General features: G+C 41.8%; 4 protein-coding genes, 1 long non-coding RNA gene and 1 other non-coding gene across 10 annotated transcripts; 4 read left to right on the top strand and 2 right to left on the bottom strand.

The window, feature by feature from the left end:
* Positions 1 to 27,861: 27,861 nt before the first annotated feature.
* Positions 27,862 to 115,048, top strand: ADGRL4 (adhesion G protein-coupled receptor L4). Of its 2 annotated transcripts, none has more exons than XM_035122068.2 (16): positions 27,862 to 28,592; positions 30,287 to 30,451; positions 70,068 to 70,220; positions 74,902 to 75,057; positions 77,882 to 77,955; positions 79,220 to 79,399; positions 79,507 to 79,690; positions 81,575 to 81,691; positions 83,667 to 83,860; positions 86,818 to 86,994; positions 89,652 to 89,855; positions 90,573 to 90,793; positions 92,739 to 92,805; positions 110,286 to 110,377; positions 113,546 to 113,714; positions 114,546 to 115,048. In XM_035122068.2, exons 1-16 carry the CDS (start codon positions 28,472 to 28,474, stop codon positions 114,606 to 114,608), a joined length of 2,337 nt encoding a protein of 778 aa, XP_034977959.1. In that variant the 5' UTR covers positions 27,862 to 28,471; the 3' UTR covers positions 114,609 to 115,048. The 2 variants fall into 2 exon arrangements, with proteins under 2 accessions (XP_034977959.1, XP_034977962.1); XM_035122071.2 differs by having other exon boundaries at positions 77,885 to 77,955.
* Positions 31,086 to 31,159, top strand: TRNAK-UUU (transfer RNA lysine (anticodon UUU)). The gene has a single exon. It is a non-coding gene; the product is annotated as a tRNA-Lys (tRNA).
* A 34,708-nt stretch (positions 115,049 to 149,756) lies between the features above and the next one.
* LOC118088835 (vitellogenin-1-like) lies at positions 149,757 to 184,841 on the top strand. Its single transcript, XM_035122949.2, has 34 exons — positions 149,757 to 149,814; positions 150,474 to 150,491; positions 150,610 to 150,752; positions 152,347 to 152,598; positions 155,008 to 155,169; positions 156,344 to 156,504; positions 157,931 to 158,078; positions 158,203 to 158,363; positions 158,471 to 158,636; positions 159,997 to 160,122; positions 161,275 to 161,484; positions 162,201 to 162,418; positions 162,524 to 162,621; positions 165,592 to 165,716; positions 166,378 to 166,449; positions 167,222 to 167,338; positions 167,561 to 167,747; positions 168,340 to 168,433; positions 168,557 to 168,742; positions 171,977 to 172,112; positions 173,366 to 173,558; positions 174,294 to 174,409; positions 175,226 to 175,693; positions 175,865 to 175,939; positions 176,382 to 176,513; positions 177,982 to 178,182; positions 178,897 to 179,039; positions 179,141 to 179,279; positions 180,342 to 180,474; positions 181,747 to 181,945; positions 182,413 to 182,516; positions 182,991 to 183,085; positions 183,203 to 183,359; positions 184,590 to 184,841. The coding sequence occupies exons 1-34, from the start codon at positions 149,772 to 149,774 to the stop codon at positions 184,628 to 184,630; spliced, it is 5,019 nt and encodes a 1,672-aa protein (XP_034978840.2). The 5' UTR covers positions 149,757 to 149,771; the 3' UTR covers positions 184,631 to 184,841.
* An 11,196-nt stretch (positions 184,842 to 196,037) lies between these two features.
* On the bottom strand, positions 196,038 to 205,149 carry IFI44L (interferon induced protein 44 like). The gene is made up of 8 exons (XM_035122859.2): positions 204,385 to 205,149; positions 202,853 to 203,348; positions 202,705 to 202,756; positions 200,643 to 200,838; positions 199,402 to 199,554; positions 197,933 to 198,104; positions 197,168 to 197,268; positions 196,038 to 196,303 (listed from the first exon to the last, which is right to left on the bottom strand). The coding sequence occupies exons 2-8, from the start codon at positions 203,223 to 203,225 to the stop codon at positions 196,091 to 196,093; spliced, it is 1,260 nt and encodes a 419-aa protein (XP_034978750.2). The 5' UTR covers positions 203,226 to 203,348; positions 204,385 to 205,149; the 3' UTR covers positions 196,038 to 196,090.
* Positions 205,150 to 230,708: 25,559 nt separating this feature from the next.
* On the top strand, positions 230,709 to 241,994 carry LOC132592432 (uncharacterized). The gene is made up of 3 exons (XR_009557885.1): positions 230,709 to 230,840; positions 232,160 to 232,235; positions 241,045 to 241,994. It is a non-coding gene; the product is annotated as an uncharacterized LOC132592432 (long non-coding RNA).
* A 3,856-nt stretch (positions 241,995 to 245,850) lies between these two features.
* Positions 245,851 to 270,847, bottom strand: PTGFR (prostaglandin F receptor). 4 transcript variants are annotated; one of them, XM_060276793.1, is made up of 4 exons: positions 270,733 to 270,847; positions 265,568 to 265,717; positions 262,985 to 263,825; positions 245,851 to 248,757 (listed from the first exon to the last, which is right to left on the bottom strand). In XM_060276793.1, exons 3-4 carry the CDS (start codon positions 263,771 to 263,773, stop codon positions 248,452 to 248,454), a joined length of 1,095 nt encoding a protein of 364 aa, XP_060132776.1. In that variant the 5' UTR covers positions 263,774 to 263,825; positions 265,568 to 265,717; positions 270,733 to 270,847; the 3' UTR covers positions 245,851 to 248,451. The 4 variants fall into 4 exon arrangements, 3 of the variants coding, with proteins under 3 accessions (XP_060132776.1, XP_060132777.1, XP_034980071.2); XR_004693119.2 differs by lacking the exon at positions 265,568 to 265,717 and adding an exon at positions 251,567 to 251,627 and having other exon boundaries at positions 248,648 to 248,757; XM_060276794.1 differs by lacking the exon at positions 265,568 to 265,717 and having other exon boundaries at positions 263,306 to 263,825.
* Between the last annotated feature and the right edge of the window lie 17,511 nt (positions 270,848 to 288,358).

A 288,358-nucleotide genomic window follows, 5' to 3' on the forward strand; every position in this document is an offset into this window, starting at 1 on the left:
AAATGAAAAGGAATAAAGATCAATTTGCATTATGGAAAACACATTAGGAAGGCCTGATCTGTGCGCCTTTTTTCTATTGTGTTGAATACAGCAGTTAAAGAGGAACGCATGGATAGTTTATGAATTAGAGATGATCTAAGCTGCTGGCTGAATGCAGTACTACAAACAGTTTTTCATCATATCTGTAGATAAAGTAGACCTTTTTTCCCATATGCTCAAGAACTGGATCACCTGTCACTGTGTCAGCAGTATGGGCAGGAGTCAGGCTCTGGGGCCTGTAGTGCTTTGCAGGACTGGGGCCTGCCTCAGCTTGTGCTGGAGAAGCAGGGAGTGGCCACTCAGGTGAGGCCTCAGCTTGTGCTGGAGAGGCAAGGAGTGACCACTCAGGTGAGACCACTTGATATCTCACTGCACCTGGTGGCAGGAGCTGGGAGGGATAAAAGCTCAGCATTTCCCTTCAGCTCTTTGCCACAGCAACGCTATCCCTGCCTGGTTGCATCTGGCCTCTTGCTCCTTGGACCCTTGGCTTGCCGATGCCTTGCTCCTTGGACCCTTGCCTTGCCGACGCCTTGCTGCTTGGACCCTTGCCTTGCCGACGCCTTGCTCCTTGGGCCTTTGCCGACTCCTTGATCCTCGACCCTTGGACCTTTGCCTTGCCGACGCCTTGCTCCTTGACTCCCAGACCTTCACCTCTGCCTTGCTCCTTGACCCTGCAACTGCCTGCTGCTGGACCCTCAACCCTGCACCTGTTCCTGCTTCTACACCACCATCTTGCCTCTGGTCCTGATGTCCTCAGCCAGGGCTTCAACCGCCCGCCGACCGGACCGTGACACACTGTTGACCAACACCTAAATGCCACTTTCCATCTTTCTGATGTGGGCAACTGTCAGAATGGGGCTGGCACTGGCCTTGAGACCTACCTCAAGAAATTTCCTTTTTCTTCTCTTTAGCATCCCACCAGCCCACCCTGGGGCGTGAAATATAAACAACCACTATCAACACAATGTTGGAGGGGCAGCATTGTTTTCCCAGCTCCAGAACACCACATATTGCTGTCAGTTACCAGGAAGGGGAGAGGAAAGTCAGCAGGGAGCATGGCAGGTTCTGGGGTGGTGGTGAAGCTAACCCCACGCTCCTACTGCCATGCCCACACCATGCCAAGCTTTCCACTTTCCATCCTCCCCAAGGAGGAGGCGCCTGCCTGTGCAAACGTCATCCCAATGGGGTGGTGCCCGTCCACTCGAGCATCCCAAGGGCAGGGGCGTAGCCAGGATCAAAACTAGGGGGGGCAAGCCATGGTCATTCAGGGGCGAGGCCAAGGCACGGGAGGGGAGGGGCCACGAAGTGGGAATGTGGGCGGGGCTACAGGCCAGCGGGCCTGATGACATTGTGGCGGCGGCAGCGGCCACCTTGTGCTTCTGGGGCTGGCAGCGTTGGCGGCTACCCTGCTTGGCTGGAGAGGACAGGAGGGTCGGGCAGGTGAGAGGGGGTGGCAGGGTGGGCGAGGCAAGGCATGGCCGCAGCCACGGCGGCTCCAAGGCGTAGCTGCATATCAGCATAATATTTCAACCATGGTTCAAGCCCCACCTTATGAAAAAATTCCTGCATTGCAGGGGGTTGGACTAGATGACCCTTGTGGTCCCTTCCGACTACAATTCTATTGATATATTACCATAGCATATGCATCATTCTGCTTTCTTGAATTGTCCTACTCCTAGGCATAGCAGCCAACTCCTAGAGGCCTAGGTGCCTCCCCCCCCCAAATTACTGGTAAATACCATATTTGAAAGAGTCATCCCCCCATGTTGATGGGCTTTCTATGTGGGGCTTATCTGCCCCCCCCCCGTATTTTATTAAGGATGGAAGAGGGAGGGAAGGAAGGAAGGAAGAAATAGAGAGAGGGATAACGCATATTTGTGGGTGTCTCTGGATGACGCTGTGATGCTGGAACTCTGCAGCAAGAGGACGGGAGGGTCGGGCAGGCGAGAGGGGGTGGCAGGGCGGGTGAGGGCGAGGCAAGGCATGGCCGCAGCCACGACGGCTCTGAGGCGTTGCTGCATATCAGCATAATATTTCAACCATGGTTCAAGCCCCACCTTAGGAAGAAATTCCTGCATTGCAGGGGGTTGGACTAGATGACCCTTGTGGTCCCTTCCAACTACAATTCTATGATTCTATTGATATATTACCATAGCATATGCATCATTCTGCTTTCTTGAATTGTCCTACTCCTAGGCATAGCAGCCAACTCCTAGAGGCCTAGGTGCCTCTCCCCCCCCCAATTACTGGTAAATACCGTATTTGAAAGAGTCACCCCCCCATGTTGATGGGCTTTCTATGTGGGGCTTATCTGCCCCCCCCCCCGTATTTTATTAAGGATGGAAGAGGGAGGGAAGGAAGGAAGGAAGAAATAGAGAAATAGAGAGAGGGATAACTCATATTTGTGGGTGCCTCTGGGTGACGCTGTGATGCTGGAACTCTGCATGTACAGGAGCCTTGTAAGCAGCTTTCTCTCTGCTTGATTTACAGCAGGCACGTCCAACAGGTAGATTGTGATCTACCAGTAGATCACTGGATGTCTGTGGTAGATCACTGGTAGGTCACTGGCACCCCTAAAAAAAGCTCACCCAAAATTTTCCTCCTCCCTCAAAAAAGTTGAACTATGACCTGAAGCCCTAAACAAAAATGGGCCTCCCTCCCTCCTAAAAGAAGCTCAACAAGTTTGACCTAAACCCCAAAAAACAGGGCTTCCCTTCCTTAAAAAAACTCAACAGCTTTGACCTGAACCCCCCCGAAAGGGCGTAGATCACCCCCAGTTTTAAACTCTGTGAGTAGATCAGAGTCTCTTGGGAGGTGGCCACCCCGATTTACAGTATACAGATGCAGGAGGAGGGGCAGACTGGAACACCACTGCTTTTCATAAACATCACTGTGTCTGTCAAAGCTACAGCCCCCCCTTTCTTATTCACTTCCTTTTAGCCTTGCAGAGCCACCTTAGTCAAATTGAATCCTCTGAGTCTGCACCCTCATTAAATCGCCAATAGAACTCTTAATGCTCCTGAATGCTCATTAACAACTCCCACTTAAGAACAATAGGGTGAAATGGTCAGCTATCGAATCTTGCCTGGGGATATATGCTCCATTGTCTTAACTGCTTAACTACTGGTAGCCACTTTGCTTTATTTATTTGATGTGTTTTTGTTACAGCTGTGTCCCCCCCCCCCCCAGCAAGCGGAGACTTAGCTGCTCTTGCTAAAGCAAAGCCCTTTCCACTTCAGTTTTTGGAGGGGAAAAGTGCTGGTTATGGTCTGTAAAATACAGTAATTTTTTGCTTCTGGGGGGGCAGCTGCCCCCTTCTGCCCCCCTTGCCTACGCCCATGCCCAAGGGAGAGGCGCCCACACATGCAAGCTGTCATCCCAATGGGGTGGTGCCCGCCTCCCCGAGCATTCCAAGGGAGAGGCGCCCGCCTGTGCAAGTCTTCATCCCAATGGGACGGCATCCGCCCGTGGCAATGTCACACACACCCCCAGGCTGGCACCCATGGCAACCCACCCCCCACCCCCTTCCTCCGCCACTGGAGAGAGGATTAGCACACATCCTTTCTCTTTGGTCCTTCCAAACAAAGAGCTCCCTCGTACAAAATGGGTGCCTATGGATTAACATATGCCTAGAGCTGTAGTGGGACCCAGGTGGCGCTGTGGGTTAAACCACAGAGTCTAGGGCTTGCTGATCAGAAGGTTGGCAGTTCGAATCCTTGCAATGGGGTGAGCTCCCGTTGCTTGATCCCAGCTCCTGTCCACCTAGCAGTTCGAAAGCACATTAAAGTGCAAGTAGATAAATAGGGACCGCTCTGGCGGGAAGGTAAACAGCGTTTCCGTGCGCTGCTCTGGTTCGCCAGAAGCAGCTTTGTCATGCTGGCCACATGACCCAGAAGCTGTCTGCGCACAAACGCTGGCTCCCTCGGCCTATGGAGCGAGATGAGTGCCGCAACCCCAGAGTCGGACACGACTGGACCTGATGGTCAGGGGCCCCTTTACCCCTTTACCTTTTTAGAGCTGTAGTACAATCCTTTTCACATGATGTAAGTTAAACATGTGTCAGAGCTAACAGAGACACATTCCCACTAATCATTAACTTGTTCGGCTCCCTGTAGCTCTACCTTAGCACAATGGAAGTTGCCATGCTATGCTTTTAGCAGTGCACATACAGACAGAGTTACCGTATTCCCCATTTCAACATACAACTAAACAATAATACTTAACAGGGTCAACCTATTTCTGTCCCATGCTGGTTTGTATGCGCAAAAAAAGCGCATCCTGTTTGTGGGTGGATATTTTAGGGAAAATCCTAAAGATTCACCCTTTTTAAAAAAAAGTTCTTATCATATGATCTGAGGGTTGCCTTTAACATTTACAGCTGTTGAGAGCAAGCCTCCATGACCATTTAATAAAGTATTTTTTCAAAAAATGTCCCCAGAAGGTGACCATACATCACAAGGTGCAAATCCTTCCTGGGGAATTATACTTAGGGGGGCAGCCCTGTTTTCTTTTTACCATACAATGTGCTTATAAGGCTAACCAGGGCAGGGTAGTAACAACAACAACAACAACAACAACAACAACAACAACAACAACTTATTATTTATATCCCGCCCATCTGACTGGGTTTTCACAGACACTCTGGGTGGCTCCCAACAGAATATTAAAACCATGATAAAACATCAAACTTCCCGAAACAGGGCTGCCTTCAGATGTCTTCTAAAAATCAGATAGTTGTTTATTTCCTTGATATCTGATGGGAGGGCGTTCCACAGGGCGGGCGCCACTACCGAGAAGGCCCTCTGCCTGGTTCCCTGTAACCTCACATCTTCAGTGAGGGAACTGCCAGAAGGCCCTTGGAGCTGAACGATGGTGGTGGAGATGCTCCTTCAGGTATACTGGGCTGAGGCCATTTAGGGTATGGGAAAGTACTATACATACCTACTTTCTAATGCACACTTGGGTCCATAGTTGGCATAGGGGGGTAGATCCACTCCAAGGTGAGGAGCACTCCAGAGTTCTCTCCCCATCGCTACTGTACTTGCAGAAAACAATAACAAATTCACTGATCTTCTCTCTGTGCATGCAAAATGCATGCAAAGTACCAAAGTAATTTCATGGATATTGGCAGAGCACATGCAGGAGGCAGGTACCAGGGAAAGGTTAGTGCTATAGTAGTCAGCCTGTGTTGTCTGTACTTCAGTGCAGAAATGACTCCATTAAAACAACTGAATTCAAAGATGAATTCACATCAAAATGCATCATGCAGTGCCAACACCTTGGGGATACCTCTGAATCAACTCTAAAATCTTTTACAGAGCGTTTTACAAATGTAATGTAGGTTTGAATGAAGTTGTGTGTTAAACAAGGATAGGCTACTGAGTGTTCTAAAATGCATAGTCTGGAGGGAAGGTGTCCTCCAAAAGCCCTTAGCAGTTTGGAAACTGGCCAGATTATCCGTCACAGTCACATTCTCCTAGTTTGTTCCTTAAGACAATTGAACCCAGACTGTATTTTTTCCTCTTTCAGGTTCTTAGACACAGCAGCCTAGCTTCCAAAATGTGTCAGATATTACTGCTAATGGTTCTGCTAGTTCGTCAAGCAATTCTTTCAACTCCCTAGGTAGGAGACACGCTGAACCTGGAGTCTTCTTTTGTTGACTTCTTTGAAGAATTTACTGACACTTCCCTTACTACAAATTAGTTCTATTCTGCCCTGCTTTGGTTTCCTGAGTTTTCCTCCCAATGCATGTCTGCTTCCATTCCCCCCCCCAATTAAACATATACCAGAAGTATTTATCTGAGCTTTCTGTGTCAGAATTCTTGCTATTTGTTCCACCTTATATTATGTGGAGATTGTATTTTATCCTTTGGGTTTTCTTTTTTCCCCTGTCCTTTGATATAGTTGAAAACTTTCCTTTCTTTACAACAGCTAACATGAATTGATTGCATTTTAAAGTTTTTCTTTTCTTTTCTTACAGTGCTTGACCGCTATCCAATTTATTTTTTTCTTTGTTTCCCTTGAACAATATTTTATGCAAATCTTCCTAGCATTTTTTAAACTGCTTATTTCCCCCTCAGTAGGGAACATTTAAGGTTTGGATTGAAATTATTCTGATGCAAAAACTAGAGAAAGTAACGTGGTGTATTATGAAAGTAGCAGCTTCACTATTAATCAGAGCTGGGGTTTCAAGAGAAGAGAAGGAAGGGATGAATGTCAAGTTCAGTTTATTTTACTATTAGTAGTAGTAGTAGTAGTATACCGCTATATACCCACAGGTCTCAGGGTGCTTCACTGTTATCTCAGTTGTCCAATCTTCAGTTTGGTTCCTCGCACTTGCAAATCAGTTTGTGATTTTTTAATTTGTCACGATAATTTGCCAGCATTTTAGTGTTTGTTTCTCCTAATAAACATTTCTGTGCAAAATCCCATAATATACACATTTTGCAAGCAATTACCCCTAATAAACAATAATCCAAACTACCCAAGCATGTCTATTTGAAATTTATCACAGTATGATACACTGTTATGAGACACACAGAGAAACTGACTCCATAGCTCTGTCACCACAATCAGGTTTCACTGCTTCTGGCCTATGTAATAACTGCTTGCAATGCAAAACCAGCCGAGCCTCAGAGACAGCTTAGTAATGCATTGCAGAAAATGTGATTCACTGCTAACTATAAGCAGTGCCACCCCATCCAATGTGTTGTGACCCCCTTTCTATGTCTCTCTCCATATGTGTGCATAGTAGCACATTTCCTTTTTCTCCACCCCCATCGTTCTGCCCAGACACTGAGGTCCAGTGCCAAGGGCCTTCTGGCGGTTCCCCCACTGCGAGAAGCAAGGTTACAGGGCCTTCTCAGTAGAGGCGCCCACCCTGTGGAATGCCCTCCCATCAGATGTCAAAGAAATAAACAACTATCTGACTTTTAGAAGACATCTGAAGGCAGTCTTGTTTAGGGAAGTTTTTAATATTTGATGAATTGTTGTATTTTAATCTTTTGTTGGGAGCTGCCCAGAGTGGCTGGGGAAACCCAGCCAGATGGGTGGAGTATTATTATTATTATTATTATTATTATTTACAAGCAGGTTTCCTGACTCCCTTCCCATGGCTTTGCACACTACCACCAACCACCCTGGCAAGCTAATCTTATGAATTTAAGGACACAGGCCATTGATAGGAACTAGCTGTTAGATAGCTAAAAGCAGCAAAGAAATGCACTTTGATGGGAGAGTATTGGACAACCCTTTGCAAGCAGTCGTCATACCTAAAATAAATGGACACAACAGCTATTCAAGAGCTAATGTGAATTAACTCTAAATTCCATATGAGATAAAACGTCCGTAAAATTGACAAAGGACACGGGAACCTTGATCATCTGTATCATCCAGCCACGGTTTACAAAGGGCAATGGCCCACATGAGGTACAGAAGAGATATGACAGTTTTTAAACACAATCATGTGTGAGATTAAGGAAAGTGGTTTGGTAAACCCACCCTTAATCTCATGCATAATTGTGCTCAAAAGCTGTGTCATATATCTAGCTCACTGTCATTCTCAAGACGGACCTTTGCCAATCATGAAGGTGGTGTTTGTTCTATAAATGGGGAAGCAAGAAAATAAGTCCGGTCTCCGTGCCCTTCCCATAAGTAGCCCACCAGCCTTAGGATTCCCAGAAAAGATCACTAAGGCACAAACAAACAAGCCACCCTGAAACTACACAGACTGCATGCCATATACTAATCAACAACAGAGACTCAATCCCAAGACTTCCAATTAGATTAAATAACAAAGAAAGAGTGTCATAACCTTTGTTCTGCCTGATGCAATTTCAGTTGCGGTCCCCAGGATTAGGCATGGTTTGTACGGCATGGTGTTTAATGTCTCACGCATTAGCTCTTTAAACACTACCTTTCATCTTGAGCCTATCGATTTCAGCAAGTACAAACACACAGTTTCTGAGTCGTCTGCCTACTAGTTCCTGATGAAAAGAGGATGCTGGAATACTCAACAAGAGTGGAGCCGACACAGTATGAAAATAATGCCTCCAGCTTACTGGGTCTCATGTTTTCTCCTACTGCCTTTCAGACCTGCCCCTTTCCTTTTCTTTGAGTATGCAAGTGAGGCTACAACTGCCAAAGGGAATTCTTATTACAGAAGCCTGTATTTCAGAACTCATTAAAAATAAATTCTCCATGCCCTTCTAAAACTTATTCCACAGAGGGCCTTGTTTTGTGTCCATGCAAGTAAGAGGATCTGGTACCCGGTAGTTAATTTGATTCACCTAAGTCTTACCTCAGCAGAGTTAAAACAAATCATAATAAGGTTTTCATTATATTGCATGCTTTAGCCATTTTTGTAAGTTTCATCGGGGACAAGCTACAAGGAGCACAGCTTTGAAGAGTTCCAACATCCCAACCCCTTCCCTCCTTCTTAAGTAAATCTGAAAGATCTTGGAACAGTTATGAGGAAGCTTATCTTTTTAACTGCTTTGTTACATTCAGTGTTTTGTCTCATTCTCCAATGGAAAAAATGCTGAGGAGTATTACAGAGTTTTCAAATTCTAGCTGTCCACGTGGGAGTAGATCCTAGTAACCGGGGGGGGGGGGGGGGAATGAAAGTTGGCAGAATTTCCATGTGGAAATTCATTTCATCTGTTTTCATTTTAAGACATCTGTCATGTTGTCTTATCAGTAAATGAAAAAAGAAAAGTGAAATTCTGCCATATGCATTCTATAAATTTCAATTTTGCTCTCAGGTGTCACACTTGCCATAACTCTGCTATTTGCTGCATTTCAGACAACAGACATAATCATTCGCTTGTGGTTCTGCATTGTTGTCTAGTGGGACATCATTTATGGAGGCATTTGCGATAAAACTCACTAGCTTCTATATACATAATACGCCGAGTGCTTGAAATATAGACAGTGGCATCAACCTCTCTATGGGAAACATATTGTATCAAGTTAATTAATTGGCAAAATTTATGCCCTCTGTGCTTCAGCTGACATGTTTTGTGCCTTTAAAATTGATTGCTAAGACGTTTCATAAGAACCCCCACAATACAGTTTATTGTCATTTTACTTTACATTCCATTGTGCACAGGAATCCTAGACTCTATACTTCATGGTCTTATGAGGACCTCTCTTGATAGTTAAGCACATTGTTTCAATCAAGGACATTGTAAATGAGTGGCTTGCAGAGGGCAAGGCAATGCCCAAGGGTTTTGCTGTGAGACCCAAATCACTTCTACCTCCCCCTGCCTTTTAGTTTTAAAAAAGGAAAAGGAAAACACTTTGCTCGTGGCAGTGGTAGGGAACCTTTTTCAGCCAGAGGGCACATTTCCTTCTGAGCACCTTCACCTGGGCCACATACATACGGTAGTTGTGGATGCTGCCAGAAGCAAAGGTGTGTGGAGCAATAGGTAAAGGTGGATCATTAGGTCCAGTCACGGACAGCTCTGGGGTTCCGGTGCTCATCTCGCTTTACTGGCCGAGGGAGCCGGCGTACAGCTTCCGGGTCATGTGCCCAGCATGACTAAGCCATTTCCGGCAAAGCAGAGCAGTGCACGGAAACGCTGTTTACCTTTCCACTGGAGCGGTACCTAATTATCTACTTACACTTTGAGGTGCTTTTGAACTGCAAGGTTGGCAGGAGCAGGAACTGAGCAATGGGAGCTCACCCCGTCATGGGGATTTGAACCGCCAACCTTCCAATCGGCAAGCCCTAGGCTCTGTGGTTTAACCACAGCAATAGGTACAATAAGCTATTCTTCTCTTTCCATGCTTCATTTTGTATATCATAAATTCATAAATTTTTGCATATTTTACAAAAACTAAACCATTCATTATTCCATTATTACATCCATCAAAACTTATTTATTTACTTATTTACACTGTTGAATTCATCTTAGTGCTGCCAACGTTTTCAAGTGTACATAATTCCCCCCATGTATTCAATAAACGTTTTCCAATCTTCTCTAAACATATGTTCTTCTTGTTTTCATATTCTATATGTTAAGTCTGCAAGCTGCACATATTCTGTCAGCTTAAGTTGCCATTTTTCTTTAGTTGGGACCTTGCTTGTTTTCCATTTGGGGGCTAAAGAAACACGGGCCACAGTAGTAGCTTACATAAATAACTTTTTTGACACCTGGGTGTTCAAAGTTCTTTTCTAGCCAGGCAAAAGCCCTGGTGTGGAACACAACCTCTCATGGCCTGGGGCCTGGGGTGGGGCCTGGTATAGACAGGCCCTCCAGGGAGGATTGCTACAGCTGGGCCACCTGGACAGCCTCCCCACACAGCCACTGTGGAACAAATAGTTCTACAAATGTGGTAAAAACCTACTGGAAACTAAAGAGGAATATCTAGTTTACCCAAAAGGAACCAGAAGTCTGTGTGACCACTTATGGTTAGATGCTGTTCGGAAAGATCCTTCGTCCAGGATCTCTAAAACTGTTTTTGATACTAAGATATTAACATTTTTCTACTCTTCCCTCTGTTAGGAAAAAAAATCTGCTTGTTCAAAGCATGAGAGCAATATGAATAATGGAGCTATTTATGAAAACTTCCTGTGGTCTGTAAGCAAAAGAAGAATTGAAGATCAATGCGGACTTTTCACCATTAGCTTTCTGCGTGTATTAGGCTTTATATGGCTTTAATTGAGTGTCATTGGTTTTATATTTGGATAATGGTTTTATATGTATCCCAAATAATCTATTTTCTGTTTTATTGTTCTATGCAAGCCAGTTTTGGGGGGCTCTGCCTTAAAAGATGGCATACAAATGTCAAAATGGAATGAATAAGCAAACAAAGAAATGCTGTTGTTTAGTCATTTAGTCGTGTCCGACTCTTCGTGACCCCATGGACCATAGCACGCCAGGCACTCCTGTCTTGCACTGCCTCCTACAGTTTGGTCAAATTCATGTTTGTAGCTTCGAGAACACTGTCCAACCATCTCGTCCTCTGTCGTCCCCTTCTCCTAGTGCCCTCAATCTTTCCCAACATCAGGATCTTTTCCAAGGATTCTTCTCTTCTCATGAGGTGGCCAAAGTATTGGAGCCTCAGCTTCACAATCTGTCCTTCCAGTGAGTACTCAGGGCTGATTTCCTTCAGAATGAATAGGTTTGATCTTCTTGCAGTCCATGGGACTCTCAAGAGTCTCCTCCAGCACCATAATTCAAAAGCATCAATTCTTCGGCGACCAGCCTTCTTGATGGTCCAGCTCTCACCTCCATACATCACTACTGGGAAAACCATAGCTTTAACTATATGGACCTTTGTTGGCAAGGTGATGTCTCTGCTTTTTAAGATGCTATCTAGGTTTGTCATTGCTTTTCTCCCAAGAAGCAGGCGTCTTTTAATTTCGTGACTGCTGTCACCATCTGCAGTGATCAAGGAGCCTAAGAAAGTAAAATCTCTCACTGCCTCCATTTCTTCCCCTTCTATTTGCCAGGAGGTGATGGGACCAGTGGCCATGTTCATGGATCAATGCCTTGTCGTGGTGAAGGGGCTTGAATAACTCAGAGAAGCTATGAGCTATGCCATGCAGGGCCACCCAAGATGGACAGGTCGTAGTGGAGAGTTTTGACTAAATGTGATCCACCTGGAGAAGGAACTGGCAAGCCACTCCAGTATCCCTGCCAAGAAAACTCCATAGACAAGGACAACAAAGAAATACCACACAGATAAATATGTGGTAGAATTCTTCTCAAGCCTTGACAATATTGACCAGGCTTCTAAGTGGCTATGTGTTCACTTACAGTGAATAGTTTTTTGCCAATTTTGTATATACAGGAAAATATTCAGAAAGAGCCATAAGAGTTTTTTTGCATAATAGTTACAAAATCTAAGCACTGGGTCTCCATCCCTCCATCCCTCTGTGAAATCTTGCCGTTTCCAATAGAATCTGTAAGAAGCACGCAAATGAACATCTGTAGGCTTTTGTGTCATAATTTGTATAGCATGGAAAGAATACATAAAGTGCGGTTGAGAGAAGGCTGGAGTCCTTAGCCACTATATATATATATTACCTCATATCACTTCATTTCATTTCTCCCCATTTCAAATAGCATGCACTTGGTTACCTCATGCCTGACAAAGATAACAACTTTTAAAAGAAAAGTTGCCAAGATAGGACATATTAGCACTTGTGTGTGAGAGTGCGTGTGTCGGTGTGTGCAGTATAAATGTTAAATGGTGGAAGAAGCATAAGCCTTAAGAAATGAATAAATATAAGGACAATGTTAAGTGCCAGCAACCTCTGTTTTTAGTAGATAAAGGGCTCAATCTGGAAATACCGCTGCATGAAACGGGCATGCCAGATGTCTATGGCCATGTGTGGTCTTTTGATATGGACACACATTTGCATCTGCATTAAGATGCACGCAGTTATACAGATCCACCTGCACAATAAGATATACGCATGCAACAGTGATATCCATACAATACAACGGTGTCCATTTTATTTCTCAGTGTGGAAAAGAACTGCAAATTCACCCCGCCTGTTTCCATGAAATGCTTCAAAGATCTTCGTGCAGTGGCATTCTGTGTGGGTTTCTATGTGCAAAAAGCAGGACAGCCCTTCTTTTCTTCATGTGCTGGGATCTGGTAAAAGGTCTTAGTTCACAAAAGAGATTGCCTCCCCCAAACAACAACAACAGCAACAGAGTTTGGGATTTGTGAATTTATTATTCCTGGTGTGTGGAGGAACAAGTCTACATCAAAGGATTCCATCTCCACATGTGAGTTTGCAAGGGAAGTACTTTTATTGAAAGGTAAGAGGTTCTGAAGGGATACAGATATTGTTTCACCCTGTTCTCTTTTTCTCACCTAGGAAGCAACCGGCCTTATAACAAGATAATGGATCTGGTTGGTCTTTAAGAAAGGATTGAAGCAGGCCACCTGGCTGAAGCTTTGGTCTTACGTAGGGTCTCCTTGGCCTTCTTTTCCTCAGAGCTCTCCATGCCTCTGTAGCAAATCCCAACAAATTGCCTCATCCCACCAAGCATGCCAAAGCTTAGTGCTTTCCCTCATCTGAAATCTGCAATGACCACACAATTTATGTATTTATTTAAGCTGTACAGTCCTTGCTACTATGGAAACCCATTTTACAGCCCTTGTCCCTGTGTTATGTGGGTGATCTGTGAAGGTAGGTTTCAAAAATGTTACCCTGGAATTCAACCTAATTCTACTAAGCTATGCCACGAGGCTTTGTTTCTCCTTGTCTGCTCACAGGCACACTTGCCATTTTAGACTTATGAGCTTTATGTACTACCCTTCCTTTGTTTTTTTAAAAAATGTCTACTTCACGGAGCTATTGTATACATACAGTATAATGTATGGGATTCCCAGAATATCTACTGCATAGCTCTTAAAATCTTTTTTGTTCTGCTGATGGCAAGCTTAAAAAGAAAAAGAAAAAAGCACCATATGGCCTATCATTTGCATATAAAATTAAATACTGCCTATTTGTGCTATATATCCAGCAAAGCCTAAGTGCCATGTGTCTATTAATAAAGTTGTCATACCAGTCAAGCATTTGTTAAAAGTATATCAGTTACACCCTTAAAAACCAATAAATGTTGTCTGTTAAACCTCATAGCACCTTTCAGTGGGCAGTGCTTAAAAACAGTACTCAACATCCATTATAGAAAGCATTTCCAGCCACACTCTTAGAGAAGCCTGATTGCTAGTGTATTCTTCTGACTATCCTTCGGCTGCTTAGGTGCGAGCTTTATTACTTTATGGAGTACAGCAGGCATCTTGCAGGCTTCTTTGGTAATCTTAAGGACTTTTTATGTTTGGGTCATTCTTCTTAAATGTGTGCAAACTTCGGTGGCCTAAAAGTAAAATTAAAAATTTACCAGTATGTTTCCACGTCTCTGGAACCAAAGCACACTCTTTCTTCAATGAAATTATTCCATCTGATTTCATATTCTACAAAAGCAAGGAACGAACAATGGTTAAGAGCCAGTTGCCATAGGTGTTATAGGGACCCGCGTAGCGCTGTGGTCTAAACCACTGAGCCACTTGGGCTTGCTGATCGGAAGGTTGGCAGTTCTAATCCCCATGATGGAGTGAGCTCCCATTGCTCTGTCCCAGCTCCTGCCAACCTAGCAGTTCAAAAACATACCAGTGCAAGTAGATAAATAGGTACTGCTGTGGTGGGAAAGTAAACAGCATTTCTGCGCACTCTGGCTTCTGTCATGGTGATCTGTTGCGCCAGAAGCGGTTTAGTCATGCTGGCCACATGATCCAGAAAGCTGTCTGTGGACAAACGCCAGCTCCATTGGCCTGAAAGTGAGATGAGCACCACACCCCATAGTTGCCTCTGACTGAATTTAACCGTCCAGGGGTCCTTTACCTTTACCTTACCATAGGTGTGCACAGCACATCTCATTAGGGTGTGCACCTAGATTTTTTTAAAAAAATGTTATTACAGTGGTACCTCGACTTACGAAGGTGATCCATTCCGCGGCACTCTTCGTAAGTCGAATCCTTCGTAAGTCGAAGCATCCATTTTTTTTAAGTTTAAAAAAGTACTTTATTGAAACTTTAAAATGAACATATATCATTAAAAGACAGATAAATCATAATTTTTAAATCCACTCACTCCTCAAAAAAATAATTTATATACATATAAATCATATAACTCTTATAAATCATAAATCATATATAAATCCATTCCATTCATACAACTTAATATAACGCATCAAGAAAAACAACAACAACAACAAAGAAATTTAAAAAAGAAGAAAACAAGAAAAAGAAAAAAGAACAAGAAGCGGATTAAACAGAAAAAAAAAGAGAAAACAGAAAAGAACAAAAAATAATATTGACTAATCTTCCTACTATTTACTACACGCTTTCCTTCTTCTAAGCCTAATAACTGCCATTTCTCATTTCCCCAATTTTTATAGTTTTCTATTTGTCTAAATATTCTTTCTCACCTTTTATAGCTTCAATTTATGCACGTTACTAGTCTGTTTTCTAAGTTTTCTTTTTCCAGAAACTCTTGCACATATTTCCATTCTTCTATTATTTTACGTCTAGGAATCTCTCTTACTATCGCATCCATTTTGTGCATGCGCAAAGCATGATTTTGCGCTTTGTGCATGCACAGATTGCGTGCACAGTGAAAATACTTCCGGGTTTGTGGACTTCGGAAGTCGAAACCTTCGGAAGTCAAGGCATTTGTAAGTCGAGGTACCGCTGTATTTAAATGAAGGAAGAAGGAAGAGGGGGGTGACAAGACAAGGAAGGAAGGAAGGAAGGAAGGAAGGAAGGAAGGAAGGAAGGAAGGAAGGAAGGAAGGAAGGAAGGAAGATGTAAAAGAGACAAAATAATTCACAAAACAACCACAACAGAAGTGATTAAGAAGCCAAAATGGGAGAGATTTTCTGCAGAGAAAAAGAATCATGCCAAGCTGACTGGGGGGGCCGAAAGCAGGACGCTTCCTCCATTTCCATCCTTGCCACAAAAGAAGCCTCCTCATCTATCACCACAAATCTTTGTCTACAAAATCATATGATTCTATTATTAAAGGCCAGTTTAGCTGTGTGGACTATATTGGCTCCACAGAGGGGCATCAGCCTCACCACCGTGCTGCCCTGAGTCGTCATGTAACAATATTGGTGCTGGGAGGGCAACTCTGTGCCCCTGCCCCACTGCAGGCTGCTACTGGGGGCAAGACTGCTGCCAGCATCCACACTGGCAAAATGTGGGGGAAATGTAATAGCCTGGACAAACTCTTTGGGACAGTTGTTTTAAACCATTTCATTTAGAATTTTGAAGAGATGTTGTTTTGTCTGGCAAGAGATACCCACAGCATAATAATTTATTTCAAATCTATATTTGGAGCTTGTTTTCCTCAAAGGTTTGCAGCAGCATGTCCAAACACTTAAGACAATTTAAATTACGATGACACAGAACCTCTCATTTCCAAGCCATTTTATAACTTTGCACAAAGATCCATGTCAAGGGGATAATAAAAACCCAGTAGCTTTGATTTCTTCTTCTTTGCGGTTTAAGTCAAATAATTCCCATTATTTTAACATTATTGTATATGCATGTGGTAAAGAATAACAGCCTTTCTAGATGGCAATTTTTACACAACGATTTGCTTGGGCAGCACTTGAGGAAAATTAAGCAATATTCCCCATTTCAGCTACACTGACAAAACTTGCATTTTGCAAACAATTTTCTCCCAGTTTCAATGTGTAGGGTCTCTGAACCCATTGATAGGTTCAAGGTTAAAACTGTTAATCACATGCCACGATTTGTCATTATCTTGTGTCAAATGTCAAATCGCAGCTTGTGTTCATGATCCAGCCAACCCACTCTCCTATGTGATCTAACCTAGCAGTTCAAAAGCACACCAGCACAAGTAGATAAATAGGAACTGCCGTGGCAGGAAGGTAAACAGCGTTTCCGTGTGCTCTGGCATTCGTCACCGGTCCTGTTGCACGCAGTTTTGTGTTTGAAGACCTTTAACCCCCCCCCCCTTTAAATAAATTCAGACAAGACTCAAATTTTTATTTGGTTTTTGGCAGAATTTAGGCAACAACTTTATTGATTACAGCAAGTGAGTGGTTGCATAGGCTCTGGTTTGACTAGCTCCCTGCATCGTGGCAGGTAGCGCTGACACAGAGCTGCATCATAGGTCAGCCTAGGGTGAACACCTGGAATGGCAGAAAGCTGGGGACATGCTATGTCCACCACCCAGATGCCCCCCTGGACTCAGGCATGGGAACAACCCCTCGCAGGATTGACCAAACAATTGAGTCCCTGGATTCCTTTAACGGAATACCCCTTCTCATAGGGATGGTGAGAGCGTTCCCCCATCTCTATCACCTGAACCAGAGCCTATCCGCAACCTTACAAGTTGTGACGATTTGCTACGCAGCAGGTGAAACCCAAATGGCACAAGCCAATCAGCCAAGTGGGGGAAATTCCTGCCGCGCCCCTGTCCCAATGACAGATGACACACAACAGCATAGCAAGGTCAAGCACAAGCCCTAAATATAGGGAGAGGTGGGCAGGTGTGCTGATGCACTGACCAAGAAAGAAAGCTGAGGGTCACGTGCGTTGGCATATATAGGTCCCTTGATCCATTTTGGCTAGTGTCCCCATCATAGCTGTCAAGTTCTCCCTTTTTTAAAGGGAAATTCCCTTATGCTGAAGAGGCTTCCTCACGAGAAAAGGAAAAACTTGACAGCTATGGTCCCCATTGGTCTGAATAAACCCAGCATCAAGGCACCTACCTACCAATAGGGTGTTGTGGCTGACCAATCGTACCCACCCACAACACAAGGGTTTGGTTGTCAGTTCTCGCCGCAAGATGTGCCCTCTTTAAGGGAGGACCCGATTAGTCATGCTGTCCACATGACCCAGAAAGCTGTCTATGGAAAAAAGCCGGCTCCCTTGGCCTGAAAAGTGAGATGAGTGGCACACTCCGTAGTTGTTTTGACTGGACCTAACTGTCCGGGGGTCCTTTACCTTTACCCTATGTAATAAAGGTGTGGGAAGGTGTCCAGCCAAATGCAGAGTGTTAACCTGAACTGATTTCAATGGATAAAAACTTTATCACTCCACCTTCCATTGTAGCCAATAGGGAAATTTCCACTGTTAGTAATGGAGCTTGATAAATTGTGCCCATTGACAATATCAATCCACCAGGTGGGTGAATAGTCCCCTTAGAATGACATTTGAAGCTGAAGTTTCTAATACATTATTTTTCTCCCTATTCTTTCTTGATTATATGAGGCATTGAGGGAAGACCATGAAATTATAATTTAAATATCCTGATAAGAATGGATTAGTTGTGTGCCATTTTTAGCTCTTATTACATTTTTGTCACCGGCCTAAGGCTGCAGATTGCGTATAAAGTATATTGGGCTTTAAATTCAATGATAAGTCATTCTTAGGAGAAAGAATTTTGTGATAACACAGGCACAAGATTAATCCACTCTGATGACAGCCTTACAAGTCTATCAGAAACAGAATAAGGTGTGAGATTTATCCATCCTATTGACAAGGACAGAGAAGGGAAGGGGAAATGGAACAAAATTAGCCTATTTGCATGACAACCTAAGACTATAATCATATGGTTCCACTCAAATCCTACAGTAATGGCCCACAAGGAAGCAGCATAAACAAGGCACATCACTTAAATCTGCAACGTACCCATCAACCTTTCCAGTCTTTCTACAGAAAGTTATCACCAGTGAATAAAAATTAATTGCAACTTCCCCAAATACATGATAAACACAGATGAATGTGTCCTACAACAACATTCTGTCTAGACTTCGCTTTACAAGTTTCAGAAAGGCAAGATCCTTACAATGTCGGGTGGGGGGGAGATGTCACCCTCTTTTCAATGGGCATAAATGACCTCAAATTAGGAGAGGTTTGTCACTCTAACTAGCTTTTGGGCGTAGCCCTGAATCTCCAGTAAGAGACGCTTGAGCTACATGGAAATAAAACAAAGAACTGAGTTTATGAGGAGTATGAGAGAATCTTTCATATATGAACTAAACAGGTCACAGAGATGCAAACAACTTGAGGAAGTGAGTCTGACAATATTCTCTGCTCTCCAAATCCCACCAAGCTATCAACAAGGTTCTTGAATAAGGATAGAAGGGAAATTTGATTTGGTTCATGTTTAAAGACAAACCTATCCAACTCACACTTTCTGAAACAGATGAACCAAAGTACAGCAGGCCTTAGAAATCTGCACTTCTCCGAATTTTGCAATGCAGTTCTCCAGCAAAGTAATGTTTACAGAAATGCATAGACAAGGGTAAAGTAGAATATGTTATATACTTGAAGGAGCATCTCCACCCCCATTGTTCTGTCCGGACACTGAGGTCCAGCGCCGAGGGCCTTCTGGCGGTTCCCTCACTGCGAGAAGCCAAGTTACAGGGAACCAGGCAGAGGGCCTTCTTGGTAGTGGCACCCACCCTGTGGAATGCCCTCCCACCAGAGGTCAAAGAGAACAACAATTACCAGACCTTTAGAAGGCATCTCAAGGCAGCCCTGTTTAGGGAAGCTTTTAATGTTTGATTAATTTCTGTATTTTAATATTTTGTTGGAAGCCGCCCAGAGTGGCTGGGGGAACCCAGATGGGCAGGGTATAAATAATAAATTATTATTATTATGTTCATGAAAATAACATAGGAAAATGCATTACATTGGGGGGAAATTGCTTTACAAAAATGATTATATTAAGAAAAAATGCATAAAGTTGCTGATGAATTTTCATTAAGCTTTTTGCTTTTTGTAAAATAAATAAGTCACAAACTGACATGGAAGTGTGGAGATCTAAATTTAAGATTGGAAAAATGAGAAGCTGAGGGAAATGAAAACTGACAGATTGCTCATCCCTAATCTTAAACACTTGGATAGTTCAGCTAATAATAATATCATTACTACTAAAAATATGATATAATTGCATTTATAATGCTTTCCTTGCAAGTTAGCATTTGTGATACTTTAAATAATATGTGAACTTGACACTTGGTCCTCACTAGAGTTACTTGATATCACAAAGAGGCCTCTTAAATGGCTGAAACGAGAAGAGGCAGGAATAAATTAAAGCAGCATGAACAGTGCTCAGTACTAAATTCAAAAATGAAAAAAACTCAACTCTTATCAGCCAGGACAAATCTAGATGAACATAATTTTGGAAGCAGTGGTGCAGTTAGGTAATAACAGTCTCCGGACTTAATGGTCTCATGGGGGTGGAGATGTTCTCAGATAATAACTTGCATTACTTCACACACTTCAAAATGTGGTAATCCAGCCCAGCTGCATTTGACAGCCCTCCTGCTAATTCTCGTGTACGCTGCTCCATACCTCTGCCCTGAAAGTCCTGCTGCCACAATGCACACCTGCATGTTGGGGCAGCAGTTTTCCATCCTTGGCTATGGTTGGGCTGGGACCATCTTGTTTTCCCTTAAAGCAATGGGAAGGAAACAGGAATATCCGGAGAAAGCGCATTCCACATAAAATTGTTTGCCACACCATCTTAAAGTGTGGTGGCTGATAAAGAATTTTGTACACTATACAAATATGAGTTGTTGTTAATCAATAACAATGGCAACAACATATTCAAATGTAATATCACAGTGCAAATAGCTATCAGGGCAAGACTTCAGGAACTGTAAAATCAAAATATGTATTTTTCAGGATCTTTATAAACAGCAGTGCAAGATTGAATCCAGTCTGTCCAGAGACTATCCCTTGAGTGACTATAGGCTTTAAACTACAATCCTATGCAGTGCTACTTGGGAGTAAGCTTTTGCTGCATATTCTTCAGGTCTGTCTCCCGAGAGGATACATTATTTAATAAATAAAATTTAATAGCACCTAACACTATTTCTACATGGTTCTGTACGTCTGTTTGACATTTCCTGTGTTCTTTTGTTGGGAGCTATAGCAACAGGTATGAAAAAGAAATTATTAAAATCACAACTTTTTTCAAAAATAGATGCTTATTTAATTTAAAACAGATCTTCTAGCTGAATGTCTACAAGATTTTACAACTTGAGTTATAACTTTCTGAAACCTGGAGTTTCTTCTGGAAATGATGGCAGGTGCAACAATGCCAAAATTGTGGGTAATTGTTGTGTTGTTTGAGAGGTCAGAATGGCACAGTTCATAGGGGTAAAGGTAAATATTCCTGACACCTTTTCACCTAACCAGTGAGGGGAAAATGGTAAGGTAGATGATGCTTTAAATAGAAAAGTAGTATGTTTGTTGAGAGGCTCTTTATGTGGGCAAGGAGCAATAAAACACAAAAGGGACCTTTAAAAAGTGCAAAAAACACTGAGGCCTCTTGGATAGTTCACAGAAAAACATCAGCTCAATAAGCTGTAGAAGTCGATATGGCAAATGGAATATAACAAACTATTAGAAAAGGGGGGGAAATACAGAAGGGATTTTGCAGCTGTGCAAACTGCAAATCCAGTACCAAGTTAGGTTGTGGTTGTCTAAATTTAAAGGTATGTGACCCAAGCAAGCTGATTTGCATGTGTATAGTCTCAACAGGAGTGGATGTACTTGGGGGGGGGGCTCTTGTCACAAATCAATCCCATGCCAACATCTTGTACACAAAAAAAGCTAATACATCAAAGAGTAGAAGCTTATTTTTAATAACTAAGTACCACCACTTTTATGCTACATCCTTATGTACACTTGCCATAGCTGCCAAGTTATCCCTTTTTTTAAGGGATTTCCCCTTATGCTGAATAGGCTTCCTCGCGAGAAAAGGGAAAACTTGGCAGCTATGACACTTGCTTGAAGAGTAAGCCCATCGAAACAACTAAAGTACTATGAAAGGTACAAGAGTCATATTTCTATGGTACAAATGCCAAATAGGATAGGTTTGTAGATGTAAACGAGTCATAATTATGGATCACAGAACAGTCAATAGGAAAGTGTGGCAGGCAATTTTCAGCAATTCCTCTTCACTCCTGCAACACTCTATTTAAAAATGATTTCATCAAAGGTTCTTCTCAGAGGCAAGTGACATTAAATCCAGTACAGTCTTTAAACTAAGATCTATTGCACTGCTTTGTCCAAAGTAAACACAGGCACTGCACATATAATTTCCTGCTTGTTCTTCTAAAGATGCATATCCATGAAAAATGTTATCAAGCCTACAGTTCCAATTTCTATAATTCAGCAGTACTAACTATGCCTTATCCAATAAATACTTGTTTCTCTTATTTTCGCATGAGTCCCTTTGCTCAGTAACGTGTTGTTGAAATGTGGTTCATTTAATATGCAGTTTCCTACACTGCAAAGTTAACAACAACAGCTACCAATGCTCATTCCTGTGTGAACAAAATTAAGGATGTACAAATGTCATTGCAAACTGATGTTTAATTGGTATTTAATAGTGCTTGGTTGTAAAGGTGATGTGTAAGTCCCCCTTGAATAAAATCAATAGTAGAGACTAACTTTATTCAAATGTCCAGGCACTCGTTAAGAATTTGCTGTATAGTTTTCAGTAGTAAGCCTCTTCGTGATTAATAGGGCTTGCTCCCCGCTAAATAGGTACAGGATAGAAGCTTTTTCTTCTTTTTAGGATTGGTATTAGTGAAAAGAAGGCTTTTGTGCCTTTAAAAGCTCTATTTCCACAATCAGGACCACCAGGACATAGCTCTCATACCATAGTAAATATGAAGTTGTATGGGGGCAGCGGGTGAAAAACTGGCAATAACTATACAGTATCTGAAACTTTAAGTTATGTCATTATCCCCGGCAGCCACTTTGTTATGCCATGCTGGGGTTGCCATATGTCAGAGAAATCCCAGACATGGCCTCTTTTGGGAGGGCAACCTGGTTACCCAGGTTTTTTTTTCATTTTTAACCAAAAGGGGTCTGTTTTTTGTTTGTTTTAAAAAAAATGTGTATGTAGGGTTGCCAGACTCAATAGTGGACAGGACTTCTGTGCCTTTAATTGCCCTGCTCTCTTTTGAGTCTGGAAACCTTAAAGAGAAACCAGCAGACCCTTGGTTCAATTTCCAAGCAAAGGGTCTGCTGGTTTCTCTTTATGGTTTCCAGACTCAAAAGAGAGCAGGGCAATTAAAGGCACAGAAGTCTTGTCCTCTATTGAGTCTGGCAACCCTATGTGTATGGGCAGCTCAGGTTTGAGAGCAGTGGCTGGGCTCTAATTCTGCATCAGGCTCTGGTTTTTTTGTGTTTTTTTTTGTTTTACTTTTTTGTGTACTAGGCTCTGGTAACTCCAGTTTTTTGGGGGGGGGAGTTGTGTGTGGGCAACTTGGGTTCAGGCTGTGGCTCAGGAGCGGGCGTTTGGGCTTTGACTCCATATTGCGGCCTGGCATAGGCGGGCAATCATGCAAAAAAAAATCTCAACAAGTTAGGGGCTCAACAACTGTCTGTATTTTTACTTCTTGAAATATGGCAACCCTATCTTGCCTCCATGACAGCCATTTTGTGACTGACTCCTTTTCTCACAATGTACCCCCTGGTCCAAAAAGGTTGGAAACCCCGGCGATAAACATATAAATCAATAGAAAGCATAATTGAATGCTATACTACAAGCGATAACATTAACAACAACAATAACTGATGACAACCCAAAACAGATTGCTATGCTACATAGAGGGATGGACAGCTCTTTTTCTGGTCTATATTTTCACTCACGATTCCATTATTTGCTACTTCCAGATTAATTTGCATTAAAACAACAACAACAACCCTCAAACTACTTTGAAACCCGAATTAAAAGGAATTGTGAAGTGTGCATTCTTTCCAAATGCATATTCAAATGTGTGTTATCTCTAAAAATAAAGTTTTAAATTCATATTTTGATACATTTAGACTGCTGACAACATTTTTCAACATTAGCTCAATTAGCTAAGTGCCAATTGACACATTATTCTGAGATGTGTAAATCAGGTAATTTCATATGGGAATTTGCAAAGGCCAGATTCCCCATGTGTTGTGAGCTAAGTGAGTATCTCTCATTGTTTGATAAATGGGATATAAACTCTCCCGTGAGATTGTGAGATTTAGTTTATAGAAGCCTGGGCTTATTGGACAATCACCATCAAACATTTTCTCCGAGCTGGCCTTACTTTCTGAAGAATCTATACAGAGTCTCAAATTAAAGATAGCAATGGAGTGGGCAAGAGACTAATGTGAATAGATGTTACTTTTGTTTTTCACAGAATTTCTACTGTCTCTGGCAATACAGTTGTCCCTTCAATTTCCTAATATATAATTAACCTTGAGACCATTTTGCAAAAAATTACACAACTCTTGGAAATGACTCTCTTTCTTTCTCTCTATACCAAAGTCTAAAGTTTTGCAGATTTTGACTGCATCAGGGATTCCCCCCCCCCCCCATCAGTGGCTACTGAGATTTCACAGCAATAAGAAAGTCTTGGCAACATTGCAGATTTCGAAGGCATTTTCTCACATGGTCTACTGTTCCTTCTCATGTGTCACTCCACTCTTTATCCCTATATACTGGTAGATATTATCACTAAATCCAGGTGGTTTTATCTCCCAAATGTCTCTAAAATCTTCCATTTCCTCTTCATTCTCACCACAAAAAATATAAAACTTGTCAAGTCCATCATCCTCTTCATCCTTGATTACTGCGACCTCATTTTCTTCAGGCTCCAGCTGATACCCTCAACATTCAGTTTTACCACTAATCTGTTGTGAAAATAATCCTCCATTAAGATAGTGCTCTGACATTCCCAAAATTGTCATCTCTGCTGGCTCCCCGTTGCCTGCTAACATCTGATGTAAGCTTCTCATATTATCCTTAATGGTTTTATGAGCTGACCCCTTTCCAGCTCCTCTCCGCTTTTCACCTTTCATTCCTACCTTCTCAGCTCATCTAAGCTCCTCATCAAGATCTTCTCTTTTTCTCTCTCTCCTTTTCACCTATGAGCTTCTTATGTGCTTTCCTCCTCTTTGTCGGTCCTCAAAAAATACTGTTGAAATACTACTGAAAACACACAAGGAACAGTTCCTGTGCATGTGTATATCTAACCAATATGGTAAGTTTCCCATTGCAAAAGAGATTAGAAATATGTCTGTCATGGAGCACAAGAATATAACGGGGTTCCTTGGGGAAATCTTTTTGTGGCGAGACACAAGTGAATTCTTAAATCCAATTCTTAGAAGGCTCGGAACAAGTGGGGTCAAAATTGATACAGTCTATTGAAACGGCACATCAGGCTAGTGATAGTGGAGCTGCATGTAGATTGGATATTAGGGCAACACCCACCCAGACAGGAAGCACCTATCAGAAAGTGTTATTGTCATAGCCAGGAGTCGGCTTCACCTGCTGAGCAGCAGCCTGAAGGAGCAGAAGGTGAAGTGCCTCCACCTGCTGCTAATCAGTCTTCTTGCTCTTGATGAGAACCAGCTGGCTCCAGCTTTCTTAAGCAGGGTTTCCAGCCTCAGTCAGTTGCTGGAAACCACATTTGTCATTCCAGGCCAGACCTTGCTGCTTCTTGCTAGGGTTGCCAGACTCAATAGTGGACAGGACTTCTGTGCCTTTAATTGCCCTGCTCTCTTTTGAGTCTGGAAACTTTAAAGAGAAACCAGCAGACCCTTTGCTTGGAAATTGAACAAAGGGTCTGCTGGTTTCTCTTTAAGGTTTCCAGACTCAAAAGAGAGCAGGGCAATTAAAGGCACAGAAGTCCTGTCCACTATTGAGTCTGGCAACCCTACTTCTTGCTTCTCGTGATCTTGGCTCCTCAGCTTTTTTTTTACCCCTGGCTACGTGAACCAAGATGTTCCTGACCTTAGGACTGGACTGAACCTTGTATACCAGGCGTAGGCAAACTCGGCCCTCCAAATGTTTTGAGACTACAATTCCCATCTTCCCTGACCACTGGTCCTGTTAGCTAGGGATGATGGGAGTTGTAGTCCCAAAGCATCTGGAGGGCTGAGTTTGTCTATGTGTGTTGTATACAGACTCTGCCTCCAGGCGAATGCCCCCTGAGACTCGGCTGGTTGGCTGGCTTCTCCCTCCATTGAGCTCTGCTATGGCTGGCTGCACAGGACTATAACAGCTTTCATCCCAGAAGTAGAACTTATTACAAAGAACATCTTCATGTCCTCTAATCTCCCTGGTAAAGGTCATTTCACTTCACATTTATTTGCTTCTGCAAGTTCCAGACAATCAAGCAAAGCAGAAACAGGAAAACTTGGTGCAGAATGATGTCATGTCACATGAGTCACTACAGTCCCATCCTAGATCCCTCACTTGATGAGGAAGAATTGGGATGAGCATGCTAACTTCATCCTCCCAGGCTGTCTTCATCACCCATCATGAGGTGGGGGGGGGGGTTATGTTCTGTAGTTGGGAGGCTGCTTACCTGTCATAGGTTCCATTTTCAATTTAGGACCATGGAGGATTCTGGTTCTAAAATGTGAAGGGAGCTTACTAGGGTTGCCAGACTCAATAGAGGGCAGGACTTCTGTGCCTTTAATTGCCCTGCTCTCTTTTGAGTCTGGAAACCTTAAAGAGAAACCAGCAGACCCTTTGCTTGAAAATTAAACAAAGGGTCTGCTGGTTTCTTTTTAAGGTTTCCAGACTCAAAAGAGAGCAGGGCAATTAAAGGCACAGAAGTCCTGTCCTCTATTGAGTCTGGCAACCCTAATGGCAGGTGTTGCAACCTCAGCAAATGGAAGTAGAAATGGCTTCTCTCCACTCTATTCCTGCAGACTACACTGTAGTCTGATGCAGGCAATGAGAGTTTTGCCTTCATAGAAAGAAAGCTGAATTTAAACATGGAGGGAAATGTGCTTGCAGCCTCCAGCCTACCAAGTAGGTGTGGAAAGAGGAAACACTGTTTTCATATTACTTTCTAATTTTCCCCCACAAAGAGAGATTTCCTGTCACTCTGGCTCTTGCCTGCTGTTACAGAGTTGGCAGACTTCCATGTGTAGTGACAGAATGGCTGCAGTTGTGAGATGTGTTTTGTCTCACTTAGCCTTTCAGAGCATCTTTTTTCAGAAGAACAGTAGTGCCCTCCCAAATGGGCTCCTGTCTTCCATAAACGTAGGAGAGAAGGTCATGTAGATGGATCTGAGAGGCCTGAATTCTGTGGTGACCAGATGGATATGGCTCTCAGAGATCCAGAAGGAAGAACTCTTTCACCTCAGCAGGGAAAACTAACTAGGGATAAGTCAGGATTAGAAAAGCTATGGATGTTCCATGAGAAAGTGGCCCAGTGGATGGAGCCAAGCTTACCAAGACAAGCTGTTAGGTGAAGAGAGCACAGGTGTGGTATTTCGGGGTCTGCCTACCCCACCTCACGTTCTGCTGCCTGAGGTACAGATAGCACTGGCAAGCTGTTAGAAGACAGAGCTGTATGTACCTGTTGCCCATAGATGCCCCACAAGCTAGCCTCCTGCCTTCAGGTGCAATGGAAGGTGAGGTCCAGTAAACAGTGTTGAAGGCCTACAAAGTCTAAAGCCTGACCTGCCATTGGGATGGGAGCTTCCAGCAGTACTCCTTTTGGAGTTATAACTAGTGTGGTATTTCACAATGCAAAGTCACCCATGACTGTGAAGCTGGTCCACACCTAGCACCACACCCAGTTGCTGCCTATCCTCAAAAGAAAAGGTTGTATGGTTCTATTCTTGGGAACTGTGCACTTCCTGATAATATCATTTATTGACTTTATACACTGTTTTCACTTTGGTTTTTTAAAAATCCAGCACCGTACAGAAGAATTCTTCATATAGGAAAAAAAATAGTATATATATTTTTAAATAGATTGAGACAGTCAAGTAATCTTAAAAGTTCTAAGCATTTCTTTTCCATGCATCATCTTAACTTGAGCACTGCATGGCTTTGCAGCTGAGTTCCAGTGGAATCAAAGGTGCAGAGGTAATATTATAAGATAGCAGCAACAGCAGCAGCAAGATCCTTTTCCCACCATAAACAAGTGGGATAGAAATATATTTTCAATGATAGTAATAATAGAATACAAAATTTAAAAGTGGTGTATAGCAGGAAGCAAATATATATCCAAGTGAAAGGGAGACTGGATGTGTGCTTGTCTGTATTACGTTGTCATATGCCCATTCTCTGTTAGGTGTAGCAAAATTCATCTTCTCCCCACCCCCAATATTACCCACCCCCTTCTCCCCACCCCCAATATTCTTTGTCACTTATCCTCTAATTATGATTACATCACCCCTTTAGGGCCTTAACATGTACCTCCCTGTTTAAGAACTCCCTGCTGGTTGTGAAATTCCTTGCTGCACATTTGGTTTCCTGCCTCCTTCCTCCCATGGCTTTATATCTTTGTTTTCCACACAAAAGAAATCTCAGTGGATTTCCTGTGCCTCCTTCTCATGCTGCTGCTCTTAAAGTGACTGAATTTCAGACTGCAATTGGGACACCTCTGGATAGCCAAGGAAAGCACTCAACACGGAAGCAAACTACAGATTTCACCAACTCTTTTGGGGTGCTAGAATTCTGATTTGCTCAACCTACTTCAGGCAAGGCTAGTGGGAATCTGGTAACTGCCTCACCATTTCTTACTGCTCGTTTTTCATTCCTGGCCTACTCCCCACAGCTTTCCAACTCCATTGTGATCTCCATCCACTGTGCTATCCTCAGTCTTTGGTTCTATCCCCGTATCTATCTTAAATCTTCTTGCTGATCCCTAACACTCCATCTCCTCAAACTCTTGTGCTCATGCCTGTCTCCTGCTCAAACACCTATCCTCACTCATATTCATTCATCTGTTTGATCAAACTTTCTACACAGTTCCTTTCCTGTGCTCTCCAGCTGATTTGCTGTTCAGCATTTTAGCTCACTTCATCCTTCCCTCAAAATATTTGAAGAAGCATACGGACAGGCAAATGGCAGAATAAAGAGCTTTGGCATTTTGCTGCGATCCCCTCTTCTAAGGGCATGTACACCCCTTTTGCACACGATCATACATTTTCCAGCAGGACCAGACATTTTGTTACAAAGGGATTCAAGACTGAGCACTTCCTAGAAACACCGCCCATGAAACTTCTACTGGTCCTAGGTAGGTAATTTTGTTTCATGAATGGTTAAGCTGTATGTAGGAGACAAAACTGGTGGGCAGGGTGTGGGAAAAGGGAAGAGAAAGTTTGGGAGATCCATGTGGGACAGCCAAAGCACAGTAACAGAGTGTCCCCGGCATCTGCAAGTAGGACTGGGATGGACCAATGGTCTGGATCTCAAGCAGTATCACAGGTCCAGCTTTGGAAGTTGCTACATCTGTTAAACCCATCTTGGCAAAGAAACTCCAATGACTGCAAGAAGACTGCCATTCATAGAAGTTGAATAATCCCCTGAGCTCAAATGAATTCTGACCTTGAGAAGGCAGAAATGCTATTGCAGTGGTGGCAGCGTGAATCTGAATATTATCCAGTTTGTTAAACCAAGGCCACATCTCACAGATGGCCAGATTCGGAAATAATAATAAGAGGTTTTCTGTAGGGAAGGAGCACATAAATAATGCATAATGTAATAGAGGAAGGGAACAGAATTATATATTTACAAAGTTGTATAATCATGACCTTTAAAAAAAAAAATTGGGGACATTATTATTCATAGAAAGCTACTTCTTGTTTTTCCTGCAGTAATTAATCTTGGACATAAAGCACTAAGATGGTGATTCAAATATTAGAAAGTAATATTAGGGTTAGGAGTGTATTGTCCAACACATAGCTGCCAAGTTATCCCTTTTTTTAAGGGAAATTCCCTTATGCTGAATAGGCTTCCTCATGAGAAAAGGGAAAACTTGGCAGCTATGGTCCAACAACTGAAGTTTAGACTGCAATCCTAAGCACCCTTAAAAGATAGTAAGCTCCCCTGAAGTTACAGGGATTTCTCCTGAGTAAATGACTTGGTCTGCGTTGGTTGCATTCTGTATCCTTTTCCTTTGTGCTAATGCATTTATTTATTTATTCAGAAAATAGATTTGCCACTCTTCAGGGGGAGAAAGGAAAGCTCAGAGTGGCTTATGTGAAATAGTAATAAAGGTTGCTATTATGGGAAAATGAATTTATACTTAATGTTTTCAAAAGCAAACTTTCATACTGCCGAAACTCGTTGCAATCACCAGACGTAAGGAGAATTTGAAAATCGGCCTGGGCTCCATTATCACACTCAAGATGAAACAAATAGCTCAGATACTCCTACTGTAGCCTTGAAAAAACAGGGAAAGTGTTCTGAAATGATACTGCTATTGTGTGTAAATGTAATCTTCTATGAAGTTACATTGTTGGACTAGTGCTATGAAAAAATAATGTTAAAATGTTTGTTGAGGGGAGGGGAGGTGTCCTACAGATGTACAATGTTTTTTGTCTCCTCTGTTGTGTTCGTTGGACTAAGAACTATTTGCCACTTTTGCCCTGTGCAGGGAAACATGTTAGCATTAAACACTTACGGTTTATTCAAAAATATTGTGGAGCTTTGTTTGATGTGCAGTATTTTTATGTTTACTGAACGCACTTTAAGGCTGACGCTTTTCAAGACAAATCCACATACTTGAAAGCCTAGATATTTGAGCTTAAATCATTCATTTAGGAGTTATAATTTTGTTTTAGAGCCTTGTTCAGCAGGACTCTTTAGCAATAAGATTTTTCAACTTAATTCCAATTTTATTTTGTCCCAAATGTGTTTGCCTAAAACTGATTTCAGAACTCAACAACTACAAAGACAAAACTCACATTTCTTTTAAATTCCATTTAGTGTTCACGTCCACACTGCTGGACAGTAGCTACTCCTCCCAGAACTGTACCATCCCATGCGATGAGCGTGCAAAATGTGAAGTTCGTAATGGACGCCAAGGCTGTTTTTGTAGCCCAGGATTCAGTGGGCCCGGCATAGAGAAGCCAGACAGAAATGGATGTTATGGTAAGGAAGCTAATATTCACGGAGCTTCTAACAAATCATTGTTTATTTTATTTCCTTGGGTTATCTTTAGCAATCTCTTCTTCTGACAACCTTGTCATTCCAGCATGATATGTGACACTGGAAGGTCACATGATTATTTTAGACTTTGTTCCTGGAATTCCTGCATTTTTGTATGACTTGTGGAAAATTAAATTTGTCACCAAAGTGTCTCCCTTTGCTAGTGAGCTCAGGTAGTGAGTGCTGACAGGATTGGGACCCAGGTGGGGCCTGTGAAAGATACAAACTGGGGTGGAATGAGCACCCTCTGGGAAACCCTATTGTTTGCAGAGTATGAGAAATATTTTCAAATATAATTAAGAGATTCATGTTCCCACACACATACACCCAAACAAATCAATGAGGAATTAGCATGCTCAGTGGCCATGGTGGGGTAGAGTCACTTGGAAAGGAGAAGCAGAAAAGATAGGTTGGGAACGGAATAGAGTATTCTGGTGTAGGCTCTGGCTAGCTGGCTGGATCCCTGAGGCTAAATGGGGAGGTAGCACCAAAAGTCATGAGGAGAAAAAGAAAGTGTGTGTGTGTGGGGGGGTTGCACAGCCTCAAAACTGTGCTTTTAAAAACTTTAACAAATGAAGCCTGGGATAGCTCAGTTGGTAGAGCATGAGACTTTTCATCTCAAAGTCATGGGTTCAAGCCCCACATTGGGCAAAAGATTTCTGCGTTGCAATGGATGGCCCTTGTGGTCCCTTCCAATTCTGATTCTATATACAATCGTACCTTGGAAGTCTAACAGAATGTGTTCCGGAAGCTCCTGCAGCCAATCGGAAGCTGCGGAAGCCCCATTGGACATTTGGGCTCCCAAAGAACGTTTGCAAAACGGAACACTCACTTCTGGGTTTGTGGCGTTTGGGAGCCAAAACGTCTGAGTGCCAAGGTGTTCGGGATCCAAGGTATGACTGTAGTTTGTACAAAACACTGAAAGGCTTGATTTATTTCAGTTGAAGACTGCTTCGGATATCCTACCGAGCCGACATCTCTTAAAAGAAATGCGGGGCTTTTTCAGTCTTCTATAATGGCTATTATTTGATGAAGTTTTTGATTGTTAGCATCATTTTGATGCATCTCCTCTTTCTTTGCTTCTTTCAAATAGTGCCCTGCATAGGAGGACTCAGGTTAGGAAGTCAGGATGGTCTCCAACAGCTGGTGTTGATCCCTCTCTCTAAAGCATTAATTTTTGAGAGTTTGCCTTCATGTAGAATACCTGAGGGGATTTTTCACAGGAAGATCAAATGCAATGGATGAAAGTAGCTCACTTTCTTAGAGGGGGTCCCACCAGGTTCTCACTGGATTTCACCTAAATAAAAATGGAAAGTGAAACCAAAGAGAGCTCTAATGATGAGAGAAAGTCCTCAGTGGGGGGGTTCCATTCATACCTGCTCCACTGTTGTTTCCCTGCCAGAGCAAGCCTAAGCTTTCTTACTCAGACAAAAGCCACACCTTGTTCAATGAGGCCTGCTCCCAGGAAAGTGCCCATAGGATTGCCCATGACTCATGGAACCATATTGACCCCTTTGTTTTTAAATGTCAGATGTTTTAGTTCTTCAGTATCTGTGAATAATAAATATATGGGGAGCTACATATATGGGAGTAAATCCCATTGAACTGTTTCTGTTTGCCTAGCCTTGGTCTCTTTTATTGTTGGATATACTGTGTTTTGTTGTTGTTTGGTCACTGCTTTATTGTGGTTTATGGTCAAGAACATCTTCACTGGCTTTGCCAAGGTAAATTGTCTCCTGCATTAGTGAATTCCAGGACACCATTTTAAATTCCCCCACAGTACCCCATAGTGAGTTATATAGGTTGGTGGCTCCTAGGGTCAGCATCAATTGTGGTCCCTGGCAGAGTTCATGACCCCAGCAGCTGCCCAGGCTTTCTGGGTGAAGGTGGGTAAGATAGTAGGGAATTTCTTTAAATGGTTTTTACTGAAAGATTTTCATGAATAACAAAGCTACATATAGCATCTCTGTTTTCAATTCATAGTCTTTTCCATAGTTTGGTTACATTTGGTGTGAGACATTGCTATCGTAGGCATTGTGAGTTTGTGGAGGGAGAGGCAGCGGAGAGAAGGGAGTAATGTTATTTCCTCTTTTTGCATAGTGTATGTGTGAAGTTTTGTGTCAGCATCACGTGGCTGGGCTCTTTATTCATTCCTTGGTTTTTATCAGTGGTGCAGGAAATATTCTTGGGAAGCAAAAAAAGGGTGTTTTTTGAATGCAGTGGATCGCACAACTCTTGGCTAGTCTTCCTTGTAGTCTTCTAAGAACATATTTACCATCTGCTTTTAATTGGATAAGATCTTAAAAGGATTAAAAGATAGTCAAGTTAGTTATTAGCTTTAAGCTAAAATAAGTGGAGCAATGCTGTGGCTTAATGATATGTTAGACCTTGGAGTGTGAGTGTGTGTTTTTCTCCTCTCATTTTTTCCTAGGAAGGGCTTCTGGAGATAAATGCCTGTTACTCTTCAAGTTATAATGTTTTCTTGATAGTACAACAGTCCTTCTGTTAGTTATCATCAATGCAGATTCTCTTTCATGTACGCCGCAGCTCGCCAAATGACACACACAGTGCAAGCATGTTAGTTAGATAGGTGGCAACGCTCACTGTTGCTGTCATTAGCAGCAATTTAACAATTTTGCACCTGTTCAGTAATAGCTGGCTTTTAATGATATCCTTAATGATGTTATTTAAATACCTCCCTTCTCTACTCTTAACTGTGGAGCTTTGTGTTGATATAATCAAGGAAGCTGTAGTAGCTATTGGTTTCAGAAGTAACATTCAACCTTTTTTAAACAAAGGATCTGTATGATTTTTTTTGAAAGCAAAAACAGGTTGAACTGACAGTTGTCAGTTTAATTCATTTAATGTGTATATGGCTATGAAACTCTTTAAAGAGACAGTAATTCAATAACGCAGTCTGTCTTATCCAGATTGTCCATGAAAGGAACTTTGTCGAGTAAGATAACTCAAGCAGGGAATGGGATCTAAAGATCAATGTGTTGTGTCCCATGTTAATCTCATTCAGAGCAGACTCAGTGAAATGAAAGGGCATGACTAACATAGGCCCATTCATTGCAACAAGTCTCCTCTGAGTAGGGATGGAAGGATCTGTCATTTTTGTTTCTCCGAGATTCTCATTTTTCCGATCTTAAAAACAGATCTCAACATTTTTGCAGCTAATAGCAAATTTTATTTTAAAAATTCCCGTGCAGGTTCTGCGGCACCATGCTGCAAATTTTTAAAAAAACCTTTTTTAAAGGCAGTTATCAAAAATATAAAAAGAGCAGATGAAGCCAAAGGCACCAGCAAAGGTCACATTTAAACAAATGTTGCAAGATGAGCCATGAATACATATATCCTAATCTTATCGTTATTCTTGTCATGTGGTGATTGCTAAAGTTGCCACATGCACCAGGGAGCTATGGTTCAGTTTTCAGGATGGAAAGACTCCTGTTCAATACTCTAGACCAGGCATCCCCAAACTTCGACCCTCCAGATGTTTTGGACTACAATTCCCACCTTCCCCGACCACTGGTCCTGTTAGCTAGGGATCATGGGAGTTGTAGGCCAAAACATCTGGAGGGCCGCAGTTTGGGGATGCCTGCTCTAAAAAGCCAACACTGCTCACAATATTGGGATAAATCAGGGTTGGAAAACCTTTGTCTTTCCAGATGTTGTTGGACTACAACTCTCATCATCCCTTGCCACTGGCTGTGCTGACTGGGGTTTAATAATCTGGAGGGCCAAAGGTTCCCCATCTCTGTCATACACAGTGGGGGAAACAAGACCACCCAAATCTCATAGGTGCACATTTTTAGGAGGATTGCTGTGGATAATGTGTGTGCGCGTGCGTGTGCTAAAATCATGAAGAAAACTGATGGTGATGAAAAAAGGAGTTTATGTTGGATGTGAAAGAGGATGATAAGGAGTCAGGTGACGGATTCCGATTAGAGGACTGAGCTGCTTCTTTAAATTGCAATTACAGCTTTAGTATGAATATAAACCACATCTAAATTACAGAGAAATGGAACTTCCGTGCAGCAGATAACCCAGATCCAGAAAAATAATTCAGACTCTGCTGAATAACAGCAGGTGACAAAGAAGGCAATTGAAAGGCAATGTTTGGGAATTTCCCCTCCTATATTAGGGATAAAATGGGCTGACATACTTGCAGCTCTCCCGTACTGTTGTATACTTTTACTGCTGGCTGCCTGATGACTGCTGGCTGCCAATTTGCTGTTTCGCTGGCACAACATTGAAGTAAACAGCGTGATCACAGTGTTTACTTTAACTTTCTAAAATATGGCAGGACAATGAAGCTGAGCTGTTTGTTCTGCACAGGCCGGCAGGCAGGAAGGGGAAGAGACAATAGCCACAAGAATCCCTTGTAAACGTCAGTCGCAATTTACCCTCTGAGAGATGAATCAAACTAACAGCTCATCCAGCTATCGTGAGGCTGCATAGTGCCATATGAAGTTGGGGCTCTGAAAAGCCATCATGTCTCTCCTTTCCAACTGCACAGCAATTATATTTGCCAGAGTTTCTGAAGTAATTGTACAGCCTGTGTATATGTAACCACAGCTGTCCTGCTGCAATGATTTTCCAGACACAGCAAAGATATTTTGAAAAGCACAGGCTGCACATAATACATGAAAACTCAGAAGTCCCCTACTTCCAAATACCAATCAAGTCAGTTTATCTAACTTTAAGATCTCTCAAAACTCAGCACTGGGTTTAGGGCAGTGTAGGCAGTTCGCACGTACGGGGTGCCTAGCTATGAGAGAACAAAAGTAGTAGGAATAATAATTATAATAATACATTTATACAGGTACCTACTGAAAAGATCCATTAAAAAACAACTGCACCCATAGGAATTATTGTGAAAATAAGAAATATTTAGGAGGGGAGCCACAAAATTTTGTCCTCACTCACGGTGCCATATTACCAAAGTCCACCCCTGCAAATCTTAATGTGTTAACTGATTCCACTGGAAGAGAATGTGTTTTCAGCAGGTATTAAGACAAAGGTAAAGATAAAGGTACCCCTGACCATTAGGTCCAGTCGCGGAGGACTCTGGGGTTGCGGCGCTCATATCGCTCTATAGGCCGAGGGAGCTGGCATTTGTCCGCCGACATCTTCCGGGTCATGTGGCCAGCATGACTAATCCGCTTCTGGCGAACCAGAGCAGTGCACGAAAACGCCATTTACCTTCCCGCCGGAGCGGTACCTATTTATGTACTTGCACTTGATGTGCTTTTGAACTGCTAGGTGGGCAGGAGCTGGGACCAAACAATGGGAGCTCACCCTGTTGTGGGGATTCGAACCACCAACATTCTGGTCGGTAAGCCCTAGGCTCTGTGCTCTTCAAATTCCTGGAGGACTGTTGCCTTGTAAAAAGGCAAGGACTTGTTCTTTCCTGCTCCAGAATGGGCCCTAAGTTACAGGAAGGTAGATTTCAATTGAGCATTAGGCTAAATTTGTTGAGAGTTTACATTACAATTAGTTGTAGGGGTGATGGCTTTGCCCTAGCTGGATCTTCCAAAAGCTGGATCTCTTTGCCCTAGCCTAGATCTTCAAGCAGGGATAGATAGCCACCTGTTGGGGGTGCTCTGCATTGAGGAGGATGGCCTACAAGGCCCCACCCAACACTATTACCATATATGCATCATATATTTTAAGCACCTGGCTTCCCCCAAATAATCCTGGGAACTGTAGTCTGTTAAGTGTGCTGGGAGTTGTGGGGGAAACTATAGTTTACAGTAAGGTTTACAAAAAAAAAATACCAATGAATCCGGGGACACTTTTCAACTTCAATGGGTTTTGTCAGGGGACTGACTTGTAAATCCGGGGACTATTATGGGAAACGGGGACATCTGGTAACCTTACAAGATTCTTTGGGGGCATGCCATGTATTGCATGGATGTGATCTATGTCAAAGTTATACATTTAATATACATAAAATGTATGTTTGAACACATTGTATTTGGAATGCTCTAAAGAGGTTACCTTTGAAAAGTTTCACTCTGGCAAAAGCTGATCTGAGTTAAGCTAGCTGATGACTCATCACTGGAAACAGGAGCTGCAGAGCTCTCACAGGAGGAAGCTGAAACTTGAGAAGTCAGTGTGTGCTAGTTGGTGATGGCTAGTGGTAGCAGCAGCAGTTGCAGACAAGCTCTGCAATCCTGAACAAGCTTAGACTGCAACAAAATGGAGAATGGAAGAAGCTGAGAGCCAGAAAACAACAACACATATACAGGAAAGAAACCCAATAAATTCAAGCAGATATTTTGCTGTTGTACCTGGCATAACTATTTTGAATACAGTGGTACCTCGGTTTACAAACACAATTGGTTCCGGAGGTCTGTACTTAACCTGAAGCGTACTTAACCTGAAGCGAACTTTCCCATTGAAAGTAATGGAAAGTGGATTAATCCGTTCCAGACGGTCTGTGGAGTACTTAAACCAGGCATCCCCAAACTTCGGCCCTCCAGATGTTTTGGACTACAATTCCCATCTTCCCCGACCACTGGTCCTGTTAGCTAGGGATCATGGGAGTTGTAGGCCAAAACATCTGGAGGGCCGCAGTTTAGGGATGCCTGACTTAAACTGAAGCGTACTTAACCTGAAGCGAACTTTCCCATTGAAAGTAATGGAAAGTGGATTAATCTGTTCCAGACGGGTCTGCGGAGTACTCAACCTGAAGCGTACTTAACCCGAGGTATGAGTGTAATTGGTTCCGGAAGTCCGTACTTAACCTGAAGTGAACTTTCCCATTGAAAGTAATGGAAAGTGGATTAATCCGTTCTAGACAGGTCCATGGAGTACTTAAACTGAAAGTACTCAAACCGAGGCGTACTTAAACTGAGGTATGACTGTATTAGGACCCAACTGAATCAATAAAAAATAAGTATTTCAATAAGTTGACTAGTTCTGATAAAAAAATAGTAGGATTCAAATATCTTTGTTCTTTAATTTGTATGTGTAACCAGAACTCAGTGATATACATACAAAGTATATATTCTTAGAGCACATAAAGAATATGTTCGAAGATCTTGAAGGATCTAAAGATTGTAAGGTGGGAAAGCATTCTCTCTCTTCATGTCTTTCCTGGGAGAGCCTCTACCACTCAGTGTAGATGATGCTATGGCATAGCTGCCAAGTTTTCCCTTTTCTCGCGAGGAAGCCTATTCAGCATAATGGAAAATCCCTTAAAAAAAGGGATAACTTGGCAGCTATGGCTATGGTAGAAGGACCACACTGGTGTGGCTTAGTATCAAGCATGTGGCTTAGTATCAAGCATTTCTATGATGTGTCTGGTCTTTCTCTTATGAGAAACATGTGGGCTGAATGTCTAGCCTAGCTCATATCACCTTAGCCTGGGGTTACAAGCTGGTTCTTGCAAAGTCTGGCCCGAGGCATAGCTCCACAGCATGGAACTGTAAAAGCATTCCGAAAGCTAGTGATTATGGAAGCTCTTCACACTAATTCTCTTCTCAACCTGAGTTCAGATAGACTCTTGTAAGGGTCCCCTGCATGCTTGGAATTTTATCAGCATCTACAAAAAGAGTTGCAGTTGAGAAGGCGGCCCTCAATGGGTCAATTAGGACATTCCTTTCTTAGAACACAAAAAGGAGACAGTTTGATTTTATAGCAATCTTCTGATTTTGACTCAATAACTGCTTACCAGTTAAGCAACACACAAACACACAGCAAAGTGGTTTATTAAATATGAGGGAATAAGTCCTGCAAGATAACCAAGCGATACAAAGTCTCTCTCTCTCTCTCTCTCTCTCTCTCTCTCTCTCTCTCTCTCTCTCTCTCTCTCTGTGTGTGTGTGTGTGTGTGTGTGTTCATTTTATTTTATTTTTAAAAAAACCACATCTTCAAGAAGTTTAGTAGCAATGGTTCTTTTAGATAACATTGCAATAAAAAGAGTCCTGAACTAAAGGCCTCTTATGATTTTTATCATGATAAAACACCAAAGTGCCAAAGTATAGTCGTTCCCACTCTCCATCGCTTAATTCAGCAGCCTGGTTAAGCCATAATTCTGTGTTTAAGAAAAGCAAATTCTTAAGGTTTGGAGCGAGTTACTTTGTCCCAAGTTCTTCTAGTTCTCACAGTTCTTTACCCAGGAAATGTTTTCAAGACGAGGCCTAGGAATGGGGAAGAAATTCAATTCAGTTTGCATTCAAAAGTGAACTTACCTGATTTGCACTGTCTGAAACAAAACACAGCCATTTTTCGAATTCACACATATCCAAATTTTGCAATGCAGTTCTCCAGTATGTACAAAAACACATATGCTAGGGTAAAGATTGCATTAAAATGCATATATACATGGTAAGAACATACAAAAATGCACTGTATGAGGGGGAAAAACAGCTTAGTGAAAACATGTATGTTAGGCAAAAATCGCATACAAAAATTTGTATAGTTGGAGAGATTTGCACTAAAATGCTGGTTGATTTCCATGATGACTTTTTAAAACAAATGGCACAAACTGATGTGGAAAAGTGGTGAACAGAGAGAAATCATAATTGAGTGTCACTTATCCCTAAGAAGAGCACAGGAGTATCCTTTCAGGTTTAAGAATTTGGATGATGTTTACTTTGGCAGAATAGGTGGACCAATCCAGTTTCCCTCATAGGATGGTAGACAGGCTGAAAAAGTCAAGAGTTTATTTTTTGCACTCACATTATTTATGAAAGGAAGCTTGCAGGAAATTAGAAGGAAATGATCACTCCACAGCAAAAGTTGGTTCATTAGCCTTGCAACACAAAGGAAAAACATAAGGTATGTGAGTACAGAACCTCAGGCCTGAATGTAGGGGAGCTGAATGTACCCCCACAAGCCTCTCCATCTGCCCTGGGTATTTGCCTCAGACCACACTCCCTCCCCAATCACTTCTTCTACTGGCCTGGCTTCACACTCTCTTTGAATGTTTCTGCTTGGCTTGAATGTGTCCTTGAACTCTGATAATGCCTCTTGCTTCCAGATAGAAGGCAGTCCATGTAGAAACTAGTCTACCGAATAAAAGGTAACATGTGGATTTATGGTTCTGCCCACTTTTGTCTCTGCTCCACCCACTTCTGGCATGTGGCCCATGAAAGGTTTTCCATAAAAGAATGTGGCCCTCAGACTGAAAAAAAAACTTTCCCTATTCCTTCGAATCCCTGCAACGGGGTGAGCTCCCGTTGCTCGGTCCCAGCTCCTGCCAACCTAGCAGTTTGAAAGCACGTCAAAGTGCAAGTAGATAAATAGGTACCACTCCAGCGGGAAGGTAAACGGTGTTTCCATGCGCTGCTCTGGCTCGCCAGAAGCGGCTTTGTCATGCTGGCCACATGACCTGGAAGCTGTACGCAGGCTCCCTCGGCCAATAACGCTAGATGAGCGCCACAACCCTAGAGTTGGTCACGACTGGACCTAACGGTCAGGGGTACCTTCACCTTTATTCCTTATCAAATACTGCAGTTGTTTCTTGAAGATAAGTTATTTCTATTGAACTAAGAAAGAACAACACTAAAAATGGTTGGGTCTGCCTATTTTTGGCTATGGCTCCACCTACTGTTGGCTTTCCTGCCTCCTACCCTACCAGACCCAATGGACACTAACTACCACTGCCTAAATGATAAGCAATGTCTGAGTACAGGCTGCAATTTAGACTCAGTAGCCGCCATTAAATGTAGGATTGGCACAGTTCATACACCTACAGTAGATGCTAGTGTTGGTAAAGCATTCTTCAGCTACACACTGCTTTTTCAGTTTGAGTATAGAGTGAAGTTGAAAAAGAGGCTTCCCTAAATTTGCCCTTTTAAGCTGCGGTCCTAAATACATTAACTAGGACAGGGGTAGCTACTAAGCTGCCCCATTCAGATGTTTTTGGACTCCAATTCCCATGAACACCAGTCAATATGTTCAGTGACCAGGATTGCTGAGAGCCATAGAACAACAACATCTGGATTCTGAAAGGCATCAGTGCTGATTTCCCCTGAACTAAGAAGTGAGTCATATCGAACATGGTCGGACTTCAAAACACAGGGATGCTCTGCTCATTATTCTGCTGCCATAGGAGCCTTCTAAATTGTATAACAAGACATGATACAGAAAAGCCAGTTCCTGTTTCTTTTAAAAGAACCCACAATTTTCTATAATCGTTCTGCTATTCGTATAGATTCAGGCACATCTCTGTAATTCAACATCTTTAACCTTTTGCCAATTGCTGTTCTATTTCCGAAGGGAAGTGTCTGTTTTCTACTTCTTGAGTCAATCAGATTAAGTTTAAAGAGGATGTTCTAGGATTTGCTTAAGAAATCATAAATGTATTAACTGAACATCTGGTTTATCTTGTACCTACCTGTGAAACATGTTGTTCCATTCACAAATAGCAGTGTAAAGAAGAGACATTTCAATGTCCATATGCAGCAAGTAGTACTATTTCCCTAGTTTCCAGATCTGAAATGAAGTCAATGGGTGTGTAAGCAGAAGGTGTTGTGCATGCTCATTTGATTGTATGTGCAATAATACAGTTTTCAAAATATCTATGAGCAATGAACTCATTATCCAAGGTCCTGCTGCAGCCAAAATAGTAAAAAAAAAATTCCCCTGATGCCATTTTTACACCTGAAAACCAGGGCATGTCAGGAATTTTCCTGATGTATGGCAAGCCTAACCATCCACATACAAAGAGAAGGCATCAGCATGCTCAGGGGAATCTTGATGTTGTAGAAATGCAAAATAAAATACAGGTAAAATAAAAACTGAGGAAAATATGGGGGGTGGGGTTAAAAACCCCAAAATCCTAATGATGACTAAGAATGCTGAGTGGCTACAGATTGCTAACTGTTTGTCAGGGAGAGAAAGGAGGAAATTGAGGGGCAGAAGGAATGGAATTGAGCATTCTCAGAAAAGTGTGTGCTTGTCTGGAACCCTGAACAGGACCACTTTTCCACTCTGAAACATATTCTTGACGGTGCCACTTTTTTCATAAAGCAACTTTTGATCTTGAAATATGATTGCCAGTTTCAAAAGGAGAATATAAATTTCTAAGCTAGCTGTACTCCACACTATACCACCCGAAGGCATTTTTCAAACTTGGCTGCACTAGGTTATTATGCTTTAAACAATTATCTAACACAGTGTTATTGGAAACAAAATATAAAAAAAATTCCTTCCAGTAGCACCTTAGAGACCAACTAAGTTTGCCATTGGTCTGAGCTTTTATGTGCATGCACACTTCTTCCCTTATATATAGTGGGAGGATGGGGAGGGGTATTACTCAGAAGGGTGGTGGGAATGGTGGGAAATGGCTGATAGGTGTGGTAAACCTGTTGATGACTGTTAACGACTGCAATTGGTCTTACAGGAAAAAGCAAGGGGTGAGATGGCTAAAAATAGCTTTATCATGTATAATGAGATAAGAATCCAATGTCTCTATTCCGACCAGGTCTCTCCATGGTTTTAAGCTTGGTAATAAGTTGCAATTCAGCAACTTCTCTTTCCAGTCTATTTCTAAAATTCTTTTGTAATAAGACAGCTACTTTGAGATCTTGTATAGAATGTCCTGGGAGATTGAAGTGTTCTCCTACTGGTTTCTCTGTCTTGTGATTCCTGATGTCAGATTTATGTCCATTTATCCTTTGGTGTAGGGTTTGGCCTGTTTGTCCAATATAGAGAGCTGAAGGGCACCATTGGCATTTGATGGCATACACAATGTTAGAAGATGAGCAATTAAATAGTCCTGAGATGGTATGTTGGATGTTGTTGGGGCCAGCAACGGTGTTGTCCGGGTGTATGTGGCAGCAAAGTTGGCATCTGGGTTTATTGCAGGCTCTGGTACCAGTGTCCATGTTAAGTCTGATGGTTGTATTATTGTGGGTGAGGAGTTGTTTAAGATTGGGTGGCTGTCTGTAGGCAATGGAAGGTCTTCCTCCCAGAGCTTGAGAAAGAGAACTGTCATTGTCTAGGAGAGGTGTAGATCTCTGATGATGCATTTAACTGTTTTAACTTGGGAGCTGTATGTGATTACTAGTGGTGTTCTGTTATTTTCTTTTTTTGGTCTGTCTTGTAGCAAGTTCTCTCTGGGTATCAGTCTGGCTCTGTTGTTTAACTTCATCGGGTGGATATTTTAGTTCTAAAAAGGTTTGCTGTAGATCTCTTAGGTGAGAGTCTCTGTATGTAGAGTTAGAACAGATGTGGCTGTAATGTAGGGCCTGGCTATATACAATGGCTGTATACAATGTTATTGGGCAACTGTACCGAGTACCACCATCTCTTTCTTTGATGCTCATGGTAGTCATTTTGTGCTGGCACCCACATTACATTTATCAAGGTATGTGTACTAGCACACCATTTCCCCCCTCCATAATGCACAGCCTATGCATGAGAGGTAATTGGAGTTTGCCCAAAACTTTTCCTAACTAATCCACTTAATGGTACTCCTTTTTCTTGTTTTGAGATGGGGCTTAATTTGGGGTATGCATAGATTCTTCTAAAAGCTCATTTCCAATCCCCTTTCTCTTTGCCACATCCTCTAGCCATCTCCCACGACAGCTTGAGCATGCCACCTATCAGAACTTTGGAGAATTATAGCCTACGGTTTGAAAAGAGAGTACACAACTTGTGGAGTAGGCAGTGTCTAATACAAACTGATTGCTGTGGCAATAGGAGCTGCAGTAACGGGTTCTATGTATATTGGAAGGTCAAAGGAAACAATAGATGTTTGGAACAAATTTGTTCTTTCACCTTGAACTCTTCCCATAGTGTGGGAAGGAAACTGCTGGTTTTGTTTTGCTTGGAGGGTGAGGAAACTTAATAATCTGCCTTCACGTTCGAAAGAGTGGGATATTATGGGAATCACTTCAGCTGCATGATAGCCTATGTAAGAGTTTGGGGTATTCATGTCATCACTGACTATAAACATAGAAAAACAGAAGCTCAGGGCTGTACTGTACTTATTTTCAATAGATTCAGTACAGATTTCCTTATATTGATATTAATGAAAATACACAAGTCTTTACTGCATCCAGAATGCTTTATAGTTCTTAATGGACTGAGTCATGCAACCATTGAGTCAAAAAGGTCTAAAACTACCTCATCTTTTCATTGTGACAGGGCAGCAGGTATATCACCTGTCCTCCATATCACCTGTCCCCATCCATCCTGGTTTAGCTCCCTTCTTAAATTGGGTTTATATTGGCTGTAGTTTCCTCCTCGGGAAGACTAACTGTCATGAATAAGGTTTATTGTGGCCATGCTGCTTTCAATTTGGTCACATTTACCCCCCCCCCCCGGCAGTATGGCAATAGCAGGAGAATAATTGGCTGTAACTTGTTTGATCCTCTCACTTTTTTGAGTACTTTAGTGACTCTTTATGATAGCCACTGTAGATCCATGCAGACTTCTGGAAAGAGATGCAAACAGCGGCTTGTTTGATTTATGCAAGGTTTTAATTAATTATATATTTTTTTAAAAAAAAACCACCTTTGCCGCCTCCATGTGTGTCGTTTCACCACTGCGGAGATGATTAATGGGTTCCTTTCCTTTTATGCTTGGAGTGGGTGTAATGTTGTCTGCATTTGGTGTAGGGCATAGATCACATGAAGACAGCATACACACAACTTGCACACACACACACACACACACAAATTGTACACAAATAGTTCATGGAGGTCAAGGATGGAGCATGCTATCCCAAGCCCCATCCGCTCATTGATTGCATCAGGATTTTAGCCCTCTCTACAGGACTATATCCATTGCAAGATACATATGGTCAGTATTTGAGCGGCCTGTTAAAAGCAATGTAACTCAAGCTTAAATCCACATGTACAGAACAGTTTTGTGCAAGGCAAAGTGAGAACTCAATTCTTTTTGTTATGATTTAATGTTGCACATTTGTTACCTAGACACAAATATCTTGTTTTTGCAAGAAGGAAAATGAAACTTGCCCCCAAAACACACACCACAATAAATGGCTATTTTCTCCCAAACAGTTGAATCCAATCTTTGCTTATTTTAAAGGCAGCTATGTAATGGGTGCTGCAATTTGAAAGAATAGCTCGAGTGGATATGCAGCGGTTTTGATGCTTTATTCATAATGAAGGCTGTTCACATGGCCAGCCATCTAAACAAGTTATTTTGAGAGTGGACATAAGCTTCAGCAGTGACTAGCATATATCTTTATTTAATATATGTTTCTTGCAAGGAGCCTGGAAAGAAAATGTCTCATACAAGCTTTGCTCAGAGAAGGGAAGAGAAATGACTCAGACAGCAAGGTCACATTGTTGCCCGCTCAAAAAAGTAGCAAGGGGAAGATTATTTCTGAAATCACATCCTGCACACTTAAGTGGAAGAACAGATGCTTTGCTATTCCACTGGCCCTGGCACATAACACTCATACAAAAAGGACAATTGTGCTGACATTGATCTATTCAAAAAGGAGTTCACCAAAACAGAATAATATAGCCTAGGTAATGTAATCTCTGGTTGCCTATAGCTCCTTCCATTCACTTCTATTACTAATGATATTTATAGTACTTTTTAATGTGCAGTGTTTTGCAGCTTTGGAGGGAGAGCTGCATCTCATTGGTAGAACATCTGCCTTGAACACAGGTCCACCCCCCAAAATATCCAGATAGAGCTGAGAGAAAACCCTGTCTGAAATCTGGAGTGCTACTACAAGTCAGTATAGACAATACTGAGATAGTATTAGGTAGTTTCCTATGTTATGTCAAAGGCCCCAGTTTCTTATTGCTAAGCACTGGACACTTTGGCTATGGCGACATCTGGACCATGACTAGAGATTCAGTGCACATTTAAAGCTGAACCTATCCAATTCAGACTTTCTGGAACAATATGGGAACCAAAACACAGCCATCCTTCAAAACACTCTTCTGTTTTGACTGGCTTGGCCAACTTGGTTTGCCAGGTTTGTGTTCTTCTGCTTATATAGTGGTACCTCGGTTTACAAACACAATTGGTTCCGGAAGTCTGTACTTAACCTGAAGTGTACTTAACCTGAAGTGAACTTTCCCATTGAAAGTAATGGAAAGTGGATTAATCCATTTCAGACGGTCCGTGGAGTACTTAAACTGAAGCGTACTTAACCTGAAGTGAACTTTCCCATTGAAAGTAATGGAAAGTTGATTAATCCATTCCAGATGGTCCGTGGAGTACTTAAACTGAAGCAGGGCCGGCTCTAGGTAGACCCCCGGTGGTGCGGTGCGCCAGGGCGCTGGGCCGGTACACGGCTTTGCCGTGTGGAAACCATGCTGCGCCCTTTGAGGGCTGGGGCGGCGGAGCGATCTCTGCCCCTCAGCACCAGGGCATGCAACCTGCTCAAGACTGCCCTGAACTGAAGCGTACTTAACCTGAAGTGAACTTTCCCATTGAAAGTAATGGAAAGTGGATTAATGTGTTCCAGATGGGTCCGCGGAGTACACAACCTGAAGCGTACTTAACACGAGGTATGAGTGTAATTGGTTCCGGAAGTCTGTACTTACCCTGAAGCGTACTTAACCTGAAGTGAACTTTCCCATTGAAAGTAATGGAAAGTGGATTAATCCATTCCAGATGGGTCCGCGGAGTACTTAAACTGAAAATACTCAAACCAAGGCGTAATTAAACCGAGGTATGACTGTAGATTTGTTTGGATTTTTAGTGCTGTTTATGAATTTGGTGAGTGATATTCCTGGTGTGTCTTTCTTTTTTAATGGATTATTGTGTACAGTATTTTTTTTATTATTTTGTCACACTGATGATTTTTATTTTTCAGCCTTGAGCAATATTCCACTGGAAAGATAGGATGCAAATATTCTTAACAAATAAAACTTAACTAATAGTGATGTTGTTTCCTTGCTCTCAATGTGCATTCAGATGCAGTCTTTGGTGTTTGTAGGATGATATGCTGAAGTGATCATTTAGGTATCTACATGAAGAAAAGCTAGAGGGGCAATGCATATATATAATGTCACTATAGACAACTAAGGATCTCATTATTCTAGCAGGACAATCCTCACACATCTTACGCAAGAGGTTTTGAATTGAAATTTGTATCCATCTCTCCATTATTCTGATGGGAATAACTGAGTGATCAACACTGGCTATGCATATTTAGCTTTATATTTATCATGCCAAATGTACTTTCCGGGGACATTTTTATTTAGTACTGAACTTGGGATACAGAAAGCTACAGTCTAGGTATGAGCAGATATGTATACCCTTCCCTCCTTTCATTCTATTATTTTTCCATAGATTCATTCTAGATTAATTTCATTTATTATTATTTACTAAATTTGTATCCTTCCCTTCATCTGAAGATCACAAGGCGGTTCACAACAAGAATATACAAAATGTGAACACAAAATACATAAGAAAACAAAACCAAAAACTTCTTATAACCCAGTTTCCACAAATATTAGATGCCCGACATTCAGCTTTTCCTCTTTCTGGTATATCTTGGACAATTTCTTAAAATAAATTTCAGTGCTTGCAACATGAACAGCCTCTCATAGTTTTCAGTTCGCGTCCTTTCCCTGTTACTTATTATACCAGTGTGCACAACTACCAATGCACCCTGATTGCAAACCAGTGCACAAAAGAAATATTCAATGTGATGGAATGATTACATCAGCATTCCTCTTTCTGCAGTGTGTTAACCAAGGCCCAGATGTGCTTCTGCACATCAACCATAAGCAAGAGAGAAAAAGACATAACCCAAAACTGCCGCAAAGCTTGCATGCCCAAAAGACCTGAACAAAACCTGCTAATGCATGGGAAACAACTTCAAAAAAAATAATTTCAGATCATTCAGAATCCTAACAACTGGGGAGAAATTCAGATGAGGAGAATTTCAGTGTGATTCCTTCCTACAGTGCAGATGTTCATTATATGTTTGCTAGAGTCATACTCAGTATAAAATCAAGGGGTTGTGGTTTTTTGTTCCATGTACACCACGAACCTAATATTTTAATGATTGAAATTTAGATATTTATCCTTATTGCAGAGGCAAGAGCAATGTGGTATAAATGTTTAACATAAAGTTTAGTCAAATATGTGATATCGGTTCTGCAGTCTTATTGCGGAAGCAGTCCACAGTGCATGCAGAAAGAATCGTATTTCCATAACAACCACAGTGAAAGTAGGAAAACAAATAGCTTCAAATGTGTATTGAAAGTCTATTCACAGGAACACTTTTCAAAGTTAATATGACATTCCATCTAGAGTAGTCGGAGGCATGAACACAGGCAGTATCTGTTAAGTGAAAAGGAAGCTCAGTTCTATTTCTTTCTAAAGTGGACATCAAATTGAGTTTTGAAAGATTTTGGGCAGTAATTGTGAAATAGTTTTAATTGACATGATTTCTTATTATGGTAAGTAAGAACTGGCCTCCCACAGTGAACTCCACCCCAGCTTTTTCAAAGCAGAGCCAAATAATTGTGCAATATTTGTACCAAGAGTTCAGTCTTCATAGCATGATAGAAGTTTAGCATAGGAGTACAATACTACTACTACTACTACTACTAATAATAATAATAATAATAATAATAATAATAATAATAATTTATTATTTATACCCCGCTCATCTGGCCGGGTTCCCCCAGCCACTCTGGGCGGCTTCCAACAAAACATTAAAATACAAAAGGGATACAAAAGCCATATCCTGATTGGGGGTCTCAGTGTGCCCAGTCTAGGAAATAGATATGAAGGGGGGTGGAACATGTAAACTGAAACTATTTATACAGCTGTGTAGCATAAAGGAAAGTCTCATTAGCTGAACACTGAGTACCTCCTATTGTATAAACAGGTAGTTGGCTCATGCAAGCATGTCTTGTGCTTACATTGCCCTGGCAGATTCATATTGCCATTCTAAGTGTGCGAGCAGAAGAGATTATGTCCTCTTTTGGGCATGTATTCTGACCTGCCTTTGGGAATAAAGTGGCAGAAATGTAAACAAACCTATAAACAGTCAAACAAAGCTTGACAGTCATGTAGACTGCTCCAAGAAGTGCATGACAGCTCCCTTACCCCACAGGTTTAGCAGCCCTGCCCTCCACAAACCAGAGACTCTACTGAGATATTTTACATGCCTGGAGGACTATCTTGGGCTTGGTGTATCTGCCAAAGCTCACATTCCATTAATGGACCACTAATGACCTCCCCCAAGAGCCTTCTGGCTCTGCTTCTCCATTGTTTCTTTCTCTACATCTTCCCACCTTTAGGTGAGCCCAACTACAAGCAGCTGATCTGGTTGAGTGGAACCACAATACTAGCTTCCTGGCAGTGGTTTTCCTACTGCTTTCCATGAGGGGTGGAGCAGCATGGAGGGAGGTGTGCTGCTCGTGGATTGGCTCCACCAGTGCGCCCACACATAACCTTACCCGATATTTTGGTGTCCCCAAATATGGGCCCCAGCGCTGCCAGGCAAAAGTGACCCATGCTTATTGGCATGATGTGAGGCATATACTCCTTGATTGTAGGGGAAAACCTCAAATGAGAAGCAGCAGGAGCCACCCACTTGCCTTACGTTCTACTTCTTGGCAATGGTGTGGACTTGACTCAGAAAGTGACCAGGTGAAAGTGCAGTTTCCAGTAGAAAGGAGAGGGCTCTACTCAGGGGAGGGGTCCAGTAACAGTGTCTTGTAATCCAAGGGTTGCAAAAAATCTGGAACTCATACTAGACCACAAATTGTGTAAAAAGGTAAAGGTAAAGGGACCCCTGACCATTAGGTCCAGTCGTGACCGACTCTGGGGTTGCGCGCTCATCTCGCATTATTGGCTGAGGGATCCGGCATACAGCTTCCAGGTCATGTGGCCAGCATGACAAAGCCGCTTCTGGCAAACCAGAGCAGCACATGGAAACGCCGTTTACCTTCCCGCTGTAGCGGTTCCTATTTATCTACTTGCACTTGATGTGCTTTTGAACTGCTAGGTGGGCAGGAGCTGGGACCAAACAATGGGAGCTCACCCTGTTGTGGGGATTCGAACCACCAACATTCTGGTCGGCAAGCCCTAGGCCAGGCATCCCCAAACTGCGGCCCTCCAGATGTTTTGGCCTACAACTCCCATGATCCCTAGCTAACAGGACCTTCCCGCTGTAGCGGTTCCTGTTTATCTACTTGCATTTTGACATGCTTTCGAACTGCTAGGTGGGCAGGAGCTGGGACCAAACAATGGGAGCTCACCCCGTCACAGGGATACGAACCGCCGACCTTCTGATCAGCAAGCCCTAGGCTCAGTGGTTTAACCACAGCGCCACCTGGGTCCCCACAAATTGTGTAGTTCTGCTAAATAAATACCAAATAACACCTGCCCCTTATCAATCCCAACTTTCTGCCAGTATTTGCCATTGCTTTTCTATTGTCAAGTGGGTCTTACAGCTATTATTAAGCAAAAGCACTTTAATGAGAAAGGGAAAATAATTCAGTAGACTTAGATCTGCTACGAGTAAAGCTTCCTCTGTCACAGGAGATTCAATAATTAAATAAGTAGGTAATATCCTCCTTATTGAGGAGATTTAGGAAATCGTAAGGACATTATATTATTGCAGTGTTTAACATCAGTGAAGGGAGAAGAAAAGCATTATGGCTGGTTTTATTGGTTGTAATACCCATGGAGCTTTTTCTTATTTTGAGCAGCACAGCACTTAAACAGTTTCTGTGTCGGCCTTTGTTGCTGAGGTTCATTTCTTTGGTGGTTAAAATGAACATGAAACTTGCTGTTAAAATGCAAGCAGTAAAGGGAATCCAAAACATTGTTCTAAATATCATCGTTCCGCTATTATTCATCTATGCTGTTTTGGTGGTGTTAATATTTTTTTAAAAAAAGTACTTATTTTTAAAATAGTCTCCTTGTTGTTCAGTTACATTCCATATATGGTACATAGTCTCTACCTTAACACAATTTGATTATTAAGAGAAAATGATATATATTATCCATAGTAGCTAACAAAGAAACTTTATTAAATTCATCGTTCCATTCAGCTAAATTGCAAAATTACGATAAACTGTGCACTTTGAGCGGGATTTATTACCCAAGACCACTTGCTTTTATTCTAGCCTTAAGAAACTACCCTCTGATTCCTAGTCCAATCATAGGCACACATTTGAAAAAGTTGGACATATCCCTCTCTTTAAAATGATACTGTGATCTTAAATTTAAAGGAGTGATCAATGTACATTAAGGAAAGTACTCCTTTATATGTGTGTGTCATTATGGGCCTTCTCAGCATCCTCAAGTGAATCATTCATTGCACAACTGCTGTGTAAAGTAGGTGTCTAGGGCCATGTGTGCCAACTCTAGGAGGTCAAGGTGTCTTTGGCATATTGGTTGGAAGGGGACTGGTCCCCTCAACGTTGAGGGAGTGAAGGAGGCCAAGAGCTGAGTTGTGGCGCAGCTTTGGTGGCCAGCTCCTCCAGAGCACTTGACCTCCTTCAGACAACGAGACACAAATGCACAACATGTGCTGGGCCCCCTCAGTCTTGGGGGCAACTTGTTGCCTCTGTCTAGGGCTGTGATAGTCATCCTGAATTTCTCGTCTATACTCATCTTCAGGATAGGGCTGTATTCACAGCAGCTCCCTTGGAGGCCTTTGGCTCCTCAGAGATATTTTCTGAATTTTTAGCTGTCTTTTTAAGAAGTAAATTTCCACTCTCACAGAGCTGCAATTCCCAGTGGTTTAACAATCAATCCCTCTTCCTAGGGAGCTCTGGGAATTGTAGCTCTCTGGGGGCAATAAGGATCTTATAACAACTCCCAGCACACCCAACAAACTATGGTTCCCCTATTCTTTTTTTGGTGGGGGGAGCCATGACTGTTTACAGTGGCATGATATGGCTTTAAATGTCTAGTGCAGATGGCGCCTTAGATTACTTACAGTCATTTTAAGAAGACCACAGGATTTGATTTGATTTCACTAAGCATGCTTCTAGACATTCATTTTGATTTGTTTGCAAATATTTTGCTGACATTGCCTCAAAGCAAGCATTATTCCACACTTTCTGGTGCATTTTATTGACACTTCCCTTATATAGTCCAATCTTTGGGGGAAGTGGAATTTTTTTTTGCCAGATATTTCCCAGTCAACTATAATTGTGTAGCCTGGATTTGCTGGTATGTGATTCAGTCCCACCAGAAAATCATGACAGTCTGGAAGGGCCCCAAATGACAACAACACAGGAGAGATTTGAGTCTCTGCCACAGATGACTGCTATTTGCGTTTCCTTCAGATTCAATAGCATTGCCGTGTGTTCTAAAAAACTGAAAGTCAGGGCAGCGGGCAAAGGGCAATCTATTCACTGGAAGTGGATGCACTGAAAGAGCTTTATGAAGCAAAACGTATTTTCCTTGCAAACTCATCCTTCTGCATATTAGGCATGAAAGGCCTTGTGCGACCTGTTTCTCTGACAAAGGAATAGAAGAAAATAGAGTCAAGAGCTCAAAAGCCAACTTTTTCTGAAAATGTTGCGGCACACACAACAAGCATTGAAAATGGCCTCACATGCTGATCACCATGTATACAACTACTTATCATTTGGATTCCTGCAGTCATGTTTTGAGCCTCTAGTGGCTGCTGTTATCAGGGGCCTTGAAATAGCTGAGATACCACATGGGATGCAGTTCTATAAGTTTAGTCTGAGGAGGCTGGTCATCTGTCACAGGGGAGCCATTTTTCAGCAGCACTCCAGGCTAACTGTAATGTGTGTTACGTGAGAATAAAGAAATTACTGCTTAGCATGAGAAAATGTTGCAGGAAGCAGGGAGCTGAGAAGAGGCAGGAAATATTTTAAGTGTTTGCACTTCTGTACATTGGGTTCTGAATGGACAAATTAGTCTGTTTCAGCCTTCTCCAACCTGGTGCCCTCCAGATGTTTTTGACTACAAATTCCACTAGCTGGGGCTAGTGGGAATTGGAAGTCCAAAACACCTGGAGGGCACCAGGTAGGAGAAAGCTGGTCTATTTCCAGGTCATCAATGCATGTATTTATTCCTGACTGTGTTTCAGTGTGGAGGGATCTTGAAATTTATTGGTTGGCTTCTTCTCTGTTATGGAACTGTCTTGATTGAAGATTGACCTGAAGAAAAGTAAAATCAACTTGAGGAAGTGTTGGGAGATCTGTTGTTGGAAAGGACTTTTAAGATCCAGGCTGTCAGTCGTGGGTGGAATCTCTGATATGTTGTAGTTTGCTTGGTGCCATTTTTTCCTGGAGTTCTTTTGTTGCTCTAAGCCTTGGTGGAGGGAAAGCTTCAAGAAGAGAGAGATCGAGAGAGATGAAGAGCAATCTCAAGTTTACTTAATACAATGGTATGATCAACTTTGTGTTGAATTGAGAACAACTGTTTGACACATTCAATGACCCACTTCAGCATATTCTGAATCCACATTATGTGAATTAGGGAGTGGTTTACTGATACAATATTTGGAGGAACTTGAAGTAGAAAATTGCAGTTGTGTAAAAAAAAAAGGTCAATCTTTGTACGTTGGTCATAAAACCCCATGAGAATGGGAAGCAAAGGCAAGCTTAGCACATAATCATAATTTATTTGTTTCCACTTCTGACAACCATTCATACCGCTATATTTGTCATTGTCTAATAACTCCTTCCCCTTCTCCTGAAACAGGTCTACATTTTGTGAAATTGCCCCCCCCCTCTTGAATGCAGCATTGATATTCAGAGATGGCCAAGTAGAACTTGTCACATTTTATGCAACTATGTAACTATGTAACTTTTAGTTACAGGTAGGTAGCCGTGTTGGTCAGCCATAGTAGAAACAAAATAAAAAAAATCCTTCCAGTAGCATCTTAGAGACCAACTAAGTTTGTCATAGGTATGAGCTTTCGTGTGCATGCACACTTCTTCAGATACCAAAGTTGGTCTCTAAGGTGCTACTGGAAGGATTTTTTATTTTTATTATTATGTAACTTTTAGATGCACAGGAATCTTTTCTGATAAACAAGGGTAGCAACTCTTGCAATGTCCCAGGGGCTTATGAACATGTTTCTAGCAGGCCTCAAACTTTCGGGGGGGGGGTGTAAATCTGTGTGTGTTTGGAGGGGATTAACTACAGGAAATAACATGCAGAATTGGAATCCAAACATTGGCTTGCTCAGTACCAACTTTGGCATTTCAACCAATTTTTTTCTCCCCTATTTTTTTTTAAGGAAACATGTTGAAAATACACTATCTTAACCCTCCCTGATCCTGAATGCTCTCCTTTCTTTAGTTTCTAGCTTTAGTTTCTGGATTACATGCATCATAAGAGAGGCAGCAGCAACAGGTTTTTACTTTGAATAGAAGTGCCTGTGAAAACAGTGATGTTGAAAAATATGGTTGACGTGAAAGGGCAATTTGATCACGTTACATAAATTCTGTTTTAGGTCCCGGAACAAAACATGAGCTCACACAGGAGGACCCTGTTTCTTCTAGTGATAGATGCCTTACATTTTTAAAAAGAAAAAGAAGACAATGTTTCCTATGGGAAGCAGATAATCAAAAGTGTTGATGTTGTCACTTCCACCCACTGGAATTAAGCTGTTCAATTAATTAAGATCATCTGTTTATATTATCAGCAAGAGATCTCACAGTAATTGTACAATTAGTAACTGTAAACGTCTCCTACGTAGACTTCTGTGTTCACTATGTTTGTGGTGTTCAGATTTATCTTTTCTTAGTGACAGACTTCTGTTTTTCGCATTGTTTGAGACCATATTCCTTGGGGAAATATGACTTAACACGTCATGATCCTTTGCATTGTTTTAGTGAGTTACACTATGTCCCAGCATACCACATAATCCCCACTCATAGAGAGACGTCATGTTACTTTGTCCATCAAGCCCTCAAACTTTGAATTGGGAGCATAGAAAACTAATGCAAATGTGCTCATGGGAATGTAATCATGCTGTCAGTTCAGTTCATCTGGATTTCAGAATACAGATAAAAATACTGCGTTGCTCACATCCTGCATCTGAAAAACTAGCATGTCAGGGTAAAAACACAGGCAGGAATGGATTGAGTTGCTTCCCCCCCCCCCCAATGTGGTAGCTTTCAAACATTTTATTCCTCATCCACACCACAGGCTATAGTGGTACAGGAGGGTTTAACCATATATGCTCTTGACTTTAACCAGAATTACCTGAGAGAAAACAAAAAGCTTTTCACTCCATGAATCATTCCAATATATTAGTCTCTTCCTGCCAGTAGCATGTATCTATCCCTAATAACCAATACAATAGTGTGGAGATCACACCCATTTGGGCCCATGATCAGTTCATCCACACCACAGTACTAGTTACAGGTAGGTAGCCGTGTTGGTCTGACGTATTCGATACAAAAAGTAGCACCTTAGAGACCAACTAAGTTTGTCATACTTTGCTGCCACATACACCCGGACAACACCATTACTGGCCCCAACAACATCAAACATACCATCTCAGGACTATTTAATTGCTCATCTTCTAACATTGTGTATGCCATCAAATGCCAATGGTGCCCTTCAGATCTCTATATTGGACAACAGGCCAAACCACTACACCAAAGGATAAATGGACATAAATCTGACATCAGGAATCACAAGACAGAGAAACCAGTAGGAGAACACTTCAATCTCCCAGGACATTCTATACAAGATCTCAAAGTAGCTGTCTTATTAGAGAAAAAAATTCCGAAGCAGACTGGAAAGAGAAGTTGCTGAATTGCAACTCATTACCAAGCTTAAAACCATGGACAGACCCATAGCTGCCAAGTTATCCCTTTTTAAAGGGATTTTCCCTTATGCTGAATAGGCTTCCTCGCGAGAAAAGGGAAAACTTGGCAGCTATGGACCGACCTGGTCTGAATAAGGACATTGGATTCTTATCTCATTATACAGTACATGATAAAGCTATTTTTAGCCATCTCACCCCTTGCTTTTTCCTGTAAGACCAATTGCAGTCGTTAACAGTCATCAACAGGTTTACCACTCCTTTCAGCCAATCACCCATTCCCACCACCATTCTGAGTAATACCCCTCCCCACCCTCTCACTATATATAAGGGTCTGGTGACTTCTGTTTCAGTGTATCTGAAGAAGTGTGCATGCACATGAAAGCTCAAACCAATGGCAAACTTAGTTGGTCTCTAAGGTGCTACTGGAAGGATTTTTTTATTTTGTTTCCAATAACACTGTGTTAGATAATTGTTTAAAGCATAAGAACCTAGTGCAGCCAAGTTTGAAAAATGCCTTCGGGTGGTATAGTGTGGAGTACAGCTAGCTTAGAAATTTATATTCTCCTTTTGAAACTAGAAATCATATTTCAAGATCAAAAGTTGCTTTATGAAAAAAGTGGCACCGTCAAGAATATGTTTCAGAGTGGAAAAGTGGTCCTGTTCAGGGTTCCAGACAAGCACACGGAAGCTCATACCAATGTCAAACTTAGTTGGTCTCTAAGGAATTTTTTTTATTTTTTGCATCCACATTTGGACAGATTCCTCTTTTTTTCCTATGAGCAAGAAGACTACCATACTATGTACACAAAGAGAGATCAGCCCATTGGAAAATGGTGTAGCTCAGCAGTACAGCACATTGCTGGAGCCTTGGCTAGTTCCCTTGGAATCCATTGTACCAGATGGAGGAAAGGCCTTTGACTGATACCTTGCAAAGTCACTGTAATTTGGACTAAATAATTTAGAGGGGAAATGCCATGGTAAACCTGCACCTATACAACGGGTGCCTTCTTCTGCCCCAGCTGCAACAAAATACACATCTCCCATATTAGTGTCTATAGCCACAGCAGGCAGTATAACTCTCCTACAGTTTGACTTAACCCCTGAAGGCGCACTCTTCCATTGTCTCCCGAGACAGACAAATGCCAACCAATTTAGTATAAGGTGGCTGCTTACAATCATTGCACGTGCAGAAAATTAGCCTATTTGTGCAAAAGAGGAAGGAATTCTCTGCTATGGATCTTTAGAACTAATTGTGACCTCTGCATAGGTGCTGTTGGCCTGGCTTTCAGAGATTCCTTATCCGTTGCACAAAGCAAACAAATCACTATTAATATTAGTTCAGGGTGAGTGACATGGATGCTTTGACATCACCTGAGTTCTTGTCGGTCCATTCCACACTCCACCGAAAGAATCGTAACCCATTTCTAAATTGTTATTCCTCCATGACACTGACATGGAAGCTTGTATGACAATTCATCCCCAGCCAGTTTTTGCAAGCATCAGATTAAACAAAAAAGTGCTGAGCTTATCAACTTATATCCAAGGTGATATTGTAGTAAGATACCGATAGAACAGTAATAAATTGACTGTTTTGGAATTCAGGAGGTATCCACCATGTCAGAACAGAATTTCAATGGAAAATTAAATGGGCTTTCATACTATTATTATTATACTAGTTGTTTCATACCGCAGAAATGGTTTTCTTTATTAGCTTTCAGTTTTTATACGATCTAGCCAGGCATGTGGAAATAAGATACATACTTGTGAAAGGTGAATAATTCATTGTGAAGAACAATGAATGTAGAAGGTAGTTGTTGCCTATCTCTGCAATTGCATTATATATATATATATATATATATATATATATATATATATATATATATATATATATATATATATATATATATAACTGCATTGGTTTTTAGAATTGGGTTTTTAAAAAGTGGCTTGCATTTCTCAATTAAATGTTTTCTCTGAAGGAACTCCTCTCTCCCTCCTTCTCTCTCCCTCTCTTTATCTACTTCCTCCACCCCACCCCCACACAGACAAACAAAATGACTCTACAATTATGTCTTGACAGGAAGAAACTGCAACATAAACCATGTGCCATTTTTCTCAAATAAAAGTATGATTATTACACTGGTTGTCATTGCCTGCAAACCACATAAACTGTTCCTGCATCCATTCCCAATTACGTTGTTGATAGTTCTGGTCCAGGAACGGAAAAGCCCAGAGCTGTAAAAGCAGGGGGGGGGCACAATATAATTTTATCTGATGAGGACAACAACACACCAGCTAATAAAATGGATGTCATTGCCAGCCACTGTCTAGGCAAAGAAGCTGGGAACTTGAGGATGCCCTTGGTGGGTCTGGCAACTTGCAATTATCTTGCAGCTAAGCACTTCTTTGTTGTGATTGATGGACAAAAGAATTTGAAAGAATCTTTCTGGCTGGAAAATATACTGTAACACTCTGATTAGGAACCAAGAACAGTAGTTTTCAGGGAACAAGGAAGGAAAAGGTATCCGATTTGTTTATGCTGCCTTGGGTGTCCTTGCTCTGTAGCTTCTGTGTGTCGCATGTGGGAGCGTAAACAACTTAATTCTAAGGTTCATGCGTTGACCTTTTCCTTGCTTTGATCTAAGTAGTGTCTGAAATACAGATGAGAAACCTGGAATGCTGGCAGTACCCTTTCGCAGAGGAAGAGATTTAAATGTGAAAGTGCACAATGACGAAGGCTCCAGTCGCAGTAGGCTTCGAACGGCGTGTAGGAGAAATGTACAGAAGAAGAATGATTATCTTGTGGGTTATGAATAAGGCCTACAACTAAATATATTTTTGGCCTTCGGATTGTCCTGCTTTCCTGAAGGTAGAAAGTAAGTTTTCCCATATCGCAGCGGAGCATGGAGCTTTTTGATCTGCTCTTCTGGGTCAAGAGATTAATTCATGAGAACCCACTCTACATTTCACATAAGAACTAGAAATCTTTTGCTGCTGCTATGTATCAAATAATGAGGTGATAAAGGGAAGGGAAATGTAGGTGACACTGTATTTAAAAATATGTGTCAAATAACACCTTTAAAATGTGTTAATCTAAAATATATGTCGCCTGTTTAAATCTGACCAATAGGATACTAATCAAAATGGTTATACATTTGCTTTAGTGATGACGTTCTGAGATTTTAAGCCCAAAGACAAATTGATCCATCTGCAAGAATTTTCACTGCAGTGTCTAAGAAATGATCTGTTCTGAATGAGTCTTAGCAAGTGAGCCAATAGCCAACCAAAGACCAGCTGGCTGAAGGGGTGTTAGAAGTAGTGCAAGAGTTTCTTCACAGATGCAGAAGGAATCCATGCATTAAGGGCATCCATGCATTACTGGCCTATATCAAGAGGCATTTTATTCTTTTTCTGATGTTTTGCATAACTGCACAAAAAAATGGAGGGCTTGTTAGCAAAGTGCAACAAATACATTTCCTATATTTACTGACAGAATTTTGGTTCAGACAAATATCTGTATTTTTCCTATTAAATCTTGGGAAAATATGTCCTATGAAACAATTAAATTGTGCTTTCTTCATAGCCTTTTATGTGCCTTTCTTTGCTGCGTTCTGTGGGGCTCTCCGAGTTCTTTTTATTGGTAGCTGCAGAGCAGGAACAGCTGTATGCAATATGTAGCAGTGTAAATGGGATTTCTATGGGGATCATATAGAAAGGTCTCCCTGAAACAGTTTTCTAGAGAATTAATCAAGAAACGTAACCATCCCTCTTATGCACAGGCAGGCAAATGATTAAGAGAATTTGCTGTATCTCTAGATGTGTGAAAATTTCACGTGTAGTTAGTGTGATAGTACCAGGTTCTAATATCATGTTGGGAGCCTGAAGGAGTAGAAGGGGCTCCTCACTTCAGACTTTTACCCTTCGACTTGTGGAGGCCTCTAAAATGTGTATGGTTTACATCATGGGTAGACAAACTAAGGCCCGGGGCCCGGATCTTGCCCAATCTCCGTCTACATCTAGCCTGCGGACGGTCCGGGAATCAGTGTGTTTTCACATGAGTAGAATGTGTCCTTTTATTTAAAATACATCTCTGGGTTATTTGTGAGGCATAGGAATTTGTTCTTCCCCCCAAAAAAACAATATAGTCCAGCCCCCCACAAGGTCTGAGGGACAGTGGACTGCCTCCCACTGAAAAAATTTGCTGACCCCTGGTTTACGTGCTGCAAGAGGGCAGGGATTGGCAATGTGCCTGTGATTCTCCTACAGCCACAGGGTTCAGTGTGTGGAGGGGATGCAAGACCTTTCCTGCTGGCCCCACCTCCAATTTCACATACGGTGTCACATGTGATGTGCTCATGCTGAGCAAATACCTCTATCTGCAAAGAGAGAGGCTTCCTTACTTATAATAAGCTGAATGCACATAAGCCCTCCATATAAACCTCCCCAATAATAGAAGGGTCTCATCTGCATGTCTAAACCCATTTTTGCGAAACACAAGCAGGCTCCCTTTTGCAGACATCCATGTTCAACGCCTCGACCCTGAGAGCAGGTTCCTTCAGTGGCCATCAATCAAGATGGCTCAATAGAACCTCCAGGCTCAAAAGCAGTACAGTGGTACCTCGGGTTACAGACGCTTCAGGTTACAGACGCTTCAGCTTACAGACTCCGCTAACCCAGAAATAGTACCTCAGGTCAGGTTAAGAACTTTGCTTCAGGATGAGAACAGAAATCGTGTGGCAGCGGTGCGCCAGCAGCAGGAGGCCCCATTAGCTAAAGTGGTACCTCAGGTTAAGAACAGTTTCAGGTTAAGAACGGACCTCCGGAATGGATTAAGTTCTTAACCAGAGGTACCACTGTATACCAGTTGCAACAAGGCAGCCACAGTGGGGGAGAGCTGTTGCCTTAATGTGCCGGTTGTTGGCTTCACAGAAGCATCCAGTTGGTCTCTGTGGAAAAGAGGATACAGGGCTGGGGCCGGCCCCCTTAAGTTCTCCCCCACCCCTCAAAAATATTACTTAAGAAAAATGAATGAAAGATAAAGAGTATAAAGAAATGCCCCCCTTAAGTTATTATATTTTCTAATTATATATTCATTGTATTAAATACCACTGGATAAGCTTATCAGCAATTTTAAATGTCAGCCACATTAACGTTTGTATTCATCCAATGATTTGTTTCTTTGTTTCTGTGACTGGTTAGGGCTGAGAACAATGTTGATTTCATGATTATTGTGGCTTCCTTAGTTGGGAACATTTGGTAGAGAACATCTCAAATGTGACATCCCATTGTGAGGTCTTGCTCGACATGCTTTTTTCTGGGGGAGAGCAGTCGCTTCTTGTAGCGTACAGAAAATGCTTCTGCTTTACACTGAATCCATGGAATGGATTCTGTAATCGACACATACTTCAAATTACTCTTAGACATAAGAGTGAAATGAAGGAGGAGTTGTTAGCAAAGGCACTCCTGTGAGACTTAGACAAACTTTGGAGCTTGATCCTTGATTCGGCAACAGTTGATCACAGGAAGATGAATTTGTGAACTGACTCCACAGGAAAAGAGTTGGGCCTGCTATGTGAAACTGTTATCATTGATGTTTGAGATCTTGACCAACTCATTCACACTTGTAAGTCATTACCTGATGATGTCATAATCCTGCTGAAGTTATCTAGGGATGAGTATGCAAGTGTGTCCATGCTGTTCCTTCTCCAGTGCAGCAACGAGAAGACTGGAATCATCTGCTTTCATTTTTTATTATGTCCAAAGATGAAACTGTGGTTGTTTTTAATTTTGGTTTGTTAAAACAAGTTCCTAAACCATGGTTTGAAATTGGATTGCTCGAGTAAAGCATAGTTCAGACTAACCACAGTGATTTTGTGTGTGGTTAAGCTCATAACAGTCTGCTTTTTCCTCTCCAGGTATTTGATGTGTTAAAGCAGGCATGTCAAACCTGCGGCCCTCCAGATGTTTTGGACTACAATTCCCATCTTCCCCAACCACTGGTACTGCTAGCTAGGGATCATGGGAGTTGTAGGCCAAAACATCTGGAGGGCCGCAGGTTTGACATGCCTGTGTTAAAGGATCCTTTTCAAATATAAAAGGATTCTGTGGGCAATAAAGAATTTATTCCCAAGCGAATTTTTATTACAATGTTCACATGCTTGAAGATTTGAACAAATATGTCTATGTCTATGTGAATATTCATGTCCTGATACAAATGATTATTCTGGTCTTCTACTTTTTTTTAAAGAGCTAGCCTCATTCTTATCCATATAGATTTAAAACTTTTATCCAAGGCACCACCTGAAAGAAAGTCAAGGTGAGGATTAATCCAGGCATTGCGGCCGTGAACTTGTTTTGTCTTCTGTATAACTGGAGACCCGGCACAGCAGCACAAGGGGTAATATATGTCAGACTGCCCACTGTGCTGAGACCTCTACACAAGCTGAGCACAGCAGGGTGAATGTCGCTGGGATTTGTTTTACAGGAAGCCTTCATTTCCTTGCTTTGGAGGGGTTAAGTGAGCCACTTCAACCACTGCTTCCCTTTGGGGGTTACACTACGTAAAGGCAGCTCCAGTTTCCCCCAGAGGCTATGCCAGCAGAGAGCCGCTGTCAGAGGAGAACAGCAGGATGCAATGAATCAATGTATTCCCCAGCTGCCTTGGCTCTGCTTACTTCCGAGGCAGGGCTGTCCAGTTTCATGCTGTGACGGCCCCTCAGTGGCCTCCAGCCTGAAGCTGTCAAATTCGCCCCCGACAGGTTTTGGCCACAGGGGACCTGGTGTCCAGGTTTATTCTGGAAGGAATCAGGCTGAATTTCATCCTTTTGCCTTAACCGTCTCTCTTGTGATCGTGGAGGAAAACTGACTATAGAAACTTTGGACGGAGTCTATCAAGAACTACTCCAGTAGAAGCTCCATTTAAGTGAATATGGGCATTCAGTGAAATGAGTGTAATGTTTATTACCAGCTAGCTGATAAGTTGGCTATAAGGTAAAGGGTAAAGGGACCCCTGACCATTAGGTCCAGTCGTGACCGACTCTGGGGTTGCGCGCTCATCTCACATTATTGGCCGAGGGAGCCGGCGTATAGCTTCCAGGTCATGTGGCCAGCATGACAAAGCCGCTTCTGGCAAACCAGAGCAGCCCATGGAAACGCCGTTTACCTTCCCGCTATAGCGGTTCCTATTTATCTACTTGCATTTTGATGTGCTTTCGAACTGCTAGGTTGGCAGGAGCTGGGACCAAGCAACGGGAGCTCACCCCATCACAGGGATTCGAACCGCCGACCTTCTGATCAGCAAGCCCTAGGCTCAGTGGTTTAGCCCACAGCGCCACCTGGGTCCCTTAACTTGGCTATAGGGGGTGACAAATGAAAGATTGGGCCGTCTCAGCGGCAGCCTAACAGAGGATACAGGCTGTGTTGTGGGTGACTAGAAGCCAGCAGTCCATCATCATCCCCATACCTCCTCAACAGCAGTTATGAACCACGTATCCCCATCCTTCCCGGTATGGCAGTGGCAACAACAGGCCAATGCCGTGATAGCATGAGACTAGGAATTGCAAAAGAGGTGGGTCTGGAGACTGAGCAAGGAGCATTGGTGAGAAAGAAGACTCAAGTCATCTATTGTAGGGCTGAGAGTAACCAAGGCCATGTCCTCGATTGTATTGCTGACCACTCAGCTGAGACAGATTGTTTTAATGAAAAATTACTTATAGAATTGCACTGTAAATGTTATTTTATTTCATAAATGACGGTGGCAGGGTTTGAGTCTGCAACATTTGGAACTGCAAAACCTAATGTATAACTATGGGTTGTAGCCAGTGCTAAATGAGTAGAGTTCTGCTGGCATAACATGGCTTCCCCTTATCCTCTTTCTGCATGCCCCCAAACTCTGCTCTGGAGGGTTTCCCAAATCTATGAAGCAGGTGTTGAATATGTGTAAGGGGCTGCAGGAGAGAGGAGAGGAAGGCAGAGTTCCATTGAGCAATGCTATATAGTTCCAATCAGCACGTTTGTCCAGAGTGCACAGATAACTTTGGGCCATATTGGAATTCACAAATATTGAATTTTTCAAACATCTCTAGGGTATGCATAACTCATCTTATGATCATTTAACCCTTTGGATCAAACCATCAGATTATTGCACCTTTTAAACACTTGCCCTTGAAGTTTTGGCTTTTGTTTAACCACTCATGGCCACAATCAATCAATTTCATAGGCTTCCACATACCTTTAGAAGAATAATTCTTATAAATCTATACATATGTCACCCTTAAGGGCAACCTGTGCCCTGTCGCCCCTCAGTCATATTCTCTGAAGAGCATCTAACCATGATGAATCCAATGGGCTTAAACTTGACTGCCTTGATTTAGGCTTTTAGTCTACTTAATATACAGGTTCAGTGAATGAAAAATAGATATACAGTGGTATGCCATATGATGGCAAACACATTATTTAACAGGGAGTTCTTCAAATGATGGAAAAGCTCTATCCATGATAGGTAGCAAGTGCCCAAGCCGTCCCTTGATAACTTCTGACATCATGTAGAAAACTGTATTTGTATTAATCCATATGGAATATTTCATGATTTCCTGGCATTGAGACATTTAGTGGGAACAAGGAGGATGCAAACAATACACCATTGCCATCAAATAAAAATATGATGTTAATAATTTGCTGTACACTGTTAAAATTGTATCTGAATTCCATTAGTCCCATTAACGCCTTAAGTCCAATGGCATTTGGCTGTAATGGCTTTACCATCCCTTTGAATGGAGGGAGCCAATCAATGTGTTTGCATGAATGTGTTTCATGTGTCTCAGGCAGAGCATCTGAGCAGCACAGAACTCCTGAAAGAACAAAAATGTAGAACTGATTTGAACATAGCTTTTTTTCACTGGCAAGTCAATATTTACCAATCATTGCTTGTCCAGTAAAGTTTTCTTTCTTCCTATTTAAAATAATAGTAGTAACAACAGCATTTCAGTTATATCTGGACCTTTCACAAACTTCCAGTGCATTCCTCAAACATTGTTTTGCAATGCTTGAGAGGTATCTTTGCTGGTGGTTATTTGGTTGTGCATAATTAACCCAGGTAGTAATGCAACCACAGAATGAATGCCTGATTGCTTTCAAGAATATCTGTTCTGGCCAAGATGAGAAAAACAAACTTGTTTACAAAGGTTCCAAAATTCCCAATCTATAAACCCTGCAGTTTACTGCTTCCCTCAAACCATGCAGCATTCAATAGCATTGTAAATTATGATAAAAAATGAAGAATAAATTTAAGCCCTTGGGTCCCAGAATTGATTTGTGTTATGCGTTTCAAGACTTTGATTTATTAAGAAGCATGTTGTTGATTAATATGCTCTGAATATATTGTAAGAAGTGAAGAGGACTATTTTAGGATAGATATTCACTGTCCTTATATAATTTTTTCGTCCTTTAAAAAAATTAAATTTGGCTTAGAAAGGTCAGATTTGCTTATGCCAATAACAGCAATGGTTATAAGAGTAATGTTTTAAAAAAAATATATGCTCAAACATCCCATTCATGGAATGACTTCTGCTTCACAATGGAACACTTCCTCTCTGTCCTCTCATGCACCCCATATTTTCTCTAGATTGGAGGAAAAGCCAGAATATATTTGGGGTGGGAAAAGTAGAGGCAGTGGCGAACGGTGCCGCTTGGCTGCCCGGGGCGGCACCCTCTGGGGGCGGAGCGTCGCTCTGCAGTGCGCATGTGTCCTGACGCATGCGTCCTGACGTCACGACGCACGCGCCAGGATGAGCCACGACGGACTGCGCATATCCGCACATCCAGGTTGGCATTGCTGCTCTGCTCGGCCGGTGCACTCCGAAGCAGAGTGTGCTAGAGAGAAGGTTGCTGGGTGGTGGCAGTGCCGGCAAACCGCGAGCAAGCCGCAAGCCCAGCAACCCGCTCCGTAACGCACTCTGCTTCTTCCTGCTCAGGCGAAGGAGGCGAGGGGCGGGCCAGGGGGTGGGGGTGGGCCAGGGGCTGCTGCCCCTGCGCTTCCCCCGCCAGAGTGGAGCTAGGGGTGGCCTGCCCCCTTCACCCCTCCCTTGCTACATGCCTGAGTAGAGGGAGAGACAGTCCCACTCCTCCTGACTTTAGTACAACCATTCACACATGGCTGGTGGATGCTAAACCTAGTGGCAGTGCCTAGGAAGTCACATGAGTGATACCCAGGAGGTCACATGGGCAGTGCATGAGAGGTTCCCATTCTCCTCCTTCGAAAAAGAAACAATGTACACAAGCAGTATAGTTGTATCAGTACTTAGTACCTAAAGTGTTGCCTTAGTTAAGAAGGGGTCCCTGCTGTCACAGCTATTTCTAGGCCAGGGAAACTTGTTTGTGGCCTCTGCCTCTTCTGTCTCTCACCCTATCCTTCTTTTCACTTGTAAAGAAGACAAGCACAAGAGTAGAATTGCTTGACTACACTGAAAATTGTCATACCTTGATTCCATAGAGGTTTAATCCCATGTACATATGTGACAATAATGTTTATTAATTAAAGCTTTATTAATTATTATAATTGTAATAAAGTTCATTATTATTGTTATACTCTGTAGAGGCTTGACTTGCTCTGAAAGTTTTTCTTTTGCATTCTGTACATCTGGCAGAAGAATAAATGATTTTATTAAAGAATAATTTTTAGGGTTAGGATTAGCATTATGCCCCAGTCTTCAGCCTTAAATAATTCCCAGAGTTGCTTACAATGATCAGTAATATCCAAATAAGAGTAGGCAAAGCCTAGCCTGTTTTCCTACCTGTGGGATGACCCTCCAGCCAGATGAGAGGGAAAAGGTCTACCAGCTCCTTCTGAACATCACTAGCTACTAGTTGTTTCTATGGCAATTCGATCAGTGCTTTAGACTTGTAAATGTGGCAGTCATTTTTTTGCAAGCAATTTCTCCTAATGTAATGCAACTGTGTATGATAATTTCACTAATTTATGCCCTAATAGTAATTATTATTATTATTTGTGCACACGTTTACCAATTTACTCATTTTTGTATGCATTTTTGGCAGGCAGCTGCCTCACAAAATTTGGATACAGTGGTACCTCGGTTTAAGTACACAATTGGTTCTGGAAGTCTGTACTTAACCTGAAGTGAACCTTCCCATTGAAAGTAATGGAAAGTGGATTAATCCGTTCTGGATGGTCCGTGGAGTACTTAAACTGAAGTGTACTTAACCTGAAGCGAACTTTCCCATTGAAAGTAATGGAAAGTGGATTAATCCATTCCAGACGGGTCCGTGGAGTACTTAAACTGAAAGTACTCAAACCGAAGCATACTTAAACTGAGGCATGACTGTAAATGTGGATTTCTAGGATACTTACATTTAGGGTCATTTATTATTTCAGGAAGTGCAAATAGCAGAGGTATATATCAAAATGTATAGCAAACTAAAAATTTCCACACACACCATTTTTATAGACCCACTTATTTCCTGTGAAAATAAATGGATATTTGGAGACTGGGGGAAGGTGGGTGGATTCTAATATTTTGAGGAGGGGGCAGATAGCTTATTAGGATGGACAAAGCAGCAGAGGGCTACATTTTGCTCAGCCTAAGATTGCTGCCATTTCAACGGGTGGTGGAGTTGAAATAAATGGCAGCTTGACAATGTTTGTTATTAACACCAGAATAGTTTAGTAGAAATGATACTGCATTATAGTATAAAGAAAACAGGCATAATAATACTAATCCACCTTACAGGTTCAATATATATAAAGCACTTTGAGCACCATGCAAATGCTAAGTATTATTGCTGCCTACATCCTTTGGTTTAGAATGTGAGTGTAAATTAAACTAAAAGGAAGAGATCATGATAAAGCATAGTTTTTTGGGGGGGGACTGCTTTAACTTTTTTCAGGCACTTGATTACATAAATCCTTTTCTAGCCTATTTATACAAGGGCCTGAGGCTGATGCTGAAATAAATAAGGAGTAATATTGCTGGCGCAACTTCATTGGCTTCCTAGTATTAAATAAGAATGCGCCTCTTAGAGCATGTCCATTTAAGTCCGTCATTCCTGCAGATGGCCATTGAGTGCAACTTAATTCCACAGGAATTTAGTCAGTCAGGCCCAGTGACTAAACACAAGCCAGCCTTGTAAGGAAACAATAAAAGGAGCTTGTTTCCTTTTAGAAAATGGAGGGAAATGGCAGCCCAGGTCTAAAACGAATTTGCGAACAGGAGTGTGACCACTATATATGAGTCTCCATTAAAATCTTTACAACCACCTAGTTGAGGGAGTAATGCCAACACCATGATAAAGTTAATTAGCCAAAACTGTAAAAGTTTTTAATAGTGAACACCATATGAGACAATTTATACCACTTGGGAGTTTTCCTTGCACCCCTTGAGGGTTGTAATAAAAACATGTTTTCTACACTGTGGCACTTATATATGAAGTTGAAGGTAGGGGGAAAGCATGTTGCAACTTTTACACTTGAATCTTAGCAGAGGAGAGGGTTTGGAGGAGGTGGATACAATAATAAGCAGAGGGTTGAAAGCAGCCATGTATTCTTGAAATGAAATAAAGGCTCACATTTGCACTGTTCTTGCTCATTCACTTAAGAATTGAAGCCCATCGTTTTCTTAAACAAAATGTCAATTGTCCTTCACATAAAGAACGATTAAGAGTCTATCTTCTACTGTTTGATAAACCTCTCACATTCAGTGAGTGACTGAATGCTTCTCCCTTCAGTCTGCACAGTGCCAGGAATAGTTCCTTGCTTGAATAGGCTGACAGAAACTGTCTGTAACATGACAGTAAATGGGGGAAAACCTGGCATTTCTGTAGGCATTTCAATGCTTCTGTATATGCAAACAGCCTTGAATAAGCAAGCTGGTATTAATATTGTTGATTAATTGTCCCGTGGGCAACACTTTAAGTTTCTGGACTAATATTCAAAGGTGTAAAGGTAAAGGTAATATTCAAAGGTGTAAAGGTAAAGGGACCCCTGACCATTAGGTCCCGTCATGACCGACTCTGGGGTTGCGGCACTCATCTCGCGTTATTGGCCGAGGGAGCCAGCGTACAGCTTCCAGGTCATGTGGCCAGCATGACAAAGACACTTCTGGCAAACTAGAGCAGCACACGGAAATGCCGTTTACCTTCCTGCTGTAGTAGTACCTATTTAACTACTTGCACTTTGACGTGCTTTCGAACTGCTAGGTTAGCAGGAGCAGGGACTGAGCAACAGGAGCTCACCCCATTGTGGGGATTCAAACCGCTGACCTTCTGATCAGCAAGCCCTAGGCTCTGTGGTTTAACCCACAGTGCCACCCGTGTCCCACAAAGGTGTTCTCTCCCCCCCCCAAAAAAACCTTTTGGTACCCCAAAACTCTACCATGTCCTTTGATTGCAATCTGAGGGTTGCAATGAAGGCAAACAAGACCAATGAGAATATCAGCATATTGCTGAAATATACAAACTATTTAGCGAGGGGACTAAGGGGCTGTAACTCATCTGGAGCAACCCATTAGGAAATGGGTACACTAAGTAGCCAAACATGCACCTATAAGGTTCATCCACCAATTGCTAGAAACATATGTATGTTCATACCAGAAACTATATACTTTCATTCATTGTCCTCTTGCTATCTCACCATGTTGCTGTTTAATTGTCTTAGTCGTGTTCGACTCTCCATGACCCCATGAACCAGAGCATGCCTTGGAAACTCTCACTTTCTTCTCAAAGCTTCTCCTTTTTTATGTCCATGGAGTTTTCTTGGCAAAATACTGGAGTGGTTTGCCAGTTCCTTCTCCAGGTGGATCACAACTAGTCTAAACTCTCGGCTATGACCTGTCGGTCTTGGGTGGCCCTGCATGGCATAGCTCATAGCTTCTTGGAGTTATTCAAGCCCCTTCACCATGACAAGTCAGTTATCCATGAAAGGGTATTTCACCATACTCAACTAGCAAATACCTCCTTTCTGTACCTTGCATAGTCCTGCTCTCTGCACATGTTCATCATCTCTATTACGTTCCAGATTTTCAATTTATAATTTTCCTGATAATTCAATAATTCTGAGTCTTCCATGAAAAGAAATGTGAACTGCATTATTTTCTTAAAACCTGTTATAAAAACCAATGAATCATTTACACACACACACACACACACACACACACAATGAGTAATGGCAAGCAAATTAAGGTTGCAGTCCTATACGCGTGTCAGTGAGACTAAGTTCCATTGAACACAACAGGGCTTACTTCTTTGTAGACATGTGTAGGATTGCAATGCAAAGATCTGAATATGTAAAAGGGGGGAAATGATATATATTGACATAATGTAGATTCATATTATCTAGCTTAGTATCTAGAGACCTGTGCAAATGCGAAAGTGCTCAATTCTATTTTATTTTTAAAAGAAGGTGGCAGACTCTTGTTCCTTGGAGGTTTTAAAGCAGTGATTGGATGGCCATGTATGATCTAGTTGTGATTCCTGCATTGCATTGGGTTACAGGAGGTTGGACTAGATGACCCTCTGGGCTCCTTCCAACTATACAATTCTATGATTCTTTCTTAGAAAGCTGGCCACTGTGCGTGTTCTCCATTCTCACTCATGGCTATAGAGCAGCTGTAATAAAAAATTACAAGTAATGGGTATTTGCCATAAACCCACAAACAAATCAATGTTTATTGAAGGATTCTAGTCTGGGTAAATATTGAATCTGTTATTTGGAAATGGATTCATCCTTTCTTCAAGCATTTCCATTAGTAGAAGACAGAGTCCTTTCCACGATATAATTTCCTGGAATTCTGCAGAAGAGGCGAGAGATTTGAATAGAGAGCTTGTGAATGATTTGATTTTGTTTCTTTGCAGATGATAATGAATGTACAAATGTCACACAACTTTGTGGAGAAAATGCCAACTGCACAAATACAGTAGGAAGTTACTACTGCATGTGTATACCTGGATTCCGGTCTAGTAATCGTAATACCACCTTTGTGACCAATGATGGGACTTCTTGTGTAGGTAAGATACCAGAAGATATGCTTCTCTTTCTTGCTGCGTGTTTTCTCTGATTCGATATAAACCACCAAAAATTGTATGGAACCGTAGAGCTTGAGTCTCTTGTTGCCAGTCATGAAACTTCTACTTAAATATTCCAGCCTACGTTAATTCAGCTTCTGAAAAATAAACTTGTAAATTCTGATATCCTCCCATAAACATGATTCGGTTAGCCTCAGGAAAACCTTTCCCAGTCATCCCACAAAGAACACAGGACATTTCAAGCATAATAGTTTCACAATTGGAGCTCTAGCAAAGAGAAGGAAAAAGTGGGGTTCGGGTATCTGATAAGGTTGAAGGGCAATATCTCTTACATTGCCCCATACCCGGAATTCACACATAGCAGCGGGTGTAGCAGCAGGGCAGGGCCCATTCCTGAGCCTTTGGAAATGGCCCTCGCAGTCCAAGCTTCTCAGAAGAACTGTGTTCACCAAGTTAACGTCATACGTCTTCATATTCACCTGCTGTGCCTTCTCACCAGCTGAAGGATCCAGGAGCCCAGGAGAAGTGCATTGAAATAGGAAGATGGGAAGCTGCCTTATACCAAATCAAACAATTGGTCCATGCATATCAGGATTGTCTACACTGACTAGGTGTGGCTCTCCAGGGTTTGGGACGAGGTTCTCTTCCAGCCTCACCTTAGGAGGCTGAGGACTGAACCTGGAACCTACAGTAGTGCATGCAAGGCAGGTGCTCTAACACTGAGCTATGGCTATTGTGTTTCAAAGGACTCCCCATTCACTGCTATATCAGGAACAGCTCTGTGCTCTTATTACAATTACAGACAAGTAAAATAAACATACCGTAATATACTGTAGTCTACCCCTCTACAATATGTTACATATCTCTTTGGAATTTACATATCTGAAATAGAATATATTTAGGATATATATTGAATAAAAATCTACTAGAAAAATGTATTCTTTAACCTTTTTATAAACCCAATGGATTCCTCTTTTCTGAAAAAACTACTATATTGTGGGTGTTTTTTTTTCTTCTGGCATTTTTTCTCATGATGCTGGGCTGTCCCCTCTGGGACTAGGGAAAACATCAATAAATCCACATTCTCTTGGCAAGTATATTATGCCTGTGTTGATTGCAGCTTGTTTGAGTTACATCTCTCACACTTTCTCATATTTGTTAATTAATTCTTCTCATTGTACACCCAATATAAGATAAATGCCTGCATTTTAGTCTATGGAGGTGACTGTTTAACTTTCTATCTTTTTAGATTACTTCATACTTCTATGAAACTCTTTTTTATTAACACTGTTGACTCCAATGCCATAAGCATTTTGTTCTTGATTTTGAGAATTTGAGACCCTGTTGTCCATAAATGGTATTCATGGCTTGATAGGAGACCACACAGAAAAAGTGGTCGTTATTTTTATTAGTTACAGGTAGGTAGCCGTGTTGGTCTGCCGTAGTCGAAACAAAATAAAAAAAATTCCTTCCAGTAGCACCTTAGAGACCAACTAAGTTTGTCATTGGTATGAGCTTTCATGTGCATGCACACTTCTTCAGATACACTGAAACGGAAGTCACCACAGAATAACAATAACAATAATTTATTATTTATACCCAACAGAAGTATTAAAATACAATAATTTATTAAACATTAAAAGCTTCCCTAAACAGGGCTGCCTTCAGATGTCCTCTAAAAGTCTGGTAGTTGTTTTTCTCTTTGACATCTGGTGGGAGGGCATTCCACAAGGCGGGTGCCACTACCGAAAAGGCCCTCTGCCTGGTTCCCTGTAACTTGACTTCTCACAGCGTTCTCACATCAGGAATCACAAGACAGAGAAACCAGTAGAAGAACACTTCAATCTCCCAGGACATTCTATACAAGATCTTAAAGTAGCTGTCTTATTACAAAAGAATTTCAGAAATAGACTTGAAAGAGAAGTTGCTGAATTGCAACTTATTACCAAACCAACTTGCAACTTATTACAAAACCATGGAGAGACTTGGTCTGAATAAGGACATTGGATTCTTATCTCATTATACATGATAAAGCTATTTTTAGCCATCTCACCCCTTGCTTTTTCCTGTAAGACCAATTGCAGTCGTCAACAAGTTTGCCACACCTATCAGCCAATCACCCATTCCCACCACCCTTCTGAGTACCATGATACCCCTCCCCATCCTCTGGTTGCTTGTCAGACAGGGCCTGACTTGCTTGTCAGACAGGGCAAGCAGGGAGTGGTATCTACTGCCCTTCGTTTTCTTCCCTGTATAGTATGGGCTAGAGTGAGGAGCAGATGAACAAGCAGGATCCAATGGTGAAGGCAAAGAGTAGATCCAGGAGGTTCCTGACAGTGGTCCCCCTGCTGGATGATGGGCACTTTGGCAGATGGCCAGCATGGGCATCCTTGAAGCTTGCCTTAGGTTTTCAAAGACAATCCGATGTATTTTCTCATTGGCCTCAAATGGCCAGTCCTTGTGTAAGCAGTCCTTGAACTACAGCCTGAGTTTATTAAAATTACAAATTATATGTTGGGGTGGGGAAGGAACTTATAATGAATGATTTATGGTGGTGATTAACTTCTTCCTTTTGTGCTTATAATTTCGAACTACGCTGAATTATGTATAACTATCTTTGCACAGTGTTTATCGCATTTGGGGAGAAAGTGCTGTTAGTATTAATTTATGCATTAATTTTTAATACTCTATTTATAAGTGCACTTCTAAACCTGATCGATATGCAGTATATTATTTTGTCACTCAGCTTAAAAGGCATTGCGGGCTGTTCCGAAGTTTCTTTGTCCCTTGGTAGAAAGCCATTTATTTGTATTTAGGAATCCAGCTCCCTTTTTTTTGCCACTGACATGAAGAGAAAAACCCTAGTAATAATAAACTGATCTCTGACTGATCTATTCAACCATTATGAAAAGGGATGTTTTGCCACTGTTTCCTTGTACTTGACACTTGCATTTTTTTGACAAGTGAATCTATGTTGTAGCAGTGTGCTCTGCATTATCCTGCTTATCAAACTAGTCTTGTTTACAGTTTCCAACTATGCAGAGGTTACTGGGAGCCTATTCTTTTATCATGTCAAAAAAGGAAAGGGTGATGCTGCCTGTGGGAAATTTTAACAATGGTATTCCATGCAGCATGATAAATGGAATGGCATTGAGCTTTATATTGTATCTATCCTGGGATAGGTAAAGGGTGCTGGCTAGAGATCAGGATTTCAAGTGAGGGCAAGGCTGGGTTTGAAGGGTTTTGCATCCTTCTCACGTCGCCCTGCCAGCCCTGAGCCGATTTGCGAGGCTGGGCTCATTCAGCGCTCCCTGTGCACCAGCATACCACATTACACTACTGCAATAAATAAAATACACAAAAGACCCCCCCCCCCCCGACACCAGTATTTCTGCCACACAGGGAAACCACAGCTAGTTCTCACACAATCAAGATTTGGGGCCAAGATTTCCTGTCATGTAGGTCCAGGGACGGATTTAGTTTTGATGAGGCCCTAAGCTACTGAAGGTAATGGGGCCCTTTTATATGTCCAGCTGTCCTTTGTCAACAACAAAATTATTGCTGTTCTTTGTGTTGAATATACGCTATATGGTAATTTATTGACCTAATAGGTATCTAAAGCCATTTGCACATAAGAAGATATGTATTTTATCAAAGTAATTGTTGAACTGAAATACAATTAAGAAAAGGTATATTAATAGTGAAATAACTATTAAGCTCTAACTTAAAATGATTTTTTATTTGTAACAAACTTAATAATGCAAACACATTGGCATTTGGCAATAACAAAAGTTCCTTTAGAATCACAGTTTACAAAGATTCATAATCTAGTCTCTAGAAACTTGCTATAACATGAAATAATAATAGGTGTAAATATATGGTGCAAACTACTAATAATGTAGCAGAATGTAGTTACAGGTAGGTAGCCGTGTTGGTCTGAGTTGAAGCAAAATAAGAAAATTCCTTCAGTAGCACCTTAAAGACCAACTAAGTTTATATTTTGGTATCTGAAGAAGTGTGCATGCACACGAAAGCTCATACCAAAATATAAACTTAGTTGGTCTTTAAGGTGCTACTGAAGGAATTTTCTAATGTAGCAGAATGTAGGCACCCTATATATAGAAATGAGCAAACCAGTGATATTTTAGGGAGCAGGCAAGCAGGCGGGGCCCATTACATACATCATAGGAACCTACACAACATAAAACACTGTTGCTGCATGTAGGTTTTATTTTTATTTTTTTATCTTATATTTTGGAAATGTACATCCAGTTTTTTTTCCTTTAATTTTTTGGGGGGTCCCCAAGAGAGTGGGGCCCTAAGCTATAGCTTGTTTAGCTTATATGTAAATCCGGCACTGGGTAGGTCTACTTTTCAGTCTCACTTAAGCCACACTGCTATCTCCAGTTTTTGAAATTTAGCCCTGCTCTCATTCCCTGGACTTTTATCCTGCAAGGCACTATAATTGCCTAATTGCCACACATGTTTCTGTTCCATTTGATCAATAGCTTAGCTTTCTTCTGCTGCTGCTTAAAAAAAAAAGATGTAGATGTGAAATTTCAATATGTGGTTGCTTGAAGCACATCAGGCTACTACCAACAAAGCGGCAAGGTGTTAGTATGTAAAACCTTTTTAAAAATTCAATTTCTCACAATATTTGCAGATATAGATGAGTGCGCTGAACCAGTAACAGCTGCCTGTGGAGATCATGCGAAATGTGAAAATGTGTATGGAGGATATAACTGCTCCTGTAAGGAAGGTTATCAACCATCCACAGGAAAATTACAGTTTAAGCCAAATGATGGCACTTCCTGCCAAGGTAAATGATATTATAGAGCTTTATGTGTTATTATAAAACTATATCTTCTGAGAGGCCCACCGGTAACTCTTTATCTTCAGTTAGATTAATCAGCTGGATATGAAAAAGTGGCAAGATGTGAATACCTACATTATTATTATGCTTTTTTAAAGGAGAGATAGGAGACTTATAGGTGAGTTTGCTGAAAAATAGAAGTAGCCTATCATATATTATAAAATTCAGAACTGATTTTCTTCTATTACTTACCAACCAAAGTCCATTAACCATTAAGCAGTCAAATACACTATATGACTGTAGCTTTGCTATTATCAATAGAGCCTTAGATATATTCCAGAGTTGTGCTACATTTGAGTAAAGATTGGGCAAAACTTGTAAACAGAAATGATAGCTTGGTGCAATGAAATCACCTTTGCTTACCATATATGCCAGCGTATAAAGTGACTAGGCGTATAAGACGACCCCCTACTTTCCCAGTCAAAATATAGAGTTTGGGATATACTCACTGTAACGAGTATATCCCAAACTTCCAACGCACACCAAATAAAAAATTTCTGTATCTCTTCCTCTCCCCACTTTTTAAATACCGGTAAATGAAGCCAAAAGAGAGACAACAGTGCTTAAATGCACAGATGTTTAAATGCACTTACTTGCAGGCATGCTAAGAACTACGGTAGCATTTTGAACTACCGTAGATTTCATTCAGAGGGAGGGAAGGAGCTGAAGCATAAAAACTGCAGTTAGCTGAAGAAGAAGAAGAAGGAGGAGGAGGAGGAGGAGGAGGAGGAGGGAATAAGGGGAGGTGGGCGGGGTAGGGTAGGGGGAGTCGCTTGCATCCTCCACCCTTCCCGGTCACTTGCGCCCCTCCCTCCTTGCCTCCCCCCCGCGTCCGCCCACCCGCCACCCACCCCTCAGGGTCAGCCCCAGGCAAGGAACGGCAGTGGGGGTGGAAGGGTAAAACCTAACACCCATGCCGGGGCTGCGCACTGAGGGGGAGAACAAGGCAGCGGTGAGAGGAGGCTCCAGCGGGCATGGAACCAGCTCCTCCGGCCTCTGGCTCAGGGTGGGCAGGCGGGAGGGGGGGGAGGAGAGGTGGGCAGAGGGAGAAGGGGAGGGAGCGCAGCCCAGAGCCGGCTCCACTCACACTTTATTGTTCCAGGCACCGAGGCGAGTGGGGGGAGAGAGAGAGAGTAAGAGGCTGTCGCTTTCTTTCCATGCAGGGAGGAGGGAGGAAAGCCCCGCACGCCCCCTCTTCCTGCATGGAAAGAAAGCGGCAGCCGCTTACACGGTCACCACATATGGCGGGGATGCAGCCGCTACCGTTTTTGAGTTCCCTCCACTGTATGCTGCGACCGCAGATCTTATACCCGGTGTATAAGACGACCCCCAACTTTTGAAAAGATTTTCCTGGGTTCAAAAGTCGTGTTCTATGCCAGAATATACGGTACATGCACGTGTCTTTTTGGTTAAGATTGAACTTATCGTCCAAGTCAGTTTAAATACAAGTGGCTTTAAAAAAAAAAAAGCATTGACAAGTATCAATGCATTACAGTGAGTATGTGGCTGTCACACATTTAACTGCATCTGCCATAACATGCAGTATTGCTTACCTTCATGCTGAGGAATCATCATGATATACAGTTGGCTGCCACTGATTGGGGCAGAGGAATGCAGAATGTTGTGATGTCACAGCATGGATAGCATGGAGTTGTGGTGCTGTTGCCTCATAGGGTAGCCACACTTTTCGGTTTCGACATCTATCCCTAAAAGGTTCAAGACACCATACAATCAAATTTACAAAACCACAAAAGAGAAAGAACGAACCCAGGCATATCACTGATTTTTTAAAGAAGCTTCATAATTAATCAGATGAGCTCCCATCTATTATTATAGCTACATAAATCTTCACTTTCATAAAACATTCCTGAATATATAAGAGCAGGGGTCCCCAGACTATGGCCCGCGGGCCAGATGCGGCCCAATTGGCCTCTCAATCCGGCCCGCGACGACCCCCGCCTCCCACTGCTGCCACCTACTCTTACGGCGCGCAGCGCAGCGGCGCTCTTCCAGGTCGGAAAAAAGCGCCGAAAATCATTTGTGCGCATGCGTATGGGCCTCTCCCGACCCAGAAGAGGTCATTTCCGGTGCACTTCTGGGACGGGGGAGGCACATACGCATGCGCACAAACGATTTCCGGCGCTTTTTCCGACCTGGAAGCGTGCCACCACGCCAGTAAGTGTGTGTGTGCATGCGCACGTGCGCACACTCCCCCGCCCTCCGGCCCAAAGCCGGGTAAGTCTGGGGACCCCTGTATAAGAGCATCATTAAAAATAAAAAGCTCCTAAAAGTCACAACAGCAACAGCAGCTTAGAAAGGGCATTCTGCCCTGTGTGTGAGAGGAGGAGAGATGCATCTTCTGGGAAGGTAGCTGTTATCCATGGCTTTGCAAATGCATTTAAAATAGGAATGGGTGGTATTAGTCTATTTTGAGTCCAATTCAATTTTATATACATGCTGAGCATATGTGGTTTGGTACATATCCCTCCCCAACGAGATTACCCTGTGTTCAATCCTGCACCTCACGGTTAGCTATGAATGAATATATGTCGAGCCATTCACAATACCACATGCACATCCAACCCAATTTAAGAACAAAAAAAGTATCTCTGGCTTTTAAAACACACCAAATGGGGAAGTCTGAAGCTTTAGAATCATAGAGTTGGAAGAGACCACAGGGGCCATCCAGTCCAACCCCCTGCCAAGCAGGAGTTATCAGCCAGACTGAAATGACATATGCCAAGACCTTAAGATTCCCTTTTAATTTCAGCAGCAATCCCAGCCCCAAAGTGTGAACTGAACTATGACTGCATAGCTGAAAATATTAACAGAACCTTAGCTAAAGTAAGTAAGACTTGCATATTTACCTATTTTCAAATCTTATTTTTACTTTACGTCTGTCTTGAAATGATACTTGGAATATTTATGGTACTACAATCTTAAGAAGATGGCCGCTCCAATGGCATACATTACTCAGGCTGCGGGGCTGCCTGACAGTTGCGGTGAAATTATGGCCGCTTATTGCAGCATTCCAGACCAGCACCAGCCCACCTATGGTGCCACAATTGCCTCGGGCGGAAGGATCCACGGGTCAGTAGATCTGGCATTGCCCGCTGCTGCTGCCACCCTTGTTTCCGATGTAGATCCTTAACCACCACCACCACCACCATGTTCCTGATGTAGATCTTCACTCACCCCTTCTTTTCTGGTGGAGAGAGGCGCCATTTTGCCATTCATCTCAGGTACCAAAATGTCAGCATAGTGTCAACAAGTGAGCACTCACAGCTGACTGATTTGGACGGTGGCCCAGAGTTGGGGAATGCAGAGGGGGGGGCAGAGTGACCAGTTTAGAGAGAGATCAGGAAACAGCTCTCCCGAAGCTCTTCATGAGCCACTCGGCGTGAAGCAGAGGCGGAGGGGTGGGTTACAAGAGAGGGGGAGGCTGACGTCACTTAATAGAAGAAAGAAGGCGTGGTTCCAACAGGGGGATAAAGGGAGGTGGAACAACGCCGAACACTCAGATGAGTCATCAGACTAGTTGTAAGTCAGTGAGAGCAGTGGCTCGAGACTGTAGCTTGTTGTATTTTGTTACTGTAAATAAAACTTCTCTTCAACGTTGAAACGTGTGGGCGTCTTGAGGTCGAGACTTAACACAAAATGTCTTGGACCATCCCTGTATCTGGGACAGCTTGTATTAGACACACCTGCTTGTACACTGGGTTTTCCAGATTTATTTTTACAGCTACCCTATACAGGTACAGTCTATATAGAAAGACAGGTACCTACAAAAGGCTACCTAGTAAGCCAGGTCTGGGGAACCTGTGTGCTTCCAGATATTATTTGACTACAGCTCTCATCATTCCTTGGCCATGCTGTCTGGGTCTCCTAGGAGCTGGTATCCAGTGACAATGGGAGAGTCACAGATTCCCTACCCCTGCAGTAATCCATTGATAGACTGAGACTTGAGCCTTCCAAGTCGACATCCAATATTCTATTCACTCTCTCACATCGGCTCATCTTGTTAACTAATGTTGATAAATGAATATGAATCTTCATTTGACTGTAAATGTTAGGAATGTCATGCCTAATGGTTTCAACTTTCTTTCAGATTAGAAAAATAAAAGAACCCCTGGCTGTATTACAAGAAATCAATCAAAACACTGTAGGGCAAATTTCACCAGTGGATGTGATTTCCTACATAGAAGCATTATCTGTATCTTCTCCCTTGCTAACCATCGTGAATAACACGATTTCTGACAACGAAATGCTCTATAATCTGACTCTTAATGTAAGTGAATCGAGCCGTGCAGCAGATTTGATCTATTTTTGCAGGGTGGGGAGCACATAAGATATAGTACATAACCTAAAGTACTTTCTTTTTTATTAATCTAACAGGAATTCATTAACACTGTGAACAATTTTGTTCAGAAGGATAAAACTGCAGCATGGGAAGCTATCCCAGAAGTTAACAGAAGAAGAAGCCTCACTAAACTGATGCATGCTGCAGAACAAACCACAGCACTCTTGTCACAGAGCTTTCAAAAGAGAACAGAAGTGGAAGTTAATGCCAGTGATTTAGGTATGCAAAAGGGAGCAAATGATTTTGAAAACTGTTCCTGTTTTCCTTCCAGGACAGACTGTTGATATTGGAAGCAATGTTGTACGAAGGCCTTGCAGAGGCTGTTGCTGTAGAGTCTCAATTAAGACATCTCTCTTCACACTACTCTTCTGTCCAGCTCTCTGTGTGTTTGGAAATCTAAAGGGTCTCTTCTCTGTGCCTTCTGCATGTCTTCCAGGAGCCAGATCATGGCATCACAGAAACTCATATGAGAGAGGTCGGCACCAGACACAAAACTGAGACAGAGAGTTTGCAGTTTCCCATGGCTAGTTAGTGAGTAGTAACCACAGCTATGCCGTGCCATTGCAGAACCCAGTCTATTAGCATACAGATAAACAACCCCTGGATGGTTAAGCCCAGTCGAATTTGACTATGAGGTGTGGCACTCATCTCCGCTTTCAGGCTGAGGGAGCCGGTGTTTGTCCACAGACAGCTCTCCAGGTCATGTGGCCAGCATGACTAAACTGCTTCTGGTGCAATGGGACACCAGGAAGCCTCTTTAGCTACCCACGCTGGTATGCTTTCGAACTGTTAGGTTGGTGGGAGCTGGAATAGAGCAATGGGAGCTCACCCCATTGTGTGGATTTGAACTGCCGATCATGCGATCAGCAAGCCCAAGACGCTCAGTGGTTCAGACTACAGCTCATTAGCATACATCACCTAGCTCTGTCTCTTCACCTCAAAACTTCATCATAAAACTGCAACACTTCATCATATAAGTGCATAAGCTGCAACCCTTATGAAAGGGTTGCACACCTTTTCCCAGGTGGGTGAGGGTTTTGACCCCCCCCCCCAATCCTAGCCACCATCCCTGGAAGGTCAGAGTTCATGTTGCCAGCTGGCTACTTGGGAATTTCTCTGGCTGGCCGATCTGCTGGGCGTGATTGCCCTCGCAAACCTGAAGTTTAAATGGGCCAGTCCAATCAGAGGCTCTTATGGTTGGCCAGGCATTGTCTGCTTTCATGTTTGGCTGGCCAGTGGTGCATATAAGCCAGATGTGCGGGACACCCTTGGCAAGAGGACTTTTTTTTAATGCTCTCAAAAACATTTGCTGATATTTGGCTCGCTGGAAACTTCAGATCACAAGTGTGTGTGTGCTTTCTGTGCTGTAAGTAACAGACAGTCCAGCTAAGTAATTCCACCCCATTAGTCAAATGTTTGTTTTGCTTTGCTTTTAACTGTCTGATTGACCTTTCTGCTGCCTTATGGGTGACTGAAGCACTACATTGATCAGAACAAAGCAACAAAAAGGACTCTATGTCCTCTAATGTCATTTTCTTTGTCCAGGGTGGTTCATATTAGGTGGCGTTCTTTGGTTTCGGCAACAGACATCATTACAGCGCAGTGCAGCTTCACTTTGTGTAGCTGTATCTTTGTGTAATAATAATAAAATATTCATTTCTCCCTCCAAATATTATAAAATAAAAACTGTTCAATGGTACTATGCTTTTAAAGATGGCAATTGATATTCCATTTCAGAAATGCATTCTTAATAAAAAGGTTGTTCCTTTGAAAGTAGTTTCCATTATTCTTTAGGAAATGCATTGAACGCAAAGCAAATTAGGGACTGCATTTTTTCCAAGGAAAGGTACAAAATGGAAATAAAAGATTTGTGCCTACTAGAACTAACGAACTCCTGAACAAATATGAACCACACAATGCTATGTGCGTGCGTATGTGTGCATGCGTCTTCGCTCTTAAATTACCTGGCTGGACTTTGTGCTGACATCTGTAATAAATGTTCAGCTGAGTGTAAACCTAATTGCAGAAGTGTGAGGTTTAGTAGGCTGGGATGTAATTGTGATTTCCAAAGGAGTTTTCCCCCTTTCTTCTTTTCTTTTGCAGCTTTCAAAGTTCTTGCCTTTGATATACAGCGCATGGAGCACATTCACCAGCATGTGCAGTTGGGAGGAGAGATTATAAAGGTCTCTGCAAAGAAAAAGGAAGCAACTACTTCTAAAGGTTAGGGAGAGAAATGTGACTCGAGGAATTAGGCTATAGAAATGAAGTTCAATGGGGTTTTCCAGAAGCCTCCTCCTTTGCAAAATTCAGGAAAGTAAATCCTTCAGGAGTGTTTCGGACAGCCAATTCCAATGGTGCAATTTCAATGATTTCTCAAAGGTATTTCACTAGAGATGCACCCTTGGCAAGGATCAAATGCCTATTCAAAGCATAATTGCAAAGCAGCAACAAAACAAACTACTGGAATAGATCCAGTTAACTTCTATGAATGGATCTGTACACAGAAGGAGGTCCAGCAGATGTTCCCTGCTGGAAAAAGTGGGGAGGTGATTTTCACTCATTTCCTCCTTCTCCCACCGTCCCCTGAGCCACCTCTTTTTCTAGATTGCAAACTTCTCCTAAACTCTTCAGAACAGATTTTGACTGGCACAGGGTTGGAATTCAGAGTTCGCATGAGCAGATTTATTTATTTAGAAAAAACACAACTTTATTTCTCAAACCAAAGTAATAAATAGATTTTAAAAAAAAACTCACAAGTTTTCAAGGGAGAATTCCACTCAAGGAAGGTTTGGCAGGGGAACGCTCCAGTAAGGCAGTATGTGGCATCGGAAGCAGAGGTTGGCTGTTCCTCCCTGCTCCTGGGTGTGCAGTTCTGCATGGCCACTGACTATGGTCATGGGTGGGAAAGTGCTGGTCTTCAAGGGATGCCATAGGTGCAAGGTTAACAAGTGGCTCATCTGGAGTGCGGCACACGTGCTCAGTCACTGGAAGCCTGCATCTGCTTGTAGAAGGTGTCAAACTGCTGCTCCTCCAGCTCAGTCGTCACCTTGTTGAGGGCGTAGATCTCGGCCCGTTCATAGCTGCCAAGTCTCCCATTTTCCCCGGGAAACCCCCGTTTTTCCACCTGTCCCCAGCCGAAAAAACGGATTTTTTTGTTTTTTCCCGGTTTATTCTGGCGCGGTGGCCATTTTGGAACTGGGCAGAGCATGCTCAGAAGCGACTTTTGATGCTGCTCTGCCCAGTTCCAAAATGGCTGCAGCGCGACTTCTGGTGCGGTGGCCATTTTGGAACTGGGCACAGCAGCATCAAAAGTCACTTCTGAGCATGCTCCGGCCAGTTCCAAAATGGCCGTCATGCTACTTCTGGTATGCTACTTTCAGTCCGGTCCCTTATTTTTCAGAGAGGAACTTGGCAGGTATGGGCCCATTGCTGTTGCTTGAGCTCCTGCTGGGCGCTGCTTGGCCTTCTCCAGGCAGTGGCTGGGACCATCCTTGCCCTTGGGAGGTGTTCCCTCGCATGAGCAGATTTCCACTCACAGTACACACGCAGAAACATGGCAGCTCAGTCTGAAGAGCATGATATTCTCAATCTCAGGGATGTGGGTTCAAGCCTTACATTGGACAAAAAGATTCCTGCATTGAAGAAGGTTGGAAAGATGATCCCCATGGTCACTTCCAACTCAACGATTCTATGACATCACAGGAAAGGAGGGGCAGGTTTTGCTAGTTTCCTCCTCCCTGCAGCTTCCTGTTCCTCCTGAATATCTGCTCTGGAAGTTTGGGGGAGAGAACAGTGTGGGAGGTGGCACTGGGAGCTGCAGGAGCAAGGGAGGAAATTGGCAACAGCAACAACAAAATATTCCTCCATTTCAGCAGGAGCCTCTGCTTGACTTCAATGCCTTCTCTGAATCAAAGGAGCCCTTCCAGTCATAGAAGGGAAAGTTTGGACCCATCTGCTTAATTTTGCCTCACAAACACTCATTTTTAATACTGGTGGGTTATATTGTCTTGAAAAGCAGACATTCTTCACTGTCTCTTAACCTTTTCAATAACTGTGTTGCAAAAAAATAAAAATCTGTTATGCATATTTCATGCAAAATAAATACAGATATCTATTGTTTGTCATTTCCTCATTATCTTCAGGGTTGTTAGGAAACAAGCTACAACCCACTAAGCACAGTTTGTTTGATTGATAGGCACCGTTGCAGTTGTGTTTCTGCGGTACAGCAATATTGGCTCTCTCTTCTCATCATCGCAGAACTTCTCACTGGAAGAAAATTCAGAGCATGGAGAGACAGTAGGGTCATCAGTTATAGCTGTCGCAATTCACTCCATGCCACCTATGCTGTACCCGGTAGAGAAAATAACATTGACTTTCAAACATGCACAGGTAGGTTTTCTTTCTAATTATCACCTGATTAAAAGTAAGCCTACAATTATGTTGTAGCAAGGAGCGACTCTGTTTTCATTTGGTTGTTCACTCACACCTATGTCATTTGCTGATATGTGTATATAATATGATTAGAGGGGAAATTACAATTCTGATTTCGCTCAGCAAGTGCCAGGAAGGGAGTGTGTTAGCACTGCAAAGTGTTGATAGGAATTGACAAGACTAATAACTGCATGTTGGCTCTACTACACAATTGTCAATAATTGGTTAGCCTAATCCGAATCTCCTCCTCACCTCTCAACATTCTCCATTTACAAGCTGTGCATCTGTTGCATTTTCCATGTTTGCCCAGAGAGGCAAAAGCAGATGAGCAAAATTTAGCAGGGCACTGAAGTTAATGGTGCTGGTGCTGTATCTCACAAACAGGTAACGTGGTGAGCAATCAGCAGCAGATTGCTGTAATGTGCTGTACGTGGACTGCCATTAAAGGCTATTTGGAAACTTCAGCTGGTACAGTATGTGGCAGTATGAATGCCTGAGGGGGACAAAGAATCAGATCACATCCCACCTATTGTGTACCAGTCACTCTGGCTGCCTATTGTTTGTGGGTCCTATTTAAAGTGTTATTTATGACCCTAAAGGTAAAGGGACCCCTGACCATTAGTTGTGACCGACTCTGGTGTTGCAGCGCTCATCTCACGTTATTGGCCGAGAGAGCCGGCGTACAGCTTCCAGGTCATATAGCCAGCATGACCCTAGATGGTAATAAATAACACTTTAATGGGATATTGGGATAGCTTGCTCGGTAGAGCATGAGACTCTTAATCTTAGGGTTGTGGGTTTGAGCCCCAAGTTGGGCAAGAGATTCCTTTACTGCAGGGTTGAACTAAATGGCCCTCACAGTCCCTTCCAACTCTACAATTCTCTGCTTGAGCTTGAAGATCAGCTTCTGGGGCTCTGCTCTCTAGCCTGATGATCAGAGGTTGCTGGATTCAAAAGATGTGGCCTTTCAGAAGCAGCCTCATATCTGTGGAATATCCTCACCCAGGTGGTATTTATAGTCCCATCACTGGAAATTTCTAAAAAACATTCTTAAAATCTTTTATTTCAGTCTGCTTTTCGTTAGCTGCTGTGACTATGCCTGGGTAGCTCAGCTGACTAGAGCCCTGTACTGATAATGCCAAGGGTGCAACTTCAATACCTTTATGGCACAGCTGCATATTCCTGCATTGCAGGGGGTTGGACTAGATTGTCCTTCCAACCCTGCAATTCAATAACAATAACAATAATAAATAATATTATTCTTTATACCCCACCCATCCGGCTGGGTCTCCCCAGCCACTCTATGATGAAGTTACTTGTCATTTTCAGGAGCATAATTTGCTGAGTTTCTTGTACTGTATTGCTATTTTTATTGTGCTTGTAATTCATTAACTATCTTGTATCTCTTCTTGGGAGGGCAATGGACCTGAAAGGTGACTCAAAAGTCTTTTAGTCGTGGGGGGAGGGGGGACAGAAAAAGAACAGTTTCACTGAAAATTTAGAGAAATTCATATAATGACTTTCTTTCCTCCTGTGCTAAAAGACATGATTATTACATAGTGTATGACAGACAGCAGTTGATAGGAAGTAGAATGGCATTAAATCCTGTGATTAAATCCTGACTCAGCCATAAATCCCACTCAGTATTCTTGGCGAAGTAACGATGTATTGACCTTCTCTACCTCCCTGGGCTTTTGTGAAGAAGTCATCATGATTTTGGGGGGGGGGGGAAGGTGGCCAGGATATAAATAAATAAATAAATAAATAAATAAATAATAGAGTATTAAATGGGTATGATTCAGTATGCACCTTTAGCAGGTAAACCGGGGAAAGGTTTTTGGTTTTGATGGTTTTTTTGCAGGAGGATAAAGGGAATAATATGGACGGTGAAAGTCCAGGCTAGGCAAGCAGTATCGTGGTACTTTAAACAGTCATGACTTACCCTGAAGAATCCTAGAAATCAAAGAATAATAGAATGGTAGAATTGGAAAAGGGACTCTGAGGATCATCTCCTAGTCCAGCCCCCTGGAATGCAAGAATATGCAGCTGTCCCAAATGGGAATCAAAACTGCAACCTTGCCGCTATCAGCACCATGCTCTAACCAACTGAGCTATCCAGGCTGAGCTTAGTACAGTTGGTTAAAGATGCTGAGAGTTCTAAGACCCTCAAAGAGCTACAATTCCCAAAGTGGTTTAACAATCAACTCTCTTAATGAACTACAGTTCCTAGAATTCTCTGGCGGAAGCCATGATTGTAAAAGTGGCATGATACTGATTTGAATGTATGGTGCAGATGGGGCCTAAAACAAGAAAGATGGGACTAATATTTATTGTTGTTGTTGTTGTTGTTGTTGTTGTTGTTGTTGTTGTTGTTGTTATATATCACCCTTCATCACAAGATCTCAGGGTGGTTCACAGGATAAAAATACTAAGTAAAAACACAAGCAGTTAAAAAAAACAAAAAACCTCTCCTCCCACAAACCCATTTCAAAGACTAGAAGGTGAGGTGGTGCAAAAAGTCCAAGGCATGTAGTAGAGTCAAAGACACTCTCTAGAAAGAGAAGAATTAGCAAGCCCTGGTCAAAATAAGGCCACTAGAAATGGACAGGAACAAACATACTGATTGTACAGACATTTTAAAATCAATTATTTGGACTGTTGATTTCTAAAACTCAGGAACAAAGTTTGAAAAGAATGAGAAAGCAGGTGTAGTTTTCCTTCCTCTCTTTAGTCTACCTTCTTTTACCTTTCTTGTTTCATCTTTCTGTTCTGATTTTCTTTTTTTTATTCCTGTGTTTCTCCTGAACCTGAATTATGAACAGTTCAGATTCTGGGTTTTGTGGAATAATGACCTTGTGATGAATTGAGTGGCTTTGTGCCTCTTGCCACCCATTAAACATTTTCCTTCTGTTCAGACTGTAGACAAAAAAGATGTTAAGTGTGCGTTTTGGAATTATTCAGAAGAAACATTGGAAGGAAACTGGTCTACAGAAGGATGTGAACGAGCACATTCCAATAGCACCCATACCACATGCAGATGCAATCATCTTACCCCTTTTGCTGTCTTGATGTCCTCAAACAACTCTGAAGTTGTAAGTGCTCTTTTTAAATATAGTGTTTATTAATTTATTTAGATAGTTTGTGTGTAGAACCTATTGGTCTCTGCAGTTAGATCGTTACTTCCTTCCTCGCTTGGTCTATCACTTTATTCTCACTGAGCAAATACACAATGGGATAATTCTTTAGCAGTAGATATTTTCATGGTTAGGATGTCCCTGAACTTTACACTCTGAATATTCCATTATAACAATACAATGCACATGCTATCTCTTATATGGGTGCTGGCTACTCTACTCCCCCTGCCCTGTCTTATTATATGTTTTTAACTGCCACTGAGCATTTTTAATGCCCATAATATTTATTATCTGTATATTATTCATGCTTATCAATAACCCCAAGACTTAAGTCACTACTATCTTCATTTTACAAACAAAAAACGACGGGGCAGAGAGACCATTTGTGGTCACTGAGCAGCTGTAAAAGTATTATTTATACAACTAACAATCACGGTTTTCCCCCTGATTCCCAGGCACTGTTGCTTGTTAAAGGTGCTGAGAGTTTTTAGGCGACCCCTATTCTGCTCAAAGAGATACCTATTCCCAGAACCCTTTAACAATCAGTCTTCCCGGGAAACCCTGGAATTGTGAGGGGAATAGGCAGCTCCTAATAATTCTCAGCACCTATAACAATCTACAGTTCCAAGGATTTCGGGAAAGCTAGGTTGGTTAAAGTGGCATAAACTATGCTTTAAATGTAAGATGTGGATATGACCACAGAATATGCAATAGGCCTATTTTTCCCAGAAGTAAACCTGGCTTTAAAAATAGTATGAACAGACAGAACTTCAGACTTTTGAAAACCATCGTGCTTTTTATTTAAAGAAAAAGCAAATGTACAATGATACAAAAAAGGGGAAATATTTTATTGCAATGGCTGTGTGTACCCATTTCCAACCCCCCCCCCCCCAAATAAATTCACACTTGACTCAAATTTTGGTTTTGGTTTTTGGCAGAATTTAGGCCACAACTTTATTGATGACAGAAAGCGAGTGGTCGCATAGGCTCTGGTTCGACTAGCTCCCTGCTAGGCAGGTAGTGCTGACCCAGGGCCCCACCTTAGGTCAGCCAAGGATGAACACCTGGGAAGGTGGAAACTCAGGGATGGACTATGTCCACCACCCAAATGTCCCCCTGGACTCAGGCATGGGCACAGACCCCTCTCATGGGTTGACCATACCATTAGAGTCCCTGGATTCCTTTAACAGAATACCCTTCACCTAGGGATGGCGAGAGCGTTCCCCCATCCCTATAATCTGAACCAGAGCCTATCCGCAACCTTACAAGTTGTGACCTTACAAGCAGGCGAAACCCAAATGGCAACAGCCAATCAGCCAAGTGGGGAAAATTCCTGCCGTGCCCCTGTCCCAACGACAAATGACAAACGACAGCATAGCAAGGTCAAGCACAAAAGCCCTAAAAATAAGGAGAGGTGGGTGGGTGTTTTCGAATGCACATGCCAAAAGAGGAAGCTCTGGGTCAAGTGCATGGGTATATATAGGTTCCTCGATCCGTTTGGACTGCGCCCCATTGCCTAGATTAAACCCAGCAACGAGGGACCTACCAATCGGGTGTTGTGGCTGACCATACGAACCCACCCACAACACAGGGGATCGGGTTCCAGGTCTCACCGCAACACGTGCCCTCTTTAAGGGGGGACCCGATAAAGTCTAAACATTTCACTTCCCCCCCAAAAAAACCCTCACATTTGAACTGAAACTGTAAGTTACTTTTAGCACTAAGAAGCAGAATCTGTCAGTATGAAGAGCCCAGCATGTGTCAATGCGATGTGCTTGTGCTAAGACTCTCAAGTCGGCTAAATCCTCTGCCCAAAAATAAAAAGCTCCCTCCCTAGAGTTATACTTAGACTCCTTCACAGCTCAAATATAAGAATGTCCTCAAATATAAGAATGTGTTTTGCATCTGTGGAGTGTTTACTTAATGTGGGTTTAAAATATTAATCTCAAAGCAAGTGAGGCGCAAGTTACAAGACAAGTCAAGAGTGAATTGTTCCCCCCCCCCTAAAAAACAACAACCAAAAAACCTCCAGGTTTATACTCCATCTCTTCGGGATAATTTTCAAAGCGCTTTATATGATATCCATTACATTATTCTGTCATAAGGTATTAATGGGCAGTTAAATTAACGACAGCTACTTGGAAAAGAAATATGCTGGGCTCTATGGCTATTGGTGACAGATAATTGACAATTCAATCTGACGATCTCTACAGTCCCTGAAGAAATCGATATCTATATTTATCCAGGCATACCAGTGCAAAACCAGATAATATATCGCCTACACCCCCACTGCACCCCCCCCAAACCTGTTCTGGGTTTCCTCCCAATCCTCCAGAGCAAATTTAGAAGGCACAGGCAGAGGAGGAGATAAGTCCTATCATCCAAGTTCTATGATTTTTCCCTGCACACTTCCGTGTTCCAACTAGTACCTTAATAAAATTAATTAAAAAATGTGTAAAGCATTTCAACCACCAACTTGGCTGGGCATTTTAACAAGGAGTATGGAGGGGGGAAATGAAGTAAAATCAGAACTCCATTATCAAATGAGGTTTTAAAGAAGCTATTCTTTAGCCACATTCTCTCCAATATGTTACCTTATTATTTCCCCCTCCCAGGATGACAAGAATTATTATATTCTCACAAGAATTACTCAGCTTGGAATAATTATCTCCTTGATCTGCCTCTCCATGTGCATTTTCACTTTCTGGTTCTTCAGTGAAATTCAAAGTACGAGGACAACAATTCACAAAAATCTCTGTTGCAGCCTTTTTCTGGCTGAGCTAATTTTTCTTGTTGGAATTAACATGAACAGTAATAAGGTACGTGGCCTTTCCTCATGCCATTTCATGGTGGGTAGGAAAGCAAATGTGTGCTCTAAAGTGCCTTTTTCAGAGGTGCAAGTAGCATTTCCCAGTTTCCCCGTGAATGTTTTACCCATAACTAGCTGTGGATATAAAACATTCATTTAAAGATTCCAGGAAATCCCATTCGGAAAGTATAAGCCTCACTGAAAAGAACGAAGGGTCTTCTGCCAGTGGTCCACTCTGAGAATGGGACCCTTAACTAAGACAAAATGGAAGCAGATTTTTAACTGAGTTTGAATTGACCATGTTCCAATAATATCAGAAGGTGTTAATGCCGATTTACTTTGGCAGGGGTTGTCCTGGTCTTGTTTCTGTGTAAAAAGGGGCTGCTTGTATACATGCCCTTGGGTAGCAGGGGGTATATATAAAGTTGAATACATTCGGCGGAAAATATATATCATCTGCTTCATCAGTTTGTGTATTTCATGTGATTGTAGACACACAGACAAAAAGAATTGAGCATGAGGTCCGAGTTTTAAAATGAAATGGGCTTGGTGGTTTCCTGTGTACTTACAGAAAAGTAATGACAGGGCCTGGGCCGTTTTCCTATCGAGACAAATTTCCAGTGGAAGAGGTTTTGCTGGCACTATGACAACATTTTTAACCTGCATCGCAAGATATGGAGTCTTTTATGTTATTCACTTACGCTTTTTTTTCTGTTTTCCCTTCTAGCTATTCTGTTCAATCACTGCTGGATTGCTCCATTACTTCCTCTTAGCTGCCTTCGCGTGGATGTGTATCGAAGGCATTCACCTGTACCTTATAGTTGTTGGAGTAATCTACAATAAAGGATTCTTACACAAGAATTTCTATATCTTTGGCTACGTGAGCCCAGCAGTGGTGGTTGGCATTTCTGCTGCACTGGGATCCAAATACTACGAAAGAACTGATGTGTAATTCATTGTTTATATTTTGACTTTAGTTATAGATAGTTCTGACATGACTTCTTCCTGCATCAGCCCACTGAGATGTGATCGCCTAAGCATGTTTCTGCTAGGAAACTATGTTCACATAACAGTGAGTTGCCTGCACATTCCTGTGTACATTATATTGGACTGTGACTACCCATCGAAGAAACGGTTGGCCCAGCCAGCTTTGACTATGGTGGTTATTTTTCAGAAAGAGATGTGTGGCCTCTCTGCAACTAAGAAAGGTGTATGCAATCTACTCTCCCCTCAAACAGATTATCGCCATCCCTACCATTTTGTCACTGCTATCAATCCAGTCTCTGGATGCTCTGAGGCAGTTCTGACTACTAGATGAAGGAATCTAGCCTCAGACAAATGCACGTTTGTGCATGAAAGCCACACCCAACAGGGTATGAATGCACGGAAACTTGATTGCACACATCTGCTTCTTGGGTTGCAGGGAATACATACTGTGATAAGTATGGAAATTTCCATTGTTAAGTTCTAGACGCAAATGCATATGCCCTGATCCAGATGGGTTTTTATGCTTGTGCTCGCTCAGATGCCCAAGCTGCCATATCTATAAGGAGGTGGGCATATTATGCCTGTACAGAACTGCCCCCTTCCATGAAATGAATGGTCCTCTTTTCCTTCTGTTGAAACCACAACAAAAAGGTTTCCCAGCATTGATAAAAAGAATCTCGCAACACTAGGAGGTTGGGGTGGTGTGCATCATTATTTTATGATGACTACTATTTTGGGTTTAACATGATACGTTGGGGGCAAAACATATCACACAGGGTCACTAGTCTGGTAATTCAGACAATCAGGCTTGAGGCTTCCCTCAGCAATAGGCTTCCCACAATGAGGAATGCCACATGTCTAGTGGCCATAATGTAAGAACACAAAATGAGCCCAGTAGACTAAAAGCCTATCTAAGCCAGCATTTGGTTCCCTCAGAGGGCAACCCGATACTTATGCGAAGCCCACAAGCAGTGCCGGATTTACATATAAGCTAAACAAGCTATAGCTTAGGGCCCCACTCTCTTGGGGGCCCCCCAAAAAAATTAAAGGAAAAAAACCTGGATGTACATTTCCAAAATATAAGATAAAAAAAACAAATCAAATAAAACCTACATACCTATTAGGTCCATAAATTACCATATAGCATATATTCAACACATACACACAAAAAAACCCAGCAACCATTTGTTGTTGACAAAGGATAGCTGGACATATAAAGAGGCCAATTACCTTCAGTAGATCAAGTTCAAGTTCAATTTTTATTACAGCAAAAGCCAGCAATACAGAATATCATAATTCCAAACAAAAGAAAATCAGCAGTAACATCACCAGAAATAGAACTATTACACAAAAGGAATTTGCAATGTGTCATTCAATAGAAGGGATTTGCGTTTCTTAATAGCTAATGTGCGGAATTTGGCCACGTCATATGACACTGGGCTTGAGGAATCTTCCAGAAGGAATTTTCGTAAGATTTCGGGGGGAAATTCCAAATAATATTGTAAGGGTGTAAATTTTGATAAAAGGGGTAAAATAAGTTGAGCTCGTTCTTCACTATAGAATTCACAAAATAAAAGAATGTGAGTGACAGGTTCTACCTTGTTAGACATACAAGGGCAAAGGCGCTCATGAATTGGTACCCGCATAAATTTGCCTTCAGTAGCTTAGGGCCTCATCAAACCTAAATCCGGCCCTGCCCACAAGCAGGGCATGAACTCAATGACACTCTTCCATTCATGTTCTCCAGCAACTGGTACCCAGAGGCACACTGATTCTGATACTGGAGGTAATATATAGTCATCCCAACTAGCAGTCTTTTCCAGTCTTCAAAAAGACCTGATTCCAAAGACAGGAGTGATTCATCTGTAAGCAAATTTGTAAACATTATGCACTGTTTACTTTTCAGATGTTGGCTCAGCACAAAGAACAACTTTATATGGAGTTTTATAGGACCAGCATGTCTAATCATTCTTGTAAGTATTTTTATTCTTATTATTGGGGTACATAAAATTGATAATAAAGGGTGTATAATAATCACTAACCCATCGCTGTCCCACCTGTGAGTGCTAATTATATGGTAAAATGAACTCTTTTAGCTGTTTTTAAATAGCCACGCTAAAATATGTTTATCTATTACGCGCCCAAGTACTTTGCCTGTCTCACAGACATATGTTTGATTAACTAATATTTCAGTTGAGGGCCTGTTTCTTTCAACCTGACGGCCTGAGGGAACGGCATTCTCTGTAGCAATTCTGGTATGTAAGATGTAGCATCTTTACATGTCAGTGATATCTCTGCAGAACTCAGCAGGAGGCATACACAGACACTATGCCAGGAGACAGATAATCTGGTATTTCAAATGCTGAGTTACTTAATCTTTTATCTGTGATCGGTCATCTTTGAAGATTAGGCTGTCATCTTTATGATTTTATCATTCGCGTGTACCCTGCCATCATCAAGGCTATTTTAAACAAAATTGCGACATCAGAGACAAGAACCCACTATTTCACATGGGCAGGCAAGTCAAGAATTGATAGCCTCTATTTCTGCTGGGGGAAAAGGAGCCTTTTTAATTCCTACTGGAAATGTTTTCAGGTTTGATCTTTCTGAAACTTTTGGTGTCCCATTACAAACAACAGCAGCAAAAACATGGTGTGTGTTTTTTTAAACAACAACAACACACTTGAGTGCATGAAGATATTTTCAAAGTGCCGCTAAGTTACACATGTAAAAATGGATTGAGATCAAGTAAGAAATGTTAGAATGCACTGCGATAGAGCAGATGCTATGAGTAGGCAATTAAGCTGTAGCTTCTGGCCCTCATTTATTTGGTAATAAAATGTGATTAAAGTAGCACACAATACTGTAACTATCAATCTATAAAGTAGTTTGATAGATAAATAAATAAACAAACAAACAAATAAAGGGCTGTTTCTAATAGGGATATGCCAGTTTCAGTTTCTCTCAGTTTCTCATTTTTCCAGTCTTAAAAACTTCTCCTTTTAACCTTGGTTTTTGGGCCTTAATTTGAAGAATTTCAGGTATTTGTAGCCTGCTTTAGTGGCGTGGGGTCTGTAAGACCTGTCTTTTATCAGTATCATTGCATTGTGAGGTTTTAATGGTTATAGCAATTTGCTTTTTACTGGAATATTGTTTTCATAAGATGCTTTGAGCCACTTTTGTGAGGAAAGCAACTAATAAATAATCATAAGCATGATTGCATTTACCCACAATTTGCATTTTTAAAATAAAAAACCCTCATTAAAAATCCGTCAACAATTCAGTGTGAATTTCTCCTAATAAACACAATGTTGTGTAGTTTTTGACTGTCACTGACATTTCCCCAAGCAATTCCCCCTAATATAATGCATACAATATAATATGTCATTTTCACAAATATATGCATGTTGAAGCACATATTTTTCCCAGTATATGCATTTTTGTACATCTGGTTGGATAACTGCACTGCAAAGTTTAGAAAAGTGTGAATTTTAAAAGATATACCGGTATGTGTTTCAGTTTGTGTGTTGGTTCAAGAAGTGTGAATTAAGTAGTTTCTCATGAAAAGGCAAGCAAAATAACCCCCTCCCCCCATCCCTTGTATCCAATGGCATCCCGTACACAGACAGAAGGTTGTCTTTGATCCGACAAAGGCTTCCATCAGTGGAAAGGGAAGTTAATTTTTTTACTGATTCCCTCTCCATACTTCAGCTACTCTGTTCCTATGTGTCAACCTTTCAGAGTGGATTGTGGTGGGGTCTTCATCAGGAAAGAAGAATCAAATCCTTATTTCACTAACAGAAGCTTTGGTGAACCAATGTGCTGAACACCATTAGGACCAACCTACTTACAAGCTCTTTCAGATTATAAGGATTTGTGGCCAATGGATAAACTGATTTTTCCTGATCCAGGGACCCATAAGTACTGCCCCACACATGCCCAGATGCCTGGAGTTCATGCACACATTCCTGAACACATAAGCAATGATGTCAACCTGACTATCAAAACATCTTGAAATATTCACAAGTAAATGTGGCTTAGTACCCAATTGCAAATGAGCATTTCAGGTTGAGGAAGTGAAATACAATCCAAAATATAATGACAGCTGTTGTTCATTGAGAGGCATTGAGTTATGGGTAACCCCTGCTTATAGATTCCATATAGCAACATTACAAATTTTGTTAACATAAATATTTGCAGTGTTCCGTTTCAGTAAGTTGCATTCCATTTTTAGTTTTATTTATTTTTTTGCCTGCATGGAGTGGAGAAGCTATTTTGAACAAGATGGCAGGAGTTTTCAGAAATAGCACACTGTGTTGTTTTATGGAGCAGGAATTAGAAGAAGAACTGAAACCGCCAGAATGAAGCTGTACATGATTGAGGCTTTCAAGCACTAATGGGTAGATGGCAACAATTTCATGGTCTTTTCAAAGCAGGCTTTTCTGGACTTCAGCTCTCAAGTAAAGCACACACAAATATGCCACAGCTTTACTTCTTTCTTAGAAACGTTATACCTTTAGTGAGCAGGAAAACATCTCAGCCAAGATCCAAAGAACTCATTGGGGTGCACCAAAGGGCTTGGACAATAGACATGGCCCTAGTGGGACTTTTCATCTTACCCCATTTAGAGGCTGACCACCTATGCCAAAACCGAACTGTTTTTGAACTATCTTTCCATTGCAAAAGAGAAGTGTTGAAAAAACACAAGTCCAAAGTTCTCTTGGGCAGACAGAACTATTCACACAGTCCTGTGGATACAAGGCGTATATTTTCAACAGATCTATTTTGCTATCGCAAAGGCCTGTGTTGGGGGAGTTTAGTGAGTTAGACTATACTGTGATATTATTTGAAGGTTGCATATAACTTATTGAGTGCATGACTGTAGATTGATTTGGGTACTTCAGATACTTCTTTTGAGGCAGATCTGACATGTCTTCATAGAAAAGCCTAGGCATTTCTCTAAAAGCACTTGTTCTTCTCTGAGCATATCAACAACACCTTTTTCCCCTCTAACATACGTACTCATTAATACCAATCAGCCATTAGGATTCTGAAGTGCATGCCATTAGCCTCATTGATCATATCAAGCATTTTTTATTGTTATTCTCTGGGTAAGTATACATGAAAAGGACTGGGTCAGACATTTGATAGATTGAACTACAGGGGGAAGGGAGTACTTTAAACCTGCATAAAACAAGCTGCAAGCTAAAGATAATTTCCCCAACTTGTTTCTCTTAACAGCCTTTCCAGCACTGCAACCAATATATCTAAGGTTGTGTTTCAGATTAGATCAATGCACACAAGTCATGTAGGATTGGGGGGGGGGGTTGCAATTATCTAATTTTAAAACAGAGTAACAAAGGTGGTGCAAGAGATTGGGAAGTAGAGAAAAGCTGCCAGCATAAGCAGGCAAGAATAATTATGATCCATGGACAAAAAGTGATATAAAATGATAGGGTGAAATCATTATAATATTTATTTAGGGGTTAAGCCAAACCTTTTCCAGCAACAACGGGGCTTGAGAGACATCGCCATTTTCACAGCCAGTGCAGAAAGTGGGAGCAGAGACAAATACACTTGAAGTTGAACAGACTTCAATGCTGGTATGGTGAAGAGGCCTGGATCAGGCCCATAGACATAATGCAACAGCAGCAAAGGGTGCTGATCCTTCTCTGCCCTGCCCCCATAAAAAAATGCCCCATTTGTGGGTTTCTTAAATAACTTCCACTGTGGGGGGAGTGGATTTCATCAGGACCATACACAGGGGAAAGGGTTAAACATGAAACTTTCCCCTGCACACAGTGCTGATGCTGAGTGCCAACTATTTAAACTTTTAAAACTAGACACGTTACTTGCAGTCATGCAATTAATGTCATGTCTGTTTTGACCCTGAAGCATATGCATGTCTTACTCAAAAGCAAGTCCCATTGAGTTCAGTGGGATTTATTACTGGTACCTGTGTCCAGTTTTTCTACAATATATTTTTTTTTTAATAAAAAAAATTAGGCATACCCTTGGCACAGAACCCTTAATCTCTTATCCCCTCTTTTCTTTCCCCCTCCCAGTATTTCTTCTTGTTGTTGTTCTTAAATATTTTCCAGCGCTGTGTCAAACTAGAGGAAATAACTAAAGCATTTGGGCAGGTGTATTCATCAGGGAGATGATAATGAGAGAAATCAGACAGCAAGACATACCTTTCATTGTTTGACTGCCAGCTTGTGTGCAATTTCAGGCAATTAATATGGCATACATTTTCGTTTTCCGGCTTAAGCCGTTGCATTGTTATCAGCTTAACTCTCTTCCATCCTGACTGAACAGCACCGAAGTAGCATTTTCACCCATCCGTTAGCCAGAAGACAGAAATCTGTCCTCATTCATGCCAGATTGCACATCAGAATTCCAGCTTGTTAATTCTAACATTGATAATAAGGGTCATTGGGGAGAATGATGCCTATGCAGCTGCTCCTGAACATCAGACATTTTTGAAGGAGCCATATCTAATATGATATTTTTAAATAAAGCAAGTATATAACTAAAAGAACAGCAGGAGACATCTCTCTCCCCACCACCACCATCCCCGTTTTTCTGAGATTTGACATCAGCATATAGATGGTTTCATCAATTATTGAGCGAGAGTCTGAGAAAGTAGAAAAGATACGATTTGGGAGCTTCATTTTTGAAGTTTTGAATGTGAAGCACTCAACAGACTCAGAAGTAGTGTGTCAAAATATTTGGAATTAGCTTTGCCTTTTCTAGGTTGGCTCTTTTTTTGTAGAAACAGAGAGCCGCAAAAGGTCTAATCCATGAGAAGCTTTGATACCAGACAATTTTCAGTAGTCTTCTATCAGAAGGGGGCGGGTTACAAAGGGGGATTGTCTCCCTTTGAATTTGCTTATATTCAGAATAGTTGCTTTTTGAATTGTTCAGCTACAGAACAGTTTGTAAAGGATTGTTTTGATTTCACTTGCCCCCAAGCAGTTTAACCTTAATTATTTTTATAATGCTCTCCTTCCCCCACCCCCACCCCTTCTGCGCTGTTCTTTGTGGCAGCTTCATATTTTTTTCATGCAGGTGCAAAAGTGTGTTGTTGCACATGGCGGGAAAGTAAGAATGGAGCTGAGTAAAATTGGAATGCTTTTGCCAATTAAGATCTGTATAAATTGTAATAATAATAATAATAACAGTCACAAAACGTATAGGGCATCACAGGGATGCAAAAAAAATTATAGCTTGCCTCGGTGACAGGAGCAATTAAGACTTGCCCTAACAATGGGCGTCAAAGTAATTCCTTTGGTCTCAATGGGACATAGCTGCCAAGTTTTCCCTTTTCTCACGAGGAAGCCTATTCAGCATAAGGGAATTTCCCTTAAAAAAAGGGATAACTTGGCAGCTATGCAATGGGATATTTAAATTCATACATGATCCACTAACATCCTATGTGTATCAGAAGTCATACTGAGTTCAATAGGGCTTACTTCCAGGTAAATGAATATAAAATCGCAGGCTAAATCAAGCAAATGTTGGGCAACATCTAATTGCATGCTGGGGCTCCTGCAAGTCCCCAAACCAGTCATTTGAGATTGCTGCCTACATCTCCAGTTGCAAACATGCCACCCACAGTATCCTTTCTGAAATTGTTGGGACTGCACAAGGAAAAACAGCAGGAACAACAGCACCTTGTAAGAGCAAGCACTCTTCTTACTGTATGAAGAAGAAGAATTGGGGGGGAGGGGACACCCCAATCTATGATGAATTGATTGGATGGGTTCCACTGTGACTATGACTCCAAGTCAACACAGAACTGTTGCATATGCATTAACAGGTTTTTGTGTATTTTAAAACCCTTAGCACTCAATTAAAAATTATGGTTGGTTATGCTAACTCTAGAATTATTTTACATAATATCAAGCACTAATATATGTACTCATAAGACAACGTCAGGGTATTCTCCTCCTCTGAGAAAAGCATTGTGAAGACCTATCGTATCAATGACCAGCATTTTAACTGTACAAACAAGTGAAGGCTTTCTTCTGGGTTAATGGCGCATTATGTGCAAATTAGAACCATGTTATAATTCCCCCCCTTCTTTTTCTTTCTTTTTAAAAAGCAGCTTCAGAGCAGGCAATTGAAAATGGAGAAGTTGTGCATTGTGTGGAGATAATTTCCCACCAACTACCCTTCTGCTCCAAGTCCTGCCTTGCATCCTCCAAGCTATGTTTTCCCCTTGCGAGATTTTAAAACGTATATTGTAAAGATGCATTTGAAAATGTGCAGGGAGAAAAGCCATTGTGTGAGGCAATTTAGGAGGAGGCAAATGAGACTTACCCATTTTGAGAAGAGGCAGCAGGAGATTCTCCAGTTTCTTTCCCATAACCAAACAAAGTTGAAGTACTGTCAGAGTTTCAGCCAGCAGCTTCACGGCACTGAAATGACCCACAGAATGGCCCAATAGAATTTACACGCATTGTTCCAAGTGACTTTGCTGGTGGACTTCCAGCATGGATAGGATGGTGTTCTTAGTGAGTCATCTCTGAATTTAAATATCTCATTGTTTTTCCCAACAATGGCCAAGGGAACAATGTTACATCATGATATAGAATCATTCTCATTGGGTCTTTTTTAGGACATTACAGCACTACTAATTGCAGTTTCCCTGCTGCTTGAAGTGATGGTTAATGGAGAGAAACTGGAAGCCTTTTGTCATTGCTAAAGGAAATAAACTATAAAGTAATGCCATGCACCTGCCTTTCATTGAATGGGCTTCTGTTGGGTTGTTAGTAACTTAAAGCAGAACATGTCATGTTTCCCGTCCTGTTCCCAGCCATATTTTAGAAAGCTGCCATTCATTTGTTTCAGTGTAATTATAGGCAGGTAAAAGTAACAACTATTTTCTATCACAAACATTCACAATTACTATGCAGGCTGAATGAGAAAACAAGGGAAGGGGATCAAAAACATTAGTACGTATACGCCATAGCTGCCAAGTTTTCCCTTTTCTCACGAGGAAGCCTATTCAGCATAAGGGAATTTCCCTTTAAAAAAGGGAGAACTTGGCAGCTATGGAAGCAGTACAAAGTTCTGCCTTAGTGGGTTTGTTCTTGTGCAGTAACTTTTAGACAATAAAAGAGTTACTGTTAATCTTCTGCAGTCTCTGGCATTCATTAAATTAAGGCTGGGATAGCCGAAGCGTATGCCAGCTATGACTGCTTCCATCTTAGTTCATATGTAATTTTCCATTCCAATACTATATAGGGCATTGCCTATCTGCTAAAGACCACATTTCACCTAGTACAACAATGCCTACCATATTGGGACAGGGAAGAAATCTAATCTACATTTATAGATGAAGTTAGGGCTTGCCGATTAGAAGGTCGGCAGTTCAAATCCCCACAACAGGGTGAGCTCCCATTGCTCGGTCCCAGCTCCTGCCAACCTAGCAGTTTGAAAGCATGTCAAAGTGCAAGTAGATAAATAGGTACCGCTTCAAGCGGGAAGGTAAGCAGTATTTTCACGCACTGCTCTGGTTTGCCAGAAGCGGCTTAGTCATGCTGGCCACATGACTTGGAAGCTGTATGTCGGCTCCCTCGGCCAATAATGCGAGATGATTACCACAACCCCAGGTCCCTTTACCGTTACCTTATTTTTGAAACAATGTGTGAACCAAAACCCAGTCATCTTTTCACATTCACACTTCTCTGAATTTTTCCATACAGTTGTCCGGCAAAATAATGGGTACAAAAAAATGCATATATAAGGATAAAATCTGCCTGGAAAGGCATATGTTTGTGAAAATAACATTCGGAACTGCATTATATAGCGGAATATTGCTTTGCAAAGGTGTGTGTATTAAAAGATGTCTATCAGGAGAAATTCACAGTAAAAATGCTGCCGAATTTTCATGAGAACTTGTTCAAAATATTTGAAACTGATGTGGAAATTGGAATGTTCAACTTAAGAGTGGAAAACGAGAATATGAGAGAAAGCAGAATTGATTCTGCCATCCTTATCTACCAGTCAGCCAAGACAGTGTATTGTGCCTATCTTAACACTATCCTTTCTTCTCCCTCATTCTTTAAACTGTGGTTTCCATCATCAAAATTTGTCTTTCTCTGCTAAATGCCACCCATTACCACAAAATTACAGCTGGTGGGTTTAATTACTCTCCTCACAGCAATTTAACACGCTTCATCCTTCTCCTGCCAACACCATCAGATTTCCCATAACCTACTATGAATAGGCAGGAGAAATTATTCTCCTTTGAAGCTGAGGTGACAAAATCTAAGTGAAGCATTCATATGTATGTACACCAAAAATTGCTCTGGAAAACTATTAGATGCCCGTGGCCTTTCTTTGGATAATTCTGCAACAAAGTCTATGGCTAGGCAAATCAAAATTCAGCTCTTCTTCCTGTATGCCAGCATAAGGCAAGAAACACATTCAAAGCCAGCTGTTTAAGCAAACTGCCAACAGAAGATGAAATAACTTGTATTCCTCAGATGTGTGCTCAATATGGAGCTGTCTGGATGTCTTACAACTCTGTCATGGATCCTAATGCAAAATCTAACACGCTAGGATATCATATGGCCTTGTAATTCTCTCTGAAGGAACTTAGAATTACAATGATTCATACTTGCTGTTTTTTTCCATCTGTAAACAGGCACAATAGTGTTAGTACATTGGTGGGTTTCTTTGTATACTGTAGTGTTCAATAGCTTTTCATTTAAAAGATGTTTTACTTTTTTGTTGTTTACACAGAAAGCTGTGGAATCAGATATTGCTAAGAATATAAATAAGCTATGGGCAGTTATGCCTTGTCAAATACCATTGGGATCAAGCAGTTTGAAATGGTTCTAGGGACAAATACAAACCCCTACCCCACAGCAGGCTTGGCTGTACCTGGGGACCACAAGAATGATCCAATACCTTTGTACCTGGAAATAATCCAGATTCAAGTTCTCATAACTCGAGAATTTCGATTCAGTCCATTCACTGTTCCTGTAATGCTACCACTTCAACTCTCTCTATGACAGTAGAAAGAAATCATGTTGCGTGTCGAGACCCCAAGATCACCCCCTTGTTGATGAATAAAACACAAGGATATGGATATTAGGTTAATGATATTGGGCAAATTTAAGCCACAACTTCATTGGTTTCAGAATGTGAGCGGGGTTGGCTTAGACATTGGAATTGACCCAACTATATCTGACTCCTGCCCAACAAGCAGGGAGTCCAGTAATGGTCAACCACTGGTAGGGGGAGCCCTGTTGATGCAAACCAACTTTAGCTCCCCCTGGGTTCCCGACGGGGTGGTGGCATGGCCCTAGCCCCACCCCAGGCTTCAGACAAGATCCACATCCCCGGATTCCTTTAACGGAATACCCTTAAGCTTGGAGGGGCAGGCAATGGCCACACCTCCCCTCCCCATCATAAGATCAGCCAATGCCTAATGATCAAGGAAGCAAGCCAAGAGGAAGCTCTCTGGCTCGTGCCTCAGTTTAAATGGGGCCCATCCACGCCCCCCCCCCAGCCAGCAGATTGGCTGGCTGGTGAATGACGTAGCCAGGAACCTCTGGGTGACGTGGTACTTTGTCCCCCGCTCCCAGAGGGGTGGGTGTCCATGTGGTCCACCACAACTCCTCCCCACTGGGAAGTGGAGCAGATTTGTAGGCTACCATATTATGTATGCATTCCCTCAAAAGCCCAGAAGCCTTTTCTTTCTGAATCTCCTTCCAGGAAGCATTCTCACAGCTGGACACTGAAAATGGGTTTCCCTGCTGTTTGAGAGAAGCCCTAATTTAATAAGTGTGCTTGGCTCTCATGGATATCTGTGCAAGACAAGCTTCCCAGCTTGTTAACCCGAAAGGATCATACCACCACAGCATTACCCGTTGAGCTACTAAACAATACTCAGCCATACCCCCTCCCCTTAATTCTTTGGCTATGCACACACTCCCATTTCATCTGCATCCAATGTGCTCCCACCACTGGTTTGGGAAGCAGTGTACACATGGCATTAGCCACAGTCCACATATATTTTGTCATTTCCTATGAAACACTGTGTTTTGGTGTGTTTGCCTCCAAACCAACTTCAATGGGAACTGAGAAAAAGAACAAACTAGTTGCACTTTAAGCTGGTCATATGTTCACAGCCTTTATCATGACATAACCCTTCTCTCTTCTTACCTCTCTCCTTCCTGTTGTTGTTTTTTTAAATAATATGATGGATTCATATGACCTCAGTTGGTAGAGCATGAGACTCTACTAATCTCAGGGTCATGGGTTTGATCCCCATGTTGTGCAAAAAAGATTCCTGCACTGCAGACAGTTGGACTAGATGACTCTTCTGATCCATTCCAGCTCTATGATTCTCTGATTCTGTGACCTTTCTTCCAATATAGTTTTGTTTTGCGTTTTTTCCCATTTTGGAAAATGCAGTGGAGAGTTTTGCACTTGATTTTGAGACTCACACATATCTGAGCCATCCAACCAGTTATATGTGATGGATTCATTCAATCCTTTCTCCCAACTCAAAGGGGAGGGGGGCTTTGTTTGGGAAGTGCATTTTGGGGGATGTAGTGGAGAGTTGTGCTACCTAAACATAAAAAATAAGGCTAATTTCATTGTTGCCAATTACTGTTGAGGAAAAAACCTTTTAGTGTTGATTTAAGAATGCGAAAATTGCAGATTTAAGTCTCCTGCATAGCCTGTCTTTTTACAGCAGCTCACTTTAGACATCTGTTACCACAGATACTGATGTAAAGAGGTAATGAGAGCTATTATACAGGACATTGAAATGACAGCAGGGCACATTTGAGCATGCTCTTGCACATCTTCCATCCATCATTTAATGTGTTCTTGAGGAATATGCATTGTTTCAATGGGACTTGTGCAGGAGACCTTTCCAGTGAATTATGCCCCATGGGTCACATCTCTGAACCTCCCGCTATTAACATCATCCCATTATTAACAGCATTATTTGGACCCGATATGTCATCTAACCAAATGAAAAAAAGAAAACAATAAATACTAGTAGCCATTAATGTTAAACAGTCCCAATCATGAACAGCACATCATGAAAGTGAATGATTATGCTAGTAGATCTCTCACAAGCAGAAAATTACACCATTAGGACCAGAGTCCTGTGCATGGTTTTGGGTTGAAAGCTACATTCTTTTGTATATGAGAAGCCATGTATTGTTTATTTAATTGTACAGGAAAGTCCAAGGCTTTTCCTTTGTCAAGCAATAGGAATTATAGTTGGCTCTTGTCCAAAATCATCTTGCTTTTATGCGTGTTCTTGGTGTATTTAAAACGCAGGCGATAGTTTCCAACTTTAATTCTCCCTCTAGTACACTTCAACTTCTCACCCACTTACAGCAGATGGTGTAAGACCACAAAATAAAAACAGGTGGGAAGGGGGACACACCTTTATAAGAACATATTCAAAACTGTTACTTAAACGCTTAAGAACTTTCAAAGGACATCTGTAAATTCCATACGAGCTTAGAAACTTTGATAAATAGTGTATCTCAAGCACCAGGACTTTGGTGTGGCACAAAATATGGAGAAAAATGTGAGCATTACAATACTGTCTCCAGATCTATGGAGAGATAGCAGCATCCATTGTTACAGAAATGTATCTTGAGAAAGCACTTAAAATGACATAATCACATTTTCAAAACAGAGGGAAGCAAAGGAAGATGCATGGCAGAAGACAGAAAGAGAGGGATAGGACATGGAAATTAGGGGAGATGGTGATAGGTATGTTTAGCCAAATGGAGCAAAGAAGAATTAAACATAGAACAGGAGGCACATTGGGTTAGATCCAATGGTGCCCTTCCATCTTTGGAAGCTCCTACCCATGAGTCGGGAAGCAATTTTCTGGATTTCCATTTCCTCTGGTAACCTCTCACACCACATTTCACACTATGCTGGAGGGATCCTTACACTAAAAAGTAGATGAGAGGATGCATCGTGATGTGGGGTAAATAGGGAATCAGTGAAATTCACCTCTTCTCTTCCATGAGTGGGAACCTGGAATGACCATTCCATGAGCAGAACTACACTCCAAAACCAACCCATAATGAGGACAGAGATGCATGAAGTTGAAATTAAATTCCTAGTTTGCCACTTAGATGCCACCTAGATGTCAAAGAGTGTGAGATGATTAGGCTGATGCCACTTATATTAGCTATTTAGTTTCCTAAAACTTCATGCATTCTCCAAGTATTAGCCTTTTGTGTTCCAACTACATTTTGCCCCACTTTTAATAAGAGCATTCTAAACTCACATTATGCTAGCTAGAGATAAAGTGAATTATTTCCTCTGTTATTCACCAGAATATGTATATTATATAAAAGCCTGCATATAATTATTATAAAGGTCAAATTAATTGTATAATTAACTTCAAGAACTGCTGGTTTCAGAAGTATTATGTATATCAGAATTTTAAATATTGGTGCTAATAGCAGATTCCCTCCAAACAGCATCTTTGGGGGTTGGTGTTAGGAATGCAGTATGCATGGGAAAGGCCTTAGCCCCACTTTTCTATCTCCCACATTCATATTGACCTTCACATCTATTGTACATTGGCAAACATGTATTTAACAAAGTGAATATGTTAAATATGTTAAATGCATGACATAAACTTCCTGGCCTGGACTTCTCTTCTTCCGTCTCCCTGCCCCCCAAGACTTTCTTCAGGTCTTTTAAGTAGCCCCTGAAAAGATGGACTATCTCAGTTAGTTAATTGTTTCTTCACTAACTACCTAGTAGTTATTACTAAGCATCAGGATTGCGAACTTTTAAGTGTGATAATGCATCATAGAGGTGTTTTGCCCCCTCTTTGGGCATTATGCCTGAATTGGAAACATCAGTCCATGTTGGGGGTCACTGTTCCAAACATCCTTATGCCTGCCCACTTAGCCCCAGACCTTTCGATGTTGAACATAGAAGGTCTGAAGGAGATTTTATCCACATCCATTTGAAGGTGAGGAGAAATCACCATGCAGTCACGAGCTCTGATAAACTAGCCTCCCTGCTCTGTGGATACAACCAAAAATGCAGGTAGATGCCCTGGATACAACCAAAAAGTGCAGGTAGATGCCCTGGATACAACCAAAAAGTGCAGGTAGATGCCTCCATCAGATCTTCCTTGCTCAACACAGGAAGGTATGGAATAGAGAGATTGTACAGTCTGCACACAGAGAGATGTTGGAGGCAGGGCTGGCACACATGCAAGATTTTCTGTTCAGAAATAAAGAATACGTGTTTCTCAAATAATGCCTTTGCAGGGGTGCATGTGATCAAACTCAGACTGTGGTTAAGACAAATTCTTAATTGTCCACCCCACCAAAATCTCCCATCTTGGCTTCCCATCATGGACCCTACACTGGGCTTCCAATTACTGTTTTAAATATGAGTTGGTTTTTTTTCCTCCTCTTGAAGCATATAGCTGAGGAAACAAGTGGATGTTTCATTAATATTACTCAGTCAGCAGATGCAAATCCATAAGACCCAACTGGCACAATTGCAATCAAGAATTCATAGACAGAATGCAAAAAGCAAGCCAGCTGAAATGTGGCTCATTCATTATATTTTTTTAGAATTTCACAAATCCAAGTGAAAAGGTGAGGGGAAGGGGAAGGACACCAGCAATGGCCCACAACAGGAGGAGTCCTCAGGCATTGCTCCACAGCAGGCTCCCTCTATGTGTCCACCTACCTGCACTTTTGGTCTGGTACAAACCCACTCACTGTGTAAACTGAGGTTTTGTGCTGTTGGGCAAATGAAAAAGCAGGTAGGACTAAACTCAAAGGATGTTTTTCTTGGGAAAGTAGAATCAGGGTGGGGTAGGAAGTCAGGAAGCAGCTAGGCAAGGCTTGGAAATGCATGTGCCTCCAACAGTTCCTGTTTTATGCTAATTATCGTGTTCAAACACAATTTTCTCTTGGGGTTACTTACTTAATGGAAAGATATTTATTCCACTTTTCCACTATAAAAGCATTCAATGTAGTGTACAACACCAACAAATGAAAACAACACATTTAAAACTAATTGAATCGTTTTATCGATAAAAATGTGTTCCAACCAGTTAATATCAATAGATATTATTCGCCACCATTTTCACCAGCAGCACCTCCAATTAAAGCTGACAGTTCTCAAGTAAAAGCTTTTGGCTTGGCCTTCAGTTATGCCAGATGGATTTCTTTATCTGAGGAACCAATTCCATGCATGCTGGGGAAATAAGGTGTGAACAAGTTTGTGGGCACATACAAACTCTATTTGTGTGGGCTTTGCCTATACCCGTTGTGGGCCCCTGAATAAGCAAACAAATCAAGCAAACAAAGTCTATTTGTATACCATTTAGATCAGGAGTCCCCAAACTACGGCCCCCGGGCCGGATGCGGCCCAATTGGCCTCCCAATCCAGCCCGCGACGACCCCCACCGCCCGCTGCCACCGCCCGCTCTTACGGCGCGCGGCGCGGCGGCGATCTTCAAAAGAGGTCATTTCCGATGCACTTCCGGGTCGGGAGAGGCCCATACGCATGCGCACAAGTGATTTTCGGCGATTTTTTTCCGACCAAGTGCATGTGCGCATGCGCACGGGCGCGCACTCCCCTGCCCTCCGGCCCGAAGCCCGGTAAGTCTGGGGACCCCTGATTTAGATTGTGCAGCCATAGTTTCCCCAACTTCCCCTCCCCAACCATTTGCTTAGGGTCTTGCTGGAGCACTTACCTCTTTCTGCACATTGTAGCACTTGAAATACACTAGGCTAGTGCTGTGTGATTTTCAGATGTAGTTTTTATTGTGTCTATTATTTCTTATATTTTATTTTATTGCACTGCAGTCTGAATACCATAGAACTCTATAAAATTCAAATATTAAGTGTCCTTCACAGATATGTCCATGGGCATACCCAGGATCAAAACTAGGGGGGGGCAGGGGGAGGGGCCAAGGCACGGAAGGGGAGGGGGCACAAAGTGGGCGGGAACGGCGAACTCGCGCTCCGCCGGACTGTGCCCCTCCCTAGAAGCAGGGCTGGTGGGCGGAGGCGGAGCCCAGGCCAGCAGAGCACGAGTTCAGCGTTCCTGCCCGCTGCGCCGCGCTCTCTGGTTCCCCGCCGCGCTTGGCCTTGCCAGAGGGCGTGACGGGGAGCTGGAGGGAGGGCGCAGCGCGGCGGGCGGGAACGGCGAACTCGCGCTCCACCGGGCTGTGCCCCTCCCTAGAAGCAGGGCTGGTGGGCGGAGGCGGAGCCCAGCCCAGCGGAGCGCGAGTTCGGCGTTCCTGCCCACCGCGCCGCGCTCCCTGGTTCCCCGCCGCGCTTGGCCTTGCCAGAGGGCGCGACGGGGAGCTGGAGGGAGGGTGCGGCGCGGCGCGGCGGGAATGACGAACTCGCGCTCCGCCGGGCTGTGCTCCGCCTCTGCCCACCAGCCCTGCTTCTAGAGTAGGGCAGCTGCCCTAACTTGCCCCGTGGTGGGTACGCCCTTGGATATGTCACAGACCACCTGAAGGAAAGTCAATGGCCACTGATTGTCCATGGACCACAGATTAGGAACACCTGGTGTAGGATCTTTCAGATAAACAAGGCAGGGGGGCGGTGAAGCCCTGTGCACACAAAGGACCATAGAAGTACTGGCTGGGGGATACTCAGGCAGTGATTCTTCAACTTGAGAGAATTGTACATATCCAAGTGTCCCTATTTTTCTTTGTGGAGTATTGCACAGCTTTTATAAAGCACCAAAGACTACTTCAGAAGCTTTCTTCAGGCAAACTTTGTCCAAGGAATGTGCTGTTGTTGTTGACAGAGGTGCGGGTGGACTCCGCAATATAATTCTTTTAATACTGATATGCTGTTACTCGTGAATATTTTTGGTGAATAACTGCTGCTTGTGAATAGCTGATCAGACGCTTCCACTTACTTCAAACACCAGCATAACTTTATTGAACAAACCTCACAGGTACCTAACCTAGTGCTTCCCTGCTACTTTCTAAGGAGCACTTCCTGTGTGGGAGAGCTGCTTTCTATCAAAGTGAAAAGCACCTGGTCTCTAAGATATATTGGATGCTATATTACGTTATGCTGGGTATTGCACGGTCATTTTCTTTTCTTATTCCACGTGATAAATGCACTCAGCAAACATCAGTGAGGTTCACAGCTACATTTTTCGTGGCTCATAGCATTCACGTCAAAGAAGATGTGAGCATTGCAGGCCCTGAATTTTTCTGGCTTAATTAAAAATCCAAGCCATGGAGGAATTCCTGGTTTACGCCCCCTCCCACCCATTCCACAACACCCTTTGTCTCCCTTTGGTTTACCTACAACTCTGAGTTGCCACCAATGGCATCAGCAGCAATAATGACATTAAAGCCATAGGGAGCCTCCAGAGCAGGCATCCCCAGACTCGGCCCTCCATATGTTTTGGGACTACAATTCCCATCATCCCTGACCACTGGTCCTGTTAGCTAGGGATGATGGGAGTTGTAGTCCCAAAACATCTGGAGGGCTGAGTTTGGGGCTGCCTGCTCCAGAGCCTAGAGAAGGAAAGCCTAGAGGAGGAGAAAAGGCCCTGGAGGCTTTGGGGAAATGTACTTCACCTGGGGGCCATCAGCACCTTTTTTCCTGCTGTGCTTCTATATATTGCACCGGACAAGGGAAGGTGTAAGCTGCGGGCTTACTATATGCTACTACTGTTGCCGCCACCAGAAAATGGGACAGGAGGATTGTGGGATCAAAGGGCTGGGTAGCTATCGGTAGGAGAAAGAGGGCTTTGACCCAGAGATAAAGCAGGCTACTGCTCATTTTTGTGGTGGTGGCTCAGATTATTTCCAAGACAAAGCCATCACTGCTCAGTAGTATCATTTGTGGTTGGCTCGTATGTGGTTGGCTCTCTGATTTATTTACTGTTTATTTGTTCCATGCCTCGTTTCCATATTTTTCTGACTTTTTCTTAGTCAGACAAATGCAAAGTTTAATACCAAGTCCATAGTATGTTACCCTTTTTACCAAAAGTACCTTTGAAATTCAAAACTTTTCACTTGTATCTTTTACACCCAAAGATTTCAACGCACCCATGATGTTTCTAATGTTACTTAGTAGGTAACAGTAGGTTTGTATTTTCAAATGAAATATCCATATAATGCCTAACCGAGAATACATATTCCATACATCTACTTCGGGGGAGAATTCTGATCCAGAACCTAAAGAGATTTTCCAATAAATTCAATAAACATTTGCAGACTGTTGTTAATTATACACTTGGAAGGATATAGAGTTACATTCGTTTTTGACCTAGGTTACTGTAGTACTCTTTGTTCTATTAAAAGGATCAGAATAGCTCTTTCCTTTCAAAAGAAAAAAAGGGTTTGATTTGTTTGCGTTAAATATGAAATACAGCTATAATTCCAACGTTCATCTTGTTAAACTGAATACATATATGTATATATTTCCAGGTTAATTTGATTGCTTTTGGTGTCATTATCTATAAAGTATTTCGACAAACAGCCATGCTAAAGCCAGAAGTTAGCTGCTATGAAAATATAAGGTAAATTTCAACTTTGACTCTTTTAAAAAAAAAAAACTAAAACCAGTTGATTTGAAAACAGCTACCCACTGATGTAATTCTATATTAACATCACTCCCGAAGGAAAGTGTACTTTACATTGCATTAAGGCTTTTTTTCTTGCTGACAAAAGCCTGTGACTATACTTGTGTGTCCATTTACCTGTGAGAACTCAATAGGATATGTAGCAGAACTTCCCCATCTTCTCCTCTCCCCCCACAACACATAAATCTGTTCTGGGAATTCACAGAGCGTGCACAGTGTGTTTAGGGAAATCTGAGGGTGGGGGATATCTGCTGGTTAAAGTCCTTGCACCAGCTAAACTGTTTAGTTCAGGCATCCCCAAACTGCGGCCCTCCAGATGTTTTGGCCTACAACTCCCATGATCCCTAGCTAACAGGACCAGTGGTCGGGGAAGATGGGAATTGTAGTCCAAAACATCTGGAGGGCCGAAGTTTGGGGATGCCTGGTTTAGTTGGTAAGATTCCGTGGACTCTAAGTTCTGCAGTTTTAAGAATCTGGGTCTGAAAACTGTGCTTCAAATAGAAATAGAAATCTGGTTAATGAATGAGGATTGCCATATGGTGGGGATGAGCAACAGTGGTGGTGGGGCATGGCCGTCGCTGCCTCCGCAGGGTGCTTTGGCAGGGGTGATCTTGATGTCTCCTGGGCACAGGATGATGGGCCTGATAGGGCCAGGCCACTTGGCCATCCTGTACCACGACTCACCTTTCCACACGATGCGATCCGTTGCCCCACCGCCACTGCTCTCGGCACTTCTTCGGTGCCTGGAGGAGACACCTCAGGTGCACATGACAGAACTTTCCCCTCAGGGCTGCCAACAACCACCAGCCGTGGCCGCAGCTGATTCCCACACACAATTTATCACCCCAAAGCGGCCACAACCCTGACCATCACTGCCGCAACCCTGGCCTATGAATGTTTTTGGATGGGGCAAAGTTGTTGAGCTTTTTTTGGAGGGGCAAAGTTCCCCGCAAAAATTAAGTTTTTAGGCTTTGGGGGGATTTTAAAAAGCATTTTTTAAAACAAAATACCATACAGTGGTGCCTCGCTTTACGAATGCCTCGCACAACGAAAAACTCGCTAGACGAAAGAGTTTTGCGTTGCGCGAGGCATTCGTAAGACGACAAAATTTTCTATTTCTATGACCGCCGCTTCGTCTTACGAAGCGTGGCCATAGAAAGCGGCAAAGGAAGATCAGCTGTCAGTTCGGGAAGCTGACAGCTAATCTTCCTTTGCCAGGGGGGACGGAGCCAAAACGTCACCCGGAGCCACCACACCGCCCTGCACCACCGGGGAAGACAGGTGGGAGGCGGCGGCGGGAGAAGCTCTTCCCCCGCCGTCGCCTCTCGCCGCGCACAGCCGGCACGGAGCGCAACTTCGGAGGTCTCCGAAGTTGCACTCCATGTTGGGGGAGGCAGGCAAGGCGGTGGCTGGGAGAAGAGAGCTTCTCCCCCCGCCGCCTTGCACACAGCCGGCATCGGACGGGGCTTCGGAGACCTTCTCCGAAGCCCCGTTGCATGCCGCCGCCAGTCCCCCAGAGCCTATAGGAACGCATTGATTAAGTTTCAATGCATTCCTATGGGGAACTGGGACTCCCTAGACGAAACATTCGTTACACGAATTGACCCGTGGAACGAATTAATTTCGTCTAGCGAGGAACCACTGTACTTGTTGCCATTCCCCCCCCCCAAGACATTTTGCCAACACAGAAATAAGTTCTACTGAGTTCACAGAGACTTACTCCCCAGTAAGTGAGTATAGGATTGCAGCCAGGATGCCCATTTTTTTTCACTAAGGAAGAGCTCAGAATTTGCTTCAGTCTCCCATTGAAATCAATAAGGTTGAAAAAATACTTCTCATTGCTTTCTGGGTGATGCACTCTGTTGGTGGAGAAGAGAGAAATAGGGGGAGGGTACAACAAACCTGCCTTTTCATTTGTTTGTCTCCCAGGATTGTTTAATTATTATTTTGTGTACTGCTATGATTTCCCGATCAACTCATTTTCTTTAAAACTGATTTATAGAGACCTTGAAATGAAAACCGTTTGTGCTGGCAAGGCTGGAGTGTGTGTGTGTGCGTGCGCGCGCGCACGTGTGTGTGTGTGCGTGCTACAGGGACCACTGAAAACAACTTACTGTTTTTGTTGCTTAGAAACACTCCTGCAGTTTCAACTCGCTGTGTTAGATTTATAGTTAGGATTTAGCAATTGTTTGATTGATCACTTTTCTCCTGTTCCTCGCCCTATCAGCTTCACACAGTGCACTGCTTCTAATGAAGTCAAAAAATTATTCATTTTTCTGGAAGCAGCACCAAAAAAGAAAAAGAAGGGGGGGGGAGAGAGAAAAGGCTTTCTTGTGGAATGGAAGTCCAGCAACTGCTGGACTGAAAATGAAAAAGAAAAACTAATCAAGGAGCTCATTTGTGAGACAACATGGTGTAATTTGTCAGAGTCCATGAGCAGGGCTGAGTGTACTTAGACTACAGTGTGTTAACAAAAAAAAGAGGGTGGGGGAACCAGAGGCAATTGATTTGTATGCTATTAGGACATCAGTATTCTGACCCTGCCACAATTTAAAGTTCCCTTGCATTGTAAAAGCGAAATCCTTTTAATATAAAGAGAAAGTCTGGTTTTACAGCCAGCACTATCTCCGAGGCTGAAACTGAGAAACAGCCAAGAGATCCCTTTGATGTCATGCACATGTGCTGACCTAAGAGCATACAATACATTTTTTTCCAAGGTTTCTTAGGGGGTATACTTCATAACAGACATATGTTTTACCTTGGGGAATTACACTAACAGTAGATTTAAAATCAAATCATATGGCTCTGCAATACACCAGAGAAAACAGATTTGAAGATTAAGACAGGCAGTGTTTTTTTTTAAAAAAAGCCGTCCACTTTTTACTCTTTCTTCTGCGATTTTTGTTGCTGTTGTTTTTCCCCGATTCCTTGTGAGAGCAAGAGAATATCATTTTGGCAACAGCACCGCAGCACACCCTAAAGGAGGGACCATGTAACTGCAATTCAGTGTTCAGGGATTTTTTCAACTGCAAAAATTATTTCCTGCATTTGGTGGGAAAGGGAGGGTGGGAGAGAGAGAATTCTAACCCTTTTGCTTCTGCCTAGATCTTGTGCACGGGGGGCTCTTTCCCTCCTCTTCCTCCTTGGGGCGACGTGGATCTTTGGCGTGCTTCACGTCATCCAGGGATCAGTGGTGACTGCATACCTTTTTACAATCTTCAATGCATTTCAAGGACTGTTCATCTTCATATTTCTTTGTGTTTTGTCACGAAAAGTGAGTGTACTTCTTCTACCCAGAAATGCTTCACGTGGCACACCTGTGCCAAAGCCACCCTTGAAATTTGTAAACCAAAAAGTCCTCTCCTTTTTAAACATCCCTCTCAGATGTTTTTCTGCCCCTTCAACCTCACGAGATTGCTCTCACACAGGAGTCTGTAGTGGCTAAGCCATCCCAAAAGGTACAGGCATGGGAAAGCTCTCCAGGTAGGGTATTTAAAGGGAAGTTGATTCAGCTGACCCCATTTTTTACCCCAGCTGGGGGATTGTACTGCCTCTTAGCAGAAGGCAGCATGATGTGCTATGTGTCTGAGAAGCATCAACAGAGAGAAAAGGGTAAAAGATTGCCAGAGGCAGAGAAGCTAGAAGATTTACATTACTGTCCTATCCATATTAACTGGGCAGTCCCATTTGTTTAAATGGGCCACACTTAACAAGTAAGTGTATTAAGGATTGCAGCCGTAGATGAATAAAATAATTTGTGCACATACATAATTCACAATCATGTCCTAAGACTCTGAAATCTGATTTATGTCTCACAGTTCTAGAATTTAAGAAGCAATGCATTTCAGATTGTACAGCAATAATCCTATGAAATAATTAAAGAGGTTTACTAACTATAGTCATCTGATTCTGGATTGAAGCCTTTATGTAAGATTCTGCAGTCTGCATTCTGAAAAGCCCTTCAGCATCGCCCCTAATCCTCTCTGAGGCCAAATTATGTAAAAAACCTCTATAACAGAATAAGCCACACTCTCTGGAAGATGCTTAAAATACATATATTTACCTGTTAATAAGCCACTGTGTTCATTCCATCTTTTCATTTCAGATCCAGGATGAATACTCTAGGTTGTTCAGAAACGTCCCTTGCTGTTTTGGATGCTTAAGGTAAATTGATGGAAAGCTAAGATGAGCAGCACCGTGGAAGAAAGGAGAAAACGAGAGGCTTTAGAAAAATTGCTATATTGTGAAAGTATGAAATGAGCTACTGAGATGTCATCTCTCTTAAATCAATTACTTTCTCTCCAGTATAGATATTGTACTTAAATGTGCATTCAGGCACACTATATTGTGTACAAACAGCATATCTATACAAGGCAGACTGGTTTATTGTGTAACAAATAAGGCTTCTAAAGGATCTCAGGACTCTTCAGGGCTAATGGCTGTAGCTCAGAAGGGAGGCAAACCCAGTGTGCAAGGCTGTTTCTGAGAGTGGCTTTGCTATTAATGTCACACCTGCTGACTTGGAAATGAAAATAATTTAGCTTATTGCTGTTTAAAGAGAGTAAATTCCATTAGAGTGTTAATAAAAAGATTTTACTTTTATCAGAACTCAGTGTCCACTGCTGAAAACAGCTAGATTAAAAATAAGGTTTCTCTCTCTTTCTTTAGATATAATTGTGTGGTTCTGTGTGTGCATCAATGCCTCATTTACATGGAAACAATTAAGGGGCTCGCATGACATTCCCATTTATTCCAGTTCCAGTGCGCTCCCACCACTGCTGTTTGAAGCTGAGTACACAAGACGTTAGCCACAATCCATACACACCCTATAGTACAACACATGAACTTTGTACTTAAGCTGAGTTCTGGGGCAGACGGTCTCATTGATTAACCTGTGAATGTAGCCCATCTAAGATAAGGAAAAGTCTTATCCTTAACCTCCGCTGCCTTGCAAAACATCTTCAGTAGAAGAAAAGGCTAAGGAGTCCCTAAGATGGTTGGATGGAATCTTGTAACCTCCTTCTGGCAACCCCTGCAGCCAAGCTGGTGCCAAATGTATTGCTCTGCTTTCTTTTGGACTGCATCAGCGAGGCTGAGAAGGGGATCTTGATGTCTGGGCAGCCCGGCCTGCCAGGTTTATGTCCTGGGGAGGTCACTTCAGTGCTGATAATGCAGCCTTCAGTCCCAGAATCACATTCCATCAACTCTCAAGACAAATGGGCTTCTTCTCTGAAAAGCTGGAGCATAACTGCTAGTTTGTGTAGACAATACTGAAGTTGATGGACCAATGGTCTGACTCAGTGTAACATAATTTCCTGTGTCTGAGCAAAGTGTCTTGCATAAAACAATCAAATTTGATTCCAGTAAGAACTCTGCATCTCCAATTTAATCACTGACGGACTGATTTCAAGGAGTCAAAACTTATTTGAGATCTACAGATAGAGAGTCCTTCAGAAGCGCATAGTCCCTCCAGGAGGGTTGGGTAGAAAACTAAATTTAGAGGACCATTCAAATGGCAGGTGGACTTAAATGCTTAGATTTACACCCATTTGACTGGGTGGTCCCAGCCACTCTGGACAGCTTCCAACAGGTATAAAACATTTTTTAACAAAACCTTCCCTATACAGGGCTGCTTTCAGATGACTCTGGGTCCCATCTAACATTCCTTCATTGAAAATAAGGACATCCTAAGGAAAAGCAGGGCATTCTGGGATCAATTCAGAACCCGGGACAGTTTCTGCAAATTGCATAATTGAATGCTCTTCAATATAAAAACAAACAAACAAAACCGCACATAGAGAAGGAGCATATTGGTTAAGAAATGAGGCTGGAACTCTTTTCTCCAAAACCTACAGTTGCAGTATTTTTATGATTATTATTAATGAGCAGCATACAGTCCCCCACCTGCAGTGTGAAGTTGGGTAAACACTGAATGCTGTTTTTTCTTGACTCTTCCATTTTCTGCTGAACAACCGCTTCCCATTGTGGCCATTCTAGCATTCGAACCACTTGGCAACCAGAGGATTATATTTATATTGTAATACTAATGTCAAATGGGTTTTTGTTTTTATTTTGCTTTAAAAAAACAAAAAAACTCTGGACACACTAATTATGTATTCACCTTGTAGAAATTGCTCCTACTTTCCAATTCCAAGAACCATATCTTATTTTAAACACATGTATTGTATCTTCTTCATGGCACCCCACACATGGTCCTTCACATACCCCCCCGCAACAACACCTACCCTGGCGAAGCGTGGGGAGCTCTTCAGGTGTCCAGAGGCCTTTCTTGACAGAGCTCTCCTTCTATGTGAGGGCTATTATTTTTATGTCACACGTTAGTTTGCTAATTTGATGGAGGGCTGAAATCCCTTCTAGATTTCATGGTTTCAAAGCCGGAGAAAGAAATACAGTGGTACCTCGCAAGACGAATGCCCCACACAACGAAAAACTCGCAAGACGAAAGGGATTCGGGATTTGTAATCAAGAGCCTAGGATTCTGTTACACAGTTAAGCAAGAAACCAAAACAATCCAGAAGGAGTGGATGGGAGTCAACCGCTGGACCTCTATCCAACCTGCTACACAAAGTCTGCAGTACTGTATATGCTTTCAGCTCGTATGCGCATAGGTTCTGTGTAAAGACTTGGATCAACATACTGAGGACAATAGAGGGTCTGGCAGGTAGGATAACAACCACTTCTCGCATGTTCATTTCCCAAAGATTAGAGGTTCAGTTCTGAGCCAATAACACCAGCTGAGTTGGGGCGATTTAACCATTTTGGGGACAAAGGGAAATCCCTTGTGAAAATTGGGGAGAGATGGGATATTTGGCTTGTCTTTTGTTGTTGCTGTTGGTTTGGGCACTTAGCTTAGTCATCAATGGGTGCTAGTGCTATCCCTGACAGCATTGACAGTAACGAGGAGGAGGAACTGCTTCCACTTGCCTCATCTACTGTTTGGACTTGCCTGAGCAAACAAATGCACAGGGGTCAGTGACAGTGACAAGGTGTTGGCACGCTTCAGGAAGGCTTGCCACTGACATCTTGCCCCAAATCCCTACAGAACTTTGAGAAGGCACTGCCTGTTCTGTACAGAAAGTTCCTGTGTGGTTCATTAATTCTCAGCTATCCTAATTAATATATAGATGTGGCCCATGCGAACTTGTCCCACCTGATGTATGCATTGCACAAGGTCCCGAATATACCGTGTAAGAAACACGGAGAGCTGCAAATGCACACATCTGGGGGAGATAAAATGTTAACCAACCTGTCAACTGCTAGACTTTTAGATTAGATCTACGTTAAGTCAAGACATAGCCACAGCCTGGGCCTGTCTCGAAAAGCTATTTATAAACAAAATGAATAGAAGGGGAAGCATAACATGTTCAGTACATTGACACTCCATTTAGCCTTGGCTAAAGTGTCAGATGCCAGCATAATAAAGTTGTTCGCAACATTCGGCTTTCTTCATGTTTCTCTGCCAAAAGGATATAAGCCACGCTGGTCTTATTTAGTCACTTACTGTAGCAGACTTCACCTAATCCACCTTGTACAAAACAATTTAGCCGTGGTAAAGTTACACACTCAATTTTCTAGTGAAATACAATGCTATCTCTTTTGAGAAGAGTATGCTCCATTCTGCTTCTAATCCAGTGATAATTCTTTGGAGCAGGAAATGTTTCATGTAGCTTTTGAGTAATAAGAAATATGTACGAGGGGGAATCAGGTACACCTCCAAGCCGGCAAGAGCTGTTGAAATCAGTTAGGGATGTCGGCAACACTGATTTTTCCCGGCTTGAAAATATGGACTTTGTCACTTTTAATGCATGCCTAAAGTGCAAGGTGGGCCCAATGGCCACAAAAATAAAATAAAATTCATCTTTGTTTTAATTTGGAGAAGACTGCAACTCCTTTGGTCTTCCCTTCCTTCCATCCACACATGATCCTCCCAGATCCTCCCCTTCCAGAAGGGAGGTCTTTTCACTTTTCTTATGCACTGGGTCTAAGGTAAACCTGTAAAATGAAATTTTCTGCAAGGGTTCCTGATATTAACCAAATCAGGTTTTGCCTTGCATGCTTTTGGGCACAGTACAATATCCAAGGCATTTCCCCCCAGCCAGAATTCACCAGAACTCAGTTCTGGCACCTCTCAGGCAGGTGCCATTGCCATTATAAGAGAACAAGGGAGGTGTTTGTGGTGGGTTCCGGCACCTCTTTTTCTAGAAAAATAGTACTATGGTGGTATTCACCTAAGCTTTACTCAGAAAAGACCTGTTGAAATTAATGGCCCTATTGAGGTCATATGCATTCATTTGAATGGGTCTAAAAGCTTAATACCCCCCTTGGGCACTAAAATTGGGGGAGAGATTGAAAATATAAATTATGAGTAATGATTTAATAGCCAATGTTTTTTTTAAAAAAACGAAAATGCATGAAACATACCTAATACTAAAAACCCTAAATGTCTACTCTTCATGAGACAAATATACTTCATTCATTCATTCATTCATTCATTCATTCATATCCTACCTTTCATATTATTCATATGATGTTTTGTGAAGCCTGTTTATTTTTAAAGAAGTGAGTGCAGAAATATTTTTAAGGTAAAAGGAAGAGCTACCCTTAAAAACAAAATCAATGGGAGCTGTGCTCTCAGGTACTCAATAGTCCCCAACTGCCTTTCTTCCAACTCTTCAATTAAATACCAGGGTAAGATGTGCGATGAAGGATCTTTCATGGGTGAACACAACTTTTTAAGAAATTGAATGAAAGGTTTTGGTTAAACACAAGTTTATTTGCAATCACATCACAAAATTTAAAGTGAGGAGGCCAACACAGATTCTGGTTGCTATCCCTCACGGAATCCTGATAACCTGAATTAAATTTTATTTATTTTTTCAAAGACCAGCTTCTAGCTTCCACATGGGCAGGCTGTGCAAAATGCTTTTAAACTATAAAATATCCCTTAGCCAGAGTGTAGGACCTTTGCTCGGCATGGATCCCCGTTCCTTCCCCTGCCTTCTGTTCTCTATTCCCGCTGTCCCTAAACACTGTGGTTAACATTCACAGAGGCTTAAATGCATGCTAATTCCATGATGCAAAGTTTAACAGTGCAACGTAACTTGAATTTTCCAAGTCACAAAAAGAAGTTAACCTAACAGGAATTTGCTGGGTCATATTGTGCTTTGAAAACGTAATGTTGACCTTTCCCTCCACAGACACTGTGCGATGCACCCTTTGTCCCACTTCCCAAGAAGAAAGGCATGGCACATTGTTGGCCACAGGAAAAGTCATGGTTAGACTCTAAGTCAGGGGTAGTCAATCTTTTTATACCTACCATCCACTAATGCATCTTTCTTGATGGTGAAATTCCCTTACCGCCCACCAGTGCTCAATGGAAGGAGGATTCAGCTTGTGCCATAGAACCCCCCCTACTGCCCACCTAGAATCCTGATATGCCCACTAGTGGGCAGTAGGGACCAGGTTGACAACCCCTGCTCTAGGTGCTTCTCCATGGGGATAGCTCCTTTCCTGAACATTACAGTGCAGGTAAGGGACCGAAGTAGGCTAGGGATATTGGCGAGTCCCAAATTCTTCTACCCTAACCCTGCTTACCTCTCAGTCTCACTGAATTCAATAGGAATTACTTGTGAGCAGATATGCTTAGGACTGTGCTGTAAAGTATTGTGGAAAAGAGAGCATTACCCAAATCAGTGCAAGGGAAAGAGGGATGGCTACTTCGCTGATCTCAAAGACTGCATAAGCATAGGTTCTCTCTGTGCAATCAAAGTCCATGCATCACAGATGGGCTTTCTTCCAGCCATAGGAACAAGGTCAGGAGCAAAGCCAGAGGATACAGTCCCACCTCTCCACAAAACACATTAACACTAGGTCTCCTCAATCAAGTGCTCATTCAGTCACATTCTAACTAGTTTTAATTCCTACACACACACACACACACACACACGCACGCACACACACGCACACACCCCTAGTGTCTTGGTGAGGGGGCTGGGATCTGGAATTATATCCAAAATCAAAGACTGCAGAATTATCTCATTTAGAAACACATGGTCTTTATTTGCACATGACAACACAAAAAGAAAAGCAGTGGTGGTAGTGGAGAAAAGCAGATTTATGAATTATTGGGGAAATGAGAGATGCATTACATGATTGCAGTTTGAAGGGATATATCCCCTGAAGCTAAGCAAAATTGAAAAGTCATAGGACTGAAGCTTAAAAGAAACTCCAGTGATATCACATATTCTACCTTTTTAATAGATGATTTGTATGCAACACTTCCAAGAGAGATGAGGGTATTAGAAGCTACTGAATCGGACACAATTGCCTTGTAGACACAGCATGAAAATGTTTTGCCATAATGGGGAAAGTCTATGAGCCTAGATTCCAGCAAGCGGTCTTTAAAGCCACCATCTTTCCAAAGCTCTGGACTAATGAGATCTTCAACACATCTTCTAGTTGAGACCTTTGACCCCATTCCCTTTGCCACTGATTTGTGAATATTGTCAACAAAATGTTGGTCTGAGATGCCGTCCTTCGAGGCATAAACATCACATGCTTTCACTACTATATGGCTAGTGACTTTGTAGTGAAGAAACTAGCATGATTTTTAAGACTTGATCCTGCTATGCCAGTTGTTAGGGTATTGGAGTTGGCAAAGCAAAAATGATCTGTGGTTTTGGATGTTATTGTTGCAAGCCAACACAAGACACCACCACCAAGGGATTTGGGTGGATTAAGACAGTGCCAGATTTAAAATATGTGCAGAGTCCATGGCCTCATAATCTAGTCAGGGGGGTGGGCTCTTTGACCTCTTGCAATTTGTTTTTTTTAACAGGCAGGTTATACTATCTAGGCCCAGTTGGTTAGTAACAGTAAAGAAGAGAGTAAGGTTTTGTTTCTCATGATCAGATGCTATTAAGTTTGGGCCTCCCACATTCTCCTAGCTCAAAAAGAGACCAAACTGATGACCACCTTGCTATTTCTTCACAATTCCACATGCAAAATGAAACTCCATAAAGAACAATATAGTCATGATGTTTTTGCTTTCCAGTTTTTAAAACTCATAAACATAATAATGTTTTCCCCTCATTTGCCAAATCTGTTTTGTGGCATTGCCTCGACGGTCAATTCTGTTTCAAAATTCTTATAAACAGTTTGAAGTAGGTTCAAAAGCAGAGGAAGTTATAGGAAAGGATAATTTGGTTTCCTTCATTCTGTTGAGGTTCCTTGTTTCAATATTAAAAGAAAGGCTTTGTAATTCTTTACCGCTGTCTCATGATAACTAGCAATTTAGTTTACTGGGATTTCACCATGACTAACGTTATTGGACCTAAAAGCCAAATTACAGCTCCCACATCTGTCATTTATCACGGCAGCAAATCTTCTGAGAATTCTGAAGGCCATCTGGAACCACGGTAACCATAGTCTCTGGAGACAAGTGTCCTATTAGAGCTGATGATAAAGCTAACTAAAAGGGAGGCTTTGCATCAGAACCTCTGTAAATGAAGGATTTTATTTCAAGTAACATATTTTTTCCTTTACAGAGTTTCTGCTTTTAAAATCACTAAAATATTATAAGCATAATGATTGAATCACAGAATCATTGGGTGGGATAGGATCTTTCATATACCTTCTGGCTTCAGTGGACCACGACGCTAAGCCAGCAAAAAGGAAATATTGATGTAGCAATACCTTTGCACTGACAGGAGACTACCACTGGCATGGCTGAGGAAAAGTAGATGCTCTACAGAAAGTTTATTCAGAAGTCAACCCCACCCCTAATAGCAGCATAATGGTAAACAGGTGGGTGTATGCAGTGGCATAGCATGGGTTGCCAGCATCCGGGGCAGCACTGAGGGAAGGAAACAGATGGAATATGCATGCACATTCAACTGCCCAGGGCATTACAGCTGCAGAGGTAAGAAACGAAAATTCATTCCCTTGTCTGGAGCGGTCACTTCCTAGTTCACGTGGAGAAGCTCTTTTCAACGGAGCCAGGTGACTGAAGTGTGCAGCTGTATTGAGGCAACACCAGGTGTTGAAATTTTGTGCTCCTAACAAATTTTGCGGCTCGGGCAACATTCCCGTTGCCACGCCATGCCACGCCACACCACACCACACACCACACACCACACACCACACCACACCACTGGGTGTATGTTAAAATATTTCCAAATAAACCAATGGAGACCCCCCCCCGGTTGAACCTCCCCCAAATTTTCTTTCTCTGCCACACAGGCACAACAGAGGATAAGATTGTGATTTGCTGTGCACTCAATCGTGGCACTCCAGTAAGGGTACATAAGAACCATCCAAGAGATACAGCCACACAGTAGTAGCTGGTGGGGGAGAGTGGGGTGGGACAGTGCTGCTTACCTGGCTTCCCAACATGGAGGTCACTTCTAGTAACCAAGAGGGTAGGAACAAGGAGGCAGGGGAGTTGGTGTGGTGTCATCACAGTGGTAGGAGCATTGGGTGGCTTCTGCTACTGCAGCTATACCATACCAACCTCCCCAGTGTCTTGCCTTGCTCCCCGTCATCTATTGGCCATGACCTCTGCATTGGGAAGCCAAGTGAACAAGCCCACTCCACCCCATTCTGCCACACTGATCACTACTGCAATCACTACAACCGGCATATGGATGACGCAATCCTACATCACGCAGGGTCCAAGTCTAGACTAGGAGTGCATAAATCAGCACAGGGATGATAGGTGACTGAGTACTTTGCTAGAAGGGAATGCTTTCCACAAGTGTCAAAACACCAAAAAGTGACAAAGACAAAAGAAAATGAAAGGTAGATGAATAATGATTGAGTTTTCAGAACCTTATTATGAAATCAAGTGAATTCTGATTCATTTTGACAAGGGTAGCCTGCATCAGTTGAATGAGGTTTCATTCCAGTAATAAATGGCGGAGGAGAGGCAGCTCTGCCATTACCTCAAGGCAGATCTCGTCTCAAGCAATAACCCCTGGCAGGTCTATTGTTCTCCACAACTTGCTCCCTAATGTCCTGTGCTCCTCTGGAAAAATCACCTTCTAAATTGAGAAATCATGCCTTAAGGCTCCTTCCTGCCTAGAAATTCCCCAGGAGTGTTGCTTCAGCTGAATGTTAATTTTTACCCTCTGTTGCTATCTCAGGAATAGGTAGGATTACTGGACATTTCAGGTAACTTACTCTCATTTATCAGGATCCTGATGGCTAGGAAGATAAGGTTTTCACTTTGTCTTTAAATTTTAAACCCAGTTTGAGCATAAAAGAGGTGATTGTCACATTACCAACTAGGATCCCAAAGAGACACCATTTCACTCCAGAGGAACTTTCTGGTGGTCTTCCTCCTCCTCCATCACTTTCTGTTGGCTAAAGAGGTCCCACACCAATGGAAATGGCAAGTACAAAACAGGTTTAAAAACTCTCTCAAGGCAAATCTTTAAAAAATGTAGTATGAACACTGACAACAGGGAAAAACTGCCCCGCAAGCACTCCAATTGGAGAACAGCCTTTACCAAAAGTGTCATGGACTTTGCAGACACTCGAACTCAGGAGGAAAGGGAGAAATGTGCTAAGAGGAAGGCACGCTTGGCAAATCCACACCGTGATCAACTACCGCTCAGGAGTCCACACTGTGGAAGGATGTGTGGATCCAGAATTGGCCTCCACAGTCACTTACGGACTCACTGTTAAAACCATATTTATGGAAGACAATCTTACTCAGCCTCAAGTGATCGCCCAAGAAGAAGAAAGAAGAAAGTATAGGAACATGACTGTTTATGTTGGATTAGCCTGGTGTAGCAATAACCCAGCATACGGACACAATGGGATCCTCCTCTCTGAGTGCACCACTGGAGCAATCAAAGAAAACTGGATGTAGGTCTTTATCCACAGTAGTTGAAAGGACACTGCCTGTCTATTGTTTTGGGAAAGGCAGGGCCGTTGTGCTTCAAAGATCAATTCTCACAGCAGACGAGTGCTGGATGCCTCTGTTTAGTTATTAGCGTCTAGATGTTTTGGCTTGGCACTAGCAAAATCTATTCTTGTAAGAAAGATATGTCTCTATTACATATTTGTTTAAATGAGTTCAGAAGTTCTTTGCTTCCTGATGTTCCCCCCCCCCCTCTTTTGTCTCATGTCAATCGGTGGCAATTTTCTAGCATCAGCCTCACTATCTTATCGTCAGATTTATACTGCCTGGTTCCCCAGTGCCTTTATCATCAGATCACAGTCAACTAAAACATGAAATGGAAGTGGTGGATGTTGGGTCATATAAGATACAATGGAGGGTTAGACAGGAACAATTTGAGAGCAGGCAGGCAGTCCATAGCTCTATCAGGTAGTTACATAATAAAACAAAGAGAAGCAAACCTATTATCTGGGCTACCTAACTATTCTTCTTTGACTCTAGTTCAGCATGCTTGCCATATATACTTGGATCCGGGGCTTTTTTTCCCAGCCAGAACTCATCAGAACACCGTTCTGGCACCTCTCAGGTAGGCGCCATTGCCATTCTAAAGGAACGAGGGAGGTGTTCTTGGTGAGTTCCGGCACCTGTTTTTTTCTAGAAAAAGAGCATTGCTTGGATCCATCCCAAATGGGTGGAGGTGCCACTCCTGAACCTGATTTATGTTAAGATGAACCCCACTATTCTAACATTAGCTCTGGTTTTGTAAGCACCCTAGTTAGAGAAATTTGGGAGCTCCTGTTATAGCTTGTGCAGGACGTGTGGATGAACAGATCACTTCTGGTCTATGCCACTTTCATATGTGTCCATTCATTAGCCGGTTTCATCTTTCAAAGGTTTTTGAAAAACACAGCCTTTAAAAAAATGCATTTTTATATGCATATTAACCTGCATTTCTTGGTAGTTGCACTACTCAAAGTGATATACAACTGGCTGTACAGTGAGCAGACTGCTGCACTGGAGGAAGACAGCCTAGTCAAAAGTTTGAATCCAGGTAACTGGATTATTTTTTGAGTAAGCATGAATAGAATAGGAAATGGAATGGCTGGCCCATCCCCTTTGCAGATACGTTGGTTTTGTTTTGTTTATTGCTTTAGGATTTTGTTCCAATCTGTGCCGGGACTTACTTTAAATGAAAAGCAGAATACACATTTTAAAATAAATAAATTGCAATGCAATTAACTATCAAGGCAAATCTGCAAGTCAAATTAACAAGGTATTCTTGTTGTTGCCAACAAGAATATAATAGAATGGCCTTCCAATCTGAAGACAATTTTTCTAATAATAAAATTGCTGCATTTGTGTTATTGAATCCGGTTTTCAGCTTCTGCCAACCACTGTCAACAAACTCCTTGATCCCCTTGGCAAAACAAATTATTGCAGCAATGCTGCAACAGCTTTTCACGGAGTTTTAAAGAAGAAGAGAAATGTATTCTGTTTCAAAGTTTCATCTGGACTTCAGAAAAGGGGAGAAATATCCTATACTCAATCATAGATCTCATTGAATTCAAAGGCACTTACTTCCAGGTAAGTGTGTTTAGGATTCAGGACTCAGTTCCTGCTTCAAGAAGAATAGTGTGGTGGGGGGTAGTTGTTTGGGGGGAACAGCCAAAGCAATGCAGTACTTGAGGAACTGCTCATGATGTGAAGCCACAAGATGCAGATCAGTAACAAAGAGGCATAAAGAAGTCTAATAAGAAGCACAAAACTAACTTGGTTACTACTTCATTTTCATCTATTAGCAACCAATGGATACCTGCAACTGTCTGGGCTGGCGCCTTCATGAGTTGGAATGAGTCAAACCATCTCAACCATCTCTCACTGCAATGAACAACAGCTTGCCACACACTTACCAGAATGCCCATTTATACCATGCCACCTGCAACTGTTGTGGCTCTGGCATGGCCATGGTGGGGGCTGGACTTTGGCATGGTGGGAAAAGGCACTTCCACCTCCTCTTGCTGTGCCATGCGATGTGGCAGGGCTTGGGAGCAGACCTCAGGGGGACCCTTTTATCTCTGCTCTGCTCCCTGGCCATATAAAGATGGCCATGCCAGTAATCCGTCTATACTAGATTCTCCACCCTCAATTTCAGGATTATGGACCACCTGATACTTAGGAGGCGACTTTGCTATGGATTACATTCAGGCCCAGGGAGGAATTTTCCTGTCTGCGAGTTTTGCTTGCCCCTTAGCAACCGTCACATCTTTTTTGTCAGAAAAGGCATTGAGGTGGGCCCTTGGGCCACACAGGCAGAGTGTGTGGCCACCCTGCTCTGCTGTCATGGAGTATCCCAATGAGGAAGCCTGGATGGATGCTTCATGGCCAAATATCCAGCTGAGGGGTGCATGGGCCTTAGAAAATGCCCCTTCAGGGATCTTGGTGAGTCAGCCGGATGTGATGCATAGCTGACCCTTAACCTTGGTCAAGCCTGTTTAACACTCAACCAGGGATGGCTGATATTGTGATATACGCCCAATGCCTGTGTCAAACCACCTGACATCTATAATCAACAAAGTTGTGGCCATATAGCCAGCCAACTGACCCATCTGCCAGCCACTTATCTGCCGCTTGTCTGCAACTCACCTGTTCCCTCCCTCCCTCCTACCCACCCACTGCTGCTACTCTTCCCTTCTTGCCTACCCACCCATACACCCTCTCTACTGCAGTCCAGACATTCCTAGCATTGCTGAGAAAGCCATTGTGAGGTTGCCCAGTCAGTATCTGCAGCGCTGCATCTGTAAACCACAACTTTATAGCACAATCTCCTTAAAAACTTTGAAATTGCAAGGAATGTTCAAAGTGTTTTTTAAAGCTGTAGTTTAAGGTGGAACAAAGTGCTGGAGCAGGGCACCAGTGCTCTCAGGGTGACCTCACCCATAATGGCTTGCTCTGAGCAAAGACCCTTTTTTCTGAACAATGTGCAAAGTGCAGAGGTGGCAGTAGCAGGGGTGAGAGAGATTGAGTAAATGGGAGGTGGGGAGTTAAGGAGGAAGGAGACAGTGGACGAGGTGGTAGTTGGTAGGAAGAGGGTCGGAAGGAGGATTGGTAGCTGCTTGGTCTGTCTAAGTAACCTAATGTCTTGCACTGACTCTGACTTAAGCAATTAACAATCACAGGCCTGCAAATAAGGATTGTCCGGGGATTAAATCTACAACATCTGACCAAGAATCAACCAGAATATTTAAGAAGAGGAAGGATATCACTTTTCATTGAAGAACTCCCTCTGGTTTCTCATCAGAGAAGTGAATTCATGGAGAGGGGGAGACCAGAGGGAGATTTGGGGTCACATGACTGGTATTTTTATTTCCCTTCAAAAGAGGCTTGTCAGCTACGCAGATGTTTGTATAGCTCAGTCTATTTTCATCTCTCTACTTTTCTGTAAAACTTTCCTGCCTCGGGCAGTTAGCAAAGCAGATTCTCCTCTCCCCTTCATAAAGTATCAAGAAAATCAGCTACAGATGTAATCCTTAGAAGGCCTGCTTCACTCACATAGTCCTTCATGTGGCAATCTTTTCATGAAAAGAATGGATCTTTTCGTCTGATTAGTTTAAGTGAGTTTGTGCTGGGAAGAATTTGTTGCCTTGCCTCGGTGGCAGGAGTTATCTCATGAGATTCAGGGATTTGCACATATAATTTGCATTAACACTAATAGGCCATGGAGTATGTGTATAATTCCTTCCTCCCCTTGTTTGAGGAGGAGAGATTCTCTTGCCCTGGGGATGTTAATAAATATACTGTTTTATTTCTGGTTCCATGCAGATTTTCTTTTAAATCACATTCACCCAGACATAACAAAGGACTCTTTGCAGAAAGCACACATTTACTCTCACCTCAACACATCCCTATGACACACCTTCTCTCTCCTCTCCCCATCTCTGTTGCATTTCTTTTCTTTCAAATAGGAAGGCCAGCTCAAGATAGTTACTGAAAAATCTTTAAAATACCTATAGTGAAGGAGCCTTTGTTTGCAAGTACACCTTTCCCCCATCTTTACAGCCTTGTGACATTTGAGATGTCATGCCATATCATTTTACTGCCATCTGCTGGATAATCCTTGTGAAACAACCTAAATAGCAGAAATGGCTGTAGGTGGAGAGTTCTAAACCAAACATGGACCAAATATTGTCCCCCAGTTTTCAGGGAGGTGGTCTTGCCTTTAAATACGAGAAGACCAATGGTCTTTTTTAGTTGCTTTCATAACACAATAACAAAAATTTGAAATGACCCAGAGAAGACAACTTGTTTTCCCCCCCATAATCTACAGAATGGGATTTTGTCTAATATACAGTATATGCTATTCTAAGCAATTTCCCACTAGCAAAGAGAGCAATTTTTTAAAACATTCTTTTCACTAATATATGTGCCTTTATGCCCACTTTATTTTAATATATGCATTTTTGTACACAACTCTTGGCATTGCAAAATTCAGAAAAGTGTAAGTTTTGAAGGATGGCTGCATTTCAAAGAATCATTGAATCATAGAGTTGGAAGAGACCGCAAGGGCCATCCAGTCCAACCCCCTTCCAAGCAGGAAACAAGCATTCCTGACATATGGCTATCAAGCCTCCGCTTAAAGACCTCCAAAGAAGGAGACTCCACCACACTCCTTGGCAGCAAATTCCACTGCCGACCAGCTCTTACTGTCAGGAAGTTCTTCCTAATGTTTAGGTGGCATCTTCTTTCTTGTAGTTTGAATCCATTGCTCCATGTCCGCTTCTCTGGAGCAGCAGAAAACAACCTTTCACCCTCCTCTATATGACATCCTTTTATATATTTGAACATGGCTATCATATCACCCCTTAATCTTCTCTTCTCCAGGCTAAACATACCCAGCTCCTTAAGCCGTTCCCCATAAGGCATCGTTTCCAGGCCTTTGACCATTTTGGTTGCCCTCCTCCGGACACGTTCAGTTCATGTACTGTTTTAGGAAGCATGAATTCTGTATGTTTGTCTCTAAATGCAATTTGATATGAATTTCTCCTTTGTTTCTATTCTTATCCCACCCAGCACCCAACAATTCTGCACTGTACATGCTTCCTCAATGCCACTTTTCCTCACTGCTGTATTTCTTGCAGGCCCAGCTGGAGTGAGGGCAGCAAAAAATATTGGAAAAGAATCTGTGAATATAAGAGGGGCAAGTGCCCCTTGCCGACTTTCTCCAGAAAAGGTAATCCATAGGTACACAGGATGAAGCCACAGGATCAGGCCAATGGCCCATCTAGTCCAGCATCCAATTGTCGCAATGTTCTACAAGGTGCCTTTGAGAAGCCTGCATGTTGGACATGGGTTCAAAAGCACTCTGCCCACCTGTGATTCCCAGAAACTGGTATTCAGAGACATAACGCATCTGACAGTGGAGGCAGAACACAGCCATCATGACTAGTACCCATTGATAGCCTCACCCCCCCCCCGCCCGCCAATGAATGTGTCAGATAAATAAATAATTGTCTGTTAGAGCTATCCAAACTGATGGCCTTCATTGCCTCCTGCAGGAGCAAGCTCCACAATGGATGTACTGAGTGAAGAAATATACACCCAAATTAGAATTATGAGGCAAACACGAGGCAGAGAATCCAGTATGTGCTTCAGAGTGTGTTAGGAACTAACTTGTACCTATGTACTTGGAAGTAAGCCCTGTTGAACTCAATGGGGCCTACTTCTGAGCAGTCATGTATAAGACAATGCTATTCATGTGTTTGGGGAGTGTGGTGCTTTGTCATAAACACTTACATACCAGCCTTAGGAGCCATTGAGCTGACACGGCTTTAAAGGAAAAGATGGCCCAGAAAGGAAATGCGGCTGTTTCAGTAGAAAATAAACACTCTTGAGTTCTAGAAAAGACTCTCATATAAAGCGTCCCCTGAGGTCAATAAAAGAAGAAGCTTAGAATCTGAGCTAAGCACCTTCAATCAAATCATATCTCAACAAAAGCATTATTTTAAGTGGTGCCTCTTGGGGGAAAGAAGGCCCGGAATCTATCAGTGTGGAGAAATAAAAAGCCAGCTTTCAGTAAATTCAGACACAATATTTCTGATCTTTGAAACCACAGCATGGAGGGTCAGGAATGGACTTGTATTTTTCCAGCTTCCAACCATGGCTTTCCACCCTGCGTGGAGTGCATGTTCAGACCACAGTTTGCTGGTTCAGTTGTAATATAAAGGTATATCCCTATACAGGCATTGGTTAAGTATATCTGTGGAGGGGCTGCCTCTCCACCTTTGACTTTTTTTGTATTGCTTGAGAAGATCTGAAGGGCAGCTGTACATTCAGTCGAACATTTCTGCAGTCTTTCCATGATAGAGAACCCCACACAATTGTAGGAATGTCCGAGGTGGAGGGGTTGGGTTCTGTGCCATAGCCCCTTCGTTGATACAATTAACAATGGCTGATCTGGATTTGCCTGAATTCAGAGAATACAAGCGTGGGAAGGGGAGGACACATGGGCACAAATTTTCTTTTTGGTATTCATTTAAAATGCTGGTAACATAATGTGTGAGAGAATGACAAAGAGAATTCAGTGTTTATTATGGTAACACACATACACACAAAGAGCTTTGTCATGGAAAAAGGAAACACTAAGTTCAAAGCTTAGGGAAGAATAGTTCACTGTTTTCTGGGCTTTGTTGGATTCCCAAACAACCCCCCCCCCCGGGTAATCCCATTCTGGGGCACGGAGGCAGATTCTGGTGGTGGGAAAGATTCTGAGCCTTAGGCTGTGGAATGCTCTCCCCAAAGAATTTGGTGTGACTACTTCATTGCTGATTTCCGTACATGTGGCTTTTTATGAAAAGATTTAGGACTGGTTTGGTCAGCCCAATGAGTTAATATTTGGCTGCTCTTGGACTGCTCTTTAGTCCTTTTCTTTGAAAATTGTGTTTTTTAATGGTTATATGGTTTTATGTTATATGGTTGTTGTGAATTGTTCTGAGCACTTTATGGAAAGGTGGGATATAAATATTGCCATAACAAAAGGAATAAAGGGGAGTTCCAGGGAATTACAATGACACTTCAAGGGAATTTAGATGACATTTTAAGGCACAGCCATAAATGCCATGTGCTGCATATGCAAACAGAATTCTGTCCACCTGCTCTAAAATGCAAGGAAAGTACTTCTTTCAGCAAAATGACACCTGTACTGGAGAAACCAGGAATTATGTCTGCGAATGAAGTCAGTGATTGCTTTAGCTATGTACCTGTAAATGCTGTTGGGTCACCCTGAATTCCTTTAAAATAAAATAAAATGGTATGTTGGCAAACTCTGCTTTTAAGCAAACTTTCATCAGACCACTTTGACCTGTTCTCTGTCTCCCTGTCAGAATTATTTGTTCTTTCATGGTGCCCAGAACAATTGCAGGGTAAAGGTTTGTTTACTCTTTTGCATCCTATTCAAATCATTTACTTTTATTGCCGTGCAAAGCTGTTCAAGGGGAATATGAGGTGAAGATATAACTACAGACCAGAAATAAAAAGCTGCACATTTAAAATAACCAGAAACCGAATTTTAACCATTTTGGTGGCAATGAGATTGGGGGGGGGGAAGTGTCATAATATCTACCATACTTGCATTTTGGTCACAAAATTAGTTCCATTTAGTAACAGAATGGTTGCCGGCAGGGATAGGATACTGCATTGTCCACTTAATTTTTAAATGCATTATTATAACAACAGAAGGTTTCTTATTCAGCTTATGTTTTGGATCTCATGTATACCAGCTATTAAGAACCTGTTGTATTGTATTTTCTAGTTATTGCTCCCCAAAATACAAGGTGGTTGTTGTTTAATCGTCTTAGTCGTGTTTGACTCTCTGAGACCCCATGAACCAGAGCATGCCTTGGAAACTCTCACTTTCTTCCCAAAGCTTCTCCTTTTTTATGTCCATTGAGTTTTCTTGGCAAAATACCAGAGTGGTTTGCCAGTGTGGATCACATTTAGTCTAAACTCTCGACTATGACCTGTCCGTCTCGGGTGGCCTTGCATGGCATAGCTCATAGCTTCTCTGAGTTATTCAAGCCCCTTTGCCACAACAAGGCAGTGATCCATGTAGGGGAAAATACAAGGTATGTGATGTCAAATGTTCATCCCAAATAGCCCATAGCCTGTGGAATGCCTGGTGTTGGTGTTCCAGCACTAAATCCACTTGAAGTAGGAACAGAGAAGGAGGAGAGTTTTGCCACATGATCTAAAACAGCTTGCTCAAAGTGCTTATAAAGGAGACCTGAGAAAGCACCATGTCCTTTTGCTGCAGTTCATCCCTCTCCCTTTCAAGACTCTTGCACTTTTGTGTCTTTTGAGAAACTACAGGCAAAAGAGGCCATCTCTTTTGCTGAGCTACTGTATATATCAGCTCTGACAGGCTACTTAGATGTTCCAGTGGAAGCTTTCCCAAATAGGGGAGAAGAAGGCAGTTTCTCTTATTTCCCCCATTTCCTATGCAGCCCCTTGCACTCCCCCACCAAAAAAAAACACCATTGCTCCAGAGGGATGGAGGATCCCTTGGAACAGTTTGGGAGGTGAAGAGAGATAGGGAAATTTGCACAAACCTCTCTTTCTTCCCCCTGATTACAGAAGCCTCCTCTAGAGCAAAGAGCCTTCCATGAATGAAGAAAACAACTGGGTGAAAGCCAAAGTATATAGCTTCTTCACCTCTTTTTATTATCTGTCAATCTATCCAGTAACCAGTCTCCTGGTCGGTCCTCGGTATGACAAGCACGGCACATACACATTGTTCTCTCAATTTGGGACAGCTCATGGGACAAAGATCTTCTTAAAGAAGTGATGGCATCTCACAGTGTGTACCGCTCTCTGTCAGGCTGGTTTCTTTTTATAGCAAAATTGTAGTTTGGAGATTTCATACAGTAGAGCACAACGGGAAATGTTATGAGGTTTGTAATTTCCATTGGCTCTCCTGCCTGAAGTCAAAAGAGCAGCAGAGAGCATAAGACAAAATTGTATGTGTACTTGTTCCAGTCCAGGAAAATAATTGACGGATGGAGTATGAGCAGCCCTCCAGGAGGCAAGTGGAGTTATTGGTGATCATGTCAGTGATTGTGTTGATGCTAAAGATTCACCAGTCATGCATTATTTAAAATGATATTAATTCTCCATCAAGCAATCACCTGCTTAAAAATTGCTCTGACTGTGGGTAATAACAGCAAGAGCCCTTTCAGTCTCAGACACATGTGCTTGGGACGCACTTTACAGTAGGCAAATAATCAAGTGTATTGCTCATAACTATTGCATAAAGCACTGGATTGTATCCTACGTTGAAGTCATTTAGTGGTATACTTGTTCCGCTGGTGAACTGTTTTGAGCCAGTGTGACATTGTTGTGCAAGAGAATACATAAGCAGGTTTCTGATAATTTTACTGCATCGAGTTTCCACCACCAGTGCAACTGCTGCATTGGATTCTTCTGTTGTACAACATTAAAATTCACCCTTCTGCTAATGCAAAAGACCTTGCAAAAAAAAAAACCCTTCAAAACTACCATGTAATAGGAACTGTTTTCTTCCTTTGGCAGAATCCTTTCAACAGAAATGGCAGGGAGATACCGTAGCAGCAAAGAGCTACAGTTCATCATCCTAGAATATCTATGCTTCATGATCCACCGGAATTACAACCTTCCCCACATCACATCAAGCTCCCAACTGGTCAGATTTCATTCAGTAACAGCGCACAGCCCAGAGAGCCTGCAACAGCTCTCCTTTCGAATGCAATCTATACAGTGGTACCTCGGGTTACAAACACCTCAGGTTACAAACACTTTGGGTTACAGACTCCGCTAACCCGGAAGTAGTACCTCAAGTTCAGAACTTTACCTCAGGATGAGAACAGAAATCACGCAGCGGTGACGCGGCAGCAACGGGAGGCCCCATTAGCTAAAGTGGTACCCCAGGTTAAGAACAGTTTCAGCTTAAGAATGAATTAAGTTTGTAACCAGAGGTACCACTGTGTAGGCAAAATGCATCATCTTGGCTGTTTTAACCTCTTTCCAGCCACCTTCTACCATCCCATTGCTCTGCTATCTCTCATCCAGTCACAGTCCTTTCAATGCAACTTCATTCAACTCATTTTTTTCCACACATACAGAGTCCTTCTTGTATCTTGTCTGGAGTTGTTTTTCACTCTATCAGCATGGGGTTCCTCCTAAACTGGTTTTTACTAGCTTTGTGGGTTGTTTTCTTGCATAAGTGGCACTGGCCTCGCTGATAATGGGTTTTACAGAATTCCTACATCATCAACCCATGTACTGACTGGCGAGGCTGACCTCTGTACACAAAGAGGGGCAGGGGAAAGTGGTACATTAAAACAAGGTAGCACGGTCAATTTAACTATAGCATTTTTTAATCAACTGGCAGCCTTAACTGTGTTTATGATTATTGGCAAGCAGATGTTTTGGAACATTTGGTTTTGTATTTAGTGCACTTAAACAGGTGCAGAAAGGTGTTAACTAGGTATAGGAAAAGCTTGCAATGTGAATGCTAAAATGAAATCGGGATGCATCCCCGACTATCAGAGGTATTCTCAATGATACCATTCTTTCCAAACCGTATCATTCCAGCAGTTACAACCGAAACAAGCACTACTTTCCCTCAGCAGTGTGCACTCTGCCCAGTCCTATGTGAAATTTAGCACTTAACACATCTCACTTTCTCCTCCACCTTTCCCTCTTGCCTTATTTCTTGTCATTTTCCAACAGCTTTACTTGCCTGAGATCAAGGGTTCATGCAGATCATTGGAGGCTGTCATGTGGACTGGCAAAAGGGACGTTGCTATGTATTAAGTAGGGCGGCATAAACCAGGTCAGCAGAAATGTACAGAATTTAGTTCACCCGAATTACCTACAGAAATTGACACTGTGCAGGTTTTGAATGTTATGGCAAGAACCTGTAACCACAGGACACTTTGTGGGAAATGGAAACACATTTTCTCAGTAATGTGCCAGCCTTTCTAGGTTTCAGCATGAATACCATACTTTTCTAGCATAGAGTTTCTGTGTTACTATATAAAGGAAACTGCCAAGCCATTGGTTCTCTCACAGCCAGAGCCGTAGCTGGGTGATCTTGCGCCCCTGGCAGAACCAACCAGATTGCGTCCCCCTACCCATGGACAAATTAGTTCTTCTTTCTGCCTCTCATCCAACCTCCGCCCTCCACCCATTCAATTCATCCTCCATTTAAAACATTTTCTTATGAGGCAATAATCAATATTTGTATTTACAGACATATTTATGGACATATTTTAAAGCTGATTTTGCATGTCCCCCTCTCTTCTGCGCCCCTGGCAGGGGCTCACCTCACCATCTGCTAGCTATGGCCCTGCTCCCAGCCCTACCCAGAGATTGATGGAGATTGAATCTGGGACCTTCTGCATGCAAGGCGAATGATTTCCCAATATGCCATGGGCTTTCCCCATGGGCTCCAGAAATAGCTAGAAAGCTGTTTGTTTGTTTGTTTGTTTGTTTGTTTGATGGTTGGTTGGTTGGTTGGTTGGTTGGTTGGTTAAACTGATTTCAACCAAAGATAACAGGGCAGTTTACATTATTACAAATGTGAATACTTTTATACTGAGCTTCTTCAACAAGCAAGATCAGGGTAGGGTGCAATAAAAACACAATAAAACCCAACGATATGCAAGGCCGTATAAAAAACAACAAAACCAAAGCAGCAATTGTTCAACAACAAAGCAACAAGAGACTCTGACCAAACGCTGAGCAAATTTCTCACTGAAAGCCCACATGCCTTCCACTGCAACTCTGCATTAAGCTAAACTGGAGAGCCAGTGTGGTGTAGTGGTTAAGAGCGGTAGACTTGTAATCTGGGGAACCGGGTTCGCGTCTCCGCTCCTCCACATGCAGCTGCTGGGTGACATTGGGCTAGTCACACTTCTTTGAAGTCTCTCAGCCCCACTCACCTCACAGAGTGTTTGTTGTGGGGGAGGAAGGGAAAACAGAATGTTAGCTGCTTTGAGACTCCTTAGGGTAGTGATAAAGCGGGATATCAAATCCAAACTCTTCCTCCTCTTCTTCTTCTTCTTCTTCTTCTTCTTCTTCTTCTTCTTCTTCTTCTTCTTCCTACAAAACGATATGTGCTGCAGAAGGGTGGAGTTAAGTTTCAGATTTGTCTCTTCCCTGGAATAGACATATGGCATCTGTATTCTGTACAACTCTGTGCTGTATTCTCAGGGCAGACCTGCCTCTGACATCTCATGATAAGGCCTTCTCTACAGTCATCCATATGCAGTGCAAAGATGTCATTGGCTGTGGAAGCCCAAGCATGCAGTATCGGTAAGAGAACCAGCAGCATGGCTCTAGTTTTACTTCAATTTGTCAGTGCCTTATACTGTGGCATTCTTCTCTACCCACAGGCCTCATATGTGTTACCCACCCTTTCGCAGACTATTTCTATGCCCCATTACAAAGGCCATAATGCACAAATGTCCTACATGCATCTAACAGACTGGAGGTGATATCTAACCAAGCTAAGACTTCGAAGTTACAGGTAGGTAGCCATGTTGGTCTGCCGTAGTCGAAACAAGCAGCACCTTAGAGACCAACTAAGTTTATCATTGGTATGAGCTTCTGTGTGCATGCACACTTCTTCAGATGCTAAGACTTCCTAGTTCAGGTGTGGAAAACGTTTTCAGCCCAAGGGCCACATTCCCTTCTGGGAAACTTTCTGAGGGCCACATTCCAGTGACATACCTGTAAGCAACAGCAATGACCAGTACACAGTCTTTTGTGAATAGTGAGATTTATTCCAAATTGAAAACAAAGGCAAACAACCACTCGTAATACTGCCGCTTCATGCTCAAGGCCACTGGTTAATCGGATGATGACTCATCTAGCTCTCTAGCGTGATTCCGTCTCCTTTTAACCCTACGCTCAAACACCTCCCTCTGCTTCTGTCTCTGTACTTGCAATTTCCTCTTATCCTGTAACCCTCCCCTCCTGCGTTCTTGTAACCTTAAAGACCTAGGAACAGGCTCAGACAAACTCTCTTCTGAGGTTTGATGTATTTCTGCCATTTGCTCACCCCTCCCAGCCAGTTCCTCAGCCCTTGTCAAAACAAGCCTCCCTTCCAGTCCCGGGCTATCAGCCAAGTCCGACAGCTGAGCCTCCTCACTTATCGGCTCTAACCTAACAATACCCTCCAAGATTCTTTAGATGAAAATAGGGACATTCTATTCTACATCAGTACCCACCTGCACCCCCTATATACACACACTGCTGATTGAATATGGGGAATATGGGGCTGGCTGAGCTGCCCTAATGGCTGTTACCAAGAGGAGCATGTAACAATACTCTGCCAGCAAATGGCTTGGTTATATGCGGGAGCCTTGGATGATAAATGGTAAAAATCGTGAAGCTTCCATCAGCCAGCCTTCAGCAGCAGAGGAGGCACCCACACCAGATGTTTACAAGGCTGCAATTCCACACCAGCAATGCAGTCTCTATGGTCAGTGAAGGGTGTTTGTGTGCCTGCATGAGTGAGGAGCTGGTGCCCTACCCTCTCCTCCTCCTTACGGGTCCCGTTGCACCACTGTGAGCCGCCAGGCCGCCACCATCTCTGCCTTCCTCTGCACTTCTGCATTTCCTTTCAAGATTCTGCATGGCATAAGTGGCATAAGTGTTTTTGTGATGGCCCCGCCATTTGGGGGCAGTTGGAGACTCTGCAATAGTGAGACAGAGGTGGCAAAACCAGCAAAAGTGGGCAAAGCAGTGAATGCAAATGTTACCTCTGCACAGCTTCCTCACAAGCTCATATACTTTTCTCTGCATCCAGACAGGCAAGAGGCATGATCAGAATTCCAGAGCACATTCCAGGCAGACCAAAGCTCTTGGGTGCAAATCAGGGCTTGCAAGGCCTGTGGCCTGGGGAGAGAGCCATACGACAGATAGAGAATCCTGCATGGGTAACTTGGGTCCCTGCGTCTGAGGTCCTCCATCCATGCTCTAATTCAGGTACCCCCAAACTCGGCCCTCCAGCTGTTTTAGGACTACAATTCTCATCATTCCTGACCACTTGTCCTGTTAGCTACGGATGATGGGAGTTGTAGTCCCAAAACATCTGGAGGGCTGAGTTCGGGGATGCTTGCTCTAATGCAAGGAAGAGGCCTTTGACATATGGTACATTAACCATCTGTTAATTTGCTGCTTTGCTACAAGACTCCAAAATATTGCTATGCTTTATTTTAGCATTATTGCATTTGTGATTTTAGTGTGTTTGGTTATCAAAGTTAAGGCTATTTTGCCATTAGTTTGTAGTGAAGCTGTGTTAAGTGTCTACTCACTAGCAGCTCCAGGTGTCACTTATTTTAAAGCACACTTCTTGTTTTACTGACACCGGCTCTTTCACTCCTTGCCTTAAGTACCCCCGTTTCCTAGCATTGTACTAACTCAGCCTGCTCTATTGAATTGCAATCACACACCCTTGTCCATTGTATTAGGTTAGCACCTCCTTGGCTATAATAAGTCTGAAAGAGGGAAAAATCCTAGGCTCGCCTCATCAAATGGAACTTTTCGGCGACTTATTAAAAGAACCCCTGTGGTATTACAAAATGCAGGTTTGCTGTCATCTAGCTAAAAGATCCTTTTAAAAACCCATCATTTTTATGTGCGCAAAGGCAATTTCTCTGCTTAAACTCTTTGAATTCAGACTAAATGAAATCAAGTGTTTCGGAACTTTTTTTTTTTTAAGGTGCCCCAAAGGCACACTCGTGTACTGTTGAATGTAAAGAACTATGAAGCTCTCACATAGCTCCCCTTCAATGAGCTCATAGAAAATGATTCCTTCATTACTCACTGCCAGATTTTTGTGAAATTGAATAAAATCAGGTTTGGATGGAAAGTAAGAGCTCCATCCTTCTTGATCATGAACACAGCCCTCTAGAGAAACCTCTCTTCATGATTACCTGTTCCGTAATGAGGTTAATACCCACTGTAGCGGGAGAGTTCCCAATTAATGTGCTAAGGACAGGGGAGGGAGCAGAGCTTTAAAATTATTCCCGGAGTTAATTGGTTTCCTAACATGTGCCTGCTGCTGCTGTTGTTTGTTGCTGTTGCCAAGCAAAATGTTAGAAAGATGCACATCTTTCCTGGCATTAAATCCTGAAACCTAGTAGCCCCTGCTTGCCCATTCTGGGACTTGCCAGGCTCCTTTAACGCTTCTTTCACCTGCTCTGATTCCTGCAACTGTTGACATCCGATGAGCAGTGTGTAGCATGATAGACAACATCTTCTTCTCTCCTCTCATTACTAAACCCTGTGCCAAATTCTCCTACTTTAATCACATGAGGAAAAATATAACATGCCTTGTTACCACTGAATTACAGACCCATCTAACCTGTGACTATCTCCTGACCTCTCATTGCATGCTAGAATCACAATCTTGGGAAGCCCATTTTACTTCAAAAGTGCCCTACATTTGATTGAGATGTGAATGGGCCTATTGCTTTGCATACTTCACCCAATCATTATTCCAGCGTATGTGATAGTTCCTGCTGGCCTGTTTAAATAATATCAGAATAGGGATATTTACTTAAGAGATGGCCTGCATTAGTCCACCAGTGCAGCTACCATAATCAGCTCCTTGTGCATATCTCCTGTGTGCACAGAGCTCCTGCAAATACACTTCCATGGAGAGGTCATCTCTATTCACAAATGCATAGTGGAGTATCTTGACTGAAAACTCTCACAGTGCAGCCAGTAGCCCCATTGCAAATCTGTATGTAAAAATATCAGCATATTCTAAATACATGGATTTGTGCCTTCTTAGCGAATATTAATATTAAGGTTGCCATATCTTGAAGAGCAAAAAAGAGGACAGCCAAGACAGACACTACCAGCCTGAGCCAGAGAAAGGGGTGCGGGGGCGCAGGTGCGTGGGGCCACCATGCCTGTGCCCTTCTTTCCCTGGCTCAGGCTGGCAGCGGCCACGGCGTGAAGAGTAGCTCAAGCCACCCAAGCCCTTTAAAATGTAAATATCCACCCAGATGGGCATGTTGGCCCCTCAAAAGAGAACATATCCAGGTTTTCCCAGACTTATGGCAACCATAGTGGATATAACCTTAGCTCCTCTGTGTAATTTTGTCACATTGGGACCATTTTTTAAAAGAAAAAAATTAATTACTCTTAAAACTAATGTGCAACTTGAAATTGGTAAATATTCTTTGGTTCTCTTGAACTGGCCCAAAAGTGAATTGGTTTGTGTCTTTAAAAAATCAGAAACAAATCAGTTTATTTTCCATGTTCCAGCCTCCTAGGAAGACTGACTACATAGGATTACACTGAGAGTCAATTATCATCTACATGCTTATTTCTGAGTAAGTTTGGTTGAACACAGCTGGGCTTACTTCCATGTGAAAGTGCAGAGCATGCTGTTTCTTGATACTCTACGATGTTTCTGTCCTATTGCTTGTGACCTGCAGTCACTGTGTCCATGACAATTATTTGTACTGGCAAAGGCACAAAGGCCTGATCCAGCCAGTAAGCCAGAACAAAACTGGCCAATTATGCCTTGGCCAAGAGAAATTGATGGGCTCACAGCCTGAAGCACACCTGGGGTTAGGAGCCGCACTAAAATGCCAGTCAAAAGAATGCCTGGGCTATGTACCCAAAGCAGGTCACTTAAGGTACTGGACCTACAATGCAAACCTAGTAAGTGGGGTCCTAGGATTATAATAGACTGCCTGGATTTATAATTGATTCCCAGGGCAGGTTGCTAAAGAGCAGGCCACGTAACTAATGTTCCTCCCTAGCAGGGGGCTGTGCATTGTAGCTCCTGTAACAAAGTTTGATCCAATGTGGGTGGGGGGGAGCCCAGAGATGGAGAAAAGGAAGGTGTGGAAGCCGCTTGCTATACACAGCTAAAATTCGAACCAATGCCCAAGAAACAGGCTGTGAATTGCTGTTTTCACATTGCCATTGTAGTCTGTATCAGCAGACCAGCCCTTCCCCTGGCTGCTGTGCACTCAGCTCTCCCTCCTCTGTGCTGCTAACAGCTGTCCTTGGCTGCAAGACAGAATATCTCCCTACATTATCTCTCTGCAATGCAACCACTGAAAAGAGGAGAAGGGGTGGGAACAGCTCGTGCCTATGTGCCCTCAGCTGCTCCACTCCTCACGTTGCCACGTACTGCATGCTGTGCTTGAGGGTGCCCATTCACCTACAAGCAAGATGGAGGCTGGGGCTTCTTCACCAGACTGCAAGCACACCCTGTGGCCTGATACACGATTTGGCATGAAGTCCAAATTAAAACATTGTGGAACACAATCTGAATGCTTTTTTTAAAAAAAGAGAGAGAATCAGCAGTAAACATGACATAATGCTATTGTGTAAATGTAACATATTTTGTTACTTATTTATACTTTCCCAAATCCCATGGATTGGCTCAGAATAGATTTCTGGTGATTCTGGGTTAACCTAACACAAGAGTTGGCCCATCTCTAATACACACACAATGTGAACTTGAGAGTGCAACAAGAATAGGGATCCTCAGAATACAATTATCATGCATATATTCCATGTGTGGGAAGGACATCAGGACCATGCCCACTGAACACAGAGGGTTCCCTTCACACTGGCATCCTCCTTGATAATTTCCCACTCAATTTCTGGACATTGAAGGGTAGGGCTAGTAGATGCATGGAGGTTATGGACCAGGCCAGCAAGCAAAGTCCTGCAGTCCTAGCAGATGTTGACTATAAGCTTGAAAGGGGTTCTTCTGAACACTAATAATAACAGTCATCATTTGAGCTTAGTCACACAGGAAGAGAATATGGCTGCAGCAACTAACCAACGATTGATACTGTAATTGTAAAGAGTGCAGAAGTGAGAAATTGTACTCTGTATTTTGTGCTTTCTATAGCTTTTGTATTATAGCTATAGAACGGCATTATCGTATTTGTATTATCTTATTATCATATTTGTATCTGCATATTATCTGTATAACACACTGTGCATTTAAAAAAACTGAACTCTATCTACACTGCTTTCTAGTTCTTCCATGGTTAGATTAAAAAGGCTCCAGTCTTAACCTGGGAATAAACTTCAAACACAGTGGGACATACTTCTAACAAGGCATAACATTGTGATGTACATAGCATGGTTGGAGATAGTAAGACTTACTACAAAGGAAATGTGGAAAGGATTACACTGGGAGTCTATAATCATCTGCATGCTTATTTTTAAGTGTGACTGGTAGAACACAGCAGGACTTACTTCCATGTAAAGGTGCACAGTGTGCTGTTTTTGATACCCTGCAATGATTCTGCTGTCTTACTTGCAGTCACCGGGTCTATGCCAATTATTTGTACTGGTAAATAAACATGTGCAGCTGTCTTAATATGTTACACTGATTCTCTTATCAGTTGAGTCACTCTGACCTGGTACACTACTGAAAAATCCAAAGTCTCACATTTACCATCTTGCCCATTCATAAGCAAATTAAAATTGAGCACGCAACCTGCTATTACAAAATTATTTTTGGCTTTCAAAGAGAAGGGGGGGTTGCTAAGTACACAAGTACACCTGCTGAGGGGTATACTGGCTCTGTGTGATCCACAACATTAAAGCCCTCGCAGAGCTTGTCTGAGGCCTGGGGCAAGAATATTGATGGAATAAAGTTAAAAACTCAAACAAAAAAGCAGGCCAGTCCCTGGTGGGGCCCACTGGCCAGCTTAGTCCTCTGAGGCCTCTGAGCTCTTGTCCTAACTTGTCCACTCTCTTTCTTTAGCACAGGTCTGTGACTTCTTGGCAGTTTATATGTTAAAATACAATGTATTTTAATTTATTTATTGAAGGCTTTTTAAAAAAAAAAAGAAGAGAAACAAATCATGAGTAAACATAGCATAAAACTATTGCGTAAATGTAACATATTCTTTCCTTATCTGTTAAAATATAGCATTGTAGCATATTCATGCTATCCATATTTTACAATATATATTTAAAGCTAAACTCTGCCTTCAGTACCTTTTGATTTTCATATGTTTAGATTACTAAGCCTTCAGTCCTATATACACTTACTTGTAGTATGTCTGATTGGACCCAGAAAAGACCTTGACCCTCCAGGTAAATATGTACAGAATCACACTCTGGGTAACTGGAAGCCCCGGTTGTTGCTGAAATCCTGGGAGATGGTTTTTTCATTGCTTTTAGATTAATGTTAATACCTATTATTTGTACTGGCACAAAAATGTGTGTTGCTGTGCACATTTTGTCAGTGGAGTCTGGGTGACCTGGTTCTTTGTGATACAAAGTGACATAGTTCTTTTTATTTAAAACATGTATACTGCCTAATAATATTTTTAAATATTAAGCTTAATTCTATTGGCCCTCACTCATGCCTTACTGCATTTAGGCACAGGTAGAGCATGTCTGCAGTGTCACCCAAGGACAATGTGGTGCACATCTGGATGTCATCAACACACTGGTGACACTTCACCCGAATCCCCAGATACCATTTCTCAGAATCTTTATATATGAATGAGCATGTGGAATAAAATGAATCCTTGTGCAATTCTTTAAAGTGACCCTGTCAGTAGGAGCAGAACCAGTCTAGCATCATGCCATGAACTCCTAACTCACAGTGCCAGTCCCGAAGGTTACAGTGGTCCCTGGTATCAAAAGCTGCTAAGAGGTCAAGGAGAATCCGAGTGTCACACTCCCCTTGTCTCTCTCCTAGCAGAGGCCATCTATCATGATGGTCAAAGTTGCTTTGGTACCAAAACCAGGTTTTACAATAGACTAAAATTGGTCTCAATAATCCATCTCATCCCACAGAGTCTGGAGGAAGATGGCCAGCATCCACTTGAGCACCTTAATAAAAAAAGGGGGGGATATTTGTGATTGGCAAGGCTTGTTGCAATCACCTTGTTCAAAGGAGGCCTTTTTTCAGAAGCAAGTATGATGGGTGAGAATTTAGTTGATACACTATCCTTTCCAGAGAGATTTAGATCCATCTAAATTTCACCAGAAAATGATCTAAGAATGGGGGCATTCCTACCTCCACAACTACTAACAACTCCTTGTTCAGCACCAGGGATACCATATGACCTGCTTTGTGTGTCAGAATAATATGCTGGCATAGCCCCATGGTTATCGTGGTGATTCCTCTTCAGTTTATTGGCCCCCATACAGTCCATCGCTGTCTCTCGACACCTGCCCAACACCTTCACAGCATCTCCTGATTCAGATGGAATGGCCAGATGGGAATGCATGCTCTCAACGTACTGCTGACACTGTACTCCAAACCCCTGAATGAGAGCTCCCAGTGGTTTCATATAGATGTTAAACTGCATAGGAGACAGAATGGACCCTTTTGGGACCACACAGCCCAAAAGCCATGTAACTGAGCAACAATCTCCTAATACTATTTTCTGGTAGCAACCCTGCAGGTAGGAGAAGAACCACAGTAGCTCCAACTCCACCTCCTTCAGTCCTCCCAGAAGAACCCCATGGCCAATAGTGTCCAAAACCACTGGAAGGTCGAGGAGAAGCAACAGGGTAGGATTCCCCATCTGTCTCCTAATAAAGGGAGAGAGAATCTTAGAGGGTTCAGGGAAGCCTATGTAGCACGCAACAACAACAACAACAACAACAACAACAACAACAACAACAACATATTATTATTATTATTATTATTATTATTATTATTATTATTATTTATACCCCGCCCATCTGGCCGGGTTCCCCCAGCCACTCTGGGCAGCTTCCAACAAAATATTAAAATACAGAAATCCATCAAACATTAAAAGCTTCCCTAAACAGGGCTGCCTTGAGATGCCTTCTAAAGGTCTGGTAATTGTTGTTCTCTTTGACCTCTGGTGGGAGGGCATTCCACAGGGTGGGTGCCACTACCGAGAAGGCCCTCTGCCTGGTTCCCTGTAACTTGGCTTCTCGTAGCAAGGGAACCACCAGAAGGCCCTCGGCGCTGGACCTCAGTGTCTGGGCAGAACGATGGGGCAGGAGACGCTCCTTCAGGTATACTGGACCAAGGCCGTTTAGGGCTTTAAAGGTCAGCACCAACACTTTGAATTGTGCTCGGAAACGTACTGGGAGCCAATGTAGTGGGCAATGGTCTGCCCACTTCCCATCTCTCAGCACCTGCTGCCTGAGGTGCTGCTTCACATTGCCTCATGGTAGGGCCGATCCTACTCCACAAAAGCAGTGATATTAGAATTTTCTAAGCCCTGGGAACACTGAATGAAAAACAGACAATATTTTAACTCTTCTTTAGAAACAGGATAAATAAACTCTCAGTGCTTAACTATCTGCATCCATGCAAGCATTTTGTTTTTTTGTTTGGGAGTTATTTTCCTAATCCCTGCATTGTTGTTTGGCATTATATGAACAGTATGAAAATGGTCTCACTGCACCATAATTTAACAATGTGAATATAAGACTTGGAGACTTCGGGGCTCTTGGTGCCAATCCAGCAACAGATAATAAGACTCCTGTTACGAGAGAAGAATATGCTATGGAAGGACAACAATAGTAGAAGGGATCATTCTCATCAGGTTTATTCATGTTTCATTTATGGAGAAAGCATTTTGTAAATCCAAATCATCCACCTGTATTGCACCACAACCCTCATAAGCATATACAGGCATCTTGTATTATTTTATTCTCACCTTCATGTGTTGAAATTATGGGCAATTGTGTTCACATATTGGGTGCATTGCAGGTGAGCTGTTTTTTTAAAACAGTAGCACCATAAAGTTCTACATTCTTTCTTCAATTAATTCACGAGCAACCATGCTTCATTTTTGTACTCCAAGCATTTTAAAATAAATAAATAAATTGTGAATTACTCATGCATCATCATTATAATAGTTCCTTTGACTGAGCAGTTCTATACTTATTATTACATAATGAGATATATAGCCCTGCTGCAGGGTTGGAGAAGCCATCATATCCAATGGAGAAGCTACCATATTTGAGAACATTCCAAAATGGCGGGGAAATGACAAGATGCACAGTCCCTGGAAACTCTGCCAGTGCCCACCAATCAGGGACTGTGCTGACAGTGAAACTTCAGACAGAAGCAGCCAATGAGCTCGTGCAAGTGAGGACATCCTCCCTTGCATCACCACACACATAACATGCAAGGCAATGCTAAACCTCCATCAGTCCCAGTGGTACATCCAGGAACATCTGCTCTACTGCAAGTCCCCAGGCGTACTGATTAGACAAATGGTTCAAATCCCCTCATGCTACTCCCAAGGGTTGTTTTTGAGGCACATAGCAGAGCCCCCAGCTCCATGTGCAAGGCACACACAGCCCTCTAAGGACAAGGGTTCAAGTCCTACCCAGGGAGGAACACTCCTCTGACAACTAGCCAAAGGGTGCAGCAAGAACATGGAAAGAGAAGCACTGCATTAACAACATCATAGGGCATGGAGGTGGTAGGCGCTCACATTTTGCATATCTTGGTGTTGGGAGAATCCTGTCGGGAGCAAAACAGAGGGAGTGCCTGGAACGCCAACCCACACTGCAAACACCACACAGAGCAGTACTCAATCACAGTAGCAGAGAGGAATGAGACACATCATGGGACATTTGTCTACCCCTGTCCCCATCCCCAATTGAAGGGAATCTTGTCAAAGAGAGGATTGCACCATAAAGCTAAGAGGTGTATCACAGAGTTAGCTACTTTTAGATGCTTCCCAAAGTTGGTCCTAAAGCTTTTACTCTGTGTTTTCACATCTCCCCCTCGTGTTCTTTATACTTCCTTCCTTCCTTCACTGTCCACTCATTCAACTCCACTCCAGCAACAAGGCACTCTAGTAGCTCCATCTTTGAACAATCTGTGCAATTTCCATGCTTTCAGAGCATAGCTGTTGTGAAGCTGAATGGCACTCTTGATAATACACTGCAAATTTGCTTCCTTTTTATTTTGCATAGCTGACTGGTTCACACACTCAGCAGAATTCAGGTGAACTTGCACGGCAATAATCGCCTTCATTATTCCTGTAGATAGGTGACACAACTCCGAGTAAATGTAATAATATCGTTACAGAATAGAGGCAGCTGCTGGATAGGCCCTCCAAAAAATAGAAGCTCAAGTTCAGACTCAAGGGCTTCAGAAACCCAGTGGGCTTCCATTCATATTCTAAATGAGTCAGCAGGTGGAGAAACTTTCTTCTTTCTCTACATCTCTGCTCAATAAGCAGCTGTTACATTTTGAAGTCTAAGGGGAAATGTGCTAGACCCCACCACCACCATAAGGCAGGAAGGAAACCAAGAGTCACAATGGTGTTTCTGGATTTTCTTTTTTTTATGGGAGTCTATCAATGACTACCTGTCATAAATGGAGTAGCTTTTCCTCTCCCCACCCCCCAGGTCTTAAAAAATAGTCCTTCTCACCATAAGCGTAGCCAGGGGGTGCAGCTTATTCCCCCCCCCCAAATCAAGTAAATCAATAAAAATACAGTGGTACCTCGGTTTACAAACACAATTGGTTCCGGAAGTTTGTACTTAACATGAAGCGTACTTAACATGAAGCGAACTTTCCCATTGAAAGTAATGGAAAGTGGATTAATCTGTTCCAGACGGGTCTGCGGAGTACTTAAACTGAAAATATTCAAACCAAGGCGTACTTAAACCGAGGTATGACTGTACTTAACTAACTGATCAATTGTGTCGCAGATAATTTGGTTCTGCCACCCCAAGAAGTGTGCATGCACACGAAAGCTCATACCAAAATAAAAACTTAGTTGGTCTTTAAGGTGCTACTGAAGGAATTTTTTTTATTTTACTTCGACCCAGACCAACACGGCTACCTACCTGTAACCATAAAGCCTTTATGTAACATAAAACCTTTATTTTAGGAAGGAAACCCTTCCTAAAATAAATCCTAGCTACATCCATACTTCTTACTGAGCCCAGTAGGGGGGAGAAATTATTTATTATTATTTTATTGCATTTATATCCCACCTTCTTCTCCAAGGAGCACAATGTTCTCTCCCCCCTCCCATTTAATCCCCACAACAACCCAGTGAGGTAGGCTAGGCTTAGAGATAGTGACTGCCCCAAGGTCAACCAGTGAGCTTCATGCCCGAGTGGGGATTTGAACCCTGATTTCCCAGGTCCCACTCTAACCACACCACCACATTGGCATAGTTACTGGCCCCTTAGTGGGATATGATAGGGGAATAAGGCAGCTTAGAATCCTGCAGTTCCATAGTTTCCCCAGCACCTTGTTCCTTGCCCTACCACCAGTAGAGCACTGCCAGCAGAACAATGGCAGCAATGGACCTTTCTGCCATCACACTGAGGTAGAGGCCTCTGGTGACAGAACCTCCATCACCTCTGGTGGGGAGAGAGATCCACAGAATCTAATGAGCCCTCGGCTGCTCTCCCAGAGAACATAGCCTTGGTTCCATTTTCAATTCCTGGCATCCCCGGGTAGGAAGGGGCATGTCCCCAGTCTGAAACACTGAACTTGATATTCCGTCCAAGTGTTTGATTTATAGTGGTGACCTGATGAACCAAGTGTTGTTCCTACCTTGTAAATGAAATTTATAATATAGGGATAGGATTTATATGAATGGAATTAATTCAATTTATTTTATTTTGTCCTATTTTATTCTGCTGTGTGACGTATATTATTCTGTGTTGGTATCTAAATATGGGCCTGTGGCTGTAATAAAGTATTTGATTTGAAACACTGAAGAATCACAGCTGGTCAGTGTAGATCGCACTGAGGCAGTAGGATTGATCGTCTACATACATATAATGAATAATAACTCTCAGAATTATTTGAAGTTCCGACATATACAAAAGGCATCCAGAACTGCCACACACAGTATTACACTTTATTTAAGTTACTGAACTTTAAACCTGGAGTGTTTACAGGAATAATAATAATAATAATAATAAATAAATAAATAAATAATAATAATAATTAATAATAAAAAATAAATAAATATCTTATTCCTTACCCATCTTACTGGGTTGCCCCAGCTACTCTGGGCATCTTCCAAGGAACATATTGGATGATATGCACTAACATCAGTCTAGCAAAACAGATAGCTTTGAACTCATCGCTCTCCTTTTTAAAGTTTAGATGTGACTGTTTTTATTAAACCTGTACCATTTTATTTCCTATAACTGTAATTTACTAGAATTTTGCTTTCTCAGTTTGCATAAAACATACGTTTGAGCAAAGTCCTGCCATTATTTTGTAATACCACTTTCTGCCCCAAGCAATGTTTGTTTGCTCGGTCAATCAATAACGTACCCAAAATATGCTGGTTCATCAAAAAAGATGTCCAAGATAAATCATGTGACCAAATATCCCTCACTATAAAAGTGGCAGCAACCCATTCAGCTGTACCTTCCTCATCCATGATGAAGGCCTTAATTCTAGCACTGGCATTGACCCTTGTGGGTAAGTATAGATGTACTATCTATCAGAAATGCTGGGGGGAAAGTTACAGAAATTTCAAATGTAAAACAGTACCATGCTTGTTTCATAGTTCTTTATTATAGCAAATAATGGGGTATGGTTCACTTTGCCTCATTCCAACTCAGACCCATTGAAATCAGTGGGTGGTATTCAGTTAAGTTTGTCTCAGAGCAGACCTATTAAAATCAATGGATATACCATATTTTTCAGTGTATAAGACCGCCCCGTGTATAAGACTCCAAATTTGGGGGACTCCAAATTAAGAAAATGGGAGGAAATTCCCCCATGTATAAGATGACCCCCCTTTTCTTAACATAATTTTTAAATAAAAAATCCTAGTCTTATACACAGAAAAGTACGGTACCTTAGTCACATCCACTAATTTCATTGTGTCTGGTCTTCTCTGAGTATGACTGAGTGTGAACTTAAAATTCTTATCAGTAAATGGAAAATACCTAAAAGGTTTGCATGAATAAAACAACATTTAAAAAAAAGAAACTTTTTTTATTTGGCACAATTTGTAAATAAAACCTCTAAGCAGTTTACAAAGATTTCATGCCTATGGATTCCCCCCAAAAAACATGAAGTACAAATATTCATGGAACATTTTCCCTGCTTTAACTTTATTTTTTATCTTTCAGGTTGTGAGCAACAAAAACGTAAGTATCAAAAAAAGAAGTATGCAATTTTGAAAGCTTTTTGGCAGTTTTAGAAATATTTGACATTATATTTTTCACATGTTGCCTATAATGTTTCTTTGGATTTCCCTCCCTCCAGAAACTGAAGGTGATGTTGCTACATATGCAGTCGAATTTCAAAATAAGATTAGACTCCCAGGAAAAGGTGCAGGAAGCTCTGGACTGAAAATAAAATGTAAAATGACCGTTGGCCCAATTGCACCTGACCGTAAAGTTCTACAGGTAAGGGAACTTTTCCAGTCTGAAAGTTAACTTTCTCTGTGAGTTTTTAAAGTTGAGGGGGAAATAATTAAATTTTATCATACAACTTGCATAGACTTTAACTAACAGTATTATTATTTATGTGCTGACCTAAATTCATTTTCACACATTACCAGGCAATTCTCAGTCAGCTCAAGCCAAACTCAGGCTTGGAGGATTTATTCTGCTTAGTGCTCAAAAAGACAATAGGATGTAATTTCAGATGCACAATAATTTTATTGTGGCATCAATTCAATTGTTCTCAAACTGTGATGCTTTGAAAATTACTTAATCAAATGATGGTTGCAACTAATAAGCAAAGACTAATGCATTTTCTAACAAAGTGGGGTGTCATCGAATATTGACAATTCTTAATTTCATGTGGCTACTTCAGTACCTGCAGAGTGCAAATGATATTCTATGCAACACTCTGCATATTTTGAGCAATCTGGTGACATTTATATATCTTTTAACAATAACGAATGCAGCATGAAAACCTTTGCTGCCTTTTCCTACTGAAATTTCAGGGGGGAAAGTGAGAAAGGGTTTCCCTATAGGTTTGTAGCAGAACCCGTTGTTCCCTGTCATCCTGTCCTGGTGCCAGACGTAACTCAGTGTGGTGTAGTGGTTAAAAGTGGTAGACTCATAATCTGATGAACCGAGTTCGCATCTCTGCTCCTCCACATGCAGCTGCTGGATGACCTTGCGCTAGTTACACTTCTCTGAAGTCTCTCAGCCCCACTCACCTCACAGAGTGTTTGTTGTGGGGGAGGAAGGGAAAGGAGAATGTTAGCCGCTTTGAGACTCTTTCGGGTAGTGATAAAGCGGGATATCAAATCCAAACTCTTCTCGTTCTTCTTCTACCCTAAATTCACTTCAGATCATAGCCTGGCTACACAAAGAGAAAGCTTTGTAAACCCTACTGGGTCAGAAATTATGTGGGCTTGCTCTAGGCTGAAGATAAGACATAATACAAGAGTAGGGTCCAAAGTGTGTTCACGTATTCAAAGCTCTCCTTCACAGTAATAATAACAACACACCAGACTTGGCCCACACTGCTCACTCGCTCACTCGCTTGCACTGCATCCACTTCCTCCTTCCTTTCCAATGGAAGAAGTTAACATAACGTCTGTAGCAAAGGGTCTGAGGCAACGGCATTTCCATTCCAGAGACCTGAATGTCTGTACCATTGCTAACTTTCCCCAGATGGTAGAGATGCAAGAAGCGGCAATAGGAGTGGTGGCAAGTGAGAGAACTAAGGAACAGGAGGAAGCAGCTAGACTGCTTTGGTTAGCTGATCAGCCTGTCAGCCTGTGACAAAACTGGCCTCTTGGCAAAGGGGAAGGATCCTATTATCATACTACATTTGTCTTCACTTGTAGTGTTCTTGAAAACTCTTAAAGGTCAAGTCAGTGAAACTATAATGGCTTGTACATGGGGTGAAATAGATGCTAGGCAGAAAACATTTAAGCTCTAATTTGTGTGGTTTTGAGAAGGTGTGGTTTCGAAGACTGCCGTTTAAATAACCTACATGGAAAATAACATGAACTTTCCTCTTTGTGTGTGCACTTGACAGCTTCATAGCGTTGAAGTGCTTGAGCTCAATGGCATCCAGCCACAGCAGGACTTCAAGCAGTCATCCAAGCTGACCAAGATGTTTGAGGAAGAATTACCTGGCATAGTTACATTTCGCCACAGGAAAGGGTTTGTTGATGACATCATGGCTTCAGGACACTTCTCAGAATATAAACTTGGAGTCTTCAAAGGACTTCTGAACAACCTGCAATATTCCATGAAGCTAGACCAGAAAAGCTACAACTTAAGAGAGGTGAACTTTTAATTTCAGTTGCATTTGTAGTACTGTGGCTTTCATTTTATTTTATTTTGTTTTGTTTTCCACACTAGGCACTTACGATTATATGTTATTTTTATTTGTATTCTCTTATTCCTGAGAATTTCAAAGATCTTCACGTACATTTTATCAGCAGTCCTTTCAATAGATGTAAGACTGGCCAGTTTATTTCAATATAATAGTTTGTGGGTGGGTGGGGAGCAGCTGTAAACTGAAATAATGTGTCTTACTTAAGGCTACTTGCTGAGTTTGTAGCTCATATTTGAACCAGCACATCGCTGTTGACATTAACTACATCATATCCTCCAGTACCACAACAAAGTTAATAGACCAATATGGATAATAAATATATAGAAATAAGCAGGAGTCAAACTTCCACCCTTAAAATGAGGCTCATGCACTTGAATTCAAAGAATGAATTGGAGTCAACAGACAAACTTCTTAGCTCTGGTTTAGATCGAATGATCAAATGACGTGGTCATTCCACACACAAACAACATAATTTCTATTTGTAGTTGCAGATGATCAAATTACCTTTAGAATACCTAATCTCCTACAAAATAAATCTGGCCAAGTTAAAACTGCCTTAGGGATAAGCTTGCAATAGAGTGGTGTCAGGGCTACACTGTGTTAAATTGTAATTTGGCTCATATTGAAATCCTGACTACAGACTACAGTTAATTTCACTTTCACAGTCCCATATTTACATTAATCAAGTCAATTTTGATTCAGATGTTGATATTTGAAAATGTTTGAAGTTATTTTTTGGTATGAAATTTAGAATAGGGTTGCTTTAATTTAGAAAACAAATAGTTTAATACAGTAATATTTAATTTAGGAAATTGGTTTGGAGACTACGGCCAATATTCTGTCCCTGTATCACATTGTGCCTAGCTTTATAGCCATCCTATTTTTCTTCCAAACTTTCCATTGCCCTAAGCAGGCATCAGGCAATGGAAAGTGAGATCTGTTACCTGATTCTATGTACTGTGGAAAAAAAGTTATTCCTTTTGTGTCTCCTGAATCTCTCGCCATTCAGCTTTGCCTCAGATTCTCTTATTATGAAAGTGGGAGAACAAATTCTCTCTTTCCATGTCAATGCATAATGGTATACACCTCTTTCATTGCCGCCCACCCCACCCCCATTACTTGCCTTTTTCTTAACTAAAAAGCCCCAAATGTTGTAGCCTTTTTCTCAGAGTGGTTTGATCCAGGTCCTTTGTTATTTTGGTTGCCAATTTTGAATTCCTTCCAGTTAAATCCCTTTGACTTAACGCAGACAAGCCAGGTGATACCAGGGTTAGCTGTACAGTTTGGAGTTTATTTATTTTATTTTATTTTTGCATGATATCAGCATTAAGTAGCTTATTATCATTGATATCACCTGATAAACAGTTCATGGAGGAGTAGGCAATGAGATTTTAATGATCAAGTCTAATGACTTAAATGACTGTGATCACAGCTTGCCAAGGTGTTCTGTGTGGCCTGTGCAATGTCCCTATTTAAGTTTACTCACCTACAAGAAGCTTGTTTTGGGAAGGGGCAAGGGTAGGGAATCCTTCAAGGGTCAAATGTCACAATTTTTGAACTGCATGAAGTGCCAACATGTTCATCCAGTGCAAACTCTTCCCCCATCCTTTCATTTAATGTTGGGTTCCTAGTTTGTGAGACTGATCTGATTTGCAGGGTGCAAATTTGCTCATTAGCTAATGGCCAAGCATAAGGCATATGGAAGGCACTCCAGACTTGAAACACTTTGAAAAACAGTATTCAAACTTGGTAAAAAAAAAAAAACCTCTGTGCATATACTGATATTGCACTTCTGATGAATACAAAATCATGTCGTGATGTTATAGATCTGAGTGAAACCTGCTAATGTAAGGAAAGAGAGTTAAGGTTCCTCAGTTCTTCAGTGGTGCCTAATTATTGCTGATTTTATGGCACGTCTGCTTCTAAGGATTCTAACAGAGGATTGTGTGAGTTGTAGATTAGGTGTAATGGGATTTTTAGGGGCAAAGAGCCAGCCCCGACTCTGAAATCTCTGCTTTTGAGGTTTCATTCTGTCTGATCAAATTATTTCACCACATTTTTTATTAAAATTTTCAAATTATCCTTCATATACAATAAGCCTTAATTGGAACTGAATAAAGAACTTCCCAGTGGGACAAGCCATGGCTTCACTGAAGTCCGTCGGGGTTTGCCAGTGATCTTTCAGTAGGAAACCTGTGTTGGAATTTTTGATGAGAAATGTGTGTAAGGGGGGGGGGGAGAGTATAAGAAAAACTGAGAGGTTCATTAAAGGAGTCAGAGTAAGGTTATTTAAGGCAATTTCACAAGAAGACCAATATTCTCCCAATGAACCTGATTTCTTTATTCGTTTTACAGAATAGCATTTGGGGGAGGTGCAACACAACATACCTTGTTCAAAATGCTGTAAAAGCCGATGAGATCTTCATGACCAAGTCCATGGACTTAAATGACTGTGACAATGCTGCTTTCAAGATCTTTGGTGCATCACATGTTACTTCATGTGAAGCCTGTCAACAGGTTAGTATGGTGGTTGTGTGTATATAACTATATCATCTGCGGTCCTGTTCACATGTGCAAGAAGATCCACGATTGGCTGTTCATTTGCACACAGTTGCATGGATGCTGACCTCTGTTGCAATCTGCAGGATTTGCCATTCTGTTCAAGCTGTTTTAACATGCGATCACAAGCTGCTAGGTGGGTGGGGTGGGGGCAATGATGTGGTAAAATTGCTAGTACCATGTAGTTAGGCACACATGGGTTCCCATGTATATCAGTCGCAATGTTGCATTGCACTGCAACCAATCTATGCAGCTGTTTGCATGTGATTCATGCCTGAGTTGGAAACCACAGAGGGAGACAGTCAAGTTGGTTGCAAAGGTGAAGAGGAGAAAGAGGTCCAGAGGACCTTTGCCAGTGACCCAGCCCCCATGCTGGGTTCTAGACCCAGATGGCCATGTTACATATAATTTACAATGCACCATTTTTTTCCTCTCCACCTTTTTTCTTCTAAATCAGGCATCCCCAAACTTTGGCCCTCCAGATGTTTTGGACTACAATTCCCATCTTCCCCGACCACTGGTCCTGTTAGCTAGGGATCATGGGAGTTGTAGGCCAAAACATCTGGAGGGCCACAGTTTGGTGATGCCTGTTCTAAATGGCTGGAGAACAGGGGCAGAAGGGGTGGGGGGAGCTCAGAAACAATATCATTTTCTGACAGGACAATCCATTTGTTCTTTTCTTTCTCCTGATTGGGTTGATTGGGTTGTATCCAGTGCTTTTCTTCTAGAAAATACATGCTGGTACTCACCATGAAGTTGTTACTATAAGTGCCACACTTATTACCCAAAAAGAGACAGGTGCCGGCAATACACATCCTTGACATAGCTGTCAAGTTTTCCCTTTTCTCGCGAGGAAGCCTATTCAGCTTAAGGGAATTTCCCTTAAAAAGGGGGAGAACTAGACAGCTATGATCCTTGAATGCACTGGTTGTATCCAAACAAGTTCTCCTACGATTGTACCAGTTGAAATGAATGGGCATAAATTAGCCGTGTGCCCATTACGTTCCATGTATGTGCTCTGAATGGACCCAGCATCGGGTGCAACCCTATGTGTGATGATTTCTGGACTTGCTATGATTATGTTAAACATTCTAATACTGTATATGACTTGCCATTGCCTGTTTTCATACAGAAAGTCAAACCTTTCCAAGGCTCAGCTACATTCAAGTACAGATTTAGGGATGCACAAAAGGGAGACAACGAGAGAACAATTATGCAGGTCGAAGGTGTGGAAATCCGCGAGTTCTCACCATTCAATGAGCTTAGTGGAGCAACAGGCATCATGGAGGCCAGGTACCGCACCTTTGTATAACTGCTCCCTTTTCACAAATGCTTTTCAACTTATCAGTTCATTCGGCTTGCCATACATCAGGAAAATTCCTGACATGTACTGGTTTTCGGGTTTTCACTATTTTTGAGTGAGGTTCCTAAACAAAAAAGCTTGACCATTTTGTTGGTTTCCTAATAATAAAAAAATTGCCATCCCAAATTACCTAGTCAAACTCCTTGAGAGTAGTCTCAATATCTACTGTACTTCTGTTTCTAGTGTATCTGAAGAAGTGTGCATGCACACGAAAGCTCATACCAAAATATAAACTTAGTTGGTCTTTAAGGTGCTACTGAAGGAATTTTTTTATTTTGCTTCGACTCAGACCAACACGGCTACCTACCTGTAACTATCTACTGTACTGTATTTGCCAGCATTCCATTTCATAAACCCATGGATTTCCCTGGAGTGTCATGGTTAGCTATAAATCTGAAACATATGCACACATATAAGAACCATAACCAATATAATTTGATTTTTTTTAAAAAAAAGTATACAGTAATTTAAAGTGTGGAAGCCCAGTGAATAGAAGAATCCTGGAAAATCACAGTCGTGAAAAAATCTCTTCAGGCCAAAGTACATGTAATAGCAGTCCCATGTTTAAAACATGTGCTTGGCTTGCCTGGTTTTATTTTGGAGAAAAAGGAGCCCTAATCTGAAGCTGAGGCTCCAATACTTTGGCCACCTCATGAGAAGAGAAGACTCCCTGGAAAAGACCCTGATGTTGGGAAAGATTGAGGGCACAAGGAGAAGGGAAAGACAGAGGACGAGATGGTTGGACAGTGTTCTTGAAGCTACCAACATGAGTTTGACCAAACTGCGGGAGGCAGTGGAAGACAGGAGTGCCTGGCGTGCTCTGGTCCATGGGGTCACACAGAGTCGGACACGACTAAATGACTAAACAACAACAACAATCTGGATTGGTGGCGCTGCACTGATTTTCTCCTGAATGTCTTCTTTTGGAGGGGGAGGAGCAGTTCTCTTGTACTTGATATGCCTGCTTCCCTTTTCTAGGACTGTGTTTCATATTAATAAATAAACAAGGGTTTCTTTAAAAGAACAGTTCACCCATTGAAATGAATGGGCTTAAGCAGCAAAAGTTTGTAGAAATCAACAGATAGGCAATATGACTAAGATTGGGTATTACCCATTATGTCTTTAGATTCAGCAAATCTTCATAACCCTAAGGTCAGATCCACCTTCATTTTAAATTTACATACTATATTTCCTAGTTTAGTCCTGCTTTTTCTGCTGCAAAAGGAAAATTATTATTATTATTATTATTATTATTATTATTATTATCATCATCATCATTACAAAGCCAAGAGACAAAAAACAGCTTTCTGTATTAACTATTTGCTCACTAAATTTCATCGGGTCTTTCCACACTAGGCATAAAATGGTATTCATCGATATGCACGGCCACTTGCCACATGTCCCTTCTGACTTGAAGAGATGGGGCTCACTTTCCTACAAGTTTAATTATGAACTTCCTCCTCTTCCTATTCCACTGATAAAGAGCAACAACGTAGAGAGAGAGGTAAGTTTTAAAATTAGTAGTGGAAATGGAACCTTGCAACATACCTGTGTTCTTTGCCTGAGGCATTAAACAACACCTGACAATGCTCTCTCTCTCTCTTTTTTTTTTTAAATCTATCCTACAGATTGAGGAAAGATTGCAGTATTTGGCAGGACACCCAAATGCAAAGTTTCCAAGAGATGGTGCAATTAAATTCCTGCAGGCTATCGAACTTGTGCGTGAGATGAACGATACTAAATATTTAGATTCGCTCTTTAGAAAACATGCCAATGAGCCAACACTCAGGTAAGATAACAGAGGAAGTGTGTTATGCTTTTCATGCTTCATAATTGAATAAGATCTAAATTAAAGTGATCAGAGCTCAGACTTGATTGCTGCTTCTTTTCTTGTAGACACCTCATTGTGCAACTAGCTGCCGCTGCTGGTACTCCAGATGCACTTAGATTCTTGAAACATAGGTTTGATCAGAGAGAAATCAGCAGGAGTGAAGCAACACTGGCATTTGTTACCTTCTTTCATACCTGCACTCCATCTCCAGAAATCCTAGAAACAGCTATGGTAAAATACATCTTGCATTACGGGTTTTTTGTTTGCTGATGTCAGCTTTACCTGAATAGATTTTTTTGGGGGGGGGGTGCAAGAATAAGTGCATATGACTTTAACATTTGACAGTTCCTACAACCTAGGCATCCTGAAGACTTCAAAGTAGCATTGTTCCATCATTGTGTCCTCCAGATGTTGCTGGACTGACTCCCACCATCCCTAACCACCAGTCATGCTGGCTAGGACTTAAAGGAGTTGGAGTCCATCAACATATGGAGGGCTCTTCTTGATCTAAGTTCTTGTTTTCCATGCCTTTGAGCAGCTCTGCCCAAGTCCCAAGAGAAGAGAATTCCCACGAGGTCAACAGTTTTTAAAACCCTGAAACATACCAGTTTGGTAACCACTTCAGACACCCATCTTCTCCCCAAGTGCCACTTAAACCTGAACAAATCCTGAATCATAAGTGATATCCAAAGCTACTGATACACAATGTAGACCCACTGAAGTCAGACAGAAGTAATTTTGGTCCACACGGAGTTCAGTGGGTCTATTCTAAGTATGATTTCATTGGCTATCCCTCAATATCAGGTAACAGAGCTGTGTAACCACACATCTGCCGGACAAAGAAAAACTATTAATATTTAACTTTGAATTCATAGCGGAGGAAATACAGGCTAGGTCAATATACAAAGGTGTGTGTCAGAGAGTATGAAGCAAATAAAATTTAACATATGGATACCAGATGTATAGCATTGGAGGTCCATCTTATAGGTTCCTCTTAACTCGGTCTCTGAAATGCTGTGGGCATCAAGGATGCTATTTGTACTTAAGTAAATTTTATTGTCATACCCAGATAGATCCACTGTCATACCCAGATAGATCCACTGAAATCACTGGGCAAGTGCATCATGATGAAATGAAGTGCATTTAATGGTTCTACTCTGAGTTTGACTTAGGTGAACACAACCCATTTAGTTGAGTCTCTGGGAAATTGTTGGCCTCCTGAAGGCTAGTGTTCTTATGGGCTAAGAAACTGAGCTGGAGTTCCCCTAGTTCAAATTTTACCTCTGCTGTGATGAGCCATTACCTCTCCCTTGGCAAGCCCATTATGTATCAGCCACACATTTATAATATAGGAGGAATAATGCTGTCTTACTTGAATAAACAGTTGTAAAAATTACTGAGATGATATACATTTGAAACTCTTGGAACACTATCCATCACTTTATATACTCCCAGCAATTGTTACGCTTTGGGCTATTTTCTCTCCTTTAGTCTGAAATGCATTCAGACCTGATCTAATTGATGCATATGTTAAAATGAGATAAATAATTTGTTTTCTGTATGTTTCAATGACCAACTTTTCTCTCAATAGGCAATTGTGACAGATGCCCTCAAAGGCCCCAGAAGTTTCTATCGCAGCTTTACCTGCCTTGCCTATGGAACTGTTGTTAAAAAATACTGTTCTTCCTCAGAAACCTGCCCTGACAAATACATCAAGGTATTGTGCCAATGTTTCAATGGCATTTCATCATTTAAAGAGTAAAAATATAAGGTGCTTAAGCTGGCCTATTATTATCAGCCTACAAGTTAAGATGCATGTGTTGAGTGCAGCCTTTAGAGGAAATTGCAACACATTGAAAACAATGAGATTTTTTGCTGCTGGTTTCAGTGAGTTCAGGATTACTGTCTCCAATTTGAAATAAAAATAAGGTGGGGGGGGATTATTCTTAGCACTACACTACCATGGTATACTTGTCTCAGTAGTTCTCAGAATCTTTACCTATTATTTGCTTAACTGATCATTCAAATAATCATATGATACTGCTATAAAGTAATTATTACTGTAAATTCTTTGAAAATGTTTAAACTGAGTATCGTTCACTCCTCACTGAAAGCAATAGCAACATTTGTTCCAGGTTATCTAACATTAGGCATGGGCAGGTTAGTCTATTTCTGCTTGCGTTAATTTCTATGTCCTTTCCATCCTGTTTCCATGTTATTATTTGATTAAAAAATATCCACACAAATAATATTTAAATTTTTAATGCATTTTTAAATATGCATTTCATCTTAATGTACGTATTCCAACCTAAAATCTGCACTTTATTTTCTACGTTTTTTGAGCCAAAATTTGTAAAGAAATATTTTGAGAAATGTGATATCCAAAGGATAATTATTATGATTTTTGTATTAGTCAAAAATCTGGGTGGGCTTGTACTTCCTCTGAAAGAGCTTGGGGGGGGGGTGCTCCTGCATCCATCTTTTTCACTAGAGCTGGTGCAATATTTCTGGCAGTTCCTGCTTTGGGATGGCTTTGATATGGTAGTCCAGGCATTCATAACATCCATGTGAGGTGCTTTCTTTAGGTTGGTCCAGAACCTACAGCTAATGCAGAATGCTTCAGAAAGACTATTGAAGTGGGTGCCCTATTGACAGTGCATAAGACCTCCTATGCATATGGTACTTGGCCAAGTTTATTGTGACCTGCACCGTAGGAGGTGCTGGTGGGCAACCCCTGTCAAACCTTATCATGTCTAACCTGAGATCACAGGCTGTTCATAAAGCTGTCCCCAAGATCAATTCAAGATTCAAATCATTTTTTTAATGATTTTGCAACTAATTTTGAAACCACTTTTCCCCCCTAAAATAGCCTTTGAATGATTTTGCAATTAAAGCAAAACGTACATCCGACGTAGATGGACAAATCCTGGTACTGAAGGCCTTAGGAAATGTGGGACATGTCATCGTTGAGAAGCCCATCATGAAGACCTTTGCAACTCTAATTTCTTCTCCTGACTCCCTGCATCCTTGTGCTGCCATGTTAGCTCTAAGAGGCCTTGTCGAGAGGTATCCTGCACGGGTAAGAAGGCATGGCATTTTTGTGGGAATCTTGTGGGGGGTTTTCAACAACATTATAGAGATATTAGGAATATCTTTTTTTTCTAATGCTAATTGATCACGGCGATACATTATTTCTCAAAGACCAGTTGCATTAGGGACAGCCCCTGTCTGTGTAGATACGTATACCATTATGCACAGAATTGAAACTCATGGGTTTTTACAGTGAGAGAGCAGTGTGTGATAAATTGCTTTAAACAGTTGATGGGGCAGATGATGTGCAGGTCACTCACGTCGCCAATGGGTGCTTTATCCAGTCCAAATGTGTCTTTCTTCTGTACAAGCAAAAACACACCAACAGAAAATATCGCTTTGCCTTTTCTCAAGTGGCAGATATTTCTAGGAGCAGGCTTTTAGAGGGTCTGTTCTCAAAACGCGGAGAAGGAGAAGGGCCTAAATCTTGGCTGGGCATGTCGTTCTGAAAAGCGGGAATCGGAAAATTTACATTGCAGATAATTGCTTTGAAAAGTTCAGTGCTGTTTTAATAGAAGTCCCTTACATAATATTGCCAGCCACTGAATTTGATTATTGTATGCTGTGGAAGCTGGGGCTGGCTGCCGTGGTTCAAAGAAGAAAAATCAAAATGCCTTCTTAGCTTTTTGAGCTGTGAGCCAAAGTCATTGTGGGAAGGAGAAAAATAAGAGTGCAAAATTTGTATTTTCAATCTATGTTGCACAGGTGGAAGCACTTACTCTTCCAATCATCATGGACAACAAGATAGATCCCATAACTCGAAAATGTGCTGCCATTGTTTATATGGAAACCCTACCAGCTCTCCCTTCATTGATGGCAATAACTAATTATGCATCAGAGACACCCATGTCAGAAGTTAAACATTTCTTGTTAACTCTTATACGTGAAGCGGCCACTTGCAGAGCTCCTGACTGCCAAGAGATGTAAGCATAATTTTTTTAAAAAAATGGTTTCCTTTTAAAAGGAGCAGGCGCACAACAAACAGCAGTAGTAAATGTGAACATTGTTGGTCAATTTGCTTTATTCAGGGCTTCTGCCTGCAGAGTGGCACTTAAAGTACTGAGCATCAAGATTCAGCGGCCAAGCTATCGCCACCACATTGCTTACTTCTTTGGACTTCACAGTGGTAAGAGACATGTGTGCTTCCCCCCACCCCCGATACTATTAATCCCTCCCAGAATAATAGTGATTGCTTTAAGATGAACCTGCTGCTTCAAGAGTAAAAGCCATTTGCTTCAAGAACCAGAAAGAAATCAGCCATGTCTTGTCATGTGACTAGCTCAGAAAGCACAAGGAAAGACCTGCGAAGGAAAGTATGCATTCTAGGGAAGGGGGTGATATTTGCAAAACCAAAATGTTCTCTCGTCTCTAAACGAGAACCTATAACCATTTTGACTCATATTTTAAGGAAGGGGGGGGAATGATACATTTGCTTTTTATGCCACAAAACTATGTTATACTGTGGTACCTCGGTTTTCGAACGTCTCCATTGACGAACGCTTCAGTTTTCGAACACCGTAAACCCAGAAGTAAATGCTTCGGTTTTGGAACGCATCTCGGAAGTCGAACATGAAACACGACTTCTGTATTGAGTTTTCCGTATTGAATTTTCGGTTTTGAGTTTTCGGTTTTCAAACGTTTTGGAACTCGGACGGTCTTGCGGAACGGATTACATTCGAAAACTGAGGTACCACTGTATTATTACCACTGTATTATTTTTTTACTTCACCCTTCTATTAATAATGTAATACAAATGATACATTTACTGGTTGTTGGGAGGGGGAATAAGATAACACATCTTGTGTATTCTAGGCCAAATGTCATGTTATTTTCAAGCAAAGTTAAAGTTTTACATTATATGATTTAAGTGGCTCCATTCTTAAAGAACCATGAAAATCCTAGAGATTTTCTGCATATTCCTGGGAAAACAACAACAAACACCCTACAAACAAACTCAATATATAACAATAAAAATAATATAGGCTCATTTAATAGCTGTGTAACTTATTAGTCCACTTGAAAAGCTAATGACAAATATTTCATGAAAATTACAGAAAATGCGAAGTTAGAATTTTGCACAGTGCCTTAGGTTACTGCTGTGCCTCATGACTTTTACATGACCATGAAATCAGTTTCATAATAAAAATAAGTACCATGAACATGACTAGGATATACAGACCTACCAGTTCACAGAGATATGTAGGGAGCTCTTGAAGAGATAAAATAATTTCATGGTATATGAAATTTTATTCCCTCCAAAGCATCTTTATTGTCATATACTATTTTTAAAGTTAAAGGAATGAGATTTATCTCCTTAGTCCTTGCTCAGTTTTTTTCACACACTATAAATTTAAGCAGAATAACTTGCAAATACTTCCAAGATTCAATAGTGTGAGCGCTTAAAGTGGCATAAACTGCTGGTAACTGTTGGTAACCATATTTGGATATTAGCTAAATTGATATCATAGCATGAAAAATCTCTTAGAAATTACTATTATTCTATGATAAGTATCTTCAGAGCAGAAGTAGCCAATGTAGTACCCAGCAGGTGCCACTGGAGCACAACTCCTATCCCTCACATATAACGTACTGAAAATGGTAAGAAACCAAAAGACATTTGCCGCCTTTGCTAACACTTTCAGAGAGGTGGCATGGTGTCCTGTTAAAGACAGATGATAAGATACAGATTGCTGTGCCAAATTACTTTTAGGAAGCTTAACATGTCTAGCAATAAATGTTGAAATGCCAAATCAAATGGCACTCCTTGTTCAGTAACAGTTAATTATCAAGTAAGCTCCAGCGAGGGTGAAATGCTATATAAAATATATTCTTTCCCTTTCATCGTGTCCTAGCGCTGTTTTGTGACAGCCTACATACAGAGCAGGACGTAGATGGCGCTGTGGGTTAAACCACAGAGCCTAGGGCTTGCTGATCAGAAGGTCGGCGGTTTGAATCCCTGCGACGGGGTGAGCTCCCATTGCTCGGTCCCAGCTCCTGCCAACCTAGCAGTTCGAAAGCACGTCAAAGTGCAAGTAGATAAATAGGTACCGCTACAGCGAGAAGGTAAACCGGCGTTTCTGTGTGCTGCTCTGGTTCGCCAGAAGTGGCTTTATCATGCTGGCCAAATGACCTGGAATTTGTATGCCGGCTCCCTCGGCCAATAACATGAGATGAGCGCTGCAACCCCAGAGTCGGTCATGAATGGACCTAATGGTCAGGGGTCCCTTTACCTTTACATATACAGCAAGTAGTTCAGCAACAGAATGGCTTGCATTAGTTTTCCCTTTTCTCACGAGGAAGCCTATTCAGCATAAGGGAATTGCCCTTAAAAAGGGGGAGAACTTGACAGCTATGATTGAAACTCCCTGCTTGATGTCATGCAGTCATATAGACGGAAATATATCTCACACACAAAAAGTCACAGTAGACATTATAAGAGAAGGGTGGAGAGTGCTAGGCATGGGTCTACCATTTTGACAGCCCGATGTCTGTCATAACATCTTTCTCATGTGTCTATTCACACTACACAAAGAGTCACTTTTCTGTGTTTATTTAGGTGAGGCATAGGCAACATAGCTTCCTCCAGATATTGTTGGCCAATGAGCTGTGGACATTGCAGGGGGTGGAACTAGATGACCCTTGGGGTCTCTTCCAACTCTACAATCTACAATTCTAAGATTCCATGAAACATCTAGAATCTGCCCATTGACTTAAACCAGGGATGGGGATATTTCCCAGTCATGATAACAACATTTTTTTAAAAACCAACTGGAAATAACAGAGAATCGGTGACCTTCCATATGCAAAGGAAGTGCTCTGTGATAGAGCTGTAACTCTCTCCTACAACATCTTCTATAAAGTCTTGCTCCCTCTCTCCCTTCCAGAAGAACTGGTCAAATGTAGAGAGAGTGCCAAGCCCAAATCACTGAGACACAGTAGCCTCTTTTTCTTATGCTGCTGGTTTTGTACATGGAGTTTCTTCGTTTTTTCATAAGATGCTGTTTTCACATTAAACAATTAGGAAATTAAATTTGTTTTATTATGCATTTTGAAGAACTGGCCAGGCTTATTGCTTGTTGTTTTATCTCCCTTTCAGAACGACTTATGGCTGGTTTGAGAGCTGAGGTTATCTCCATAGGCAAAGAAGGAAATATCCTCCCATACCTCACCATGTTCAAAACCAGGGTGAACATGCTTGGCGTCTCCTCTGATCTCTTTGAGGTAACAGAGGCTGTCCATTATAAATTGCATTAGGCCTGTGCCGTTAGATCTTGAATTAATTTTCTTACAAAATTCATTTGAGTCTGGTTTGTTTCTATAGCATGAGCTTTTCATACACTAAGCTCTGATAAAAGGGGGCAAGATCATCCTTACATGGTGCCTCCACCCCCATCATTCAGCCCAGACACTGAGGTCCAGCTCCGAAGGCCTTCTGGAAGTTCCCTCACTGCAAGAAGTGAGGTTACAGGGAACCAGGCAGAGAGCCTTCTCAGTAGTGACGCCTGCCCTGTGGAACGCCCTCCCAGCAGATGTCAATGCAATAAGCAACTATCTTACTTTTAAAAGACGTCTGTATTGTGTTTTTAATATTTGGTTGAGAGCCACCCAGAGTGGCTGGAGAAACCCAGTCAGATGGGTGGGGCATAAATAATGTATTATTATTGTTGTTGTTGTTGTTGTTGATGATGATGTTGTAATTAACAACAAATTACAACTTTTGCCTATAATGGTTTAAGTTAACTCATGCTCAACCAGCCTTCATAAATGTATTAAATGCAAATGACTGAAACATAGTTCTTAATTGTTTAAAATATTCTGAAACTGCTCTGATTTAAAGCATAGGAAGCCCTTCTAACTGTTTCATACACCCCTTTCAACACAGGTCGGCGTTAAGAGTCTAGGAGTATCTCACCTTTTTGAAAGGGCATATGCAGAAGGAAGGTTCCATGACTTGGTAAGTGGGTGGCATAATAAACCTCGTAATGCGTTATTCCTACAAATGCTGTATCTGCTTAAGGCCCAAAATTGTTTGGGCGCATGATACCTGCCATACCAGCATGCCCAGTCCATAAAATTTGATAGAGAGGCTCTTCTCTGTGTCCCATTGGTACCCATATCCAAGCAAGGCGTGGCTGGTTGGGATGTGCTACATGCTTGGGATGTGATGGGCTTTTCTAAATCTATTTATTGATTCATTTATTGGATTTATATACCGCCCTTCGTCGAAAGATCTCAGGGCAGTTCGCAATATAAAAATAGAAGATAAGAGCACAAATAAAGAGTTAAAACAGAAACAAAGCAGTAATTCCTCCAAACACATTTTAAAGCCTGCAGAATGTTAATCAGCCAAAGGCCTGGTTGAAGTTCCACCTAGATGGTGAAATTCCCTAACTCAGGGTGTGTGTTGGGGCCCTTCTCTCATTCCTTTTCACAACCTAGCTTATTTATTTAGTTCATTCAAGAAGACATTTGACCTGCCAGAATGAGGATTCTTTTGCAGCTGATTTCCCCCCCCCCAATCATTTTGGTTTCACCTTCTATTTAATTCTGTTGCTGTTGGTTGTTTAATTGCCATTAGATTCCCTCATTGTTTTGTTCAGTGTTTTAAGCCACCCTGAGCATTGCAAATGTATGTGTTGCAAAAAGTGGGTATACCGTCATTTCTTAAAATAATAAACAAGCAAAACCTGAAATATTTCAATAAGTTTCTACTTCTTATCCCACAGCCCCTCGATCAGAAAAAAGGACATGACCCAACTTTTGGAGGACTTGCTCTCAGATTTGCACGCCAAGACATTGGATATCTGGAGCTCACTCCTGATATGATGCAGGATGCATTGCAGGTGCCTCTTTTGACATGCATATTGTTTAGATATAAATTATATTTTCTTCTTCTTTAGGCTTTTGAGCATGATTGCTTTCAGGATTCGATTGGGTGCAATTATAACGTTTCAGCATTAGTTAGTATTGCACTGGCAACCTCTTTTTCCTATGAAAGGAACAGTGATGTGAAGCATGTGATATTCTTGTTCTCTTTGTTTAACCAGCGCAAATTTTCTTTGCAGACATTCCATGGCAAAATGCCTCTCCCCTGGATAAAAGATTCTGCAGATGCCCTTAAAAATCACCCAAATATGCAGTGGGAGAACAATTTCGTATCTGCGGAAATCTACGGTGTTGTGCCTACATGCACTGGACTTCCACTTCAAATAAGCTTGGTTCATTTTACTCACGCATCAGTCAATGGAAATGGTAAGGCAATAGAAATTTATCATCTACCAAGCACAGTGACTAACCATGGTAGTATCTACACAAGTATAAAAAATGCTGTGAAAATGCTTTTTTTAAAAAAAAAAGTTTTGAAAAATGCATGAAATTTGCCATAGCTCACTGCCGCCATCTAGAGTCATATTTGTATATTGCACTTCACAACACACTTAAAACGTTTCATTTGCAGCTGTATAGCTGACTCCGGTCTTGGGTTTTACCATGAGAATGGTAGCACCTCATTAAAGTGGTACAGGAAAAAATATATAAGGACAAAAAATGTAACATGACGTATTCCTAAGACTGTGTTCCTGAGCACATTTAGTTGGAAATGACTGAGTTTCAAATATATTTAGGATAAAAGATGCTGGGGGGGGGGAATTAAATAAGCATTCCAGGGTTTCAGTTCCCCCCCCCCATTATTAACTGTGAAACAAATAGCCGTGCTCAGGGCAAATTTATCCCTTTATCAAAATAATATCAAAAGAGTAACAAAAAATTGCATTTTTATAGATCACATTTTGCATAATAATTATTTTATAGCATGCATTTGTTTTATTTGCTTGCTTTTAAACAGTTCAATTATCCATGAGCCCTGAGCCGACATCACATTTGACTTTGCCTGACTTGCTTAACATCGATATGAAACTGAAAACCAGATTGTCTGTCAGGTAAATAGAATCATTGATACATAAAATGACGAAATGCAATTCAAGTGGTACAAATGTGCCCTCGGCATTCGTTAACTCTTTAACGTAGAGTTGCCATAACGTTTGTTTGTTTTTCATTTTTAGCATGGACAAAAATATGCTCGTGACGATGGGAATCGTTGTCCCTGAATTCCAGGCTATAATACAAGAGAATGTCAAAATGGTCACCAATATCCCTGTGAACGTTGATGTATCTGTGAACATTAAGGAAAAGATCTTCAAACTTGAACTTCCACCATGCAGAGAGGAAACTGAACTCATGTCTTTCAGGTAGGGCTAAATTAGCTGCCATTTCGATATAAAGCAAAAATTGGTAGAACACCCTTCCCCCCACTTCTCCCACAATACATTTTATAATTAGTACTTGATCTCTTGAGTTAATTATTTTATATTATCTAGTGCAGTGGACTTATTTTAAAGTTAAACACTCCAATCAAATTTATGGAGGTGTCAAGTTGAGATTGACAGAGTTGAAAGAGTGTTTTAAATTAAAAATCAGCTTTAAATGCTTGAAGATCACGAAATATGTTTAAAATGTTTGACATAAGCTTTTTCATAGATAATTAGATTGCACAGAATAATCCTATAATTGGATTTTTGAATCCGTATTGTAAGATTTAAATACTATACATTTTTTCCCCTCATCTCTAACGACATTATAAACTGTTACTTTAACATGTGAATATGCTGGGGCTTTCTTTTACAGTCAATACAACAGTGTTGCAAGGTAGATCAATATTGGTATCTGTTGTCTGTTTATCCCAGTGACAAACTTCTCGTTAGAATTCATAATGGCCTTTGGCATTTAAACAAAAAAACCACAAAAATCTGAGTACTAGTAAAGTTAAAGTGAATGGCATAAACTGTGTAAATAGACAGTATTTCAAAACCTTACCAGGCAATGTATTTTTGCATTATTTGGTGAGCCAACAAATGAATAACATCAAGAGGAAGAATGAGCATATAAAACTTGTGGGAAACCTAAATCTGAAGATTAAAGCAGAAATATTGGAAAGCTGCCAGAGAAGGCACTGCCCAAAATATAGCCTACAATTCAGTGACAAGCTGTTGAAAAATGTACATAGTACTACCAGAATTCCAGTTTTTTTAAAATACAGTACTTATGAGCAAGGCCAATAAAAATAGCTTCACTTCACATATGTAAATTATTTGCATGGCTGATCACAAATGTGATTGATTATGCATCCTTAGAGGATTAATTGTTTTTCTTTTTTTCTCTTTGGTGAAAGCTGGTAAAAGTTTTTCTTTTTCTTTTTCTTTGGTGCTACATTGTATAGAATGACACAAATAAAAAACGTTAGGAAGGACACTTCCGTTTTGAAGGGCATTACTCTTTTTTTCTTGTCTGCACAGTCCTTATACTTTCTACTTATCCTCACATGTTTTCTACCAGGAAAGATTCTACCTAATTCCCCCCCCCCCCCGTCAAACCTTCCTACTTGCTCCAGTATTATCCAACATTGCCCAATCCCTCCTAACATTTTTTTTTCCATGTTGACATATGGAATTTGTATGGATGCATTAAGTCTGGCAGAATCAGTTAGAAGACTGGCCCCCTTAGCCTTGATTACTCAGTAGTTAATTAAGAAGTGATGCAAGTATCCTAGCAAGTATTCCTTGAGTGGAAGGTGTTTAGTATTACATCATTTGATCACTCTGATCTGATGGTGGGAGTGGCCATCACTTTAAAAAAATGGGTTTTAAGATGTTCTCATGGTATTTGATCTCTGATTGCTCTTCTCAGTCAAGAACCTCATATGCTGATGTTGCAGTCTTTGAACAATGACCAGATACTTATGAGTAAGGAGCCTTCTGCCCAGTTACATGATTTGCTGTGGCTCCCTGTACTCACCAGGGACCCATCTGGAACCTTTAGGAAGTTCCTTGTAACTTTCCTCCACCCATTCTTATTAAAGCGGTAGAGCTGATTTCTGCAGAAAACAATATGTGACACCAGTGTTGCCACTAAATTTATTGGTTCTCTCTTACATTCAGTGGAGAAGAACGGATCATTCAGTTCAGTGGCAAATGTAGACTATTGGGTTAAAAAAAAAACCAGTACTGAGAGAAAGATTAGGGTGGGGGAGTGATGCCGACTATTTCTGCCTGGAGATGCAAACTGTAGTTTGGTGACGGTTTAAATTATTAAATGTGAATCAAGTTAAAGCCACTTCCTTTTAATCTATTCTTCCCAGATGAGCCATCTTAAAATGCAAGTTGATTTGTAATTTCTTTCATCCCCTCAGCTTGTCTGAGAGAATATTTTTTGTCCCTTAAAAAAAAAAATCCTGGAGCTTGGTGTGGGGTGCAGCTGTCATGCCCTTTATCTGAAACAGAGAACTTGAACAGAAAACAAAGCCTGTGGGTGATAAGGTGTCATTTATTTATTTTGACTTGACTGAAGTGCTCCATGTGAAGCATAGCTTGCATGTTCTCTGCAGTACCCTCAGCACTGCAGGCATGGACAAGAGGAAGAGAGAGAAAGATAAAAGGAATGCAAATTCGCCTTTCAAATAAAGTAGATTAGGTGTTCTTAGGCTTCCCTCCCAGAATGTGAAGCCCATTCTTCTCAACATGGGAACACCGACTACCTCTCAGCTCACAGCCAGGCAGGTCACTTCCACCCATCCATGTTCGCAAAACAACCCCCAGGCGACAATATCAGTTGCTTCCATGAAATACTAACAATGGAACGGGTGTGTGTGTGTTTAATGCATTTTGAAGCCATGTAGTTAGAAATTTAATGCCTGCATCATAAATATGATTGGACTACCAGCAGTTTAGAGATAAGAGTTTGTTAAAATGCTGTTGAGTAAATATACTGCTAGTGTTTTACAGCACAGGATGCAATCTTCATGCCCACTTCCCTTGGAATCAAACTCACTGAATTTAGTAAGACTTGCTTCTGAGTTAATGTGCATACAATCTGTGGGATGTGGGAAAGCAGTAGTTTGCTTGGAAGCAAATTTCTCCTGTCAGGTGACTGACTCAAAGGAATGATATTGTATTGTACCAGAGCTTTTGACTTCCTTATATTTTGAAGTCTATCCCTTCTGCAGCAGTGTCCCAGACAGAACAGAAACCCATCACTTTCGCAGCTAGGATATTGATTAAATCCCAATGCTGGGATTGAAACTATGTCAGTGGCTTGTGCATTGTTTGTTTGTTTTGTTTTTAACTTTAGTAGAAAATTAGGAGCAGTGAGCATGAAATACTGCCTTTAAGTTGAAGTCTGAAAATGGCCACCCAAAATAGATGAGACTAACTTTGATTTTGTTTTAAAATATGACTAGCCACAGCTGCCTAGTCATTTTTGCCTAGTCAAAATTGTACCTGGGCATTTGGGTTGCCTAGGTACAATTTATAGAGCAATTTGCAAGGAACTCCATGTGTGCTCAAGTCCATACTACAAGGCACAACCCAGATCTTTTTAAACGTATTTGTGCTTCTAACACAGTTTTTCTCCCTCTGTTTATCCGGCAGTGCTGTGACATCTGTTATCACTCGCAATATTGAAGAGGCACCTGCTACCAAGTCAACTCCACTTTTCATCCCTCAAACTGTGTCTAAAATAATAAGAGGCTCCTTTGAGTCAGCAGAACAAGAGAATGAAAGAAGGGTAACCCATATTAGATTTTTGTGTGCACTTGTTTTTTGCTTGAGAAATGTTACTTTTACATAAAAAAATAAGTTGTGTGAGCTATTTTTAATGTGTTTCCTCCTCCCCAAATAAAACATTTACAGTCCAGTCCTATACACATATACTGAGAAGTAAGTCACATTGCGGTCAATGAGACCTACTCCCAGGGAAGTGTAAAAACTGGCCTACTGGTACGAGTATAGAGTTAGAAGTCATAAAAGCACTATAGCTACCATAAAGGATTTATTTGTTATTAATTAAAGCCATTTCCCGTTCCCGGAGAGATGACTTTGCAGGCTGGGAGCACACCCTCCCCACGCTCACGGGGCAGGATAGCCCCTACACCACTGGATTGTCCTCGGCCACATCATCCTTAGGCCATCCAATCCAGATGGTCCAGCAGCATGGTCCATGGTCCAGGGCTATTTAAACTGCCCATGACCAAGGACTCGCCCCTGTTTTCTCCCTGCTCGGTCATTTATCCCACCCTCCCGCCCTTAGGTTAGGCTCTTTATTCTTGACCTTGGTTGTCCAAGGGGCCTGGTAGGAATTTTTCCCCACTTGGCAAATTGGCACCGGCCATTTGTGTTTTTTGCCTACCTCGTAGCAAATCGTCACAACTTTGTAGGGTTTGGCGGTTAGGCATTGGAGTATTAGGTTGAAGGGGAGGGGAAGTAGTGGCCATCAGAATTTTAATTATGTATTTTATTTCAGGATTCTGGGGGGATTTAAAACTGGGGTGTGATACGTAGAGAACAGGTATCTTATTGTTTCAGTGAAGAACATAATTGCGGTTCTCAAGGTCAAGTAAATAAGTAGTGGCCTTAATCTAAATAAACTTAGCTATGAATAAATCCTACTGTGCATGACAGTTCTGGGATGTAGTTTTAATGGTGTAGTGGATGTAACTTACACTCTTGAAGCAGGATGTAAATTGATGCAACTAAAGATGTTAAGTCCTGAAAGGCTGAGCACAAAACCCTAACGTAAATTAGAGCAGACCTGTTGAAATCAGTGGACTTACATTACTTGGAACTGGAAATAATCCTGTATTTCCCCTCTATTAAATATGAGGGCTTCCCTTAACCATTGGTCGAGATGCCGTGTTTTATATAAGCAGCATTTCAGCTGAATTACTGATCTTTACCAAAATGATGATGATGATGATGATGATGAGGCAGAAGTCTGAGATTGCAACCGCTCATGCTGGACTATGTTCATCATCCATCCAGGACCAAATTTCTGCAGAAAGTGAACAGTCAGAACGTCACACGCCTGCCCCTCGTCACACTCAGTGTGTTGAAGCATGCACATTTGGATGTAAGGCTTGTGTTGAATGGTCAAACATTTATGCCGGGTGCTCCATAGATGACTCTCTGTACAACTTGGCTGGCGAACATACTTTCAGAGTAACACTCAAGCAAGGTAACTCTTATTTATTCTCTGGTGTTTGTTGGGCTTTGTTTTCTTTTTGGACAAAATGCAAAGGGGTTCAGGGAAAAGAACAGGAGCAATATTTCCCCGGACAATTGGCAGTCCTCCTGGATAGTGTGGGTTGTGTCGTATGGGACTGGTGGTGGTGGGGAGCAGCTCACAAAAGGCTGTTGTCATGCTGTAGTTCACAGTGTCATCCGTCAGCAAATGGCACTGTGAACCACAGTGGATGAAAACCTAGGAAAAAATACAGAAGGAGATGTGCACACAGAGACATAACATAAAGACTTAGGCATGGTTCGAACAGACTCATTGAAATAACCTTAATGAGGAAGATATTATTATTATTATTATTATTATTATTATTATTATTATTAGCCCGCCCACCATTTGGTTTCCTACTCAAAGAATGACTAATTTTGGATCTCATCCTCTGAATTTTATTCCTGTATCCTCCAGTGTTGTCCATGTCTGAAATGTGAACTGGTGACAAAACAATCTTAGGTTTAAAGTTTTACTACCATAGTTCTCAAGCTGGTCTTTCGCTGGGCCTGCCAGTGAAGCCACAGATTATGCATGGTGGTCACATAGCACATTCATATTCCATACAAATCAATGGACCCAACTGGTGGCTGCATGTATCAAAAGCACCCATTGACTATGTTTCAGAAACCATGATTTATTGCATAGATAAACCATGCAGTAACACTAACTCTATTATTTCAGGTGATAGAAGAGCACCCATTGAGAAGTTACGATTGACTGTTCAAGGAGGCGCTCATTCTAGTTTACCGATGGTGCGTTTGACAAGAGATGAAGAAAGACATTTAAGAAGAATTCAGGTATTTCTGATAGCAATACGTACATATCACCATGTGGGAGGGTCTACTATCCATATGTTTTATATTCTACAACTTGTTCTAGCTTTTGGAAAGCGTGTATTACATTTAAGGCATTAAACTCTAGGGTGGGGAACCTTTGACCTTCCAGATGTTGCCTGAGTCCCATCAGCCTCGGCTAGCATGGCCAGTTGCCCAGGGTGTTAGGATTTTGAGTCCAACATGGGGCTGCCATACGCCTGGAATTTCCTGGACATATCCGGGATTTGTTTGACGAAAATAGCATCCAGGCAGGATTTCCAGAAATCGGTTAAAATAAAAATGGCTCAAAAATAGCTCTTTTTTAAAAATAATAATAATAATTAACTTTTTTGCAAAAGAAAAGCTTGATGACTTTTGTGTCTGGATTTTCACTTATTGAAGTATGGCAACCCTAGTCCAGCAGGGTCCAATATTGTGAACCAAGGAAGCAGTTAGTTGAAGACTGATATTGATTGTATATGTGAGCTATGTGTTTGTGTGAAACATTTTCTTGTGCCCTGCAGAGGTCACTTTGGTGCTACAACAATGTAGGAGGCAGCAGTTAAAAGCTACCGGTCTTTGCACCCACAGCAGGCGCAGTGATTCTTTGCTCCCGGAGGCGCACTCCATTCTCTCTTGAGACAGACGGGTGCCAAGAATTCTGTGCCGATGAGAATCTGCAAATTAGCTTCCCCCCTCTAGCCAAACGAGAAGTACATTGTCTACAGAATGTTCTTTTCGAGCTTAGAAAACTTAATATGACCGTGTTTGTCTTTCTCCGGGTACTTCCCCCATTAGCCCATCAGCAGCTCCGGCGAAAGCTCTAGTGATAGCTCTGACAGTTCAAGCGATGATTGGGATGAAGAGGAAATGATAGATATGAAGCAACAAGAACGTTATCAGAAGCACCCCAGGAAGACTTCTTTGAAGAGCAGCAGCAGCAGCAGCAGCAGCAGCAGCGACAGCAGCAGCAGAAGCAGCGACAGCAGTAGCAGTAGCAGAAGCAGCGACAGCAGCAGCAGCAGCAGCAGCAGTGACAGCAGCAGCAGCAGCAGTAGTAGCAGTGGCAGCAGCAGTAGCAGCAGTGGCAGCAGCAGCAGTGGCAGCAGCAGCAGTAGTAGCAGCAGCAGCGACAGCAGCAGCAGCGACAGCAGCAGCAGCAGCAGCAGTGACAGCAGCAGCAACAAGAAACATTCCAAGGGCCGCCCAAGCAAACAGAAGCAGCACATTAAGGACAGCCACACCGGCAGCAGCAAGAGACCTTCAGTAAGTGCTTTCTATGAAACAACTGCCGAATTGTTCCTCTATTTACCAGAGTGCATTTGATTTACCTTACCTTCCCCCCTTCTTCTTCTTCTTCTTCTTCTTCTTCTTCTTCTTCTTCTTCTTCTTCTTCTTCTTCTTCTTCTTCTTCTTCTTCTTCTTCTTGGAATTCAGAAGGACTTGCGAGGTCTGGAATTGGCTAACGCGAAATACACGGCACACAAGGCAAAGCAGCAGACGAAGCACCAGGTAGTTTTGATATTAGTGATTCTTTAAAATGGACTTCCTCTCCGAGAAAGACTGCAGAATTCCATGTCATGCGGGTCAAATTCATCCAAATGGGGCAAATTCGTCCCCCCCAAAAAAAGCAGTGTTCACCAATGAGACTTTTTCTGCACCATTTTAAACAGTGCCTAGGAATATAGCCTGCGTGACTTTGCAACATCTGATGCTGCAAATAGAGTTGGCATCGTAACTCTTTAGGGTGGGCATTCCAGAGGAAGCATCTGTGGCTACTGTCTGCAAAGAGGGTTGTAAGCCATCCATGTGTCTGAAAAGCACCTGGGACTTTGGAGACGGGGGTGGGGATATTCCACCTCATAGTGTGAGTGACAGGTCCTATATCACAGTGTCATCTCATTCTCATTCTCTCTGTTTATCTCTCTCATTATTATTACGGGGCGAAAATCAGCAAGCATCAAGCAGTTCATCATCAAGCAGTTCATCCTCATCCTCTGAATCCAGTAGCAGCTCAAGCAGCAGCAGCTCCAGAAGCAGCAGAAGCAGAAAGCTGAAGGGTGGAAAAGGCAGCTTCTCGCAGGAGGTAAGTTTATAAAAGTGAAAAAGAAGTCATTGCTTCATTCCTTAGCTTAGGTCCAGGTTTCAGTCAGGTAATTAATTTACAGGAAGTGGCTAGCAAAGTTGTCGGTTTTTCTCCCTATCTTTATTTATTTCCTAAGTGTTTTTTTAAAACTGCGATCTGAAGGCAGCCTTGTAATGGGAAGTTTTAGATGTTTGATATTTTAGTATGCTTTATATACAGCCGTACCTTGGTTTTCAAACAGCCTAGTTCTCGAACGTTTTAGCTCCCGAATGATCAAAACCAGGAAGTGACTGGGCTTCTGCAGCTTCCGATTGGCTGTGCTTTGGTTTTTGAACATTTTGGAAGTCGAACAGACTTACGTTCAACTTCCAAGGTATGAGTGTATGCTATAAGCTGCCCAGAGTGGCTGGGGAAACCCAATCAGATGGGCGGGATAATAAAATAAATAATGAATTTTAAATAATGAATAATAAAAGTTGTTGTTGTTGTTGTGTTAAATACAAGGGGAAAGCATTTTCAAAACAGCTACAATTCTTGTTCATGTGTCTGTCCTAGTCACAGTGGAGGCTAAAATCTAATTGCAATTATATAAATGAACGTGGTTTCACTTGCCTTATGCTTTGGGTGGCATCTGTAATATTGTTGCTGTTTTTAACATTATAAAATGTTTCAAGATTTCTCTTCTAATAGTAAGTGGTATAAAAAATATTACTGAATAAATTAAGAATTCTACCTCTGGTTCACCCTTTCAATAGCACTTTCAGAAGTACAAATCAAAGCTGGGTGGCAGAACACAAGGAGAGAAGGAAATGACAGCAGAGTTCAGCTCCCCCTCCTCACACACCCTTTTTAGTGTTAAAAGTGAACCCATCCTCCCATTTTATAGATGAACAGGGCAGGCAAATAATTACACCTCTACATAGACATCTGATTTTGCTCCTAGACAGCATGAAGTACATAGGGTCTCAACCACAGACTTCCTGCTACAGTTCCCAAAGTTTCCTGTAAAGAGATTTGATTGTTAAACCATGCTGGAAATTGTAGCTCAGTAAAGGGAATAGGAGCCTCCCAAGATCCCTCAGCACCCTTAATAGGTACAGTACAGCTTAATAGGCACAGCTCCCAATAGTCTTTGGGGAAAGCCAGGACTCAGGCCGTCTCAAGCACGTCGGGCGCCGTGGTGCGGAGATCGCTCCGGTGCCCCCATCCCGCTCCGTTTCTTGCCGCGGCTGGTGGGTGGGCGCAGGGCGCAGCACAGTTTCCGTGCGGCTCCGTTGCACGGCACCCCCCTCCCGGGCCGGCGCCCTGGCGCCCCGCGGCACCCAGACTGCCCCTAGAGCCGGCTCTGCCAGGACTGTTCAAAGTGGTATCACAGAGATTGAAATTTATGGTGTGAATGTGACTCTAGCTGAATGCAACTGATATCGTAGGCATTAAAATGGTGCCCTTTCGTTTTTCTGTCTTTCAGGACCATGGCGATTCACTACGACCTTATGCTACTATTGTGGCTGAGGCAGTTAGGAGTGATAAGAAAGAACAGGGCTACAGATTTTCAATGTACATGAAGCATGACCGCTACAAAGTCCAGATGAAAGTAGTTGGAAGTGAGCTTGCCAGAACCAAGTGGAGAGCATGTCTTGATAGTATTGTGCAACCTTACACATTCCAGGTAAAAAACAAAAACAAAACATTTTTTAAAAATGTGTTTTCAGTTATTTTGGTGGTTTGTAAGACAATTTTCAGCAATGCTTCTCCAAAGCTACACGTGATAAAAATATTGAAATACAATAAAACAAATTATCACTAATAATAAACATTGAATAGATTAAGAACCAAGGCAGAGCACTTCTTATTAATTATCCCACACTAGCTAGGGGGCACAGATTATTACAGGCAGAAGATCTGCTTAAAGTTGAAAATTCGCTAAACTTCAGAAATCAAAAAGCATCTCCTAGAATGTAGAGGGAGACGTTGTCGCATCCTGGTGAATAACTTGAAAAGAAAAGTGTTCCACACAAGCACAAACCATACCTATGCCAATCTCAACATGCAGATTTGTGGGGGGGTGAGATAGTTCTTTAAATATTCCTTACCAATATCATTTAGGTTGGCCAACTGCTTGTTTATGAACTGCCAACTCATAGGAAAAATATAACAGTGGTCTACAATACAGTTACTAAAACACTCATTGGATTCTGTGATAATAAAACACAGAGCAAATGGCCAGTCCCAAATTTTCTCACTGATAGAACAAAAATATTTTCAGCTTATAAAACAGGGGCATCCCCCAATGCTATGAAGATGCCATTGTGATAGGATCCAAACGGGTCATTGGCTTTTCATTCCCATGGGATTAAATAACTTGTTTTTATTTCTACCTAAGAATGACCTGAGCTGGGGTGACAACTGCAAAGATTACAGCATTCGAACAAAGGCTTCCAGTGGGCTGGTTGCAGGACGGGATGCATTCCAAATCGAGATGAAATGGACAAAGGTTCCACGCTACCTAGAGAAATGTGCTGCTTGGTATAGCACCCACCTCATTTCGTATTAAACCTAATTGTTGCACATATTAGGGGGTTTTTTTAAAAAAAATCTGACTAAATCCTATTTTGATTTCATCCAAGGGTTATGGATCTCATTCCTGGTATTGCATACATGAAATACTTCACAGCGGTCTATCAGAAGAATCCTTCACGTCAGGTTCTGTTCAGAGTGGTTCAATCCTCACCATATACAACGGCTACACTGTTGAGATTGCCCGAGGCATGTATTTGTTATCTCTTTTATTAAATATGGGTTATTAAATAAGGGTAGTTTGTCTTCGGGGAAGCACCTGGGTGGTCAGCAAGTATAGAGGAGATTATTATTATTATTATTATTATTATTATTATTATTATTATTACTATTACTATTAAATATTTTATTAGTTGAATATAAGAACAACATATAATCAAATACGAGCAATCAAATACAGTTTTCCCCTAACTCCCCCCTCCCAAAAAAACAGCCCCAACTACCTATTTTCAGGTTTGATTCAACCACATACTATCATATTCAGGTGGTACGGTTAAAGTGGGTGACCTTGCACAGCAGGCCCTCTGCTCCCTAAAAGCAGACTTTTTTTCCCCCAAAAAGGAAAGTGATGTGAAAGTGCATTGGAAAGTGTTGAATAACAATTGCTTGATTCAATGTCTTATACCGTATTGGCCCGAATATAAGCCACACCTTTAAAATTCAAGGGGGAGAGAGAGAGAGAGAGAGAGAGAAGGCAATACTCGAATATAAGCCGCTCCCTTAAAATTCCACAGGCACTCACACCCATTCCATTTTACCGTATGTCTGTTTCAGCAGCGGTATCGTAAAAGCCCATTTTTGTAAGGTCGCAAATTTAAGCCGCACTTTAACTTGCCCCAAACAAATCAGGATGGTTGCTCAATCAACATTCTGCTTGTGTCCTTTCCACAAACAGAAGGGCTTCTTCTGTTTGAAGATTCGGTCAAGATCCAGGGAGGAAGGAGGGAGCCATTTTCTCCCTGCAGCTGCCTATGCTACTTCTCATGCTCCTCCCAATAGCCCCCAACCTGTTGAGGAGATTTTGAGGGGACACAGGGAACTTTAAGGGGAAGGAAGAATCAACAGAGATAACCGCCACCCCCACTTCCTCTATTGAGAGTGGAACTGCTGAGCTTAAATTGGGATGTATCCCTTCGTGTTTAGAAAATTGGGGGGGGGGGTGTTTTAGTTCATGTAGTTAAATGATAACTCAAAACACAAGCTTTGTCTACAGCCACATTGGTGCTTATACATTCATTCTTTGTTTTCTAGGGAATCTTTTACAGAGATGGCCTCTGTTTTCCATTTTCTTTACCCGCTTTCGAAACTCCATATTATCAATCTTCAGCAAAAAGGGCATATGATTTATTTGAATTAATGTCATGGACACCCAAAGGAGGTGAAGGTAAATTAATACTTTACTTACATCAGGCAAGTCTTTGAATTTAAAGCATTGCCTGTTCTTAGCTTACAACAATACCATTTTGCAAGCATATTTTTTTCTTACTTTAAGCCTTCTATTTAGCAATTATATATTGTAAACGGATTTAGTGATTTTATATGGATGGCTCATTTGATATATATTTTTAATAATTATTATAAATTATGATGTTCTTCTTCTGTTCTGTAACCCACCTTGCAACCTGAAATACATTGAAATTAATAAATACATAAATAATTGACAGCACGGTCCTATGAACTCAGACATAAGCCCCAATAAGTACAATAAAGTCTGGCTGCTGGTTTTGCCCTCGGGCAGCTGCAAGGAGTAATGGGATTGCCTGCCACAACTTTAAATTAAACTGGTCAATAGAGGCTGAAGGGGCAGGCAATGGACCACTCTGGTCCACCACTGCTCTAGTTAAGCCGTCTGTGCTTGGACTAGGCAGCGCAGTCAGCAGAAGATCAATCCTTAGTGTAGCTTCTGAAGAGTAGGTTGAGTCCGATCATCACTCCACTCTCAGGCAGATGCAATATCTCAGGGTATCCCGGTAAAGGGGGCTGAATAGGAGTTTCTGTCCTAAAGCCTTAGAGCAGGCATCCCAAACTTTGGCCCTCCAGATGTTTTGGACTACAATTCCCATCTTCCCTGACCACTAGTCCTGTTAGCTAGGGATCATGGGAGTTGTAGGCCAAAACATCTGGAGGGCCGCAGTTTGGGGGTGCCTGCCTTAGAGAGTGGCTGGGCTATAGAACTTCCAATGGCAGCCTGACGGGGGCCAGTTTAGTTGACCTGCATCTTGAGGTGGCCTGTAACTCAAGTATGACCCTCTGGGAGGCCGGTGCAGGATACACACCCAAAGCCTAAAGCCTTAGCCCGCCTACATCTGTAATCAATAAAGCTGTGGCCGATTTTCAGTCTCAGAACATAGTCGTGTAAGTTTGTTCCACCTGTTCTTCACTGCACACTGCGCATGGGTCCACAACTGGACAGTTCTACTGGCAGTCTTTTGTAAAAGTGGCAAAAGTTTGACAAAACCTGAGATCTAGTCAAGCTGAGAGGCTTTTTGGATCAAACAGGCTTCCCTGGTTATTCATCTGAACCGCAAGGGATGGAATCTAAGTCTAACAAGAAAATGTGCTTCCAGACATCTGCCTAACCATTGCATATTTATGGCTATCTTATGTTCACTGCCGCATCTGACTTCTTTTTTTGGGGGGGGTGTCATCTTACCAGCTGTATGTGAGATGAACGACGAACAGATCGTGACCTTCGACAAAAAGGTATTCAATGTAACTACAAGCCAACATGCCTGTGACCTTTTGGTAGTCCAAGACTGCAGCAAAAATGAGGATTATGAACCACGGTTCCGTGTTTGGCTATCAAAGTCCAGACCTGATAGTCCAGCAGAGGTTCACATCAATATCTCTTCAGAGTAAGTTTTAACAAACACACAGCTTTTTCAGATAATATAATCACAAGGGGGAAAAATAAAGGTTTAACCTTTTTTTCCACCCCCCACCCCCCTGTGATGGGAACTGCATTAGAAATAATTGCAAACTGGGCCACAGGACCCAGACTGCAGAAATGTGCAGCTGGTTTTCTCAGATCTAAATGGAATCAGATCACAGTTATCCCATGCCATGCTGCTGATGCCTTGAAGGGTCTATAGCAACCAATATGCAGGGAAGAAATGCATTTGGTTTCAAATTTAATGTGAACCTTTCAAACCACAGGAAAAGAAGCACGAGGAGCCTCGGGGGGGGGGGACTGGTGCAGTTTTGCAGTGCAATCGTAAATGACAAATATGGGAGAAAGATGGGTGGTGCTTCACATTGATTGTTAATATCAGTTTTTTCACCTTCTAACAAAAAGCATTCTCTCCTCCTCCCCCCCCCCCAGGCTCAGAAGTTATATCAGGATCTTACCTACCATGAATGCACCTTCTTTGTTATATAATGAGAAACGAGTCCTGCTTGACAAAAAGGAGTTTGAGGATGAGAAAGGTACGGCATCTAATATTATGCTTTTTCTTAAATCACAACACAGTTCTATTCACCTGAGTCAACTTAAATCCAAGTAGTCTATTGATTACATATTGGTAATCAATTGGTTGGTTGTTGTTGTTTTTTTAAAAAAAACCTTTAATAACTTGGCACACACACACACACAATAACGAAATAAAGTAAACATTGAAAATAAGTTAGTAAGCCTTGATCAGTAAAGGTGTGATGGGTTAGCTGAGTATCCTACCCACAAATTTGATTAAATTTTCTGTACACAGTAGTCAATACAAGCTGATGTCACAGAATCTCGTAGCAAAAATTGCTATGTCTCTGGTCCCATTCTGTAGGCAAGACTCAAAAAGAAATGTAAAACAAATGAACGAAATGTGTACATTTCTGTGTACACTGCTGAAACATGCTCTTGCTCTTTAAAATAATTGGTAAGCCATTTTCAACTATCCCGTTTCTCCACAGCCCACCTTAAAATGTGTAAAAATGAGACCACTGTTGCTATTGAGGCACCAGTGGTAGGCCTAGTGAATGTGACGTACGATGGCGAACTACTGACAGTAAGTCTGCCAGCCTGCTGCTTCTTGTGCTAGAATTTCTTGCTGCATTCCTTTAATGCACTGCATTGTAAGGATACAAGCACAAGCTTCTACAGTAAATATCCATTATCCACGCAGGTTACAGTCGCTTCCAGCATGAGAGGTAAAACCTGCGGACTCTGCGGAAACAATGACGGTGAAATGAGAAATGAAGCCCAGATGCCCAATCAAGAACAAGCATCAACCACTACGGAGCTTTTGCGTTCCTGGTCTTTGACGGATAAGTGTGATAGAGGTCAGTTAAATTTGGAAACCAGAGCATCAGTTTATAGCTTGACTATACTCTCCATACAACTCTCCTAGAAATAAAACGGCACAGCACCACATCACATCCCTCCCAGAGGCACTTGTAGCTGTGGATGGAATTCCCAGGCACTAGTCATGGTGGCAGTTACACTTGCTAGCCACTTAAACTGGTTTTTATCTGGAATTGGGGCAGTTTTTTAAGCTTTAAAGGCAGCCTTCAGAGCAGCCTGTAAAGTTGTAAGTAGCCTTCAACAAATATTAGGAGACGAAATTTTCGGTGAGAATGGAACAGAATAGACCTTGCTTTGTCCACATGCAGAAGTGCCATGGCTACCTGTCCATGCCTGATTCCCGACAACACAAAGTTGGGAGGGGACAATGACAATTGTGTTGTCATTGATCTGCTATGCATCTCTCAGCTTGAAAGTAGAGAGACTTGCTTTCTACCATTACTAATAGTCTAAGGCTGCAAATGTGTCTCTGTGAGCAGAGTGCATGTCTGAAGCAGAGTCTTTTAAGAAAGAGGTGGATTGCCATATACTCCCTTCAAGTGGGATCACAGCTGTGTCTTTCACAAGGCAAAGCTAACTGCCACTGCAATGGAAGGAGGAAGGGAGAAGCGGGGCTTTGTACCATTAATGCAGACAGCTGATGCAATGTCACTCTCCCTTCTCGTTCTTGAAGAGGCTGGTTAGTTCAAACGTATGTGCGCCTGTAGAAAATTTAACTTGAAAAAAGAGACATTGCACACACTTTGGTAAACTAAGAAATCATTAATAAAAAAAATGTATGTGTGACATTCAAATCCACCACACCATTGGGTTATCTGCCCTTAGTATTTCACAGTTCAGAGCTGGAAGGAGTTGCTTGGTTGAATGAACTGATCTTTAGCATGTTGCCTTAATAGGATAACCCACATGTCCCTGCAGAAGTTTTCTTCAACAAAAATAGCATTATTATTTGATAAAAGGTTTGTGTTGTTTTTTTAGCACTTGCCTCTTTCACTGCAACTGTGTGTATAAAACTGAAAGAATTACCAATTTTTCTCTGTTTGAAGATGTAGAGACAAAAAATAGAATTCCATACCCATTCCAACAAATTATTTGACTGGGTTGTTGTTTTGGTTTTGATTTTGTTAATTCAAAGTGGGAGTGTCCTCACTGCTAAAAATATATCGCTTGGACTCTGTTGATTGATGGTGATTTTCCTTTTTTGACAGATATTGAAGCAACGTCTGACTCAGAAGCTTGGGCAGCTTAGCTCTGAGAAGACTCCGGACTGGGTGAACATTACCCTGACAACGTACTTAAGACCAAACTTTCGATATCTCAAATTAACTGAGTTATCTCGCGAACCACCTTGGGGATGCCAGTGCTACATCAAATGATAAATATATTAATTAATGTTAATTGGAACGAAACTAAAATCAAATGCATTCTGCATTGTATGAAGTTCTAAATAAAAAATACATTGTGCATTAAATAAACATGTGTGATCATTTTGTTCCTTTTCCACAAAGCAATTGGGCTGAAAATATTTTAGAGAGAGAGGGAATCATTTATTGTTGGTTACTGTTCCGCTGTCACTAAAATAACCTCAATATCTTTCATAATAAAAACATGCTAACATAGTCTACTAGTTAAAAGCTGACAAATTAACATGCCATACTGGCACAACACAGAATTTGGATTTCATAAGGTTTATTTCTTTATTATTAAAGACATTTATATATCATTTAATTATTCACATTGCTAAGTGGTTTACATTTAAAAAAAAAATCCACAGAAAATGGGACAACAAAGCTTTCAAAATTTATCCTAAAACCAAATATTACCTTCAAATGCCTGTTGGAAAAAGGAAGTCCTAGCCATGTGCCCAAAGTTCAGCAAGTGGGAGGGAGTTTCACTGGCTTGGACCCAATACTCTGGCTCCATGCCTTGTAGTACTTATGAGTTGTATGTCTGAGCCATGGGGGAGCACCAACAATCACTCCTCAGAGATGGCAGTGAAAGGACAGGTCCTTAAGATATCCTAGGCCCAAGTTGTTAAGGGCCTTGTAAATTAGCAGAAGAACCTTGAACATAGCTTGGTAACATATGGGCGGCCAGTGTAAGCTTCTAGGGACTGGAGTTGTGTGCTGGCAGTAGTCTGTTCCACTCAACAGTCTAGCAACAGCATATTGCACCAGCTAGAGATTCCAGACCAGACACAAGAGTAGCCCCACACATTGCACTCATCAAGTGTCAAAGTTACCGATACCCGAATCACCACAGCCAGCCTATTCCTGTCCAAGAATGGCCAGAGTTGATAAAATGCACTCCTAGCTGCTGAGGCTACCTGAACATTAACTGATAAAGATGGATCCAGGAGCAACACCACCTGTTCTTTCAGTGGGATAATATATTTGGCCAGGACAAGGAATGGCCAACGTCCCAGACACTGGAACTACACCCCCACGGTGCCTCTGTCTTCTTGGGATTCAAGCTCAGTTTATCAGCCCTCATCCATTCCACAACTGCATCCAGACAACGTTTCAGACTATGCTTAGCCTCACCTGACTCAGGTGTTATGGAGAAATGGAGTTGGTTATCATAGCATGCCCCCAAACTCCTTTACATGACTCCCAATGGCTTCATGTCAAAGAACATTCACAATGGATTTGTTCCCTGAGGCACACTATAGCACAAGGAACAGGAAGCCAAGAGACAATCCCCTAATGTTATTTTCTAGACACGGCCCTGCATGTAGGAATGGCAGCACAGTAAAACTGTATCCCCAGTACCCAGCCTACAAGGTTGGATACTATGGTCTGTGAGGGAGTATTCCCAGACCCGCTGAAAGAGGCGGTCATTAAACCGCTTCTTAAAAAGACATCTTTAGACCCGGCATATATGGCTAATTATTGCCCAGTCTCAAATTTACCATTCTTGGGCAAGGTGATTGAGCGAGTGGTGGCTGAACAACTCCAGGCACGCCTGGAAGAAGCGGGCCGTTTGGATCCCTTCCAGTCGGGATTCAGGCCTCATCATGGGACTGAAATTGCCTTGGTCGCACTGGTTGATGATCTCCGGCGGGCTAGGGACAAAGGTGAGAGCTGTTTCCTAGTCCTGCTGGATCTCTCAGCGGCTTTTGACACCATCAACCATAACATCCTTCTGGACCGTCTAGAGTGGTTGGGAGCTGGGGGCACTGTCATACAGTGGTTCCGCTCCTTCCTCCTGGGCCGTGTTCAGAGAGTGGTGGTGGGGGATGAGTGTTCAGACCCCTGGGCTCTCACTTGTGGGGTGCCTCAGGGTTCCATGTTTTTAACATCTACATGTGGTCGCTGGGAGAGATCGTCAGGGGGTATGGGCTGGGTGTTCACCAGTATGTAGATGATACCCAGCTCTACCTCTCTTTCAAATCAGAACCAGTGAAGGCGGTGAAGGTCCTGTGTGAGTGCCTGGAGGCGGTTGGAGGATGGATGGTGGCTAACAGATTGAAATTGAATCCTGACAAGACAGAAGTACTGTTTGTGGGGGACAGGAGGCAGGCAGGTGTGGAGGACTCCCTAGTCCTAAATGGGGTAACTGTGCCACTGAAGGACCAGGTGTGAAGCCTGGGAGTCATTTTGGACTCACAGCTGTCCATGGAGGCGCAGGTCAATTCTGTGTCCAGGGCAGCTGTCTATCAGCTCCATCTGGTACGCAGGCTGAGACCCTACTTTCCTGCGGACTGCCTCGCCAGAGTGGTGCATGCTCTGGTTATCGCTCGCTTGGATTACTGCAATGTGCTCTACGTGGGGCTACCTTTGAAGGTGACCCGGGAACTACAACTAATCCAGAATGTGGCAGCTAGACTGGTGACTGGAAGCGGCCGCTGAGACCACATAACACCGGTCTTGAAAGACCTACATTGGCTCCCAGTACGTTTCCGAGCACAATTCAAAGTGTTGGTGCTGACCTTTAAAGCCCTAAACGGCCTCGGTCCAGTATACCTGAAGGAGTGTCTCCACCTCCATCGTTCTGCCCGGACACTCAGGTCTAGCGCCGAGGGCCTTCTGACAGTTCCCTCACTGTGAGAAGCAAAGCTATAGGGAACCAGGCAGAGGGCCTTCTCAATAGTGGTGCCCGCCCTGTGGAACGCCCTCCCATCAGAGGTCAGAGATAAACAACTACCTGACATTTAGAAAATACCTAAAGGCAGCCCTGTTTAGGGAAGTTTTTAATTTGTGATATTTGATGTATTTTAATGTTTGTTGGAAGCCGCCCAGAGTGGCAAGGGTATTATTATTGTCATTGCCACCAACAGACTGAGAAGGTGGTACCCTGTCCCACTCTTGGTGACCAAGGCTAATTCAGTCCCAAAACTGTGCCTGAACCAAGAGTGAAACAAATCCAGATAGTCCATATCCTCCAAGGACTCCTGGGTCTATTTTGTCAGGGTTCAGCTCTGCCTAGTCTTAGAACCTGAGGTCTCATTGGATAAGGATATGTCCCCCATCCACACAAGATGTTTCAGTGATGCTTTCAAAGTGTCCAGCTACTTGAGACTACTTGGGAGGAGGGTGAAGTGCATGGAAGCACCCATGAAGATCAGGATCTGACTGCAAATCAGAAAGAGGTGGAGCCTCAAGTTCCTGTGTAAGGTTCAAGGCTGAGATGCGTCACTGTTGAAGCAGCTTCCCCACCCCACCCCCAAGCTCCAGTCTTCCTGAACTGGGCAAAGGGGTTGTCAGGAATAAGACAGCTCTAAGCGAAAGGTTGCAGCCTGCTGAAGATCAGAGAGAGGCAGATCACACACAGGCTGAGCAGAGTTCACATCAGTCAGGGGTAACTTCACCACCCAGTGGAATGCCCACACAGTCATCGCTGAGGGAGGATGTATGACAGGAAGAAGAATCAGAAACATAAGGGTCATAGGTTCCATTTATGTTGGCAGAAGAGGAAGGACTCCTTAGAAGGGTCATCATGATTGATGAGACTGGTAGCATGTTAGAGCCCTCCCGAGAACTCTATTTGTTTGTTTGTTTTGCAATAAATCTTCCTTTTTAATTAACCACGCTTGCTGTCTTATCATGTCAGAAACTGGGACTCCTGACATGGACATAGAGTGCTCTTTTCCACATAAACAAACACAGCACCATTATTGGGTAGTTCATAATAATAACATATACCCCACCCATTGCAGGGATTTTGACCAGATGACTTTTGGAGTTCCTTCCAATTCTACAGTTCTACAATTCATATAAAGCATACAAACCCTAACCAAAACTAACCACAGTTTCCAGTTCAGATGGCATGTCAAACTTTGGTTAGCTGGATCTCCTAATGGCCATAATGCAGGAGGAGAGAGGGTGAGCTAGCCTGCACACATAACATTAAATAATGGTTCAGCGTTATGCCTCAACCAGACACTGGGTCAGTGACTGGTCTTTTTCACTTATAAGACATTCAATCTCATTTATTACCTGCCAATAGCACATTTTATCAATTTCAGCCAGAACATTTTGCCTTGTTTGCTTCTGTTGAGAGCATTAAACTAAGAAATGTGCTGTGGGCACTTTACAGAAATCTCTGCTTTATATAATTTAAAATATTTGTATGTTATATTTCTATGCCAGCCCAACATTACATTAAGTGGGTGATGAAAGCTTAACGCCATTAGATTTCCTTTTAACTCCCACTTGCATTTTTTAAAAATCATATTTATCATACCCCATAAAGTCGCAGTAAGCAGTTCTTTCCTTTTTTTATAATTTTGGTAAACAAGGAAAATCTGTGCTTGCAGCTTTTAGAGGAACTCTGGTCTAATGTATTCATTAAGGAAAGCTTTTGTCTACCTACAGTACTAATTTAAATTACCATTTCCATGAAAAGTTAGCCCAGCAGGCAGAGGAATCGTAAAGCTGGACAAAGGTGGGCTGAAAACCCCAGGGAAGGTCTTTGTGGATGGGGACAAACTATTGCAAGGAAGTAGATGTATCCTGAACAAAGAGTGTGAGTTTGGGGGCAAGGATTGGGGGCTGGGTTTTTTTATCCTAAAATGCAAAAACATAAAACAAACATTAATCTGAGAGGAAAATGTGAGGCTAATTTTTCCAGCTTAAAAAAGACTGAAGAACTGCTCTGTTTCCCTGTTTTGTGAGATCCACTTGTAGAACTGATATATTCAAACTTTTCCTTTCTTTCTTTCTTTAAAAAAAAACTTCTATCAAATAGTGGGCAATAAATACATGGCAGGGCAAACAGGACAATCCTTTCTATTCAGGGGACCAGGTTGTTTATGTATTTGCAAGATGCCATGCCTAAAAATCAGTCTTTCTCCCAGGTTTACAACAATGCCTTGACCATTATCTCATTCTTCTTCTTCTTCATTCTACTTGTAAACTTTTGTGCATTTAAAATTGAATCCAGAATTTATTTTCTTTAAATCAGATGTTCAAATAATTTTGTGTGTGCGCGCATAAGCATGAGCATTGATGTATGTTAAGCATGTTCATACACTCGTACATATATGACCCAGCAGGGTCATGTGTTGCAATGGGAAATTACAAATATTTATGGCCCTATCATCGACATTTACCTTCCATCTCCTTGCTTTTCCCATTAATTCTCATTGCACATTTTTTATCCCTCAGACTGTGGGGCGGGGGGGGGGGGGAGATACAGACTCACAATGGATTACAATGTGGTGAGAATATAGAGCGAACAGGAATGATATCGAGCTTCTTGTTCCTTCTCTCTCATTTGACATATATGATGAGAAGTCTGAGGTAAAATACCATTTTAATCACTGTAGCTTCCCCTGATCATTTCCATTCTTCTCAGAACACCCAAGTCACACCAGGACACGTTGAACTTATTGTATACAACTGTCCTTCAGGCATGCTCTGTATGTAGTTCTCAGGTCATGTGCGGTTACTGTAAGGTGCAAAAAAAAAACCAAACACCTAGCTATAGCAAATGCTTCAAAAATGAACTGCTTTTTTCCAACTTAATAGGGAACTGTTAACTATAATATTCAACTAGCCTACTGGAGTATATTAAAAGCAAGCCTTTGAAAGCTGCTTTGAATCTTCTCGTCTCCCCAAAATCTCTCCCACCACCCTCCTGAAGTGGAATCTTCGTTCCGTTTTATATCTGCTCTAAAACTGCCTCAAGCAGAATCCTACCAGACTGGAAGGCAGACAAGACTCAACTTACACGTTCCGTAGTCATTTAAATAGGAAGTGTGACATGCACCCCACCCTTGACATCACAATACAAATGCCGCTGAAAGGCAGCAGTGAAAACAGCATCCTTGTTTCATCTCCTTCTTGTGGCTTTGACTGCCATGGGTTTGACTCTTTGCTTCTCCTCCTGCCAGCTTGAATGGGAAGCGCTATCCAGTGACATGGTTCATTCAAAGGCCGGGCTGGTGCGCTCGGAATGAATGCAACCTGGAGATCTCAGCAGCCGCCAACCAGCTCATAAAGAGAGGTGAAGCGAGCATGCTGGGAAGAAAGGGAAGTGATGCAGCAGCTGTTTGGTTTTACCTTTGGTAGCACAGAGAGTGGCAGCCATTCATTCATAGTCAAGCAAAGTTCTGTTCCAAAAGCAGCTTCAAAAACTCTGGGAGTGATGGATAGGGGGGGCGCTTTTGTGAAAGGTGGAGGGACCGGCTTTTATTTCTTCTGTTCCATTCAGGACAGAGGTTAGGCAAGTTTCATATTATTTCCATTTTTAAAGAGCCTCTTTCATTTGTGTGTGTGCACGCGCATTGGCTATTCTGCGGACGACAATTCGCGTTCATTAGTGCCCCCATACTGAGATGCCTGAGCATCTATCAAAAGACAGAATAGAGCCCCACCGATGCTCCTGGCTGTGAAATCCAAACATAATGAAATCTAGTAATGTGCCTTGAACTTGGGTGAAGAAAAGAATAAACTCAGATGAAAATCCATCTTCCCCAAAAACTTAAAAACCATATTAATGTTAGAAGTGTCAATACACAGGTGCTCCTTTCCCCAAATATACCACACACTGGCATCGGTTCCATTGAGGCACATAGCAGGTGTTCAGACTAAAAAATCACTGGAAATTATTCTTGATCTGTTTGAAAAAGTTATGCCTAAACTGGGCGGGGGGGGGGAGCTTCAAATGCATACCGTATTCCACAGTCCTCAGTACATACATATAAATTGCTGATTTTGTAGTGTTACTATAAGGTACATATTGTATTGTTGAAATTTTTTTCGATTTCATTTCATAGCTATGGGAAGCTGAATGGCAAATGTAGGCCCCGCAACACAATCTCTTTCCCTTTCGCATAGCTGCCAAGTTTTCCCTTTGCTCGCGAGGAAGCCTATTCAGCATAAGGGAAAATCCCTTTAAAAAGGGATAACTTGGCAGCTATGCCTTTCGTGAGCTATTTTGGATGTGGTGGTTAGCTGGATCAGTACTGCAGCACTCCAGCTGGGCCATATTGACAATAGTTGTTTCTGTGAAAATACCTCAATGGGACTCTAGCCCTAGGTTAGAAAGTCTACTCACATTAGACTTAGGAGCAGGCGAAGGCTGGATGAAGGATGATCTTGCATAGAAATGCTTTGCGGGGGACCCCACAAACCACTTCACCACTGCCCCAAGCTCCCATGGTTACTTTCTCCCTTCCCACTTTACAGAAGACAATATAGGAGGGGAATAAGCACAGGATAAGAAAATGCCCCTTTTCCCTTTCTGATATATGAAAGAAAAGGGGAATATTCTTTTTCCCCTCACCTTGATTACCATCTTAGCAAGACAGCAAGAAAGTGAATACTCTCTTCTTTCCCATAGCAGAAAGGGAAAGGGAACAATTCCTTCCTCTTCACTCTCCATCACCACAAAATATTCTAAGAAGAAGCTGGAGAAAGAACAAAAAACTTCCCCCCCTGATGCCTGAAATAAAATAGGACACCCGCTGAAACAGACATACGGTAAAACGGAATGGGTGAGAGTGCCTGCGGAATTTTAAGGAAGTGGCTTATATTCAAGTATTGTCTCCCCCCCCCCTTTTTTTTCCCTTGAAGTTTAAAGGTGCAGCTTATATTCAGGCCAATATTGTAGATCTAGAATGCAAATGTGAAAACTAAGAAATTGACTAGGATGTCTCAGAATCTCTGACTTACGGAGCAGGCAAGCATTTTTCCATTATTTTCCCAAACGACGTTACATAAAATAGAAGACTGGGGCTAGAGCAGAAGCTACCATAGCACCACAACTCAAAAGTATTTCCCCACACTTTAAAAAAAATGCTCAATGATGACCCCTTTCTGCCATCTAGTGGTTCTGTTAGGTTATTATAGAGTGGCTCAATGTTCTGTTTTGGTTGATTTACAGCTTTGCAAGATTTGAGGGAATGTAACACATATTCCCACCCATCTCTTTTCAATTCAGAAGCATGGCATTATAAATGCTGAAGATTTGCAAGCACCAATTTTCCATTATGTCTGTAAGTAAGCAGGCACTCTCTAGGCCCATCTTGTTTTGGTTATAGGATGACGAGAAATATATATCACTACCATTCCTAGCAGGGTTAAGGGCACAATTTTCTTGAAACCTATCCGAGGCTTTTGTGATGCCCACATTAAAAGCAAGCAGGTTTAGAATTTTCTATAGATTTCAAAAAGCGTTTTTTGTTCAAGGTTCTCATTTCCCAAAGAGGTAAGAGGTTCCAGGCAGGATTTCTGGCAGACTCCCTTGTGAAGAAATAGTACTAGAGGCTATTGTGACTATCTCTTTCAAGGACAAATCAGAACCCGGGGAGCTGTTGGTGGGGGGTAGCATGTTGTTGTTCAGAATCATGTTTCTATCCATTACTGCAATCATTACTCATTCTATCCACAGCAAAAGTAGGGTTTATGGAGCAGAACCTGTAAAAAAAACTTACCGTACTTTGTCTGAACCCCTTTTTACTGTGCGCAAGTCTGTCTATAGCTGTTAGACTTGTGGCTATATAGAGCACCCACGTTTAGAGACAGTGTAATTGCTGAACAATTCCTGGGGAGTAGCAGTGGAGAGCAGCTTTCGCTTTCATGTCATGTTTGTACATTTAAAACAGGACTAAAACCCTAACATGTGGGCAAAGACGGCCCTTAAATGGTTAAGTCTATGGGGTTGCGGCGCCAGTGAGGTTTAGTGGTTAAGAGCGGTAGACTGGTAATCTGGTGAACTGGGTTCCCGTGTCCGCTCCTCCACATGCAGCTGCTGGGTGACCTTGAGCTAGTCACATTTCTTTGAAGTCTCTCAGCCTCACTTACCTCACAGTGTGTTTGTTGTCGGGGAGGAAGGGAAAGAGAATGTTCGCCGCTTTGAGACTCCTTAGGATAGTGATAAAGCGGGATATCAAATCCAAACTCCTCTTCATCTTCAAACTCTTCTTCATCTTGTTTTCAGGCCAGGGGAGCTGGCATTTGTCCAGAGACAGATTTCTGGGTCATGTGGCCAGCATGACTAAACCGCTTCTGGTGGAATGCGTACACCATAATGTAAACCAGAGCACACGGAAACCCCATTTACCTTTCTTTCGCAGCGGTACCTATTTATCTATTTGCACTGGTGTGTTTTCGAAATGCTATGTTGGCAGGAGCTGGGACAGAGCAATGGGAGCCCTGTTGCACAGATTCGAACCGCTGACCTTCCAATCGGCAAGCCCAGGAGGTTCAGTGGTTTAGACCACAGCGCCACCCGCATCCCTAGTCACAAAGTAACTCACAGCTGGAATGGTGTTCTTGCTAGGAATAAAGAATAAAAACACTTCCTGCAGTAAAGCAGATAGCACAGGCTAAACCCTCAGGAGCTGAATACTACACATAGCAAAGGGCTGTAGGAAATCCCTTCTTTTCCACAAGACCATCTCATTATTTCATCAACAAGCCACTAAATTCAGTATGATTCAGAAAAGTGCCATATCTTTCTTAAATTGTCTGCATTGTTTTCCACTAGAGGGCAAACTTGATCAACATTTAAAAACAAAACCCTGAAGAAAGACAAATACGAATAACAGACTTCACCTCTAATTGAAATGAACATTTTATAACAGAAGAAATCACACATACAAAAATTATGTTTTCAGAAATATTTTTGGTCAGATTTCAAGTCTGTTTTCCTCCCAAGGTTTGATCAAATTACAGTGGTACCTTGGTTCTCAAACCACTTGGCTCCCAAACAAATTGGCTCCCAGATGCTGCAGACCAGGAAGTGTTCTGGTTTGCAAACGTTTTTCAGAAGCCAAACATCTGACAGTTTCTGCTTGAGCGCAGGAAGCTCCTGCAGCCACGCCTTGATTTTCGCAGTTTCGGAAGTCGAACAAACTCCCAGAACGCATTAAGTTTGAGAACCAAGGTACCACTGTATGTTACATTTGACTAACACCAGGTATTTCGGCAGGGTAAATTATTGTTCAGGAAATTTAAGTCGTATACCGCCTCACCCCAGATGTAGAGGAAATGCATGCCTTCTGATGCATTCCTATGTGGCCCCTTCGGGCAATCTGAGAACTTTAGCTGGCTGAATTGGGGAAAATATCTTTGTAGCTTTATAAAGGTCTTTATAACTTCACAAGTTTGCTCTCAGTGGGACTTGGTATTGCTACTGTGAACATGCCAACAGATGCTAATGGTAAACTTCCAAAAGGATGAAATACCATTTCCTCATTGAACAGCTTAAAAACATAGAGAAGCTCCCAACAGGCAACCATGATAGAAAACACTGCTAGACGCTATTAGGAAATAAAGCACTAAATAATTGCTTTGACCATGGGCAATGCCAGCCACAGATTCCTGTGCCCAGCCAAGACTACGGTGGCATCTCTGGAACATGTACCCCCAAACAAGTTCCTTTAAGTAGCAGATGTAAATGCACAGGAAGGCAGCAATTCAGTCCTAAACATCCGTACAGTTCTGAGACACAAAGTTTATTAACCTTGAACCGCTGCATTGCTGAGATTAGCCAAGCAATTATTAGCATGCCCCCAATATGAGCAAGAATTTCAGAAAAATCTATGCACAGCAGCACTATGTACTCTTACTGGGATAGTTCTTTTTCTGTGATTTCTGTCAGCAACCGGCTAACAGTCTACCCTTCCTTTTCCTGCTTCCTTTCCCCCTTTTTCAGGATCCTCCAAGTTGAGTAAGGACTTCAGGAAACAGGGGTGACATATTTTGCAGTTGGTAACTTCAGGATTATGAATTATGGTGCTGGAGGAGACTCTTGAAAGTCCCATAGACTGCAAGAAGATCAAACCTATCCATTCTTCAGGAAATCAGCCCTGAGTGCTCCCTTGAAGGACAGATTGTGAAGCTGAGGCTCCAATACTTTGGCCACCTCATGAGAAGAGAAGAATCCTTGGAAAAGACCCTGATGTTGGGAAAGATTGAGGGCACTAGGAGAAGGGGACGACAGAGGACAAGATGGTTGGACAGTGTTCTCGAAGCTACGAACATGAGTTTGACCAAACTGCGGGAGGCAGTGCAAGACAGGAGTGCCTGGCGTGCTATGGTCCATGGGGTCACGAAGAGTCGGACACGACTAAACGACTAAACAACAACAAACTTCAGGATTCATTCATACACTGAGTTTCACATGCATTTATTTGTTTGTTTTAAAGAAGCAGTGACATTAAAAAGATAGAAAAACACCTGAAATATTTCTCATCAACATGGAAGTGAATCTTATCCCTAGTTATTTATTGATCTGGCATATCACTTCAGTAAATATATCAAGGCTCAGCGTAACAATCCTTCGTGGAACGAGTGACCAAACGTTCATCATCACAGTCGTCGAGGTAGGCTTCAGCTAAACGAAGCATCTGCCTCACTGCCACAAGTATCAGGATATCAACATCATTCCTCAGTTCCAGTTCTGAGGAATAATTTTTAACAGGAACTATATGAGACAGGGGGATGCCAAGTTTTGCTTCCATTAGCCGCATCTGTAAAGGAAATAAAATGTGATTCGTTACCAAGAGAACACTATTTTTATACCCCTTTGGTTCCACCAGCTGACACAAGGCCACTGATGGCCATATTAATTAATTACATGTTTATGTCCCATTTCTGCACACTGACCCCAAACAAAAAAAATTCAGGGCCACTTTCAAGAAACAAGGTCGAGTGCATTTCCAGGTGCAACTTAAAAGTGTTGGTTTAATGCCCTATGACCTTTAATGCCCTAGACCAGGGTGAACCTCTCTTTGACGCTCAGGATTTTCTTCAGGCCACACACTCTCCAAATTACAAACCTCAACAGCCCTGCTTTGCACATCTAGAGCACAATTATGTTATAACAGCTTTTCATAATGCAATGCAATAAAAAACAAACTAATCTAAACAGAAAGAGAAAGAAAAATGCAGTCGTCCCTCAAAGGTAGCTCTTAAACCTTGTCTCACACAGAAAGGGATGGACCTTCCCAGCCTCTCACCCTGGGAGATCTTCCCTTTCCTGACTCTCACACAGGGAAGGAATCTACACATATATTAAAAACGCTGTGAAAATGCTTTTTTAAAAAACGTTTTGAAAAATATAGCTCACTGTCGCCAGCTAGTGTCACATTTGTATACTGCACTTTACAACTCTTTTAAAACGTTTTATTTGTATCTGTGTAGCTGAGTCCAGGGACATTTATCAGCCAGCCATTACCTTAATGTGTTTCTTCTCATTAGCCCAGAGTAGAGGACATAAAAAACCGAAGACGCAAGAGCAAAACAAATTAAGGAAAGAAAAAGTAACAGAAAGATTAAAATATCAAAGGAAAGCCTGACTAGCTTTAAAGATACCTTTTAATTTAACAGTTTACCTGCTTCTGAACAGCCATGCTTTTGTATACGTATGACGTATCGTCCTCAACAATAGGGCAAATCTGATCCACTTTAGTTAGAATAACAAGCTGTGGAACACCTGTAAGAAGATTAGCTTATAAAAAAGGAGTACAATATATGTTTATTTTTTTCGTTTTGAATTGGGACTAGGCACCACAATTATTATTGTTTATTTAGCAATGAGCGAAGAACTATTAGAAGCCATTTTTTACAATATGAAATAAGATAGCAACTACATTGTTCTTTTGGGGAAGACATTTACGGATAGGCTGTCTCATGCTTTAAGAGAAAATTGGTGGAGCTGATCTTTCATGTGAATAATTCCTCTACATATTTGAAAAGCTAATATTTAAATTTCTAGGAATCAGCCCTTGTCTGATAAAGCAAGTACAATGATCTAAGCCCTGGCTTATGAAGTAGGGAGAAGAGACAATCTGAAAAGTCAGGTGGTCAGGTATGCACAACTGCTTCTAACATATTCAAGTAGTGGGGACAATATGGTCTGCTTCTCATTGCTCCATAAAAAAGCTCTAATCATTTTTCTTTGAAAAGGTGTGAGCTTTGAGTAGAAGTGTTAAATCCTTCTCAGGAAACCAAGATAAGAAGTTCATCAACTCACAATCAATGGTCAGTGTTTCCTACATAGCTGAGGGACCATTTCAGCAATCATCCTGCATTGGCAATGAAACACTGGTATTGAGGTTGATCAAAACATAAATGTAAAATAAATTTAAAAGACTGACCAAAACCGTTTGCTTTTCGACGGATGTCTTTCAGTTTTTCTTCCAGCTTCTCAGGGAGGATCTCAACCTTGGACCCATCAATAATGAATGCAACACAATGAATCCGGTCTTTTGGAGAAGGGTACTTGATATAGTTTGGCATATTGGGGCTCATAACACAGGATGGATTGAACTGAAAAGGAAAAGGGTAACAGAAGCAAAAATATAGGATAGCTGCAACGCAATCAGATTCCCATAGGGTTGTGTGAGAGACATAGGGATGGGTGAACCTGTTGGGATATTTGTACATTGAGCTTCTGCAGCAGTAAGGGGTGGTGTGATTTGTGTATCTGAGATTTTACCGTGAGAAAGGAACTGTGTGTTATCTGCCTTTACTCATGTGATGTCATTGTATTTCCTTACTTTCACTTCTGGCCTCTGATGTGCTGGAAGCAAAATGCACAGCTCTGAGTTTCTGAGCTGGGTAGCAGAGAATGCACTTTCTAAATAGCCCACAATAAAGTAGTTTAGACCTACTTCATGGCTCTTCATTATCCGTGTGTGTTGTTCTTCTCAAAAGAGAACAATCACATATTATTGTGCCACTGGTCTATCCTAATCAGCCAGGAATGTGCACAGGGCAATGCTCCGGCTCTGGGGCAGTCTCGCGCTAGCCCCGGGTCAGCATATGCCAACAGAACCTACATACAAAAAGATGACAGCCCCCACGTAGTGCTTATGAAGCAGCCATCTCTGATATGTAATGTGACCATTTGTGCATACAAGTACACTGAAAAGGACATGTAGTCAGTTGCTGCCCCATTTTGAAAAGCATTTTTACCCAGTGTGGTGAGAGTGTAGTACCTGAATTAGTACTCTGGTATTCTCAATCTAGTACTGAGAATACCATTACAGCAAGCAATTTCCCGAATTCTCCTCTAAGGGCTTATCCACATTTCCTCTTCTTCCACTGCTTCCCCGTAACGCTCTCCCCCCTCGGAGAGGGGGACTGCTCTTTGGCGGTCAAACGGAGCAAATGGCTATTTGGGTTTTCCCAAAGAGAGGTCTACCTTGCACATCCATTCAATTGTAGGCGGAAACTAAAAACCCAACTTTGTTCACGCTGCTCAGCACGATCTACGAGATATTTCCCAGAGTGTTTCAATATTTTTTTTACTCAGAAGATGAGTTTTGATGACAAGGGCTGAAACTACCATGGCTCCATGGCGAGCCAAATCACATGATCAGCTTGCCTCAAGGACCAGTCTTCTAGCAACTGTGTTGCCAAGCCATGTCATCGATTCGTAGATGCAAATCAGTCCTTAGCCTGGCAAACCACTGGGGAAAATAAAGCTGCGCTTGCTGGGGTGATAATGGTGGACCACAGGAACTGTGATGTTTGCATTATATAAGTAAATTAGAAATGAAAAGCAGAGGTTCCTAAATGATAATCTCTCGATCTAAAATGAACAATAGATGATGCATCTTACCGAGTACCGATCAGGAATATGGCCCTCCAATATGCTGCGCACATCCTCAATGTCCAGACCAGCGCTGTGTTGAGCTTCAAGTCCCATAGTATCACAGAAAATGATTGGGAGTGGAGTTCTACCGCTTCCGCTTTTAAGTTGATAAGTCCTATACTATTTTTTAAAAAATGCAAATCACACCATATTGAAATCTATTCCTATCTGCTTTCCTTTCTATTTTACATATGTAAATGACAAATTTCACCTACTAGGATATATACTAACCTCCTGTGATTTTTGTGGCTCTGTATAAAACCACAGAAGTTCCATTACACAAGAAACAGATTAGAAAGGCAAGTTAAGTATGGGTTTCCGGTCACATCACAAGTCAATGGCGGTTGCTCCTTGCTGCCCTCCATGGGCAGCGAGGAGGTTCAGGCAGAGGAAAGCCAGGATGTATTTGGCAAAAATCCTGGAAAGGTTCCCCAGTGGGATATGGGGAGCTCACCGCGTCCTGCTGTGCCAAGCAAGCCCCTATCTGGGTGTGTGTCCCTGCCATGGATGAGTCTCCGTCTCCAACGTTATTTGGTTCCTCTAAAATTTGGACAATTGGCATTCATCAAGAGGCGCTCCTGTACCAACATATGCTTATGGGCTACAATCAGTCAGCCCAAATCATTTTGTTGCCATTAGTTATTGGCCAACATGTTTGGAAAGACAGTGGTACCTCGGGTTACGAACTTAATACGTTCCGGAGGGAAGTTCTTAACCCGAAAACATTCTTAACCTGAGGTGTGCTTTCACTAACGGGGCCTCCCGCTGCTGCCGCACAATTTCCATTCTCATCCTGAGGTAAAGTTTGTAACCCGAGGTACTACTTCCGGGTTAGCGGACTTTGTAACCCAAGGTGTTTGTAACCCAAGGTAACCACTGTATCCTTTTTGGAGCTCTTCACTGCCAGCTTAGGATATGACCTCTAAATAATGCATCACCTACAAATTTTACCGTCTCAGCAGTTACCCCTAATGACAAATGGTTTGTTTCAAAATGCAGCCACACATGCAAAAATGCAGTTATTTCCACTCAATCACCCTTATCTACAGGTCTCCAGATTTAAATGGCTTGTCAGGCACGAATTCTCTTTGCCAAATGCACATTCGTTATAGCTAGGATAAACAATATATTTTGAAACAATACCTTTGAAACATCGATTGAAAAATACTGAATGCATTTTAACTTTTGTTTTAGCAGTGCAGAGCTACCTGCTTTGTCAGACTTGTGGAATCTGATCCTGCTGCAGCTTGACTTGACACGTAGCCTCGGAAAGTTGAGTTCACAGAGTTGAAGAAGCTGGACTTCCCCGCTCCAACTGGCCCAATGAGCAGAACCCGACACTGGGGCACAGCATCCGAGAAAGGCTTGTAAGTTCTTATTTCTTTAATCAGCGCTTCTCTTTTCCTGCCAAGGTAGCAAAATACATCTCTATTAACCATATTAGCTTCATCATAACTACATATATCCTGGATTATACAGTGTTAAAGTTGATAAGCAAAGCAACACTCTATTATGTTAAAGCCTTGGGGTTTTAATTGTGAATCAAATGAAGATAATGTGTACAAACCTTCTAAAATTCAGCATACAGTACCTACATGTTTAGTGACCTAAACTGGCCACATTTAAGACACAGCTGTTGAGAAATTGCTTAAATACCACCTCCAAAATAATTTCTCTTTGGAGACTAATTTCTGCTGTTTACCACCAGTTTTAGCCCATTGCCCCATACAATATCTTCCTTCCCTGCCTGATTCCCCTACAATACATCTAGAAGAAAATGCAGACATCATTCTACATGCCTTCATGAAGTGATTGGCTTTTAAACTAATCTCCAGTGGGCCTCACTGGGCTTGGCAGCCTTCTCCATTTGACCTGCCAGGCCGTTAGGACCAAGTTACACCCAGCTGCCCATCATCTGATGATATCTGAGGCCAGGGTCATGAGAGGTAAAGCTGTAGCCTCAAATAGCATAGTGCATGCTTCTGTTTATTACCCAGTGCTCCCTGATAGCCCACAGATGAATTTAGGTTAGCACCATAGACTCCAATGCAACACCAATTCATTTCATATTGGGTCATGGTTTTGCAATATCAATAAATGCTATTTTGATGTTAAAATGGAGTCATTTTGAAATCAATCATTAATTTTATTTCTAGCACAAACTTTTGAAAGGGGCCTGTCAGACCCCAGCAGCATAGTGATACTGTTAAAATAAAATGATGTACAAGGGATAAGGATGCTGTTCTATATCCGCAATGAATGAAACGGGATTTCCTTCTACATTGACTATAAGGCTGGCAAATCACCAGACGTCTGTGATCTGTGAAAGAAGCTCAAGAACTTTGGCTCCCCTAAAAAAAGCTCAACAACTTTGAGCTGAACCCCTAAAAAACGGGGGTAGATCACTGCCAGTTTTTAACTCTGTGAGTAGATCGCAGTCTCTTGGGGGTTGGCCACCCCTGAACTATGGGGCGCAGCACTCATCTCTGCTTTCAGGCCAAGGGAGCCAGCATCTGTCTGCAGAGAGCTTTCTTCCAGGTCATGTGGCCAGTTTCTAGCGCAGGGGACACAATGACGAGTGCCAGAGTGCACAGAAATGCCATTTACCTTCCCACTCCAACAGTACCTATTCATCTGCTCGCACTGTTATGCTTTCAAACTGCTAGGTTAGCAGGAGCTGGGACAAAGCAACAGGAGATCACCCCATCGCACGGATTCAAACTGCTGACCTTACGATCAGCAAGCTCAAGAGGCTCAGTAGTTTAGACCAGGCATCCCCCAAACAGTGGCCCTCCAGATGTTTTGGCCTACAACTCCCATGATCCCAAGCTAACAGGACCAGTGGTCGGGGAAGATGGGAATTGTAGTCCAAAACATCTGGAGGGCCAGAGTTTGGGGATGCCTGGTTTAGACCATGTACCTGAGAGGATGACTAGCCAAGGAAAGGAAAGATAAGAAAGTGAAACCTGTTAGAAGCAGGGGTTGGGAAACTCAGGCACAGAGGCCAAATGTGGTCCTCCAGGCCTCCATCTTACCCCTCAGAACTATCCACAAGCCACACCCCTCACTTGGCCCTCACTGGTCAAGTGCTTTAGCCCAGCTGTAATGTGCCCTTGAACTGGGGTAACTTTGAAACCACTTGGAAATGATAGGGATTAAATTGTATATAAATGCCTTAAATAAATGAATGAATCAATGCCCCTGGCTTGCCTAAATGTTGTGTGGGGTGGGGGGGAATGGGGGGGAGTGTTTCTCGAGTCAGTAACCTACTCAGCGGTCCATGTCATCTCCCGCCATGGTTTTTCCAAAATGCTACTCAGCCCTAAGGAGAAAATAAAATTTGGTATCAGCAAGAAGGCAAATCAAATGGTTTCAAAATATGAAATAACTTCTAAATCATTACTGTATTTCTGCTCACCTTCAGCTCGATATACTTCACATTCCAAAAGGACTAGGTCATTTCCATGTAGGTCTTCTGCATTGAATGTGTAACTGTTAGTGTTAGTATTTGTGGTAACACTGTTCTTGCTTTGTGACAGGAATACAAGTGTGTTAGCTCCAAAAACAGGACCATATGCACCATTGTCAAGGAAAGCCTCAGCAGCATTCTTGACTGGGAATTTTAGTGTGCTGGGCTCCTGCCCCTTCCCTTTCAATCTAAAGAGGAAAGCATTGTTATCAAGTAGGTATTTCCCAGCTGAAGCATAACTCTGCTCAGTAAAGCCTCCAAAGATATAGCCACTTGCATTGTATCCCACAACTACAGTTGGGCCCTGATTGTTGCATTTCATTACAAATTGACATCGTAGGTATGCAAACTTGCTTTATAGAGAAGGCTTAGATGTTGGCATCCCAAAATATCCAGCAGCGCCTTTCTCTCGGTTTTGGTCAATCGAGATTGGGCCATCCTTAATCTGAAAGAAAGGAGAGGTAGCAGGAATATAAATATTTCTAGAATTGGGAACAGCCAAATCTAGGTGGCAGAATATCCCAAGTTCAATTTCCAGCATCTCAAGACAGGTTTAGGAGATATCCCTGTCTGAAACTCAGAAAGCCACTGCCAGCCAATGTAGGCAAGGAATGGGGAACCTCTGGCCCAAGCATGCTCCTCCAAGCCTCCCATGTTGCACAGGAGACCATTTTCAGAAAGCAATCCCTACCTGCCTGCCCCAAATGACATCAGATGTGGAGCAGGAAAGGCAGCTTTTCAGAGGAACAATTGGGAGCATAAAGTTTTGATGGAGCAAGTCATGCCTCCACACACCCATAAAGTGATGGGCAGCAGGAGCATGCTGGAATCAAGGCTTTCAAAAAACATACGCCACATTTCTCTTTCAAGCCTCCATAGAGTAGACATTAAGAAGACTTCAGTCCTACAGCCCCACCCAAGACATGCTAGGAGATGGAGAACAAGCTTTGACAATAAGAACCTCATTTGATTCAACCTGCAGAGATTTGTGCTGCTGGTCTGTGAACTGCAGCTGCCATACTTAGGGGGCTAGGCCCCATTGAACATGCCTGAGTAAACATGGGGAGGAGGCTTGTTCTGTGCGTGCCTTCAGCTTGCTGTATTAAATAAGCACCAGGTTTTCACAGTCGATCTGCAAATATGTAGCAGCTTTCCCCCATCTAACGGTTGTAAAACAGGAAGCAGCACTAGATGGCGAAGAATACTTTTCTTTTCACATAGACAATGCCAGCCGGGGCTTTCTGACTCCACGCGGTGCTTGTAGATAAAGTTAGCAAATTTCTGTGCCCTCCCGAAAGCTTCCCTTTCACTGAAGGATCAGATTCAGAAAATATCTCACAAACATACATACAAAGCAATTGTTAAGCTGAGCTGCTGAATCAGCAAAAGCAGTATGGTGCAGCCAAGCAACCATGAACAAGTCCCCATTCTATTTTAATAGCTGCATGTGGCAGGAAAATATCATCATGACTTGATCTTACCAGCTTTGGGGTATTTTTTTTCCTGTGTCCAGAGCTCTGTTTTACCCTGGAGCGTCTGCAAACCAGCCTCCTCCTTCTGAGAAGCTGCTCGCTTTGGCAAAGGAGAAACGAAACAGAAAGTCAGAGGTGCTCAGGAAGGAGTAACACATGTTCTCGGGTTTCCCCTCCTCCCTCCGAGAAGCAGCTCGTGTCGGCAAAGGAGAAACCAAAGAGAAAGTCAGAAGTGCTCAGGAAGCAGTGACACGCGTTCTCGGGTTTCCTGGAGTCCGTGAAACCAATGTCCCCACTGTGGAAGGACGTGTGGATCCATTACGGACCCATTGTTAAAACCGCGTTTATGGAAGACAATCGTACTCGGCTACGAGTGAGAAGAAGAAGAAGAAGAAGAAGAAGAAGAAGAAGAAGAAGAAGAAGAAGAAGAAGAAGAAGAAGAAGAAGAAGAAGAAGAAGAAGAAGGAGAAGGAGAAGGAGAAGGAGAAGGAGAAGGAGAAGGAGAAGGAGAAGGAGAAGGAGAAGGAGAAGGAGCAGCTCATATGGAGGAAGATGGAACTAGAATACTGTAGAAATTTCTTACAAGACAGTAAGATATAATCCCACACAAAGCTGAAATGACTGCGAGCATATGGGGTGGGGGTGAAGTGGGTCTCAGTTTTTTTGTTTAGTCGTTTAGTCGTGTCCGACTCTTCGTGACCCCATGGACCATAGCACGCCAGGCACTCCTGTCTTGCACTGCCTCCCGCAGTTTGGTCAAACTCATGTTCGTAGCTTCGAGAACACTGTCCAACCACCTTGTCCTCTGACGTCCCTTTCTCCTAGTGCCCTCAATCTTTCCCAACATCAGGGTCTTTTCCAAGGATTCTTCTCTTCTCATGAGGTGGCCAAAGTATTGGAGCCTCAGCTTCACGATCTGTCCTTCCAGGGAGCACTCAGGGCTGATTTCCTTCAGAATGGATAGGTTTGATCTTCTTGCAGTCCATGGGACTCTCAAGAGTCTCCTCCAGCACCATAATTCAAAAGCATCAATTCTTCGGCGATCAGCCTTCTTTATGGTCCAGCTCTCACTTCCATACATCACTACTGGGAAAACCATAGCTTTAACTATACGGACCTTTGTCGGCAAGGTGATGTCTCTGCTTTTTAAGATGCTGTCTAGGTTTGTCATTGCTTTTCTCCCAAGAAGCAGGCGTCTTTTAATTTCGTGACTGCTGTCACCATCTGCAGTGATCAAGGAGCCCAAGAAGGTAAAATCTCTCACTGCCTCCATTTCTTCCCCTTCTATTTGCCAGGAGGTGATGGGACCAGTGGCCATGATCTTGGTTTTTTTGATGTTGAGCTTCAGACCATATTTTGCGCTCTCCTCTTTCACCCTCATTAAAAGGTTCTTTAATTCCTCCTCGCTTTCTGCCATCAAGGTTGTGTGCTTCCTCTCCTTATGAAGTTCTCAAGCTTATTCATTATTTTTGAGAACACACACACACACTACTATAGGTGAGTCAAGGTAAAAGTCATACAAAGCTTCTCCCCACAAAATATAATAAGCAGAGACAGCATGTTCTTGTTCCGTGAACATATATCAGAACATTCAGGAATCATAGTCTGTAGCCCATGGATCAGTTAATCATACATCTTTTTCTGGGAGTTATTACTCCTATTACAAAGGAGGCATGCTGAAAGAACAAAGGAGCTATTCTTTACAGGCTTGTGCAAAACAGTTACGCCATTGTTCAGGTGTACTTCAAGCATTGCGAGTTTGCTAGTTATTTTCTCAGCTCTGTGGCAGTAATCAAAACTCAACTTGCATTACCCATTGGAAAGAAATGGTAGGTGCACCAATTTATTCCTCTGTACCTTTTCTCCCTCCTCACATAATCTCTGCTCGATAAATAGTTGTTCTTATGGCAACTGAGTGTGCTCCAGATCACGTATTTCATCATGCATATAACGGGGTATCTATGCCACTCGGAAGTAACTAGGAGGAGAGGGAACGCCTGCGAATTTCTTTCAACTTATCAAGAGGCTTTACAACAAAGGGTTTCCTGAATTGTGGTGCCGCCTGAGGGAAAGGGACTGGCTCACATGAAAGAGAATGAGAGGACACAGCTCCTGCTTCCACAGCTGATCAGAGGTCTGGTGTTGTTGACCAATGCCCAGCAGGGTTGCTTGGTGGGGGGAGAGTGAAGGTGAGTCCTACATGGGTCAGGGGCAAAAACCAACAGAGATCACACTGCACAATCTCACAAGACTTGCCTTTTCAAGTCCACTTTAGCGCAGACACAGTATTTTTGTTGCAACAGCCCTTGCTTGCAATCATTCAAAGCCATAATATCAGATTCAGTTGTGTTTTGCCCTCTGCTATGTGAGAGGAAGACACCTGGAATGAGTTTCCCATATCTTCTGAACAGGTGCCTGGTTATCTGCTTGCTGGGCTGCTGGTCCTTTTGAGGTCCTGAGCAAGTCTCCAATTTCCTTTTTCATTTTGCTATCTCTAAAACAGGAATAAGCTGTGGCTCTTCCTTAAGAGAAAATTTGCTTCAGAATCTGTTCTGCGCTTTGGATAACAGGTTGCTTCAATGCTAGCATCTCACTTTGGTTTATTTTCCAAAACTATGGAGGTCTCCACATTGACTGTAACTGGGAAATCAACAAATGACTATGATTTTTTAAAAAATGGTGATGATGGCAAACTCAGATGAAATCTGCAGGCAGTCCCTCCTGAGGCGGGTGAGCTACTTTCAAGTCCTGAATTCAGCTGCCAAGGAACAGCTACAACATGCAGACGTTGTGCCTTAGAACACAGACCTGCAGAAGCTCACTCCAGGTGTGAAGGGGGAGCTCATGGAGTTGGGGTTGGCAGCAAAAAGAAGTCTGCAGTGATTTCGGAGATGGAATGGAGGAACTATGCAGTCGAACCTACAAACAAAGAGACTAAACTCGTGAACCTGCCCATTTTCAATGGCATCCTTAACCCTGACATTGGACCTTGCTTCTCCAGGCCCTATACCACAATGTTTTTATTTTATTTGACTTTATGCAGCCTTTAATAACATTTTTTTAAAAAAATATTGCATTCATTAGGTATGTGTGGGTGAAAATCCCAACGCACACACCACCGCTGCCCCCAAAATGAGTTTTAACCAGGTATTCTGCAGTGAAATTGGTAATGATTTCCAGCATGAGTTGTAAAATCTGCAATTTAAAAAAAATGTATTCCATTATACATGGATTTGCAATGCCTTAATCCATTGATCTAATTTTCCTGATAATGGCATAGGTGTTGAAGTGTATATACTGGGAATGAAATACTGTACTAGAATAAAAAGCCAAGTCTATGGGTGTTTGCTTAGAAGTAAGTGCAGTAGCTTACTCCCTAGTAAAAATGCATAGCATTGCAACCTGCTTAAGTTAATAAAATATAAGCCACTCAACACCTCTCACTGAACTCATAGATCCATACAGAAATACTGTACCAAATCCTTAATCTGTAAATCAGCTGTGCCTGGTTTTTGGTAATACTTCCATTTGCCACAAGATGGCCCCCTTAGTATAGTTTTGTACTTCAACACGTAATTCCAACATGAATTGCAAGGTAGATTGAATCATACAGTATACAATGAAATCGATTTGCATTTCTAACCCCAACACATTTCATCTCCCATCTTCTTGCCACCCTCCTCTCTGTATTTTCTCCTTCATCAGGTTCTGGAACACGCTCATGTCAGATGCCTTGTGTAGACAATACCAATTATATAACTAAGCAAAATTTCATTTCACAGGTTTAGAAACGACATCTGTGCTCGTGGTTTCTAGAGATGTCATAATTCATCTGCATTTATTTGTTTATTTAAGCACTGGACTCTAGCTTGTCGAAAGTGCCAAAAGATGGCTCGGTATCTTGAAGGATGTTGCATTACTTTCAGAAATGCTGAAATGTTCAAAAAAAATGAAATGCTGAGAAAAACAAGATTGATACATTTATGGTTGCAATGTTTTGCTAGGCCTACTAAAGGTATTGTCCTAAAATGGATTTTGGATTATTTTCCCTTTCTAATATTTTGTTTGTGATATAGAGAGGGAAGGAGCACATAGGTCTGTTGGCTGCATTACTGTGCCGAGAAATGTGCCACACTTCTATTTAACTGGCAATAATCAGTTCTAAATGTGTGTCTATGTGAATATGTTAGCATATGCAAAATTTATGCAAATTGCTATCCTCTTTCGCCCTTTTTTTGTGATGCATTTCATCATTGTTGACTTTGCTTAATTGGGCAGCTTAAACCAGTCCACCTGAACCTCAAACAAGCTTTGGAGGCAGATAGTGTGAGATGTTGAAGAAGGGGAAAGGACACACACACACCAACTTGCAGCTTCTCACTGCTTTCCCATAGACTTCTTATTTTGCTTCTTCTTCAACATCTATTTTATTGTTAATACGATGGGATGTGTACATTGCGTAGCATAACTGGCTTCTTACTTGCACTCTTTCTTTCTTTCTTTCTTTCTTTCTTTCTTTGTCTGTTTGCACTGCTGTGGGAAGTTGCTTGTTCAGACCCAGAAACCTCCCCCCTAAATAAATTCACACATGACTCAGATTTTGGTTTGGTTTTTGGCATAATTTAGGCCACAACTTTATTGATTACAGAAAATGAGTGGTTGCATAAGCTCTGGTTCAACTAGCTCCCTGCATCCTTGCAGGAAGCGCTGACCCAGGGCACCAGCAGAGGTCAGCCAAGGGTAAACACCTGGATAGGCAGAAAGCCGGGAACAGGCTATGTCCGCCACCCAGATGTCCTCCTGAGCTCAGGCATGGGCACCCCCTGTGAGGGGGTTGACCAAACCATTTGACTGTCAGGAGTATGGGCAGGAGTCAGGCTCTGGGGCCTGTAGTGCTTTGCAGGAGTGGGGCCTGCCTCAGCTTGTGCTGGAGAAGCAAGGCGTGGCCACACAGGTGGAGACCTCAGCTTGTGCTGGAGAGGCAAGGAGTAGTCTCTCAGGTGAGGCCACTTGTTATCTCACTGCACCTGGTGGCAGGAGCTGGGAGGAATAAAAGCTCAGCATTTCCCTTCAGCTCTTTGCCACAGTAACGCTTTCCCTGCCTGGTTGCATCTGGCCTCCTGCTCCTTGGACCCTTGCCTTGCCGACGCCTTGATTCTTGCTCCTTGGACCCTTGTCTTGCCGACGTCTTGATCCTTGCTCCGTGGACCCTTGCCTTGCCAACGTCTTGATCCTTGCTCCGTGGACCCTTGCCTTGCCGACGCCTTGATCCTCGACCCTTGGACCTTCGCCTTGCTTCTTGTTCTTTGAACCTTCGCCTTGCTCCTCGACCCTTGGACCTTCGCCTTGCTTCTTGTTCCTGGATCCTTCGCCTTGCTTCTTGCTCCTTGGACCTTCGTCTCTGCCTTGCTCCTTGACCCTGCGACTGCCTGCTACTGGACCCTCAGCCCTGCACCTGTTCCTGCTTGTACACCACCATCTTGCCTCTGGTCCTGACACCCGCCGACCAGACCGTGACATTGAGTCCCTGAATTCCTTTAACGGAATACCGTTCACATAGGGATGGCGAGAGCGTTCCCCCATACCTATCACCTGAACCAGAGCCTATCCACAACTTTACAAGTTGTGACGATTTGCTACGTGGTGGGCGAAACCCAAATGGCAACAGCCAATCAGCCAAGTGGGGAAAATTCCTGCCATGCCCCTGTCCCAACGACAGACACATGACAGCATAGCAAGGTCAAGCGCAACAAGCCCTAAAAGTAAGGAGATGTGGGCAGGTGTTCCAAATGCACGCGCCGAAAAGGAAGCTCTGGGTCACGTGCATGCGAATATATAGGTCCCTCGATCCGTTTGGACTGCACCCCATTGGCCAGATTGAACCCAACATCAAGGGACCTACCAATTGGGGGTTGTGGCTGACCAATCTTACCCACCCACAACACAGGGTGTCGGTTTCCAGGTCTCACCGCAACACGTGCCCTCTTTGAGGGAGGACCCGATATGTGCAAAATGACAGCTGCACATTTCCCTATGAGCATTATTTTAACCTGTTGGTCCTTTCTTGCTGGTTATTTACTGCAAAAGGCACACCTGGCCTCTAAGAGAGCAAAACGTGTTTGCAGAGTTCGCCAACATATGTCTTTTTCTAAATGGAACACTTCTGATGAGCAGCCATTAGGGGCACAATTAAAATGGCTCCCACTTCTGTACTTCTGTATCCTATTGCTGTCAAGTGTGAAATTGCATTCTCACAGGGATCAATGAAAACACTACAGATAATGGCTGCTGATTATGTCCTGTGAATCATGATTCTCCCTCTCATATTCTTCCTCTCAGGCCCCCAACGAACCTATTTAGCTCATTTCATCAAGCAGACACTGATTATACAGATTATAAGTGCCTGGAAACTTCCATTTCACTGTATCTGAAGAAGTGTGCATGCACACGAAAGCTCATACCAAAATAAAAACTTAGTTGGTCTTTAAGGTGCTACTGAAGGAATTTGATTATACAGAAAACAGTCATTTCTAATCACACAGCCTGATTGTTTTCGTGAAGTTCATTGTCAGCTGTTTATACCAGCTTTCAGTTCAGTTTTAAAGAGTGGATGATGGATGAAATTATTTCCCTTCATCCTTTAGCCTTTTTCTTGCGGGGTGAAAAATAAAATTACATTTGTAATTGTGAAATATGGAAGATGTCCTCCCATTTCAGGTGAGCAAAAGGCAAAAGGCTCTTGAGAAATCTTAGCCAAATATGTGTGTCCTCTCTTTCTCTCACTTTTGCCACACTTTCTTTCACTCTCATTTTGCAACATCATTTTCTTCTTTTTCTCTTGCTTTGTCTTTGAGAAGGCACAGCTATTCTAAAATCTCTAGGGTGTTTTAAAAACGACAGCAACCTGACTTTCTTTCCTTATCCCATCAGTCTTCCAATGGGCTATGTTTATTTTCTTGCAGACAACTCCACATTATTGCCAAGTCTCTCTCTGTTTGTACCCCATTTGCACTGTTGGTTGTTGTAATACACTGCTGGTTGCAGGGCTTGAGTGAAGCAGGAAAGGTGAAGGTTGAGGCCAAACTATAGCCAGGATCAAAGGTTTTCCATCCCTGATATACAGCAGTGGTATAAGAATAACAATACATGCAGCTCTACTCACCTGCTAAGTGCTTTTTTATTCAGTAGTTGATTGTTAAGAAACAAAGCTGCAATGTGTTTAGAATAATGGGAACATTTTTAAAAAACACAATTGTTTTCTATTGATTCTATTGTGCATAGACATATGGCAATGACTTGGGGGATATTTGCCAAGATTTGAGTAGCTGAGACGAAAAGCAACTTCCATCACTTCTATATCCCTGCCAAATTATATATTTCCAATCCAAGCCTTTAGGCACTGGGTTATTTCAAAGCAGTTTCCCCATATGATTTGGATCTTTCTTTAAAATGGAAACAAAAGGTGACTTTACTGTAACATGCATGGTCAAATCACAAGAAATTAGAACAAGTTGTAATACTTAGAATGAACGCACAAGGATCCTATCTACTTCGCTCCTTCCTGTTCATTTCATGGCTGCACTGCACTGAGTAAAGCCATGGCACAGCATGTTATCCGAACGGAGGTTCATGGTTTAGCTCTCCTGACAAACATTGAACCATAAACCATAGGACAAGCCATGGTTACAGCTCATGGAGAGAGAGAAAACCTGGGTTCAGATGACATACTAAACCAAACTATGGTCCAGCAGCAAACCAACCAGGGATAAGCAAAGCAACTGAGATTTCCTCCCATGTGCTTGTTTAAGCTATGGTTTGGCTTAGTGTGACATCAACAATGCTGGATGTACATATAATATAAACAAGCTATAGCTTAGGGCCCCCTCTCTTGGGGGGCCCCAAAAAAATAAAGGAAAAAAACTGGATGTACATAAAGGAAAAATAAAGGAAAAAAACTGGATGTACATTTCCAAAACAAGATGAAAAGCAAATAAAATAAAACCTACATACAGCAACAGTGTTGTGTAGGCTCCTATGATGTATGTAATGGGCCCCGCCTGCTAGCCTGCTCCTGAAAATATCACTGGTTTGCTCATTTCTATATATAGGGTGCCTACACTCTGCATGTGCAAATGGCTTTAGATACCTATTAGGTCCACAAATTACCATACAGCATATATTCAACACAAAAAAACCAGTGTCAATCTGTTGTTGACAAAGGACAGCTGGACATATAAAGGGCCCCATTACCTTCAGTAGCTTAGGGCCTCATCAAACCTAAATCTGGCCCTGGACATCAAACACGCATGGAAATAAAACAGAATATGCACCATTTTTTCATATCGCTCCAGGTAAGTTCAATGCTTATGAATTGCACTAGTTCACAAGTTCCTGATGATAATGATGATGATGTTGATGATGATGAAAGTACCCAACTGTATTTCACGAGCAGCTGATCAGATGAGGCACATCAAGCCCATTCTCTGAAGGACCACCCAAATGATGTTTCATGTGCCATGTCTTCTGACATCTCTTCAGCAGCCAAGGGTGGAATCACACTATAAACTGCCCTCAAAAGTCATCTGAAAAGGATCCCAGTGTTCTTGTAAACATCTTTCAGAAAAGAATACATTACCACCTACTTCTTGTACTTATATGTTGTTGAAATATGGACCGGTTAATCCGTCCGTAATCTCTGCTTTGCTCAGTGACAGGAGGACTTAGCATAATTGGCTTTGTGCTTGTAGGTCTCCCTGTGGTTTCTTCATTTTTACATGTCATGTAGTCCCTTGTCATTTCACAGCAGACTGCCTATGTTGATTGAAATGGCCAGCTTCATCCATACCAAGGAATTGGAGCAGGTGTCCCTTATTTCTGTTTTGTCCTCAAAATTTAATCAGCAATGCATTACACTCTGAGATGCTCTTGAAATGTGCCTGTTATTACTGGGCCTCAGAAACTTTTGCACACCAAGATTGTTCATTCCAAAGCTACCATCAACTTGGGAATATTTTAAGCCTTTCTAACAGCTCAGATCCAAATATGTGTCTCACTCCCTTTCAAGTTGCTACATGACAGGAGGCCCTATCTTGTTTTATTTAAGCATGATCCTCTTGACAGAAAATTAAAGGATAGATAGATGAAACCACTCAACCACTGGAACGCTTCACCACGTTGAGACATTATCCTCGGGAAACATGCATGCTTGAGGAGAAAACATTTAAACAATTGAAGTTTTTTTTAAAAAAATGTCTTTCTGCAGCATTCATATCTGCTATGCTGGCATGTTAGCAATTATTTCTTGTGTCCAGAGAAACATATCATCTTAAAGGCACTATATTGACTTCTGGTGAGCCCCTACTCTCCTTCTCATGAATCTTCACCCTGAAACTAGAGTATAGGATCAACTACTCATCATCTGATAGGGGGGTGGGGGATTCAATCCTGCCCAGTTTGGCTGTATGCTCCAGTTTGCCACAGAGAACTGGTGCATGGAACTGACCCATGCAGAAAGCAGGATTGACCCCCATACAATCCTTGGAGGTTAATCCTTCATTGTTTGGGTGCCTGTGCACTTCTGTGCATGGGCTTTTAACAGATGAACAGGATCATATCTGTCAATCATCTGATTGCCCCAATGACCTGTCAAATTTGGCTTGTGGATCTGGCCCACTGAGTCAAAATTTTCCCCACCCCTAAAATACATGGCTTCAAATAGCAGACTCTCGTTTGTCAGTCTTCAACTAGAGGACTATCCTCTGTAAAGTAGACCACATGGCCACCCAAACTGAGCACCAGAAAAAGGACCCAGAGCCAGGCATCAGCGATGTTTCCTGACAATATACTGAGATCCTGCCACTTATTGAAGATGTCAGTGACTGGTACTTGCCATGCTGTAACTTCTCTGATGAAAGGAGAAGTGGGGACTTTTCCAAATGCTTGAACAAGACAGATCAAAATGGGAATATTAGTGTTGGCTGAGATTTGCAGGCAGCTCCTGTAACAAATCTGGTATGTTCTACGGTGACAACTCCTTGCAACCAAACATATCCTTTGTGATTTTATCCAACTTTCCTGGTACTCACAAGAAGTCTGTCCCCGAAAAGACCCTGTGTAATGAAGTGACTAACCAAGTTCTGAAAGCAACGATCTTTTAAAGCAAACACTCAGAAAAACTGGCTGACAATTCTTTGACAACTTTCATTTATGTCTTGGGTGAGAGGTTCTCTACAGAAGTGGCTGTCATAAATATAAATGAGACATTCTGTTTGAATTAAAATTGCAGTTCTGTGGTGTTATTTTTTTATGAAAGCAATTGAATTCTGTTTTAATAAGCAAAACTTAATGGGGGGAATTTTGAGGTTTGATTTTGTTTTTGTTACTTGCAGAAGCAGTTCCAGAATGTATAAGCGTGTGGCATTCCAGTTGCTTAATTGATTTAGATTTATAGATGCTTCTTATCTGAAGGCTCCAGATGACTAGCTATATTTCCTAATGAGGAATTGAAGTGGAAAGAGACAAACTCATTCAGAGACACAAATAAACCCGTGGGCAAGCCAGGATTTGAATTCCACCTATCCACATCCAAGTCAAACGCTTCACATGCTGAATTATGTGTTGAAGGGTCTGCCAAATGGTTTCCAGAGCAATTGGGTTTGGGATGCAATGCTACTGAAACATAAAAGATCTGTATATCGTGTGAGAGAGACAGTGCCCACCAGAACAGAGTACCATCACCTCTTCTTTTCCTTCTTTTTGCTGGTCATGGCCGCCATTTTGTGCTGGCGCTCACAGCACTCTGCTTTCCTTTGGACCACATCAGCAAAGCCAGGGAGGGGGCTTGTCTAAGAAGCCCAGGACCTCCATACACACTGCTCAGGCTTGTGCCCCAGGGTGATCACTTTGGTGCTGCTAACTGCACCCCCAGAGGTACACTCCATTGTCTCTTGAGACAGACAGGTGCCAACAACAGTACCAGTACCTCATTTCTTACCAAAAAAGTGTGCTGTTTATTACATCCCACAAACAGAGAGCCACTGCAGAAAAGGTCCGTTCTCGTGTTGCCACACTCTGGACCTCACCCGGAGGAGGCACACGAAGAAGGGCCTCAAGGTGATGAACACAGAGTCCAGGTTGGTTTATATGGGAGCGGTGATCCTTGAGGTATTGTGGTCCAAGATCCATCCCACAGGGCAGCTGGTGGCTTATTTGTGTTCATGTAAGCACAGGCTCTGGCTTTCTTGGGTTGAGAAAAGCTTGGGGTGTGCAACATTGGCCCTTGTGAGTGACAAGAAGCTTCTAGAGTGGCTGGCCCAGGGATGAATGCTAACTTCTGCTCTGCCTTTGTCTGATCAAGAGAATCTGGCCCAAGTCCTGCCTGCTATATTTCAGGCCTCAGTTCCCTCCTTGAGCTGATTATCTCTGGTGCTGTTCTTCAAATAGGTAAAGGTAAAGGGACCCCTGACCATTAGGTCCAGTCGTGACCTACTCTGGGGTTGCGGCGCTCATCTCGCATTATTGGCCAAGTGAGCCTGCGTACAGCTTCCGGGTCATGTGGCCAGCATGACAAAGCCACTTCTGGAGAACCAGAACAGCACACGGAGACGCCGTTTACCTTTTTATCTACTTGCACTTTGACGTGCTTTCAAACTGCTAGGTTGGCAGGAGCTGGGACCGAGCAACGGGAGCTCACCCCATTGCAGGGATTCGAACCGCCGACCTTCTGATCAGCAAGCCCTAGACTCTGTGGTTTAACCCACGGTGCCACCTGCATCCCATTACCACCCTTTTAAACAGTGTTAATTTTCCTTTTCACTCAATTTTCCGGAGTGATTGAAATTATTTTGTTAAAACTGACTGAAGGAAAACAACTGTCAGTAAATAAATAAAAAATTAAACTGTTTTATGGAAAGTTTGATTGCACACAATCTTGGACCAAATATTTGATTTTTGTTAAGAAATCCATATATTTTTTCCTGGAAAAAAAGGACAGTGTTCCAAGGATAGATTACACAAGAAGATCTAATTTGTTCTCCTCTTTTAAACCTCATGTGGTTTACAATCTCTGTCTACCTAAAGGCAGTGCTTTTTTCTGGGGGGGGATGCAGAGGTACGCATACCCCCCTAAACATTTCGTGAATCTAAGTTTGGCCTCATTGAGGGGCAGTATTTCAATATGAGTAGGAAAATGAGAGTACCCCTAAACATTTTTAAGGGGGGATCTGGACAACTGCTACTAAGTTCTATAGGTTTCTTATTCTTCACTAAGCTGACATTTTTGTCATTAACTTCAAAGCTACAGCAGTGACAGTTCTGGTAACAAGCCAAGCCACTAACATCTTATCATTGTCTCCTTTCACTTCCCTGAATGGCTCCCATCTGGGGATATTTTTCCTGGTGTGCTAAAGGCAATGATCTGTAGTTACTCACCAAATGGAGTGATTTGTGCACCCGCTTCATGCATTCAAGTTTCATACAAATGTGTGAACTCAACCTCATTGTGATAATTACAACTGGAAAAGAAAACCTGCAGGTGGAACAGCTGGGACAAAAGCCAGATCTGAGTCCAGCATAAAAAGCAGCGGAGTCATAAGCAACTGAAAAGGGGGGTTATGTAACAATGCCAAGACTATGGAAAGGTATTAAGAAGATGACTATACCAGCGAATCCCTTCTTCCCACCAGGGAGAGGAAGCTGGTCACACATTTGGATTGTGATGATGATGATGATGATGATGATGATGATGATGATGATTTATACCCCGCCCATCTGGCTGGGTTTCCCCAGCCACTCTGGGCAGCTTCCAACCGAATATTAAAAACAATACAGCATCAAACATTAAAAACTTCCCTAAACAGGGCCACCTTCAGTTGTCTTTTAAAAGTAAAATAGTTGCTTATTGCCTTGACATCTGCTGGGAGGGCGTTCCACAGGGCAGGCACCACTACCGAGAAGGCCCTCTCTGCCTGGTTCCCTGTAACCTCACTTTTCGCAGCGAGGGAACTGCCAGAAGGCCCTCAGTGCTGGACCTCAGTGTCCTGGCTGGACGATGGAGGTGGAGACGTTCCTTCAGGTATACAGGACCGAGGCCATTGAATTGTGCTCGGAAACGTACTGGGAGCCAATGAAGATCTTTCAGGGCCGGTGTTATATGGTCTTGGCAGCCACTCTCAGTCACCAGTCTAGCTGCCACATTCTGGATTAATTGCAGTTTCCGAGTAACCTTCAAAGGTAGCCCCATGTAGACCGCATTGCAGTAGTCCAAGTGGGAGATAACTAGAGCATGCACCACTCTGGCAAGACAGTCTGCGGGCAGGTAGGATCTCAGCCTGCATACCAGATGGAGCCGGTAGACAGCTGCCCTGGACACAGAATTAACCTGTGCCTCCATGGACAGCCGTGAGTCCAAAATGACTCCCAGGCTGTGCACCTGGTCCTTCAGGGGCACAGTTACCCCATTCAGGATCAGGGAGTCCTCCATACCAGCCTGCCCCCTGTCCCCCAAGAACAGTACTTCTGTCTTGTCAGGATTCAACAATAGCTAAGAACTATTGTTTTTTAATTATCCTTTATCAGTTTGCTTAAAGGAAGCAAAAGGAAGAACTGGCAGCCAAAATCTACTACAACCACCTGCCAGTTCAGTGGGAATGGAAAATTTTCCATTCATCATTAGCCAATTTTTGCCACATGAGAGTCAATAGGATACATGTGGAGCTAAAATCACAGATTTGTGTCAATTGGGGAAGGCCTTATGTAAGATAGCTCCCAGCTATATAACATGAATACAGGATGTAGTAGAAAATACAGAGATGTATCACCATGGAGATTTCGGCCTGCCTCTTCATGAAATGGCCAGGCTCGTCCCACTTTCTGTTATTAAATTGCACTTTCTTTTCTTACAGACTTTGAGCTTATTCTCCTGTTTACAACAAAGGGCAGCCCGCATGTCCTTGGCCCATGGACACCTTTGATGCAATCCTCTCCATGTATCTGCCTTTAGTGAGAGCACAGCAAGGGTTCTTGTGATAACATGCCTTGCCCCTCAAGTACCATTATATCACTATATTATCTTGTCATCTAAGGAAACGTAAGAGCTCTCCATGCAGGACGCGTTCTGCCATCTTGATTTCTGATTTTCTGTGCTTTTCCCCAGTTGTGCATTAAAACAAGCCAGCCAAAGAAGAGAATATGCAATATAGTGGGATGCTGACAACACCACACTTTCTCCTGTGTTATCTGTGCAAGGGTAGGAATCTCCACATGTGCCATGTGAACCAGCCAGACAGGCTTTGTGCAGATCCCAGTTGAATTATAGATAACAAAAGAAAAACCTTCCAGACCCTCCAAGTGTTCCTATTTTCCAGGGACAGTCCCAGATTTGCAGAAGCCATCCCAGTTTGATCCTGGAATGTCCCACTTTTCCCTAGGACATTCCCTATTTTCATCGGAGAAATTTTGGAGGGCATAGAATGGAGATTCCTATTTTTGTCAGAGAAATGTTGGAGGGTATGACCTTCTGGATAGGGCCAATGGCTTTTTTAACCCAGCATCCTATATCACAGTGGCCGAAGAGAGGAGGTAAAGCCCTGAGCACAACAGCCCTCTTGCCACTTCTGAAAGCAAACAACTGGTAATAAGAGACATACCGTATTTTTCATGTATAACACGCCCTTCATGTATAAGACTACCCCAATCACACGCCTCGCCGAAGCCACCAATCGTCTGCCTGCTCACCACCAGCAGCCACCAATCAAACGCCAAATTGCTGCCGCAGCAGCCAATCACCAGCAGGCCTTGCTGCAGTCACCAATCACCGGCCCAATTGCCGCAGCAGCAGACAATTGCCAGCAGGCCTTGCTGCAGTCACCAATCACCTGCCCAGTTGCCGCAGCAGCAGCCAATTGCCAGCAGGCCTTGCCGCAGCCACCAATCACCCACCCAATTGTCGGAGCTGCAGCCAATCGTCAGCAGGCCTTGCCGCAGTCACCATTCACCCAATCGCTGCTGACAATTTCCTGCTCACGGCTGCCACCAATTCCCCCCCCCTGCACTATCCGTGAATAAGACGACCCCCAATTTTTAACATTTTTAAATAATAAATAAAACATCATCTCATACGTGGAAAAATGTGGTACTTTCTCCAACAGTAGAGGTCATAGCTGCCAAGTTATCCCTTTTTTTAAGGGATTTTCCCTTATGCTGAATAGGCTTCCTCGCGAGAAAAGGGAAAACTTGGCAGCTATGGTAGAGGTAGAACCTAGAAATTGTGGCCAGTAACCATTGATAGACTTATCCTCTACTAGTTTGCCACTAATGCCTATAAGCAGGTAGCAAATATTCCACGTGAGGTGTGAATTGGAGGTAATCATCCTAATAGCTTGATCTTAGCTCTTCTGTTTGTATTGGGAAGACAGGTTGTGAGATCCTATCATCTGTTTCTTTTGATGCTTTGGATGTTTCCTAGCATGATATTGGGGAGTGAGATGCAGGGAGAACAAGGTGTTGCTTCACCCTGTTACAGTACTGTAAAATGGGTTGCATGCTTTGTTCTTACCCATGTGCACACCGTAAATATTTTGTTGTTGTTATTTATTCTAGTTATGTTCAGCCTTTCTTCTGGGGAACTAAAGGCAGCATACAAGTGGTTTCTATCCATACACTAACAGAGCTTTGACCTCCTTCGTTTCAGGAGGTTTCTAACCTCACATGCCTGCAGACCATAATCAAAAAGTGGCCTCATTCCAGGGGAAAGAGGGCTATGCATTTGCCAGCTACTCTAAAAGGCACCTTGGCTAGGGGAAAGTGTTATGGAAACATACACATTGCGGTCTGCTGTTGCCTTGTCAGAAACAACTTGCCCTTCATTCCTAGCTAATTGCAGCTGCTGGCGGCAAATGCACTGTATATTATTACAGTAGCACAAGATGAAAAGCATAAATAACCTGAGACAATGGCTAAGCAATATCGTGCAGTCATATAGCTGCATAATGGAACTGTTGGGTTCATTTTCACTGGTTGTGGCCCATGACTCAGCACGACGGAGATGTGTAGAGCCTGTAATTCTTCTGTGTACAAAGGATACAAATGTGGTAGCAAAGGTGTCTGGGTAGCAGAAGAGGTGACTGTTAGTCATTTGGGTATAAGTGGTTGGTGGTCAGAAATACTGTCTGAAGTACAGAACTGTGGGAAAACTCCTGGAAGTTTACAGCATCGGAAAATATTAAAGAAAACATGGTCAAAATGTTCCACAGGTGATACATGACACCGGTTAAGATCAAGAAATTATACAAAACAAAAAGCAACATGTGCTGGAGGTGCCAAAAGCAAATAGGAACGTTTTTACACATGTGGTGGCAGTGTGATAAAATTAAACCTTTTTGGAATATAATTCTAGAGGTAACAAAAAAAAAGTTAGTTAATTTGAAGAAGAAACCGGAAAACCTCCTACTGGGGATGGTAGATAAAGAAATCCAAAAACAAGATCAAATAATAATTATGTATGCCGCAGCAGCGGCACGCATATTGATAGCGACATACTGGAAAAAGGAAGAGGTTCCAAAGTTGAATGAATGGCAAGAAAAATTATTTGGATTTTTAGATTTAGCAAGACTAACCAATATAATAAGAGGAGGTAACAAACAAAAATTTGAACAAAATTGGGAAAAATTCGGTAATTATATGAGACAACAATGCCCCACAATAAAATCTTGGATCCATTTCTAATGATCGGCACTGAAAATAAAAAACTGAAAATAAGAAATATGGAATAATAAAATTGAAAACATGGAAAACGCAGAGCATTGAAAGAAGCAGTAGAAAAAGAATAGGTGATGACCGAGGTGTAGATAAGTGGAAGTATCAAAATGGAGAGATGTATTAGCTATTCGATTCGATTTGAACTACAAGGATAAGTAATTTTTAGTTTTAAAACTATTATTGTGTTATAAGTTTGTTATAATTTGTTTATGTTAGATAATTGTGTGATATGTGTGAATAGAAAGTGTATGATCTATCCTGGATGTATTTTGTGTTTTAACCTTAATAAAGTATATTTAAAAAAAAATAAAAGAAAAAGAAATACTGTCTGAAGTAAGGACTGGATGGTGAGACTGTGTGAGTGGTTGTGTAAAGAATGTGCTTTTATGCTGGTTGAGAGTTTGTTTCATGCTCCCTACTAATTTTCTCTTATCTTAGCTTTATGGATACGATGCTTATGGATATGAATAATGTATATTTAGATTTTTCTTAATGTAAATCTTTTGATATTGTGCTTACTATATAGCCATCTATTTTGACTATTTTCTGTTTTTTGTTTTTATTGCAAAGCATTTCAAGATCTTTGACTAATAAACAGTTTATGAATAGATTAAATAAAAAAATTTAAAAAATTATTTAAGAACATTAAAAACTTGTCAATTTATTAGGCCTGTATCAGATGGGATTTCTAAGTCTGCAACACAGTGAGTTAATATTCTTCATTTTCATCTTTCCTGTGCTGAGAAAGTTTCATCTATGCTATTGCCTGTATATTCACAGCAAGCCTCCTATTTTACTTCGGAATTTTTAAAAAGGAAATACAGATTTGTTTTAGTTACAGGTAGGTAGCCGTGTTGGTCTGAGTCGAAACAAAATAAAAAAAATTCCTTCAGTAGCACCTAAAGACCAACTAAAATAAAAACTTAATTGGTCTTTAAGGTGCTACTGAAGGAATTTTTTTACAGATTTGTTTGTTTTTTATTTGTTTTGGGGGCATACAGATTCTCCATTTGTCCATGATCAGTAAAACAATTTATTTGCCCAGGAACACAGAAAGTGTGCTCAACTGGAGGGTAATTTAGATTCTTTCAAAATGACTGCTTCATTTAATAGATCTAATGTTTTCCTCAATGAAGGGTGGGTGGGTATGTTTGCCTATGACTGAAGAAGTGGTGAAATCCTATTCTATAAGGCAAGGGATTACGCATTGCTTTTGTGGCTAATTTAAAAATGAAAACATAGAACTATATCAAAATCAATCTACCCATCCGTACTGGATGTAAGAACTCTCAATTTTCAATAAAATAACATCTCTGACAAATTATTTCCAGAAGACGCAGCTAAGGCACCTTCCTTCTGATGGATATGCCTTCTGGGCACACAAAAATCATGGCTAATTTATAAAGGTTGTAACTTGCATAACCATGTCTGCATTCCTTTTTAAAATCATGGACTTCACAGAAGCAGCCATGGGAACCAAGTCTGTCTTCTTGTATAACTGTATGTTTAGTTCTTTCAGAGGTCAGAACTCTGAACTCCAGATACTTGAACCAGAGGTGCTTATAACTTTTCAGTACCAAGTTTTCATTTCTATTACCAAATCCAGTTCTCCCCTCATAGGTCATTAGAATTGCTATTTAAAATCCAATAATATTTTGACTCAGAAACAGAAACTGTGTGTCTGTGTGTGTTGCCAGTTCTCGAACGGTAGTGATATCTCTGCAAAATTCTATCAGAAAAAGCTCTGTTTCAGAGAACCATAATGGTCTCTCCTTTTAGCACGGGGAAAATGGTACAAAAAGGGGGTGATGACCCAGCACCAAAATAAACCAATTTCAAGCTAAAATCTTTCAGGATGAAATATTACACCCTTGGGAACTCAATGGGACTTCTGAGTCGACATGTATAGAACTGCATTGTATAGGATTGGTTGCTCCAAAGTAAGTGTGAATAGGATTGTATCTTTTGTGCCTTTCATTCACGTTGAATTGAATGTGTACCTAATATTCCTCCACATTCGCAGTGAATGATGAAGTCAATTAATCTTACAGAATCACATATGACCGGCCCAAGGCATTTTGCTGCCTGAGGCAAAAGATAATGTGGCACCTTCCCATTCCACATTCATGAGCCAGCTAGAATGGCAATTGAATTGTGGTCCTCTAATACACTTGAGAGTAGCAGGATACTTATGGGGCCACATGAAAGGCTGCATGGCACACGCAGCTCTGTCCTCCAATGGAAGGTGATGCCTAGGGAGCTCAGGAGGATCGGCTGGGTCAGGGGAACTTCCACTGCTGTCCTTCCACATCTGCTGCCACTTTGCCTAATGATAGGGCTGGCCATAGACTCACAGGATATAAACTGAACATAATTGTATCAAAAATACTAAGGTTTAATAGTTACCTTCTGCCTTTCCACCAACTTAGATTACTCATCTGAAACCTTGATTATTTTTGTGTAACTCATCCAAATAGAATAAGCACAGAGAAAGGTTAGAGAGGCTGCGGACAACTTTTAAAGGTGAAATTATAAAGTGCATTCAGATGTCCGGTTCTTGAGTTCATGGCAGGGGTAAAGCAAAACAGAAAGAGCTATTCAGACAGAGAGGTGTGAAGTTGAAGAAAAACACTGAGAACTGAATAAAGGAAGCAAGAAAGGACTGATATTCCAGAAGGTGAAAGTGTGGTAAACAGAGGCTAAAATGCCCAAAAAGTACTGGCATTCACAAGGCTACTGGAAGAATGGAAACATTAGCATCTCATAATTTATTTGATCTTTTTACAGCCCAGGAAAACATCTGGTACAATAAGTAGGTCTCAACCAAGTGGAAGAAACTAAATAAATAGTTATATTATACTAAACAAATAGTTATCTTGCACTAATTTAATTTCCAGCAAGTATTTTGGTGCAGAAAAATCAAAATCCCTTATTGTGTTTGAAATCTAACCGTTTCTTTTTTCAAATGAAATTTTGGCATGCATGCTGGACCAATTGTTATTGCAAAGCTCTTAGGTGTCTGAAACCTCTGCTTCCAAGCAATGTGCTGGGGTGTTCCTCCCAAATTTTGTCAGTTGTCTTGGCTGAGTATCAGCTAGGCAGAGGGGAGAAATTCAATTCAGTTTGCAGTTAAAAGTGAACCTATCTAATTCACCCTTTCTATATATAGGCAACCCATAATGCAGCCTTCCTTCAAAATCTGCACTTGTCTGAATCTTGCAATGAAGTTATTCAGCCACAAAATGTGTCCAAAAATGCTTATCATGGTATAAAGTGTGTATATATTTTTTTAAAAGCCTTATATTTGGCTGCAGAAGTGTGCAGAAGTGTGCGCTTAGACAAAAGTGCATAGAGAAATGTTGGTGTTTAGGAGAAATTTGCACTGAAATGCTAATGAATTTTCAGGTGTGCTATAATAATCATAATGATAATAATGATGATGGTAATAATAATAATAATAATAATAATAATAATAATAATAGCCACAGCAGTCTGGAAATGTGGAGAACAGACCTTAAGCCTGGAAATACTGAGAAATGGAAAGAAACTTAAACTAACAGATTCACCATTCCCTAGTAACAAAATAATTTTTCATGGTCACCTACTAAATTTCTTGTTGAGCTGAGGTCAGTGTAAAAGAACTGCCAGGGCATGCTCTCTGCTCCGTCTTCTAACCAATAACTGGATACTGTGAACACCGTATCAAAACTGTGCAATACTACCCCCCCACACACACACTAAATAAAACAGAAACATTGTTAGACCCCCCATCCCCTTCCCTTATCTACCGCTCCCCCCCCTTTTCCTCCCCAATGTCTCAACAATTGAAACTGATCTGTAAAAATGTCATGAGAGACATTGCACACGTCTTTGTAAACTGAGAAAACATTTAATACAAAAACAAACAAACTGTGCAATACTGAAAATCCTGCTGGAATACAAGAAAGCCAAAAATAAAAGAGTTATATATCGCTTTTACTATTTTAAATCCCATGCTATTATTTGCATTGAAATAACAACTATTCACACCAATGGAAGCCATATAGTGTGTTTTGATTCACATTAGTCATATGCTTAAAATAAAATGACCATTAGGATTAGGCTGCAATAAGTGCATTGACTAGGGACTATGTCACATTGAACTCAGTTCTTTTGTCAGCAAGCATACTTAGGACCACATTGAAGATCTGTTGAAAGTAGGTAATATTTGCAAGTGGCAAGCTGGAAAGATAAAGTATTTTCTCTCTCTTTAATTCTGGCTCTACACGCTTTAATCTCTGTGCAAAACACAAAGATATCTTGCAAGGAAACTGGCTCTCATCACTGCTATTCAGGAATGAACCACAATTGGAGACACTCTCCTGCTCTTAGGAATTCCTCCCACAATGCCATATAAAAATGTCTAATATGATATCTGGTTGAAACCAACAAGGCCAGGGAAAATATCCGGTTTAAACCAAAGCTTACATCTAATACTGTTGCAAAAAGCTGTTGTCCAGCTTAACTTTCTGGAAAACTAGGAACTAATTATTTAAAGAGAGTTGAAATCTGGATACTAGATATATGCATTATGGACACCGAATAACAATGACCTACGTATCCAGAGAATTACAGAAAAATCTGTGTAAACTCTTCTAGCCACTGAAATTTATCCTTCTTGTTTCAGACCCAATTTATCCTATTCTATGTTATGAAGTTTCATCCCAGTGCAAATTACAGCCCGGCCAATTCTATCTGTCTCAGCTGTTCTCATGCTTTTTAAATGTATCTGTTTTAGAGTAGGAAGATGTGGGTGTTTAGGCCTGGCACTGCAAAGACTCACTGATGTTTTGATTCTTGTCTTTTAACTGATGGCTTGGTTACCAGGAACCTATAATTGACCTCCTGTTACTTAACTCTAATCAAAACAATATTAGTGACGAAACTTCAATCTTATTAACAGAATAAATGTCACTGCCTTTTCCAGATGGTAATCTTGAATTCCCCTTGTCCATGCTTCAGAAGAAACATAAAAGGAAAACATTGTCTTTGGCACATAAATAAAACTTGGGGATTCTTACCACGGAGAAAACCACATTCTTCTCCCAGTTGAGGAACTCAGGCTCCAATCCTGTTGCTTTAAAATCCTTTCCCAGTGTAACTACCTGGGAACTGCTTTTGATGTGACAGAACTGTGATTTAGCAGTTCTCCATTTCCATTGTGCAGATGATGAACTGATCATTATGATTTGCCCAAGGCTTCCCAAAGAATCTATGGGCATACTGGATCCCAATCCAAACCTATTTACTGAATCCAGTACCTGTTCCAGGTGCCCTAAAGGAAGATCAGAAGTGATGTCTGGGCAAGTGTATTGTTAGGCTCCTGCTAAGACACACACCCCAATTCACTGCTTATCCCTGGGTTCTCTTGGCCCTGCTCCTCTTCCTTCTTCTCTTAACTGTTGCTATTGCTCATTTGTCCTCTGCAACAATGCAAGCAGTGACAAGAGTGAGGAGATGGTGCATTGTCCTTCACCTGCCTTGCCTTCTGTCTATGAGCAGGTGTGAAAATTGGGGCCACAGGGAGAGGACTAGTCCATGAAAAGAAAGAGGATGGATCATTCAGAGAGGGGGGATCATTCAGGGGCATACAAAGCAGGGGCGGAGGGAGCGGTCTGCCCCAGGTGCCACTCAGGGGGGGTGACAAGATGGCCCCTGCCTCCCACCAGCTGTAGAGTGGCCAAGGGCATGCACAGTCCGTATGGGCGCTGCTCACACAGTGTCCGTACAGGCTGCCGCTCTCACACGCATCTGTACGGGCTGCCGCTCTTGCGCACCGTCCACACTGGTGTCCATACAGGCTGCCTCTCGCACAGCGACTGTATGGGCTGCTGCATGTGGACACGCCGTACGGGGTGCTGTACATGTGCCGTCCATATGCGATGCCGCTCTTGATTGTGCCTAGCTCTTCCTTGCTATTGTTCCCAGACACTTCGTATTCTCTTATCTTTTAGCAATCATTTTCTGACAAGGAACTTCTGACTGCTCCAGCTATTGTGCTGTGTTCTTGTTCTTCCTAGGGAACTATAATGGAACATTACTGCTGCACTGAACATCCACAGTAATTTTCGTGCCATCTGTTTTGTAATAGTCTATAGTGCCATAATTTCTGGCCATTATTTTGTGAGCTTAATTGAACTCCCTCAATCAGATGTTAATTTAAACTGATATTAAATCCTGAACAATTGGTGGATATCCCAGAACTGGATTAGTAAGTACAAACAAGACAAAGCAATATGTCATTGCTCATTGTGGCTGAGTGTGCCAACTAATATGATACTCTAACCTTCAAGGCATGGAAGAAAAGATTAGAGGAGAAGAAAGACAGCTCCCTTGTATTGACGTGATCCTAGAACATGCATTAGCTGTGTGAATTATTGTTTGCTTATTTGTCTTGACTAAGCTCGTTGTGGGCAATTGATGCTTTAGTGCTCATAGCCCTTCCCCTTTCCCAAAGTGGTTTCATAATAATTCCTTCTTCACAGGGAACTCTGGAAATTGTAGCTCTGTGAGGTGACTATGGCATACCCTCCAACTCCCAGTAAGAAAAATCCGGGATCAGCAGCGGCGCGGCACCGGAAGTCGCTTCCACGCATGTCTGGACATGCGTAGAAGCGACTTCCAGTGCCGCTCTGCCCAATTTCTGGTGCCCAGACATGGGCAGAGCGGCACCCAAAATCGGTTCTGCGCATGTCCAGACATGTGCAGAAGGAGCCTCCCTGGCAGGTAGGAAATCCGGGGGATTTGCGGGATTTTTCCCTATTCGGGATAACAGCAGGAAACGAGTTTAAATACGGGGGTTTCCCGCAAAAAACGGGAGACTTGGCAGCTATGGACTATGGGTCTTCTAACAGCTCTCATCACCCCAAACAAACTGCAGTTCCAGAATTCTTTAGATAACATAGTGCTGAAAAAGTATAGTGTGGGTATGACCAAGGTCTCATTGTTGGCATCCTCTGTTTTAAGGGACAATGCAGGAGTGTGCCTTTGAGAGCATTTGAGAGTTACAGAGCCTGCTGCGGCTGTAGAGACCAGCACAGGAGAATCATGTTTCGTTGCAGTTGGGGCAAATGAAGGCATGCGGTTGTGCTGCTGCATATGCACCATGGCATTTATTCTCATTGATCACTGTATTTAATCAGGACTTGAAGTTTATTTTCTGTCTTAAGTTCCTTGCTAAGCATATAAAGCCCAGCAGTTCAAAAGACCCACACGACTGCAACGGGATTTAACCATTGGTTTTATTTCTGCTTGATTACTTGTATGTTGTTTTGCTTCCTGCTGGCTGTGTTTGAAATTGTGAAGCAGAAAAAATGCAACCTTCACAAATGGTTGACTCGGGGATGTTACTGACAGCATCAGTTTCATACAAAGAAAGCACCTCAATGCACATCACTTCTATTTCAAGGGAAATATAGCATGTTGTATTCTGCCCCATGTTCTTCATTATATATCCCCATGGATCATGTAGGAAATTGGTACAAATTGGACTTGTGGGACGGAATCAGTTAGAATGGTAAAGGCAAAGCAAACCTGACCTTCCAAGTCATTGTGGTTTCCACAGTACAAGCATTTCAAAATGACGTAAGGAGGAGTTACATACCATTGTGATTACTTGTTTGTACATCATAGCCATTGGAGTCATCTTCAAGTTTACAGTAATTCAGGGAAAACAATGCAATCAAATTATTCTTAACAATGCTGAACATTCAACAAAAGATCATTTGTTAAAAGGTTTAAGTAACTAATTGCAAATTGAAATATGAGGTGATTTATGAACCAAGGCCAACATGGCTATCCGCTTCTTCTTCTTCTTCTTCTTCTTCTTCTTCTTCTTCTTCTTCTTCTTCTTCTTCTTCTTCTTCTTCTTCTATTTCTTTTATTTTAGAGGACAAGGAATGTCAAAGACATGTAAACCCAGGCAAAAGCCTTTTTGTTAACTCTTGGTTTTAATTTTTAATCCAATAATAATTAATCCAAACTCATGTTTGACATGGCTGGTCTGCTTTATTGTTTATAGTTAATTTATTGCTGATTTCAATTGTTTAGATGTGTTTTATGTCCTTTAAACAGCACTGAGAAGTCTGCTATCAAGGGTTATACAAATTTAATTAAATAAATGACTGGTGACAATTCAATCACTCAAATAAAACAAAGACGGGAAGAGAAGCAAAGCAAAGCAAAGCGAGGGAATCTTTAAAATGTGTTACTGCAGCCACTAAATCTTAAAACAGTGAATTAAGAGTAATGATCATTTCAGAATTCAATAAAAGATAAATTGAAACTATTAATAATGTACCTTCATACTGGTGCACATTTTTGAAACAAATATTGGGTAGATCCAAGCCATACATTTTAGAGCACATCCAGTGCACACTTAAAGCTCATTACTTCTCCCAAAGATTCCTAGGAACTGTAGCCATGTGTATTAAATGTGTACTGGAAGTCTATCTTCTGTAATAAAGTCTGTTGGAGGTCTTACACTTCAGAAGCTGAGCTTAGTGGGACTTAAAAGATTGTAGCTTTAAAGTATTTTGATTGGTTTATCTTGGTGCTGATGTAAGTAACAAATGCATAAGCCAACTCACAGGAGGATTCCTGTAGCAACACAGTGATAATTAGATGCTTCATAAGGCAATACAGGACCCAGACAATGTGGTGCATTTTCTCTGGTCCTAGGCACTTCATCCTCCCCATGCAGTTTTGGACCTGAAAGACCAAGGAAAGGTGTGGGGTGTATAAGCAAGCACAGCATCATTACTGATTATGGCGCATCAGCCTTAGCGTACAGTTTTTGTGCCAAGATGGGAGAGCCAGCATACAAAATGCATTGGAGAAAATCACTTGCTAATAGGTATCATTAGGCAAACATGCACACACAAAATGTGTATGTTGGGGGGGGGAGGGAATCACTCTGTTCATGTGGTTTTTAAAAAAACGGAATTTACAAACTGATGTGGAGAACTGGACTTAAGAAAAATGAGAAACTGATTCACCCGTTCCCCACCTCACCTTCAAACTGGGTGGCTTGAACAAGTAGTTCAGTGAATGCAGAAAATTTTGGACAGTCCTTCTTTAAAGAAGAGAGTTCATAATAGTTCCAAACCGCAGCATTCACTTTCCAGTAAAATACCAAAAGCAGGGGAAAGAGAATTTGCAAACAAACAAAAAAGTAGGAGAATGTTAACAGAAACTTATTCTACAAACATGGTTTCCACTGGGAAAAAAATGCCTGTGGATATAATTTTTTTAACCACACTGACTCAGTAAGTCCAAGGTCTTTCCAGTATGCCATTACAGCAAACTGAAAACTACACTGCAAAGGAAAGTCATCTGCTGGCCAAATGGCATGCTACTCATTCAACCAAGGCTGCCAATACCAGACTGAATTCATTTTGAAGCCTTTTGAAATCAAGTCCCAGGGTGCTTAACACCTTCTCCATCAAAACAGTTTAAAAGCAGCATGCATATCCAGTCCCCCTCTTATTTTAGCTCCATATTTAAAAACTTTTTCTTTTTTACATATTTTATTAGGCAACAGCTGGTTTGGTAGATGGAGAATTACAGCAAGTTACCCAGGACAATTTCTTTCCAAGACTCCTTAACAAGGCAATCCTATGAGTGTCTACCCAGATGCAAGTCCTACTAAGATCATTGGGACTTACTTACAGGTAATGTGTATGCAAATCACTGCCTTCCAAAGCTCCAATCAGATTCCAAATCAATCTGATGAGTGGTGAGGGATGATGTGCATCCTCATCAGGGCACAGAGCCAGGTCTACTTTATTTAATTTTTTTTCCTGCCACTACAAAAATTGGTGTGTCTTGGAGAGCTGAGAAGATTGCTTTGGCCTGAACCAGCTAACTATTCCTATATGTATTACTCAAAGTCCAGCTATGTTTAATAGAGCCCATTCCTCAATAAAATTCTCCTGTGCATAAGATTCATCATAACAAAAGGCTCCATTAAAACCTGTTCCATGTGACATTTAAATGCCAAGAAATAGTCACACTTCCAACGGGGATTTACAATAGTTTTCTCTATGGCAACTGGACTAGATTTCATGACTCCCCTGAGCCATAATATCCTCATGCTTGTCCAAAGGATCTACCAGCTTTCATCTGTGTGCAAGAAGATTTCAGCAGCCTTGCATCACAGCCAAGTTAATTACATAGTATATTATCATTAGTGCATTGTCCAATCTCACATCCCTTAGCTTGTTAGCTCAATTTAAAAATATGGCTGTGATGGGAAAACTGACACTATAGACATGCACAGAATCCAATTATAAAATTGTTTGGCTGGCCAGCAGAGTCAAGCACCTAACTATTTTACAATTCAATATAAAGACAATATGCCTCCCTGCTCTCCCTCCCTATGGTTCTTCATCTTTGAATTGGACTTGGACCTGGCAGCCGTTCAAATAGAGGACACCTTCAGATAGCAGAATCCTCTGTAAAATAGGATTCATGACCACCCAATCCTCAACTGTATAAAATACCCAAAATATTCTCTTTTGGTGCAGCTAACTGCCAACTGTGTCTCTCTCCTTAGCAAGCCTAACATTGCTCTTGTTGGGAGTCAGCCCCGTTTCATTATCTCTCTCACAGAGGGCTGAGGCCAAGTCAGATACAGTTTTACTTCATGCACCATTTCAAGCCCAGGTATTTTATTATAGCACAATGTGTAACTTACTCATACTATATTTGTCACTCTAAGCTAGTAGTCCTTTAAGTCAAACCTTGGTTGTCGAACACAATCCGTTCCGGAAGCCCATTCGGCTTCCGACATGTCCGACAACTGAGGCACAGCTTCCAATTGGCTGTAGGAGCTTCCTGCACTCAAGCAGAAGCCTGATTGGACATTCAGCTTCCAAAAAACGTTTGAAAACCAGAACACTTACTTTCAGGTTTTCACTGTTCGGGAGCCAAAATGTTCCAAAATGGAGGTGTTTGGGAACCGAGGTTTGACTGTATACTTTCTTCACAGGAGGTTTGGCCAGATTTGAGGGGATATTTCAGCTGAACTCTAGAAATGAAGCAAAAGGAAGGGCCAAGTGATTCAGGTAAAGATGAGGGGCTTACAGTTATGTTGGCAGACAGAGTCTTGCGTTACACTTCTATTCTGATTTTATTTAAAATGGTTTGGAATTTGGCTTGGGTTTTTTTTTTTCAGTTTAAGACGTTTAAAAGCTGCCGGCTTTGACAATGAATTTGGTGGTGATGAAGCAGCAGCAACAGAGTCCTGGCTGCTACTGCCACCATTCCTTCGGGAATCGCACTAGTATCCTTCAAACGCTAGTATCCATCCCACAGGCACTCTGGAAAAGTCTCAAGCTGCCACTTCCTTCCTTATTAGGAAGGTTTTTCAAGATTTGTTATGATTTGGAATTAGTGTCCTTTTATCGTTGGCAAGGTAGTTAAGTATTTTGCATTACATTTTTTCATATTTGGGTAATGTTACTACATTCGGGTAATTGATTTATGGCAAACAAGCTCTTGAAATGCTCTAAGCCATTTGGAGTGATTGTTTTTTCAGATAAGTGGCACAGAAAACTAATAAACCGCCTCTTCCTTCTTAGCCTTGTAATGACAGAAGAAGACCATAGCTGCCAAACCTATTTCTGCCACACAGCTCTTGAAAACTCAGGGGTTATTATAAAATGTTAGCTGGCCACTTCTGGAGCCCAGAAATGTATGTATCATTTTGAGTCCTGGTTTCCATTCTGCTTCCTGGAGATTGCCTAGGCATCCAGCACTCCTTTTAAGGTATCCCGATGCACTGCGGAGAATGTTTTCAGTACATTCTCATACGTGGAGAAGCAAATGGGTTGTAATCGGTATTACCTGTTTTCTAGAGCAGCTCAAAAGCCAACTCGCATGACATATTTTTGAACTTTGATTTGACTTCTATTAAATTAAAGGTGCTCAGAACATAAACGTGAGCTAGCTGTGATGGTAAAGAGAACCAATGCTTCTGTACTGGTATCTAGTGTGAAGAAACCACCAGGAGATGGGGGTCTGTAAGTTGCAATCCTTCCCAACAATATGCTCCCAAGTTTGTGACCACACAGCTGGCAGAAAGCCGTCAGACATACAGTATAACATAGATGAATCAAACACAATCCCATCTACAGTATATCAAACTTCTTCTTTTTCTTTAAAACTTTCAAAGTGGTGTTGCCCAATTGCCCGTAACCTGAAGGGCTAGCATGCATTCTTCCTTGCCATTGTGTGCTTTGAACATCTCATAAACTCAGCAATTTGATTAGTTGGTGGTTGTTAATAAAGCCTCAAACACCCAAGGGCCAGAAAGATCACCTTCTACCTCGCAAGTCCAACAGTCATCCTTAGCAGTGCATCAGCTCACCATCTGAAGGTCGGCAGGTAATGATAATGGAATAACCTTCTCAGTAGTGATCAATGCATGAAACAACCTCTTTTGACACTACCTCTGGTGCCTTTTCGGCAACAGGAAAAAGCCTTCCCCTCTGCTCAGGGTTTTCATCATCATCATCATCATCATCATCATCATCATCATCATTCTTTATTCGACCGTCAGTCACAAAAGATACATTTCTCAGTACAAGATTAAAACATTTAAGACACCTAAAAAAACACTAAAATAAAACATGGGCAGCACTAATAAAAGCTATACAGATAAACCCACATCAATGCAGTCGATTTTAATGCTCAGGGTTTTTATTATTATTATTATTATCTGCTGTTCTAGTAATTGTGGGTTTTGTTTTAACTGCTCTTCTGTTTTTAATCACCACTTTTGACTTGAGCTTTTCGTTTATTATTCTTATATGTTCAATGTTTCATTCCTTTGTTAAAAACATCCCTGAAAGTTTGACTGAAGAGTGGCATCAGAATACCTCAATTAATAATAATTAATAATATAAACAGAATGTATTGCTTAAACCGAATACATGTGTCCTTCAGCCCACAATGAATCACAGATTTTGAACGACATGAAATACCAGGCAATTATTAATGTTATTAAATCCTAAAATAGGCTAGCCTCTGTATTCTTCATGCTTAAATGAATAAGCTAAGAATGATTTTTTAAAAGAGGCCATGCCTCTTGGATTAAAATAATAGACTTCTTGACACTTTGATCCTGCAAATAAAGTAATGCAAATTACACTAATATTTATGAGGTGCTATGGTGAAAATTTAACATTGTCTGCTACATTTTTGCCAATCCTATCCTAATTGTATTTCCTGCAAATAGGTTGCATGGACTTCTGAGGAAGTCATAGTCGATTGCCATGTTCATTCTATGTATTTTCAGGGTGACACCCTGCATGTGGCACATGGGTTTTCTTACTCTTTCATGAACTCAAATTGCTGTTTTGTGCAAGCTATTACTCAGCTCTTCTCAGGAAAATTTATGGTGGTGCACAAAATCCTAGTTTGTATTTAATTAAGTTTGTATTAATCTGATGACTCCCTAAATACACTCATGTACACTCATGGAAAAGGCTATAAAATACATATAACACAGAACGAGCTTCCCTCTCTTTATGAAACATATCTGGCCAGGGTACAACTGAAACAATTTTGTATATCTCAGAAGCCCATGTTCAGATGACAGTTGATTTGAACTGTAATTTCTTTTTCTTTTTTTATAATATTTTATTGATTTTATAGCAAATACAAAACAGCATACAAAAATACGAAAAAACTTAAAAGAAAAAAGACAATATTGAAAGAACAAGAAAAAACAGGGGGGAAACGAAGAAAAAACAATTCTTTAACATTTTAACCAACTTATATCTATCACTGTCGACTTCCTCCTTCCCTCCCTTTCAGCGTTTCTAGTTATATCTATTACAGCACTCTCTACTTCTTAATCCATTTCTTCTACTATACATATAAGATATATTTTCAATAGTTATTTTGCATTTAAAACTTATTTCCTTCTTACAAAATCTTTATACTTCTTCAGCATCTTTGTATAACCACTTCCCTTATTGTCCATTCTTAATCTTATATTTCTCTAAATAAATCTTAAATTTCTTCCAATCTTCTTCCACCGTCTCTTCTCCCTGATCTCGGACTCTCGCAGTTAGTTCAGACAACTCCATAAATTCTATCAGCTTCATCTGCCAGTCGTCCACCGTTGGTAGACCTTCAGCTTTCCAGTTCCTTGCTAATACAATTCTAGCTGCTGCTGTGGCATACAAAAAAAAGTGGTATCCTTCTTTGGCAATTCATTTCTTGTGATTCCGAGTAAAAAGGTCTCTGGGTTCTTAACAAAAGTGTTTTTAAACACTTTCTTCAACTCATTATAAATCTTATCCCAGAAACTCTTTACTCGGGGACAAGTCCACCACATATGGTAAAAGGTCCCTTCTATTTCTTTGCATTTCCAACATTTATTATCCTTGTTGTGATATATCTTTGCCAGTTTCACTGGCGTAAGATACCATCTATACATCATCTTATACAAATTTTCTTTTAACAAACTGCAAGCAGTAAAGTTCATATTACAATTCCATAACCTTTCCCAATCTTCCAACATTATATTATGTCCTATATCCTTTGCCCAATCAATCATTACTGATTTTGTTTGTTCATCTTTCGTATGCCATTCCAACAATAGCTTATACATTCTTGACAGATTTTTAACTTTTGGTTCTATTAATTCTGATTCCAACTTTGATTTTTCAAATTGAAACCCAATGTTTTTTATCCATTTTAAATAACTCATTTATCTGGCAATACTGCAACCAACCACTCAATTGATCTTTCATCTGTTCATAAGGCTTTAACTTCACCTGGTCATTTTCTTCTATCAACATATCTTTATATCTTAACCATATATCTTCCATATTGAACTTTTTGTTGACTTTTGCCTCCAGAGGTGATAACCATCTGGGTGTTTTCTATTCTAGAAGATCTTTATATCTAACCCAAACATTGAGCAATGACTTTCTTATAATGTGACATTTAAATCGATTATGTACTTTAACTTTGTTATACCATAAATAAGCATGCCTGAACTGTAATTTCTTATTGTGCCCATGCAGAAAGTGTGTGTGTGTGTCCATTCAGTAGGACTCTAAAATACAGGCTTGCTGAAGGGTTTCTTTTTGTTCAAGAGTGATTCCAGAGACTGTGCCTGTTCATTCATTGTGCCTAAATATAAGTATCACACACTCAGTGAATCCATGAGATAGTATTATGGGAGGGGAGCATAATGGTGTTCAGCCAGAAGATTGGACTGATTTTTCGGGGTTTCAGATCATGTTGAGAAACTCTATGCCAGGGGTCCCCAGACTACAGCCCCCGGGCCGGATGCGGCCCAATTGGCCTCCCAATCCGGCCCGCAACGACCCCCGCCGCCCGCTGCCGCCGCCTGCTCTTACGGCGCGCGGCGCAGCGGCGATCTTCAAAATCAGGAAAAAATCGCACACACACACACGGTCGGAAAAAAAACCACCGAAAATCGCTTGTGCGCATGCGTATGGGCCTCTCCCGACCCAGAAGAGGTCATTTCCGGTGCACTTCCGGGTCGGGGGAGGCCCATACGCATGCGCACAAGCGATTTTCGGTGATTTTTTTCCGACCGTGTGTGTGTGCGCATGCGCACAGGCGCACACTCCCCCACCCTCTGGCCCGCTGCGCGCGCACTCCCCTACCCTCCGGCCCGCCGCGCGGTCGGCGCGGCGGGCACCGGCCCGAAGCCCGGTAAGTCTGGGGACCCCTGCTCTATGCACATACCGCTTGTATGTGTGCAGACTCTTTTAAACCTTCAGATGAACACATGGAATTTGGGGAACTGGAGAGCAGCTGCAATTCTGGTCCCACTCCCACACACAACCTGAAGGAATAAATAAATAAGTGGACTGGCTGAAATTTCTCTTTATTAATTTTGGGTGCTGTGCTTTCTTCAGACAGCTATTTTCTGTTCCTCTGCACAGTGTCTTCAAGCAGATATAAGGGAACACCTCTTGGTCACTAAATGCACTGTGATGAATTGCTGGCATAAGATATCCAGTTTGGTTAATTAGTAATTGCTTTCATGACGTCAGTATGAGTAATATTTGATGCCATTTTCCCTCGGAGTGTTTTCATTCCAAGAAACACAGCAGTTACTTAAAATGAGGGAGCCAAAGTAACTTGGCCCAGGCATGCTTCTCTTTACGAATGACTCCGTAAAATTAAAAGCAGAAAGATAGCAGTAGGGGGGAAGTGCTTAATGGCATTTGCAAGCGAGTTCCATTGATTTCAGTAAGATCTTATTTCCAAACAAGTGTGTAAAAGATCAGAGCCTAAATGATTGCATATGCCCACAGTACTAATGAATGTATACTCCCATGGAATTGTATATCTTTAGCGACAACTGGCAGGGGGGGAAACATTATCAGCTGGGAAATCAGTTGCAAGATGAACATTTACAATTTCATCTCACTGAAAAGGATTAAAAAGTTAGCACAGATTTCAACCACCATTTTCCATATCATTTGTTGTGCTTTCCAAAAAGCATCTTGCTTGAGTGATCGTATCATGCATCTGTGCTTCATTTCACCATTTAACTACAATATGTTATACAGACAGTATTTGCTGTAATGTACATTTCTTTAAACTGAAACTGATCATTTTAAGTGGCATGAAAAGGAAACGGGATATGCCTTTGGGAGGGGGAAGCTTTTGAAAAAGACTGCAAAAAGCTAATAATAAACCTATTTATTTGGAATCCCTTGAATGAACTGAATGTGTGTACTTTTCCTTTCAAACGCTGTATTTCATGCTTCCTGAATTCAATTGCTAGATTTAAGAGGCTTGAGGGACTCTGGATGATGCGCAATGGGTGACAGGGGACTGCCATAGGATGGGTAAATAAGAAGAATTTGGCAGTGCTGTCTTGGATTCTACAAGTCATCTCTAAGCCAAAGTGTAGTTTGGCCCTGTGGTTTTCTAATGACAAAAGCTATTAAAGAAATCTCAACAGAGTTGTTTCCAAAGGCTACAATGTACCAACCAATTGCTGACTCTTTACCATCTTCCACGGTAGTAGAGTCTTAATGTCAAGTGTATATAAATGACAAACAAACACTCTAGTTGAGCGCCCTCTGACAAAGCTTGTTAGATATGAAGAAGCTGGTGTAGCGCACCCACAGTCCCTGCAATGTAACTTTTCCCAGTCAAACCAAGCACAGATTACAGGTGTCCAGTTTATGAATGTGAGGGTGTTGTATTGCCAGGGAGTGGACTGAACAGGAAGGCTGGGAAGATTCCCGCCCCCTGTCTCCTTGGCTCCTCTCGGAAGAGGAGGTGGAGGGGGAAGATTCGACCCCCTTGTCTCCAGCAGTTTCAAGAGGAGAAGGAGACAGGGCTGAATTACAAATGAATGAAGAACTGCCAAGTTACCAGATAGTGGAGGGGGGGGGAATGAGTGAGAGAGCAGGCAGCAGAGACCTCCTTGGAGAGTCTGGGGGAGCCTCCTTCTCCAAAGGCTGATCAATCACTTTGCATTCAAGAACAGAGAATGCAGAGACATGTGACTCCTGGACCTTCCATAGGAACTCAGGATGTTGTTGGGGGTGGAAGAGGGAGGACTCAGAGTAGGAAACGTCTCCCATGCATAGAGACATGGATTCTTTGTCTTGCAACCAGATGACTGGGAACCAGCTGGCTGAGCCAGTGATCCACTGAATCCTAACCTATTTATCTCAGCAGTCTTGTGTTTGGATTGCTCTCTATGGGTTGTGCCAGCACTGGATCAGAGCAGCTGCTTACCTTACCATTTAGTGTGTGCCTCAGCGTATTTATTTGCCTGAGTCTGCTGGAATTATTTGCTCTGCAAACACTGTGGCCTTCCATGCTTGTTTATTCCAACTCTCTGTCCGCAATGCATCTGTGGCCAGGGTCAAGCGGGTTAAACTTGTGGTAAACAAAAGCTGCCCTTATTCCCTTATGGGGTACACAAGAGCCCTTATAGAGTCCTTTGTAGGTTCTCCATTGGTAGGAGAAAACAACAGAGGCCAACCAGAGAATATTGAGAAGCAAAGCAGCTAGTAAGCCTGATCTTTATTGAACTGTTGCAACAGGGTGCCTCCTCACAGGCAGGAGAAAGGAGGAGGACCCAGAACAAAGGTGTGCCTGCCCTTATGTAGAATTGTCAAATTGCCCACCCTCAAACTCCAGACCACCCCCAGAAACATCATACATACATCACAGAAGGGGTGTAGCCCAGGACCACCTCCCCCAATACACTATACATACATCACAGGGGGCGGTGTATAAAAGAATCCTGAGTGTATTGTTTATCTCCTGTCTGGCAGGTTACCTGCTTGCATTATCTGGGGCCTGGCCCCAGTTATTATAATTTTGGATTATGCGGAATGCTTTATCTGAGTGGATGTAGCAACCGAGTAATTTCGTTGTTCCCACAAGGGGACAATGACAATAAAGATATCTTATCTTATCTTATAACTACACAATTCCGGAATCCAGGTCACAGGTCACAGGGTCACCCCATTCACACCTTAAACGTGCCCTTAAGGCAGGATCTGTGAGCACAGAGGCAATAGGGAGGTTTTTTCATTTCCTCCCTCCTTTCAGAGAAACATTTGGTCAGTTTCGGAGAGTCAAAATGGTTTTAGGACTTGTTGTACTTGTTTGCTTGGTACATTTATGAGCATTTATTATTGTTATTATATATAACCTTTAAAAAAATTACAAACTGTTGGTGTGCAGGAAGCTTGGGCCTACAGTGAGATAAGCAAGCAGATGTGATAACCTTCTGGTAACTTTAAGCACTGGAAATCCACTATTCTGATCCTTGGTGTGTGATAAAGCTTCATAAAGCTGCAATAAATCACACTGCACTGAATTATGCATTGCTGTCATATTCATATGGCCTCAAAACTGGGAGTCTTTGTTCTCAGTAAATTGACTAAATCCAGGGGGAGCATCTTCTTGGAACTAGCCAGCTTTTAACCAAGTTGCTTTCAAAGCTATTAATCTCTTTATAAGTGCTTTACAGCCATATTTTCTTTTGATTCCTTGTTTTGCCTACATCAGCTCAGTTTTTAAATTATATATATATGAAATTAATGGACCTGCATTAGTTATAGTCATTAGTTTCAAAGTAAAAGTTAGTTGACTACAACTTTAAGCACTTTAAGCAACTTTAAGCACTGTTGTGCCATATTACTTTCATTTCATTGTGGGACACAGATATTAGCTGAGTGTGTGGCATAGCTGCCAAGTTTTCCCTTTTCTCGCGAGGAAGCCTATTCAGCATAAGGGAAAATCCCTTTAAAAAAGGGATAACTTGGCAGCTATGGCTTGTGGGCTCCTGAGTTACCATTCATTTGATGTTAATAGTCTAGGGTGGCTGTTTAATACTTCCTAAGTGGAACCTAATTAGGACATAGTTAGAAATTCCTCTCCATTGGAAAGCCACCAGAGCTTGGAAAAAGCAACACAATCAGAGCATGATGAAAGGTGTGTGCAAGGAAGAAACAGGAAATTGACAGGCTGGACAAAGTCAGACGGGGAGAAAGTCTTTCTCTCTCTCATAAAGAGAGAGAATGGAGACAGTTACATCCCTATTTTTGTGGTTAATCTACACTTATGAATTAATTATAAAGCAATAAAATAAACATAAGAGTATTACAGAATGCCACTAAAAGAGCAGAAAACCAGTAAAAGTCAAAATAATATTGCAGCAATGAAACAACACAACAGTAAATTTCAGCAGTGGCAATAAAAATCATTATCACTGTTCATTAAAAGCATGAGCAAATGAAGCTGTTTACATCTGCCACCTACAAGGCAATGAAGCTAGTGCCAGGGAAATCACTGGTGTTGTGTTGTGTTGTGTTGTGTTGTGTTGTGTTGTGTTTTTTTCAGACTCACCATGGACTCTTCAAAGAAAACAGAACCAATCTGTCCAACAGGAGAAGTGAAGGAAATCATAAAAACATTTATGAAGCATAAAAATAATAAAAACATTTATGAAGCTAGCTCAAAGTTATGCAACTGTTAGTGGCTTAAAATGCAGCAAGGTCGTCCCTCTACCTTCGTCCCCACTAGGTTTCAGGTCATGTTACTATACACACCAATTACCTGTTTGGTTTCCACGCACATGCAGCATCCCCAACTCTGATTCATGATGCTGTCATCTGCCCATGAGCCATGGTTGTGTCAAATGTGCACACCTCAGGTTGACTGTGAAGTGATTGCAGCTTACGCGTTCAATTCAAATGGAAGACGGATTCCTGGATAGTTGTGGTTCACGGGCACATATAGAAGCAAGATGTGCAAAATCATCGAGCATATTCGAACACAGAAATAATTGAATAACCTGAGTAAATTTCCTTTGAGAGATTACAGCAAATGCCTTCATCTGTTTCATATTGGAAGTATAGCAACATTCCCTATAATTTGAAACATTATATTTGTGGAGGGGGTAATTAATCTGCTGTGATTTCCTACCCTTGCTGTATACATAAAGGCTGGGAGTTTTGTCTTGACCCCAAACATGGTAGCTGAACTGTGTAGAGTGCAAAAACTAGTGCAATCTACCAAGTGCACATTTTCTTGAACTTCTGTCACCTTTCCAACCCACAGAGAGGCCATCACCACTTGAAACCATCCCTAAAAGAAATAAATGACATCTGCCACAATGGAGAAATTGGGTAAAACACATTATATGATTCCCCCATTAATAAATTACGCAATTCCACTTCCTTTTTTAAAACTGAGGCTCATTGTTCCCAGAAACTGCCCTGGTGATTTCACCACCTTCTGATATTCAGGTCATGTGGTTGTGTTTTTTAAAAGGCAGTTGTGAATGGCCACTGGGGCTTACTGTGAAAGTTAACTTTGTGTATGAATGATATCTTCCCTGGAACGCTCTTAGATCAGTTATGAGAATGGGACTCCTGGGAAATTTGAAAACTTCTACTCAAGGTCCAGTACACTGAATGAAGGATTGTACCAAGCACAATCTTTCTTGAGTCTTCCTTGCTTGGAAACGCGACAAAGGTAGATGTACACAGGGGGAAAGAAGAGCAGAAATGGTGATTAGGTGTTCCAGTAAAATAATTCAAGGATGGCTAAGTACTTAAAATCAGCTGTTCTTGTTACTATTATCTTTTTTCTTTATTCATTAACCCGATTGTGTTCTAATGCAGATAATAGTAATTACCTTACAGATTTCCTATGTCACCAAGGACAATCTGAGCCTCATCGGTGTGATTGGTCTCCAACAATGGAACCAGTCAAGTATCTTTTTAAATCCATAAAGAATACATTCGTTGGCTCTCTACCATTCCCCCATCTGGTTTCACTCCGCACAGAAAATATGTAGATGAGATTTGTCAGAGAGAAGAGCTTTTGCTATTAGCCAGTTTTCATCAGATCCAGCTCCCGTCCCCTCCCCCCACCCAGATGTTTTGTGATTTTGGTTTCAAGAACTTCTCTCATATGCAGTCAAGCCAGACATGTTGTATTACCATTGTCAAGTTCCACGTCCATGAGGGGAACCTCAGCTGTTGAAGCATCTTGGTTGCAATAACAAAATGTTGAGGTAAACAGTTAAGCAGGCAGGCACATTCAGCACCTGTGTGGGTTCAGCAACAGAGCAAGAAATACGTTCACCAACTGTGAAACTTGCTAACCTTGGTCTTCATAATTTAGCTTTGCAAGTAAAGATTTTTGAATAATAAAACTGTTATGAAGGTAGGAAGCCAGCAAAGATGTGAGGCTTAGGCAGTGTATTCTACTGCCATATGCATGATTATCTGCCAGCCAAACAAAATCATAGATGTGTATTCAGTTAAATGGGTTCCTGGCTCTCAGGTAATCTTAACACCAAGGGCTTGGAGAAGCTGAGAGGTTTCTTACAAGGCCTTCAAACTGTCATAGCAGCATCCTACTCCCAGGGTGATGGGTCTTGGAGAATGAGGATCTCAGGGAAGGACAGCATCCCTCTGAGGAAAAGAATACCTTACTTCCTGAGAAAGAAGCTGTGTTGTGTATCAAGGATACACCTCCAGTAGGGAGTTATGAGGAGTGGATAATTCAGTCACAAGAAACACAACGAGAAGTGGGATATGGTTCTCTCTGAATATGCAGATTGGGCTCCTTGCAGGGAGGTAGAGTTTCCCTCTGCAGTGGTACTGATCCATACTGGGCTTCCTATTTGCATCAGAAAAAGGTCCATAAGAATGAATGGGAAATTTTCTTCCAATCCCAAACCAAGTGTAGGGGTCCAAATACAGATCTCGGTCCTGCCAGAGTCCCAATCTGGAGCAGGCCCCCATACACTTGCTGTTACTTTCAAAAAGCCTCTTGCACAATAGCTAATTCTGTTGATGGCATTTCAGCTAATTTGGCCATGCGTGATATACGGAAGTGTATATAAAACACTTGATTATATTTACTCAATCTTTCATGGAACTACTACAGAGAATATTTTTCTACACATATGTTTTCTGACTTTCTTTCTTTTCATGAGATTTACAGCAGATTCACTGGTTGTTTTTGGCTGTAGACAAGTCACCATGAAATGATTACGCATCAGTTTCATATGGCAAACATGAGTCTCGACTAGAGTTTGTTTTGCGAACAGCTATCATTCACTGTGCTAAAATGAAGCAAGTTGTTTCGCTTTCACTAGTGACCCTCTTCTTTAGCTTGATGTGCACCTGTAATTTAACATTGTCCTCTCACAGCACATATCCATGCAGGCAGTCCCAGGTTCAAGCTCTAGCATTTCCAGTTAAAAGCATCGCTTGATTGGCGATAGGAAAGACCTCTGCCAGAGAGATGCTTCTAGCCATTCTGCAGCTATTGAAATAGCCTCTAATCAATGACAGGTTAAGTCATAATGCATTTGTGCATCTTTAAAGTGCTTGTTGGTTTTGCTGCAATAGGCCAACAGAGTTGCCCCTCAGGCAAAAGATGACAAAAACATATACAATGGTACCTCAGGTTAAGAACTTAATTTTGTTCTGGAGGTCCATTCCTAACCTGAAACTGTTCTTAACCTGAGGTACCACTTTAGCTAATGGGGCCTCCCACTGCCACCACATGATTTCTGTTCTCATCCTGAAGCAAAGTTCTTAACCCGAGGTACTATTTCTGGGTTAGTGGAGTCTGTAACCTGAAGCGTCTGTAACCCGAGGTACCACTGTATACTGTTTGCACAAAATGCACATGAAATAGTGGCAGTTGAGTCAATGGGAGAATCTAAATCAGTCTCGCACAATGGGGAAAGTCCAAGACCCACTGAATCCAAACTTTCTCATAGATCTTGAGCTTCAATTGTGCTGCAAAGCTGTAGCTTCAGAAAACCTGCATGTCATTTCATTTGAACCATAAACTGAAAGCACATCACTTGGGAAGACAGGTGAACTAATATCAGTGTACTGGAAGAAGCAGAGATCACCATTGTTGAAGCAATGATTCTTCAACATCAACTCGGTTGGACTGGTGATGTTACTCAGATGCCTGATTATCGTCTTCCAAAGCAACTACAGTGGTACCTCAGGTTACAGATGCTTCAGGTTACAGACTCTGCTAACCCAGAAATAATACCTCAGTTTAAGAACTTTGCTTCAGGGGGACAATAGAAATCACGTGGCAGCAGCATGGCAGCAGTGGGAGGCCCCATTAGCTAAAGTGGTACCTCAGGTTAAGAACAGTTTCAGGTTAAGAATGGACCTCCAGAACGAATTAAGTTCTTAACCTGAGGCACCACTGTATTCTATTCCCAACTCAAGAATGGAAATACTGGTGGGCAACAAAAGAGGTTTAAAGACGCTCTCAAGCCAAATCTTTAAAAATGTAACATAAGGACTGATAACTGAGAAACACTGGCCTGAGAGTCTACCAGCTGGAGAATAGCCTTTACCAAAGGCATCATGGACTTTTGAAGAAGCCCGAACTCAGGGCGAAAAGGAGAAACTATGGTAGCGAAGAGGAAGGCATGTTTGGCAAACCCTCTCTGTGATCTACTCCCACCCAGAAACCTATGTCCCCACTGTGGAAGGATGCATGGATTCAGAATTGGCCTCCACAGTCACTTACGGACTCACTGTTAAGACCACGTTCATGGAAGACAATCTTACTCGGCTACAAGTGATTGGCAAAGAAGAAAAACTGAAAGCAGGAAAGGTTACTGTGCATAACTATGCCAAGTTCCCGCTGAAGCAAGTGGTGCTTCACAGCATCAAATGGTCCTCCATACGAAATAAATTCCTGTGCACAGGAAACTAGTAAATCAGGGGGAAATGCTAGGCTCTAGTATGTGACGTTTCCTATATGAGAATTATCTGCATAAAGGAGCATTGTAAGATTCCACAAGCAGTCTGAGGTGATATATTCCAAACACAGTATTTCCTATCATTGCCCAGGAAGACAAAGTTCTTCAAAATACAGGATTGTACACATAGACTAGGAAGATACAGAAGCAAATTTCAGTGACAGATGAGATAGCATTCTACCTAGATACAAAGGAACGCACATTAGAATGGTGTGTTTAAAGGCATTTAGTTATGTTGCTGAAAATGTAAATGTAAAATGTAGTATGGTTTTGAATGTGAAAGCTGTGTTGTATTTCTTATAGTGATTTTGTAGAATGCTTAGAGAGTTCTCTTGAAATATGAAATGGTACACAAATTAAATACTACTCTTTTTTTTGTCCAAGGACAAAGCTTCAAAAGAAGCACACTTTATTTAGAAGCACATAGTGAACAATTTTAAATTTGTAAACCGTACAAGCTACCCAGACTGTTTCTAATACTTATGACATTTCAGTGACTTTCACAGCACAGACTTTCATTTCTCAGCACTTGAGGGTTCACCTAGCCACTCCAAAAGAATCATTGCTCTAGTCACATGGCAATAAGTTTAAATGAGGCACTGCATCTTACATTCATTCTGTATCAATACATAGAAGAAAACAAATATACATACATTTTTTAAAAAACCATTAGCCACAAAGAAAAATATCTACATAACATTTATTCACACGACAAAACAATGCTTTTAATGCTTTTTTTTTTGCTAGTCAAGCATTTCCACAATTGTATGGTTGAACATGAGTCTGCTGTCATTGAAGCAAACTTCTTGCCCAGAAGGATGAAAAACTGAAGAGAGTTATTAAATGCCGACATTGTGACCTGTACAATAAAATGTCCAATTTTATATTTGACTCACCGAGTTATTTCAGTGGCACCATAGAGAGTGATAGCATTGATTTGGTATTAAGGCCCAATTGTAATCTATCAAAAAATTAAGCCTAGTGTGTCCCAGGGCCTGTGATAGAAGTGCTAATGACCCCTTCATATGACAATTCAATGGGTTGTGTTTTTTTTTAATTTTTACAAAATGCTATTTTCTCCACCTTGCTATTAACCCTGTCAATCCATCATTACTATGCCTGCACAACTTGTAGGAGCCACCAAGGCAGGTGTCTAACCAGAGAAAATACAACCCACCAGCCACTAGCATTCAGCAATAAAAGGTGATTAAAGCTCCTGGCCACATCAGTTATGCTGTTTGGATAAAAAAACAAAGACCTGACAAGGACACAATAAATGGTCGGTGGGCTCCATTTGATATTACAAGTCTTAAATTGTTTGGCCCTAAGCTCTGCAAAACTCTGTTTCGTTTGTCTAGAGTAGTCTATAAGGCTTTTACAGGATGCTATTTCTGTACAGCACTGTGCAAGGTTCAAGAGCAGGAGGAGTAATAGCGATACGGTAGCAGCAGTAACATCAAGTGGTACTATTTCAGGCATATTTTCTTTTTTTTTACCAAAAAAAAGAGAGAAGCTATGACAGGCCTGGCTTGTGACTTCTGCAAGAATACCCACAAATGTTTCTGAGTATTCCACTCACAAATTACTTTTGCTTGCAGACAAATGGTGGGAACAAATTTAACATCTCTGCTTTACCCATCACTACTCTTTTTCCATTAAAAAACAAACAAACAAATCTGTGAAAGCATATACAAGGCAGGAAAAATCCTAGTTGCCTGAAATCCTAGGAATGTTATGGGGCTTGAAATATTTATGCAGTACTGCGTGGGACTGGTATCTTAAACAATATGATACTAGATCTCAGATATTTAAGGCTGATTATTAAGCAGACTGGTTATTACATTCTTAATAAAAACTTTCCCAAGTCTCTGTAAAATCCTTTGCTTATGGAATGGAAACCACACTCCCTTCATCCTATCTAGTTTCTCTTCCATCCTCTTGCTGAAACATTGGCTAATCAAAGGATTTGCCAAGCTCAGGATGCTCTGCATCATTATTTTTTAAAAAATTCAATCTACATAATTCTGTGCTACAATTATTATTTTAGCTCAACCGAAGTTTGTTGCAATTCTCACATTTGTATCAACCACTTTTTGTTTTTGTTTTGTTTTGTTTTTTAAAAAAAACAACCCACACCTGAATATTGCTACATACTTGAGTCTAACCTCAGTTTGAATGATCAGAATTAACATTTGGCACATATGTCACAAGTGGGTTGTTTTTGTTTTTTACTATGTAAATAAATTTTTGAAGTTTCACCATACTTAACAAGTGGTTTTCATATTCCCATGGTTATAATTGAAAGGTAAATGTGCTGTAATATCTGGTGAATTATTAGCCTTTAACGTATCAGGGTAGATTTCCTGGATTGTAACAGTTGAACAAGTGTATTGACTCTTGTAGGTTTTTTTCTAGCTCCTTTTATCTGTGGTCTTCTTTTTTAAAGTTGTGAGAAGTCTTTTTAAGTTGAGTCCCTTCGCCAAGAAACTGACCTTCCACAACCCATGCTTTTCAGATTTGAGTGCTACACTTTCAAGAAAATGTGGAACAGTTATACTTGGCAAGGCAAGGTGCATCTTCAAAGTTACGCTTAACAAACAAATTCATTGCCACTTTCAACAGTAAGGTGTTTGTTTGGTTCTTTTCTTTTTTCCTAAGAACATTGAACAATATTCTTTCATTCAAAAGTATTTCCAAAGCTGCCAACATCATCTTATATGCTTAACATTCTGTTTTTAACAGAACATATACGCTTTTCTGTTATGTTATACAGAGTCACAAGTCTTCAGCCCTAGGTTTGATGGGCCAGTCACATAAATAGCAGTCTTTGGAAGGTAACCAGCAGCTCCATATTGTTACATTTCCAGAAATGGGCCAGCTTCCCTGTTTTGAAGAGGTGAAAAAAACCCAGCCCATTCACACTGTACCAATTTTTGAGCAGCTTAACTACCATTACACATTCATTTCACCACTCTCCATGCTTCATTTTATTGCACTACTGAACTGAGTAGCTGCTGATTCGTTTTCTTGGAACTGCTTGGTGAATCAGAAACTGCAGCAACTTTCAAAGAATTTTTAATGGAGCTAAGTTCCCATGTATGCAAGTTAATAAAATGCATACCACAAAATCTCCTGGCAATCTTGTAGAGTTTTTTAAGAACAGCTTTTCTCAGGAGAATGTATACCCATGGATCTAAAATTTGATTCCATGTTGCCATTCGGAGGGCGAATAGAATTGTTTCACAGGATTCCTGGGAATGATTTTCATTTATTCCAATATTGGCCATGGTCACCTGCAAAAGGAAATCAATTCTATTAGATATCAGAACACATCATCTAATATAGCCATATGAATCATCTTTTATTCTAAAGAATGTTAAAATTTGCTTTCAGAATAATGAAAACTGCTGAATATCTGAAAACTAATGAATTAGGTGGCATACAAACAGGTTGAAACAAAATAAATAAACTCACTAGATCTGCCTGGAAGTTAGTGGAGGGATGGAAAAGCTAGCATGATGTTAAAGGAGTGAATGATCACAGACCAATGAATTTTGATGCAAACAGAAATAGACCAGAGAATTAGGCAGAATGGGAGAAGGTTGGCTGGGTACTGGCATCAGAGAAATGACCAAGCTGTGTGTTAGCATAAACAGCTTTCCCAATTTCTCCAAACATGCTTTTCTCCAAACCTGCATCCACTAGGTACCTTCTTTGACCCACCTAAAATTCGCTAACTCCTTTGATTTCTGCATGCTACCTTTCTTAGTGGAACATTTTCCATTTTATCTGCTCAAAATTCCATGCTACAAACATCATTTTACCAATTAGTACTTAATCATGCAAAACCTAATTATCTCTTACTAAGAGTTAAAATTGATATACAATTCAAAAATGATATCATTTGAAATGATATCCTGAACAGATATCGCCAACGTAATATAGGAATGGCTAGGCATTCCATTCTATGTATAACCATCTGCATACATGAGAATCTGTTACGTCCTAATATGGCTCCAGATGAAGATTTGAGATTTGAGATGTCACATAAAGAAGCAGAAGCTGATTTATTTATTGCATAAAGATTTATAACCTTCTCGTGAACCACTCAACTCCTTGTTTATTCAACTAATCTTAAAATTCATCTGTTTCCATTAAAGTGAGGAATTTTATGTGTTCAACCATTTAGAATTAATTGGAATTCAATATATCATGTTTAATGCTTTTCTTGGACATGGGTTCATGTATGTTCTGGTTTTCTTTAAAAGCTTTTTGCCCTGAAATCCAAGAATTTTATATTAAAATTACATGAGTAATAATACAGTAGTCTCTTTTAATTGACTCACATTTCCAATCGATTCGATTTGTATTAAATTGCATCCTATGATTATTAGAAAATGCATATTGATATTATATATAATATTTGGCTCTTCTCAAATGATGAGCTCCATTGCCATGGTCTTATCTGGCAACAATTGTGGATAGTGCCAAGTTGCCACATTAAATTCCCCTCAGTGATACCTTCATTGGGTATATCAATTTCAGGGCACCTTGGCATGGTGCCAGGTGTTGATGCCACATCTTTAAAAAAAAAGAAATTAGTTGCTGAGGACCAATGCATTTAAGAGGGAACAGAAAATGGGTTGACGTACTATTACTACAATCAATAAATTCATAGCATTAGAAAGTAATTCCCAAAGTAAATTACAAGAGCGATGAATTTTTTTCTAGCCATTGACAAATGCAAAACTCTCTTAAATCAACTCTTCTCATGTGGGGAAGTCATTTAATATTCTCCCCTAGCAATGTAAGAATGTTCAAGAAGGTGCTTAGAGAGAAAGGAAAACAAGGCTATGTTTGCAAAGTCCCCCATCAGCAATATATTTTCCCATAACCAATGCTTGCAGTGGTACAAAAAGATAATGAGTCAGAACACATTTATAGTTCATGGCTGAGTAACTCAAATCCTTGGAAGACAATGAAGTGATGTAGAGATATATCCAGGTGGATTTCAAAAGAATAAGGAGATGGGATTCAAATTAAAATCCATATAACTATTTGAAAAGTCAAAGCCTGCTTTGGATAACCTTTCTGGGCACTTAAATTAGCCCAATCCATCTAGAATGCCATTAATCATGATTAGCTAATTCCATTAGTTTTAAAAGCAGCTCATCATGAATAACTTTAGCTACATTCCATGCAGAACAGTTAGATTAGCCACACACCAGCTTCGATTACATCAGATCAAAATCAGTTTGAAAAAAGACAAACACAGGCTATTGGCTTTGAAATCCCATTACTTCTACTAAATGCAATGAAATAGAGTTAGAGCTATAATTTCATTAGGGTACAACTGCTTAAATTATTGAAGCATCGCATCTGAGAAAAATATTTATGTTTAGTCTTAGGCACTAAGGACTGATTGAGACCAAGGAAAAATAGCTGGCAAATCTGTGTGCAAGTTTCATCAAGATGCTAGTGCAGTGAATCAGTCTGACGTGGTGGCTCTGAGTTGACTGCCAGATTTGTGAGAGTGCAAAGTTGAGATTTCCAAAAAGACTGCAAGGCAAACTACAAACTACAAACTACAAACACGTCTATGGCCACATCCTGTTTAGTCATGAAAGTCCAGAAGTATGTGCATAACACACCCCTGAATGTGTTGCCCCATACTACTTGAGAGTAGCTTTGAACAGGCATCACATCCAAACCATGATTTTTCTCTGTGGCACGTGATTACATGCAATGAATCCATATGCATGTTCTTATGGATCAGCTCATGTTTTCTGGCACTGCCATACAGATAGTATGTTGTTATCTAAGTCCACTTAACGGAGCATTTTTCTGAATGGGAAGGCTATCGTCTGTGGGGGAAGGGATCATTGGCTTTATAAGCTTTGACCAGGCCCCTAAATTGCCTCTTTGGGACATTTCTCTTACCCAGCCCATCCTCTTTTTCTGATGTAGGATAACCAGTGTGTTATTTTCATCCAGAATCTCTCAGGTGGGTGCCATTGCCATTCCAAGAGAACAAATGAGGTGTTCATGGTGAGTTCCAGCACCTCTTTTTCTAGAAAAATAGCACTGAATATAGCCACTCACTTTGTAGCTGAGTCGGAGTGTTTTGCATCCCTCCACAGGTAAGCAGGTTTTTTCACCTAGTCTGTATTGGGTTCAGAGGGGGGTTGGTGTTTAGGTTGATTAATAATAATAATGGTAATAAATTTATATCCCACCTATCTGTCTAAGTTTCTCCAGCCACTCTGGGTAGCTTACAGCATATAAAACATCAAACATTAAAAAACAGAATATCTTATACAGGCTATAAATAAACCAATAAATTAATGGAGGAGGAGGAGGAGGAGGAGGAGGAGGAGGAGGAGGAGGAGGAGGAGGAGGAGGAAAGAAAGAAAGAAAGAAAGAAAGAAAGAAAGAAAGAAAGAAAGAAAGAAAGAAAGAAAGAAAGAAGAAGAAGAAGAAGAAGAAGAAGAAGAAGAAGAAGAAGAAGAAGAAGTTTACAGTTACAGCCAAATTAAAATAACCACCAACCCCAACTAAACATTTAACCATTCCCAATCCAACAACAACAACAAACCAGAGGAACCAAAATTAAAACCACTTAAAACATGTTAAAATATTTTAGCCAGTTGCCCCAACCCAATAGGTTGATTTGGTTAAGTTGGTTTCATGGTTAAGTTGATCATATGGTTGGCAGGCAGATGCAGGAAAGGTTGAGGTGAAGTGTGGCACGTGAGCACCCTTATGCACCTTTGAAAGTGAAGGGCATTTTCAAAGACAAGTTGCTCTGGGTTTTGAGGCCCTTAGCCTGGATATGGAATGTTATTGAGACTAATCTGGCACACTTGCCCAGAGTTGTGGGATCCACGAGCGGGTGGGACAGGAAGGCCTCCCTACTCACCATAAGGCTTTGGGTCTATGCTATATATAACATATGCCTTGGAAGGGCACAGCTTGGCTCCCCAAGGTTGAAATTAAGTTAGGTTCCCAATCTTCTCTTTATTTATTTATTAAATCTGTATACTGCCCTTCATTTGAAGATCACATTATAAAAACACAAAATGAGGACATAAAATACGTTAAAAAAAACAAACCAATAGCTCCCACACCCTCTCACAAACACATTTAAAATGACATAGAATGTTAATCAGACAAGACCTGGTTATACAGAAACATTTTCACCTGGCACCTGAAGATATATAATGAAGGCACCAACCACACCTCGCTGGGAAGAGCATACCACAGATGGGGAGCCACTGCAGAAAAGGCCCATTCTCATGTTGCCACCTGCCAGACCTCTCATTTCTGCTGCAGATGTAGTTTAAATGAAATGTGGCCCTACCTATTCATTGTACAGTCATACCTTGGATCTCAAATGCTTTGGCTCCCAAACGATCGAAACCTGGAAGTGAGTGTTCTGGTTTTCGAATGATTTATGGATGCCGAACGTCCAATGCAACTTCCGCAGCTTCTGATTGGCTGCAGGACGCTCCTGCAGCTAATCGGAAGCTGCACCTTGGCATTCTGTTTGAGAACCAAGGTATGGCTGTATTTATATCACACCATTTTCTCCAAGGAGCTCAAGGTGGAATACAGTACATGGTTCTCTCAAATCCCATTTAATTCCCACAACTCTGTAGGGATAAAACGCTCAGATTAGTCTGAGAGGCAGTGAGCTTCATGGCCAAGAGGGTATTTGAACCCTAGTCTCCCAAATTCTAATTGCACACTCCTACACCATACAGTGGTACCTCGTGTTACGTACCGTCCCCCTTACGAATGCTTCGGGTTATGTGCTCCACTAACCCAGAAGTAGATGCCCCTTGTTGCAAACTTTGCCCCGGGATGCAAGCGGAAGTCGTGCTTTGGTGGTGCGGCGGCAGTGGGAGGCACCATTAGTGAAAGCACACCTCATGTTATGAGCAGTTTCTGGTTATGATCGGACCTCCGGAACAGATTAAGAACGTAACACGAGGTACCACTGTATTTCAAACCCATCCCTTGTGTCTTACTTCTTTACTCCTGGGTCCAGTCACAATGTAGCTTATTGGCACAAGAATAGAAACAGAATAGAATAGAATAGTAACCTTAGCATTTTTCTACACTATTTGATACTAAGTAGTATCATCCAAAATACGAACAACCTTGTGCCTGCATACACACAACCCCTTCGCTCTTCCCTTCAGAGAACACTGTAACAAAGCCTGGAAGCCTTCAATTAACCAGGAATGTTAATTACAAAAAAAGCACAACTGGAACAGTAAAGCAAAATCCCACTACCCTAGTCTTCATAATTTCAAGTCATTTTGGTGAACACATGAACAAACGAACAAAATAATCTGGAAGCGCTCAACCTGGAAGGGAAAGCTAACAAGAGATAGAGTCCTTACAACCCTTTCGGCAAATAGCTAATTTGCAATACCCAGAACTAAGGCTACAACATTGTCCGAAACTGGACTTCTCATTTCCCACTATCCCAAATATAGATCCTCCAAATATTCATAGATGGGAATAAGTCATGTGTCTTCCCACCAGAGGCATGCCTTAGTGCAACTAATACACAAAACTCATATAAACAGTATGTTACTCATGTTTCTTCCATTCAGTTTTTACTTCCTAGTGCAGGGAGAGCTAACTAGCAATGGCAAGAAACTACAGTAATAATATATTTCTACTGGTTAACTTTCAGTTGTATATAGACCAGTTGTAGCATGCTGCTAAATTTATAATTGGGAAGTGCAAAAAAAATTGTGCAATTTTATTTCGTCCTCATGTGCAGGCACTTGCAGAAAAATCAACTATTTTGCTCCACTGGCTATCTAAAATTACTGGTGGAAATATAGTTAGCATTTTAATTGTCTCAATAAAATAGCATAATTTAACATTTCTACCCTCTGAGGAGAAATAGTATAAATTATCCAATTTACATTCTTTCAGATTACACAATCCGGTGAAAGAAAGTTTGACCTAGGAAAATAATGTAAACCTACTCAGACAACATCCTAACCTTCATTTCAGTGACTGAGAAATCCCATGAGGCAGGGGATGAATTATTTGGCACTAGTGGAATACTTATGCCCATCAGGTAACACTTATTTAGGGTGCAATCCTACCTAGCAGAGCAATAAACTAGCAGAGTAAAAATTATGGTCGAGCTCAGAAGCCAATGAATCTCAGCCCAGTCTACCTATCCACAGTCATTTATAGTTTAAGAAGAGAAAGGGGGGGAATGAACTAGTAAGTCACCTGATTTACAATTATTACTAGTCCAAAGTCATCCGATATTGACAAGCCAGGACCATACCAAAAAAAATAGTTCCAGAACTAATGCCAAATTATCCATTATTAAGAATTGTAAAGAAATTATCCTTCTGTTAGGAAATGTATTCCAAGTACAATAAGACTAGGAATTATTAACAACAACAAATGGGACTATTTCTCTTTTTCTAAAAAGTTGGGAAGCAACAAGGTGTGAAAAAGTAATATGAGAACATGAGTGATAGTAATCATTGAAAACCACAAGGAGAAAGTGTCAGACCCTGCAGAGTTTTGACATAAAAGATTCCCTCCTTTGGTCAGAAATAAAGTTCACTTCCTAATAGGTAGCACATAATTAGGTTTTTGTTAGAAATATTAATCTAAACCACACAGTAGAAATGATAATAGTAATTACTTTTGGGGTTTTCTCATCTCAAATTAATGGGTTTTTTCCCTTTTTAAAAAATAGGTCCTCTCACAAAAGAGCAACCTTGAATAGTTGAATAAGATCTTTCCTCAAATGCATTCTTTTCCATTCCACCACCACATTATATTCTCTCTCTCTCTCTCTCTCTCTCTCTCTCTCTCTTTCTCTCTCTGCAATCCCAACTAAATAACTGCTGATGCACAAGAGCTCTTGGGACACTTCAAAATAACAAAGTAAGAAAAGACTTGTAATGAGAAGGTTTCTTCTTCTTCTTCTGATTATATTTTCTATACAGAATTCAAAAGAAATAGAAAATCTCCATTATTTGTGACTTTGGGGCATTTTCATTCTCTTAACTTTGTTCCTGGAATATCTCCCATGAAAAAAAAAACACCAAAACACTAAAGTATTAGTCAATGAGCTCTCCAATCTTCCTACAAATGGAGGTCTCAGTTGCCCCCAAAAATGAGTCAGATGGAACCATATTGTGAAATAAAACTGCTTTTAACAGATCAGTGGCAAAGAGAAATAGAATAGGAACAGGGCTGTTTAGATAACAAAACAGTACTATTATAAACATTATGGAATTCTGCATGTGACATTTAAAAATAACACAAGAAAATAAATCAGCTCACATATGAAATCTGGAAGAGAACCTTTCGGAATTACAACATGACAAGATATGAAATCCAGTTCCAAGAACTAAGCCACCAAACACATGCACAAATCTCAATTCATGGACCTCTTTGAGTGGGTGGTAACTACATTTCCTTCAACTGATGGCCAGCAGTGATTGGAGTGTGGTTTACATAGACAGATACAACAATCCCATAACTGGAAATGAATCAATATAAAATATACCTAACACACATTTACTGGGGAGACCTTCTGATTTCAACAAAACATCGAAATAAGACTTGCTTAGGACCTCTATTTTAAATGAATCCTTCAGCTGAAACCCCATTTTACTCTTATCCTACACAGATAGCATATTAAAAATGAATGTCATTCCCAATGACTTCACAGTCAAAAGAAAGAATACCAAAATGTTAAATAAGAGTAACAACATTTGACAATGAGTTCATATAACATTGTTTTGAAATTCATTTCTGTTTTGTTTTAAAACCTAGACGCGTGGATTTGAAGTTGCCAGACAACATGATGGTACACAAAGCATTTTTAAAAAATATCTTAGCCGGAAGACATCTGTTTGGAGTTCATTGAACTCTGCTTTTAATTTGAAAATCATAGTGAATGTCTAACACCCTTGTGGTTAAGGAGAAAGTATTGAAAACATCACTGCTGTGCTCATCCTAAGCAGCAGAAGACCACTGATAGGTACATTTTCAATTCTGCTATGCACCCCTAATAAGCTGGCCAGCAGCAGAAGACCCCAAGAGTTCAGCTTTAAATCTTGATTCCCCTTTCAAAAAAAGTTTTATCAGCATTGGCATTATTGTCACATTAGCATGTCAACATTAACAGAAAAGCAAAAACATAGAACCCGGATCTTTCTGACTTGTCTACTATTGTAATGTGCAAGCTTCACCGGGTTCTATTTCTTATCATTGGAGATTACATCATTTATTATAGACGTTAGTTTGATTCACTAACCTTCATTGTACAAAATCACCAACCAATGTGTGCTAAAGGCAAGATTGCAATTCTGCTTGGCCTTTCCCCACCCATTCTTCCCAGGATAGGAAAAAGGCTATGTTCATGAGTTCAACCCATGTGTGCCATGTTGTCAAGAACAGGTAGCTATATAAGCAAGTGAGAGAAAATAAGTACAACAAACCAGGTTTCAAGGAGGTAAAAAAAATGTATCATTTAATAAAAGTCCCTTTTGTGACTATCAACAGACTCAGGGTTGCCATAGAGGTTTCTGCTTCCTTTTAAGTGGTTTGGTTAATGATACAATTCATTTTTATAGATAGCTCTTCAGTGACCCTATTTCTATCTGAGCTTGGTAAACTCTGTGAAGCCCGAAGAGCTGCTGCCTGTCAATGTTAACAGCACTGAGCTACTGCTAGCGTTCTGTGTTCCTACGTGAAGCCTCTAAGGGTTTGTCTACATCTGAGTTTACTGTGTATTTGTGTTTCCATTTTAAGTAGTGCTGTCCATGTGGCACCCCCCTCAAACAGCTCCTAGGCTGTAAATTCAATTTCCCCAAACCAGGGATAATCCTATAACTTCTGAAAAATATGGCCCCAAACCACTCCACTTGAGAGCAGATGCATGGACTGCTTTTTTATTGAGTGGATCAAACACTACTAATTTCACTACTCCCCTTTCCACACAACCTACATCCCACCAACTGTGCTGATGCTTATTTCCAATGAGCTCCACAGACATGTTTAAAAAGTGCAATACATGAAAACTGAAAAATGATTTCTGCAGATCTCCCTGCACCTACACTCAGTAACTGCATCAGCTACTTTGCTCATGAACCCATCAAGAGAAGTCAGCAAATCCTACCCTAGGTGGAACAACTTGCAAAGCGTACTATACTTAGGAAGCAGGAAAGAACCTAAACGAACCTTGTTACTCAAACAATGTGCATATCACCAAAATATTCCTGCATGCAGTTATATCCATAGAGAAAACTAATAATAGTGCATGGTTGGAATTGTAAAAAGACTTAGAGGGCATTCTTTCCTCTTGGACTCCTTGGTTCCTAAACACTGAATTATTTGCCTCTCACTGATTCGATTTTCCTGACAAAAGATTATTTGAAGTTATGGTGTGTTATCATCCAGCACAAAAGTTCCTATTTCTAATATGGTCTAGTCTCCTTCGGTTCAGTAATGCTGAATTCTCAATAACTTTTGACAATATTTTTATTTTCATTGTCGACACGCACCTCATTACTCTCCAACTAAAGTTAAAGTAATACAGCAACGGTGTACAGGAAAATGGTGTGGTGCCTTTTGGGTTGTTTGAAATAAAGCAAATGTGACTCACAATTCAAGATAATAACTTCCAAAAGAAAAATACAAATAGGGTCACAATCCTCTATAGATTTATGCAGGTGTGTGTGTGAGTTTGCAATCACAAGTATTTATGGGCATAAATCTAGATTATCATTTTCATGTGCTCAAAATAAGCCTGTCATAGCCATCCAAGGAGGATACAGACTATGAATTTCAAACTGCTTAAAATGAGAATTTGTTTTTAACAAGTTTAATCCCCTTTGAAATCAACAGGATGAAGCAAGTTGCAGTGATTTGTAGTTTGTAGCCATAAGTAAGTAAAGACGACAGCTGCCACCATAGCCCAAATGTTAAGCATTCTAGCATCATATAGAAAGCTGCTTAGGTATATGCATTACTAAAGTCCATCACCATCAAAATAAATTGAACTGAAATTAAGAACCAGTTCGCACAATAAGCCTTGCAGACTGAAGAGTCATCATCCCCATGACTCCATGTGCAATAAAAATAATTTGTTAATTGTGAATACATGAGGACAGGCCTTGAAAAATAACCAGTCCGATTTCATAGCAAGGCAGATCTGCCAGTTCTTCTAATTTAATATATATACAGAAAGGACTATCTGCAAAATGTAATATGTGAACAGCTTCCAAAAGAAAAACAGCAACTGCTTATGCTGTACAGAATTCCACAACTTCTAACACCATAGATCACTGAAATTTTGTTCATAGCTGTCTTGGTTCTCTTTGATCCTGGAGAATCAAATTGTTAGGGTGATGTCGTACTTGGGTCGGAAGAATCCCATGCCTGTCGTGACCCTAAGCAGTTGTGGCACTGATAAGCTTTTGCAGCCGCTCAGGAAATGAAGGGAACTGGCAAGCAGCTTCAGCATACAGATCAGCACTGCAGCAATACTGGGGAGGGGGCAGGATTGATGTGAGGGCTATTTAACCCCTGCCCTCCAGGCCTCTTAGTTCAGCAGACCACTCACCCTCCCCACCCAACAGGCAATGCTTGCTTTTGCTGGTCACCTTTTGTGGAACCAAGCAGGATTTTCTTTGCTCATCAGCTGATTGGCCGAGCTGGTGGGCTTTTTTTATCTACTGTCAAGACGTGGTGGGTGTACTTAGTGGGGGGGGGGAGTCATTAAATAAGTTAATTGGCCACACTGGCAGGTACCGGTAGATGCAATAAATTATGATGTAGTTAAGGTTTGGTGAGCACTCTTAGGCACCATTAAAGAGGAAGGGTGTGGTCTCAAGAACCACATTCAGAGCTGTGGGACCTGCTGCCATGGTTATGGAGCACATTTGTGTGAACCTGTAATCCATGCTTGGAGTTGGGGGACCTCACCTGAAAGTGGGGAGGCAATAGAGGAAGAACTATCCTTGGCCTATGCAAGGTTTTGTTATTAGTTGGACCCCACATCTCGGTTTCTCTGCCTACATCTATTTTCAGTTTAATATATGAACAAACATAGCCCAGTTCTTTTTGAGTCTTGCCTCTTTGGTTGTGACACACAGGGAACTAAAATATTATGGTAATTTCTTTTGGGAAAGGAAGAATGCAGTTGCCAGTTGCCTTCACTTTTGGGGTGAGTAGAAGGGAAAGATAAACAACACTGAACTGTATACAACAGGTTTCATAGCTTTCAGCTCATTTACTTGGAAGCCCAGTTAAATTTAATAGAAGCTTTTAAAGCTGTGCGCCAATTATGTACGGCAGACAGTCAGAGTATTGGACACATCCATTCTGTAGAGGTTCCAGAATCCCTCTTGGGCCCATTGTATTTCAATTTAACAGGGTCATAAATTTTAATCTCCAGCTTGTCTTTTAAAAGCAAGGTGTTTTTCCAGATGCCTCAATCTATAACATCCCACTTGCAGTCTTTCTAAAAACAGTTTGACATTGTAAATATAATGTAATTAGTAATTCTTACCCTAAATATTTGTACTCAGGTTTCTGCAGGAAAATAGCAATGTGCCCCTGTAATGCTTATGGCATTAGCTGTGTTTGGGTATATCACTAAATTTCAGTCTCACACATTTTCCCCCTTCCCACCTCCCCCTCTGGTGCAGCTACAATGAAGAGATTGGGAAGCCTCCCTTTCTTCTTAAAATAGATTTACCAGTAGCATCTTGCCTGAACTCTAAACGGTGGTTAATCCCAGCTGGCTCACCCCAGTTAAGTCTTATAACGTGGCCAGGGACAACAAGCCAATAGGTACAAACAAACTTTGGGTGTTGTTTAACCCTCCCTCAAATGTAATGAAAATGTCTGGACTGAAAACTTTAGCCCAGCACTGAAGTTTACTTTTTACATTCCCAGTTTCATAATTCCAGTTCACTGATAGCTTGGAAAGTGAAAATATGTCACATGTTTATATATATATATATATATATATATATATATATATATATATATATATATATATCTGACAAAGATTCGGAAATTCTTTAGTTTCTTAACTTTCTTTTCTTTTAATGCTTCTGTCTCTCTCTTTTCCTTCTTTTTCTCTTTCTTTTTCTTTTCCTTTCCTCCTCTCAATCTATGTTCTTATCTTAGTTTGGAGGGGGGAATGTATTTGAGAATAATCTTTGTATCTCTCTTTATAAAATCAAATACAACTTTAAAAAAAAATGAGTCCCACTAAATTAGGATAGCTGCTTTATTTTTGTATAACCTGTGTGATATATTACAGCTATTTTCATTTTGCATATGAAAGGAGGCACGGAAGCCTCACTTAAAGCCAGTGTGTAAGAAGTTGCTTGAACAGAATCCATCCTATTATGCTAAATTTCACCTTTTTTTAAAAAAAAAAAGTCTCATATAATGGTTAAACTCTAATCCTTAAGACTATCTACTGTCTCTTTTCAGAATCAGTTCAGAAAAATTGGAATCAGTTCAAGAAAAAGAGAGACAAAGAAGAGGTGACTAGTGCATATTAACTCAGACCATAGCATTCCAGGAGAAATACGCATAGCTAAATGAAAAACAGGCTTCTATTACATCACATTCATTGTTTTGTTCCCAGCCTTAGCTTCATTTTGATCTCTTGTTGAATGTACACTGTAATTAATGAAATGCTTCTTCTTTGAACTATAATAAGAGGAGACCTTTTTCATATCTGCCTAATTTTTGCGTCCCTCTTGATCCTGCTTATACCATTCCCAAGCCAGGTACACAACATGAATATTTGTAAATTAGATTTGACTATGGTTGTCTTCCTCTTGCTGACAGTCCAGCACTGTAAAGCACAGCTAAATTTGATAGGAATAAGTAAAAGCTGGGTTTCTGCAACAACCAGGAAGCACTAAAGTATTGGAATTATATTGCAAATTTCACACACATAAATAAAGAGTATAATAATGCAACCTATATCCGTCTGGAGGAGACTCTTGAGAGTCCCATGGACTGTGGGAGGATCAAACCTATCCATTCTTAGGGAGGTCAGCCCTGAGTGCTCACTGGAGGGACAGATCCTGAGGATGAGGCTCCAGTACTTTGGCCACCTCATGAGAGGAGAAGACTCCCTGGAAAAGACCCTGATGTTGGGAAAGATGGGAGAAGGGGACGACAGAGGATGAGATGGTTGGACAGTGTTCTCAAAGCCACCAAAATGAGTCTGACCAAACTGCGGGAGGCAGTGGAAGACAGGGGTGCCTGGCGTGCTCTGGTCCATAGGGTCACGAAGTCGGACATGACTAAACAATTAAACAACAACAACAAATATCTGTCTATCACTCACACGTATACAAAAAAAAGTAAATGAAGGCACTCTATAAATAAACATTGTAATCAGTCCCATTATGCATTCTCACACCATTCTGCTTTAGTCACAGTGATATGGATTACCAAACTATTCACACAACTTTAACTTACTGCATTGCTACAATATCAGTCTCTATGTTTTTGTGCATTCTGCAGGTACTTTTATTTCTTGGATCCCTTTAAATACAGTATTTTCATCTGAAAAAAATATTGCCGATCTGATGCTAGTCTACCCAGTGATGCAGTCCTATAACCAAGTTGTTTATTTTAATGTGCACTGACCTTTTCTATTGTACCTATGTATTTTACTAGTTTTCTTTTTGCCAAAAACTTCAGCGGTAATAAATATAGCAGGCATGCAATCCACAGACTTTTGCAGCTGTTTGACATTTAGTCTTTAACACCCTTTTGAGACATTGTCTGCTTTGAGAGAACACACTGCAGTGGGATGAGACTCTGGCAGCAGAACCCACACCCGATCTATATTCATTTGAACTTTGTAGTACAGCCTCTTGGAATACAACTGAAAAAGCAAGATGAAGTGAAGCCTAACACAAACAGCTGCATGATGGATGGCCTCTCCCACTATTCAAATGAGCATGAGTAGGTTTGGCCAGAGACAATGTGTGCAATCCCATTCCATTCCCCTGCATAGGAAAACTCCGGCCCTCCAGATGTTTTGAGACTACAATTCCCATCATCCCTGACCACTGGTCCTGTTAGCTAGGGATAATGGGAACTGTAGTTCCAAAACATCTGGAGGGCCTGAGTTTGCCTATGCCTGTCCTAAGGCATTGCACAAAGTGATCTCAAAGACATACATAGCAAATGCAATCTAGTCAAAGAAGAACTTTTACACCACATACAATGGGATCTAAAAATCATTAATTTGGGCTATATCAGGTTCATAGTGAAAACTGTATGGTAATTACAAATACAAAGACCTGCATTCCACTAGGACTATGTTACTGAAAACAATAATGTGAGTTCTAATATAAGGAGCATCCATTTCTGTTGTCCATTATGCATTTTAATAAAATGTGTGGCTAAAAATGAGAAACACCATACATTAAACATGCATTTTAAAAACTGGCAAAATAATTAACCTCTTACCAGGAATGGACTCCAGCAAATGCAGGAGACACACATAATAGCCAAGAGCTGAATGATCATTTCAAAATGGTGAGATCTGCCTTGTCTATGTTGACTTTTAAATTTGACTCTTAGAAGTGTAATCCCTGTGACAGCATTGCACAAAAATGAAATAACAAGGGCCAGTAAACCCAAGCATGAAAAAAGTAGGAGGTAAAATCTGTCTTCCCAGTCTTCAATGTGCTCAGTTTTATAGAAACACCAGGTCCTTGATGCCTGGATTTGATAGGGTCTTAGCTGAAGTATAGGCAGTAAAGCTATGAAAATGGCAAAGAGACATACCATAGTCAACATAATCTTTACATGTTTAGAAGTCATTTTTGTTGAATGAAATATTGGCTTGGTGACTCCAATGCAGCGTTCAACAGCCATCACACTGCCCAGAAAAAGGGGACATAGTCCAAAGAACACCATGCAGATGCCAAAAACGCTGCAGAGAACATTTGACTGGTTAAATCGAATCCAGTCTTTGTCAGAGGCATATACAAATACTGCAATGGTTCCATTGATGAGGTGGCCCAACAGGTCTGTGATAACCAAGCCACTAGCCAAAAGCAAAAAAGATGCTTTTGATTTCTGTCTGAACCTCTGGTACGCCTTCATGAGAATTGCTATTGCAAGGCTGTTGGATAGAATCCCCACTGTCATGAAGATGACGGAAAAAAACACAGAGATCTTCTTTTCCGTGGGACAGGTAGTATTGGAGAATACACCAGTTCCAAGCAACGCTGATGGTTTTGAACTGTTCATTGTTAGAAAGGCAAACTCAGCATTCAAAACATATCAGGAAAACACCAGGCATCTGTAAGACATTAAATTTAAAAAAAAACTATTTAAAATGTAGGAAATGGCAATATATTGCTCAACTCAGCTGACATACACTGCAAAAACTCCAACCTTTATGCAATAGTCATTGCATTTGCACAACTCTTTTGAGGTGTGATGTGGCACAGTATTTCAGGGCACCTAACTAACTAATTATGGCTGCAACCCCATGCACACTTACCTTGAAGTAAATCCCACTGTTCAGACAGTCGGGGGGGGGGGATGCACAGAAAAAGAAAAGCAAGTTGTATTCACTAGCCCTGTCCTCCACACATTCACATGGTAATTTGCAGTGGAACCTGTGCATAATTTGGAATTACATGGGTCACACATATGGAGTATTATATACATTTAGGGTTTTGTGCATAGATAGGCTCTAATGCCAACGAAACAGTGAAAAAATAAAGGGTTGAGCAAGGGTGGAGGCAGCAACTGAGACACATATAAACAAAGCATGTGTCACATTTGAAATCTTGAAACCAAAGTTGAGAAATACTTAAGTAGGAACAGAATTTACTACTAAAGGGCATTTCCTTTTTCCAAAAAGTATACAGCAATATATCTGAAAGCTCTCATCCTTCAACTAAATAATTTAGCCCATATAAGTAAGCCTCCATGTGCTATTCTTCTGCAATGGGATTTCTACAACTTGAATACCTAGTTTCTGTATCTTCCATTCTGTTTTTGCCAATCATTCTTTCTACTGCTGATATTCAAGCTGTGGTTGATGTTGCTTGTGTGGCCAAAAGGGCCCTATCCACACACAATAAAGAAGTACCCAAAGTTTGCTAATCATCATCGTTGTCATCATCATCCTCTCTAAATAAAAACCTATGGGTGGAACCTCCTAAAAACAATTCACTGGTGACCAAGTGTGGACAGTGACCATGAAAAGCTTACTTTTGGAGGGGGAAACAGGAAACCAGAGGCAGGTGGAATAGAGTGGAGTGGCTAGAATCCTGGACAGCAGCAGTCCACCCTGCTACAACATTTTGTTGCAGGTCCCACTTGTATGCTATCTAATGTATATTTCATTTTTCCCAAATAGTCACACTTCACTAATGCAGAGTCTGCTTATACAAGTAAACCTTTTAGCTTGCTTTAAAAAGAAAAACTATCCTGAACCTAATCTGTGGCATTTAAAAAACAACCCACAAAACTCTATTTAAATGAGCAATCAGGTAATAGAAGTCGAAACCAGGAACATATGGAGAAGTAAGATACATAACTGTAGCTTACTTTTCTATATGTTTAACTGTCTCATCATGAATACATCTGTCTGATGGTTTTGTCTCACAAGATTGGTCACACATCAGTCAGGCACAAATGAGAAGATTCTTGGCTGGAATTTGTTTCCAGTCTTGGGAATCCTTCCAAATTTGGAAAGTGACAGGGAGGCCAATAGGAGTCTTTGCTGTATGACTCTGAATGCAAAGGAAGATATATGAGGTTTATAACTGTGAGCTTAGCTGGACTAGCAGTAGTTTTTGAGAGAAGTGGGCAAACACTGCTGGCTTTGGGATTCTGATGCAAGATCAGTAGCTGAATGATTGTATTTACTTTTACTATGACCTGTTCACCTTTGTAAATAAAATAAGTAATACAAAGATAACCTAAGTCTACAGTGTTCTCTTTCCTCCAGGCAAAACAAAACTCTGTAGCATTACCCTTGGACTTACTACTAGTCGGAGAAGTGCTTAGCAATATTATCATACTTACAATTTGGGCTGAATCCCCAACTCACAAAACACCACCTGTTGGAGGAAGCATGGAGGTCATGTTCCAGTCCCTCCTCCTCTTTGCATCCCCTGCAATTCCCAAAAATCTGTTCCGGAAGTTTGGGGGCAGGGTGGGAAGTGATGTGCAGAGCTGCAGGTGGAAAGTTGCCAAAATTGATATAAACGTCTCCTTCATCCACCAGGAGCTTGTGCATCCTTTCCAATGAACAGAAGAAGCCCTTGCAATCACCAAAGGGCAAGTCTGGATCCATCCCTGCATAACCATGTTTGCAAGCTTATGTTAAGTTAAGTAAATCATAAGGTGTTTGAAAATGTAAATTGAAAACAATCTGAAACACTTTAAAGGTGAAATACAATTCTTCTATACAATTAGAAGAATTTCACCACGCTTTTCATCTTGCAAAAAATTACCATGAGCCTCAAAACTATACTTGAATTGTTCGTAGTGATGATTGAACCCAGCTTGTATTATGACTAAATGGGTTCAACAGTTAATGTGTGTTCAACAAGATGGTATCTTCATGGACAGCAGCTGGATGAGACTTTTCAAAAAATTTACTCTTAGTTGGCAGAAATCAGTATTTGGGAAACTTTGGGCTGTGCGTGCTGCTCAAAGACCAACATATATTGAGAATATAGAGACAGGGGAAATAGAATAAAAAACTATTTCCATATAAATAATGGTGTGCTGATATATTGGAGTGACCAAATCAATGCATTCTACTGCATTTGTAGTACACATATTGAATAGCCAAGGGTTCCTTGAAGAATTAGCGTATGTGAGCATGTTCTGCTTTGACTGGATCCCAAGAAACTGATGTATTTCTTATTTATATTTATATGTATGATCTCTCAGGGTATAAAACTAGGACTTAATCTTAGCTTAAACAATACATTGAAATACATCTGCTGAGGCATAAGTGGATTGTTTAATACATGCAGTAAAGTGGCAGGTCTAAATAATTCAGCTAATCTAGGAGCTGAAACTAGATCATAAGGATGACCCTACTGGCCAAGTGAAAGTTTTGCGTACTGGACACATGTTTATATTGAAGCTTTCATAATAATTCACAGTGTTCGAAACTCCTACCAGTAACAATTAACCTGCTTACCCATGGCAAAAACATATATGACATGTCGATTGAGTAGAGGTATTCTATTCCTCAGGTTTCCTGTGGATGCAACGGAACAAAACGTGCCATGCTGTCTCTCCCACCACACAGATGGTTCCACACTTAACTTGATCAATCAATGAGTCCTGTGGCACCTTAAAGACTAACCTATTTATTATGGCATAATTTGTTGTGCACCTAAGCCCACAGATGCATGAGGTGGGCTTGAGTCCATGAAAGCTTATGCCACAATAAGTTTGTAGGCTTTTGCAGCAAAACATTCAACGAGCCTTGGGCACCTTAAAGGCAAACACAGCCTCTGGAGATACTTAACGTGGTTTATGCAGTGCTTAGTGTGCATCCTACACATGAAGGTGTGAACAAATGAGAGAATGTGCATGATTTGCCTTTGTGCATGTGCATTACCTTTCCAGTAGACTACATCACATACATACAGTTGTATTTACACAGTCCCTTCATAAGATGCTTTTAGAGCCTCCATTCACCAAATAACCATGCAAGAGGTATCATACTATATTGTTACACGTCACCCCAATCTCCACAAGTGGTGTGGGATTCCAGGGGTTGCAGACTCACTTTATCCAGGGTCTGTGTTTCCTTTTGGACTATGGGGCACAGTGGAGACTGTGGTGCCTTTATGATATATGGTTTATGTTGCAGCTATCAGACTGAAAGGATTTCTCCCCTGCCTACATCAAGCAAACTGAAATCCTGAACCCTTTCTTTTCCCTGCCCACTAACACAAAGCTGAAGAAAGGTTTCCACCCCTCTTTGGCAGAGAGTTAAACACCCATTATCTTCCTTCTGTTTTACATGATGACTCTACTGCCAAGTTATCTCCTGATCAGTGGGGGAAACTCATTTAGCCTGTCTTTTAGCACTGCTAAATCAAACATCTGCCACCTTCTTTTGTTAAATTCTAACATTTACTAAATCTAGGGAGCATGGGTGCCTTGCACCCACAAACTCTGGCACCCAATACCTACCGGTATAACATTATACACTGCCTTGGGAGATGAAGGGGATTAGAATACTATCACAGCAACCATTCCCACAGGGAAAGAATTTGCTTAAAAAAGAAGTCATCCACCACAACACCCCGCTCCTCATCCACCAATAAAACTTCTGGGAAACAGAGGTAAAAGCACAGTACTGTAGATCAAATTGATATCCTAGAGCCTATTTAAGGGTCTGAGTAGGTACTGCGAAATATATGTGCTTTTCAAAAGCATTTATAAAAGCAGGAGAAAGAGAAAACACCATGCTCTACATTTGTAGGGAAATGGAGAGAATGATGCCAAATTAATAAATTAATTAATAAAACTTGCTCCTCAAATTCCCCTTGGGGTAACTGTACTATATGGAATATAACTGATTGATTCAATTCTTTTTAAAATGAAATCAGCTGTAAGATACACACACACATATCAATTTTAGTATTTACTGTAATTTTAAAATAATAAAATACACAATGAAAACACAGAAACCCCATGGTAATGCTGGGCGAGGATTGTCGTGCATAAGTGACCCAGGAGAATCTCATTGATGAGTTGACTGGCCATTTGCACAATCATTCATTCCTCATTTCTCAGCCCACATACTCAATGCACTCCCTGATAATTCCTTGCAAAATAAAGCAATGGTATTCAACTTTCTGAATTTTAAGCTATAAATTGCTGGTGAAGAGCTGGTGCTATCTATATTTAAATAGTAAGATCAATCAGCTGAGTAGATTCTGACTAATTAGCTCCCCTTCTGAGCCATAATGATTACAATATACATGTTTCCTCTTTGATTAGGTCAGTTTAAGAGTAGGACTTCCAGGAGATAAGCACGACAATACGCAAGCCTCAACATGCTTTGATTAGGAGTGCCAACATCCATGGAAATTATATAATTCAGGTGCAAGTTTGCCAATTCAGTAGTGGGAGAGTTCTGATACAAATACACTTAGTACTAAGCATTTATTTCTCTCCAAGAACATATCAGGCACTGTCCTGAACGCAGTGGTGCGCTTCTTAGCACAGAGAACTTTCAGCCTACAGATAAGGAGGGGGGGAAATGTTTTGTTTCTAGCATTTCAACTTATGGGGGATTATAAATTGAAGTATGCAAGCATGCAACCTTAAACAATTAAATGCAAGTAAAGCAGCAACATAAAAATAGTAATTATGCCGGGATTGCTTCTGTATAAAACGTATCACTTGTGAAGTCTGTGGATGAGTTACACAGGTTACCTTTCTTGAAATATAGATTGTTTCTCATTTGATCTGGCTATATAGGAGCTTCAAAAGCTTCTCCTATTATCGTTTTCAAGGACACCCTTTGTTTTGTGCCATTTGCCATACACATACACAATCAGGCTGCAAGACACCCATTATTTTAAGAAGCTCCATGGTATGCCATTCAACAGACATTCTTATTTCTGGACACAGCGCCACTGAATTACACATAACCAGTGCTTCAAAGTAAAAAAGGGGGAAAATGTGTCAGTACTCACCATGAAGTTGTTACATTAAGTGCCACACTTTTAACATCAGCAATATTCAAAGCTGCTATTCCACCAGCCAGACAGGTTACTTAGAAGGTATGCACCAATACCAGCCAAACTGATGTGGCCAGAAAAGAGCAATCTTGTGAAAGCTTTCTCACAAGTAAATCCCAAAGTAATCAATGGCGCTTACTCCCAGGTAAGTGGGCTCAGGATTGCAACCTCAAGAAAGAAATCTGATGCAGTATCAACTCAATTTACAGGATTCGGAATATTTCAAAAACTAATACATACCACAAGACAATAGGTGTAACTGGAGACTAAAGCGATGGGCAGTTACTGATGAGGGAGTGAAGGATCGATAGGAATCATTTAGTATGGAGAGAGGAAAGGGAGGATAAGAAGAAAGGGAAAAGAAGGGGCATAATTCTGAGGAGATGAGGAATTTGAAAGGTAGGAGTGTTGGGGGGGAGTAAGGAATTCGGAATGCACCAGATGACTCGTATTGCAGCAATCCTGTGGTTGTGTCGTGCGAAGAAAGGTGTAACTAGGCTATACAGAAGTTATGGAGAGATGCCTGGTGAACTGGAAAAAGGTAAGTAATGAAGAAGTGAGATGAACAGTGGGGAAGGAACAGGGCTGATGAGAGAGCGATTAACCATGGAAAGATCATGATGTTGAGAAACGTAGTACGTTATCGAAGAACAGATGGCAATAAGTTATGGGGAAAGGAAACTGGTTGGGGGCAGAGAGAAATTAACTGGGTTTGCGGGTGGGAAATGGGGACGAGAAAAAGGAGAAGTGGCAACCACTAATGTGCAGAGACAGTGTTCTGCATCTCTCACAAAGCAGCCCTACAGGAGCCTTTCCCGAGCCAGACCATTGATCCATCTGGTGTTGCCTGCACCGACTGGCAAGCTCTCCGTGCACGCAAAGCAGATCACAGAATGGCAGAGCTGGAAAGGACCCCAAGGGTCATCCAGCCCAGCCCTCTGCAATGCAGTCGATCCTGCCCGCAGCTGTCCCAAGGCGGGCTCGCTCTGCCACTGAGCTAATTCTCAGCACCACTGGAGCTTTTAGTCTCAGATAAGAGGCTGCAATCCGGTGGCCATCAGGGAGTTTTAATTCACACGCGCGCTCGTGCAAAGTTGAGCGTCATAGAATCATCGCGTTAGAAGGGAGGGACCCCGAGGATCATCCAGCCCAATCCCCTGCAATAGCTGCCCCACACCGGGATCGAACTGACCACCTCGGCATTCTCAGCATCCCGCTCTAACCGAGGGAGCTGGATCCCGCCACCTGTGAGCAAGAGGAGCCAAGTAGCGTGCTCACTTGCAGCCCTCAAAGACCGGGGCGGGGAGCCTCCCCTTAACACACTGACTCGGGAACAAGCCCCTCAAGGAACACGGGAGGAGGACTTCCAAGTTACACGGGTAGAGCTCCTTCCCGCCCGGACCACTCGGCTGCTGCCGCCCTTAAAAACGAAGTTTGCCGGGCGCTGGGCGCGGGAAGGCTGTTTACCTCAGCTCCTTCCTCCGCTCCCGTCCGCCGTCTCTCGCCTGGTCCGTTCATGGCAGCCGCCGCCCCCAGGCTGCTTCCCGCTCATCCCACGAAGCGGGCGGACTGAGGCGGCAGCTCCGGCTGCCTTGACCCCTAGGCTCGCCCACATTCCCGCCCCTTTCGGCGGGCGCGAGCGTCACGCTTGTTGTCGGCTCGCTCCCGCGCGCCCTCGACGAGCCCTCCAACTCTCTTGTGAGGAGGGGGGGGGGAGAGAAAAGGAGTTCTCTCTCCGCTGTCTCTTTTCCAGGCAGACAGGACGCTGCCGGAGGCCAAGCAACACCTGGCGGGAAGGAGCGGGCCAGGGAGGCGGGAGAGAGTTTTTCCAACCACACAAGTGACAATAAACAGATCCACTCCCCGCGCGCTTTCCAAAGATTTAACGAGATGGGCTTCGGTCTCCGCGGAACGGCGCAGATTGCTTCCCTTGGAAGCGCTTTAACCCCAAATATCCTCAGAGCTAACTAAGGAGCGGGTTGTTCCCTTGGTCTGGCACTCGCTCTGAGGTTTCCATATTAAAATGCTTAGCCCCTGACATCTTCAAAATGCTGCGCGAGCGAGGCTGAGCTACGTCAAGCCACGGGGGATGAAACAGATCTCACTTGGGAGAGATCTGGTGTCACCTTCATGGTGGGGGGAGTCCAAGAAAAGCGGAGACACTAAGGCTGAAAACCTCAAAAACTTAGGTGGGCTTTTTGTAGAGGATGTGGTTGAAAAGTGCAGCAGAGGGAGCCGGCCCTACCAGTGGGCAAGGCGAGGCAACAGCCTCAGATGATAGATGGCGTGGAGCAGGAACCATCGGCCTATTCTTTGTAAGCACCTCAGCCATTTCCCACTGTTGGAGGACAGGACAAGGCTGGGTTGTTTTGTTTTTTTATACATAGCCTTCAATCCTCCCCCCACCTGCAAAAACCCCCATTGCCTACTGCCCTCAGGTACCATGGAAGATGCTATCCCATCATCAGTGTTTAAGTACCATTCATCTGACAGCAAACAAGTGCATTGGACCAGTTGATTACTGCTAGTGTAAGCCTGCCTTCCACTTGACACCCACACTAGAATATATCGCCTTATGTGCTTGGGCTATGGGATATTCATGGAAGCAGAGAGTTGGAAGGGACGCTGAGGATCATCTAGTCCAGCCCCCTGCAATGCAGAAATTTGCAGCTGTCCCATGCAAGGATGTAACTGATTTAATCTAGTACAGGGCACAATATGTAGTGGCATAGCTTTTATGACAGTGGGCTATGGACTGTATGCTTTCCAAAATGCTTTCCAACAAAAACTTCTGTGTAAAAACAAACAAACCAATGGCTCCTTCCAACTTCTGAGAAATTGAGAAAGGGAATATACACAAATGTATAATGGGAACTGAGTGGGTTTGCATCAGCGAGCAAATACTGTACTGGTAAGGATAAAACTTATTTATGCTTCAAATTCCAAAGATACATGACACATATAGTAATGGCTCAGCAGAAGGGCTTCTATGCTTTTTTATCTAACATGTGCCTGGTTTGAGCATTGACTTTAAGAACCGCATTGTAAGATAAGGCCCAGCTCTTGACTCACACTCTCTCTGCTCTAAAGTTGTCAACTTTTCAATTGGCCTCTGTAGCTATACAGAAGCTTGGTATACAATTTTGGAAGATGTGCTGTGCAAAGCTTTGCCTGCTGATTCCAAACATCAAACTGTTATTTAAAGGCACAGGAGCAAGCTAGTTAAGTTCTTCCTGTGGCAGCTCAGTAGTTAAATTGAATAAGTCTATACTTTTCAGTGGAGGCTGGCCAATGGGCCACTCTCCCACCAACCACAATCTGTCCTCAGCTAGTTCCTGCCTTCCTGCCTTGTTACAACTAACCCAGGAGTAGAATCATAGAATCATAGAGTTGGAAGAGACCACAAGGGCCATCCAGTCCAACCCCCTGCCAAGCAGGAAACCCCATCAAAGCATTCTTGACATATACATGTCAAGCCTCTCCTTAAAGACTTCCAAAGGAGGAGACTCCACCACACTCCTTGGTAGCAAATTCCACTGCCGAACAGCTCTTACTGTCAGGAAGTTCTTCCTATTGTTTAGGTGGAATCTTCTTTCTTGTAATTTGAATCCATTGCTCCGTGTCCGCTTCTCTGGAGCAGCAGAAAACAACCTTTCTCCCTCCTCTATATGACATTCTTTTATATATTTGAACATTGCTATCATATCACCCCTTAACTTTCTCTTCTCCAGGCTAAACATACCCAGCTCCCTAAGCCGTTCCTCATAAGGCATCGTTTCCAGGCCTTTGACCATTTTGGTTGCCCTCCTCTGGACACGTTCCAGCTTTTCAGTATCCTTCTTGAACTGTGGTGCCCAGAACTGGACACAGTACTCCAGGTGAGGTCTGACCAGAGCAGAATACAGTGGTACTATTACTTCCCTTGATCTAGATCAGGCATCCCCAAACTTCGGCCCTCCAGATGTTTTGGACTACAATTCCCATCTTCCCCGACCACTGGTCCTGTTAGCTAGGGATCATGGGAGTTGTAGGCCAAAACATCTGGAGGGTCGCAGTTTGGGGATGCCTGATCTAGATGCTATACTCCTATTGATGCAGCCCAGAATTGCATTGGCTTTTTTAGCTGCTGCATCACACTGTTGACTCATGTCAAGTTTGTGGTAAGTGTAAGTGTTGGCTGTCAGCTTCTTCTGCCTTTGTCTTCTTTGTGTCCTCAAAGACCTCAAGAGGAAAAAGGATAGGGATGCACATATGCAACTAATGATGTTGTGATTTACCGTAAGAGAGCAGATTAAAGTCATTGTATCTACTAGAGAAAAATAATGTTATTACCTTTGTGGAAAGATTAAGAGGCCTTCTTAAGGATGCTTCCCACACAAATAAACTAAATACCCTGCTCTGATGTCAAATACAGTTTATATACAACTAGTGGATTTTAGCCCGTTTAAAAACGGGCGCTAGAGGAAGCGGCCTGCCGGGACTGGCTTGGCGGTGGCGGGTCTTCCCGCCACCGCCAAGCCAGTCCGCAGCGGGGGCTTTTCGCCGTTTGCCTTCCCCTGAGGGGGAGGCAAACGGCGAAAAACCCCGCCGCGCCGCAATTCGGCTCCGGGACTGGCTTGGCGGTGGCGGGATGTTCCCGCCACCGCCAAGCCAGTCCGCAGCGGGGGCTTTTCGCCGTTTGCCTTCCCCTGGGGGAGGCAAACGGCGAAAAACCCCGCCGCGCCGCAATTCGGCTCCGGGACTGGCTTGGCGGTGGCGGGTCTTCCCGCCACCGCCAAGCTAGTCCGCAGCGGGGGTTTTTCGCCGTTTGCCTTCCCCTGGGGGAGGCAAACAGCGAAAAACCCCGCCGCGCCGCAATTTGGCTCCGGGACTGGCTTGGCGGTGGCGGGATGTTCCCGCCACCGCCAAGCCAGTCCGCAGCGGGGGCTTTTCGCCGTTTGCCTTCCCCCGAGGGGGAGGCAAACGGCGAAAAACCCCGCCGCGCCGCAATTCGGCTCCGGGACTGGCTTGGCGGCGGCGGGAAAAAGGGGAGGAATTCCTCCCCTTCTTCCCGCCGCCGCCAAGCCAAAGCGGGCTTCCCTCCGCGCCCGCTGCCGCTTCGGCTTCCTCGGGTTCCCCGAGGAAGCGCCGTCCCATGCCGGAGGTGTGCGGCAAGGCTGCGGGGGGGGGAGCGCTTCTCTCCCCCGCCGCTTCACCGCGCACCTCCAGCATGAGACTGGGCTTCGGAGCGGCGGTTGGCGGAGCGGCAGTTGGCTGTTCCCTGTGTCCCGAGAGCGCGGGTCCAATCCCTGTGTCCCTGGTTGTCCCTCCGTCCAATCCCTGTGTCTCTGGGGGACATGCGCAGTACCCCAGGGACACACGGGACAACTGGACGCAGGGACAACATGGACATTATTATATAGGATAATTACTTGACAACAAAATGCCACAAGTAATTAAATTTGTTCTAAAGAGTCAGTGAAGCAAAGACAAATGCAAGCCCAAATTAATATAATTCCAACACAAAGCTTGATGACTCTATACATAAATAGACACATGCTAAACCAGGCTTCCTCAAACTCAGCCCTCCGATGTTTTTGGCCTACAACTCCCATGATACCTATCTAGCAGGACCAGTGGTCAGAGATGATGGGAATTGTAGTCTCAAAACATCTGGAGGGCCGAGTTTGAGGAAGCCTGTGCTAAACCATAGAATAGGGTCTTTCTCTGTGTTTTTTATATACCACTCTATACCCAGAGGTCTAAGGAGGGTCCACAGAACTTATTCATTTATTTTTTGTGGAATATCCTAATATCTTCACCTAAGGCAGCACTTACGTTGCAGAGATATCACATTATCCTAGCATGAAGAGAGCTAATACAGATGCTGTGAAATGAATTTGTTCCACCAGATAGTGCTACAATTTCAAATATGATTGCCATGTAGATTGTATCTCTGCAAATGTCCCTGGATAATGGCTGTGATGACATTAATGACAAGTGTCAGAAACTAAATTACCACTGCACAGCAATTTGCATAGATTTTCAAGAATCCTTTTTTCCTTTGCTGGACAAGTGTCCCAAATTTACAAATAGCTGCAGAAAGAAAAGTTAACCCAGATGCTTGTTTAAAAGGGATCTGCCTAGCTGCACCAAGCAGGTGGAGTGTGCGTCAGAAGGGAAAACAGGGCACGGCTGACATTACTATTTCCCTAAAGCAAGACTTTCACTGCTTAGTACATACTTTCCCATGGTGACTGGATGTAGCATAAAGAAATGCCTGAAGATTACAAAGAAAAATACACTGAAAGTACACTTTACATACTTGTATAGATGACCCTGTATATTTTAATATTGATTTATGCTCAATTTACTTATTTAGGCCTGGATTCAACATATCCATTAAGCATACTAAAAAGGGGGGTGTCCAAATTATTGTCAAATGCACAAAATAAATGGAAGAAAATAGAAAACTACTAGACAAACAAATGACTAAAAATATACAGTATGTGATCCAACAAAATTTTAAGCACTTGAATTCCTGTTCGTTTGAACGGTAGCGTTAAACTCATGTGTATATCTCTCTAATATAGTAATGGTACATAAAAGTGTTTTTTCTTTGGCTGGATCGTGTGCTTTCAACTTCTTTAAAATATAGATCGGGCACCCCCAAATTAGGCCCTCCAGATGTTTTGGGACTACAATTCCCACCACCCCTGACCACTGGTCCTGTTAGCTAGGGATGGTGGGAGTTGTAGTCCCAAAACACCTGGAGGGCCTAGTTTGGGGGTGCCTGATATAGATGTTTTGTACCAACCACAGAATGGCATAGTTCTGAAAAGCCATGGGCAGAAGGATAAAATGCATCAGTGCTGTTGAATGAACTCTTATGCAAGGGCTAAAAGAAAACTCACACTGTCCTGCACACTTCAGTATGTTGTTGTTGTTGTTGTTGTTGTTGTTGTTGTTTGAATTTATATACCGCTCTATACCCGCAGGTCTCAGGGCAGTTCACAGAAATTTGGCTGTTTGTAGTGTTACTATAAGAGAAATATGGTGAATAAGGAAGATATAGGCTGAATGTGCATACAGTCATACCTCGGTTTAAGTACTTTCGGTTTAAGTACTCCACGGACCCATCTGGAACGGATTAATCCACTTTCCATTACTTTCAATGGGAAAGTTCGCTTCAGGTTAAGTACGCTTCAGGTTAAGTACAGACTTCCTAAACCAATTGTGTACTTAAATCGAGGTACCACTGTATTAGGAGGAGAGTGAGGAAAGTTCTGTTGTGCAAAAAGAAATCCTTACACAGATGGCACAAGTGGATACTGCTCTTAAGTCTTTAAGATGCCATAAGGTTGTTGTTTTTGCGGCAAAAGTCTAACATCAGTGCTATTTTTATAGAAAAAGATGTGCCAGAACTCACCATGAACACCTCCCTTGTTCTCATATAATGGCAATGGCATCCACCTGAGAGGTGCCAGAACTGAGTTCCGGTGAGTTCCAACTGAAAAAAGCCCTTTCCTCTGGAACGTTCCCTCCCCCCAATCCAATAGGAAAAAAATGTATTCTAAATCATCAAGCTGATTATGTTGGAGTCAGGGCCCAGGCTGGGTGGCGCAAGGCACCAGGGCGCCTGGCCATCAGGGGCGTAGAAGGGGCGTTGAACAGCTGGTGACTGGGAGCAGCTGCTGCCAGCGCCCACCCACCCCCCACGGTGGCAGTAGTGCACGGCCATTGAACTTCCTCCATGAAGCAGAATCAGCGAGACTCCTGCCTAGAGTGGCACCACACGCCTGCTGCCACTCTAGGCAGGAGTCTCAATGATTCTGCTTCATGGAGGAAGCTCAATGGCCACGTGCCACCGCTGTGTCCCAGAGCAGCCGCTGGAGGGAGGCGCCAAGGAGGGGCAGGTCCAGGGCGGGAGGCCAAGCAGCCCCCTCTGCGGGAGGTGGGCTCTGCGCCCAGGCCAGCCCCCTGCAAGGTGGTGCGTGCCGTCCAGGCTCCGCCAGCCTCCACCTCCGCCCCTCAGCCGCATGCCACTGCGGCCACGGCGCTGAATACCCTTAAGGCGTTACTGGTTGGAGTATAGAGCATGAATGTGTAAATATGACAGCTAATATAGTGCCAAGGTTTTCTATTTATCAGTGCATCATCTTTCAGAGACCTAAGCATCTGTGGGTGAAGAGAGATTTTTACTCAATACACCAATTCTCTCTAGGTCCTTAACCATAGCTTCCTATCAGCTTCCCAACATGAATGGCCCAAAAAAGCTTTAATCAGAATTGATCCATGATGGCAAAGTAGCTCCTTAGCTTCACACTGAGACTGCTACCTTAACAAATTTAGGCTGAAGCTCAAGAAGAGAAAAGCTAACAGAAATTCCACTTGTTCTGATTATTACCCCTTCACTGCCAATTTAGAAATCACAATCTTCAAGTGTTGGATGTGGCACATTATATATATATATATATATATATAAAGAATGCCAATTTGTTTTCTAGACAGCATAGCTGTAGATAACCAGCACAACTTGAGCTAGTCATATGTGCAGGAGGGAGAAAGAGAGAAGCGATCTTGCCCAGGTCAAATTTACACTGCTTCCTCCTAGCCTATTATTGCATACTTTCCCCAGGGTTTCCATGAAGCATAAAATTTGTTCCTACCCCTTTTTATGATTCACTGCAGTTTGGATAGGAGAAACAAACTAGACAAGGAGTTCTGCCTTCTCTTTTCATTCCCAATGCTTCCTCTACAAAAATAGAATGGGCAGCCTCAGTGGAGATGAAATCAGAATTAAACAGAGTCTGCTTCCAATATACTTCCACAATTCTATAAATCTGTCTTCACCTAGAACCCAAAAGTTGGGTGGGTGGTGAAATGAGAGGTTTCCCACTAAATGTCCATATCTACTTTTTATTGCAAATATAATGGCAAATGCTTTCTACTAATTAAATATTTGCCTTCTGGTGGTTTCACAGACACTGATAATTTATCTCATTCATGTTGTAATCACCTCTTTTCTTCAGAAAAGTTTTATATTCCCCATTCTACTTTTAGGGCAGGTTAATTTGCATACATTTTTTAAGTTAAGAGACAGACAGACTCAATTATGTCCAGATCTGTTGATATACTTTAACTGTCTCACTGCAAACCTTGGCTTTCAATGACTCAGAATATTGTCAGATCCACTAATCTTCTTTTGCTTACTAGCACAAAAATAATAGAATAGCCACATCTGAAACAGATGGAAAGTGTTGTCTCAGTAGGAACAATTGCTGCTCCTGCTACCAGCCATGCTGAGATGCTTGAATCCATCTTGTGTTTTCTATGAATGTATCATTTGAGCATGGGATGGCACCATTAAGAGATCTACTGCATAATGAATGATGGATACTAAATATGAGCTTCCAATCTCTTTCAGGGTGTCTTCTAACAACACACATCCTCAATAAATCAAAAGTATAGGAGTTCATTATCCAACTTGTTTGTTGCTCCTCCTTATAATATCTTTTATCCCTAATGCTTCTAATTGCTTATAATTACAGACTTCGTTGGTTTGTACCTTCCAATCCCTTTTGGAGCTATTAATACAACATCCAGCAATGCACTTGATCCACACTTATTGACAGTCATAGTTTAATATGTTTAATAGTTTCATAGTCTAATTACTACAAAAACTAATTGCATGAAATCAATATGATATTTAATAAGGCTTCTAAATTTTTACAGCCTCTTATTATGAACAGAACCATGAGTTCTAAGAAATGAAACCTAGTGATCTTTTGAACATTTAATACTTTCTGTTAATAAGAGATAATTGTGTGGTTGCTGGAGTTGCTTAATACGGAGGGGGTGGATCTCTAAGCAGTTTTGATTTTTACAGTTTTTATGCAAACAGCAACATTCAATAAAAATCCTTAAAACTAGATAAAAGCAAACCACAACTGTATCTCAAAAATAAAACTGAGACTTGTATAAAAGAAGTAAAAATAAGATTCAGAATCCAGGAAACCTGCTGCTATGATACCAGCTGCTTCAAATAAGTGTCCGTGAGAAATATTAAAATGTAAAGTACAAAAAGTGCCTGGCAAACTACATGTGGTAAACTTTCCTATGCAATATCCTTCTATGCATGTTAATGCAGTAGTAACAGTATGTCCATCTGTGTTCAGTGGAACTAACTCTTAATGTACACTTGGGAGAAATTACTTCATGGTCTTCCCCCATATCAGCCTGCCCACACTTTTCAGTTTAGTAACAGAGGCCCTTCTCAGCTATAAGAACAGTTAGATTGTTGAGCACTAGGGAGAGGAGCCTTTTCTGCAATGGCCCCACACTTTTGGAATGTATTGCCATTTGGGGTCTAGCAAGCCACATTATTACAGGTCCTAGTACCAATTCTTTATGGACTCCACTTTCTACCTCCCTCTATCCAGAGAGCTGTCAATTTATTTCTATTCCCTGCTTCCTGCAACTTAATAAATTCCTGATCCACAAGAGGACTTATAAAATCATAGAATTGTAGAGCTGGCCTGCAAAGAGGCAATAAGAACCTTAGTGACACACCAAGTATATCGACAGGCTTACAGTCAATATGTGGTTTTGAGAGTCTGGCAGCAGCCCTTGTTCCTGGGATTCAGGAGGAGAATAATTCTGTACTACTGGCTGTTGAACTAGCTATATTGGGAGCTAGAGGAGGCAACTGTGGATTATTGACTTACCTGCTGGTGCTTTTAAATATTTTTTATGTACACCACAGGACCACAAAACAACAAGGGTGCTTGGTCAATGCTATTGCACCAGCACCCAATGCAGAACCTGCTTAGGCTGCCAGGAATCAAGGCTGCAACTTTTGGCATTTCTAGTACAGTATAGAATTCTTTACATGGTTGCACCAGTCCTTGGCAGTCTGATAGTATATCTGCAATTAATACAAGTTAGTGAATATTTCAAAATCTTCAATATCTATATACATTTTAATGAACGAAGAGTTAACAATTGCCCTGCAATCAGTTTACTATAAGGGAAAATGACATTTCTGGCAAAGAAGCACATGCTACTAAGAACTTCCTGAATATTTCCAGATTGTATTAGATCCTAATAAAACCCTGAGCTAAGCTATCTTAGTTTGAAACTCATTGACCAAAAGGAGTAAAAAGCATAGTTCAGTGGACAAGGAAATATTTATACTCATCAGCTGGGATGTGTCAGATTTATTGAGAGTAACTAGTGATAAACCACAGATAAATCTTATTTATTGTGTGTGTGTGTGTGTGTGTGTGTGTGTGTGTGTGTGTGCGTGTGCGTGTGTGTGTCCATGATCCCATATCTCAACATATTGCCTGTCATGCGTCTTGATGTTGTTGACAGTTTACCATATAAGATCTCACAGAATTAGAGTAAATTGAAATATGCTGTGCACAATGAAAATCAAACATGACACTGCCAGATCCTTCAATGTCATTTGCTACCATGGATAATATTACCGGTAGTCATGAACAATTATGTGTCAATATTTGAAATTGAAAATCACTTTATTTGACTGTACTTGAATCTCAATTTCTCAAAGCATTAAATGAAAGAGAACGGCCAATTAAAGGGCTAATCTTTTTTAAAGGAAGGCCAAGGGCGATAAAAGAAAGCTCCCTTTGATACTTAGTCATTTCAGTTCACAGTCCTTAGAAGTTACTTTCATTATAAACTACATAAAAATAAAATTCAGCTGAAGAATAAAAAGAAAACGCATACATTTTGGGGTTGCTGTCTACTATATATTTTGGAAAGTGGTTGTCTGTGCTATATAGGTTTGGCTGCCTCTCAAGATATCATCGCCAAACTCAAGCATGGCGATTCCTGAGATGGGGTGGCCGTCTTCAATTATTATGCAATATTGCATACGAAAAATTGTGTATTGGAAGAAATTCACATTACAATGCTGATGAATTTTCATGAGGATATTTTAAAAAATTGCAAACTGACATGGAGACGTGAAGTTCGGAAAAATGAGAATTGGGGAGAAACAATTAATGGCAAGATTGGCCATCCCTAAAAATTATGCAAGGGTCAGGATTCCACAGACAGAATAAATTGTACTTGACATTCGTATGATCCAGTCCCCACCACAGCTCAACATCTACCACCTCAGACCTAAAAGACCACCGAAACCAGAGTTTTTCCAATGAGTAAAAAGCATGACATCATGTAATGATGCTGTGAGGGACAGAGGATATCGCGAAGTCCCTCCCCTCCTGAGTTCAAGCCCATCCCCGAGCGCAGGGGAAAGCAGGGAGAGTTCCGATTCCAGTGGGGAAGCAGGAAGTCGTGTCCGAGGCTCAGACAAGGTAGCGGAGCCAGGGTCCCAGGTGGGACAGGAAGGGGCAAGCAAGGGGGGCAGACCCATCCCCCCAACTCCGGAATTACGCAGAAAGAGGAGGGGAAAGAGGATGGGTCTCCCAAAGTTGTTATGTTGGAGAAAAACGCGCCAAACGCCACTCGGAGGTTCTGATTCAAGCTGAGAAGATGTGTTTTTGTAAATAGCATTGCCTTCAGCACTGTAAATACGCAGCACCAATAAAAGATAAAATGCAGAGCGGTGTAGAGTCGTTACTCTGAAGTAGCCCACTCCGGCCACTGTGACAGATGCCTACATCTTTACTACTTTGAATCTAGTCCTCTTCCTTATAATTTAGAATTGGTTCCGGCCACTTCATCTAAATATTAGGTTCAAATTTCATAATCCAATGGCTAGTGCCACGCCCAACAGGTTCCTTCCAACCACCAGGCTACCCAAACCAAGCACCCATTTAGGGTGGACAATAGACAATGCAAGCCAAAAAAAGATTTAAAATTTGAACATAAGCACAGCAAAACAATCTCATGCACATCAACTGAGAAGCAAGTCTTACTTGGTTGAATCACATTAACTCTTAGGTAAGTGTGTGTTGGATGAAAGGTAGCAACCTTTAATGTACAACTCGGCTTTAAAATATGGCAATTACATGGTAAAAGAGCTAATATGAATCCCCCCGCCGCCCCCTATAAACTTTCAATCTGAATACAATATCAACCCACTGGTACTAGAATGCTCATCATTTGGAGACTGTAGCTCTGTTTAGGCATTCAGAAACAAGTGGCAATAATCACGTAAGGGTGGGGATTCTGATGGCACTTGTTACACACACACACACACACACACACACACACACACCCCTACCATCTTGCCCAGCACTGTCCCCCTCCCAGCCCTATCCATGGGCAAGGTAGTCTACTGAATAAGCATAGGCTGTCCCCCATGAGCTGGAAGCCTGAGCACTCACAGACATCCTCAATGAATTTGGCAGTCTACCTCGCTGCAAACATGGCCTCTGTGAAGAATATTCTAGAGCAGGCATCCCCAAACTGCGGCCCTCCAGATATTTTGGCCTACAACTCCCATGATCCCTAGCTAACAGGACCAGTGGTCAGGGAAGATGGGAATTGTAGTCCAAAACATCTGGAGGGCCGAAATTTGGGGGTGCCTGGGGAAGCGATGCTATGGGATGTGACAGCCTGGGGCCTTATAGTGAAGGCTGGGCAAGAATTTTTATAAGTAAAATATAATTCCTCTTAGAATAAACCATGACAGCTTCATGGAAGATATGAGCCCACCAAACCGATGATACCCAGTAACCCTGATGCCTCATGAACACACTTCCACTCCCTAAATAATAAAGGCTGATATCATGCAAATCCTGCACAACTGTGTGTCTGCATGGAGTACATAAATGATGGAAAACAGGGAACAGTGTGCGCAATAGACACCTGATAGCAAATTGTTCTTAAGCACAGTTTTAAACTGTCTTTGAACAATTTTTCCTCCCACTCTTCTCAGATGCTTTTGACTTCTGGAATCTTTCAAAGGACCTGACCAAATGCATGAAAGTGTAGACAGGTGATATATATCATTTAAGAGAGGTCTGGGAGTTTTGAAACACCTCATTCATCTTATGGTGATGTGCATGCGCGTACACACACACACACACACACACTTGAATTTTAAATATAACCCTCTCACAGAAAAGCTTTTTTGTGAACAAAGTCCTTTTATGGAAGCTAAGCATGGCACCCAGTTGACAGGAAATCCATCATGCAACTTCTTTCTAGCCTCTCCAGATCACTGCCCACAAAATAACAATTCTGCTATTTTAAGGGCTGATATATTAAGACATTTTCAGAATCAGGAATTAAGCTGGAAGTCAATTTTTAAAATTGTATCTGTTGTATGCAGGGCTAATAATAAGCACCACTGAAACTGTTGGTCTTACTTCCGAGTAGACATGCATTGGATTGCACTGTCAGTGCCCCAGTTCACACTTAATTTCCAAACCATGCTTAAATGTGAACATCTGAGTGGAGTGAAAATAATCTTAATAAATCAAAGGTATTTAATCCGTTATAAATGGGAAATTGATCAGTCTGGAACTCTGGAAACCCTGTATAAGAATTACATGAATCTGGAGTGGAAATCAGGAATCACTGAAGCCTGGCTTCATTTGCACATAACACTAAGTGAAACCATGGCTCGAACTACACACAGAAAAAACAACACTATACATAAATCGCTATAAGAAAAAAAAACTACCAATGTAAAATCTCATAGGCGATATTGGCTGCTCTACAGTGCCATCTGGTGTCACATGTTTATAACGCAGTTATAAAGTTATAAAATGACGAGTGTAGCCGAGTCCCTTGACTAACATGGAAAATTGAGTGCGCAAATGAAAGTAGGAACAGGACTTTTCTCCGATTCTCTGTCTCTAAACTCAAAACTGTCGATGCCTTCCTGACACACCCCTAAAGAACTATAACCCCCATAACCATACCCACTGCTTGAAGCTCTGTTTGTAACGACAGTTGTGTTTTCAAAACACTTTATCATCCCTACTAAAATATACCCTGAATAACATTTCCTCTGCATCCCAGAAGGGTGAGGAAATTCCAGCCTTATACTGTTTCATTAGTTCATAAAAGGTTAAATTTATCTCTGAATGTAGACTGGGACAAATGTTCCACTGAAGCATTTAATTCTTTAAGGAAATGAGCCAAACTTGGATGCACAAACCAATTAGTACACCCAAACCATTGTACATTTGTAGGGGAACTTGATAGGGCCCCTGCTTTATAGCTTGCTGTGTTACTTAAAATGCACCTTTGCTTTTATAATACCTCATTTTAAAAATCAATTTCATGCGACATGAATTTTTCTTTGGTATGTTCTGATAAAGCTTTAAAACAGTCAATCAAACATTTTAAGCAAATAATTTATTTGAGGATGACCATGCTGTTAAGGTGCTACACTCAATATGCCAGCAAGTTTGGAAAACTCAGCAAAGGCCACAGGATTGGAGATCAGTCTACATCTCAATCCCAAAGAAGGGCATAGAATCATAGAGTTGGAAGAGACCACAAGGGCCATCCAGTCCAAGCAGGAAACACCATCAAAGCATTCCTGAAATATGGCTGTCAAGCCTCCGCTTAAAGACCTCCAAAGAAGGCAGTGCCAAAGAATGCTCCAACTACCGCACAATTGTGCTCATTTCACACGCTAGCAAGGTTATGCTTAAAATTCTACAAGGCAGGCTTAAGCAGTATGTGGACCGAGAACTCCCAGAAGTGCAAGCTGGATTTCGAAGGGGCAGAGGAACCAGAGACCAAATTGCAAACATGTGCTGGGTTATGGAGAAATCTAGAGAGTTCCAGAAAAAAAATCTACTTCTGCTTCATTGACTACACAAAAGCCTTTGACTGTGTCGACCACAGCAAACTATGGCAAGTTCTTAAAGAAATGGGAGTGCCTGATCACCTCATCTGTCTCCTGAGAAATCTCTATATGGGACAAGAAGCTACAGTTAGAACTGGATATGGAAAACCTAATTGGTTCAAAATTGGGAAAGGAGTATGACAAGGCTGTATATTGTCTCCCTCCTTATTTAACTTAAATGCAGAATTCATCATGCGAAAGGCTGAACTGGATGAATCCCAAGACGGAATTAAGATTGCCGGAAGAAATATCAACAGCCTCAGATATGCTGATGACACAACCTTGATGGCAGAAAGTGAGGAGGAATTAAAGAACCTTTTAATGAGGATGAAAGAGGAGAGTGCAAAAAATGGTCTGAAGCTCAACATCAAAAAAACTAAGATCATGGCCACTGGTCCCATCACCTCCTGGCAAATAGAAGGGGAAGAAATGGAGGCAGTGATTTACTTTCTTGGGCTCCTTGATCACTGCAGATGGTGACAGCAGTCACGAAATTTAAAGATGCCTGCTTCTTGGGAGCAAAGCAATGACAAACCTAGACAGGATCTTAAAAAGCAGAGACATCACCTTGCTGACAAAGGTCCGTATAGTTAAAGCTATGGTTTTCCCAGTAGTGATGTATGGAAGTGAGAGCTGGATCATAAAGAAGGCTGATCGCCGAATAATTGATGCTTTTGAATTATGGTGCTGGAGGAGACTCTTGAGAGTCCCATGGACTGCAAGAAGATCAAACCTATCCATTCTTAAGGAAATCAGCCCTGAGTGCTCACTGGAAGGACAGATCCTGAAGCTGAGGCTCCAACACTTTGGCCACCTCATGAGAAGAGAGGACGCCCTGAAAAAGACCCTGATGTTGGGAAAGATTGAGGGCACAAGGAGAAGGGGACAACAGAGATGGTTGGACAGTGTTCTTGAAGCTACCAAAATGAGTCTGACCAAACTGCGGGAGGCAGTGGAAGACAGGAGTGCCTGGCATGCTCTGGTCCATGGGGTCACAAAGAATCAGACACAACTAAACAACAACAACATGTTGTCAACAGCATTATTGCAGCAATATACATTTGACTACTGTGACATTGGTTGGCCTTGAAAAAGTTTCTTTTCACATACATGTCAGATTTGAATACTAACAATCAGAAATACAACCTGTGGAACTGATAGTTAAAAGCTGCTCAACTGGCCTTTCTGCACCATTGATCTCTTCTTGCAATTTTCTCTTTGATGATCTTAAAAGCGTTGACACTGAGGATGCTTTAGAAATGTAAAGAGCTTCAAGTACCTCCAGCATAAAAATAGGACACTTGCCTTAAAGAGCAATGGACTTCCTTATAATCTCTTGGAGGCTGGAGATTGCAATTTGGGTTATCTATAAAAGCAGCATGTTCATGTACAATTAACCTCTACAGCTTTTGCTCTCCCTATGCCAGTGTTTCTGAATTTTCATTTTCTTTGCCTATTTTATATGTTGCCTTTGTGTGTTGTGTCACTCCATATAAAGGAAACTTGCATTTAATCTCCAGACTATTTCTCTCTGGTGTTTGACTTTGCCCCTCCTAAGAATTACCATAATTCCCTCTGTTGTTGTTTAATCGTTTAATTCCCTCTAAGTGTAGCGTAACACCACCATCCACACTCGAGAGGCAGACAATAGCAGTTGTGAGGGGAAGCCCAAATTCTACAGAAGTGAGGGGGGTGGAAATATCCAAAAAAAAGTCCAATGAGCACTGAGCATGATCAGTGGCCATGGAATGCTAGCTGTTGGCGAGTGGGGTGGGGGAAGGAAAACTAAGCAAGCAGAAAAGAAGTGACTGGTAGATTCTGGATTTCTTTTCTGTAGAGGTTTGTCTGGCACCTTTGTTACATATCTTTAGACACGAGCCAAAAACATTCCTCTTCTCATAGGCCTTTGGCTAATGAGGCAATCATGGCCTTTTAAACAGTAGAGCTTACTGTTTTTGTTTACCACGTTATATGTATTTTTGTGTTTTTATATTGTAAGTCACCCTGTGATTCTCTGATGAACGACGGTATTAAAATTTAATAAATAATGATATTAAAACAATACAGATTTATGTCAGTGGACTCATAATGATTGCTCTTCAAAATTTCAGTCAATAAAGTATCACTAATGAAATCAAAATTGGGAATAAAGTTGGATCTGCTGTGAGAATTTCAGCAGTTCCCAACAGAGGGAGGTGACCCCTGTCTACAATCTGTACTGTATTTAAAAAGCCGATATTAATTTGCTTATCTCCAGATGGAAGTTTTGATGTATCTTGGATGTTTTCCATTGTGTTCCATCGTCATACTTATAATTGGTCTAGCCCATTTAGTTCACCATAATGGAATAGCAATTTTCATGGGACAGAATCCAAATAGCTACTTTAAGTGAGCCCAAGGGCTCCGCGTAATTTTTGACTCGCTTTTGTTGAGCAGCGAATCCCTACTACCTCACTGGCAAAACTGCTGTCGAAAGTCACTTCAGTTTCAAAAATAGAAACAGAAACCTATGCCTCCTGGGGCATATAGACATCTCCATTTTCCTCTGCATCCTGGGCTTTAGTGTTTGAGCACCATTTTCATTTGTCTGCAATGTTCTTAACACAATCTGTCTAGAGCTGTGGATGCCAGCCAACCAGCCCCACTTTTATCTAAAATTGGGAATGCACAACCTTTACGCTTACAAGTTGTGTGCAGATAGCATTTCTCTCTATGATTTTGGAAAGTGGTTTTTTGTTTATTTTTTGCAGAAGTGCAAAAAATGGCATTGCTTCCCATCTAATGTCTAGTTGGTTGCATTCCCATTGCTTTCTGGACAGGAGAAGTGACAGTGAGGGTAGTATGGAACAAATGCATTACTGTAGAAGGAGCATCAGCAGCTGTGGCATGACTGACCGGAGGTCAGTTTCTTTGATAAGGGGTTGGAAAGGTTGCAGAGTTTTTTTATTTTTCAGTAACTCCAGTTGAGAGTGGTAAATGGTTTGTTTTTCCTTGTGGAACTCCTGCCAGGCTGAGTGATTCCTGATAGAGTTGTCCAGTGCAGAGAGTTCCTCCTTTATCAGCTTCTGTTTAGAATATAGAACGCCGATAAGATGTTTGAGCAGTTTCTTTGATAAGGTCAGGTGAGTGATGACATCCTACCATGCTGTCAGCAAGTCCTTTTATGCATGTTGGCTCTGCTGCCAAAAATAAAGGAGTGAGAAGGGCAGACACAGCTCCTATGTGGCCTGACCACACATTTACATTGTATGAATGGGACTCGTGACAACCAATGCAGGCAGGCACACTTCCTTCTGCAGAATATCTGTG

The sequence above is a fragment of the Zootoca vivipara genome, chromosome 7 (genome assembly GCF_963506605.1).
Source record: "Zootoca vivipara chromosome 7, rZooViv1.1, whole genome shotgun sequence".
NCBI lineage: Eukaryota > Metazoa > Chordata > Lepidosauria > Squamata > Lacertidae > Zootoca > Zootoca vivipara.

Coding starts and splice junctions, on each gene's coding strand:
- ADGRL4 (XM_035122068.2), top strand. CDS start 28,472: ATGTACACCCCTTTTGCACACGATCATACATTTTCCAGCAGGACCAGA. Junction 79,400..79,506: donor TCTATAATCTGACTCTTAAT/GTAAGTGAATCG, acceptor TTAATCTAACAG/GAATTCATTAACACTGTGAA. Junction 113,715..114,545: donor TTTGTGTTTTGTCACGAAAA/GTGAGTGTACTT, acceptor TTTTCATTTCAG/ATCCAGGATGAATACTCTAG.
- IFI44L (XM_035122859.2), bottom strand. CDS start 203,225: ATGAAATGCAACAATCAGGGCCCAACTGTAGTTGTGGGATACAATGCA. Junction 200,839..202,704: donor GAGATGACATGGACCGCTGA/GTAGGTTACTGA, acceptor CTACCTTGGCAG/GAAAAGAGAAGCGCTGATTA. Junction 196,304..197,167: donor GCATGGCTGTTCAGAAGCAG/GTAAACTGTTAA, acceptor TTTCCTTTACAG/ATGCGGCTAATGGAAGCAAA.
- PTGFR (XM_060276793.1), bottom strand. CDS start 263,773: ATGAACAGTTCAAAACCATCAGCGTTGCTTGGAACTGGTGTATTCTCC. Junction 248,758..262,984: donor TTTGCTGGAGTCCATTCCTG/GTAAGAGGTTAA, acceptor TTCCTTTTGCAG/GTGACCATGGCCAATATTGG.
- LOC118088835 (XM_035122949.2), top strand. CDS start 149,772: ATGATGAAGGCCTTAATTCTAGCACTGGCATTGACCCTTGTGG. Junction 158,637..159,996: donor AAATCCTAGAAACAGCTATG/GTAAAATACATC, acceptor TTCTCTCAATAG/GCAATTGTGACAGATGCCCT. Junction 176,514..177,981: donor AAGGCAGCTTCTCGCAGGAG/GTAAGTTTATAA, acceptor TCTGTCTTTCAG/GACCATGGCGATTCACTACG.